The sequence below is a fragment of the Cyprinus carpio genome, chromosome B4, assembly GCF_018340385.1.
Source record: "Cyprinus carpio isolate SPL01 chromosome B4, ASM1834038v1, whole genome shotgun sequence".
NCBI classification, from domain to species: Eukaryota; Metazoa; Chordata; class Actinopteri; order Cypriniformes; family Cyprinidae; genus Cyprinus; species Cyprinus carpio.
Genome location: NC_056600.1, coordinates 9,701,458 through 9,925,988, shown reverse-complemented (window position 1 = coordinate 9,925,988; position 224,531 = coordinate 9,701,458). Strand labels below are relative to the sequence as shown.

The 224,531-nt window shown below is 35.6% G+C and overlaps 5 protein-coding genes, 5 long non-coding RNA genes and 1 other non-coding gene across 16 annotated transcripts; 8 read left to right on the top strand and 3 right to left on the bottom strand.

Moving 5' to 3' along the window:
* The first annotated feature begins 7,858 nt into the window (after positions 1 to 7,858).
* LOC109083151 (poly(U)-specific endoribonuclease-C-like) lies at positions 7,859 to 12,194 on the top strand. Its single transcript, XM_019097980.2, has 7 exons — positions 7,859 to 7,993; positions 9,377 to 9,476; positions 9,618 to 9,729; positions 9,921 to 10,042; positions 10,588 to 10,700; positions 10,881 to 11,034; positions 11,142 to 12,194. Exons 1-7 carry the CDS (start codon positions 7,983 to 7,985, stop codon positions 11,400 to 11,402), a joined length of 873 nt encoding a protein of 290 aa, XP_018953525.1. The 5' UTR covers positions 7,859 to 7,982; the 3' UTR covers positions 11,403 to 12,194.
* A 52-nt stretch (positions 12,195 to 12,246) lies between these two features.
* On the bottom strand, positions 12,247 to 13,664 carry LOC122137008 (troponin T, cardiac muscle isoforms-like). Its single transcript, XM_042721890.1, has one exon. It carries the CDS (start codon positions 13,567 to 13,569, stop codon positions 12,724 to 12,726), a length of 846 nt encoding a protein of 281 aa, XP_042577824.1. The 5' UTR covers positions 13,570 to 13,664; the 3' UTR covers positions 12,247 to 12,723.
* A 1,714-nt stretch (positions 13,665 to 15,378) lies between these two features.
* On the top strand, positions 15,379 to 15,466 carry trnay-gua. The gene is given in 2 exon segments: positions 15,379 to 15,415; positions 15,431 to 15,466. It is a non-coding gene; the product is annotated as a tRNA-Tyr (tRNA).
* Positions 15,467 to 16,269: 803 nt separating this feature from the next.
* LOC122137009 lies at positions 16,270 to 17,798 on the top strand. Its single transcript, XR_006154518.1, has 2 exons — positions 16,270 to 16,431; positions 17,039 to 17,798. It is a non-coding gene; the product is annotated as an uncharacterized LOC122137009 (long non-coding RNA).
* LOC109083082 (cryptochrome-1-like) lies at positions 17,113 to 28,502 on the bottom strand. 2 transcript variants are annotated; one of them, XM_042721889.1, is made up of 14 exons: positions 27,950 to 28,502; positions 23,054 to 23,162; positions 22,671 to 22,813; positions 22,000 to 22,184; positions 21,735 to 21,823; positions 21,088 to 21,228; positions 20,664 to 20,975; positions 20,433 to 20,584; positions 20,017 to 20,219; positions 19,666 to 19,758; positions 19,424 to 19,507; positions 19,221 to 19,298; positions 19,022 to 19,132; positions 17,113 to 17,905 (listed from the first exon to the last, which is right to left on the bottom strand). In XM_042721889.1, the coding sequence occupies exons 1-13, from the start codon at positions 28,105 to 28,107 to the stop codon at positions 19,029 to 19,031; spliced, it is 1,851 nt and encodes a 616-aa protein (XP_042577823.1). In that variant the 5' UTR covers positions 28,108 to 28,502; the 3' UTR covers positions 17,113 to 17,905; positions 19,022 to 19,028. The 2 variants fall into 2 exon arrangements, with proteins under 2 accessions (XP_042577823.1, XP_042577822.1); XM_042721888.1 differs by having other exon boundaries at positions 17,113 to 17,909; positions 19,033 to 19,132.
* On the top strand, positions 22,069 to 152,616 carry LOC109079730 (ankyrin repeat and BTB/POZ domain-containing protein BTBD11-A). Of its 4 annotated transcripts, XM_042721886.1 has the most exons (18): positions 22,069 to 22,205; positions 26,281 to 26,366; positions 114,432 to 114,581; positions 127,551 to 127,758; positions 132,708 to 132,860; positions 133,871 to 134,036; positions 135,630 to 135,719; positions 137,954 to 138,055; positions 138,721 to 138,814; positions 141,493 to 141,628; positions 143,612 to 143,835; positions 144,922 to 145,100; positions 146,274 to 146,379; positions 147,039 to 147,141; positions 148,121 to 148,202; positions 148,409 to 148,477; positions 148,841 to 148,954; positions 149,889 to 152,616. In XM_042721886.1, the coding sequence occupies exons 2-18, from the start codon at positions 26,315 to 26,317 to the stop codon at positions 150,108 to 150,110; spliced, it is 2,250 nt and encodes a 749-aa protein (XP_042577820.1). In that variant the 5' UTR covers positions 22,069 to 22,205; positions 26,281 to 26,314; the 3' UTR covers positions 150,111 to 152,616. The 4 variants fall into 4 exon arrangements, with proteins under 4 accessions (XP_042577820.1, XP_042577821.1, XP_042577817.1 ...); XM_042721887.1 differs by lacking the exons at positions 22,069 to 22,205; positions 26,281 to 26,366 and adding an exon at positions 31,527 to 31,665; XM_042721883.1 differs by lacking the exons at positions 22,069 to 22,205; positions 26,281 to 26,366 and adding an exon at positions 33,496 to 34,657.
* A 4,665-nt stretch (positions 152,617 to 157,281) lies between these two features.
* LOC122137262 lies at positions 157,282 to 159,552 on the top strand. Its single transcript, XR_006154718.1, has 3 exons — positions 157,282 to 157,319; positions 157,627 to 157,711; positions 159,050 to 159,552. It is a non-coding gene; the product is annotated as an uncharacterized LOC122137262 (long non-coding RNA).
* Positions 159,553 to 160,978: 1,426 nt separating this feature from the next.
* On the top strand, positions 160,979 to 176,654 carry LOC109057888 (podocalyxin-like). Its single transcript, XM_042722628.1, has 12 exons — positions 160,979 to 160,987; positions 164,365 to 164,479; positions 167,867 to 168,000; positions 169,329 to 169,527; positions 173,768 to 173,899; positions 174,000 to 174,233; positions 174,881 to 175,029; positions 175,123 to 175,152; positions 175,263 to 175,292; positions 175,810 to 175,933; positions 176,070 to 176,188; positions 176,460 to 176,654. The coding sequence occupies exons 1-12, from the start codon at positions 160,979 to 160,981 to the stop codon at positions 176,652 to 176,654; spliced, it is 1,470 nt and encodes a 489-aa protein (XP_042578562.1).
* A 12,048-nt stretch (positions 176,655 to 188,702) lies between these two features.
* Positions 188,703 to 189,680, bottom strand: LOC122137261. The gene is made up of 3 exons (XR_006154717.1): positions 189,528 to 189,680; positions 189,100 to 189,152; positions 188,703 to 188,837 (listed from the first exon to the last, which is right to left on the bottom strand). It is a non-coding gene; the product is annotated as an uncharacterized LOC122137261 (long non-coding RNA).
* An 11,379-nt stretch (positions 189,681 to 201,059) lies between these two features.
* On the top strand, positions 201,060 to 208,345 carry LOC109047990. 2 transcript variants are annotated; one of them, XR_006154516.1, is made up of 3 exons: positions 201,060 to 201,128; positions 208,142 to 208,201; positions 208,302 to 208,345. It is a non-coding gene; the product is annotated as an uncharacterized LOC109047990 (long non-coding RNA). The 2 variants fall into 2 exon arrangements; XR_006154517.1 differs by having other exon boundaries at positions 201,060 to 201,133.
* LOC122137007 lies at positions 202,837 to 204,497 on the top strand. The gene is made up of 3 exons (XR_006154515.1): positions 202,837 to 202,910; positions 204,138 to 204,347; positions 204,466 to 204,497. It is a non-coding gene; the product is annotated as an uncharacterized LOC122137007 (long non-coding RNA).
* Positions 208,346 to 224,531: the final 16,186 nt, after the last annotated feature.

Genomic DNA, 224,531 nt, shown 5'->3' with positions numbered 1-224,531 from the left:
CACGGCCAAAGTTTAAACACACATTAAATACAGAACAAACGATTCTCAGAGACTCTGTTAGTTTGATGAAGTAGATGTATTTGTTCTGATTGATTTAAATGAATGTGTATCGTATCTGTTCACAGTTAAACAATGATTTCAATGTGTTGGTGTGTCTCGTTGTTTACAAACTCGAGCAGCTTTTATAATAAAGCTTGATTGGAATACACATTATTTTAAAGCCTGTATTAAAATGACTGTTGACATATATAATCTGTAAGATAATGACTGATATAATGTCTATAGTGGTGTCTAATTGTGTGTTTTATTAAAATATTTATAGATGCAGGATCAGATATTCACCGGCTCCCTCTCGATGAGTATCTGGACAGTGAGGTTTATGGTTTCAGTTTGACCAGATAAAACAAAAGGGAATAAGTTATACTATATCATATAATACATTGTCTTACAAGACAAATAAATGATTAGTCTTACATTAAATAGGGCGTATAGGTTTGTTTTTACTCACTGAATACAGCATGTGTGGAATCATGCACTTAGTGCTGAATCGAAGCAATGCAACATTTGGTAATTAACCTCTTGGGGTTTTTTCTTTCATTATTTTTTAGATGACTTCTGTTGGAATGGATCTACAACGATGACTTTTTGTAGAGCTCAACTCCAGTCCCGGGACCCACAGTGCTGCACATTTTGTTTGTCTCTCTAATCCGACAGATTGTTTAAACATTAAACAAGGGAGACAAACCGAGTAAAATATGGACCAGAATCAAGAAATACAGGTTTGCAGGCAAACAGAATCATAGGAGAAGGTCCACCCATGAGGATGAGTGTCTTCTGGAGGTGGAGGAAGGGGGTTCTTAACTGCTGTTTATGGGTCTGTCCCACTTGTGTTCTAGGCCACTTGAAGCTCATTGTCCTTCATGGACACTACATTCACATCTCTAACACTGCATCAGGGCAGTATTTAAGGTTAAGCATAACCCATCAAAATCAAGAGAAGAAAAACAGTGTGCGTAAAATTATTTATTTATTTATATTTAATTTGGTAGCTGCTTTTAGAAGCATCACAATTACGTAATTGTGTGGTCTGTTGAGCTGACATTTAAAAGTTTATTTTAAAGTGCAAACTTTTAAAAATCAAAATGTGTAAATAAAGCTCTGTGATTAGAACAATGCTCAAATGCAGAGATTCCATGTGTTGGTTTTGGGAAAGACCCTATTTATGTATGTTGCCTTCTGATGACAACTGGTTCATTATTAAAGGGTTAGTTCACCCAAATATGAAAATTCTGTCATTAATTACTCACCCTCGTGTCGTTTTATTGTGTTGATACCTTCGTTCATCTTCAGAACACAAATTAAGATTTTTTTCGATGGAATCTGGAGCTGTCTGACCCTGCATAGACAGCAATGCAACTGAAATGTTCCCAAGTCCAGAAACGTAGCAAGGAGATCTGTTAATTAATCCATGTGTCATCAGTGATTCATCCACAATTATATGAAGCTACGAGAATACTTTTTGTGTGGGCAAAAAAAAAAAAAAAAAAAAAAAAACGACTTTATTCATCAATTTGTTTCCGTTCAGATCAAATCACAACAACGTAGGAAACAGTTCCAGCGTGACACAGATGAGATATTCTCCAAAATGGAACCAGGGTGATGCGGAGGAGACAAATTGTTGAATAAAGTCTTTTTTTTTCTTTTTTTTTTCTTTTGCGCACAAAAAGTATTTCCTCTTCTGCCTGTCTGAGAAAACCAAAATGTAGTGGAAATACTTCATAGTTTTAAATAATTCAGGAGTGACTGCAAATTATTTTGCAGAAATTCTGATACTGTAAGTCATGTAATGTGTCGACGTCATCTTCTACATACAAGTAGTGATGGGAAGCATAGAACTATTCAAATCTCTCTAACAATTCAAATAAATCACTGATTTACAAAATGATTCACAGGAGCAGCTGAGGACACCCGCTGGTCAAAATGATACCTTTTACAAACTGATTGTGAATGTTTTCACATGAAAGTGTAATCTATTTAATGTAATCTACAAATCATTAAATATCATTAATATAAAGTGTCTGTATAATTTGTGTTGTTTTATTAATATCTCTCTCCATGTTTTATGTTTGTCACTAAAATCAAGCCTAAACTATAAAACTGACCCAAGATCAGTTAAAACACGGAAATATTTAATAATATAACGAAACCTTGTTTTATGGAAATCAAGTGACTTGGCCACTGATTCAATTGAAAGATTCCTAAAAGATTCAAAGCTCCATGAACCAGTGTTTCAGAAGAATCTGGCACTACATTTAGGAGCTGCTGGCTCACCTGTGTTTGATTCCACTCTTTTCTTGATCACACTGCCCCATTCCAATCTGTGCTCTACTTCCTATTAAAAAAAGAATAATGAAATTTCTCATGTACTGTAGAAACAATGTTAATTCATACAGATAAGTGCAGACCATTTGCTAGAAAAGATTAGGTGATTTATTAAAATGTCCAAGAAATTAAGTGATCTATGTACAAAAAAATATATATATATATATCGGTGGCTCAGGAGATAAAGCGTTGTGTTGAGTTGGAGTTAAAGTTTTGTTTTGATTTAAATTTTGTCTTTGTTTATGTTAAATTGTTTTTAAGTTTGAGTGAAGTGGTGGTGCAAGTGGCTAAACAGATGCTCTCTGTCACTAAAGCTGTGATGAGGACAAGGATTCAAATCCCACTTCAGCATGTTGTGATTGTAATCACCCAAGCGAGAGACTCTGATAAAGCTTTAGCTGGTTTATAGTAAAATCAAAGGTAAATGATGAAATACTGTATTAGTTCCTTCATATGCTCAGACAGGTGATCTGTGGCTCATGGGTAAGAGCTCTGCCTCATGGTTCAGAGGTTGCTGGTTTGATCCCAGTCAGATCTCTGTGAAATGAAGAAGTGGTGATGAAATAGGAGAGACTCGGCCGAAAATATTTAACTGGTTTATCGCAAAATCCCAGGTGAATAGTGAAATCTATGTTCCTTCACATGTCCTGATAAGAGATCTGTGGCTCACAGGTAAGAGCACTGCCTCACGGTTCAGAGGTTGCTGGTTCGACCCCAGCCAGATCTCTGCGATAAGAGAGTGAGTGTTGTGTAAATGAAGGGGTGGGGATGATTCAGGTCCCCCCCAAGCCCTGGAACCATGTCCAGCAGCGGTTATGCTTCTTGATATTAAAAGTAATTTAGCTGTATAAAAATTTTGAACCGCTGTCCCTTCCCCACCCGTTTAGGTTACCATAATTTGCTTTCTAGAGGGGTGAGCCTCCAAAAAGAAATGATGGTAACCTATATGTCAAGTACACAATAAAACACAAACACACGTAATAAGTCTCACCTGTCCATGAGGAGATGTCCATCATCACAGTGAATGTCTGTACACACGTCCCAGAGCTCTGTCTCTTATTCTGTGGGGGAAACACATAAATAAACTGACATCCATGCATATAGTATATCTAAAACATAAGAATTTAAAACTTAGTCTAAATCAGTGGTGAATATAAGGAGTGTAATATAATATATAATGTATTCTAAAGATCTGAGAGAGAGTTCAGCAAGAAATCAAAATGTAACCAAAGTCTGTGATTAAACTTCATGGAGGATGTGTCTGCCTTCATACATGTTTAGGTTGAACTGTTTTTTGGCAACTAACTAACAGATTATAGAATAATAATTTGATTCTAGTGTTGACAAAATTCAAAGCTTCTTTCTTCATGTAAAACATACCAGAAATACTAATGCCTCATCCTACACAACATGTGAGGCAGTTGTTGTTTTTTTTCTCTCAATTAGAGATGTGAAAGCAGACATATCTTTATTGTCTCTAATGTGAAGTGTCCAGGGGAACCTTGTGCACTTAATTTCATTCTGTTGAAAAAGGTAAAGAGTGTGTGAATTTAGTAAATGCAGCTTCATTAAAATAATCCAGCAAAAACAAATTCTCTAGAGGTAACTGAAATTTACCCCTCTTTAATCTTAAATATGTGTTTATTAGTGTCCGCCCACTTTTTCAGTGGCATTAGTTACAAAAGCATTTTGCTTTGGATAAAAGTGTCTGTTAATTTAAATTATGTTTTTTCTTTCTTTCTTTTTTTTATGCATTTAGCAGATACTTTTAGATTTAGATACCAGATTGCATTCAAGGCACAAGTTTTATCTATTCCTAGTTTCCCTGGGAATTAAACCCACAACCTTGGTGTTGCAAGTGCAGTGCTCTGCTGACTGAGCTACAGCAAGACACATTCATCTTCCTTCAGTAAAGCATTATATAAACCAGCTACAGGGTAATTCACAACAATACAAACTTTTCTGAGGCCAAAAATTATTTGAAAATTGGACAAAAAGACAAAGGTATAAGACTGTGTACTTAATAGCTTATAATGAAGGAAAGAACTACAATCTCATGAAGCATGAAGAATGACATAATCATATTTATTTAGAATGACAATGCTGAAATACAAAAATTCCATTTAAATTGTGATTACATCAATATAAATATAAAGTTTATTGCAAAATATGCATGAAACAGCAAAAAATTATGTACTTTGAGAGCACAGGGAGACTGACTCAGTTATGTCATTCATGGTGCTTTGTGGAAAAAGGGGTGTTCGCCACAAATAATGCTGTCAAACATGATCATTTTTTAAAATAATTTGAAAAAAATGCAAACAGATGGCTTTAACAAAAGCATATACTCTCAATTAATAACCTCAGAGCTAACAAGGGTTCAGTTCTGCTGGGCGGTTTTCTAATGGTTTTGAAAGAAGTCTCTTATGCACATCAAGGCTGCATTTATTTGATCAAAAACACAGTAAACACATACATTTTGTGAAATATTACAATTTAAAATAATAATGTAATTTATTCCTTTGATGGCAAAGCTGAATTTCCAACAGTCATTACTCCAGTCTTCAGTGTTACATGATCCTTCAGAAAGCATTCAGATTTGATGTTCAGTTTTTATCAATTATTATTGGTTCTTTATTATTATTAATGGTTCCTATTATTATAAATGTTAAAAACAATTTTCACAGCTTAAAATATTTGTGGACATTTTTTTCAGGACTCCTTAATGAATAAAAGTACATGGAACAACATTTTGAAACAGAAATCTTTTGTAACATTATACAGGTCTTTACTCTGACTTTTGATCATTTAATGTGGCCTTTTTGAATAGAAGTGTTTATTTTCTTTTTCTTTCTTTCTTTCTTTCTTTCTTTCTTTCTTTCTTTCTCTTAAATTATATATAATTTAATAATATAATATTAAAACTTAAATTGTAATAATATTTTTCTATTACTGTTTTGGGCTATTTTTGATCATATACATTTTGTTAATTATTCTAAACGTTTGACTGGTACAGAAAGTAGTGGTAGCATTTTGCTGTAAATATGTACATATGTAAATATGTTTTAAGATTCCATTGGATACAGAGCTAGTAGAAATCTGATGGAAAGAATATGTTATTCATGTGCTTTGAGAAATTATGTAATATAATAACAAATGACATGCATGCGTAATTAAAAAAAAATAACATGATAAATAATCAAATTAAAATGTTACAGTAGTTTTTCCAACTTGTAATCGCATTCTAAATATATCTTGACGTGTAGCCTAATAACATTTGACAGCACTAGGAACGCCCACGAGCGCCTGCAGCGATTAAAAGTCGTATTTATCAATAAAATCAACAGAAGCAGCTTTTACATTGCAATATTCAAGCACGCCAATCCAAACGATATAAAAAAAATTAACTAGTTACCAGCTAACGTTTATTCAAATCAGTAAATAAACCATTTACCAATTAATGTTGACATTTGTAACAACTTACCATGTGCAGTCCTCCCTGCTACAAGCTCCGCCCTAACTTCCGGTCGAAGACTACTGGACTGGCGCTGCTGAGCAAATCGTGAGATGTAAATATTAATAATGCAAACTTACAAACCTTTTGTAAATGGTCTATCTAGTATGTGTTAATTTTCCATTATTATTGCTGTTGTTTGTTCTTTATCCCACGCTCTCTTTTTGAATATGCTGTTCAACTAAATGCATAAAAAAGCCTATACAGTGGAGATCAAAATTAGAGAATTTGTAAATAATTTTTATAATTTCCAAAAAACCAAAGTCACTGCTTACTCCTATTTTAACTTATTCTAACAGGAGAGAAAATGCAGTTTCTTTAAGGGTATTTGATAAATTAACTGTATTCTGAAGCACAGTATAAAAAACTTAAATGTGATATTTGGAAAAAAAGTTATTGGTGTTATTCTGGTACCTGGTGCTAATTCCTTCAATCATATGACAAACCCTATTTAACTGGCATCACTCCTCTACTTTTAACTGAGTTTGCAAGATGGCGGGACTGAAACCTTCCAACAGCAGGTTGTCCAGATGAAGGCCGAAGTGACACTGTTTTCACTCTAATCAGATCAACATTGTAAACAAAATCTACAAAAATTAAGAGGAAAAAATCTAATTATCATGCGATGCGATAAAAAAGTTTCTCTTCCCTGCAAACAATACAATGAAGAATGAATGAATGTTTAACTTAAAGGCAAAAATAAAACAAAATATAAGCAGGTTTCTGTATAAAAAATGAGAAATAACCATCGCAACGGATACCATAAAAAAAAGGTGTGTTTTCTAGGATATTGCCGTTTTACAATGACACTATTCATTCAAGTCCCACAAAAATGCTGTTCATCCATGCAGGGCCGCATTAAGACCTCAGGGCTATGCGTTATTGCAGGGCCCCCCATCACAATAATGATATATATAGCTTTAAGTAAGTAATTTTTGATGCACTGAAATTTCAGAATTCTTGTTACAAACTTCAATATGCTGTGTGCTTTGCTTTAATGATGGTATATATAGCTTTCTTGCTTACAAACATCCGAAGTCAATACACACACACACGAACACACACCCAAAATGCTGCGGCGCCCATACTAGACTAAGTCATGGTATTGAAGTGGAAAGAGAACTGTTACTGAAGACAAGTCAAACCCTTCGATTGGGAGTCCGACTCTCTAAACCATTACAGTCCCAGAAGAAGCTTACTGAAACAAGTGGTAGAATGAATTACAGTACCCTTTACCCTTGGAGACAGTTCACCCAGAAATTCTGTCATCACTTATTCATCCACATGTTGTTCCAAACTCATAAGACTTCTGTTCATGGAATGAAAAATCCAAGCACAAATGGTGATATTAAGATATAAGATCTTTTTTAATAGTCTCACATCAGTTTTGTCCATCCACTAAACCAAACTTTAAAAAAAAATTAAAAGTAAATGAAGAGACACGAATGATTAACAGATTTATTTAAGCTTATATTCACACAAATATTGCATAATGCACATAGAGCACATCTGATATGATAAACATGGTAAATCTTCATTTTGTGCTCTGAAGATAAACAGAAAACGTATGGGATTGGAACAACATACGTTTGTGTCAATGACAGAATGTTCAGTTTCAGCTATTCCTTAAAAAGTGGCTTACTCAAATTATTCCAGTCACTGCAGAACACAATGATTTTCTTTAATGAAGTTATCATAACCAATTATACACTGTACTAACCACTTTTGCCCATTAACCCTGTTTTTTTTCAAATAAATCTTTCATTTTTTTGTGTGCAAAAAAATATTACAAAATTGACGATTTCTGGCTGAGATTTATTTCACATTTTCCACATGTTTACAGCTAGACGGCGACCTCCTGCGACTGCGGACACTCCCTAGTTCCTGGCTCTCATGCCTCGCCCTCTGACTAAACCAACCAATCCGGAACGAGAGGCAGTCACCGTGTGCCACTCCCATTGGTCAGATTCGCCTGTCGATCAAAAAGTTAGACAACGCGTAAACACACCCATCAAAACAACAGCTTTTCATCGCTCGCGTGACTAAACCTGTTTCTTTGAACCACTAAGTGGATTAACCTGCGAATATGGCCAGAGGGTGAGAAAATTAGTGGCAACAGATGTTTAACGGTCTTTCTGTTTTGTGCTTTAGATCAGCCGCCTCAAAAAGTTGCGTTGACGCTATTACTTAGGAGTATTTATTGTGGTTTTAAAATCATAATGGCTATGCTTTTGCCAAACTATACTGTAAACATGATCGAATTAAGATGCAATGTTTTTAACTTGACGTTAGTTTTCACGCGCAAACGGGTATAACATCCGGTGCATATTAAAATAAACTGTTAGAAGGTTAATAAACGGATGTGCAGAATAATATTCTTTACAAAGCTTCGTGTATATATTTCCATTCATACTTTTTCGCCGTTATTGTCGTACTGAATTTTTTGTTTTAGTTGTAAAAGCGAGTTTTGTGTGAAGTGGAGGTGATGCCACATTTACAAACTCTGTTCGACAGTTTCCAAATGCGAGGAACTCTAGTAACTCCATAATGATTTTTCCGGTAACCTGTGTTTTGTAAACGGAACTGAACTTGACAACCAGTTGTTGTGTTGTGTGTTTTCATGTTAGGGTGACTCATATGGGTATAAGCTGTGTGTCATATTTTAAATTTAACACTAATCTTCTTAGCTTCCGTCGTGCGGAACCCAAGTGTTATGAACTCTAGTTGCGAATAAAAAGCACAGGTGCCATCAAGTGTCAAATTACTTTTCCAGTTTCGAGAGAATACAAACCGGGCTGATGTCAGGTATTTTTCATATATAGCGGCTCGAATAAAGTGTGTATTATGCTGCACTTTGCGTCACACCCACTGATCTATAATAGAGATCATTTATTATATAGATCAGTGGTCACACCTGTTATTAATCACAGTTGAAAACTCCCTAATGAAGTCATTTTAATAAGTACAGTTCATACAGACGTTAACATGAATACATCTCTTCTGTGACGTTTTCAGTATTTGAATTAAATGCAATGTAAAATATTTATTTTGTGGGACTTGGAAAAAAAATGTCTAGGTGGTATAATTATCTAAAAAATAAAAACTATTAATAGTTTTAAGACTTTCTTAATGTAATATAAAAATACATTTAAAGATAAATTTAGAAAAAAAGGTTTATTATTACCATTGTTATGTATGAATATAAATTATGTCCGACACAAATACAGTTTTATTTTAAGAATGTGATACTTGTTGTAAACTACACTTTTTTTTTTATCATCTTGCATAACCTTTGGACTTTTGTCATTGACTAGATAGGTAGAGATGGACTAAAATAACACTTAAAAATAACCATGGTAGCATTAATAACAATTACAATAGTTACTACAGTTATTGTTGTTATTATTGCTGTCTTAACTAGGCAATAAATCCAGACTTTACTGATTTTAGTCGTTTAAAGTTGTGCTTTTTCTACTGCAGACAAGGCATCAATCAGGAGCTCTCAGGTGTGCTGAATGAACTGTGGAAGCTGGATGTGAACCGCATGAAACCTGGAAAAGACTATAAAATCAACCTACAGGTAGGTGGTTGGGAGAGGAGGCATGTTTATGAAGAATAGAATACATATATGAATAATTAAATGCATTGTAATATATTCCACATAAGTAATTGCTGATGACTTTATCAGTCAGTCGTTTATAGTGCATTTGTTTTCTCACAGGGGAAGGCTGGCTTTGTAGCTGAAGGCAGTAATAATGCCAGGGACAGTGCTAGAGCTCCTCTTTTCTCCTATGTTGATGAAAAGAAGCTCAAAAGCATGGATACTTACGCTCGTAAGTAGCTATAGGCCATTTCTATACTAACATGTAATAGCATAGCATGTTTAATAGCATGTTTTTAACTGCATCCTTATACTTTAATATTTTATTTATTATTTATTTTTAGTTTTCATTAATTACTGATGTGATGGAACGTATGGCAAGAGTGTTTAAACAGCTGTTTTATTCACTTTGTCTCTTCTCAGACTTCATAAGTCTGTTGGACAATTATGAGATGTCTACAGGAGTGACTGAGCACGTGACAAAAGAGGAGCTTCAGGAAAATCATCTTTTCCTGGATGCTATTCTCAAGACAGAGGTCATGAAGGTATCTTATCGCTCTCCGATTACTGTTTTTGCCTTGCTATTTAGTAATGTCATGTTTGCACATGTAGAAATTGAGCAACTTAAAGAATTTGAAGTATGTCTACTATTGACTGTGTGATTGACAGAGGGTCCTAAACAGAGTTGGAAAGTAACTAATGCTAAAACTACAAAACATTTTGCTGTTTAATTAATATTTAGTATTTTATGAATATTCATATTTAAGTAAACACTTGTTAAAGCACATTTTTTTAATTTATTTCTTTATTAAATGTGACATGTATTTATTTATTAACTTGTAAAATGTGGTTTAATGTGGTAAATTATGGTTTAATGGGAATGGATGGTTTGGATGGGAAGTGGATAGTGAATATGGGCATGTGAGACAAATGTGCAGTTGAGCTTTGTAGTACAGGGATGTTGGTGCAAGGAGGAAACTATTACAATAATGTGTAAAGACGACATTCTACAAATACATGCTTAAACTGTACAAGTGAAGAGAAATATTGTATTCTTTCCGTCCTGTTCTGAAAGGTTTTGTCTTTGCAGTGTGCCCACAGGTATTTAGTGCGCAAAGGTCTAGCCAAGTCGGATCCGGCTCAGTTTAAGAGCCAGCTCTATGACATCTGGTTTAATCTCTATCGCAGGGACAAAAGTGGAGGGTGAGTTATAATCCTCCTTTGAATCCTCCATCACATAACCTGAACTGGGTTTGTTATATAAGTAACTGACATACAAGATTTTAAAATCCTTTACCATCTTATTGCTTAAAGATTATGTACTGATTTACATGCTTAAGAAGTTTTTATTGATCGGCCACCTTCCACTTGTCTCTGAGGCAGTGAAGATTCCTGTGGATTTGAGCATGTTTTTGTTGGTGAAACCAAACATGGTAAAGAGATCATGGGCCTCCACAACTGGGTCCAGTTTTACCACCAGGAGAAAAACAATCATGTGGACTACAAAGGATACAAGGCTAGAAATAACAAGGACACGGTATTTCATAATTTTAAATTGATTTGATAAGGGAAATATTATATGACCAAATTAATATAGCTTTGTGTGCATTACTTCCAGTGTTTACATTTGGTTCAATTTCACAGCCGGACGAGGACGATCACGTCTTGAACCTGCAGTTCAGCTGGAATGGTCTGGTGAAGCCGGTGGGCAGTTGTTTCATTGGCGTCAGCCCAGAGTTCGAGGTGGCTCTCTTTACTATTGTCTTCTTTCTGTCTGATGAGCGTGTGACCAAGGTTACAGTGAAGGTGGATGAGTACCTCCTTGAGATTGTGGTGTACAGATTTGGGCGCTCCATTGGGACTTCATATCCCAAAATGATCAGCAGCAACAACCGGGATTTCTAGATCTTACTGCAAGGTCATACCTGGTACGATTTGGAAAAAAAGAGGCTAACTTGGACAAAGTGGGCTTGATAATCCAAATAATCACTTAACAGCTTGAACAGTTAGTGAGAAATATGTGTGACCAATGTTTTAAAACTTTGTCAGATTACAAATGATCTGTCCAATTTTGTAAGGAATCTAGTTTGTACTGCTATAAAATTCTGCATAATGATACAGTTATGTGCCAAATAATTGAAACTCATCCATTTGCAGTCAGGCCCTTAACGTTGGTTGAGCCTTAAGTTGCTTAGAAATGTGTGTTTAGCCTATAAACTATATAAAAAGCTATTTTGCATTAGATGCACGAAGGTTAATTTCAGAGAATGTACACATTTATACTATGTTTGTTTTAACGCTATGCTAACAGTGATTTATGCATAGAAGTTTTGCATAGACCCAATCTAACTGCTGCAAGCTTATCGAAATCATGTTCCTTTTTGTTAATCGAGCAAGTTACAAATCAGAAATTAAACACTTAAGTATTTTATTTTATGAGACTTAAGCCATCCACACTCACTGTCAATGGATTGTACTTTCTGAATGGCTTGGCACTCATCTGCACTAGATGGAGTGGAATGTAGAAAATGGGACCTCACAGATGAAGAATATCACATCCTGGGAACTGTAATGCATAATAATTAATCTGCACATAAATATTTTTGACATTTTTTATGTATGTGCTAAAACACTGCTGTTACAGTATGTGCCTTTATGTTTGTTACAATAAAGACCTTTTTCATTTATACAGTATAACATCTTGATGTATTTGTTTATTAATAGCTTTATTTATTGTTTATTTCAGTGCTTAATTCCACATTTAAAATGATTTCTTATTTGTAATTTCTGCAAGAACTTTTGTAGCTTTTTAATTAGTAATTGTAGAAAAGCAGTCTTTGAGTCTTTCAAGTTAAGTTGAAAGTTAATTGCTGCTTTAGCGAAAGAAAAAAAAACACACATTCAGATATAAGCAAAACATTTTGATTTGCATTTCTACTGCATGTTGTAATATCTTGTGCACAAAGAAAAATAACAACTTTTAAAAGGTTTGCAGCATGAGCTCAAGACTTCAGATCACATAAAACGAAAGAATAACACTATAAAACCCATTACATGTACAATACAATGCTAAATGAATAAAGTGTAACATTAGGGGCAATTATTAATCAAAAGAAATAAAAACAGAAATGATGTCCTAAAAAGTTCAATACGAGACTTGAAACTGTGATTCCAGCAAACCTTTTTGGCTCTGTTTTGTTTCATCGCATGTGTCAATCTGATTCATTTATTTCCAGGACTTCCTGGTGGTCTTGGTTGTCTTAGTTCCCCTTTGATGGTCAATAACGCGGTTCCGCAGAACATTGATGTCATACTTCTGCCTCTTTAACTTTTCTGCCAGCTCAAACTTCTCAGCATACAGTTGACTGAGCCACTTCCAAAGGTCAAGGGCTTTCTCACCAAGCTTCTCCTGGTTGAGATGATCGATGTTGAGCGGTTTGCGACGCTCCATCAGACATTTGGTCTTCTTCTCGCGCTCCGTCAACCTCTTGCCCTTCTTCTGATCGACCTTCTGCAGGTAGCCACCGTAGCCCTTGTTAGAAAGGATCTTCTTTTTCCTGGCCTCCTCCTCAGCTCGCAGTTTGGCGGCCTCCTCTTCACGCCGTGCTCTTTCCTCGGCAAATCGCGCCTGCCTCTCGCGATCACGCTCTGCTCTGCTGCGCAGCTGCTCAGCCCGATCAGCCCGACGTCGCTCAATACGGTTCTTCAAAGCCACGAGGTCATCCTCTTCCTTCTGCCTGGTGGAGAAGTGCAGCTGAATGAGACTCTGCAATTCATTGAAGTCCTTCTCTGCACGCTTCCGGTGAATGTCATCAAAGTCCACCTTCTCTCCTTCAGGCAGCTTTGGTGCCATAATGTTGGGAACAAACATCTTGGGCTTTGGTTTGGTGTCCTCCTCTGCCACTTTCTCATCTTCTTCCTCTATCTCCTCAGTTTTATCTTCTTCAGCCTCTTCTTCCAATTCTTCCTCTTCTTCCTCCTCAGCCTCTTCTTCAACCTCCTCCTCTTCCTCTTCGTTCACCTCCTCCTGTTCTTCCTCAAACTCCTCCACAAACTCCTCTGTGTCACACATGGTGCTCTTTCTGAGTGTTTTGCAAAGAGGGGATCACCTAGGTATGATTGTACAGCTGGTGGTAAAGATCCTGAATGGACTGAGATGATCTCCATGGACGCCTGGTGGTTTTATAGGGGCCTCCCTCCCAATGTGACATTTACTAAGTGGCTGTTGGGTAAGCTTTTTGAACAGATGCACCTAGGATCTATTTTCTACCTTGTAGGGCCTTGTCTTGTCCTATACTCAGACCCTGACCTCTAACCTTTGACTCTGCCACCCTAAAACCTTTGTGGTGTGAAGAGCCTATTTCAGACTCAAAACAGATGCACCCTCACACTTGTGCATTGGGGATCATCTTTCATACCATGTTTGATTAGATTAACTAACCACTAATATTTAGGCATTGATTTAATTGACTAGCATCAATAGTTTCATTCTATCCATTGCTTTGAGCATAAACAATGTCTTTGTGTCATTTTTTGGGTTCACAGAACTCTCATTAATTCCGTTTCTATTTCAGGATTCCAAAATGATGCAGAGAATTTTGTACCCCACCCCTGAGACAATGAATGGAACCCGATGATGGAAGACAGAGAGATAACAGACAAAGACAGACAAGTGTTTAGTGGCATCTATACAACTATTTCTGTATTAACATTTCAGCTGGCTGACTCTACCTTTGGAATCCTATAGAACAACCGCCATTAATTAGGTTAAAAAAACACTGAGTCATTCCAGTTTCCTATTAGATATGTAATGTGGGATGCGGGTAAAAAGCCTTTAAAATAAAGTGTGCGTGTATATGTGCGTGTGTGTGTGTTTATGTATGCATGCATATATAATTTTTTTTAGGAATTTAAGTTTCTCCACAGGTCTAATTCTTCCAAAACAACCAGATAACACTGCGGCATCAGTATGTCTCATTAATGCTGCTTTTAGTGTTACATCATTGTGAACTCATAAAAAGTGCACTTGTATGCACTTAAGTAGCTGTGTCTGTTTTACATATAACCAGTGTGACCTGCTCTAATGTCCTTTAGTAAATTACTCTTTAATAATAGTCGGGATGAGTAATACCTCAAGAATGAAGGATAATTATGTCCCTCTTCCTCCCTTGTTTGATTATAAATAGTCTTTATGGTCTCACTGTACCCTTATACTGAGGGGTGCAAGCATGTTTGTGAGTGACAGGTGGAGGTCTTATTTAGGTGTGGTTGATGATTTGTATGGCGAAGCATTTTGTAGCTGCATCTAACAATAGGGGCCCAGTGTAAGGGACGATTGACAGCATCCCCAAATAACCAATCAACAGTTTCGGTAGCTATACTACATAATCATCATCATCAAACTTGGTCCAAAGGAGGTCCAAAAGCAGACAATACAACGGACAAAATAAAACAAACAAACAATAATACACAAAAAATCCACAATATCACATATGTAAAACCTAAAACGCCACTGATATTTTAAAAAGAAATAGATAAAATTAAACCTTAAAACGCATTTATATTTTAAAAAGAAATTGATAAAAAAAATTGTTTTTTATAAAAAAATTTTTTGGTTGTTTTTTTAAGTATTCTTGAGTGTATATCTATAGTTGATTGTACTCGAAGATTAAAATGTATTATCCACCGTTAAATGCTTAGATTGTCCTAGATTAGATTATCCTAATATAAATGCTTAGATTATCCTAGAGAACGGGTTGGAAATGCAAGCTGAAATCAACAACTTTTTTTGATTATACATTCTTTTTAAGGCTTTTGAGATCAATTACGTCATGTGCACTGATGTACTGTAAAACTGCTACCGCTTAATCGTGACGTATCCCCTTCGATAGCTCAGTTGGTAGAGCGGAGGACTGTAGCGGGTGTTCACTGTAATCCTTAGGTCGCTGGTTCGAATCCGGCTCGAAGGAGAAATTTTTACAACAGTTAAGTCCGGATATACATTATTATAAGCTGTTAGTTTGCATTCTCAAACTGCAGTCTTACATGCAATGAGTTATGTTACAGTAAGAAAGCATATAGATGGAAATAAAGCTTTTCATTACTTCAAAAAATTATACAAAGTGAACTAAAACGATTTTTCCTCAGACAGGTTAAAATAATAGACTGAATAAAAGGTTAAAATATATGGATAGATAGCCTACCTACCATGATGTTTAAAGTGTACCGGCCTACATCAAAATAGTAAGGGTCTTTAGATCATTCTGAAATAACAAGGCTAATAAAGGCCTTAAAAATAAATAAATAAATAAACTAACTGTATTATATTATATACGGTCCCACATGTGAAACTTTGACATTTGAGTAAGCAAATCGCATGAACAGCGCTTTCGTGTGGACATATACGGACTTTATTTATCTGTGACAAACCGATTTTTACCCCTTTAACGTTACCTCTTCACGAGGGAGTGTAATTTAGCTGACACTTTGAGTCAAATGATTCTTCTTTATGACAGAGAAAAGAGGTGGCTGTGCAGTTTCATTTATTTATTATGTAATGAAATGTACTGTCACTTAATTACGCAACACGACAGATGTACCTCGTGCGATCATCCGTTTATGGTTTATGCATGTGCAATATTTTAACATGCAGGAAAAAAGTATTTAATATCTGTCCAGTCATTATCGTTCACGGACTGAGGTTACTAATACAAATAAATAAATAATTATATTGTAAGCGTCACTTCTTACGTAACGTGGGGGCGTGGCCAAATAATTCATCCATTTGAGTCACTGCTAATGTCTTTTTGTAGTGTAAACAAACATTTCTCCCGTTTCTCTAAACTTTAATATGTATATTTTTTTGTCCTTTGGTTACCGACAGTGTTTCTGAACAGCTAACCTTTGCGCGTTTCACTCTGTCTTTGTGTTTTAGGTAAGCAGTCAACATTGTAATGTTTTTAAGTAGCATATTATTATGCGATACAGTGTCTCATTGCTCAAATATAGCCCTCAAAATTACTTTGACGAAATTGTTACAAAATTACTTACTTAATTCACCCTAAAAATAGTACCAGGGTCTCTTCGCATTACATAACAAAACCAAGGAGCATTTGTTGGAAAACAGATAGCATAAAAAACAAGTGTGTTAGAGTTAAGGCTGTACATCAATACATTGATTGCTTAACATTAAGTTTAAAACAGTGTTTGGACCATAATCAGTGTTTTAGAGGACGTTATAGTTAATGTGGTGAACTGTGATTAGACAAAGGTGTAAAAAATCCACCTAAAATAACCATAACACCAGATAGTTACAGGTATTTGCAAAATAGTTAGTTTTCAGAAAATGTTTAGCACCATCTGTTTGTTGATGCTGCTTGGTTTAATGCAGTTAAGTTCGTAAATGTGGGGCTTAACGCTCAAATGTTATCTTACAATTTCATTATATATATATATATATATATATATATTTTTTTTTTTTTTTTTTTTTTTTATTTTTTTTTTTTTTTTTTTACATAATATATTTATTTGTTTATGTACAGGTCATCAGCAGATTTCAGCAGACTGCGTGACAGAGCAGGATCCTGTAAGTACTAAGTAAATGAGCGAGACAACATTTACGTTTACACTTTATTAAACAAGCACAATGTGAGAGGATGAGAAACACAGTGGTGAATTATAGTTTCATACAGTTTGCAGCAATGGAGAGACACCCAGATAGAGAGGAGGAGTAAACAGGGACTGAGAAGGTGTACAAGACAGATGTCAGTCTGAAAAGAGCGAGATCACAAACATTTGTGGCAGAGACAGAGAGAGAACGAGCATGCAAAGGGGAAATCAAGAAAAACGTAGTGCAAGCAAGCAGCCCGGGGAGAGGCTTAGTAGTGTATCGATGGACAGTCTTCAAATGCTTTAAAATGTTTTCATAAAGAAGAGAGTAAAATTGATCGACAATAATTCTTTATATCAAAAATATATCAATGGGTCTATAACTACATGAAATAGAGAAAGCACATACAATATTACATATTTACATTTTGTATGTGAGTATTTGTCAAATCCTTATATACACAAAAATTTAGTCCCAAACAGTACAAACATGAACCCAACGTTGACAGAACATTGCAGCTGTGCAGATCACGGAGCCACAACGTAATTCCAATGTTGTCAGGATGTTGGTGACCGCTTGGGTGAAGTCCCTGTGATAATGTACAGTCTGATTGTTTCGAAGTGGTATGTGCTGATGTGCTTATAGAGAGAATCATACACTCCCTTCAATCGCTCCCCGTAAGTGGGATTTTGGTTTCCTCTGCAAAAATGCGAAACGTAACAACTCGAAAAAGGTGCAAACAAAAACAAAAAAATCAGGCCTCTGCGAAGTCTTGCTGAACGCTTTGCATCGACCATTTCTGAAAAACACAAGAAAATGCAAATGATGCTTCATGAAGTATAAGAATGTGACAGAAAGTAAAACAGAAACACTTGAAAAAAGGTTATTTTAATAATTTTATTAAATTAATTTATTCTTTTCTTTAAAATACATATAAAAAATTTGGGAACAGTAAGATATATTATTTCAATTTAAAATGATGGCTTTCTACTTTAATATACTATAAAATATAATTTATTTCTGTGATGCAAAGCTGAATTTTCATCAGCCACTACTCTTCTCTTCAGTGTCACATGATCCTTCAAAAATTATTCTAATATACTGATTCATGATCATTGTTGGATACAGTTGTGCTGCTTAATACTTTTTTGGAACCGGTGTTACCTTTTCAGGATTTTTGATGAACAAAAATTGTAATATTTATTTTCTCTCTCATATAGCATTTATTCAAAATATAAATATTTTCCAACAATATATGTGACCCTGGACCACAAAACCAGTCATAAGTAGCACAGGTATATTTGTAGCAATAGCCAAATATATATTATATGGGTCAAAATTATCGATTTTTCTTTTATGGCAAAAATCATTAGGATATTAAGTTTATTTTGTAAATTTCCTACCGTATTTTAATCAAAACTTATGTTTTTGATTAGTAATATGCATAACTAAGGACTTCATTGGGACAACTTTAAAGGTGACTTTCTCAATATTTTGATTTTTTTGCACCCTCAGATTTTCAAATAGTTGTATCTTGGCCAAATGTTGTCCTATCCTAATAAACCATACATCAATGCAAAGCTTATTTATTCAGGTTTCAGATGATGCAAGAATATTATGACTTGGTTTGTCGTCCAGGGTCACTTATGTCTTTACTATCACTTTTTATCAATTTAACATACCCTTGCTGAATTAAAGTATTAATTTCTTTCAAAAAAGAAAGCAAAAATTTACTGAGCCAAACCTTTGAACAGTAGTGTATATGGTTACAAATACTGTAATAATATTGTTACTTATATATATATATATATATATATATATATATATATATATATATATATATATATATATATATATATATATATATATATACACACACACACACATTTTTTTCCCCACACAACTAGTGACAGACCTGATGTTTAGGAGCTGCTCTGCCTCTGGACTTTTGAGCCTGTGGCAGGACCAGACTCCTCGCTGTGTCGTTTTCCAGATGTCTGGAAGGTGCTGCTGTGAAGCCCTCGTCCTGACAATGCCATTTAAAAATTATAATGCTGACTTTAAAATCTGTATGACATTAGACTGCCCTCTGCTTTAGATGTGGAGGTCATTACCTGGCTGTACAGCAGGACCAGATATCTGCTGTGACTCTTGCCTGTAGCACATTGTGCTACTAGTGTTGCCTGAAAAACCTGCAAGATAAACAATCATGATATGTTTTGCATATAGAAAAATAACAGTACTGCTGAGATTCAATGACAGATTGTTGATTATTGCAGATATAGATACTGATGTGTCACTGGCATAGCATTTATACCTTGAGGTGGCATGCTGCTGCTTGTTTGGTGGTCTCCTTGTGAGTAAACCATCGTTCTGCCATGCCATTCATCTTGAGAATAGCCTGAGATGAATTAAAGAAAATCTATCAGATATAGTAGTGTGTATAATTAGTTAATTCACAGTTTAATTTTTCATTTTTTAATTGAAATTAAAATGAACAGACATGCCTAATATAGTGTAGCATGTATAAAATATAGGGAAGTTAGGGAGTGTCCAGACCTGAAGGTGCATTGACTTCTGTTTGGAATCCCTTTATGGTTGTGGAATTCTCACTATTGCCATTAGGGTTGGATGGCACCATTGCCAGCAGCCCTGTAGGGAGAGAGGCATCAGTCAGAGAAGAACACAAACTTGTTCCATCCAGATTCTCTGCTATTCTTCTGTTAATCAAGGCATCCAATCAAACACAATTTACAAAACTCCTTTCAAAAATCAGCCCTCAATATCCAGAAGCCTATAAATGTATAAGAATTAATCACATTTTTGGTAGGTATAAGTCTTTAGCTGTCAAAAAATGTTGCAGAGTATGGTTTAGTGTGGCATTTTCTTTTCCGTTAGTTTTTGTCTTACCCAGGCCACGGTAGCAGGACAGCTGCTGGTAGATCTGTTTCATACGCTCTATGTTGAGGCGGCTTGCCTCGGCATGATGCACCATGGGTTTGGGGTAGTGTACACCAATTATACATTTGGCTGCTTTCTGGACGCTTTCAGGAGCATTCCAGGGGTCGTAGATATACTTTGCTGGGAAACCCCTTAACACTGGCAAATATCGCCTTCAACAGATAAAAGAGATTAGATTTTATATATATATGGGTCAAAGTCGAGATGTCCCATTTTGGTGTCCACATTAAATTACATTTACAAAAATGATTTTAAGGCATATTAAATACAAGTAAAAGTGTCTACTTTAATGTTTCAATGTTTTTAAAGGTATTTTTAATAATAATTTAAATGTTCTTTGTTTTCGCTGTACAGTTGCAGCTCACCGTATGTAGTCTCCGTTGGGGTCAGTGCGGCGGCCGAAGCCCACGGGACAGTAGCAGTGGAAGAACTGCTGGAAGAAGGAGCTACAGGACAGCCACATCCAGCTTCCTGCGTTCACGCTCCAGTCTGCATCCAGCAACAGCTCCTCGAAAACCTGTGAAGACACATGCATGTGAGTGCTGCCACTGAAGGTCTGTCATATTAGTAAAATCACAATCATGAGCTCCTCATACTTTCATGCCCTCCTCCCAGCTGATCCACAGGTCTCCGCGGGTGAGGAAACAAGCGACTGCGTGTCGGGCCAGATGGTGGATCCAGCCCTCTTGTCTCAGTTGAGTCATGATGGCATCGATCCAGGGGAAACCTGTCCTGCCTTCAGCCCATTTGGCCAAAGCCTCTGGGTTTTTGTCCCACGGGATCTGCACGCAAATAGGATTGCCTTCCATCTTGTCAAAGCGTGGGTTGTTGGTGGCAGCCGTGTAGAAGAATTCACGCCATAGTAATTGGCCATAGAGGGACAGAGGAGGTGAGCTGTTCTTTTTGACCTGTGGGGAAAAGGTTATCATTCAACTAACTCTCTACATGTTTCACGAGTCCGTTTAACATTAGCAACGTCATTTGAAGTACAGTGACATATAGATATGATAACATGCTGACCTTTCTGTAGAGGTCTGTGAGTTTGAAGTAGAAAAGTCGACAGGAGAGGCAGCCGAATCTTAAATATGGACTGAGGCCAGTGGGACTGGCCAACAGCGAATTGGCATTCATTCTTGGACGCTCAAAGTTGGCCACCCAAGCCTAGAACAAAAAAGTTGGTTATGAAAGAATCATTAATTTACCACGCTCGTCAATAAGGATGGCCATGGTCAGCTTGACTTACAAACTTTACATCTTGTTTTCTGTGATTTGTTGAACAAGTTATTTAAATGGTAAACATACACCACAGCTCAAAAGATTGGGGTTGGTATGATTTTTAATGTACACAGAAGCTGCATTTATTTGATCAAAAATACAGTAAAAACAGTATACTGTCACTGTACAGTATACTGTTTTGATCAATTTAATGCATACTTGCTGAATAAAAGTATAAAAAAAAAATTATGAAATAAAAATGACACCAAAATCTGAATGTTAGTGTAGATGGTGAGGATTTTTTTGAAAGAATAATATATGATAATCTTGAAAGCATCACTTAAAATTAAAATGTCATTGTTTTCAATGATTTTTTTTATAGTTTGTTTAGTTATATTTATAACATTTCAATCCTACAGCTGTAAATGTGTGATTCATGGAGTGTCTCCAACCTTCCTCTCCAGGTGCCTCTCCAGACGAGTGAGGGCCTCTGTTTCTCCTCCAGGCCACACAGCTGAGGACAGACCTTCTGTGTCAAAGCCTGTTCCAGAAAAACAATTCATCAACAGTTACCATTTTTACAGGGAAACTTTCAAACATAAAGACCGTTCGACTGATTGCGGTTTAAGGATGTATTGCATACTTCATGTAGGTGAGTAGTTTAGTATGCTACACATTTTAACTTTGAAGCTATTTTTTGAAAGACAGCAGACTAACCAAGCTCTTCCAAAGAAGGAACACCAAACTTCTCATCGTGGTCTTCAGAGACCGGTGTGGTGCACAGCCCCATGACTTCTGCTGTGATGGTCTCTGCCGGGGTCTCCACCACCTCCATCCTGCTGATGAGGGTCTGGAAGCGCTTGTACGTGAGCGGAGACTGGCCTCCATTCAGCTCGATGATCCTGAGAGACGACAATCCACCAGTGAGTAAGAAAAAGAATATCAGTTACAGTTGACTCTGCCTTAAAAATGTTACTGGCCAACTGTTGCCATCCACCACATCAGACAAGCTTTTGATCTTTTTTTAATGTCAAATCTATGGTAGTCTGAGTGTGTTTGAATAGGGTTTGAGTCCAGACAGAATTTTATAGAGGTGAAAATACTTTAAAACGTTACTGCAGAGGGACTTATACATACACAGTACATACATACACAAAGTTTTTATCCTGTTACCAGATTCTTTGATAAATCTTGATAAAAGTATTATTAAGAACACCTACATTTGCTCCAAGGAAAATTAATGTTTAAAATTGCCATGATGATTTAGGAAAGTGCTGTAAAGCAAGCAGTGGCATTCACGGGGGCAGAACTTAGCAAAAGGTCGGTTGCAACAAATCAAATATAGACCAAAAGTTTCAACAAAAATGAATTGATTTAGAAGTACTTACTTGTCTAGATCGTAGAGTGTGTGAGAGATGCGAACTATCACTTCCACACCTGCCTCACTGGCCAGCTTCTTGATGGCTGCGTCTCGCTCCTTTCCAAATGGCTCTGAGTCATACTCATAGGACAGACGAGTAATGTTCCACTCCTGGATGCATTACAAAATCATACCATTAGGGCGAGTAAAATATTCACTCATAGACACACAATATTGAGAGAGAGAGAGATAGAGCCACATGAAGTCACCACATGAGAAAGATTAGATGAAAATGTCACATTTAAAGAACTTTTTTTTTCTTTCTAATCCAGGTTATTTCATGAATCAAAAATGTTATCCTGGTGCAAGATTATTACTATACTGAAACATAACAATTCAGTCAAGTGAAACCTTAAAGAGCCGGGGGAAGACATCGGTGGGTTGGCCACGGATAACAAAGAGTCGTGAGTTGAGTTTGCGGAGGCTGGCGTCCAAGTCTTCCAAACACTGCAGTAAAAACCTGAGCAACAAGAGACAAGACATGTATTTATAGCCACATACTGACAAATAATATCATGCACATAATACAAGTCTAATAATAAGGCAGTAATACTCTCACAATAACTATTGCACTGTGCAACAGATTATATTAGTGTAAAACATTTCAAAGAGGGCAAGGCATTGAACAGATAAAGGGTAAAAATAGAAACTATCTGCTGACAGAATAACTGCTAAAATAATTATAGATTATTACTTGCTGAAACTACTGTGTATTGCAAAAGGTTTTAACCTCAGTCATTTTTCTAATGTTTTACCCATTTTTTTTTTGACAAAAAAAATATGACAAAATCGAATTCTCCATCATATTGTTTTTTTATTTATAAACACTCAAACACTTTAAAGTTGCTTTTATTGAAAAATAATTTTATTTTGTAAATATAAAGTTGTCTAAACAATTCAGTCCATATATTAGATGAAAACTTCAGTATTTTAGATTTATTTTCCCATTGGTAAATTGGGTCAATTTACAAAAAGAACCACATCATGTGAGAAATTTGTTCACATAATGTACAGAAGGTTTTATTTCCGGTGTAGTGCTATTGAAAAGTGGTGCAGAAAACCCAATGGATCTTTTAAAGTAGCTCGCAACAACAAACTGAAGAGCACTTGGCCATGATGCGGTGTGTTATTGACCCAGAAACCCAGTTCCTATTGTCTGCAGGATCTCACATAACCTCAAGAGCTGAGTAAGTGAAAAAATCCAGTCTCCAGAGCTAAACTCTCCTCAACAACTAGACAACTTTGCATAATCCTGGCCAACTTATATTTGATCTCAAATAAAAGCTCTCTAAAATTACAGTGTTATCACTGTCAGACAAAAGAATGTTATGAAATATGCATTTTGAAGATTCCTGTCTGGGTCTTAGTGCAGACACTAGCTGAATATGTCTTGGCATTACAGTTTTGCATAATCATTAATAAAAAAACCTTAATCCATTTGACATATGATGGTCGTGTTTCTCTCTGGACTGTAAAACTAACCATAAGATGCTAAAGAAAGTAGCCTGGTGCCCTATACAGAGTGGCCAGTCAAATATTTATTTAGTGTCACACCGATTACGTTCTGTTTTAGGATGATTCATCATGGTTCTCTGAGAGAATTATCCAAATAAAAGCAAGATGGATAAACTGAATACAGCAGGAGGGATCTGAGCCAAGTTGATTGACCAGAATATGAAAGACTCTGGTATGGGATGTGTTTTGACTTGGGACAAATCTAGGAAACGGATAACCTGGGGCAAAGTGACCCCTTAATATCATGGCCGGTTTTGCATGGGTAAGCATCGAGTTTCAAGTTTGTTTTATTTGTATAGCACATTTAAAAACAGCAAGCATGGCTGATAACACAGTGTCACATGATACTAGAGAAATAAATCGCTATTTGCTGCACAAGAAACATTTCTTAGTGTTATCAATGTTAAAAATAATTGTGCTGCCTATTATGTTTTTGAAAATCAAGATACATTTTTTTAAGGATTCTTTGATAAATAAAAATTTCAAATTAACAGCATTAATTTGAAATCGATCAGTGGTAACAATATAAATGTCTCTACTGTAACTTCTGATTAATGCATCCTTGCTGAATAAAAATATTAATTTCTTTCAGAAAAACTCCAACTAATCTTACTGAACTTTTAAACAACAGAAAATACACCTAATAATGCAGTCCTCATGTAGCAGGATGCAGCACACAATACAATCGTTAATATTTTGATTAGAAACAGCTGTGTTTAGAGGCTGACAAAAAACCTGTGACCAGCTCAGCTAATACAGTGGGGACCAGAAGTCTAGAAATAGTTCAGAATCTGTTTCTTCTTGCGTCATTTAACATTTTTGAAGTTTTCGAAATCCTGACATGGAAAAAAAAAGATCCCACATTTTCAACATGCTCTGTTTTGGATCTAAGTGTATATGCTCGTTTACAGATGATTCATGCTGCAGCAAAACATCTGTCCTTTTATTTCCGTACTGTTGTATGATCCTGCCTTATCTGCATCTGCTCGCAGGAAACGTTGTCCTCTGCACGCAGTCAGTGACAATGTGTAAATCCCTGTCTAAGCCACAGCCTCCCTCTCTTTGTCATTGACTCACAGCAGTATGATCAGAATCAAAGACCGCTGTCTCCCAGTCGTCTGACCCAGTTACACAAACAGAACCCGGGTCAGACAGAGCACCGCAGTATCATATTATATGACAAGCTGCATTGTTGTAATGATTGATATAGTGCATCAAGTTCAAATGTAAAATTAAAGTCTGTCAACTTTGTGGTGTATGTTTGCAGTCACTTTTATGGATGTGCACTACAGTTTTTATTTTTTCAAAATCAACTCGTCAATTTACCAAAGCCATGCATAATTATTCTGATTTCATATACTTGTCCCTAATTAGACCGATTTTACAGAGCCAGTAAAAGATAAACACAACTTCAGTAACCAAAATCTAAATCCTATTGTTTTCACTTTATTATTTTATATCTTGAAAATTTTACTATGTTTCCCAGTTTATGTAAACAAGGGTGGTAGCAGAGCCTATTTTGATTCCATGGTGAATAAAGTAGGTCACCACAGCTGAGCACGTTACTAAGCATTTTGTAGTAGTCATTATGATCACCCTCTATAACACACTGACCCATTTCAGTTCCTATCACAATGGAGACACAAGAGGGCGGATGAAGGCAGGAGACACTAAGCGCTGTTACATCATCACCCAGCGTACAATCAGATCCCCTGTGTCGTCCAGCAATAGGCCTCACTTCGAGTATGTCCCAATATGCATTTATAAAAATGGACACACTTGCACACACACCACATGCTATAGTGATTGGATATATTACACAGGGTGTAAAAAGCTTTTTAAAACAGCACAGATGTGTATCCTTTACTCATCCCAGGTTGTTCCACATCCATATTATTTACTTTCTAACGTGAATCACAAAAAGAGATATTTATAGAATGTCCAAGCTGGTCTTTTCCATAGAATCAAGCAAGATTTTGAGTGAATATTACATTTCAGTCTGTTTATCACTCAAATCAATCATAAGACTTGTATATAGTGATACTTTTTTGTCCGTTTTGCAGCTTACAGGCTCAAGTTCCCATCTACTTTTACTTCATGGAAGAGCGCATTTTTCAGAACTCCTTTCTGTGTTGGAAACTACATGAGGGTGAGTAAATAAAGACATGTATTTGTTTATGGATAAACTATCCATTGAATAATTTAAGAGAAGTATAGTAAGCAAGCATGGGTGTGGAAGACTGATGCAGGGGTCTGTATTATGTAATACTGCTTGAAGTATAAGAACACAAAACAGAGACTGTAACTAATGCATTTTGAAGCTTGTTCGATATGCAAATTTATGGATATTAAACTTTTTTTTTATTCTTTAAACATTTCTTTTTAATATTACTGGAATACAATTTTAATAGTCTAACAACATATAAACATCCACGTGCTGAGCATTGCTACTCACAGTTTAGGCAGTTGAGTTTTATCTGTGACCTCACTGGGACATGGGGTCAGAAAAAGTTTATGAACGCATTTTGGCTCCTCTTTTAAAACTAAAATAGCTTTACATATAAACCTTGCCTTGGTATAAGTCAGTGTTTTATTACAATGTCATTTAGAAACCTATTCAGAAGTGCCCTGACATTGATGGACAAGCTGCAATCTGTCAGTAGGACCTTACTCAACCAGTCAGTAGACTCAACTAAAATAAGAGATAGAAAAATAAGAGTAGAATAGAAAATAATCAGTGGAATAGATTAAAATAGAACAATCATAATAGAATGGATAGATTCCAGTAGAATAGAATGGTAACACTTTAAAATAAGTTTAAAATAAATAAAATTAAAATTAACTACATTAGTTAACTTGAACAATGAAAATAGAAAGCATTTATCAATCTTAATTTAAATTTTAGTTAGTTACCAATATATTTTAAAATAAAAACTTTATTATTATAATGGACCTAAGTTAACATGAACTGACAATGAACAGTTGTATTTTTACTAAATAACATTAATAATGATGAGTAATACATTTGTTACAGTTTGCTTTGTTGATGTTACTTAATGCATTAACTAATGTATCTTATTGTAAAATGTTAGCAATAATTATTTTAGAAACAGATGATAATAAAGAGTAGAATAGAAAATAATCAGTGGAATAGATTAGAACAATCCCAATAGAATGCATAGATTATAGTATAGAATGGAAACACTTCAATGTAAGTTTCCAGTTATTGAAATCAGTTAACTACAAGCTAACTACATGAACTAACAATGAAAATATAAAGCATTTATCAATTTTAGGTCATGTTTATTTCAACATTTACTAATATATTGTTAAAATAAAAACTTGATAATATTAAATGGAACTAAGTTAACATGAACTGAAAAGGAACAGTTGTATTTTAACTAAATAACATTAATAATGAGCAAAACATTTGTTAGTTTGCCTTGTTAATGTTAAGTAATGCATTTACGAACGTTAAATAATGGGATCTTAATGTAAAAAGTTATTTTCTAATCAGCTTCAAGCAATAATGATAATAAGAGTAGAATAGAAAATAATCAGTGAAATAGATTAGAACAATCATAGAATGGATATATTGCAGTATATTTACAGTAGCCAATTTTTTTTTTTTTTTTTTTTTTTTAGAAATATTTTTTTTTGTAATATTCTAAATATGATTTTTTGGTGTGTTTTAAAAACACATATTTTTTTATTTTTCGTCCGATCCATTACCTCCACCTGCTGATCCCGACGTTGGAGGATCCGGCGAACCAGGGGTCGAGGATGTACACACAGCGGACAGTGTCCGCTCCCTGGATAGAGTCTCTGAGTGAAGGATTGTCGTGGAGACGCAAGCCCTTCCTAAACCAGTGGACCGTATTTACCACCATTACTCCACTTCAAGTCCCTTCAACCGTTTGTAGTATGCTGGGGTGCTTCAATATAGACCTCCTTCGCGTCTATATTGAAGCTTTCAAAAGCGTAAAAAGCGACAAGTTATCTAATAAAGTCACTATGTATGGGCGATCAAATGATTCTGGATTATATTCGGCAAAAAAGAATTAGCCTTGCTCTAACAGAACACTTTCCATCTTCATGTCTAATGATTTTGAACACGACCACAGTTGAAGCATTGGGGCGCACGCTGGCTAGTACCGCGCAACGACCGAATACACGACCGGCTTTAGGACCAGGACGCAACTCAAAGTACACTTCCCTGTTGTATAACTTGTTTTTCAGAATTACCCAAAATAAACAACAATACTGTACATGTTTTATATCCCGCCTGTGATAGTAATACTGTACATGTTTTATATCCCGCCTGTGAAGCAAGTTGATCTGTGAGTTGACTTAAATCTAAATGCGCGCAGTATTCCAGCTGAAGTCAATTCGGAGACGAGCGAGCCCTAAATCAGCGCGCTTATGTAAATATTAATATTGGCCCGAGTCCTTCGTTACCGCGTTACTGGCAGCTGTCGCAAAATAAAGCAATATCCCGCATGAGTGAGATCTCATATTAGGTATTCAGCGTGTTTTGGTTGTTTCCTTCAACGTTGTGTCCACTTGTAAATATTTTCCCACGGAGAAAGGTTCCATAGACTTCCATCCACGCAATTCAATCGGCAGACTAAACTCCACCTAGTTGATTGCGCACATGAAATAGCGCGTTCTGTTTGGTCTAGCCCTAGTGTGACGTAGTCGATCCTTAGTCACGTTCCTTTGGTGTGATTAAATAACACACTAACTAGTTATACTTTATAAGATGCTGTTCATTGCATATTGTGAATAAACATTAGTCTTGATGTTGTTTATTTTAATATGCACATATATACATATAATTACAATGCTGTTGTTTATAAAAAATATGAATGAAATTGTAAACATTATTAAAAATTGATGTATGTGAAAACGGCATATATTAACATTGAAAGGTTTGATTTATACGTTGCCACCCCATAAAGATCATTAAGGACTGTGGCGTTCAGTCCTCGAAGCTGATTGGCTGGACCTGCAGTACCCGGATGGGCACATGCCAAGCGGCATGAGCAAACTCGTGTCAGTGCGCTGTGTTTTCCTGACGCGAGTTGGCACTGTTGAGACGTGCAGTTAATTTTTTTTTGCCGTTCTTTACACAAAAGAAAGCACCAGTTATCTGCATGAATACATTTCTGGTCATATTCCTTACATCTCATCATTTTTAGCAACAATTGCATTTTGTTTACCATTTAGTTGATTGTGCTATTAAACATAATAGACATTTACTTACACTGCAAATTACAAAATAATAATGGTTCTTTAAATATGTTTACATACCCATTTGGCTCTTTTAATATCATGTCTTGCCTTATCAAGCATTAGTGACTCTTTGTCCCTTTTCATGGGAAAAAAAAAGCCTCCATGTACTGTAAGGTCTTTGCTTTCCCTGCATACTCTGCACAATTAGGTTTTGATGCTCCAGCTTTGTCACTGAGGACAATTAAGGTTCTCAACTCCCACTGCTATGCACATTTTGTATGTCTTTCTTATTTAACACTCCTGATTCAGATCATCAACTCTGAACAGAGTGTGTAAGATAAGAGAGACATACAAAATGTGAAGAACAGTGGGTCTCCATGGAGTTGAGAATCAATGCATAAATGGACACATCATGCACAACTATCAAAAGCAGCTGCTGCTGGATTATATTATGAGCCAAGGATGTGTGCACTTTGGAATAAGATCATTTGTATAATTTCAGTTATTTTGTATTTTTAGAGTATGATATGTCGCTTTTTTGGCAGGACTGTTTAAGCTTTAAGCACAGCTGTAAAGAAAATATATCATATGTGCACTTTTTAACACTCTTTAAGTCTTTTTTCCAACCCCTCTTTAAGTTCAGATCGCCATCAGTGGATAAGCTTTTGTCCTTTGATAGAAGAGCATAGGTCAGAGAAGCATAAAAATCAGAAGAGCATCTGTTATTAAAGGAATAGTTCACCCCAAAATCAAAATTTTCAGGGAATCTACTTTATATCAGGCCATCCTAGATCTAGATGATCTTGTTTCTTTATTGGATCAGAATTAGAGAAATTTCGCACATTACATCACTTTCTCATCAATGGGTCCTCTGCAGTGAATGGGTGCCATCAGAATGACAGTTCAAACGGCCGATAAAAACATCACAATAATCCACAACATGATTCCAGTCCATCAATTAACGTCTTCTGAAGTGAAAAGCTGCATGTTTGTAAGAGAACAACCCACAGGGTATTTTAACTTTAAACCATCACTGAAAAAGTCATCTTACATCATAATCTGTCATCATATTTGTTTGGACTGTTTTTAATTTTACAAATTGCTTGATCAGTGCATATTTCTCTCCTGATTCAGAATAGACAACCTTTTCACTGGATAAAGCAATATGATGGACAAATAAATATTGTGTATTTTAACTGGAACCAATGGTTTGAAGTTAAAACACCTTAAAGTTTCTTACAAACATGCAGCTTTTTACTTCACAAGATGTTAATTGATGGACTGGAGTCCTGTGAATTACTTAGTGGATTTTTGTGATTGTTTTTATCAGCTGTTTGAACTCTCATACTGACGGCACCCATTCACTGCAGTGGATTCATTGGTAAGCAAGTGATGTAATGCTAAATTTTCTAAAACTGTTTCAATTAAGAAACAAACTTGTCTACATCTTAGATGTAGCTTATGGCTTGAGGGTGAGTACATTTTCACCAGGTTTTTATTTTTAGGTGAACTATTCCTCTCTTTAACCTTATTTTTTACTTGTCTTCATTCACATTGACTCTAATTCAGTATGTTATGAAATCTTTGTTACACTATTATAAAAGCATGTAGAAACTCATTTTAAACTGATCTGATTTAGAATAAATGCTGGTCATATATTATAGTCAATTATGCTGAAAATAAAATGATGTAAGCAAATTATTTGAAATCATGTTTAGATGCTGCCTGACCAAGGAGTTAGTAGATCCACATTCCTAGATGTCAAGTATGCATATGTTTAATTTATTTAAAATACTGCAATAACATATTGCTACCACTTTTATTTATAAGAATACTTATATTTCATCATCATTTTTCTTTCTATGCAACATCATTTATGTATACATGTTGAAGTTGTGTATGTAATTCATTTCCAACCATAGAACATGAACCATAGTATTTGTATAACCAAATTAAACCTTCCAGATGAGGAATGAATCTGGAGATCTAGACTTAATTACACATTTTTTATTCATACTTGTTCTTTTTGTCCTAATATAACTGTAATGGTCTCTGTGTTTCCATAAGATGGATTTTTTATGTGAGTTATACATAGGCAACAAGCAATCATGGAAGAACATGGGAAGGAGAAGTCTCAGTTAAGAAGAACAACCTCTGTATCCCAGCCTGCCGCTGCTGCAGACTGATTTATTCACAGGCACTGCATACCGAAGGTAATTAATAAATTATGTAGAATAGATTAAATTTGAATGAAAGCATAATTGTGCTTATTATAGCAAATATTGAATGTCAGTTGAAACAGTGCCTCTAATAGCTTAAAACACTTTAGCACTAATATAATTAGTTTATTTCTGTTGAAAAACATATTGTCCATATTACTGATTTGATGAAGAGAAAATTAGATAAGGATCAGAGTGGTTTTAATAAGAATATTAGACAGTGTTACACTGGTTGCAACCGAGGCACAATGACTATACTTTTGTGCAAGATTTTTTTTTTTTGTAATAATCATTTTTAATCATAAAAAGGGAATGATGGTTATAAACAGCATGTTTGTCTGCTGTAAACACTGAACAGTCAAGTGGAAATCACAGGTTCAGCTTTACAGACTTCCTGCAAAATAAATTTGCACCCATATTCACAAGCCCTGCTGAATGTGGCTCATCTATTATCTTTAGTGTACGTGTAATGTACAACTGGTGTTTTGTATAATATTTACATTTAAATTTAGTCATTTAGAAGATACTTTTTCCAAAGCAACTTAGAAATGAGGACAATGGAAGCAATCAAAATCAACAAAAGAGCAATGATGAACAAGCGCTATAACAAGTCTCAGTTAGTTTAATGCAGTACATGTAGCAAGGTTTTTTTTTAAATAATATAATAAATAAAAAGAAAACGATAGAATAGAAAACGAATAGAGCAAGCTAGTGTTAGAGGTCTTTTTGCTTTTGTTAATTGTATAATAAATGAAAAGAAAACAGATAGAATAAAATTTTTTATTATTAATTTTTTTATTTAGTGATTTAATAATTTTCTCGATTATTTAATTAACTAATTTATTTATTTTGTCATGTCACAAATCTTGTATTTTAAGCCGTGTGAGAATAGAGGAATAGTGTGATATTAGGACAAGTGCGCTGTTGAAATGCAGAGAGGGTAACCAGTCAAGTACAGAATAAAGGCTATTACTCAGTATCACCTAGAGAGGGCGCCAGATACACAACAATTCTCCATCAATGCGCCAAATGTAGCCTTCTATGCGTATTAATAATGAGCTTGTTAAGGAGACAGATTGCAAGACTTCTCACGTCAAAACAGCTAGTTTCTTTTCACGCTATAGATTAGAACACTTGCATAATTAAATACACAAAGCCTTTGGACGTTTTTAACTCTATTCTTGTACAGCCTGCTTGTTTAATTCCAGAAACTTTTTTGACAATTCTGAAGTAATTACCTGAGTTCAATTTTAGATGGATAGAGACAGATGAAAGGTGCAGAAGCTGTGCAAGCGATTGCTTTGATCTACAAATTTCAGAATCATCGCGTAAACATCCTCCGGCTATAGAGAGACATGTCGAGTTGGTAAAAGTGTTTAGAAGAGATTGTGAGGTTATAATCTTTTTCCATATGCAATTAAATATCACATATAATATAAATATTCACAATTTTAATAGGCTATATCATATCAATATAAATAATAATATTAATATAATTAATAAACATTCATTTGTGTTCATGTCGCCTATTTAATTATTCGTTTGTACAAATATGCAGATACTGATAAATATTTTTCAATTAAAATCTGTATTTTGCTCATATATGTGATTTTTAAGTATAACAATTTTAATATTTTGAAAGACACTACTAGTATGAGATATATATAGTATTGATTTTACGTTTTTAAAGTGAAAAAGGCACCCTTTTGGAGCCTGTTGATTTGCTATTTCAGTTTGCATAGTCCCTCCCTCCTTGAGAGTGATTTATGTACATAGCCCCTCCTCCTATGAGTGCTTTATTTGCATAGCTCCCCCCTTGATGAGTGGTTTTGCAGTGAATGATGCAGTGGTTGGTGAAGGCGTTCTGAGCTCTCGAATTACGCAGCCAAAGTTGGGAGCAGAGGCTTGCGTTGGCGTTTTTTTTTTTTTTTTCTTTTTCTGGTGACTTACCACAACACTAAACGATTTGTCACTACGCGCGCTTGTAGATTGGGTTTGCGCGTGAAATTTGTTGGCAATACATTCCTCTACTGCTTCGAGGACAGGGCGCGCCACAGGAACGCGCTTTGGGCTTTCTTTAAAATATCAGGTATAAGCCTAACATTATGAGGTGCAGCCATGGCAGGCAAGGGTAAGACAGCTGCGAGGACGCTGGAGGATTTAACGCTAGATTCCGGTTATGGTGGAGCGGCGGATTCCTTCAGGTCGTCCAGCGTGTCGCTCTGTTGCTCGGACACGCATCTGTCGTATGCGCATGGCGGCAACTGCTGGCATCTGACTGAATCCATGCACAGCAGACACAACAGTTTGGACACGGTCAACACAGTCCTGGCGGAAGACACGGAGATCCTGGAGTGCTCGGGCCAGTGCGCCAAACTGCCCGAGCTGGAGGAGGACGTGCCGTGGAGTCTTGGAGAGGTGGAAGGCGCGCTGCGCAAAGACGAGGAGCTGTGCGTGGGGAACGCGTCGCGGGAGATCCTGGCCAAGCTCTCCGCGCTGGTCAGCCGCGCACTGGTGAGGATCGCTCGGGAGGCGCAGCGCCTGAGTCTGCGTTACGCCAGATGCACAAAGCACGAGATCCAGAGCGCCATCAAGATGGTCCTCTCGTGGACCATCTCCGTGAACTGCATCACTGCGGCGCTCAGCGCGCTGTCGCTATACAACATGAACACGGGCGATAAGTTCAGCCGGGGCAAGTCTGCCCGATGCGGGCTCGTCTTCTCCGTCGGGAAGTTCTTCAGGTGGATGGTGGATAGCCGGGTGGCCCTGCGCATCCACGAGCACGCGGCGATCTACCTGAGCGCCTGTATGGAGAGCCTGTTCCGAGAGGTGTTTAGCCGGGTGCAGAGGAGCGCGCTGGTGGAGAAGGAGAACGGAGTGCCAAAGTTTTCCGTGGAGTCCCTGGAACAGGCCATAAATAACGATTCGGAACTGTGGGGTCTTTTGCAACCGTATCAGCATCTCATTTGTGGCAAGAACGCAAGCGGTAAATGTTTACACTTTTTTTAGGGTTACGCTTTATTGTAAGGTGGCGTTGTTATGATGTAATTACATAAATAAGTAATATTAACTACATGTTCTTACTATAGGGTTACGTTTAGGATTAGTTTCTTGTAATTATACATAATGTAGTAAGTATGTGTAATGACCTTAAAATTAACCTTTCCTATTTTAGTCTCAATAATAGTCAACCTGAATATTTAGAACGTGCTTTTTATTTATTTAACCAAATCATGCACTTTTTGTCATTGAGTCCTGCTGGTTTTATGATGCAATTACGTTGAAATGCACCTGAACTCAGCCACAAACCTATTTTGAGGTCAGTCAGCAGTTGTTCTACCTACTTACCACCTACTTACCTTCTTTTTTTTTTTGATAAAACAACTGAAAGTGTGTTTCATAATAGCTGCCAGCATGCACTCTTAAAATACTTTACCAGCATCTAGAACATCCACTGAACATTTCCATTGCATAAAAGGTACTTTTAGTTATCTACTAAGAAACAGTGGTTCTTAAGAACTATTTGGCGAATGGTTCTCTGTGCAACCCAGAGCTGTTGTTCTGTGGCATCACTGTGAAAACCCCCTTTTGGAATCTTTATTTAATCAGATCCCTGCACCTCCTCGGTTGGTAACATTGTGTATGATCCCAGCTTCATAAATGATGTCTGCTTCTCTGCAGCACTGTTGACTTATTTATTTCTCTGGGAGATAAATAACTTCTGTGGGAGGACATGAGTGAGTCCCAGCAGGATGTTTGTTTTCAGACTTCTTATTCATTTAGACACTATAACAGGTGCAAACACAACGGGAAGGGCGTCACACTGTGCCGCAGTACCTTTTCCCTCCACCTGTTGAAACTTGATTTTGGTTTCTGCCATGAGGGGCTTATTTTGATGATATAATCAAGGAGCCTTATAAGTAACATTTAAGGTTGCTATCAATTTCTGAATGTGATTATCAGCCACCACACGTTGAGCAATCAGTTTGGGCTAGGTCTGTTTTATGTTTGAGTCAGATTCCAGCAAACCATAAAGATTCCTACAATACAATTCCACTCTTTGCTATTCATGACTCAGCTCTAGGAGTTGACACACTTTGCATTATCACAGGCATGCCTGTGCTTTCTCTGGAAATCTGATGTGATGGACAGTTGGAGAGTATACCAAAAGATCAGAGATACAGAGATACAGATACAGAACAGAGCCGCATATCTGTCTTCACATTAACACTGTTTGTCACAGTAATCTGCAGTGGCCACTCTATATAACCCCCCTTTTATATGCAATAGAGCAGGTAACATACATTGTTATGCCCATTAGGGCAGGACTTTCTTTGTTTATGCAAATGTTTTTTAGCTGCAGAAAACTATCTTTTACTCACCATTATGTCGTTACAAACTCATATAACTTTATTTTGTATGTAGAACACAAAAGAAGAAATTTTGGAGAATGTAAAAGTTGCTCTTTTTCATGCAATTCCAATGATTGGAGACTGAAGATTTTTAAGGTTCAAAAATTGGCTAGTGTAACTAAGTATATGACTTCAAATGATAGAGTAAAGACTTCTACACTGTTACAAAAAAATCTATTTCAAATAAACAATCTTTTGAACATTATACATTCATCAAAGAAACTTAAAAGATGTATCCTGTGTTCTACAAAAATATTAAATGCATCTGTTGTCAACATTGATGATAAGAACACTAAATTAGCATGTTACACTGATCATGTGACACTGAAAACTGATGCCTGAAATTCAGCTTTGCTGTCACAGTGATAAATTACTTTTTAAATTATATTAAAATAGAAAACCGTTATAATATTTCACAATATTAGCATTTTACAGGTTTTTGATAAAAATAAATGCACCCTTGGTGAGTATAAAATATTATTTAATTTGTTTATTTTTAAATCTTACCAAACCCAAACTTTTTAACTGAAGTGCATTTTAATTTAAAATTAAATTAATTTTTTTTAGTTTTCTAAATTGTTTTCTTTATGGTGCTTTTACATTTACATAGATGCATTATAGCTCCAGTTTCCATTTATTGTAATTGAAGAATGTACTGGATGCTCTTTTTCATACAAATGTTATCTTTTTTGGAGTAATTTGTTTCATTAAAAGATTTTGGATTTATCCTTGATGGAAGGCCACTATTATATTGCAAAAATTATAATGAAACATTATGTGATCCAAAAAGTGCTTTGTTTCGTGTCACGTCTCGTTTCTTTTCTCTTTTTTTGTACCTGCCCTCATTCCAATGCCGAAATTTTGGCAGATTTTCTGCAAGGTCTTGTGTTTTTTGCAGTGTCAAAATGGCCTTAGAAGGTTCAATTTTGGAGTAAATTGGTGTTGCTCTCAGCGGCTTTCAGAATACAGCAGTAATTGCAGCACTGGTTTGTGATCAGCTCCTATATCTCAACCTTATACTAGACTAGAAGCAGTAAGACAGCCCTCTTTTTATATGAGCACGTCCAAGCTTGTTATGAATTGCTGATTTGTTGATTAATTGATATATGTGGGTTTCTCCTCTATGATTATCTCATTTTCTCCCTTTACCCTCGTTCTTTTCATGCCCGGCTCCCTACTCTTCTCGAATACAAGAATGGCTGTCCAACAGTGTATAGTTACTTGAATAGTGGTTGTGGTCAATTTTCCGTGGCCCACCCAGCAGGGTTGATTATCGACACACGCAACTGACAGACCATTTACAGGAATAATGTGCTCTCTTGCTGCAAGAAAGGAGGAGGACAAAGAGACAAAGTTAAAGCGAAAGATGTGGAGGGACACATTGAAAAGATGACAATGTCGGAATTGGGTGGAGAGAGGTGATAAATGTAAATAAAATGATACTGAAAGAGAAATGACTTGAGGCGAGAGGGTGGAATGAGAAAGTTGGAAGAAAATTAGCGTGAAGACACCAATATTAGGATAAAAGAGCAAGAAGGACTGTTGATAGGGTTCTGTGTCTTATGTAGGAGGTGGAAATCCGAAAGGGCCGTGAAAAGAGCAGACTGTGAGTCCCAGATAAGCCAAGAAAATGTAATTTTAGTTCTTGATATGAAGGGGTTTTGTTGTCTCCCGCAAAATATTGCATCTCTTCAATTTTGTTCGGTGCACAAGCTGTCCCTCCACATCTATTATTGATGTATAGCTAATGTCGCATCTCGATTTTGGTGTAATTTGTTTTTCATGAGTTGCTGAAAGCAGTCGTTTCACTTGTTACTTGTCAAGCACATATAGACTTCACGTCAGTCAGGAAATTAGAGTGTCCCCTAAGACGGCTGAAAAGTGAGAGGTAGTTTCACCGCCTAAATGTGCTTGTGAAATGTTGCTTTGGGGTGTTTTGAACTCGATACCAATGCAACAGATGTTCTGGTGGCTCCAGGGAAGCTTGTGAAGTCTTTGATGTATCATGTTGTATGTATGGCAGATTTAGGACAGTAGAGCAATACAATAATAGTCAACTATGATGATTTAAAATGCAGTGAAGAACAGCCGGAGGCCCAACTTACTTTACTGAAGTGTTGCCTCTTCCATATGTTATTTATAAAATCTATCAACAGCATTTCTGGTATATATATCGATAAGATTTTTGAAAGAAGTGTCTTATGCTCATCGAAGCTACATTTATGTGATCATAAATACAGTAAATGTAGTAATATTGTGAAATAATTTTACAATTTAAAATAACCATTTTTTATTTCAATATATTTTAAAATGTTATTTATTTCTTTGATGTCAAAGCTGAATTTTCAGCTGTTCTCCAGTATCACATGATCCTTCAGAAATTGCATAATATGCTAATTTGGTCCTCAAGAAAAATATCTGATTATCATGCTGCAAATAGTCCTGCTGGTTAATATTTTTGTTGAAACCGTGATACTTTTCCTTTTCCTGGATTTACAGAATTGAATGATAATATCCCTTTTGACTGGATTGTAAATTGATGCTTGAGAACCAGATCAGTCGTGAACAAATTATTCAGACCGGTTTTGTGAACCAGATCAACTGATTGATTGAAAAGACTGAATAGAACGATTCAGAAGTCTGACTTTGAAATAAAGTGCACAAGATATTTTTATGGTGCTTTTGTAGCACCCTATGGAATCCATTTTAACATTTTAAAATACCAAATTAGATTAACAAAACATTTCTGATTAATTGTTGTTTAATTACGTTTTAAAGTTTTAATTAAATTTTAATAATCAAAAACCATGTCTAATCCTACAAGAAAGTCATATGGGTTTGAAACAACATGAGGCTCATTAAATTATAATTTTTTTTTTTTTGATTTGTGTTATCCTATAGTCAAATGAGAGCAGAATCTTGGTCATCATTATCATGAAACGCCAAAGCTTGTGTTAGTCACGATTTGTCCTGTAGTCTGTATCTCACATCATTCCTCCCACACTCTTCTGATTGACCTTGCCTTAATGTCAAAAATCTGTGTGTATCTCCAGTTCTGACAGTCCCTGATTTGCAGATATCAGGCCCTGCCATGTAGCTCTGTTAGTTACATATTGGTTTGAGTTTTAATCAGCTGCGGATTACTCTTTGTAAGATTTCAGTTAGTAAATGCTGGCATCCGCTACATGATGTATTGATGGGGTCTGCTTAGTCAGTGTGCATGGTGTACTGCCCCCTGACCTCTCTGAAGGATTAGACTGTAGGAATGCTGCTCCAGCAGGTGGCTGATGAGTATATTCTGAGCCCACGCTGAGCTCAGGCCAACGGTGAAACACACTGTCAGCCATGATTCTCTACAGCATGGACAGCTTGCAGCCAGATTTCTCCCACTCCACACCAGCCTGTGGGGAGCATTTAACTCATAATTCATTGATACCCCTTGATTTATGATGCACCATTTCTGGTCCATAAACTGATCATTGTTTTCATGTTATGTCTGGGTATAGCCAACATGTGGCCGATATTAAAATTTACACTTTTTTTTTTATGCAACATGTGGCCGATATTAAAATTTATTAAATATAAAAAAATAAAAAAAACTTGTTTTAAATAGTCTAAAAAAAAAGAAAAAAAAACTCAGTATTTTAAAGTACAGAATATATGTTAATTTTGAGATTTGCTAAAGATTACATTTAACAGTGTTAATAAATTGATAGTGTTTTTGTAGACTAACTTTAAGTGAGCGTTAGATGACAATAAAGGTAATCTCAAAGGTAATACTCATCCCTAGTAATTTTAGGTTAATTTAATTTTAGGCATCATCCAACTTGAGGTCTGAGTTGTTTATTTGTTGTTTAAGTATTTAATTATTTAATCAATATTCATCTGTTATTTGCAAATATAATAGGCAATATTATCCCACAGACAGAATAATCAGCCAATCATAGTGACATGGAGGCACCGCACTATTACTTGGGCTGATTTACATAATTTTGAATCTAAAATTTTGCACTATTGTGGTCATTTTATTTTTATACTATGAATTTAGTTTCTTAGAAGGCTTTTACATAAGGCACAGCTAGACGGAGCGCAGTGAAACAGAAAACAATGCAGAGGTCTCAAGATGAGTATTTAAAACTTGACTTATATTGTACTTAAAAACGTAATTGCTGTGGAAGAATGTTGTGCAATAAATGAAATGCAGTGGGCAGTGACGGTTTTTAGACAACATCATAACCCATACCTAATTTCTAAGATCAACCTGATACTGCTTCATTGATTATGAACACCATCTTTAATGGAGATCTTTAGACATTCCCAAAGGCACTGCAGATCACGTTTGCATGCCACACTTCTTGTTTTCTGCAGTCACGTTTCAGTCTCTGTACGCCAGTGGAGCATGTAGCTGGTTGTAGATTCTCCATATTGACATGTAAGATTATTTTGCTAAATCCAATCTATTTGAGGTCTGCCACTGCGAGCTGCAGGAACACTGATTTCAAAAGGATGCTTTCATGGTAGACTGAGTTCTTGCGTCCTTGACTGCCTTTTGACATTAAAGTCGCGTTATCCTTTCAGATGTATTGATGCAGTCTACAATATAATTGCATAATTACAAGGCTGTTCAGAAGTTGCATGTTTTCTTTCCATGAGCAACAAAAGCCTTGAGCTGTCACAGTGTTTGTTTCTTTTCTTTGATTTTCTTTCTGTAGATATGAGGAGTGTTTTTAGTGTGGACAACTCTGAGTTGAGAATTATGTCCTGATGATTCTCTGCAGTGTTGACCTGTGTTTGAGATGAGAAGAGGAAGTTAAATGTGTTTATGTTGTTAAATTCTGATCAGTTTTGTTTAAAGACCTACTGAATTCAATTTACTTTCTGATGTGGATACATTTCCTTTTGAATCATGTATTGGTATGCATTGGCAGAGATTTTTATGGATATAACATTTAAGTATGGGTCAAAAAATGCAAAGTAAAAAAAAAAAAATTCTGATGCTTCGGGTTCAGTATATTGTTACAATGTAAAGCCAGTTGTTTAATTTAGTAACTAACATTATATTTAAAGCATTTCAAGGCGTTATATCTAAATAACATTTATATTTACTTTTTGAGGAGCGGGGTCCCTCACAAGGGGATATTAATAATTAGGAGGTCCAATTTATATGTATATATTTACTTTATGTGAGTGTGTGTGTCCTCAAAGCTAATAGACATTGGCTCTCAGAACTCTTATTTTGATTTCATTGAGTCTTTAATGTCAGCAGTCAAGAATGGTCAGGAATTTCAGATCAAATAAGTAGATATTATGTGGCATAGTAGAAACGAGACGCAGTTGTTGCACTTGCCATTTACAAAATAGTTTATTTCCATTGAAACCATGGTTTAATGTTTCATATAATCTTTAAAACATGCCCAGAAGTTCTGCAAGCCCCATGCGTCATTTATTTTACATTCCTCCAAGCTTTGCATTATTCAGATGACTGTTACAGTTTTGCCTTCATTTTCAGTCTCTGATTCGGCGAAGTGAATTCCATTAAAACAGACTTTGACAGAGGTGCCATTAGTAAGACGTCGCTCTGTGGGAAGTAAATGAATGACTTTGTTGTCATAAGCTGCATATTAAAGCATCGGGCATCTCTGTGGCCTCGTCTTTCCTGGCTATTTCAGGCTCTGCACTGAATAAACCCCAAAGGCTGTGTGTGAGTGTACATAGGCACATGGTAAGACATTTTTTATAATTTTTTTCTTGGGTTTCACATCCGCCTAAAATAGAAATCTTAAAATTGGAAAGTAACTAGTGTAGAGCTAGGAGATTTGAATTGCAGTTTTTCTTTTAAACTTGGATATATGTTTATGGTTTTCTATTTTTTATGATCGTCAGATTCCATCTCATCCAAGTGTGCTAATGAGTGTTTCCCGCATTCCTCTTGGGAATCTTCCCATGCTTATTTTGTATGTCACATATGCTATTGGAATTCAGCAAACATGTCTTTACTTCACTTGTGATGCAATGTACAGGCATTTTTTGCATCTTTACAGGAATAGTTCACCCAAAAATGAAAATAATGTCATCATTTACACACCTTCATGTCATACCAAAGCTGTGTGGCTTTTATTCTTTTGTGGAACAAACACAACTAGCATTGACTTCCATTGCATGGACCAAAATTCTTCTTTTGTGTTCCACAGAAGAAAGGAAGTCATACAGGTTTGAAACGACAAGAGTGTGAGTAATTTGTATTTTTTGGTGAACTATCCCTTTAACTCTTTCCCCGCCAGCATTTTTGAAAAAAATTGCCTGCCACCGCCAGCGATTTTGATGATTTTCACTAAAATTGGATGGCCTACAGTATATTTTGCTGTATGAATATTTGAATATGCAATACACCAAAATAAAGATCAAATCCTCTACTTTCAAACAAAAAAAAATCTGTTTTATTCTAGCTTAAAGCATTCTTTTTTTTATCAACACTTGAATACAGGAAGGTTTCATAAAAATGTATTTTGAGCAAAAAGGTGTGAAAATCACACATAAAAACTACATCTGGATAATATTCAGTATGATTATCAAAGCATAAATCCAGTAAATCGCTTTCATCAGCACCTCCAAAGCTTGCACAGACATACTTCCTGGATCAACATTTTACTCCATAACATTATGCAGTTTTCATTTGTATGCTGTCTATTGCTGATGATCGCATTATTTTTAATATGCATCTGTTTACATGAGAGATCGCTCGTTTCTCCGTCCTGTTCACGAGTGTTTTTGTTCGGGAAGTTTTGTTCTCGTTCAGAAGATGTGTAATAGTGCCCCCGAGTGTATAACAATGAAAACACGGAAAGCCGTAAACTTGTCAGTGGCGGGGGAAGCTTGTCTTCTAAATGATAAGATAACTCGTCAATGGCTGAGAAAGAGTTAAGGCAGTCTATGTGTACTAAAAGGTGTAATTTGTTGCTGTTAACTGTGCATATTCTTAGTGAAATGAGCCAGGGAAACCAAAAGATAGAATTGTGTAATGCCTCAGTAATACACAAGTTTTTTAATTTGTTTGGCCTTGATTCTTGTGTTCAGATGGGTTGGATTAAGGCATTCAGGTCACCATAATGAATTCTGGGGTGTGTTCGGAAGAGCAGTGATCTTTTTTCCTTTGAACAGGGTTTGAAAGCAGGATGCAATTGATTAGCGCAGAGCTTTTGCACCACTGATTTTTTTTGCCGGAAAGACAGAAAACAGGCAGTATTTTTAACTACAAAAACACATTGTTCTTGGGCTACTGTTTTGTTTTAGCATTTAAAAAACAGAAATCTTATTAATTTTAAATATTCAGTTGTATTTGCAATACAAGGTTTTGTAGTAATTGCTTTCAGAATATTTCTTGTAAAATAGCTGATGAATCATTCCCGTAATTTCCTCTGACGGTGATTGTGAATCACAGCGTTAAAGCCTGGAGCTGTTTGACATGATGACCATCTGGAATGACAAGTAAAAATGATATCAGAAGTGCACTGGATTGCTCAGTTGTGTTCGTTGCATTGCACTGAAATGCTTTCAGGAGCAGCGTATTGAAATATTTGAGTTAGGCCTATCAGTCATTTAAAATTAAATGGAATTGCATGCTATTGTGATTAATTAAGTCTTAATCACATATCAATTTTTGTTGAAAAAAGTGCCTAGATGAGATTATTCAAAGACAATATGTCACCGTGGCAGATTAAAACATTAAATATATAAAAAAGTAAATTATAATATGTCATTTTATTTCTGCCTACAGTCCTCATTTAGCTGAATTCAGTCGGTCCATATTCACATCTTTTGTAGTCTTTATTGAGTATGCACGTTTAGTGGTGAATATTGTGATTCAAATGTCTCTTGCTCTGGTGGCATCAGTGTCTGTGTTGTATACCATGTCTGCCCTTTTGTCATGCTCACAAAGTTGAAATTAACAGTTTTCAAAAGGCCTCCTGTTCTTTTTCTCCGAGCCCTACTAATTACTGTTTTGCTGGCAGTCCCTGGAGAGAAGAGGAGAGTCCACAGAAACTGGCAAAATAATATAGCGTTTTTCATTCGACAGAAGCCAGAAGGAAACAAACAATTAGGCTGACTTGGTAAGATGAAGGTGGGTGGCAGAGGGGTTTGTGGGTGCACTGACAGCAAAACAACTGCATGTTCATCTCCTTTAGGGATGAAGGAGCACATGCTTGAGAGGAAATGATAGGGAGAAAGGGCGTTGGGCTTGTGATTGGGAAATGAACTGAGCTGGACTCAAATTTGGGTTGTAAAAGTATGTAATACACATACACACACACACACACACATGTAATAACATATATATATATATATATATATATATTTTTATATATATATATATATATATATATATATTAATATTTTTTTTAATATATATTTATTTTATGTATATTTACTATATAATGTAATATTTTCAATGTAGTATATTAATAGTAAAAAACAACTGGAATTCAGTCAAACATATTGCATATTATATAAAAAATGTGCAAACATAGTAAAATAAACAATGAAAAATAAATACGTCTTTAGTTTATTTGAAATGTTTTGATTATTTATTCAAATAATATGTTTGCATTTAATTTGCAGTTTATTTTTCTAGTAAACAAGTAAACAATGTATACATAAAATTGGTAATACATAATATATTGGAAATTTAATTATATACTGTAATATATGAATGCACCAAATTACTTAAAATAAATTAATATCTATTCATTTATTTATTGTAATTATTTGTTTGTTTGTTTCTGCTTTTGTGCATTTATCTGGTTGTGCCCGCTCAGGCTTTAGGGAGCCAACACCCTTATGCCTTGAGGGTTGACAGGTCTGGACTTGTGGGTAACTGATGTGGTGTGGTGGGAATGGAAACCGGAATAAACCACTGCAGGTCATATCTAGTTTTCACCTCTCTCGTCTCATCACATCCAGTAATCAACTGGCACACACAATGCATATGCTATCAGTGTGCTGCCCACTCTCACCATCACATGCAGACATACACACACTCTGCACACTTATCGGTAATACTCACACACCCACATGCAGGCTGCTTGCACAGTTACTGCAGCTCACCACACCCTGTGCCTGCCATAGCAACAGAAACCAGTCTTACGGCTTTGCTCTTCCTACAAATACATCCTCACTTTTACTCTCCATGGAAAAACATCTTTCTTTATCTGTTTTTCCCCCTTACCCAGAGCAGAAACTCCCCATGTTTACCATCAATCTATCTTCGTTTCCCCTTGGGCTGCCTGATACGACAGCCCATAGAAAGAAAGTTCATTTTTTTCCGTCTGCCACAGAAACATAAATGCAAGATCAGCAGGGGCTTGTAGTCTGTGACTTTTCACAGTCTGGCATTGATGGGCTGGGGATTTGAGAGTCTTATCCTCTGGTGTCATCACCTAATACCAACTCCCACAATGCAATTTACCATCCTGCCGCTTGCTTCATAGTGAGAGGCTCTTGTGAGAATTGCCCTGAGACTACTTGGAAGAGAGATTCATATTTTGGGAGTCTTTCATTTCACTTTTAAGATGCTTTAACAGCTCACCTTGCACATACTGGGTTATTACTTTATTCTACCCAAAAGCCAAGATATCAGGAAGACTGGGGCTTGTTGTCACAATTTATAGTCCAGTAAATATTTACTGTATAGTATAGAGTATCGTATACAGACCTAAAACTTGGGTAAAAAAAGAATCTAAAATAATCTTTTGAACATCTTTATTGGTTAAACAATTTTTCAGTTGGTTTTTGTGCATGTTGTCACAAAAAAAGTTAATGTAATTTGTCAGAATGGGATCCTGACGTTTAAATGGCTGTTATGATTTCTTTTCACTTAAATGTAAACCATACCATTATAAAACATTGTTTTGGCATAAAGCATAGTGTAAGAATTTAGTTAGTTAGTTTCTTTTTCTTTTCTTTTTGCAATTTAATTAATTCAGAATTCTAATTTCAGAGGATATTTGATATTGTTTAAAAGCTATATAAAGAAATTACTACTAGAGATAATAGATTTGTGTAATTGGGCCAGGGTTATTGTTATTAAATAAAACTACAGCCATGAAAAACATTACTTTGTTGCTTGAAGTAAAACAAATATTAACTGAAAAAGTGAAAATAAGATATAAAACAGCCAAAACTTATTTTATTTAAGTTTATTTTTGTTTAGTTTAACTACAATAACTAATGCTGAATAAACTAAAAATTTTAATTTTAAATAAATAAGACACTTTTGACACATTTCAAGAACACAAAAGATAATAAAAATGACAAAAACACTAGCAAAGTTACTAAAACTAAAATTAAAGTGAAGACAGAAAACATATAATTAAAGTCTAATTCAAAATATGAACAAAAACTGCCATTAATGTTACTATTATAGTTCAATAAAACTACAACCATGAAAAATTAGAATTTAATTATATTTCTAATTATAATTTAAAATAAATAAACCCTTTAGACATATTTAAAGAAAACTAAAGCTTATAAAAATGAAAAAAAAAAAAAAAAACACATAGCAAAATTACTAAAACTAAAATTGAAGTGTGGACAGAAAAAAATCAAATCTAATTCATAATATCGATAAAAGCTATTATTAATGTTACTAAAGTAACACTGAATTGGACTTTCACTCAAAACCTTAAAGTTACTGAGATATACCCCCAATAGCTCAATCTCAAACTGATGTTTCTTAAAGCTGCATAATATAACTCCTCAAACACCCAGTTTTCTACTTTTGAAAAATTCCTGAGCAGGATGATCAGTTAAACAGTGTGAGGTGTAAAAATATGAATCAGCAAAGCTGTGCTCCATCAAAAGCAGCACAAAAGTATTGTGTGAAGTCTGAGCAGCTCGGCATTCTCTCTTTCACACACTGTATATGTTTTCTCGCTCACTTTATATCCATTTCCCTGCCTCCCTGGTCCTTTTCCACTCTCTTTTTCATACACCCACTCTCTCTGTTGCTAAGGGATCTTCACCTTGCATTATCCACTCTGGAAATCATTAACCAAACCATCATTCTATCTCCAGCATCGGCTTTATGTTCATAAAAGCCATAATTCACAAATATATCAACATATCAAACGTTCCAGCATTCACTGCCCATTTATCAACGCATCTTTGTACCTGCATATGCCACTGCAGTAAAAATTCACTGCTGAGTATTACAGGAAACAGAGTGATGTGGGTGCAGATGAGGGAAAAAAGCTCATTAAATGATTGCAGCATAGGACTTTCAGTTCCACTCCCTCCATTGCTGTGGGAATCACAGTCCAGCTGTTCTGACACCTTCCATTGTTTCCTCTCGTTTAGTCTGACGTCCAACTCGATTACCACTGCCTGACTGGAGAGGAACCTGCAAGCTAATGCTGTTTCTTTAGGGACTGTGCAGTACTTCCTTTTCTTTTGAACTTTTGGAGGAGTTATTGTACAAGTTGCCAAAATTCCAGTGTTTCCTTAATGTTTTGATAAAATATAATTTTTTTTAATGTATAACGTATAGATGAAAACATTCAAGTTTTATAGAATTGTAATATGTAAAATATTTAAAATATATTCCTTTACGTAATTAATTTAGATAAATATATTTATTGTATAATGATAATATAAATTAATGTAAATAATAAAAATATATATACACTGCCATTCAAAAGTTTGGGATCAGTAAGATTGAAAGTTTTTAATTAAGTTTCTTATGCTCATCAAGGCTGCATTTTGTTTCGGCGAGAACAGAGGAAGTGTGTGGATCCATATGCAAAGCTTTATTTAACAGACGTGGTCAAAAACAGGCAAGGGTCGACAATGACAGCAGATATAACACAGGCAAGACAAGAGAGTAATCCAGAGCCAGGCATGGGTCAAACGACGGCAAACATAATCCAGAGGGCGTGGCAAATGGTTAATCCACAAACAAGCAATAGTCCAGGCAAGGTGCAAACATAGTCCGAAACAGCAATACAAAGGGAAAATCCACAACAGACAAAATATCATCGCTAACACAGTGATACGCTAAACAGTACTCTGCCCTGAACAGTGGTTAGGTCCTTGAAAAAAGTGATGAAATGACAGAAATGTGTGTATATACATACAGTATATGTATATGTAGGGCTGGACAATATATCGAATGATATGATTATGCGCATCTCATCAGTAAAGCCGGTTCCATGATTAGCGGTAAATCGCCATCACCTGCTTTCAAATGGAGCTGCAGTTAATACACAGAGCCGTAGTTTACTGACAAGCTACGCTATATCGAGTTCATTATCAAAAGCGATTCATCTTCAATAATGAACTCGATATAGCGTAGCTTTTCAGTGAACTACGGCTCTGTGTATTAACTGCAGCTCCATTTGAAAGCAGGTGATGGGGATTTACCGCTAATCATGGAACCGGCTTTACTGACGAGATGCGCATGATCATATCGTTCGATATATTGTCCAGCCCTATCTATATGTATGTGTGTATATATATATATGGAAACTCCATATATATATACACTACTGTTTCCAACATTGATAATCAATCAGCATATTAGAATGATTTCTGAAGGATCATATGGAATTATACTGTTAAAAAGATTTCTGTTTTTATTTAGTTTTGTTTATCAGGTATTATTTAAATTTTATATTATTTATAAAAAAAAAAAAATCATTATTTTAAGTTGTAATAATACTTCATAGTATTCCTGTTTTTTCCCACAGTATTTCCTGTATATTTGGTCAAATAAATACGGCTTAGATGAGCATAAGAGACTTCATTAAAAAGTTGACATTTTATATGTATATGTAGTACAATTATATGAAAACAGTAAATATTTAAGTAAAAGAAAAAGCCTTGTATAACTGATTTATGACATTTGGATGAACTCAAGAAAATTTTTGCTCATCTCTGAAATGAGCAACTGCATATGTGTGCGGCTTGGATGTAAAATTGGTTTTGATACAGATGCAGGGCTTGCCTTTTTGGCGTAAGGGTGCAAGGTTCAGGCATTAAAGATAAAATATTTATCAAACAGCTTCAAAAGTTAAATTGTTGAAAAATCTTCAAAGTGCAAATGTAGCTAAATAAGATTACTATTCAAAATAAGCTTTGTCTACTTGGCCATGGTTGCTTGGCACCCATTTAAGCTATAACCTACAGTGTAAATCCAGCAATTCAATTTGTAGATGTGAAGATGTGTAACCTTTTAAAAGGCTTTGTCAAGAAACTTGTGGAAGTGCATCTCTTATGTTGAAAACAATTGAGTGTGCATGAGAGGCGTTTAAATAAGCTTGCTTCTGTGTGTGGCAATGCATTGTTTGCCCTCCTGCCAAATGTGTAGGACTCTGGTACATTTCACTGAGTCAACAGTATCACATAAGATCTTTCTGACTGGATTTGTGTATTCCAGCAGTGGGTTTGTTTGTAAATGTGTGAGCGTGCATATTAAGTGATTCATTGATGGACTGTGAACAAAGAAAAGTCAGCTTTATGTCGCTCATAACTGCGTATGAGTCAGTTGCATCCATATGCTCAATTACAGAATAATACTTAACACTTGACAAGCTGATTGATGTTATATTTCAGACATGTTTTCATTGCTGTTAACTTCAAAGGAAGGCCCCCAGGTGGTGAGAAAGAACAGCTGAAATAATATACCACTATTAAAATGTAGTAATACTGTGCCCAGATTGGGTTTCAGCTCTAAATATGATTTAAGATATGTTATAATGACATTGTGAACTTGTATTTACATGGTTGAGTTTTATATTTCCCTTTCTTAATAATATTTAGTGCTGTAATTCATGAGGTCAGGAGCTCTTCTGCGAGGATGCTTCTTTACAATGGTGGCTGATTTTCTCTTTCACAGCATAAAGGTGAAGTGAGAGATTTTTATCAAAATACTAGTTTAATGAGCAGACATGACTAAACCATTCATAGGATTACATCTGAATGCTGTGGCAACCCAAACCATGTCTAAGCAACCATTCTTAGAAATGTTCTTATGTTTTTTCTTAACATTTTTTGAGATTTCACTTTCTTAGAATTTATCTTAAGAAATGTATTCTGTCTTAACTTCAATCTTAAGATTTTCATGACCTGGTCTCTGGATATAATAGAGATTGTGTCTTTTGACTTTTGTCTCCTGGCAACACCCTAGCAACTACTCTGGACACTCTAGCAGCCACATAGCAACATAAGAACTACACAGAACCCTTTTAAACTGCATAGCAACCCCCTGGCAACCACCCAGAACACCTTAGCAGCCACACAGCAACATAAGAACAGCACAGAACCCTTTTAAATTGCATAGCAACACCCTGGCAACCACCTAGAACACCTTAGAAGCAACACAGCAACATAAGATCTACACAAAACCCTTTTCAACTGTATAGCAACACCCTGGCAACCACCCAGAACCCCCTAACAGCCACACAACAACAAAATATCAACAGCCTAGCAACCAACCAAAATACCTTAGCAGCCACATAGTAACATAAGAACTACTCTGAAACCTTTATTATTTGCATAGCAACACGCTAGCAACCACCCAGAACACCTTAACAGCCACATAGTAGCATAAGAACTGCACAGAACCCTTTATTAATTGCATAGCAACATCCTGGCAACCACCCAGAACACCTTAGCAGCCACATAGTAACATAACTACTCAGAACTCCATAGCAACTGCATAGCGACACACACTGGCAACCACCCAGAATACATTAGTAGCCACATAGCAACATGAACTACTCACAACTCTTTATTAATTGTGTAGCAACACTCTGGCAACCACCCAGAACACCTAAGCAGCCACATAGTAACATAACTACTCAGAACTCCATAGCAACTGCATAGCGACACACACTGGCAACCACCCAGAACACATTGGTAGCCACATAGCAACATAAACTACTCACAACTCTTTATTAATTGCGTAGCAACACTCTAGCAACCACCCAGAATACCTAAGCAGCCACATAGTAACATAACTACTCAGAACTCCATAGCAACTGCATAGCGACACACACTGGCAACCACCCAGAACACCCTGGTAGCCACATAGCAACATGAACTACTCACAACTCTTTATTAATTGTGTAGCAACACTCTGGCAACCACCCAGAACACCTAAGCAACCACGTAGTAACATAAAAACTACATAGAACTGTTTTTCAGCTACATAGCAACACCATGGCTGCCACCAAGAACACCTTTGCAGCCACATAGTAAAAAAGCCATTCAGAACCCTCATAGCAACTGCATGTCAACACCCTGGATACCAACTAGAACACATTTGTAGCAACTTAGCAATATCAGAACTACTCAGAACTCCTTAATCAACTGCATAGCCACACCCTGGCAATCACTCAGAACACCTTAGCAGCCACATAGTAAAAAAGCCACTCAGAACCCTTATAGCAACTGCATAGCAACACCCTGGAAACCACCCAGAACACATTTGTTGCAACTTAGCAACATAAAAACTAATCAGAACTGCATAACAACCCATCAAAACTCCATATCAATTGCACTTTTTAAAAATGTAGTTTATGCAATTATTTGGTGTCGCTAGTTGTGCAGAATAGTCACAATTTCACTTTTTCAAGCACAAATCAAAATTAGTTTTATGGCTTTTAGTTACAAATGTTAGCTGACAGGCCATTTATATGTTAGTTTGCTATTAAAATTTATGCAGTTTGCATATACACATGTAACATTGTATCTCATCATTGGGGGCAGCTGTGGCCTAATGGTTAGAGAGTTGGACTTGTAACCCAAAGGTCGCAGGTTCGAGTCTCGGTGCTGGCAGGAGTTGTAGGTGGGTGGGGAGTGAACGAACTGAACCCCCAGTTGCCCCCCGGGAGCTGGATATATAGCTGCCCACTGCTCTGGGTGTGTGTTCACAGTGTGTTCACTTCTCACTGCTGTGTGTGTGCACTTGGATGGGTTAAATGCAGAGCACCAATTCCGAGTATGGGTTACCATACTTGGCAAATGTCACGACTTTCACTTTCATCTCGGTTTCCCTTCTCTGTTTAAAGTGGTGTAGCTGAACGTTTAGCACATATTTAAAGTTAACCAGTCTAAGTCTAGGCCTTGTATTAACATTTCGCGGTTACATGGTGGGAAATCTTCCTCATTTGACAGTTCTTGCCCAGTTGGCAGCAGCAGGTGTTGCTCCGTGGGCCGTCTTTATGTGTCAGCTCAGAAATATGGCTCACACTCCAGGGTCGTTTTGCAGATCCCTAAACCAGCTTTCATGTTGGCATTTGAAATTGTAATGTGCTTGCATTTTTGGCATTGCATAACTGTGTCATCCTCCTCCTCCTTTCCCCACCCCTCATAACTGTGAAATTTCACGTCTAGGTGTAGCAGAAGTTTAACTCCTCATTTTCACCATTGATGGGGTGTACAGTCCCTCTACAACACTTGTTTAAAACAGCAAATGTATCTGGGTTGCAATGCCCACAGTGATTGGAGAGCGCAGCATATGTAGACCTAGAAAGTGGTGGAAATATTTCAGGAATGAGAGCACACCAGTGCCGTTTATCGATTTGGAATGTAAGCACTTGAGAAAGCGGTCACATTTCGCTTTGTCAGAAGTCTGATAAACGCTGAAGAAATATAGCATTATAACTGTATAAGCGAGACAACAGTTGGTTAATGTGTTTTTCAGCTTTCTCTGCAAATTGTATGAAAGCATTTTCTCTCAACATCAATTACAGGAAAAACGCATTAGTTTGGTGTTGTAGTGCATCTGACTTTGTAGTGTCGTTACATAGAAAAGCAAAAGTTAGTATAGCCCCCTAAGAAGCTATGCATTGTGATTATCTTGATTTCTTTCAATCAGGATGTTTACTTAAAAAAATTGATTCATTATTGTCCATTCATAAATGAGGGCTTTGTGGACAGTAATTTATGATATGAAAAATAAAAAAATGGGACCTCTTGAGCAAGATTATTTAAGTAATAATGGAGTTATTTAATATTTTCATACATGAAAATTTTCATTATCCATCCTAATTGTGGCCAATTTAGTGGAATTAAGCAATATGAATTCATAGTTTATTGCTCCTAAATATTTAAAACTCAAATATTACATTTAAGTGTCTAAATATTATAAATAAAAGTATAGATCTGTATATAACTTATCACATATATTTGTACAGTGTAATTTAGATGCATCTCCTTGACGTAGTTTCTATTATTTGTTTTGTCATTTGTTTATTATTTGTTTGAATGTAAATAAATTTCAAATGAATTTGCATGGCTTATTTGAAATTAATTTTTAACCTTTTCAAATAAATGAATAAATGATGTTATATATTATACATATTCTATAAAAATCAAATAAGTTTACTCTGGATAAGATCTCAAGAAAACAACTTTTGTTATGCTAAGTGATTTGAAAAGTTGTGATCATGACAAAACAAGACTAGTAGAAATAATAATGCATGGCTTCTTGCATGGAAAATCCCATACATTTGTCAGTTTGTTGTGCCATATGGAGCTTGCGTGCAGTAATAATGTCAAATACAACACCATCTGCAGATCTCAATTATGACAATTGTTAAAATGTCATAGTTGTGCATCATGAGAACCATATTGATGGTATGAATAATATGAGCTATTTATTGGGATGAAATCAGCTTTCTGGCACTGAGAATTAATCATGCTGTTGCATCAGTTTGGCACTTTGCCAATACTCCACGTACTGGAAAATGTACTTTTATATCATATACAGTATATATATATATTATATATATATATATATATATATATATATATATATATATATTATATTATATATATATATATATATATATATATTTTTTTTTTTTTTTTTTTTTTTATCTGGAAAATGTTCTTTTATATTTTTATTTTTTTGAGGTGTTTTTTAATTATGTGTGAATTTATTATATTTTATTTTTGTTGAGGTTGGCTTTTAAATTATTCCATGTAAGTTCCACACTGCTTTGATTTTCCTTATAGCTGTTTGCTTAACATTATGCTATCAAACTAGACTGCAGTGACAACCAGCAGCTGACCTTAGTTTAAATAAATGTATTGTAAATTATGTACCTGTCCGTGTGATGGATAGTGTTGTGAGTTTTTCCTTCTGTTGCAAGCACACATGGCAAAGGCTCCCTGAGGCGGCCAGAGTTTGTTGATACTGTAACAGGATCTCTCACTATCCACACAGTAGGTTCTCCCTCTGCTGATTATGTACACACAGCACATGCTATACATACACAGCTACACATCTTTTTAGTTACGGTGAAAGAAGAAAACTGTGGGGGATGCTCTGAAGGAGTTGTAGGTTATTGGGGTGCCAGGCCGGGCTGTGTAGCCTACTTAGTGTACAGCTGCAACTAGGCCAGGCTGTTCCTGAGAGCAGATGCGCCAAATGATTCAGCAAGCAGAGGCTCACAGGGTCCTCTGGGACTCAAGTGTCCTCGAGCACAACAGGCACAGTAACACACTTTTGTAATTTTCATGTTTTTTAATTATTGGTTTTAACTTTGTAGAAGGTGTCATGAACTTATTAAAGGGATAGTTCACACAAAAAATAACATTTTGTCATCATTTACTCACCCTCATGTGATTCCAAACCTGTATGAGTTTTTTTCTTATGTTGAACATAAAAGCTGATGTTTTAAAAAATGCTGTTAATCAAAACGTTTATGGTCCCCATTGACTTCCATAGTGTTACTCATTCAGTGGGGACCAACAGCTGTTTGGTTCTTCAAAATATTTCAAAATATCTTCCTTTGTGTTTAACATAAAAAACTCATACAGGTTTGGAATGACATGAGGGTGAGTAAATGATGACAAAATTTTGGGGTGAACTATTCCTTTAATCTAGGTTATTGTCTATTGTTAATTCATGCTTGTTCATAAAACATTTGAATTGTTAAAAATGTATTCGTTTTTATTTTTAAATTAACATTTAACCTAGGTTAACAAATGCTGCAAGAGTATTTTTGATTTTGTCATGATACCTACAATGTAATGCATTAATGTTAAATCTGAGATGGACGTTAATACCAGATGTAAAGTCACGCATCTACAAATAAGCAATGTCACAATAAGTGTCACATTTTGCTTAGGATAGTGTAGTTTCCTTTGGCCCCTGTAGTTTATAGACCATGCAAAAACGAGAATCTCATACTGTTTCTAAAGTCCCACAGCTCTTTATTGCGGTACAAATCACACAGACGCACACACCACGAGAGGAAGAAGCCAGGGAGGCGGAGAGTGTTAGTGCCGAACCAGGCTAATCAGAGCAGGGAAATGAGGCAAGTCCCACACAGGGCTCCCGTGCCTAGAGGCCCACTCGCTTGACAGCTCTGATGGATGGAAGTGTCTTCTCATCTGAGAAAGCGAAAGATATTGGGAGGAAGTTGAGGAAGTGCACTATAGGTATGTCGCTGCTGGGTTCCTAGCCTGCCTGATTTAGGGAAAGATGGAGATTGAGAGAGCTTTAGGGAAAGGAGCAAAGGCATAATAAGTCTCCGCGTCAGACGGCACACCCACACAACGTGGAACGCATATTGTACGATAATAGCGAGTGCTGGCTGAAATCATCAGTTCAAATCTAATTGGATGGCTATTGCATAATATCCGGTAGTCGTGGTGCACAGGATTTCATGAATATGTTGGGATGCAAGGCACCAAGCTGGTATCATAAACTCTTTTGAGCAAGAACTAGTAGCAAATCTGCATGATGCATTGCACTGAATCTTTGAAATATGTTCAAGAGATTCAGTGTTTTGTGTAGTGCATCTATTTATTTATTATAGTTTAATTTTTTTGTATAGTGCTTGTATTTATTTATTTTTTTCATTTTCTTCTCAGTTTTGTCCATTAGGGATGGGAAATTCTCTTTTTTTTTTAAGTTTTTTTTCTTAGTTTTTTTAAATTTAGCAGAAAACATTTGCATTAGAAAACAAGACAACAGTATAGAGGAAGAACATCACTTTTTTGCAATGTGATCAGTAAAAGTTAATTCCATAATCTTTTTTTTTTTTGGTAAAATGATTTAAGAAGTATTGGAGATCGGTCGGAAGTTGTATTTCCGAACTTTGTTATTTGTTGTCTTTGTAATTTGTTTGTATTTCCAAATGTTGCTGTACAATACATTTTGTTCCTTAAATTTTCTTTCCTTGTTCTTAAAAATGTCTTAAAAGGTCTGCAAAAAACCTATATTAAATAATATAATAATAATAATTATATATTTTCTCGTACAAAAAAAAAGTATTCGAATAATTTTTTGTCATCTTTATGAATTTAAGCATGCTTTTCTGAGAAGGTTTTACCATGCCATTTACCATCAACCTCTTAAGCACAGCACATTGTCAGCAGGCAATTAAAAAAAAAAATTTTAAATGTTAAAAATAACCTTTAAATATTGAATATAGGTCATTTTTGGTTTCCATTTGTTTTTCTATTTTTCTATTAATACCAGTGTATTTGAAGACCTGGGCAAAGTAAGGCCAGAGACTTTGGCAGCGGTTTTCCTGTGGTGTCTAAAATAGGCCTCAAGTACAAGTGACTGCAATAAGCTCTGTGGGTATTGTAGAAGTCCAGACAGAGCTAATTACATGCTTTACCTTCTCATACAGTATCTATAGATGCAGCACACAGAATTAAGTAGATTTGAACAGACCGGCAAACTTTCCATGATTTTTATAGATACCAACAGAAGCTCCAACAGTGCCAATTTATCATTAACAGCGTGACTGGGGGGAGATATGGAATAAAAATATTTAGTTAACTCTCATCAGGGTTTCTCCACCACCAAGTCACTTCTCGGTCGCACTAGGCCAACTGCTATTGGTATGTCACAGGTTGTCGGTCACACTGTAGGCCGCTGTGTTTGTAGATTATCTGTGTGGCTGAGGAACTTGTTATAACAGAGCAAATCTGGTTTGAAGCAATGCAGATCAATCAGTTTGTGAGAGACTTGGGAATAGACTTAGACTGGTATCAAAGCCCAGTTTGACTTCTTTCATGCAATGTGCAATTGGTGAAGTAACATGCAGTAATAAAAAAAATCAATTGTTGCGATGGCTGTGTAGATATATTGCTAAATCATTTTAGAAATATTTATAATAATCATTATTATTATTAATTGTTTTTTTTTTCCTTTGGTGCTTGTTCATTGTTTTTGAGCTAGAAGTCTAATTTTAATTTAGCCTTTATGGGTCAAAGACAAAAGTTTTTTTCAAGCATGATTAATAAAGCTTTTTTAACAACAACAACAAAAAAGTTTAATTACAGAAGGCACCCATTAAAATGCCATTCAGTGTGACATATATCAAAAAATCTTGTCAGATACATTTGGAACAAGAATTATTAGATGACATTAAATGACTCAAATTAATTAGAGTTGTTAGATTAATTAATCCAAAAAACTAATGAATTGTAAATTTAAATATTTACCACTATTCTTCAAACCACTAGGTTTTACCTGTTTGCCAGCAAGAAGTTTTTAATCATTTAATGTATAATAAAATATAAAATGAATACTTTTCCTTTTTTATATATTATTTGACAATTTCATTTCATAAACATTATTTGAAAGATTAAAGTAGACACTTGCATTTAAAATGATTTCAGTGTAAATAAAATCACTTTTAAATTTAATTTGATGCAGAAACCAAAATGGGACCTCTCATTGTTGACATAAATACATTTATTTATTTAATTATTTATTCAATGAAGATTTTCTATACAATACACGTTGTGTTCACAAAGCTCTGTATTAGTATCCAGCATGTGTGTTAGAGAAGTATACACACAATTATGTGATTTCAGATAACTGGGTCAGAAAAAATCCCCAAGGACATGTGGAAGATCTTAGAGATCTATGATGGTCCAGCCTTTGGTCATGGACATGGAAAATAAAAAGTGTGTTTCGCGCACACTTAACTGTTTCTTCCATACTTGATTAGAATCTCGCCCAAGGGAGTCTGTGTTTAATGACAGTACACTGAACCGATGGCAGGTTCCCGTAATAGGCAGAATAAAAGGGTCCAAGGTAAATGGGTTCTTTGAAATGCTGTGTGAATTTTCACCAGGCTAAATCGCCTAAGATGTTATCCTTTGTGTGGCATAATTATTTATTTTTTCATTTTACATTTAGATTTGATGTCGGCTCAACAGTTATGTCAGATTTTTGTAAGATAAAAAGATTTATATAAAAGACCCACTTGATTGCGAAGGCCAATTTAGAAAAAAAAAATGAAATAAATGAACAAACATCTCCTGCTGGACTGGTAAAAATCCAAAAGTGCACAGAATTTTCTCATTAAAACTTGTTGATTTTAACCTATAACCTTTTGTATCTTATTGCTGTGTGTTTTTAGAACACCTTGGTGAGGTCAATTTAATTAGATTTTATTCTTAAACTGTTGCTATTTCACATCACCGCTAAGATAAGGTTTCAAACCATGGAAGCTAAAGGATAAAAGCAGAGATTTGTAATAATAACACCAGTGATGTAACTTTCAGAAAGGATCATGGTCTGTCGTGTAATTGTCCAATCGATGCCACTGGCCATACACTGACTGTTTTAAATTGACGTTTCACTGGTTTTGCTGCATGGATAGAATTAAACACTGAGACTGTCAGCTTTCACTGAGAGGACCTTTTAGATGAAGTGAGAAAGAAATTGACAAGATGTCGGTTGTACGTGCAAACTCTTTTTGACTTCTGTAATTGGTGTAAAATTTAGCTGGAAGGCACAGATTTACATATAACCCATCTATTGCGTTCGGTCCCATTCATACTTCATTAGGCTTTCCCGAGCAAAAGGCGGGCAAGCCGACAGCCAGGCCACAATGAATGAATCGACCAGACTATGAGAGGTCATCTGGGGCATCTCAGTTTCATTTTACATCATGCTGCGTTGAATACGGGTTTACCCAAATGCACAAAGACCATATCGTGCTTAGAGACAATCTCAATTGGTCCACAGGGTTTGCATTGCACAGCTCTACCGGTTGAGTGTTAGTGTCCTCTGGGAGTTTATTTGACAAGTTCCGCAGGTGTTTTTTAAAGGACAATACACTGTGGACTTTCACACATTTCATTGTGTGTGTGTGCATGTGTTTATTTATGGATTTGATTATTTCAGTTAAATTTTTATTTAAATGTTTATTTATTTAATTTCAGTCATTATTTATTTATTTGTGTTTTTACTGTTTTATTGTTATTTATTTGTTTACATTTTTAAAAGCATTTATTTCTTTAAATGATAATATTTATTTATTTAAACAATTATTCAAAATATTTATTTCATTAAAATTTTGATTAGTTTTATTTCTGTTTTTATTAATTATTTACTATTTGTTTTATTTCTATATATTTAGCATTTAAACAGTTTAACTAAATATCATTTTATTTAAATAATTATCAGTTTATTATTTATTTAAACAATTCAAATGGTTTATTTAAATATTATTTATTTATTTTTTTAAATGTATGAATACTTTTGTTACTGTTTTTATATAATGTTTTTTGTTTGTTTTTTGTGAAAAATGTATTACATTTTGATATCTATACTGTAGGCTTTAATGACACCACTTAAACTAATGAAGGGACCCACGCACGCATTTTTTTTTTTTCCACACAAACGCAAACATAAAAGTCCCTTTAATTTCTGTAATGTCGATGAAATTGGATTTTACAGCTTGTTCTGGTGGGATTGTATTTTTGATGGTTTTCCAGCTGTCTTTCGTGATACCCCAAGTCATCTCATCTTGTCACTTCTTTAAGAATAGATGGTTTGTCACTTTGCCCTTAGCTTCGTGTTCGATACTGCATTTATTTCTGCATTCAGGTGGCCTTTGTCTGATAAGACGAGACCATGGATCGCATGTTACAAATTCCTCCCTAGTCACATCCAACACAAAAGCAACCTTTCACAGAAGCCCTCTCCATTTCCCTTAGCTGCAGATAAGGCAGTCATCCATACATTCTGCTCTGAAGCCGACTGACTTCTGCTATTAGAAACTCTACACTGCAGACCCAATGCAGTTGTAGCCATCTGGACTGATAAGACCATTCAAGAGGCCCAAAAGAAAGTCAGGATCAAACACAGGTCACTAGATAGATAATCTCACTTCCTCACAATTTCCCGCTCACTACAGGATTGTCTTGGCTTTAGTTTGGGAAGCGAGAGCATAATTGTCTCTTATCTTGTTGGGCTGAATGTCTTGAATGGCTGAATGAATGTTGTCCTTTGGAAAATTTATTTTGCACTTTCACCAGTAATCACAAATCATGTGGACTCATACACATGGTTTATTTTACCTCATCTACAGTGTACTGATTTATTATAGGCTATTTAATATTTTAAATACATTTTAGTCTCGTCTTTTATTGTCAACAATATTGCATGTTGATGCACAGTTTTCATTTATTGACCTTATAGTTGTCTTGTTTTAGACAAGGGAAGAAAGTGTGTCAATGAACATTTTTTGTCATGGTTTTCGTTAACAAAATTACCACTAATTGACTCAAAATGTAATAATTTGGAAGTCAATGGGAACGGTGAGTTGAACTGAATTAGTTCAGTCTGATTCATGAACAAAATATTCAGACAAGTCAAGGTCATCAGGGAACACAGCTTAAATTCAGTCTATTCCTCACACAAAGCTATCATGTCTTCAGAAAATTTGGAATATAGTATTTGAGTCTTATGGACAACTTTTATGATACTTGTTTTAGAGCTTGAACGCTCTGACTATCATTCGCTTGAATCTTATAATATATATCATTCAAATTCCAAGCAAGTAAGAAAATTGTATGGGTTTGAAAGGACACAGGGTGAGTAAATGATAACAAAATGTTCATTCTTGGGTGAACTTTTCCTTTAAGAGCAGAAATAAAAGGCTGAGATGAAGGGGTAAGTAGCAGTAGAAAAGTCATTAGCTTTATTAAATCTTCCAGGAGCAGGGCGGACGTTTAAGGTAATGGGAATGAGTCTCGTGCCCTCAAAAGCAGACAAAGAATGACATTTCATTGTATATTAGCAGCTACTGTCCCATCATGTCTATTATACATGTCTGTCATCATTAGCACATCCAGATGAAAAGAGCTGTCTGCATATATTACAGTGCCGCCCACCTCAAACGGGGCTGACATGATAGATTTATACTATGAGAAACTCATTATCCTTGTCTACATGACAAAAAAACGAGAGATAGTTTAGTTTATAAAACATTTTCAGCCAGAAAAGATGATGCTTTTAGAGAAGATCAGTGGAAGAAAAAAAATAGTACCAAATGTCTGTATTATTGCATTGCTGGCAATTTTGGGTTTAATTCTGTGGCGCCGCAGCATCTGTGTGTATTTCATTGATATTCATTCATCATTATATGCCCAGCAAAGGAGAGAGACAGACAGACGCTGAGAGGGTAAGGATCCCACTGGAGCTCTCCCACGATCCTCCTAACCGATTGTGTCATAGCCAAACCATTTATCTTCTTAATGTCGTAATGACGGACAAAAATATAGATTTATCTGCCTGGGTCCTTTATTAATTGAATTTTTATGTGTTTGTTACTTATCCTGTTTGACAGAGACCACATCATAAAATATATTGGAACCAGAGAGAAGTGGATAGTAGTGTTTTATTTTTGCTTTTATTTGACAGAGCAGAATTGGACAACATATTACTGCTAAAGAGACTTTTATTGTATTGTATTTAAGGATATACTGTTTGTTGTTGAACCTCAAAACCACTTTGAAAGAAAATTCTTGTATTATATAATTTATTACATGCTATCCAAAGCATCTGAAAATGATTTAAGTTTAAAGTTAAAAACAACAACAATAATAATAATTATAATTATTATTATAAATATTAATCAAAAATACTAAAAACTTTTGTTTTAAATGTGACTGGCATGTAAATAGTAATATTATTATTATAAATATGGCTCACATGCTTAAAATGTTTAAGCTTAAAGAAGTATTCTGGTTTAATATTAGTAATATAATATTAATTATGCATTATTTCTTCTTTTTCCTTTTTTTCTTATTCAACCCACAATATTTTAAGTTTTAAATCTTTTGTTTTAGATGTGACTGCCGTGTAAATATTAATATTATTAATATAGCTTACATGCTTAAAACAACATTTTTAAACGTAAAGGAATATTCTGAGTTAATATTATTCATATTAATTAAGCATTTCTTCTTCTGCTGTTTCTTCAGCAATCCATAATATACGTATATTAAGCAGGAGTGGTGTCTTGCTAATAATAATAGATATAATTATTATTATTATTACCACCCAGAAAATTCCTTGATGGCCAGTCCCTCACAGGGGTTTTAAATATTTTCTGTATTGTTTTGTTTATTTTGCCAGTTGTGAACAGGTAGCCTACTTAAAAATGACATGTACAGCAGAGAGGCCTGGCTGAAATGTTGCTTTAGTGACATCCTTACCAATCTCTAGAGTAAATGTTCAGAAGTCTAGTGCTGGAGGTCTTATGACTACAGAAAGTGAAGTCCATTCCCTTGAGAAAGTACCTCACTTTGTAAAGGGTTACAAATGCCCGGTCCTTCAGAAATGTCTGTCCTGAGCAGCAGGGCGCGCAGACACCTGGCTCCATTTTGCCGCCGAGGTCTGATGACTTTTATCCTGGCTGTGTGAGCAACTCCATCCATCACGGCAAACTTTATCTCCTGTAACGATCCCTCGTTTCTCAGCCTGTCTAGGGTCTAATGGAGGAGAACGGAGATGGATTGGGAGTTGGGATGTCGACGACATCTTTGGGACACGGCCCTTTAAGGAGAACCCCTGCCATTGGCTGGTGTTGTGTTTTGTAATTGTGCCTATTAATTATTATTGTGGTTTTGTTTGCTCTCTTTATCTTTTATCGGTGGAATGTGAGTCAGTCAAAGCCCTCGTTCTTGTGCTGTTGTGGTCAGACAGCAGGGTTTATCCGTCGCAGTATGTTTCAGGGGTTAATGTGTGTATGATGCTCAATTATCTGCCCTCACTTGTTGTCGATTAAAGGGTTGTCATCAGACATGCCATTAAATAAGATTGATAATTTGATTCTGAGCTTGTTTTTGTTGTTTAAAGGCCAGTGAAGCATGTAATGATACATGATAGAGTAGTGTGTGTTTGCCATACTGGACATTTAGCCAGAGATGCATCGTTTGCAATTATCAGCTTTGCTTTAATTGGCTACTAAAGTGTAGTTGAGCATGGGGTAAGATAACTGTATATTTTGTGTCATGTCACTATACATTAAAAAAAAGGGCCAAGTATTTTATTGCATTGCATTGCATTTTTTTGCAGTACATTTTATAGTTAAAAATTATTATTATTATTATTATTATTATTATTATTAATAAAATACTGCAAATAAAAACTTCAGGGAACTAACATAATAAAAAACATCTTTGTTAAAATAAACTTAGTTAAAATAAACCTTAACTGAAATAAAATAAAATCTGAAAAAATTATAAATAATGTATAAAAAAATGTTTAAAATGTATAAAATATAGGGATATTTAAACAATGAATAAAAATAACAAAAACAAACATAACAAAATGACTAAAACATCAAATAAAATTAAAACATAAATTTAAAATAATAATAAAATATCAATGCATTAAAAATTCATAATATATGTTAATAAAAACTAATAATAATATCTTAATGATGCTAAAGTAATGCTGCTACACTTAATATTAAAGCTTTTCTTCTCTGGTTTATGGAAATATGCAGTCATATTGTATTTATTTTTGTTTTTTTTTGCTGTAGAAATGTATTTTCTATAAATTTCAGAAGATAGAAAATGTCCTGGAAAATGATTAGGATGATTATTTTCTTATATTTTTCGATTTCATTTCTCTGTGGAGTAATTCAAGTCAAAATTGAGCTTACCCCACTCAGACTTACTAAAGCAAATAACGATTTTCCTGTAATTTAAGGCCTTGGAATTTGTTATTTGAAACAACAATCTCGTCATCATCTGCCCACAGAAAACTGAAGAAAACAAAAATGAATTATTTCCACTTCAGCTAGATGTTTTCCGGTGGAACGCATTGTCCTTTTTTTATATCTGTTTCTCTGTATCACATGTGCCTCACACTGAAGCATGAGTAAAACCTACGAGTTGCTGGTAATGTTTTCTATTTTTACCAGCCTTCAGTGATTCATAGTGCTATTCAGGGACATTCACCCTTAATATCACAGTACAGGCTGTTATTTTGCTCTTCATTATGTCCTAACCTTAATTGTGGTGTTTTTAAAGCAATCAATAAACCCCTGGAATTAGATCCGTTATCCCAAATAAAGCACTTCGCAGCTGTTTTGTCCTCCGGGTCGGTTTGGACTAGTTTGAACCACAGTCTGAATAGACACTCGCTCAGTTTTGTTATGTTATCATGATCATATGTGGTCGATACCACACTCAGCTTTGTCCAGTTTGTTTTTGTTGGGAATCGTAGTGAATCGATTGACTGAAATGACGTTGTGATTGACAGGAGCTTATTGACTTATTGCACACATGCTTTTAAACAGGTTCACTTCTATAGTTGTCTACACACGGTTAGGAATCAATGGCAGCTGGGTCAGAAAACAACATGCCCTTCTAGTGCATTAACGGGTTGCTAATTAACTGATGTTTTTATCTGCTAAATCCATGAATCCTTTGAAGGGAAAGTGCAGTTAAATTCCTGTGAATGTGCATTTACTGCCTCCTTTGATGGAAAAGGTTGTATTGGGTAAGAGTAACCTTTTTTTCTTAGGCGATTAGGCTAACAGCGGTGCTTTTTGCTACTTTAGTATCTGAACCCTGAAGAGACTTTGACAACTTTGGTTTGCTTTGTTGAAATGGGTTTCATCATTTAATATGAGAATTCTGAGAATTTTGCTCTTATTTCTCCAGAGAAAAGCTGCTCTTTTGTATCCTGCTTTTTTCTTGAAAATCACTTAGATGATTCTCTTCTGCCAGATGCAACTGGTAGGTCATTAGATGCAGTGCCACTGCAAACATCAGTTTAGCTTTGAATTTGAAGTACATCAAATCTTGAAGCTCTTTTTACAAACGTTATGAAACATCGTGTTTCATCGTATCAGTGACAGTATTGCTCACTTTTATTCAGCGCCGGTGATCCACTTACTGACACCCATTTCAAGTTAATTTAAGTGTATGAAGTGCTTGTCTCTCCACTCATAATAACAGAGTCATTGGTTCAGCAAAGGATCCATGAACATAAATGGGGAAAGTCTTACAGTATAGTCATATTATTGGTTCAATGTGTGCTTATTGTTCTTATAAAATATTATGGTAAAATTATATAAAAATGTATTTTTATTTTATTCGTTATTGATATAATATACAGTACATTATTATTAGCAGTAGTAGTAGTACATACATTTTCATTTTATCTATTATTATGGATATAATAAAAATAATAATAATAAACGTTACAATAAAAAAATAAATCAATCAAAAATCAAATAACATTTATGTAATAATTAAATTAGTAGTAGTAGTAGCATCATATACTTTTTTTCTTTTATGTATTATTGACAATATAATAAATATTATATCCAAAATACAAAAATACAATACAAATAAAATGTATAATTCTATTCATTAGTAGTAGTAGTGGTACTAGTTGTAGCATTAGTTATTATTATTATGACTTCTACATGACATTTGCTCTGTGATTCATTAAGACTGGAATTGGTGAAATTTTACAAAAAGGTTCATTAATTAGGTGTTGTGAATAACACCATAGTCAATAAATGAACACAGTTAACACCCTGTAATAAATGCTATAAAATGATTCATTGTTAGTTTAGCAGCTACTGTTAAGGAATCGAACCTTATTGTAAAGTATTTCAAAATTTGTAGCAGATGTTTTTGGTTTGGCGACGTGAACTCACAGCATATGTTTTCTGTACAAATTCAGCTCCATCTCTTCCTGTTTCATCACAAAACGACTCCAATTTATGGCCCTTCATCACATTCTAATTAAAATGTTGGCCAGTTGCAATGGTTATGTAGCTGTGCCAGAGTAAAGGACTACCGTCTGGTGTTTGTGAGGAGGCCGGGGATCTAAATGACAAGAGGTCCCTGGGCTCAGATGGCCGAGCAAAGGGTCAGTGCCACCACAAACACCCATCACCCAATGTCCTGTCTTTTTGAGCTGTCTCATTTTCTCCTCTGCTGGACAGAAACAAGAACTGCTCTGAAACAGAAACTAATTTGTAGGTCACTTTGTCATATAGCTAGATGCTATATACTCCTGATTTTATAGTTAGAGGAATGGGTCATCTGAAAATGAAAATCTGATGAAAATGTACTCCCCCCCCCCCAGGCCATCAAAACTGTAAATGAGTTTGTTTCTTCATTAAAACAGATTAGGAGAATTTAGCATTACATCACTTGCTAACCAGTGGATCCTCTGCAGTGAATGGGTGCCGTCAGAATGAGAGACAAACAGCTGATGAAAACATCACAATAATCCACAAGAAATCCACACGACTCCAGTCCATCAGTTAACATCATCGAAAAGCTGCGTGTTTGTTGGAAACAAATTCATCAAGGCATTTACAACTTCAAATCGTTGCGTCCAAACTTGTATTTTGCTAAAATATGAGTTTTCTATTCATAATATTGCTTTCTCCAGTGAAAACATTGTGTTGTCTGAATCCGAAGAAAAATATGCACTGTTTACAAGCCAAAAGAGTCTAAAACAGTTTAAACAAATAGGTCAGTGGTGATTTTGATGTGAGAGATCAACAGAGGAGGGACTTTTTCACTGGAAGAAGCATTATTTGGGGTTTTGGACTTGTATTTTGGCCATACGGGATGATTTAAAACTTTAAAATATCTTATTAATAGATTTGTTTCTTACAGACACGCAGCTTTTCACAAGACATTAATAGATGGACTGAAGTCAGGTTGTGTAAATGCTATTTGAACAGATGAGTTTACATTTAATAATACCATAACACTGATATATGCTGTGGAGAGTAAAACAACAGCAAAGACAAATAAGCAAATTATTTATAATCATTCAGACATCATATATTGTATGTCAGTTTAGATATTGTACCACATTGCAGAATGAATGGAGAGCTTCTTGCCTCTTTTGCTGTGTGTGTGTGTGTGTGATGGGTCACAGCTTGGTTGGCATGGGAATGTCATTAATTATGATAAGTTCATGCACAGCAATAATCAACTACCACATTTCATGGCACCTGTGGAAAATGTCCACACTTCAGTGTACAGATTTATTTCAGAATCAGGTGCCGTAATAAGACAGAATCAGAAAATTTATAAACTTTTTGTCAGAGCTTCAAGATGTAGAAATGACTGGTTTATTTCCCTGTTGATTTTGGCTTTTATATAATCCACCGTGTTTTTCTTGTCCAGCCACTGCATCACACAAATACACTTGAATTTAGTAATGAAGTTATGTTCTTGTCTCGTCGTGTTCCCAGAATTCCTCTTTGGACCGGTCCTACAGTGATCAAACACGAAAACAAGGATTTTATACTCTCTGCATTACATAACAGATATGCAATTCAAATGATACAGATGGGATGATAAATGTCTGTTTGCAGCTAAGATGCAGATGACATTGATTGACTGCTTATGATTTACATAATTGCGCTGCATTTCCAATAAGAAACACCGTTTGCAGGATGTTCTTGGTGTTTATTTAAAGAACCGCTGTGTCATGCAGTCTGGCTGGAAATGAGCTGCCTTGAAAACTGTTGCTCAGATGTAAAAAGCTATTCATTCAGGCAATTCATTTATTAAGCGATGAGCAAAAAATAATCCATTACAGATTACCTGAAGGGCTACATTTTAAAATCTGCATTTGTAATTTGTAAGGTTAATGAATAAGTGATTGATTGATGTGGGGAATGCCTTTGGGTATAGAATATTACTGTACTGATTAACTTAAAACATTTTTATTAGCTAATTAACATATTAAACAGTAGGTTTTTAACATTACCTGTAGAAAATGTGAGTATTTGGCTCCATTTAAAATTGTCGACATGATGTTAGTTTTGTGTGCCAGTGCATTTCAATATGCTAAGGTGTTTGGATGTTAGGTGTTAGCATATTTCTATGTGGTTGCTACAGGTAGGTGGCTGCTTACTCATCCAATTAAGTCAAAGGAGTAAGTACATATTTGTACCTAATTTACCTTTAGGGGTGCATACAAGTACCTTAAAGGTACAGTACATATTAGTACCTAAACTAAACATATTACTACTTAAATGGTACATATTTATGCCTTTTGAAAAGGTACCAGCTTTTGTATCTTGAAAATGTGCTAAAAAAAATTACTTACCTTCGGGGCAGCAAAGGACCTGGAATATAAATCATAACAGATTTAGAGAAATTTAGCATTACATGACTTGATCACCAGTTGATCCTCTGCAGTGAATGGGAGTCCAAAATTTCAATTTTTGAGTGATCTATTTCTTTAAATTCCCTCTGATTAGTTCTAAAAGTAACAGCACCCAAGTAAATATTTGTTTAAAAACCTACCAGTGTAAATATTTTACTGATTAATTTTTAATCGTCAAATAAATATTGGCAGACTTTGCAAATGGCACTTCCTTCTTTCACAAAAACATGCAATTTTGGGCAAGGCCAAATGTAGAATTAATGTTACACTAATTCATTTTCTTAGTTCTTTCCTCCTCAACCCAAATAACTTGTTTGGACATTTCTCAGATGTTTCTAAACACTAAAAAAAATCACTTAATTTGATATAATTAATTTGCAGATGGCTCCGGCTGAGACCAGATCAGTTGATGTTCCTCTTGTTTATTTTCATTCACATGAGCTGGCCTGCTTGTCTGTCCGTCATCAGTGTCACATGTGCCTGATCATGTCTCATGTTCCCTCCAGAAGAGCAGTCAGAACGGCATGTGTCACTAGTATTAGGGATTACCCCTCACAAACCCAATGTTGTCATGTGCATACTAGATAAACAGAGCCTGGCCCACTGTCATATTTACCGCAGGCAATCTGATTTCAGGTCAGTGATCAATGGATGCTTCACTTACACAACACTATGAAAATCGTTGCTTTTGGCCAATCGCTCAACTGAGAGGCATTGGCAAATAATTTATTTCATTAGAGAAGGTAATCAATAGACAAGTAGCAGAATCATTGATTTTTTTTTTCTCTCTTTTTGGCAGCAACACAAAGTGTGTGCATGAGATATCTGTTGAGGAAGTGATATGGGGATATACAAAAGTCTGAGACCATTAGTGTTTTTTTTTTTTGCACTTTTATGTACTTTTTCTTTTAATTACAAATAATATTTTTATAACAATTTGAGCATTTTTTTACTTTTTTTTAAAGAATTTTACATTTTTTATATCCAAATGTATGATTATTTCCAAATTTAATTCCTTATTTTTAGACTTTTGAACCCCACTTGATTTGGTCTCTTTTTTAAGGCAAGCTATTTGTAATTCTTCTGTGCAGCTGTATTGGTTAATTTTGTGTGCAATACTTCCTTCAAAATTGAGAAATGTCTTTTGATTTCTGCAGCTAAGAAGTTGGTCCGTGAGGGAGAAACTTTAAGGCCATTTAAGTTCATTTCCCAAGTCATATTCAATCTCTCATAAATCTCAGATGTTGATGTAATGCACTTACGCTCTTTCTGTGGTTGAACATGCTTTTGGCTCTATCTGTGCTTCGATTTAGTATGTGGTGTTGTTGTACCACTGATCCTCCTTGGGGATTAGAGGAAGAGGATTTAAACTTTACAAACTCTCATCCTTGGGAAATTTGAAAAACAGAAGCAGACAGACATGCAGTCATGTTGTGTATGCGTGTGTTTGTGTGTGAGCTCAATCTTGTTAATAGCATAGCAGAATAATTATAGTTGATATTATGTTTTACATTTTGTTATTATTTGAAAGCTTTTTTATATTTCTGTTTGTTTTGTTTTGTTTTTTGTTTTGTTCTGAAAAAGCCAGAAACCAAAAACTACTTTAGTTTCATTCTGCTAATTTTATTTAATCTTTCTATGGTTAATTTCATTTCTACATCCCAACATTTCAAATCTGGATGTATGAACCTATAAAACCCATTCTATTCATAAAGGCGTACATTAACAGCACACAACTAACTCAAGTCAGGGGCAGTTTTGCAACATTTAATTTCTTGCAACCCTTCTTTGTGAACAGTCTTGAAGGCATCTTATTGAGCAATAGAGCAATATTTCCCGGTATTCACATCACGTCTCACATCACAATGCTTGCCAAGGTCGTAACAGCCTTTATGAGCTTAGTTAGCCACCGGCTTGTCAGTGTAAATTTTACTGTTACAGGAAATCCAAACAATGTTTAAAAAGTTTCATATATTCAGATGACATGCACAGCTCTCCATATCACCTTACAAGGTTTTAGTCACGGTTGTCATCCAGTCAGAGCTGCTGAGGCCTTTTTAATACTGTTACGTAAGTCTGACCCCCCACCCAAGCGTGTGATGAATTTTTATTTTTTTCCGGTTCCTCAGACGGTGAAAGTGATAGACCAAGTCAGAAGTGATTGGATTCTGCTTCCCATTCTCTCCCACCTGTCTGGTTTTTTTTTTCCTTTTTTTCGTGTTCTTAAAGGTGACATCTTTCAGTCAGTCTTTTCTTAAAAACTTGATATTTTTCGCCAGCCAGTTTTTGTTTCTCAAGGTCATCACAGTCCGAGGCTCAAGGGACGAGACCTTCTTTTTGACAGCGACTGTCACCTTCAGTCATGAGAAAGTGTCCACCAGATACTATAGAGACTTGTATGTTACATAACACATATGTCTTCTAGACATCAATCAAGATGTCGGAATATGAAAATCTTGAAAAATGAGCAGCCTTTCATAACACCATCAGATGATTGCATGATGAAATTAGAATGCTGCACTATAAAAAAAAGACAAGAATATAACATTTACACTTTACTGACACATTTTCTTATATGCTTCAAACACTGCCTACTTTCCACTAAGAAACTTTTAATGTATTTTACCGATTCTAATGTATTCTAATCGATTCCTTTCTCTCTTTTGTATGATTGCTGATGTCGCCGACGCTGATGTCATTGTGATGACAGGTAAGATTAACATAAAGTTCCTTTGCTTCTTTCAACCACAGAATGATGAAATGTCAAGTTTTTTAACTCCATTAAACATCAGACAATATCAGTTTAACGCAAATGAAAATAAATGAGCACCATTAAGCAAGTTCAGCTGACATTCATCACTGCACCTTCAAAACCCTTCCATGGGAAAATGCTTTTAAATTTTGACATAGAAATCTCTCATATTCCCACAGTAGGTTTTCTGGCGAGACATTCGTTAGAGCTCTATCATCCTTCTCCCTTTCGGTCTGACCTCTTGACTTTGAAGCTTGGAGAATGTGATTGTCACAATAAAGTTCAATTTCGTTTCTCTCCCACTGCTGGAGTTGCTTAACCTGAGCGTGATGCTCAGTGCTTATAGGAATAATGAGAAACTAATGGCACGTTAATGAGCACATTAGACTTTTAACAAAGAAAAACGTGTCTCTTGGCCCCCCGACTGCACTCAAGGTTGGATGGTGTAGTATTTGTTTCAGAGGGAAGTGTAATTGTGAAAGGGGAGGTCACGATGATTAATGGCTTTTGGCCTGAAACACACACTGTCTTGCAGCTGTTCGTTTTGGTCTGTTACTTTCTGTCCCGGTTTCATCTGGTCATTTAGATCAAACAGTTGTCTGGTTGTAAAGATACTTGCAGTGAAAAGCCCTACTGGGAAAGGGTCTCATCTGTTCTGAACAGTTTTGCTTTTATCATTTTAATCAAGGCTGTATTCTAATCTGGACCATTTTGCCCTTTCAGAAATGTTAAATAAGTACCTAGTTGCCTGTATTAGCTAGGACGTGGTTATTAAGCTCATTTTTCCTCACAAAAAATTTGCTGTCACGAATCGGCGACCTCTTATTGGCTTTCAAAACAAAAGATGCATGCAGAAATACCTTAAGGGATCCCTAACGAAATTGCAATCAGAGAGTTGCACTTTTAAATAAACTTATTATTATCTCTTCCCCAGGACAATTCTTCATGTTAAACAACCAAACCTCCTACTTGTCCTCTTGCTACCGCTTATACAACCTTGATTTTTACTTTGAAAAAGAATGTAAGAGCTGTTTACTAATGCAAAACTCCAGTATTCAGGTTGGTTGTGGGTTTTATTATATTGTCAAACAGTTTCTAGTGCGTTCTCAATGTTTCTTAATACGTTTCCATGCATTTTCTAGGGTGTTCTGTGAGGTTTTTAAAACACTGCTATGCCATTGCAAGGATGTATTTATTTATTTGTTTGTAATTCATGTCTAACACAAATTCACCAAAGCGGAGGGTTAGTGTTTTGTACAAATCTCTATTCCTAAGTATGAACAATAAATATAATGTTTCCCTCACTACAAATGACGACATGAACTTAAAATGAGCATTCTGGGTTCAGATTAACACAGGGAGATGGAAATACTTTTATGATGCTGCACAGAAAAAACAATGATTAAAAGAACCACAAGGAAAGAAACTGAAAGAGCTGTAACATTGAAAGCTGTGAACAGAGTCTCACAGAATGTGGGTTGTCGATTGTTAAAGCCTAGGATGCATTTCAGTGGTTGAGCTGTAACTGTTTCAGATCATTAGTCCTGTGGCACCTGGTTCTCGAAATGATTTTGCTAACTTTAGTACAGTGATTACTGATATCCAGGGATCTGTAAAACCGAGATCAGAGTAATTGCACTGTGTATTGAATGCCTGTAAGCCAGCCCTTGAGACTCAAACTAGGCTCATATTAACTCAGTAAAAAGGGAAGATGATATAATGCATGATATTACCTAAATTTTTATAGTAGTTGATATGTGTATTTAATGGAGAGAGAATTTTTTATTTTATTTTATTTTAGATTTTATTTTTTTTTTTTTTAATATTCTATGATAATATATAAAATAATAGAGAGAGAATTTTTTATTTTATTTTATTTTATTTTATTTTATTTTATTTGCACTAAAACATGGATGTCTGGTCTGGTCACCCTGTAGTCCAAAATAACAGTCTAGATGGGCAGTCAAGGGCCACAGTGGTGCAACTCCCCTTACTTTACCCTCCTTTTGGGTCAATAACTGACGCAAGCTCCAGCATCTGCTGTTGAGTCAATACTGGTTAAGCACTGGGCCAAAAAGTGTTGAAACAGGAGTAACATCCCATAATTGGTGATAATTAGTATAGATAGGAACAATAAGTGCCCTTCTGAAACAAAGGCCAGACCGCCAGTGCAACTTCATACAATTATTATCAGACTGTATGACAGGAGTGAAAAAGAGAAACTCAATAAGGCCATTACTTAACTAGCCAGTAGTGCTTAGCTAAGCTAAGAAGAAAAGAAACACAAAGATAGCAGTTGGTCCTCTGGTGTTTTTAAGAGACTGTCTACTTGCATTTATTCAGCTTTCACCGAGGTCACATATTTATGTGCATTAATTATGAAAATAATTAGTCTATTAATGGCCCAGAGATTGCTTGGCCTTGAAAAGATCTCTCCTGGAGGAGGAAAGACGCTTGCATCATGTAAATGATACAATGTAAAACCCCTCATAAGGCGCCTTTATAATGTATTTCCAATGCATTATTCATGCGCGTGAGACTTTTTCTTTAAAAGGCTGATGACATGATAATAGCGTCTAATTAGTTAATGGAGGGAGTAGATTCAGGTCATGTAATATTAAAAATGGAAAAGTCAAAGGATTCTATAGAACCCTTGTTTATTCCTCGCCTTCGCTTTCTTGTGTTATCTGTTAGAGAAAGAAGTACTTAGTCAACTTTGACGAAATGGACAAATTGAGGTGTGACGTCGGGTGAATGAATCACAGAAGCATTCTGATTAGATTTAGTGGGTTAAGCCTGATTGCACTTACTTGATGTGCGGGTTGAAGTAGTGCAAATCAATGGTAACAGACGTCGGACACCTATTACAGACTTACGGGATTGTGTTAACACTGTGTACCGGTACATGATGATCATTTCATGACCTCCAGTTATTGAACATTTATGGATCTATAAATTTGAGCTTGTGAAAAGGACACAGAAGATTGCTTTTCTCATGCTTGTGTCTCACTATTAGCACATGCTTTTATCCAAAGGGACTTCAAGTACATATATTACTGCGACATTTCATTCTTGACCAGTCTTGAGGTTTACATTTACATGAATGCATTTGGCAGATGCTTTTATCCGAAGGCGACATGCATTGCATTCAAGCTCAGTAATTTTCAATTCATGTATTCTCTGAGAATTCAACACATGATCTTGTTGTTGTTAGCATCATGCCCTACTGTTTGTGTTTAGGGGGAGTTTTGAGGGGGTTTCAAGAGCTAACATAAAATAATTGTTTGTATAAAACATAAAATTGGACTTTTTATAATTAATGTTGTTCTCCCTGGTGTAGTTATGACTAATATCCCAGTATCACTCTACATCTTCAATATTGCTGTTGTCATGACAATCAGGTTCTTTTTTCTGTTAGCTTTGCATAAGAATCAACTTTGAGTGTATGATGCATAGTTTGGTATAAATACAGTACATCAATGCTACTTCTGCACTTATGTGCCAGCCTAGTGAATACAATTTCTAAATGCAATGTTAGTTTCTGCTTGTTTGGGTTCAAAGGGGTCATAAAGTTGATAAAAAAACGGCTCATTCGTTCTGTACCACCCCCCATATCTCTACGTCAGTATGTGGGAAGATTTGCATAACACTGTCCAGATGTTCACGCAAAGAAAGAAGGCATTATTCTCTCTGTTGCCACCACTGCCATGTTGTGGAGTCGCTGTGTGTTTTGTTGAAGTGAAACTTTCTTTGGCCTTCCAAAAGAAGACATGAATAGAAATCAATGGTAAAGTTGTATTTCAACACTGTTCCAGAACAGTCCAACCCAGATATTCCGATGTGTGCTGCACATTTTATGTAGGGTGAGGACTGTTTCCTGAACCAGTAGCCTGCAATGCATCTGTGGCACAATGGCTGTTTCTATAAAGTTTCTATAAAGTTCTATAAAGTCTCACAGCCTATAGGTAACGTTATGTTTCTTATATTTAAATAATTTGTCAATGATGATTCAAACGCGAGTTTTGAGCAGTAGAGTAGGCTTGTTGTTTCTTGTTTCTCAGATGACAAATGCAGACATGGTTTTATGTTTACGCAGTGCGATACGCAACGCAGCACGTAAAAAGACAGTACAAGTCATTATAATCAGTTATTATGTCCCCACTGGATGCAACAAATGCCTCGTTTGTAATGGGTTTTATTTGTTTTGTGTCGTGTAGTGATGTCCAGATCGTGAACGAATCTTTCTATTTAACCGAATCTTCTTAGTGAACCGGTCGAACCAGTTCACCAAATCTATCTGAATCATTTGAAACGGTTCGCATCTCCAAGTATGCACTAATCCACAAATAACTTAAGTTGTTCGGTTTATAAACATGCCTTACACTCCCTCTGACACGAAATAAACCAATATCCCGAGTTATTCAGTTACTTCTAACAGTACATTGACTGAACTGCTAAAAGAAAGTGATGATGGGATGTGCACAAGCAGAGCAGCTGGACTGAGTCTTGTGCTGCTGCTGGACTGGGAGACGGCATAGTATGTTAAGGGGCGTAACATTTCTGTCACAGGCTTGAGGCATTTGGCCAATCACAACGCACTGAATAGCTGGCCAATCAGAGCACACCTCGCTTTTCACACCGATGAACTTTATAAAAATGACACGTTTCAGAAGGCGGGGTATAGAGGTGAAGCTATAATGTACATTATATGGAAAATAATGTTTTTTTTTTTTTTTTTTTTTTACCTTAAACTGCATAAACACATTGCAATACACCAAATACACAAGATAATGTTCTTTTTAGCAGCATCATATGACCCCTTTAAATTTCACAAACAATAGTCTGACCTTTACTGTTCTTTAATCTGACATAAGTGTTGTGGCTAATTCAAATCAAAGACGCGTGAGTGCTCTACTAAAGTGACTGTCTAATAGTGATTAAAGTGTTTGTGCGTTTTCTCCTCTGATCTTTCCAAATCTAAGATTTCTGTTCGTATGCTTGTCAGTTTGAGACTGACAGTTTTGACTTCAGATCTTTTAACAACTTTTAGTTTGGTGGAAAATTACTGTGAGAAATGTATCCAAGATTCCAAAAAATATATATTTTTCCTCCTATAGAACTGGATTTGATGATACATTTGTAATATATTACATGCATTAAGCCTTCAAAATGTGAATAAAAACCTGATAAAAATCATAAAGAAGAATATTTTTACCCATGCACTGTAAGAAAATAATTTGTAGAAAAATGGATTTTATAGACATTTGCTTTGCCCTGAAAACTCAACACAGTGCCATGCATAATTTAAAACACCTGTGAAAAATCAATATGGAAAATTCCAACATTAAAACAGTACATGGGCCCTATTTTTACAGACTTTTCTTAGAGTTTACAATGAAAGTCAGTTGTCCAGTGTTGTTTTGGATGTCAGTTGCATTCATTGTTCAAACAAGCAGAGATATGTTTGTCAAAATATCACTATGTAGGTTATCCATCAAATCTCCTCATATTTAAAGAGCAGAATCCAGGGTAGATGTCTCTGTACAGCACGTCACACTAAAGGTTTGACTTAAAGTACTCTCTTAGATGTTCAGCATGGGTAATATAATATAATATATTCCCAGAATTAGCACAGTTAAAGATGTAGGCCTCCGGAGAGCTTTTGACATCTCACTGTAACATAATTCATTCCACCAAATGTAGCCAAACATGTTTTCAAGTAAATGAAACCAGAAACCCACATATGATTTATTCAGTACTATATCCTCTACCTGCCAACTCCCTTAGAAACAGGATCCTTCCTAAACAAACGAGGAAATAATTCTGTAAACACAGTTACATGACCCACGCTGTCCTCACTCTGGACACCAGAGAAGATCCTTCCAGTGATGCTTGATTCTGTGCGGTTTCCCTCACTGTCCAAGTTTAATATTTCAGTGCAATCTCTCCAGTGCGTGGTTATGTAATTCACCCAGTTTATATGGTCACACTTCTTGTTTTACAGGCGTTTTTTATGTGTGTTTCCATAATCGTATCCATTTCTGTTGTCCTTCAGTGATAAGAATGCTTATGTTATAAGGTACATGTCATATGGTATAGGCTGTGATGGCATAGATGGTAAAGGTCATGCTGGCAACCCAAAGGCCATTTGTTCAAAGGACAATCTGTGAACTGTGAGCATTGCTGAGTTGTGCCCTTGAGCAAAAGTCTTATATTGTCCTGGTAGAAAGTGTCATGTAAGTCACTTTGGATAAAATGCATCAGCTAGTAGAATGGAGTATCTAACATTCTCAGTTTATTACATTTAATAGGTTGCATTGAACTAAAGGCAGGTAGATATTTTTATTTTATTTCTATTTTTTTCAGTATATTTAGTCTTTTCAATTTAGTCAGTATTTCACATTCTGTCATTTTGGTCCATTAACTGGACTTAAATGGCATATAATTTTATGTTCTGGTCATTTTGACCATGAGAGGATTTTCTTTTTCATGAAAATGCTAGTTAATATTATTGCATTAGCTCAGATCAATGAGCTATGACCAGTCAGTTGCAAAATGAAATGTAAGTGCTAACTGAAAGAAAACAAGTTGATAAAAAAATTGAATACAATATTTGGTGATAAGATGGCTCAATGAGAGATTTAGATTCAGTTTTGTCTAGGTAAAGGATTTTGAGCATAGCACAAGGGTTCAGGCTGTGCATGTACAGTATGTGCAGCTGTAAGGACTGTATTTATATGTACTCATGCCAGAGACACTCAGGGCAAGGTCACACACTCTTTTTTTGCACACTGAGAAGCATTATCTTAAATCATTCACAGATCAACTCTATACACAGCCGAAACCTAGAGGGACAAATGTGGGGAAGAAGTTATTGGGTCATTCATCATGATGAGTCATATGCAAGGTGGCTCTTTAGCTTGAGGTATTGTGGTGAGCTGAGGACCTCGCTGTGCCCCTCACCGTGTTAGCAGCTAAATCGAGAGCTTTTCTTAGACACGAGTCTCTGCTTTGAGAAACACATCAAGATCAGGGAAATCCAGTGTTTCTGACTTGACGCCTACATGCAACTAGAAAAATGTTTGTCGTCGTATGGAAAATTTGCTTGATTTTCTCTTGGGTAAATGTTGCCACTGAATGTTGCTTCTGAAGTGTCGCAAGAGCACAATATTTCCATAATTCTTGAATACTGTCACCAAATGACATTCATTACTTATGTTGCATGAAGAATCTCAACTAGTTCTGTATATTATACTTACATTTTAATCATGAGAGAAGGTCTTCTACACTAAAAAAAACACTTTGAAACAATTATCAGAAATCGCTATTAAATTTCCCAAATAATTACAAGCATGTGGCAAGTAACACATTGAAAACATTACTAAAATCCTAACTTCTTTTAAAACATACTAAAGCAGCCTTTGTTTTATTTGAAAAATACTTTTTTCAAAGTACTGCTGCAGTCAATATCTGTCCTATAACAGCGCCTGACAGCCTTCTCATCAGGCTTTAAAATGCTGGCCTCCTTTTAAATTGTTTTCTCTCCACCAGCTTTCCATCATCCTCTATTGTCACGTCTTATCCTTTTACTCTCAGTCAAGTGACCAGCTAGATAATCACACCCGGGCTCTATTGATTGATATCAAGGCATCAGCACTCCAGGTCAGCCATTTGAATGGCCCCATAGCTCAATTATGACACACACTATAGAGAACTGCGGTCTGTGTGTGGTTTTGATCTCAGGGAAAATAAATCCCTTTTTGGAGACAAAATGCTCACGAACCTTGTTCTTTTTGGCTGTTTTCAGACTTTGAAGCCTTTCCTTGCTGCTAGAGGTCTCTGTCAAACCAACTTGGATCTGGCCCAAATGCTTAAAAAAGAGCCTTACAAAAATAAGCACAATTTCTTGCCGTAATTTAGTATGAATACTAATTTTTGGTGGAAATGCAAATGCCCTCATTAAAACCAATACTGTAAATCTGCTTATTTTTAATATGTGCTGATTGTAAGCATTTCCCTGCAGTTATGCCTTGAGTAAGAGGCCGTTATTCTTGTTCACATTCATTAGTCCTGATTGTCGGTTTATTTAAATTGCACGTTTTATTTCGCACAAGTAATTAAGAGGTGGAATATAGCCTGTAAATACTAAAAAAGAAACATTGACAGAATGCGACATCTGAGACATCTAAGTTAAAAGCGATCTTTTAATGCACAGTATGTGATGTTGATAGCTTTGTCTTGTAACATCTTTTTGGATGACACTCAGAAATGTGTCACCGTGCATCAGTGAGCAAGCGAGCTATACCATCATTATTGTGCCACAGGAGCGTTTGACTCATTGCCTTCGTGCTGGGTTTGTGACTGTCCCTATGACGTATGTGAGAGCGAGCATATCTGTGGGAATTCACTTGGATTGCCAGCAGAGCCTTTGGCGAAGGTGTTATTTATGCAGAGAACAGATAATCGATAAGGTAGCTAGAGACCAAATACAGTAGGCTGACTGAAAGCTGCACTCAATCCTGTGCCTGCCAATGTGCTCAGTGGACTCCAAGATGCAAATCAGATAGCACTCTAAAAAATATGTTGTTAACAGCTTTGGGTTTATATTAACGTGCCTTTGATGGGTCAGTACCCGTATTGTACATTTGACATCAACTAGTGACCCAACATAGTACCAAAATTCATTATTGTACAAGTCACCAAAACTACTACTACTACTAATAATAGAAAAGAACCACAGCAATAATACCTTGTATTTAATTAAATCAAATAAAAATAATGATGATGATTATATTATTATTATTAATATTATACACATTCATTTACATATGGTTTCCATTTTCTTAATGTATTATTTTTTTGATTGATTGATTGTTTTTTACAGTAATAGCATTAACCTATAAAGGTATAGTAGGAAAAATACTTATATAAATATCATTTAATAATAGCCATGCAAACCAATGGGAAACTTGGCTTTATTTTGCTCAGGTGATTTAATATTTTACATTTTTAGATTTATATTTTTAAGGGTGTTTTGTGATCTTTTTTGCTCTGTTGCCCACAGCTGTATCAGAACAGACGGGCGACCCATCAGGTCCTTTAGCTGAGGACATTTACATGAACAAGAGTATAAACAGAAGGTTGTCACCGGATCAATGAGTTTGGATGGGTGGAAACTGGATGGTTTTCTGGAAGAGCACTTCTATTAAGTCCAGTCCAAGCTATGCTGTCTTTTTTCCTGTCACAAAGGGAGTCTTTCACGGAGGAACACAGCAGCCCTGGCATTCTCAAGAGTGCCAAGAGCATTGTGGGCTATCAAAGTGAATTACTGTTCAGTCTGATGTCATCCCTCAGGCTGCTCACTTACCACCCATGTTGGCCTCCTGCAGGTGGGCAAGAGTGAATCCAACTGCGCCTGATTGGTGGGATAGTCGACCGTGTCATGGGGCCACTTTGTTGTGCAGGAATTGTTTTTGATCCACCTTATTTTGTGATCAACTGTAAATTCCTCTCAAAACACAGTCAAGTCTTTTTTGATTACCTATAAAAAAGCTTTAAATAAAACCCACTGGGCAATTTAAAGTACTTTTACAGATTCAATAGAACTTAAGCTCTATTGACAGCATCCATGGTGTGATATCGATTACTACAGAAGAATTTTAACTCATCACTCAGTTTGAGCTGAGCTGTATTTGCAATAAAGCACTTACATATGAGATAAAGCACTTCATAAGTATGAAGTCTAAAAACAAAATATTAAAAAGTGTATCCACAAGACATAAACATTATAGGCCAGATTTACTAAGCAGGGTTAAATAATGTGAGAAGCCGATGAGAGTGGAAATTTCTACTGGTGATCTACTGACAATCAGCAAATTAAAGAACACAGATGCAACCAGATCATATCCATAATGACCAACGCAATCTACCAAGAGCAGCGCGAATTAGTGTAGGGTCGCAAATAAGCAGAGCCAAAGATAAGCAGGTGTGTGTAATTACTAACAACAAAATGGGTAAGACATGTTTTGTGTGGTAAATAATTATTGCACAAATACCAGTAAATTGACTACTGCAAGCTAGTAAATCCCTTGTGAGATTCATTTAAATACTCTCCTCCCACAAATTCTGCATCTGAAAGGGAAACCCCTATAAATGCATATGCAGTATGGTTAGAGTCCATAATTTTCAGTACAAATTTTTCACTGCACGTGGGAGTGAATTTTGCACTGCAGAGCTGGGCAGAAATTTGCAAGTCATCGTCTTTGTCGAAGGATAAGAGAGCTCTCGGATTTCATCAAAAAATCGTACTTTGTGTTCCGAAGATGAACAAAGATCTTATTGGTTTGTAACTACATGAGGATGAGTAATTAATGACAGAATTAAATTAGTCAGTGCTACATGACTAGAGAAAATGGACACTTTTTTTTGGACAATGGACAAAACCTATTATGCAAAATCCACTTTTACATGGTGTTTGGACATAAATGTATGTTGGCAGTGTGTGAACACAACCACCCTACAATGATAAAAATCCACCCACTCCTCAGTTTTTAATCCCCATTAAACCAAGTCAGCCTCACTAGGCCTGCCGTTTTGATTCTCATGCAGTGTGACGTATATACGCTATGCCCTCTTCTGGAGACTGGGCGGAAATATGCAGCTCATTTGCATTTAAAGCGATACACACCAAAACAGCTCTTTTTTAGACACACCCCAAAAATGACATTTTCCAGCTGTTATAATAAATTATCTGTTGGGTATTTTGGGCTGAAACGTCACAGACACATTCTGGGGACACCCAAGACCAATATTACATCTTGTAAAAAGGTGCGTAATAGGTGCCCTTTCAACACAAAATGCTGTGGGCTTGATATCCATAGGGGTACAAAAAGTTTGGGGTACAAAATTTGATGTGCAGGTTTCCACAAAAGTCTGCGTTTAAACTTTTGACAAATTTACAGGGATATTTTGGTGCAGGTTACACCAAAAATAATGCACATTGTTCGTTTACTTGTACTACTGACAATGTAACAAAGCTGGATAAAATAAGTGAATTTACTCTGAAAGTTTCTTCTTTTGCCATGTAACATTTACAGTTGTTGAATTTTAGTCCATTTACGTGAACAATATCTGTATCTGCATATCTACCTTTAGTCTTGCATTTTAGAAACTAAGGTAAGCAGATGCTGGTCTGGATAGGTTATATTCATCAGCTGTCTCTTGAAATCCGATGGATCAAAGCCTGTTTTATATGCCAGAGTTTTGGCAACCTGTCCTGCCTTTGGCGACTTAGCTTGTGAGATGCCCTCTAAGGTGTAGACACAGTGACTCACAGCATAGGTTTAATCTCAGCCTTTTATTGAAAGCCGAGGTGGACAGTAGTGGGTGGAGAATTGAATTGTACTAGACCCTCTGTCCTCTTTATCCCCATATTTAAGGGCCTTACAGCATATATTGTATTTTCAATGTTATCTAGGGTGTAATTGAAGGCCTTAGGGTTCCAGAGAGCACTTGAACAGTGCAATTTTATCTTGCATAGCTGGCATATTCTGACACATCTCAAGGATTATACTGTTCTGCATAATTATAAAGACACTTGTTGAGGATAAGCTCTCAATGTGACCCTGTCTTGTTGGAAATATTGGGGTTGCTCATTATACAAGATGCCAAAAAAAAACTACCTGGGAATATCTTGCAAGGGTGGGCGGCACTAATCAGCATCCTGAACCAAAGGAGGTGCAGATTATTCAACTGCAACCAAGCTGAAGGAACACATCAAGGTCAAGAATTCAGTCGTTTCATGTGCCGGACGAATTTATCAAATGTTATTGTATTAATGGAAAGAGATGAGCTAATCATCTCTATTGTGACAAGCAGGAAAAAATTCATTTAGATATTTTAATGTTTAATTAGGCATGGTAAATTTAGTATCATCTAGTTAGGAGCGTAATTATTTTCTCAAGATGACTAATTTCTTTTAGAGTCTCAAAGTGGGAATATCTGATGCCAAGAATTAAATGCACATTAATTTATGTAGTTCATTTATGAAGATTTTAACAGGCTAGTAATCTGTGCAGGATTCTTTTAATAAAATATGATTCATCCAGGTGCATGTTGCTGTATTGTAGTGAGATCTGGCTTTTGAGGTATGTTTTCAGCGACTGAAGGTCAAAACTCTTAATGCCACGCTGGAAATGTCAAAACAATTATGGCCACAATAATAGTCCGCGTTTTAGAGGTGTGTGTGTATGTTTACGCCTTCTGCACAGATGTGCACTTATTTCAATTGTGATCAAGTATAAAATTGTAGTTGCAACACTGACAGCAGCCTGCGTGTTAATGATGTCGTGACCGGTTATTATGCTAGAAACCTGTTTTATAATGTTACATTTGAATTAGTGTTTTTGCCTCTGACATTTGTGACCGTATCTGTGTGTGCAAGTTCTCCATTGTTAAGCTAGGAACAAAATGCAGAGGAGCACTTTAGAGGTGAAAGTCATTAAAGAATAAAGCAGAAAGGTGGTCTTGAATAGTCCCGCTTCTCTACAGTTGTGTTTTTTACTTGATTAATTCTATATATCAAGCACAGGCCTTCATTAACCTGGCAGCTTACTCAGTATTATATAAGACGTCCCATTGTTTTTGAAGTAAGAGCCAAAGACAATGTGTTAACGCTTAAGGGATCAATCTTTCTCTTGAAATATGCGCAAGGCACATTAGGAAAAGCGTGAGTAAGGTGATGACGTGGTAAAAGTCATAGTCGTTTTAGAACTGAATCAACTCCTGGGGCATTTACACTCAATAGAAAATTACCTCACAGCTATGCCAGGAAAAAAATAAAATAAATCAGTACAGTAGATCTGTTCTCAGTGCCAAGATCACTTTTAAAAGATACTAGCTTGAATTCACGGTATGTTAGGCTAGACATTTCCTGCATCCATCCTAGTGTGTGTTTCGATAGGTCCTAGTAGGGAGTTTTGGCCTGAGTTATCACATATTTTACACTGATTCTTAAGTACTGGGACAAAATAGGATACAAAATGGTAAGAATTGGTTCTTTAATGTATTATTGTTATTCTAGCATTCTCTTCAGTGAATAAATGAAATTAGACTTTGAATTTAGACTTGATTTTTTTTATAGAAAGTAAAAGCAGATTTTTAGCATTCTGTTCTTATTCTTTAAACTCTTTTTTTCTCAGAAACATTGATTGACCAATAAATATCTCATGTACAACCATTCAATTATAAGATAGTTGTTCTGTTTATTATGAAAAATTCCATTAATACGTGGATATCACATTTTAGTTCTAATTATTGAAGACTGATCATAAAAATGCAAAAAAAAAATACTGGTTTCACAAAAACATGCTTCTTAAATGCCTGAAAATATTAATTTTATATATTCGTTAATTTTTTTCGGCACTTGGTAATAGGAGAATTAGAAATATATTAAACCATTGATTTTTAACAGTAAATATAGGCTTTTGTATATGATAGTTATAGTTTGTTCAGTGGTTTTCAAAAAAGAGGGCCCAGTTTTTGAATACGTTTGATAAGTTGATCTTTTTCCACCTCCATTCATGGGGTGTTAAGTGGAATTTAAGACCATTTCCGAAAACTTTCAGTAAACATAAACACTTTTTGAATGTTTTAAAAATATGATCTAAGACCTTTATACAGTTCATGCCATTTCAAAGACTGTAAGTCTGTCCCTCACGGCCTCGTTTTCATTCACATAAAAAATCAAATCGGCATCTACCCTGACTAATGTCTATTGCTCATGCTTTAGCTCAAGGACATCAAACATCTGTCTGCTAAGAGGACACAAATGGGACTACCCCTCAACTCAAGTTTATGTAACTCTCTCATTACTCACAGCAGTCAGGGCCCCCATGGGGCCAAACACCTGTGTGGTTATGTTTGGTTTTGTTAAAAGATGCAATATTTATGTAATGCACTTCATTAACTGCTGTCAAGGCTTCTGCACAGTAAAATGCAGCAATTAGCTGCAATGCATCAGCTTATGTTTCTGGTCTTGAATATATTCAATAGCTTTCTGATTGTGATCCAAACAACATAAAATATTTGTGTAAGTGTACCCAAAATGCATTGCACCACTTTCCAAGTATAAACAGGAGTTAACAGAGGCCTTTTACCTTCACTGTGTCTTTTGATGTATGAGCTAATTTAACAAAATGCAGGTTCCTCTTATGAGTCGCTTTAGTCCGATTCGGCTCAGAACGGAGAGAAAGATGATGCACTGATAGTGCTGAACCACCAGCGTCGAGTGTCCCCATCAGATAAAGACTTCTAAGGGTTTGATCCTGCAGAGTGAAAGCTGCAAAGCAAAACGACTGTCTTTGATGCTCACATAAGTAGGAACATTTGTTGGTCATTTTTGGTTTGGCTTTAATGCAGCATTACATTAAAGTTTTACCGAAGGCTTACTGGGCCTGAAACCTTAAATAATTTATTTTACCAATTATTTGAGGTTTTTCTACTAGTATCTGATCTACTGTCTTTTTTTATATATGACTATATATTTCATTATATAAATTTAATATTTGAGCAAATAAGCTAAAATGCCCGAGTGTACCCTGAGTGTTTAGATAGGAATAGTGTTCAATTACTTCCGTGAACTCTCAATTTCAGGATGAAATCAATTGAAATTACAAACCTAGTCATCAAACTCTGATTGTTCTGCCACAGTGCTAAACCACCGTGCCATCAGTAATTGCTCTATATGTGTTCTTATCTATTAATTACAAAAGATTTCCATTTTGAGACGCACAATGGAGGCACTTCATAGCAGACGCTTGGCCTAAATCGCTTATTTCTGTGAGTCGTTCTTTAGGAAGATCTGTTGCAGATTTATATCAGATCTTCATTCAATTAGCAGTTCGACAATAGAGGCAAAGCTTTTAATAACACAGATAAATCTCAAGCTCCCTGATTAGGAATCCATCACCCAGAACTTTGGGTGTTGGGAAGTTCATGCACGTTTTAATAGAAACAGATTTAATAGATGTGTGCAACTATGTATATCATATAGCTAGTCCTTGTAATCAGATCGTTCTCCAATCGATATGCTTCTGCTGCGATTGCCTGTTTAATTAATGCATCCCATTACTGCAATATCTGTAGAAAATGAACATCCTAGAGCCCACCATGGCTTGTGAATAGGCAGAGAGTGACAGTATGAAGCGGTGTAGCCCTGATGGGTCTAATGGAAAACCCCAGGGGCTTGTCCACTCTGCTTGATGCAGTTAGAGAACAAGACCAGAACACTGACAAAGTGGATTAACACCACTGTCATGGTATTAAAGCAGCACTGTTAGAACAAGTGTTTTGCAAGTCTGCCCAAACAGGAAGTCACCCCCTCCGGCACTATAAAGGACCCATGGGGCCTTAGCATTACTACTTAGTCGTGTCTAACATCAAACATTTTGTGATTTTAATGACTAGATTAATATGATTAAAAATTTGAAATATTGATATTTTGGTTTGATGTAACTACTGATGTTAGAGATTTTAATAAGGGCTGTCAGATGATTAAACTCGTTAAATTAATGAACTGAATGATATTCCATATCATTAAACATTAACCTGTAATTTTAATATTTAAAAATAAAACAAAAAAATTGGTAAATACTGGTCACAGACATGGAGATTTAGCTTGAATGTCACCCACAGATCATGTTTTCATACCCTTTTAAATCTTATTTTGATGTAACAAAGTGGTTGAGTGTGTTTACTTTTTTAAATAGATTAATCAGACTGATTCACGAATGCAGAATGTGCACAAACACAAGAGGCGGGATTTATCGCATGAACCAATCACAGCTGATCATAACTAGTCAAATCCAATCATATCATGATTGAGGCATTGCCTCCTCTCATGTTACTTTTCTCCATTCATTTTCAATTACCCCTCAACAAACTCACCGCACTCTTTAGGGGTCTGAAAATTCAATGGGCTCAGGGGAGGTGAGAGAGATGCAAACTCCCACCATAGCTTTACCCGCTGGTGTCACTGTTGGGCAGTGTTTCTTTAGAAGAAGGAGTGATTCATATATTGTTATGTTTTGTAATATTTGCGTTGTTTTTTTTTTTGTACTATGAATTTTTTCCTCATCAAATTTTAGACGAGACACTGCCTGCCTTGCCTCCTCGGAGGAAACGCCCCTGATATGTATGTATTTATATATATTCCATATAATTAAACGTAAGCCTGTAATTGTAATAATTAACAACAAAAATCATAAAAAATAGTCATTTTTGATGTCACACTCTCTGTAGGGATTCTTGTCTGTGAAAAAAATCAAGAAGTGTATTATGCTGATATTTGGCATTAATTTAGGAATAAAGATGAGTTTTTTTGTCTTTTTAATTGTTATAGTTAAGGCTTGGGAATTTATTTCAGTCCCTCTGATATTTCTCATCCAATGGTAGTTATATAAAACACAGGGTCTGTACTAGACTGCGTAGGCTGGGTGCTTAAGGCTGTGGACTCAGGCAAACTTGCTGTATCTGTTTAGAAATGCATGTGATGCATTTTTTTGCTTTATTTGAGATTCTGCTGTAGCAGTTTTTTAGCCCTTTCGCTAAATTGCACCAGCTATTTTTTTTTGTGTGTGTCATATTAATATGAAAGGGTCACCAACTAGTCGATTAGTGTTTGGTATTAAAGTATTAATTATTATATATATATATATATATATATATTATATATATATATATATATATATATATTATTTTTTTTTTTTTTTTATTTATTTTTTTTTTAAATTATTATTATTATTTTTTTTTAACATTTCATCTCAACGAAGCCTTCACTTCTCTTTAATTCTGTATCTTAACTCTGCTATCAAATTTCTCTGGTCCATATCCTGCTTTCGTTGTCTCACCCACCCCCTCATTCTTTCACATCTTTTCTTCAATCTCTTTTTCCCACTTCCTCACTCTTTCAATTGTCCTTTCACTGACTCTAAATCTCAGGATATCCCTTGCTCAGGATATTCACTTTCTTTCCATCTATTCTCCCTTTACATCAATCTCTAGCTTTCTCCTTTCATTAAACCTGCAGACTCTGAGCTTGTGTGAGAATGTGTCTCTTTGTGAGTTTGTGTGCGAGCACTTTTATGAATTCAAGTAGAAATGTTCTGTGGTGCTGAACCCAGTAGGTCCTGCAGAGCCAATGACTGAAGCGAACAGTAAGCTGGCAGCCTCCCCATGTCCATTATTGTGGTTACAGCGCTTGAGGCTCACTGGCCACCACTTTAATTGGGTTCTGCTACATTAGAACAAGTCATATCTTTTCAAGAGAAATTGCAGAATTCATTGCTACTTATTAACTCTCCATTTTTTGGTTTATGGCTTTATACTTGGCTACTATATAATTAGGGACATCAAGACCTGCATTAGGTTTTTTTTCCAGGTTATTTACACAGATGGAGTGAAGCAAAAAGGAGCAGAATTTAGGTTGCAACTTTTAGTAGGTAGCTTTTAATTGAACATTTTAATTGACATGCTGTCTTTAAAACACAACTTTCAAGATATGACAAACTGAAAAAAACATTAACACCACTCACAGAGATATTAATTCATTAAACTGGCTATACTCTATACAGTTTTATTTTTATCTTTTAAAAGCTTAGTGTCATGTCAGGAAAAATTAAGAGATGCAACATGCAAACTTATCTAAATGATTAGTCTGTTATGACAGCTAGTCCCAATAACTCAACCATCCTGCGCATCATAGTTTACCCAAAAATGAAAATTCGCTGAATATTTACCTACCCTCAGGCCATCCAAGATGCAGATGAGTTTGATCCTTCATCAGAAAAGATTTGGAGAGCTTTAGCATTATATCAGAATGAGAACCCAAACAGCTGATAAAAACGTCCACCTTAATCCACAAGTAATTGACACTCCACTCCATGAATAATGTCTTTTGAAATGAAAAGCTGAATGGTTGTAAAAAACAAACAAATCCATCATTAAGATGTTTTTTACTTCAAAGCATTGCCTCTGGCTAAAATACAAATCCAAAATCCATAATATTGCTTTCTCCAGTGATAAAACTGTCTCGTCTGAATCAGGAGAGAAATGCGTACAGATCAAGCACTAATTACAAGCAAAAACAGTCCAAAATCATTCTAATCAAATATGTTGGTGGATATGAGAGGACAACAGCAGATGGACTTTTTTACTGGAGGAAGTGTTATTATGGATTATGGACTAGCATTTTGGCTTAAACTTAAAATGCCTTAAAGGGGACATAACACACAGTTTCACCCAGTCGCATGTTAATCTTGAGTACCTATAGAGTAGTATTCATATTTCCAAAAAGTATTTCATTTTATCATATTTATAAAAGAAAGATACAGCTTTAGGATTCTCTCCGAACACAGCCGAGCTCCTGGAAGCGCACCATGGGTGGAGCTAAAGAATGACAAGCACTTGAGTGCCGATTGCCAACAAAACACAGGCATTTGATGCGGTTTCACTTACCGTCTGCAGTTCCGAATCATGATTGGGATCTTTTAAAGCTGGGACCACTCCATCTTTCAGTATCAAATGATGTGCATATCCCGCTTCGAACTGGGCCTTGTTTATAAAACGTTCGTCAAAAAACACTCTTGCGAAACTCCGTTGCTGCCCCGAAAAACAAACTGCATTCCCTGTTCACTTAACGCTGGGTTCTTTTGGGAAGCTGAGCAAGGTTAACTTTCACTTACAATCAAAAACACACTTCTTTGGAGACATACTTCCTGAGCGAGTCCCATGCAGCGCTCCCAAAATAAAGCGTGTTGAAGGGCACGCTCTTGCTCTCGCTCTGATGGATGCGTGTGTGGGCGTGTTCTTTAGAGAGAAATGCCCATATAAGGAGTTCCACCCTTCAAGACGTCATGAAGAGCCACGAGCGAAAAAAAAAAAATTCCGAACCTTGTAAGAAACCCGGAAGTGTGTATTTGGCACAGAAATACATCCAAAACATTTTTTGAAACTTTGGCCATGTTTAGCATGAGACTCCAACTCTTTAACAGTGTAAATAACTCAACATGCATGAAATTGAATTAGACCCCCCATTTAATGATGAATTATTTCTTACATGCACACAGCTTTTCACTTTACAAATGGATGGACTGGAGTTGTGTGAATTACATGTGGAGTATTGTGATGTTTTAATAAGCTGTTGGAATTCCGACGGCACCCATTCACTGCAGATGATCCATTAGGAAGCAAGTGATGCAATGGTAAATTTCTCCAAATCTGTTTGATGAAGAAACAAACATCTATCTACATCTTGGATGGCCTGAGGGTGAGTAAAATCAGAGCAAATATTCATTTTGAGTGAGCTATTCCTTCAAACCTATTTGGACAAAATGTCCATTTAAACATGCATTATATTCAAAAGAAAATATCAGTCTGCATTGCAGTTACTATAGCAGCAAGAAGCTGTCAGGGCTTTTTAAAATAAAATAGTGTGTACATGTTCATTTCATTAGGTATTTTAGCTCATCTAGGAAATCTGACTGGCTTTGTGTTTGTCTCCAGTGATACAGGTCTATTGAGTTTAGTAGTAATTGATGCACAATGAGGTTTCAGTATTTGGTCTGGCTGTGTTTATTTTAGCCATTCAAAGAGATTTAATGATGCTGCAATAATAATCTTCACATTGACGCATTTTAGCAGGCGGGATAATAGTGTCATTGGGTTTGGTGAAAGTAAAGCCCCCTAATGCTTGTTCTTGCTTATTATGATGAAATCAAATTTCTGTATTGGTGTGTGTATGTGTGATTTGCTAAAGTTTGTTACAGATAAATCTTGAGTAAAAACTGCCCGAATGATATCAGCAAAGTTATTTTGGTCTGAGTGCGCTCTCTGGGGGGTTTCATGATGGTAAGTACAGCGAGTTAGAGTCCATGCGCATTCTTGGATTTATTCCTGAAAAAGTGCATATGAATGCACTCTGACACTGTGGTACTCCTGTGCATTGAGGGAAATCCTTTATACAGTAGCTTGTATTACCTCACATAATGTATGGTTCGGCCACAATGAGCAGGCCGGCATCCAAATATGAAAAATGGAAAACATAAATAGAGATGAACGACACAATTCAGAAAATGTAGAACTGTGTTTCACAGGTAATAAAAAAGCGTTTTGATAAGTGTTTTGATTTTGGCCAGAGAAAGTGCTTGTATTTCAATGTTCCATCTGTGTCCCTGAAGCTTCTGTTTTAGCTCTGAAATATTCCTTTTTGTGCCTCTTCACTGGGGTGGATATCAGAGTCAATGAAAGATAGGTTTGATCTCTTCTTTTGAGCTTTGTAATGTTTGATTAAGGCTTCAGTTCATCTCGTTCATTCTATATAGCATTCAGTGTCTCAAAAGCAAAAGCAAGGGTATATTGCTGTCAAAATTGTAATTGCAGCCAACATGAAATCATAATTTACTTATTTATTTATTTTCTTTATACATGTTCCTTCATTTTATTTGATCAAAATATGATCACTTGATCTGCCTCTGAAATGATTGCTTTTCTCTGACATCATCCCTCAAAAATTCATTTCAAATCTGCAATAAAATGATTATATATATATGATATATATATATAAAAATGACTGAATATGTAGTTCTCTGTTTATGTTCATATGCATGTTGTTATCTGTGCAGCACTTTATTAATCATCTGTATTAAATTGAATCTTCATCTGTAGTCATTTAGCTACTGGGAGCGTGTGAATTTAGCATATTTCAGCTGAGTCATAAAGAAGTGTTTTCACAGCATGAGACTGCAGAGCTGTCTGTCCACCGGTGAATTCGCAGTCTGCAAGGTGTTTTGCAAATTAAGGTCGAAGACAGTGGCTAAAATTAGCAAAAAAAAAAAAAAAAAGCTTTATTTTGTTCAGACATGTGAGTCAGGGGTCTTGTGGATATTTCCAGCAGCCAGTGTGCTGTTCCCAAGAGAGGCTTCTGCTTTCAAGCTCTGACTCATCAGAAAGATAGCAGGGTAAAACTGGTATTTTGAGAGCTCTTATTGCATTTATACATTAATTTGGGTAGTGTGTTAAAAGCCGTACATTATATCCCTATGGTCGAACAGTGCTCCAAGATGTTTATCCATATCACATGTGCTTAAGACCCAACATTCAACTGGTGACTCATTCTCAAATGTTCTTTATTTTGATAGTTTTAAGGCTTTTACATAAACTATAATAAATTATTGCACTTGTAACTGTAAACTGTAAGACTGTTAATTGGTTAACAGTAAGTTCCATTACTGTATACCATGAAAAACTACCTTACATTATACAATTTCTCAGTAAGATACTATTAAATGGCCATTTTTCAAAGTGACACTTCACATTTGATGGTATTTTGATTAAATAATAGTGTTTCTTGATGGCTTTTTGTGATCATTTATGTACATTAGGATTTTATGTTACATATTGTTGTTAAATGTTTTTTTTTTTTTTTTTTTTTAGTGTTGCGTCTGTTACCATGATTCTGTTTTGCATCTGGCTAGTTTTGAGCAAGTTTTGCTTTGCAGACCTGGCAACCGTGCCTTCTATTTATTAGTATTAACTTCAGTTTGTGGAAAGGCTATTTGTGATGAGCTTTGATTTGTGTAGCTTTCCCTTTATCATTATTATGGAGGTTTTCAGTTTATATTAAAATTTTGGGAGACAACAAATGAATAGGGAAAGAAATTATATTACAATATTCCTATGAAATATTGGATATTATTATGAAAATCTTGCCTATTATTATTCCCATTATAACACTTATTTTTTTCATTACATGTTACACCAAGAACGTTTTATACAAATTAGACACAGTGTATAGATACACTGTATATAATGCGAAAACACATTTATGGACATTTTACACACGTATTGCATAACAAAATGGTATATCAATATCATTCTGTTACATCTTTCATAGTCGAGTTTGGTATAAAAAAAATCCTGAAACCTAAAAATTTATTGGTTCAATTAAACAAAAAAACGAAAAGAAAAAAAAAATCCTTTGTTTTTGTCTTTTCATGTCTATTCATGTAAATTTTTTTTTTTTTTTTTTTTTTTTAATTGAGTCCTGGTGTCCTCTAAAGAGGACTTGGCATAACATGAATAAAATATCATTTTTCAAAATAATGTTTCCATTTTTTTTTCTTATGCTCTAATTTAATGACATGAAAAAAATACTAGATTCACAAAACATTTTTTCTGGTTCTTATATAACTCTGATTGCACTCATTTGAAAGAAGAAAATCATATATACCTGGGATGGCTTGAGGGTGAGTAAATCATGGGGTAATTTTCATTGTTGGGTGAACTATCCCTTTAAAGGTACAAAACAGATTTCAGTAGCAGTGTGATCTTGCCAATTCAACAGAAAACAACTGTTTAAAATTTACCAGTTTAAAAAGTTATCTGTTTGTTTGGTTGTTGTTGTTTTTTAAAGTTTATTTATAAAAAAAAAAATGACAGGATTGTTTTTGATCCGCATCACACTATATATCACATTTTGTCATTTCCATATTAGCTGCCATCCTTGAAATCTCTAGAAGTGTGTATTTGTGTGTAGGCACTAAGATATCTTTGTGTTGGAATCCATCTGGTCATTTCAACCTCCTTCACGCATAACAAATCAATAAATAAAGTGTGTGAAAAAGTTTAAAGGAGCACAGGGAAACTGAGCTTGCCTCCACAAAGCTGTCCTTAAAGCACAATGCTTTTTTTATCTTGGCTTGCCATAGATTACAATCCCCGCCTCTCAAAATAGCCCAGAGGAAGTTCCACCACCTGCCTGGATGAGTGGGTGAAACCCTGGGCGACCCAAACCCTTATTTCCTTCTGCTATTCTCGCCCCCAAACAGAGCGGTAGCAGCAGTCAGACCCTCTACGGGTCGCATTGCAGCACTTACACAGTGCTCGGGTTACCAGGCAACAGCGCTCGCTGCAGAAGTGCAAGGGAGTGAATGAGAACCTCCCGAAGCCGCGTAGAAAAGCCCAAAGCTGGGAAAGTGCTAGAAGTGTGAATACAAAACGGTTGGTGTTTGTCGTTCCTGGTTATTGCTTGTAACTTCCCCTTGTGTTTTGAGTGCCTGTGACCTACATCAGAAGCAGCGGCACTTGCATACCTGGAGATTGCGATAGTTTTGTGGCTGTTTGTGACAAAGATTGAACCGTTTTCAACAGCAAGTGCAGCTAATGGCAGATATATTGGGCATCTGCCTGTCATGTGTGTGTTTTCTGAATCTGATTCACTCGTTATGCAGATATAATGGGTTTCTAGGGTTATAAATCCATTTCAAGTTTCTGGTTTGAAAATGAACGTCAGATGCATATATTTGCAATCAGGAAGCGTCTCTCATAGTTGACAAAAACTGCTGTGGCAAATGGTCATAAACAATAATTAAAAGATTTAGATTATACACAGTTTTCTAAAATACTTGATCCTGAGAGAATTGTTTTTTTTCTTCCTATTTTTGTTTTAAATTCAGTTTATATATATTACAGTAGACATATATCTATATAGTATATTGCAATAAAAGAACAGGTATTTAAAGTTGTAATAGTCATTCACAATATTACTGTTTTACTCTATATTTATCAAAGAAATGCAGCCTTGGTGAGCATAAGAAATTATTTCAAAAATATTGAAAAAAAAAAAACATCTTACCAACCCCAAACTTTTGTGTATATACACCATATATCTATATCTAAAATTTTATTGTATTTTATTTTGAAGTCATGAGAATGTATTTGTTTAATAATTTTTCAATTGTTAGATTTTATTATTATTTCAGCAAACAATTTTTTTTTTTTTTTTTTTTTACAAGACTATGGTGGTACCATGGTACAGTGATGGGATCAGATGCCATGGGACTTTTGAAATATACCATGATACTTTATACTTTAGACAACATCAAAGTATTACAGTGGAAAATGTCTTTAAAAATAAGGTAAAACTATGATATTTTATTGTGCAGGGAGAACTTTTTGTGGCTCCTGATAAAACATTTTAGTTGTTTCACCTTGCATCATGTATAAGCTCATCTCAAATAATATCATATTTCAGCTGGAATCGCACTCTGTTGCTTATGACACCGGTGCGCAGTGTTTTCTTCACAAAGCACCTTTAACATGCTCGCTGAATATCTTTGCTCTTCGTATTCATGAGAAATAACACACTGGTGTGAAGGGAAAGAAATGAAAGTGAATGCAGCATGGCTACAGGACACCCCAGCATTAATTTAAGAAAGCATTCACCGTTTTTACTTCCCATTGAAACCACATCAAAGTGTGTTGTCAGATTTTTCTTGTCTTGAGTCTTAGTAATGTCCAGTTTAAAACTATAAAAAGGTGTTTTATATTCAAGATTAATAGCACTCTAAGGTCATCATGATAACATCAAATATGAACCCTCACTGAAGTGTATTGCAGTGTCTGTAGTTCTAGAGTGGGCTGTAACCTTTGTTTTATTACCAGATGTTCTATTCATATTCTAATTCTTGCATCTGAATCAGAGGCTCATAAATAGTAATTGTTCTTTGGGAAGGCTTGGTTTTGAGTTGCATGAGATATGAAAGAGTGAAGTGTAGACACAAAAAGACACTTTTTGTGGTAAGTGGCTGCTCTGTAACCCAGAGTGGTTGTGGGACAGCTGAGAGTGACATTGAGTGGCACGGTCTCTTGGCCTTTCAGTCTTATTCCAGCTGAATCATTGACCCAACTCGCTCTCCATCTGTCCTCTCTCCCTTCATGAGTCAGCGAGCCCTGTCCACTCAGCAGTCCGCCAATCAAAATACTTTATTTTTACCCACCACCACTCTTTGTTAAGACTTCTTGAAAGAGTTATTTCATGAGAAATAAAATTTCCATCGACCTTTTTAGATTTAAAAGTTTTATTTGTAAATACATTTGTAAACATACAATTCCAAATTAGCAAATTCACTTGGTCAGAAGTAGTAGTATTTTGTTGTATTTATTATTTTTTATTTTATATTTCATTTATATTATATTTTTGGTGCAAAACATTATAAAGTAGATTTTTAAATGTTTGTATGATAAATAGATTAATAAAGCATAATACGAATAACTATGCCTGTGTAATGCATTAAAATAATGTTTTTATTTTATTTTTGGTGCAAAACACTTTAGAAATAATATAAAGTAGAGAAATCTGAGAAATAAATGCATAATGCATGATATGAAAACCTCCATATATAATGCATAAAATATTGTTTTTTATTATTTTTGTATTTTATTTTATTTTATTTTATATAAAACACTTTAAAAACAACATAAAATAGATTTTTAAAAATTTGAGAAATAAATGCATAATGTGTATACCTGTATGCATATACAATGCATACAAATAATATTTTTATATTTTATTTTATTTTTGGTGCAAAACACTTTAGAAACAACATAAAGTAGATTTTTAAAAATCTGAGAAATAAATACATAATGCATAATATGAATACCTGTATATATAATGCATAAAAAATATTTCTTTCTTTTTTATATAATTTTATTTTTGGTGTAAAACACTTTATAAACATTGTAAAGTAGATTTAGAAAATAGTGTATGGTAAATAAATTAATAATGTATGATATGAATAACTGTATGCATATAGCATGCATTAAATATTCTGTTTTATTTCTTTCATCGTTTAGTTAATTTTGTTTCTGGTGCACAACACTTTAGAAGCATTGTAAAGTAGATTTAAAAAATAGTGTAAGCTAAAGAAATTAATAATGCATAATACGACCCCTTTACGGCTTTGGTTTTGTCTTGATGATACAAATAAAAGCGGCACAATCCAATGTTTACTCTAGCACCTGTCAAAACTGAGAAAATAACACGTCTGGTGTCTCGTTCCCGAGCTCCTGTCAAGCATCTCTCTGAAACTGTGTAAAGAAAAAAGAACAATGTCCTTAGTTACCACGAGCAACAAATTCATGAACAATGATTTTCCCCTTTATTCTGGTAAACAATAAATTCTCATAACAATAAATAGAAGTATTATTGGTATGCCAGAATGAGACAACAGCCTCAGCCTGTTATTTATCTGAAGGTTTAGAGAAAGAGGTTTCGACAGTATATTTATGTTGATCGCAGAGGCGCGGTGTGATTGCTGCTATTATATATCATAATAGGGTGCATGTTATGCTACACACATATGCTAATGGATCATTTTAAGACATAAATCATAAATGCCAGAGTTAGCATTCATTTTATAAAGCACAGAGTGCGGGTTTTTAGAACTCACTATGTTTTGGGCTTGACTTTCATTTTTCTGAACCACATCTTTACACAATCATTCACCCATAGAGCAATGAGCTTATAAACTTGTTTATGTAATGATAGATAGCCAATAAAAAATGCTTTTATTGTAAGTTCATTGGGCAGCAGCCCAGACATCCGATGAACAGAAGAGAAAACAAACCATCTCTGGGCAGTTAGTCTCTCTTCTGATTAATCTTGTGTTTTCATGGATATCCAAGTGCTACAAAAACTACAAAATTTCATAATAAATACAAATTTCAAATGCCATTTCTTTTGGGTATGAGAAAAATATTTCCCCTTTTAACCACAGGGCCGTTGTCTTAACTTCCATAAAGAACAGCACATCCCAGCGGATCGTATTTCCTCATATTTATTCTCCTCATTAGTTTTGGCAATGTGTTGATATTTCTAGGGCTCAACCGTGGCTCATTCTAGTGCCTCTGGCCTCCACAGGATCCCTCTACGGCCTGTGTGTGACAGACAGCTATTGTGTTTTGCTATATTGCTCTGTCATGCTATAGATGAGAATAGAGGTAGTGCAGGGACTCTGAGACTAGCTATAATGGAGTGGAAAATGAGCAGAAACATTAAGACGAGCTTGAGCTAAAGATGCCAGCTGTGAAGAAAACTACAACCATAAACTGTATCCATAATTTTAATAACCCACCGTGTTTACTGTTGGAACTGACTGAGTCAAAGTTTTTACCTTGTCAGTGTGGCAATACAAAAACACTCAGACAAAATTAGATTAATTTATGCCACAGCAGTAAACAAGGTGCACAAGCTGCCAGACACATTTGCATTTCTATGAGGATTTGGGGAGTAATTCAAAGCCAGAAAGTTTTGGTTATGGAGTAGATCGCACTAGCTATGTTCATAATGTTTGGGATTGACGATATAAAATTCTTGCTGATGCCTATAAGATGATAATTATTTTCATATTATGACAAATAACCGATAAATGACTAAATTAAAATTCTGTTATATCTGTCTGAATAAATTAAGAAGAGATATAAATTATTTAAAACACACAGTAGAGAGTAGAATTCTGACTAATACCGATAATCCGATAATTACAGTATTTTCATATTATGATTTATATGACTGATAAATAGCTGTTTAATATCTGTGCATATACTATTTTGTCTAAATAAATAAAATATAGATATAAATTAATAAAAAAAAAAGATAGCACAATTCTGGCAGATAAAGAAAATCCAATAATTACAGTATTTTATTATAATGATAATCAAGAAATAGTGTTTATAGTCTGTTTTGACTAAATAAATAAAAAATGGAGATAGATGAATAAAAAAAAAAGATTAACAATTCTGGCTGATACCGATAATCCGAAAATTAATTTCATGTTATGACTTAACCAATAAATGGACAATATTAAAATTCTGTTCCATTTTGTCTAAATAAATTAAAAATACATATCAATTAATTAAAACAATAGCTATTACAGTTCTTGTTGATATTGATAATACGATAATTACAGTATTTTCATATTATGACATAATATAATAGCTGTTGTATGTACTATTTTGCCTAAAAAATTTAAAATACATATAAAATAGTAAAATAAAACATATTACAATTGTGGCTGATATGATAATCTGATAATTGCAGAATTTTCATATTATGGTTTATAAATGATAAATAGCTGTTATATAAATACATTCTTGTCTATAAATATACTATTGTCTAAATAAATTTAAAATATAACACTAAGTGCTACAAATGCATTTAGGTTTCTCAACATTGTATATACAGAATGAAAAATACATATTTATTTTGTCAAAGATTATATATGAATGCACAATTAAATATTCGGTATAGACCCTTACCGATAAATTTAAAAAATAAATACTCTGATGTTGGCCAGTTACTGACATGGTACCAATATTTTGTGCTTTGCACTGTAAAACAGGGCTGACAACTGTATACTGTTACTATGTGAATGTAGCCACTTTTAGAAGCAGTCTCATTTTTAAAACCAAGATGAGGGTCACTTAGCAGGGTAGTCCTTTCTTTTCCCCCTGGCCTGGCGTTTTCCTAGTTCTTCTCATGTTCTTGACCCAAATCAGTCATATTGTATGGTAAACATTCCCGTCAGTGCTTTCCTGGCTCCCTGGGTTGTATCTGCGGGCTTAGAGCAGGAAAACTGCAGTTTGTTTTCTCACCGACATAATTACTGTCACCACAAAATGAGAGTGCATATGCACCAGGCTGTTTACATCACTCAGGAGAACGCAGGATGCAGGGGTCCGAGCCCAGAGGCTCTGGGTCATGGCCAGATTCTGATCGGTAAGGTTAAGAATTGATGAAGATCGCCCCTTAAGTGGCAGACAGAACCTGAGGCTAACAGCAGAGGAGCGTCTGTGTCTCTCCAGTGTGGTCTGCCGGGTTTGTTTTGTAATCAGTTTTAAAACTCTGTCTGGTGTCTCTGATTTGTCAGTCCTGGAGAAAGTGGGCCACCGGCTCCCACAGCCTCTGCTGGAGCTGTCACTGCTACGCCGGTGAGCATCAAACTATCAAAGCGCAGTGAGGGGTTGGAATGCCCTCCAAAGTTGGAGAGTGACATTTATGGACATTCAGATGATAGATGATGTTTTAATGTTTTACACTTATGGGTAGAACATTAAAAGCTTTCATTTTTTGACAACCAGTTGCAGAAAAAAATTTTAGAGTGTTTTTTATGGACTTAAAAATATTTTTGTGAAAAAAAATGTGTTTTTTTATGTTTTTGTTGTGAGGATTTTTGTGTAATTTTTAGTGTTGTATTTTTCATTGCAATTCATGATGTCGAATGCAAATTCATTGAATTCCATTGGTGGATGCTGAATTTGTTTTCAAAGAAATTTAACAGCTGCAGATGAATTAGCAATGAATTTTAGAATTAGTGTTGCAGATTGTACTGTACAGTGTTGTACATTAATTGCACTGTACTGTATTATATTATATATAATATAATTTAAACAATATTCACTACAATTCATAACTTTGCTTTGGTAGAATCGTTTTTATGTTCTCCAAGGCTGTTTTGTTTGATTAAAACATAATAATTATATTAATAATAATAATGTGAAATATCATTACAGTATAATAATTATTTTAATTATTTATTATTATTAATACTAATATGTAATTATTTAATTATTATAATAACAATTGTATTATTTAAATAACTGTTTTCTGTTGTAATATATTTTGAAATGTAACTTATTCCTGTGCTGTTAATATGCTGATTGGATGCTTAAGAAATATGTCTTTCTATTATCAATGTTAAAGTAGTTGTGCTGCTTAATATTTGTGTATATTTGATAATTTTTTTCAGGATTCTTTGATATACGTAGAAAGTTTAAAAGAGCAGCATGTAACAATGTAAAAGTCTCTGTCACTTTTGATCAATTTAATGCTTCCTTGCTGAATTAAAAAAAAATTAAATAAAATCACTCGGTAAGATAATTACTGGCATCCAAAGTTTTAGCATTTTATCAGCTTTTTATATTATGCAATATTTAAATGTTAGAATATAAGAAAATTCAATTGGTGACTATGAAAAGTTGTTTCCTCTTTTCTTTACTTTTCTGTATTTTATTTAGTCTTATACCTGCTCTTTTTTTCTCTTATCACACTTTCTAATTTATATCAAATGGAGTGGAGTAGGTCAACCTGTCAAACAAGCTCAACTCCCTGCAGCGATTAAACCGAGTGTTGCTTGTCCATGGCAGAACTTGCCGGAACCTGCTTGGATGGTGGAAAACCGGGAGGGAAATGAATGTGCAGTGGCACAGAGGAAATAGACCGGATGAAGGAGCGTTTCAGAAAGGGAAACACACTTGGCTTGGTTGAACTGTACATTCACCTCTCTTCAACTCTGAATGTTCCTCTGCTGTTAGAATTGCCTGAATGTTCTGCATTCTCTGTTTGCATCAGCGCTTTCCAAAGAAAGAAAGAAAATAATTCATGCCGAGGTCTGGGTTAGAGTCTAATTTCAGATTATAATGAAGGTGTTTAACTCTCAAGTCGTGTCTTTTCATATGTGAATCTTAATTTAGCGCTGCTTTCATCTCATACGCAGCAGGGAACAAACCAAACAAGTAAAAGAAAATGCAATTTTTTAGTGAAGACTTTGACTCTTAACCCGCCTTTTCTACTAGATGCATTCTGTACTTTTTTATTTTGCTTTTTTTTTTTTTTTTTGCGTTTTTTTGTTTTGATATGTTTTTGTCTTTGGTGATTTTGGTTTGACTTTCTCTAAGTTGTTGACTAGGGCATGATGAAACCTGTGACTGTGACACTCTATCCAGGAGCCGTGACTTCAAGGACATTTTTGCTGCCAGACAAATTGGAGTAAATGTCAGCGCAGAAACAGTAATTGCTGCCTATAGGTTAGGCTAATTCCACATGTTCGGGCATGTTTTATGATATTTTCAGAGGATTTTGGACCACACCTATGCATTTATTCTGTGTAATATTTCTGGGATTAAGGCAAAAGCCGTTTTGGGTCGTATAGGTTTGTTATGTAATGTTATGGTTAATTTCCTAACAAAAGAACACCTAGACCGTGGGAAAATCAACAAAGCAGCATTCTAGTCCTGTATTACACTTACTGGTAGACAGCTGTTTGCTTCATTATGGGTGGGAACCTCTAACTTGGGACTGGTTTTATATTAGAATTGAAATTTTAAGTTTTGTTTTATTTTTAGTATAGTTTAATTCCTTTTATTTTTTTTCTTGATTAAAAATATTTACAATTTTTAGTTATTTACTTCACTATTGGTGTGAACGTCTAACTTGGGATTGATGTCATAACCAGTTGAAATTTCAAAAGAAAATATTCTGTTTTCTTATATACTTTGTCCTTTTTCTTTATTGATTTTTTTTTTTTTTTAATAGAAATGAATTTATAGTACTGTTGAAATAAATACACACAAAATGATGACCAATGTCTGTAGCCTAAAATCTATTTTATTTTACTTGGAGTAGGGTCTCCTCATGGAGGCAGCCATTTTGAGATCACATGACCTTGTAATCCACTTATTATCGAACACTTGCAAAATAGTGTATTCTTAAGATCAATAGTGCATGGATATAGCGCTAAAAGTAACTGAATGTTGCGTTTGCATGACATCCACTCCTCTAGGTGTCAGTATTAGTTCAATGTCTGAGTACATACTATTTTTACTACATTTGCGGAGGAACAAACGTAAAAAGTAGGCATATGTTTTATATAGTATGTATGAATGTGTGTAGCATGAATTCACTTGTTATGTGACTTCAATTGCATTGCTTCACTGCCCTTTATTCAACCCCTCTCCTGTGGCTTTTAGATGCAAATTAGATTGAAATCTTTGCGGAAGTAGTAGGTTATCCAGGTAATTTTTGCCTACTGTTTTATGTATGCTATATGAATTCAGTTTTTCACCTACTGTACAGTAGGGAGGTAGACATATTCAGATGCGGGGAATGTTGTTTTATAGGCTACTTACCAGTGCTAACTGTTTCTCAGACACTTGACAACCTTTCCTTGTTGCCAAAGGCAAAACTGAATATCTGTCTGTGTGTTTCTATTTTAAGTCTGTAGGTGGAATGTATGTTTTCTCATTGACTGCATGCATTAACCCCCGGTATGAGTAATTGATGGTGTGTGTGTGTGTGTGTGGGTGTGTGTGTGTGTGTCTGTGTGAGCTTCATGCTCACAGCAGATATTTGAAGAATAGTGTGCTGTAAGTCTTCTCACAAATGTGAATATAGCTCAGTTTTCTGGCCTTGTGTTTGTGGCTCTTCTTCCATGTTCTGCGGACATATGGCCACCATCTGCTTGGGCCTGGCCACATCAAGGTACACATGCTGGGCCCCAAGCAGGGGCCTCTGGGTCATGTTAACCCATAAGACGGACCATCACACCAGCAGGATGTACAGAATATCAATTTGAACACAAAATAAAATCGTGTTTAGTAATACACCTTGGCAGCTTTGAGAATATAGCCTTTTGATAATCCTTTTTCTAGTTTCTTTAATGTAGAAAGCCTCTTTTTCACAAGGACTATACATTTGAAGGTTGTTTTGGCCTGGTCAGGTTTGAGAAATATTAAGAATTAAAGCAAAAGTACTGGAGAAAGCAGACTAGCTTTTGTGAAATACATAAAAGCCATTGTTTTAACATATTTCTTCCATGTCTTTTTGGTCTCACGCAACTCTCTGTCACCGTCTGCCTCTGTACAATTCTCCCCATCATCTCCGTCCTTCCCTTGTGTCCCTGTAAAGCAGATAAGAAGCATGTGAAGAGAGTTGTGAATAGGTCACTGAGTCTGGCTTTGCCAGTGGCTTTGAAATTTTTGCTTGCTCCCAACAGTGACTGTCTTATATCAAGGCTTGAGGGCCAAAAAGTGTTTACGTCATGACCCCATCCAGACCACATTTTGCATGGACATTGCAGCTTGTTGCTCACAAAGTGTTAATTAGCTGGACTGTTTTACATCTGCTTAAAACATCTGTATTATATCGTTTGAATATATGTTTTGTATATTATATTTGATTTGAATATATGTTTTGTGTATTCTATTCACAAGTTGTCTTTTTTTGTGCCACATCGTTCTACTTCTAATAGAAATAAAATGTACATAATTACAATTTAATTATAATATAAGTCAGCATTTCTATATATACATTTATGAATATGCGATTTATAAAAAATTAAATTGTAAGATTATAATTTACTGTTTTAAAAATAGTCATAAATTTATATGTAAAAAATTATATAAAGTATAATTAATATATATATATATCTTTTTTTTTTGTTCATTGTGTGTTTATTGTACGTTTTTGTGTGTTGTGTTTTTGTTGGTAAAATTTTTTTTTTGATACATTTTGGTTTGTGAAATGCTGTTATTTTATTTTAATTGCTTTTACAACTGGTTTGATGTAGTGGGTCTCTGAAGGCTAAAGACCAGTCAGATGTGTTCTGTACAAATGTAGTATGTTATAAATCATAAAATATGAACCGTGGACCATATAGGGCGACAAAAGGAGGGCCTGAAGACATTTATTTATTTATTTGTTGATTGGTTGGTTTTGACTCCGTGTCTTCTGCCGTGATGAGTCAGGGAGCACAGATGGAGAGCAGAAGCATGCTGCAAAGCAGCATGGGACTTTCTTTTGATCCTATTATATGATGTGAACAGTGTTAATTATTTGGAGAGTGCTGGTCTGTTGGGGTTATTTGTAATATTTGTGGTAAAATAACCTTTGCAGTTGACTGAAGACCTTTAACTGACTATGTGAATATGTGTGTTTTGTGTACCGTATAGCTTATTTTTTCAGCAGCAAGACGGTAGTTCCTTTCTAAACAGTAACTTTCAAAGTAATGAGCTACTTTTTTTATTTAGTTGCAGTGTAGCATGACAAAAGACACTTTTTTTTTTTTTGTCAAATTTACAACCAAGCTAAGTGAAGTAGCAGTCAGATACAATCTACAAGAATGTCCTTTCTCTCTCCCTCATATTGGTAAGTCAGATTAATTTGTTCATTCGAACGTTTCAGTTAAATGAACCGGTATTGTGTAAGAGCTCGTCGCCCTGCAGAATCCTGTCCCTTCCTTAATGCTTGATCGAAAAATAGTGTTTTATCAAAAGAGCTTTGATTAACTAAACTGACAAAAAACCAACTTAAAACAAACAAAAAAAGAAATATTTGTTTGGTTTCAGTTTCTTTAATATAGTGTAAAATGTCATTTGAAAACATGTTTTTAAGATTTTCATGACTAAATACGCAGTGAGGAGACTTTACAGATTTGTTGACCTCTAAAAAGTTGAGGTCCAAAGAGAGTAATATATTGCATGTTACCAATTTTAATTATGTTATTAATGAAAATTAATTATGTTATTAGTGAATTATACTGTTTTCAAATTTTCAAATTTATATATATATATATATAATATATATATATATATATATATATATATATATATATATATATAAATGATATAATTTTGTAGTTATGTAATAAAAGTTCATTTACTCCTCAGATAGCTCCATTGTAGTTGCTTCATTGTAGTGTAGCTAACTGCTTTTTCCAATGATTGATTGTAAAACTACTTTACATTATTTGTAGCTTGGGAAGCTACAGTTTCTAAGCAACACGCAGCACACATGCTTATTACAGTGGCAAAGTGACATTTCCTTGTGACTTCCATTGCCAGAGACAGAGATTGAGCACAAACCACTTGGGTTTTGTGCACTACAAACACCCTTTACCCTGGTAAAACATTCCTGCTTGTGGGAAATGAACTCTGTCCTATCAAAACCCATGCCCACCAGTGAGTTATTAATGGGTTAATGTGGAAATGGAATTGAAACACTTCCCCAACAGAATGAAATGTCATCCTGTGATAGAACTCTTGGCCAGAATCTCTGCGGTTTGGAAATTCAGTGTCCTTTTCCTAAAAGTAATCTCATCTGTCAATCATCATTCACATAGAGGCAGTGTCCTGGTCAATGTCACAAAATCCTCTTACAGTCCCAGCATGCTTTGCACACAGTCTCAAGGCAAACATTTTTTTGTCAGCATTCTTTTATTGCCAAAAAATAATGAAACATATATTTTTTTTATGTTGTTAGAAAATGTGTTTGAGGTCTTACTCATGGAACTCAAAGGGATCATTTCTTCTCCAATTTTACAAAAAAAATTAAAAGTATATTACAAATAAAAAAGGCATTGATATTTATGTATTTTAAAATATATTTACATAAATGTATTTTTGATAAGTTTAAGTTTACCTAAATAAGTAAGTTTACCTTATTTCCTAATATTTTTGGCCATTTTTATACACTGTAAGAAAACAAAAAGTAGAAAAACAGAAAAGTTACTCTTCATTTTCTGGCAAGACATAAAGAATTCAAGTAAAACATCTATGAAGAAACAACAGAGAAAATAATAACAGAGTGTATAATTGCCTTTTTTATTTTACAGACTTTTCAATTTCAATTTAAAATTTTAATATAATAGATCAATTTCAAGGCAAAATAATCTTCTGTCCCTTGAAGTACTTTTTATAAAATATTTTGACATTTAAAGTTTAAATTAAATATATTCTTATGTTGAAAAAATAATACATGACTGTAAGCCACGCTGCATACATTTAACATCTTTATTTAATTAAATATCACTTTGCTTTCCTACTTTGTGCTTTAAGAAAGTTTTAAGCCTTGATTGTTTATTACCTCAAAATACATCAACCTTTACATCTTTGGCACGAGAGGTATAAAAACTGAATTTTCAGGTTTGCATAAAAAAAAATAGGTTTACTAATTTAGCTCTCAGGATACAGTACCAGTAAGTATCACAGCCCTCATTAAAATCTTCCTGTGTCCCTTGTTGATCATATTGCTTCAAGCTGATGTAAAATGTCAGAATGGCAAAATGTTGCCCGTACCCGCCGCAGCTGTGAACCAGTGTGTGTTATGAAGAAGGGGGCATTCACCTCAGTTGTCATGGTGAAGGAGAATTGCTTTAGCAGTATTTTAATGATTTAGCACTCGAGGCATAACCCTGTCCGTCTCCACATTTGAACTCTAATTGTCCAGAATGTTATTTATTCAGCATATAGATATTTTTGTATAACTAGGCAATTGATAGTGCATTGATTTGCAGCTGCTGCCTTTATTGTATGATCAGTGCAGTTTATTGTTTGCATCATACAGTATTTCGTGATTGCAATGTTGGAAGGTTTTCCTCTAATGTGAAATGAACCAACCCCAATTTCTACATAATATTTATTCAAGAAAAAAAAAAAGAAAACAGCACTGTATGACCCACTTTTTGCAAGAACTGACCAGAGACAGAGGAATGTTTATTGGTCTATAACCTTTTTTTTTTTTTGAAAAACGCCACAATATTTAATTCTGCTGTCTTTGAAAGCATTTTTTACATTTATATCAGTTCATAAAGTAATCTAGACGTATTTTGAGGTATTATGGACCTATCAGTTGATTTAAACTAAATTGATAGTTTAGCAGAACTGCATCTGCATTCATTTATAGTAATTTAGTAATTTTCAACATTTTGCCTCATAAATTATGATACAGAATTGGTGTTTACTAACCATGTTTTGAATTGTTCAAACAATGAGAATTTAGAAAGCGTGTTTCTCATCAGGTCTCCCTCATCAGAGTTTATACATTTTACTGAGGCACCGAAAAGTTTTACTGAGATTCATGCTGCGGTTTATATATTTTCCATGCAAGTGCTTGAAACATGCGCACATTTTTATTGCATAAAGTTCTGGAACTTTCGATAAACTTTCAGTCTAACTTTTCAGATGTTCTTTCCATATAATGCTTTTAATGCATGACTCAGATGGAAATGTCAAACTGTCATGTTGAAAGGCAATAAATAGACATGCTCTGAATATTTTAAAGCTGTTATAAACTCAAATGCATACGAGACCCACTTATCTTATTTCTTCAGGGTTGTTCTTATCCTGAATGCAACATTTTGGAGGCAAACACACCCTCAAGTAATATTTTGGGAGGTACAGTCACAGTTCACCTAAATTTTTTTATTTTTGACACTGCACATTCCGTATGCACCCACCTTCAAATCCAGCACATCCCCACAAACCCTGTTCTCTTTCCACCAATCATGCGGCTGCTGGGCAGCTCTGCTCTGTTGCTATGGAGACTTGGCTGTTAATATTCCGTACGAGTCTCACTTTGATAAGAGACCAGCCGCGCACCGTAGAGAAATCGATGGGACTTTCCTCCAGCAAATATACAGCAGTGCAGCAAGGGGGGAAAAAGAGAAATTGAAAGCGAGCTAAAGAGTTTTGTTGTCTTTTTTGTGACAGGGCTGGTTCCCTTGGCGAGTCGCGATTGAACCATTCCCTCAGTAGGATACTTTAATTAAGTTACTGGAACAAAGCTACTCTGAACCCCTTTGAAATTGCGAACAATTCTGTCAAATTTCAGTTTTATATGTTCTGCAAAGTTTGATTGTCGGTCGTGGAATTAATCTGTATTCCTGATATTCCGTGACTCCGTTAACAAAGCATGTGTCAGAATGAAGATTTTTAGTTTTTTTGCCAATAACTTATTACTTCAACAGCTGCAGGAAATCAAAACAAAGTGTCTGAGTGTGCACTCAGGAGAAGTGTGTTTCTGTCACCGGAAAAGAATGGGACATATTGATTGTAGATCTAATCATTCAGTGCAGAGCTGACAGGGGATTTCAGGCAAGCTAGAATATACCACATTTCTCCATCCTGGCAGAACCGCCGCTTACAGGCAAGCCAAGAAAGGGAACAGTCTGTTGTTGTGCGAAAACTGTGGGAAAACTCAATTGGCTGGTGTGCACATATGCAAATCTAATGTATACCCTCCGCCCCATTTGTTAGGTATGAGACTGCATTGAAAATCTGGCTTTAAAAATGTAATTTTATCTTAAACTGAAATTATTCGAATGTAAAAAAAAAAAAAAAAAAAAAAGCATCGTGAAGTAAAATGAAAAAGAGATTTTGCACTGTTTCTAGGTCACTACTCAAAAAAGTGATGTGTGAAACTGATTGTGTGAACTTGGTTGTACAGATGGTAAGATGATCTTCCACTGAACCTCAAGATGCTCTTTAGATTATCTCAAATCATGCTGGAGAATATGATCATCTGGTTTTACACAAACTTGTGGAGTGTATACAGCTCGAATGCTGCTGTTATCAAAGCAAAACCAAGACACATTAAATTTTAGGACATTCGTAGTCATTTTTACTCAAGTAATAATATAATTTATCATGCAAATGAGAAGAAAAATGACATCCGAAATAGAAGCATTTTTACTATGGTCTTAGACACTGTTTGTGGTGCCACTCTAAGACTTAATGTCTTAATGCGTCTATTTGTAGTATTTTCAGTTTAATGCAGCTTGAGACCAGCATCAGCATATGAATAATCCATTTTGGCATTTAGCTAATATAATTTACCTGCACTTATAGTGTTCATTTTGCTTCCATCTGGTTGGCTGACATTGTGTTCCTCTCTATTTCCTTATAAAGAAATAAATTGGCTCTTTAAGAAGTGACAGATGTAGCGGCAGAGGGGGATGATGTGATAGTCTGTCGAAGTTCTGGGTTTACGATCAATGTTGAGGCGTCCAAGTCATTTTTGGATATCGCTTAAATGCCACTAAAACCAGCAGAGAATTATGGGCCCATCATCATGGCAGTAATATTGCACATAATGACTGGTCCCCAAAGGCATACGTCTTATAGTCTTTTAATGAGATTTTAATGTCCATTAAAAGTATTCGCTCATTTACTGACTGAAGATGTAGTTTTATCAGTCAGTTGTAGCTATTGTTATAAATGCAGATGTGCCTGCGCAAAGCATTTTTAATGAATGACTTGTGTTGTCATCTGATTGTCTAAATGGCTGCTGCTAAAGCTAGCTATCACTTTTTGTTCTATAGGAAAAACAATGCAGTCTCAAAAGAACACATGTGACAATTTACCCCAGTGTCCTTTTTAAATGAAATTTGTATTATTTTGTTAATCCACATTGCGTAAGGTGGACTTTTCTTGCAGGTACTTTAGCAGGGTTAAATATTTAATATTAGAAAAAGGGGGGAAAATATTTTACTAACCCTTTTTTAACACAGGATATTGTCTTCTTTTTGTGAATAAATTGGATTACAGAAGCACAGGATTACCTATGAAAGCAATGTGGTATTCAGGTCAGTGAACAGCTTACAGTCAGAGAACGTTTTTTGAAAAACTGAAGATTTGACTTGAGCTCAGGCATATTCTTTGCAAATGTTTGTTTTGCCAGAAGTTTAATAAAAAAGGATATGCTCTATCTTGGCTAGCCAAGCGCCATGGACATGAGGACTGTAGGTATATGTTGTTTAAAACAAGGACGTGGGGATTCAGGCTTAGAATTACATGACACCGAAATGTCAATCAGCATGTATTCTGAAGATATTTTTTCCAGCTCAGTCTCTTCAGGTGTCCATTAAGTATCAATTTACATGATGGTCTTTGAAAACAAGTGTGTCCTCTAATCTTGTGCAGAGAGTTTCACACCGTTCCTGTGATGGAAGGCTCTCTGCGTTCCCTTCACTTCCCCAGCTATGATTGAAGTGTCTAGCAGTGTTTGTACTGTATTATTTATGTCAGTCTATCTGAAACTAAAAGTTACCGCAAACTGTTCTTGAGTTGATGGCGTTCTTATGACTCAGTGTCCTCTCCCATTTCACTGTACAAGTATAGAGAAACTTTCCTAGTTGTTAAAGCATTTTTTTTTATCATGAATATCATGCGAAGGAACATTTGGAGGGAAGTGTTTTGCCACCATTTGGCCAAGGTCACCATTTTGATTGGACCGTGGTCTCATTTTTCTCCTCCCACCCCCTTCACCTTTTAAGTTAACCCCATATCAAGCAAAGAAAAAACATTGCTGCAAATAAAAATAACCATTACATCCCTCTCAGTAGGGAATACAAGTGCTAGAGAGAGATAACATGGTTGATACATGGTGAGGCTGCAAAGTTGGAGCGACGAGAATGTTCCACCTCACACTAGCGTGATTTGATCTGATTACATGAACATGCAGGGGAATCTTTTAGCATCTATAATGACATTAAAAAGTTGATGTGCTAAGAGTATAGAGGGAGAGAGAGTGAAGAGTTTGAAGAGCAGGGAATGTTTATTGGGCGGAGGGGTCATAAAATATTGAGGCCTGTTTTTCTTTTTTTTCCTCTCCCACTGGAGTGCATATTTTTGGCCCAAGTGAAAGAGTCATGAGAAGATTTCTAGCGATCAAAAACTGTCCATTTCTCTTCCCCTGGCATTCTGGGATTTATCCCAGGGTGATGACAGCTCGCATGCACTGCATGTTTTTCCAACTGGGTGTGTGTTTCTTTGTGTTTGTGTCTGAGAAAAGCAGATTGTTAGACATGCTTTGATTTGAACACTCCATTTTTTTTATATATATATATAAAAAAAGCCATAGAAGATAACATGAAAATATCTAGAGAAAATACATTTTTATAAATATATTGTAGCTCCCTTATTCCCACCCCCTTTATTGGAATTTTTACTACTTTGATACAGTTAATATCTGATAACTCTAATTCACCTTACCATATAAATTAAAAATTAAATAATTGTAATTTATATTAGATTTTCTATTATATATTATTTTTATAAAATAATATATAATATAATAAAACATAAAAATATATATATAAAAAAAATAAAAAATCTTATTTTTGATAATGTATTTTATATTATTTATATAAGGTGTATGTTAACAAAATATCAAAGCAAAATGTATGAATTTTATAGCATAAATATAAGTTAAAATGAAATCATAATTGTTTAGATTATATTTAAAAATACATCAAATCTTTGTTTTTGGTTAGTGTTTTATTTAGCAGTTTTAGTTTGTCAGTTGTACCAGCTGTTTATTTTCAGAACATTTTACTGTAAAAACTGATTTTAAAAGCTCAGTTAGGTTGGTATATTATATTTTAGTTCTCCTATGTCATTCAATTTTATAAACTTACATAAGAACTAACCCATAATGCATGTAACATTGTTACCATATTTTTATGGGAAAGTTATGTCAGCCACAGCTGTTAGTTTTTTGTTACAGTCAAAAACAGGTCAAGCATTGCAACTTCCTGCGGATCCTGTTTTTGGACTACATAATCTTCTCTCACCTCTCACTCAACTGTACAAAAACCTGCAGCAAAATACTGCAACTACTGTAACTCTTCTGGTTTGTACAATGTTCTGCAGTTTCATTAGGGACCGTGTACATGCAAACATTTACCCCTAACACAGTGTTGCGGCACTTGTGTTAAAACTTCATCAGACGAGATGATCACCCAAGACAAAGCATTCCCTCGCTTGAAGTCCCTTCAAAATTCCTTAAAAGCATCATGTCACCCATGAACAACATTGTGTCTCTTGACAAAGCATTCAGCTTGTCTCCCATCTGGCAAATATTGCACATCCTCCATTATGCATTAACTCACTAACCACAAAGTGATTCGCAGCAACCAGAACTTGCCGTGCCAGGTCATTTTAATCATGGTGTTATGAAAACTTCATGAGTTTTCTGAGTTTCTTTCCCTGTGTTGTCTTGTGCTAACGGCTTCATTCAATATACAGCAGGATACAGGATATTTACCCACCTCTGGGAGACTGACAACACAAATCCCTTTAGATGAAAATCAAGAGTATAACCTGCTTAAAATAGCTTCCTTATAGGCTCTTGCTTGTTTGTATGCAGTGTTGAAGATTGTTACTGTTAAAAGCATCTTATTTAAATATTGTGCTTTTTGTTTAAAACTGGTAATGATATTAGTATACATTATCATTAAGGTTTAGTTGAAGTAATACATGCACATTAGGTTACTTCAATAGGTCATATAACTAAAACAGTTATTAAACTTTTGAAATCAGATTATCAAACATGTTTCTAACACTGTATATATTTTTATACAGTAGTTAGTTATGATCCTCAAATTTGATTGGCTGAGTGACGTTCCAAGAGTGGTGAGATACAGTACAGTATAACAGTACTAAGAATTTTCCATTTTTGGATTACTACTGTCAGTAGGTGGAGACAATTTTTGAACAAGTCATCGGAATCATTTACTCAGCTGATTCATTCAAACAGATTCATTCAGAATTCATTATTGAGACTGCCTTTATAAGGGTTTCATTCAGAAGCACTGATGCATTCAGGATTAAATCATAGAGCTCCTTTTATGAGTGAATCTTTTAATCATTTACACAACTGACTCAGTTCAGCACACTGATTAGTTCTGGAATGAGAGAAGTCGCAGTCTTTATGAGCAAGGCAATAACACTAATCCATAAGGACTAAATTAGATAACTGCCTGTATGGTTGAGTCATTGAATCATTTACACAGCTAATTCATTCAGCACACTGATTCATTCAGGAACAGAACAAGTGGAGTCATTGAATCGTTTTCTCAACCAGTTCATTAAAAACACTTATTCATCCAGGAACTAGTTAGATGACTACCTTTATAAGTGAGTCACTGAATAATTTTTTCAACTAATTAATTAATAAACACTGATACATTCAGAAATGAAACATTCCTTTTTTTATGTGTGAATTATTAAAACATTCATTCATGAACACCACTACTGAGTGTTTTTAGGAGGTTCTGCTGTGGCAGAGCAAATATAGATGTCATAACTGACAATACTGTGTCTGAAATCGAAGTTACTCAATATTAACTAGTTTATTGATCCGTTGTATAAAAGCAATATCACCGAAGCAATATTGCTTAAATGTTCTAGACTGACACACTACAAAACAAATGGCTAGGGATGTCTGAAAGACAAATAGTTACAGATATCACCCGTTAATTAATACCAGTTCAGAACCACAATATAGTCCCAGTGTGTGAAACCTTTAGTTCAGACATATAGCTGCTTGTCTCTCTTCATTCACCTGTGGCTGAGCTCAATATCCCATCTGTCATTGCCTGTTCTCCCATTCAAACCAAAGCCTTGGCTGCAGCATTGTGAAGTAATTTGATTAGGGTTATTGAATGAACATTAGACGACCAGGGCTCTAGCCAATACATGCTGCTGAACTCACCTGTGGGTGCGTGGCTTGTTGCAGTTTGAAAAAGGTCCAACACAAAAACAGCGGTTTTAATTGCTTCGGGGGTTGTTTGATTTGCCTCTCAAACAATGATAATGTCATAACACTTAGCTCTCAAAGTCTCTTGGTCCCATTGCAAATGTTTTTATGTCTGGTTTTGGCTCGTTCACGTGTTTATTTATATTTGATTGTCTGATCTTTGGCCCACAGGTATATTGAGCCTGCCGGACAGTCTGAACCTGCACCGTGACCAGCAGCGAGCAGGGAAAACTGGAGAGGGCCATGCCTACAGCCAGGCTGAACTCCGCACCATTGAACAGTCCCTCCTGGCGACCCGCGTTGGGAGCATTGCAGAGCTCAGTAAGTTCTCATGCCAAGAAATGTGTGTTGGTGTGGTAATAGGCTTGTACACAGCCATTCAAACATTTGGGGTTGGTAAGATTTTTAAAATGTTTTTGAAATAAGTCTTTTATACTCACCAAGGCTGCATTTATTTGATAAAAAATGCAGTAAAAACAGGAATATTGTGAAGTATTACAATTTAAAATAACTGTCTTCTATTTTAAGATATTTAAACATGTAATTTGTTCCTGTGATGGTAAAGCTACATTTTTAGTGCCAATACTCCAGTTTTCAGTGTCACATGATCATTCAGAAATCATTATAATATACTGATTTGGTGCTCCATTATTAATAATAATTCCTATTATTATCAGTATTAAAAACAGTTGTGCTGCTGCTAGTATTTTTTATTTGTATTTGTATTTTTTTTTTTTTTTTTTTTGTAGAAACTAATACCATGATTTTTTTTTTTCTGGGTTCTCTAGTGAATGAAATAATTTGTATTATTTTGAGTTTTAAAATGTGTTTTGTTTCTGTTTTTATTTTTTTTTTGTTTAAAAAAAAAAATCATACTGACCCCAGACCTTTGAAGGGTACTGTAAATCCTCAGGATAAAAAAATTTCTTGTATTTGTGAAAAGGTTTATTAGTAACTATTTTTACGTCTTATTCTAGAGAGCATTTGATTGGAGGAAAATCGGTGTAGTGCAGGATGAGTCATCAGTGTTTTTGGTCTGTTTTTCAGAGAAGAGAAATAGTGTACATTTTTAATACATTTAATCTGCTAAAAGCAAACATTGAGTCAATGTTTAAATTTAGTCTAAATATTTCTCCTGGTCCCTGTGTCCATTCTGTGTCAGGTCCCTGAGCTATTTAACATCTGGATGATCCACTGACTTAGCTGTTTTTAGTCTCTTGTGTGGGTGTATGTAGCCAGCGGTCAGCAGCTGGAAGGCCCTACCCTAACTGAGTGGGGTGTGTCTCCCTGTAGTGTCCACTGAACCGTTGTCTTGTATATTTGTCTTGGTGATGGTGGTTAGCCTGTGTGTGGCAGTGAGTTTCAGAGCCTGTCCGTACTGCATGCAGCCACAGTTATTTCATAATCATAGCGAACACATACAACACCCAATAAGTCAAGATGCAAAAGAGAGCATCATCATCCACACTGATTATGTCTCCTCATGTGTGCCTGCCAAACGAATACATGTGACCCCGCTGAGGAGGGGAAATTTGATGTGTGCAGAGGGACTTGAGTAAATTACAAAGAGCCAGTGACCCTTCTGTCACTCTAATCAACATTGCATTCTTCTGGGAAACAGACTTAAGCAATGTGAAACAATAGAGCAAGCACTGCAACCAGGCTATTGCTTGCTTGTTTTGTTTATTTGATTGATTTTGATCACAAAGACCAAGAACAATTTAGAACAACAAACATATTTAAAACTATATATAACATTTAGCTTCAAGTTAAATTCTTAAGTAAGCAAAATTGTTTCACCTTAATACATAATTGTATATAGAATTGTTTATTTGAATTGTATATTTATTAGTATTTATTATCATATTTAAAACTAAAATAAAAAGAAATCGGACATTCCAGTTGATTAATGTATACAATCATGTGTATGAATTATATTTTTAAAAATAATATTAACTATATACAGTATTAGTATGTGGCTCAGTGGTAGAGCATTGCATTAGCAGCGCAAAAGGTTGTGGGTTCGATTCCCAGGGAACACATGTTAGGGAAACAAATGTTAGCCTGAATGCACTGTAAGTCACTTTGGATAAAAGCGTCTGCTAAATGCATAAATGTAAATGTAAAACGTAAATGTGTTAAATATAATGTGTGTGTATTAAAAGCATTATATTACAGTATTACAGTATTTTTTGTACACATTCTCTTTTTTTTCAAATAGTGCTTAATAGTCATTTATATTGAATACTAAATCGACCTAGACAGGCACAGCATATTAGGTGGATTATTTGGAAAGCTGCAGGGTATTTGTGTTATTGAATGTATGAAGTATTTGCACAGATGTGAGGTTGCTGTCATAATGCAGCATTGGTGATGTAACCATGCAGAATATTAGCTGTTGTGCCAACAGATGAGGCATAATAATCAGATGTAATTGTCTTTTTCCTCCTTTCCAGCCTTGTGTACACAATGCACAATAAGCATTTAAATATTGATTGCAAACCCTTCAAAATTCAAATAGTTTACTGTTTTATAGTTATGTATTTTTTTCACACTGTGTAACAAAATATAAAAGCCTGGATTATGCAATAGCTTTTTTGGTTGATGAAAAGTTCCCGTGCATATTCATTTTCCTGTTGAATCATCTCAGTTTTGGCTATGTGAAATATCGTTTCTGTCTACTCTAATTATCTCACGGTGTCCTTATCACAGACCTATAACTGTCAGTGGGGTGTAATGCGAACCAGTACTTGTTAGTGAGTGACCAGCATTTTTTATGAGCATCCCAGCGTCTCTCAGTATGAAACCACATACACTGCTGATGTTAAAAACAAATAAACTAGGAAACATGGTACCGTACAATGCCCATCCATTACAAACTCCACTGTGCTGAAGGCTGCTATATACATATATATATATATATGTATAGAGAGAGAGAGAGAGAGAGAGAGATTCTTTTGTCATAGTGATCACTAGTGTACCCGCAACAATCTAAGTAAACAAACACATACTTTTTATAGTAAATGTCTCTAGAGTTCACATTCTCCTTCAAGCCCCCTGGCAAAAATCATCCGTGATATTTTACCCTATTTATTTCTCTCAAAAAATACTCAGAATTATTTTCTGTTTTTATTCTAGTGCATGAAAACTGCGAGAAGAAGCTCCCTTTACAATATGGCCGTAATTCAGACATCTGTCTCTCCACTCACTCCAAGAATCCCCTCAAGAGTTTGGCCTGCACTGAGCTTTCTCATTGGTTTACTAAATAATTCCCAGCTTTATTTATTTTATATATTTATTTATTCAAACCTTGAGGTATCTTTGAAAAATGTCCAATACATGTTTTTCTGGAGCTTAAAAAGTCCAAACTTTTGCTTTCAATATTTGGGCTAAAACAAAATGAAGCATGTGAAATTTATTAGTTCCATTTACCAGAGGCCTTTAGATTATGCATAGGAAATTAACAATTAAGCGATATTAATCAAACCACAATCTTGACAAGGCAAAGAGAATACCCCTCACTGCTCTTGGCGGGATAACTGAAGTAGCTTTATTAAGTCTAAATCGAATATTAACACAAAGTTCTAAAACAAAGAACAGGATGGTTATAATTTTAATTATAGACCTGCACCTTAGTCAGTAGACCGGGGACTTTTATTTAACTTTTTATCCATAATATTTTACAATCTGTGTAAAGCAAAGATTCCTCTGGTTTAAGATGTGAGCTTAAAATGCACCAATTAAAAGTTGGTTGTGACTGGCTTCATGGAAATGACATTGCATGTCAAATTTGTAAGCTAACAGTTTTTCTTCTTCTAGTTATAGGCTTCTAAATTATAGCTATTATATATAGCTGAAGATGTCATTTTTTCTAGCTAACACTTAAATGTCACCAGCAGTATTGATATTAAGGATGTCCAGTGTCTGTGAGAGAAGTGAAATCATCTCCGTTTTGCTTGTAAATGAAGATGGTCCAATCAAACTCCTTTTTCCCCATCCTCTGTGATGTTTCCTGATGGGCCTGAGCCACCCGGAAACACACCAAGTGCCACTTCAGTATCAGAGCAGCTGTTAAATGCGAATTCACACTGCACCAACAGACACATTTGCTGTTTTTTTCGTATTATTTGTTACCCTTGTCAGCATCTGTTGCTCTTGTTTTTGCGGTCACAGAATGTCTGAGATGTGATGTACTGTAAACTGGTGATTTTCAGCATTGGTTTGTGTCTTCCAGTGTGGTGTAAATTAACCTTTAGAGTAATTTAAAGTCATTTATAAGTGAAAAATTAAAGAACAGAGAAAGTTAGAAGTATAAAAAGACAGGGTGATTATTCATTAAGGGGCACATTTGACTACATAGAATCCAATAAAACTTAAAGAAATTAGTCTAATGTGCTGATTTGATACTCAAGAAACATTTTTTTATAATCAATGTTTAAAACAGTTGTGCTGCTTAAGATTCTTCAAGATTGTGAATAGAAATTTCAAAAGAACAGCACTTACTTTTATTTGCATTTATTTATTTTGTCTTTACTGTCACTTTAGACTTTTTTCTTCTTAAAACTCATACTTTCCCTTAAAGCTCTTCTCTAAAATAAAGAATGATCACTGATGTGATAATTAAACTTATTGTGAAAAGTACAAAGTCATTTTTTAAATAGCTCTCCTTAACTCCAAAGTGATTTAGGCTGTTCACCTCTTTTGTGAGAAATGAAGGGAAAAAAAAGAACAGCTCCAGTTTTTACAAAAGACACACCACTTGCTCTTTGGACTGCTTAATAACTGTAGTTAAGCAAAGTTTAGAAAAACTCAGTGTAGCAATTTGCAAATGTGGATGCTCAGACATTTTTCTCAATTACTTTCTCTCTGTTTTTTTAGGGCACCATGTCCTTTCAACCTGACATGTCTATCATTTCTTCACCACTTATTTCTGCCTGCTGAGATACACAATTTCCCCTCTGACTCCTTTACAGCAGACTGTGTTACAAAAACACGGCTATTTGCCAAACACACACTCGCATACACAAACTTACATGTACATTTAGATGTGCACAGCTCCTGCCAAGTTGATCATCTGTCTGAAAGCTTTCTGTCTAAAGGGTACATGCTCTGAACTTTACTTAATCCTTGTTCAAGCATTTTTGTTAGTAATCGAAAGAAAACAGATCATAAGACAGGAATAAATATGTCTCATCCTTTTTGCAAGCTGAGGTATTAAGCCCTAAACATCAAAGAGCAAACTGTGAAAATAACCCCAATGTTTAACAGTCACCTTTCAATATTGCAGTTTAACAATAGCTGGAAGAATTGATTCTAATTAGTTCACCTTACTAGCCTGCATCTTATACAGATCATTGTACATGACATGCAGATGATTCAAGTGCATTATTCCATCGCTGTCAGATTTAACGTAAGCTTCCTGACAGTTAAAGTTTGACAACGCTCGTGTTGCACAGGATAACGGCAAACTCCAGCAATATTGCACATAATTATGTTTGATTGTAGCATAATTAACATAGCATACATCAGCATTAGCACATAGAACAGCTGCTAATTTAGTATAATTGCTTTTAATAGTGAAATGAATATGTTGGGTTGCTTAACACTTTTGAAATACTCACATACTTTAAAATTCTAATGCTAAAACATGTCTGAATCAGATAAACTCAATAAAGTTATGTTAAAATCTTTTCCTTGTTTTTATTCTAATTAGCCAAGACATTCTGTTAATCATTTTTTTACATCAGTCCAAAAGTTTCTATTATGCTGTCACAAGATTATATTTAAACAGTTTAGTCACAGCAGCTTGGACAGGCAGGGCTGTCGTTGGATCAGCAAGTGTCAGCAGGGAAATCACATGCTTGAGTTTTATGCTTGAATTTTTATGACAACATACAATACAGTATGAAATATGCATTTACCATATGTTTGAATATTGATAATATAAATGTGCACTTGTGCTGTGCTCCAGAAAATGAGGTGAGAGCCTTTAAAATTTAATGGAGGCAAAAGTCTTGTGCTGCCTCAATGGAAAAATATTCCACGAGCTATGCAGCAGATTGCATAACAAGGTGCCTTTATTTCACGGTCAAAGGAAAACCCGGTAATTATCCTGAGAGGGAGTAATTATAAAGGCTCCGGCACTATTTCCTGCTGCTTTCACATTGGTGGTTAATACTGAGACACCTCCATTTGTCACGTTTGTGGAGACAATCTCTTATGCAGAAATTTCCTTCGGCATCCAGCTAGGACTTGCCTAAGATCTAAGTTTTTGTCAACACGGTAGCAATACTTTTCAGGAAAGCAATTGCAGTGTATGTGGTTCAACATTTACATATTAGGCTTAAAGGATAGTATATCCAAAAATGAAAATGGACTGATGGTCGTGTGGATTGCTTACAGATTATTGTGATGATTTTATCAGCTTTTTGGACTCTCATTCTAACGGCAGCCATTCACTACAGAATAAATTTCCAGCAAATTTTATTTTTTGGGTTAACTATTAGGGCATATAGTTCACCCAAAAATGACTGACTCACCATCATGTTCCATATGACTTAATTATTTCTGTGGAACACAAAAGATGATATTTTGTGTTTTTTTATGTTTAAACAAATCCTCATGCATTTTGCACACTTCCAGAACCATTATGTAAAAGATCTATCACATCATTTTAGCATTTAAGAACAGTGTTTAGATGAAGGACTCTCCTGAGCGCCCTTAGAGGTTTATTGTATAAACTTTGCTAATAAGCATCCTCAGACCCAGGTAATCTTACTTCTTCAGTCTCATTTCCCAGCATTCAAGAGCGCTGCTGAATGCATGTCTTGCATTATATTCCCCATGTCACCCCCAGAGATTAGTTTTATGAGATGAGCTGTCTTATATCCGACATCTCAACATATTTCATCATAAAATGATATTTGGGGGCATAAAGGTAAGCCAGGCTGCCACTCACTAATCCTACTCTGGCTCCTTGGGAGCCACTGCAAAGGTTTCCCTGTAGGAGAGGTACCATCATATATATGCATAAAACATGAGAAAAGCTTAGAAAGCAACACCTCTGGCTCCTGGAATCAGGGTTTAGGGTTGCTTCAGGATAAATAAATTGACTTGAATCCCAAGTTCAGTGTTATACTCTATGGTTACTGTGTTTTGCATGCCTGTGGTAATATATGTGATTAATTAAGGATTATCTAACAGTTCATTCTGGTCCTCGAATTTAATATACAGTGCAACTGGGATTTTTTTTTTTACTGTTTGTATCACTCTATTTGTCTGTGTTTGTGAATTTTTTAGTAATCCTTTCTGAAAGTTACATTGATTTGCCAGTAGGTGGTGACAGGTGGTGACTGTATTTATTAGTGAGTCAGTGATTTATTCAGTCAACTGATTCTTTCAAGAGTGCTGATTAATTCAGGAACGGAAACAAATGACCATCTTTATAAATTAGTAATTGAACCATTTACAATTTACTTTACAATTCAGTCAAAAGCGTAATTTTATTCAGACACAAAACAATTCTTAACCTATACACAATGGGTCTCTAACTTTGTTCTAAAATATTTCCATTAGTAGAGCAAAACTGCACAAAATAACTGCTGATATTGTGTTTAAACTATCATTTACTTAATATTAACTTTTGTTTATTGAATTGTTGTACAAAAGCAATATTGCATTCACAGTTGTCCCTGTGCACATGTACAAGAAGAATGACACAAACAGTTTGTCAAGTTAAATTACAAGACTAGAACTGTTTTCTGTGTGTCATTTGTATATAGTAACTGCACTAAGAGGGTGTAGATATGGCTTCCCAGAGGTGGTTATTTGTAATAGATGTCATTTTGTAAATGTACCCATAGATGTGACACTCTGTGCTTCTGGCCTCTGGGTGATAGATATTGTGAGTCGCCATTGTTAATGGCATCAAGTCCTCAGCTAGATGAATCATGGCCCGCAGTGATAGTTTGCCTTTATAATTCCAGTCCACACAGCCGCACAAGGTGGATGAGGCAATCATCATTCTCTGGAGGATTCAGTATGACAGCCTCCAGAGAGCATATGCATGCGCAAACACACTGCATAATTTTGTTTGTGTATGTGTGTGACTTTTAAATGAAGGCACCTATTTCAGTGACACATTTGCTGACTAGTCAGGCATAACCAGTGATTCACCGGCCTTGATCTCTTACAGATTGCCTCGCTGATGGGTAAACCATTGTTGGCTTTGACCTTGAGTCAAAATCAGAGTCACTGATGGTGATAGACAGCATTTTTACCGATAAACAAAAACAAATTAGACTAAAAACGGAGAGAAATTTGATTAAAAATCAGCGACATTTATTGCTTTTGCTCCCCATGTAATTTCTCCGCTTATAGTTCACCCAAAAAATAAATTCTGTATTCCCTTGCCCTTATGTCATTTCAAATCTGTATGACTTTCTTTATTCTGCAATCACTCTCCATACAGTGCATTGTTATTTTAGGATTAATTATTTTTAGTAATTTAGTTATTTTAGGTTTTTTTTTTTTTTCAGTAACATTTTTGTCTAATATTTATATTTGATTTTGTTTTAGCTGTATTTTAGTTACCGAAAACCATTTTGAATAGTTTTAGTTGCCGATAACAGCACTATTACATTGACTTTTCATTGGGACTACGGCTGCTGCAAAGTTCCAAAAACACAAAAGATCACAATAAAAGTACTCTGTATGAATCTATATGAGTATAAATCACTGAGTCTGTGAGTTGAACTCCGATTCATGAACAAATCGTTTAGGTCGAGTTGTGAACCGGGTCAAAATGAATGATTCATTATTTCACTAGCTCAATTTCAGTAAATAATTTGCGTGTAGGACATGTAAAATCAATAAAAACATACTTCTTTTAATTATTTAAACACTCTAGGCAAAAAAAAAAAAAATCACTCCTGTCTGTATTTGTCCATAAGGCCTTGGTGAGTTGTCTGTAAAGTGTCTCAGTAAGGTTGAGGAGATTGCCTGGCTCTGTAAATGCCATCAGTGCACACTTCTGAAATAAACTTCAAAGGGGCCGTGTTTCTTTGACACTGAAAGGGCAGGAAAGAAAAGAAGGGGACGCATTCAGTCTTTCAGCTTTGACTTTGTCCTTTGGCATCTCTTTGAAGCTTCTGGTTGTGGTTCATCATTATTAGATTGCGTCCTACTTAAAATTCAAATAATTGAAGGTCACTTTCACTGATGGTTTCTTGTCCGTAGTGAAAGATAATGTGTTTAAGTTAACATGAAATGACAGCCAAAAACTGAAAGTTGCACATATTGCATTATAAATGCGTTTAATTTTGATTCCGTATAAATTACTAAAGATTTTTTACTGAACATTTTCTTCTCCTCCAAGAAACCTGCATTAGAGAAGAGGTAGTAGAACATCTTCGCTTACCTTCAAAGATTCCCTCTTTCAATATTATGCAAAACTATACAGCAAGAAATAAAAAAGTTGAGTATTATGCCTCAATATCGCACTTGGCACAGTGGATGGGCTCGCGGGGCATCTCTTCGGCATCATATTCAACGGGGGCGTGATCCGTTCCTCATAATTACATCTCCTACTCCAGCATCTGCTGAAGGGAGGAGAGAGAGGGAGTTCCTCCGAGTCATTCTTCATGATTAATGCAGGTGTGCCTGAGAGGCCTTTTGGGAACGACCGGAGAATAATTACCACAAAGTATAAAGATGTGAGAATGCCTCCGCTCTCTCCCCTCTTCTGACACCCTCCAAACTACAGACTAGAGAAGGCCATGTAGAAGATCTATCATTTAGTCTGCCTGTTTCTCTGTAGCAAGCGAAGAAGGGAGTAAAGGGGAATTTGTGGATCTATAATTGGAGCAATTTCAAAGCTGAATCACAGTGAAAGGCTTGGGTTGAAAAAACCAGAGCCTCTGTTGTATTGTGGTAAAGAGAATGTACCTTCCAGGAGGATGAGGTGTCTAACTAACCTGGATATGTGAGCCATCTTTGCCATTTATCAGCAGGTGTTTTGCAGCCTGTTGTGTGTCGATCATAATAGTGTCGACTAGATTTTTAGGTTTTATAAAGACGTTTTGAGTGGTACTTGCCTGTGCAAAACTACAATGTCGTGGGCGGTTGCCAAGACATTGCTCGCTTGCCAAAGTTTTTTGTCTTTCAGTTTGTCTTTTTCATTTAGTTTTAGTTCTCACAATTGTTAGTTTTAGTGTTTTTGTTTTTGTTTTTATTTTATTCTTTTATTCTTTTTACTCATATATGAGAGAGTCGATTTGTAACATTTGTATGCTTAATGGAGGCAGAAAATAAATAAATAAAATTATTTGTTGCCATCTTTATTTTCTTTTCTTTTGGACTCAAATTTTAGTTTACTGTTCAATTTTTTCAATTAAGTTTATTTTTATTTTAAATAACAAAAATGGTTTCCCTTTAGTTTCAATTTTAGCTTTTTGTTAACCATAATTACACTGATTCTAATGTATGAGAGAGACAATTTTCACATTTGCATGTTTAATGAGGCAGGTTATACAATTAATTTTTATTTTATTTTTTCTATAAACCTAACCCTAAATCTAAAAGTCATTTGTGGCCAATTTGGTTTTAATTAATTTTGGAGTCAATCAAATGTCTTTTAGTTTACTTTTCAGTTTTCCCAGTTAAACTGTTTTCATTTAGATTTTATTTTATTTTAGTATTTGCTAACCATAAGAACAATAATTCTAAAACATATAGATGGTATACAAGAGAGAAGAAGTGAATCCGAGTGATGTCTTTATCCTTTTCCTCTCTATTATGTTGGTCAGTGCAGCTCTGATGAATAGATTTAATCATGACGGAAGTGACACCAGTTCCAGAGCCATTGGTTAACTGATTCTTAGTATTTTGACAGAGCAGTCCTATTTTTTGCTGATGCCGTATGTTGTGTACTTCAGAAAGGTCAATGGCTATAAAGCTCAGCAGTGGTGAGTATGAGTGCTATGCAGAGGTCTTTCCACTCCTCTGGCCTGCAGCTGTGCTCCTCACACACCCGTGAGCTCCAGAGGTGATTCACAGGTCACATTTCAGCTGAGCCAAACCATCCGTATTTGAGGAGCAAGGGCCGATGGGGTCCAATCATTTTTATTATCTAATTTTTTTAACAAAGGTTTAATTGCTTTCAAACAGCAGACCCCCTGCAGCACCACACCAGACCCCCTGTTGAGCATCTAACATGTTATTTGCCATCAAATGGTTGATGTAACATAATTAGTTTTCATTAGGTCAGCACGATGTAGTATCTTTTTAAAGATTTCGATTCTGTCTTGGCTGTTTTCGTCTCTTATTTCGGCTTCTTGTCTTCCTTGTGCAGCTCCAATTTAGTGACATTTCACCTAAAAGCAGCAAAAGCCAAAATAGAAACTGGTTCAGGCAAAATGTACTATGTTAACAGTAACTCCCAGGGTGGACAGTGGTCACACTGGAAACAAATCCTTTTGCATTCTTGCTGAGAGAGTTGTTCCCTTTTTGCAAGGATTGGTGCTGAATAACAACAGCAGCTCGGCTGCATAGTTGCTGCCACTTCTCTCCCGCCTCACACACACACACACACACACACACACCGGTACAATCAAGCGAAGGCTAGCTTCAGATGTATGGTGCTTGGCAGAGCTTGAAAGACGTGTTTCAGACCATCTGGACAGGTGAAGAAATGTGTGCTTCTGTTCATGAGCAGTCGAACATGCCTGCTGATCATTGCTTTTAAGCAGTTGCATCTTACTCCAAAAAAACAAAAAAAAACATTATATATATATATATATATATATATATATATATATATATATATATATATATATATATATATATATATATATATGTGTGTGTGTGTGTGTGTGTGTGTGTGTGTGTATATATAGCCTATTTTATATAAGGCATGTTAACCCCAAACTCTGCTTTCAAACATTTAAATTCTTAAAAAACAAGCTCTTAGAGACTATTAGAAACCTGTTTCTGATTGCCTTCTTTAAACTAGCTCTTCTCTATAAAATTTGAATGAGGAGTGTACTTGGAAAGAGAGTAGATTTGCTCTTGATAAGGTTTTCCTTTGGATAATTCACAAGGCCATTATAGTAGCACCGTCAGTGTAGCTGTGTGTAAGGAGGGGGGTGTGTGTGTGTGTGCGTGCGCTTAAGAGAGGGGCGAAATGGAATGTTTGTGTTTGTCTGATGGCGAGTGATATTCACCAGCTGCTGCCTTAGTGCTCCATCCAATAAAATTAAGAAAGCAGCACACACACAGACACAAGTTAACAAGTTAAGGTTTAAAACAGAGTGTACAGACTTCCTTCTGCGCACATTCAGTAATTGCAGTGTGTGTGTGTGTGTGTGATGTTCTATTTTTAACTGCTGAGATTTCCAAAAGAACCAATTAAATTTTCCTTTGTTTTGCGAAGAAGGCTCAGTGATTCATGCAAACTAATCATTTTATCAGTAAAGTTAATAATTTGTGTATGTGTGTGAATATAAAATAGGTCTCGTATTGATATATTTTTTTTAAATCATATTTAATGTAGTTATATTTATTATATTTGTTTATAATATTCTGTGTGTGTGTGTGTGTGTGTGTGTGTGTGTGTGTGTGTGTGTGTGTGTGTGTGTGTGTGTGTGTGTGTGTGTGTGTGTGTGTGTGTGTGTGTGTGTATCTTAACACATTCCATGTTTCTGTCTACCAGGTGTATTATTATTATTTATTTATTATTTATATGTAGCCAAAATGTATGGGAAAATTTTGTTGAATAGTGATTTATTTTGGAAAACGTGTGTGAGAACCCAAGTCTCTTCCGCTGGATTAGTGCCATTTCAAGCACTTTTTATCACTTTAAACTTCTTGAGTGTCTGTTACAGAGTTTAGATGTGCTGAATTCAGAGAAGAGCTGCATATTTTCAGATTCTTCTGTTCTTGTTGAAATTTTAGCTTTTGTCAGTTTAAGGTTTAATAGAAATATTGTGACATTTTGACAAGTTTCCTTTCCATAAGATGAGTGATATCTTCTGTATCCCCTGTACCAGATTTCGGTGAGAAAGGGAAAAGGTTGTTATCCTGTAGCTGTCATTTCCTGCTGTAATGAATGTCTAGATGTCAAATGTTCCACTGTCTGTGTCTCTTTGTGCATGCAGTGATGTATGAGGCCTCTAGTTTTATGTCAAAGACAATGTAAAAGCTTTATTTGATGCAAAGTCACAGTCTCAAGGGGGGTCTTTATGAAAGTACATTCTCCTAGACTCAACTGCATGTCTTTACTGCCCCCTGTAGGTGACCTTGTGTCCCGTGCCATGCATCACCTTCAGCCTCTGCACATCAAGAACCCCAGCAATGGAACGCCTGTACACCAGAACCGCACCGGCACTGTGCACTGGGAACCAGAGGCTCTCTACACACTCTGCTACTTCATGCACTGTCCTCAGATGGAGTGGGAAAATCCTAATGTTGAACCCTCGAAGATCACCCTGCACACTGAGAGGTAAGAAGTATGAATGTATAAGAAGCATGAAAGTTGCTACATCATGGTAATGCAGTTAATTAAGGCAGCAAAGGAAGTTATAGAGGGTTCATGAAGATACATGAATCTAATATTTAATTTGTGGTGTTTGCTAATGCAGTCATCACTAGTATTATTACTAGCAATATCCAAGTTGGTTAATTGGCTGTTATTTTGATCATAACCATGCCCTGCTTGACCATTCAGGCTTTAGCTTTGTAAACTGGTAATGCACATTTTCAGAAAAATAAATAAATATACAGTATGTGTGTGTGTGTGTGTGTGTGTGTGTGTGTGTGTGTGTGTGTTTGTGTATTTCTTCTGTATAATTGAATAATAAATAAATAATTTATCATTAAAAAATATGTTTTATATTATTTTATATATTTACTCAAAATTCACTGAAACAAATTTTATAAATACATTTCATTTGCATTTATTTTACATGATGATATATGTGTTTTATTTTATTATTTGATACAAATAAGACATAATAGAAATTATATACAATATAAATAAAACATAATAAATAAATACAGTACAGACCAAAAGTTTGGAAACATTACTATTTTTAATGTTTTTGAAAGAAGTTTCTTTTACTCATCAAGCCTGCATTTATTTGATCAAAAATACAGAAAAAAAAACATTAATATTGTGAAATATTATTACAACTTAAAATAATAGTTTTCTATTTGAATATACTTTAAAAAAAATAATTTATTCCTGTGATGCAAAGCTGAATTTTCAGCATCATTACTCCAGCCTTCAGTGTCACATGTAACATCCAGTCTGTCACATGATCATTTAGAAATCATTCTAATATTCTGATTTATTATGAGTGTTGGAAACAGTTCTGCTGTCTAATATATTTGATGAATAAAAGGTTAAAAAGAACTGCATTTATTCAAAATAAAAAAAAATACAAAATTCTAATAATATATATTCTAATAAATTATTTTCTTTACTATCACTTTTTATCAATTTAACACATCCTTGCTGAATAAAAGTATTGATTTTATTTAAAAAAAAGAAAGAAAAAAAAATTACTGACCCCAAATTACTGACCATTATTGTATATTGTTATTACAAAATATTTATATTTTAAAAATATAGCTTCTTTTTTTTATTTTATTTTTATTTTTTACTTTTTATTCATCAAAGTATCCTAAAAAAGTATCACATGTTCTGAAAAAATATTAAGCAGCAGAACTGTTTCCAACTTTGATAATGAATCATCATATTAGAATGATTTCTAAAGGATCATGTGATAATTATCCTAAAAATTCAGCTTTGCATCACAGAAATAAATGATAATTTAAAGTATAATAAATTTAAAAACAATTATTTTAAATTGTAATAATATATCACAATGTTACATTTTTTTTCTGTATTTTTGATCAAATAAATGCAGGCTTGATGAGCAGAAGAAACTTCTTTCAAAAACATTAAAAATAGTAATGTTTCCAAACTTTTGGTCTGTACTGTATATATATATATATATATATATATATATATATATATATATATATATATATATATATATTGACCAGTGAAAACTGTATATTTTTCACTGATGAATATTAGCCATAAGAGATATTTGTTCAAGTGAGTCCTGAACAATACCGTGCAAAAAAAATCCGTGGGAAAAAATCAAGTCTTTTCACCTGGCAGATGACAAAAAACAGCTGAAAAAAAAAACATGTTTTTTCCTCAAGTAGGGACCCGTCCCTTGTCTGTCGACCAGAATACTTTTGCAGCCACTCAAAAACTGCATAGCAACAAGAAACAACCACATTAAACATCTTGGCAGTGTTATACAGCATCCAGTGACCCAATATATGATGGTGGCGACATTTTCTTCAGATGACATCTAGTGTACTGTTGCTTTGTGCAATGCGTCCATGTTCTGTATGTCAATTTATGCCCAAGGGTTTTTCAATCACCGGAGGGTTGCTTCAGAATGCATTCACACTATAAGGGCACTGGGATGCCAAGGAGAACGTGATTTAGACGTAATCTTGAATTCCCTTGTGCAGTGCTGCAGCACAATAAAGATACAGTAGAACTCTTGACTCCTGTTGGAAGAGAGCATTAATGGATTGCTATAGAGTTATGTTCAGCATTCGCTCCACATTGATATATCCATCAGGACAACTCATCCCAGACTGTCCCACATCACTCAGGTGTGATAAAAAGCCTCCATCCAAGGACCCTGTGGGACGTCCATGCAGTGCTTGACAGAATAGGTGCATGAGCAAGCTGCCTTCTTCCCCAGGGACAGACAGTCTCCTCCATTTTATTCATTTCTGTCTTGGCCTCTCACAGAAGAATGAGACAGTAGAGGAAGAAAGAGATAGAGAAAGATGAGAGAATGACAGAAAGAAAAATAGATGGTAGGTGAGGACAGGAATAAAAATCAGTGGAGGGGTAATGAATAGAGATGGAGAAAGAAAACAAGAGATCAGAGTGAAGGAGCATCTGGAGAGGTTCAGGGTTGTGGCTTTAGATTTCAGACTTCAGTCGAGTGGACTTTTGTTGATGTGCTCAGTGACATTTCCTCAACCTTTTAACTTTCCTGCTGTAAAGGGAAAATACTCCAGGGGCATGTGAACACTCATATCCACACTGTAATTCTTAGCCTGTTTTGGTCCACACACTGTACCACATAGTTTCTAACATGAAATTTCCTAGAAACAATTTTCCTAGATCTTAAAGACAGTTTTTTTTTTTTTTTCATTTTAAAGGAGGAATCATTTTCAGACCGATAGTTTGGGTGGTAGCAATATTTAACCATTTTGAGATTATCAATATCTACATTTAAATATTATTATTTAGTTTATTATTTTAGTTCTTTATTATCAGTTATATACATGTATTATATATAATACTAAATAACTAAATTAATATTGATGAATTACTTTAATATTTAATAAATAATATTTAATAAATGTAAATAGCTTATTAGAAAACTAATGCATAAATTTGAAACTAATATTTTTTTTAAACTAATACATTTGAAATGTAAGTATAATTAGAATTAGTTTTAATAATATGTAATATTATACGAAAGTTAATAAATGTTATATAATTATACAAATATATAAAACTATTATGAATATTATGATTTTGTTGTGTGTGTTTGTATGAATGATCTTTTAATAACTTCTTGACAAATAATATCTTATATTCTAATAAATTATAATAATATTTAATAAAATATATTAGATTAATAAATGTTATATCATATAAATATCATATATAACTACTATAAATATTGTGATTATATAATATAATAACTATAAAGGTATATTCACAAATATAGTCATTCATGGGGTCTTTTTCTATCTGGTCTGGCTTGTTCTTATAATACGAGATATTTGATATGATCTTTTTATTGTATTTCTCCTTGGTTCAGAGTACCATGACAGACAAATTATTTCCTTAGATCAATGGAATTTATCTTAGCAAAATGTTTATGAAGACTTTAACATTTATCAGGAGAACCTTGATAGGACAACTCCCTACAATTCAATACAAAGTTGTTGAAATCTACAGTGCAACAAAAAAGGTCTCAATTTTCCAGCCAGATGTGGCTTCACATTCAAACTCCAGACTGGAATGAGAACCATGTCCTTTTCCTCCAAACATTTCTTCGAAGGGAGGGGAGGCAGAAGAGGAACAGAGAAGGGTTTGCGGTTTGTTTTGGCGGAGCTCGGATTCCTGGCAGGCTTTCTTGCGGTGGGTAGGTGTCTGGGGAGGAAGAATGTGGATCGTGCAAAACTAGCTGTTAGACCCAGATCTACAGGAAGCACAATTAGATGAAGATAGAGGGTTCAAGATGAAGCTTGATGGTTTTATTCCCTTGAACAGGCTTTGGAAAGGCATATTTCTAGGGTCAAATGTCTGCTCCGTTTTATTTACTTCCAAATGTGTGCACTGATAACTCGAAAATGTTTTTTTTTTTTTTTTTTGTTTGTTAATTTTTTTTTTTTTGTTTGTACAAAATGCTTGATTTTTTTTAAAGAGGGGTGTGTGCTACAAGTTTGACACAAAAACAAGTGTAGGCGGACAAAAGCTGTGAAGTCATTGTTTGTTTTTCTTCAAACTTGAAAGCCATAAACTGAGGCCATTTCACACAACTGTGTATGTTTCTCATATTGTCATATTATTTAGCTGTTGGCATTATTAGCATGTTGATCCACAACAACCCTGCAAGACTCTGAACTCAGTTAAACTGCAGTGCAATAATGCTGGATATGCTGATCAGAAATGCTTGAAGCAAAATATTCAACATACAAAGACTATCGTGGTCATAGTTATCATGACTCACTGCAGCTGAGTCAACTTCCTCATATTCCTCGACCTTTGCCCTGTAAAGAATAGTTTTGAAACTTATATGTAAAACTGATGGTTGGGGCATTGAAAAATTGTAATAGAAGTACTTTTGCAGGTGTTTAATGATATTTTTGCATTCAGATTCATCTGTTTATCTGTAATGAGAGTGTTTTCTTGGTAATGAGCAGCTTGAGTCGCCAACTTTATTTTTCTGATTGAAAACTTGTCAGGATGGCAACAGGTTTTTTATATTCTGCCACTCTAATTAGATGCAGCTTAGCGCTGGTAATTAGTAGCAACTGTAATCCCACCAGAGAGCATGTGATTACTTCTCTAAAGCATCCTAAAGCAGCACGCAAACAGATGTGTCCATTCAAACTGGAAATCGCAAAGGTAATTAGAAGAACGAAACATGCGTTAACAGACAAAGGTTTAAACGCAATGGACTGAATTTGTTTCTTATGATATTAAAAACCTTTGATCTGAAGCCTTAGTGCTTAAATGCTAGGAATGAAGTTTGTGGGCAAAAATAAATTATGAAAACAATAACTTAATGTAAATTATGGGGTAAATATTTCTCACTCCTGTCTCTGCAGGCCGTTTCTGGTGTTGCCTCCGCTGATGGAGTGGATCCGAGTGGCTGTGGCGCACACAGAGCACCGCCAAAGCTTCTCTGTGGACAGCGATGATGTACGACAGGCAGCCCGACTGCTGTTACCTGGGGTGGACTGTGAGCCGCGGCAGCTGAAGTATGTTTGGGATGCAACCTCACTTCCATATATGCACAAACACACAGTCGGCATGCTCACTATGCACGTAGAATGCCTTAATTAACAGTTAGTCATTCTCTGAAGGACAGTACAAACACAACATGTACTCATACTCCATCCCTTATGAATTAAGTGTCTTTAACTTAATGAATTAAGTGTCTTTAACTTACTATGTGGCTTGGTTTCCTAGTGATAGGCTCTGAAGTGCTATGTTAATGGCTTTTTACATGGTCATATTTATTTTCTGGAGTTATTTTTATGCTGTTACCTTTTTTACATGGTCATATTTATTTTAACAAACTATGGAGTTTTTTTTATGGGTTTCTTTTGCCATGGCAACAATCTTTCAAAGTAAAAGCTGGCTATACTAATTATTTTATTTTATTTTATTTTATTTTATTTTATTTTATTTTATTTTATTTTATTTTATTTTATTTTATTTTATTATAATAATATTATTTTGTAATATTTATTTATAATATTTTATACATTTTGTTAATACGTATATGTATGTTATATAAATAATATATATTGTATTTTTACTTTTTTATTATATATACAATATGTATATATGTATGATATATATTATATATAACAAAGATTTCAAGTAATTATTAATATACATTTATCATATTTTAATGTGTATATAATTCATATGTAACATGTAATATAAATATTTTTTGTTTATATTTTTAAATATTACAAGTAATATTTATATGATGTAATGTTCTATGTGAATGTAATGTACTGTCAATTACAAATTTATATAAATGACATTATAAGTTATATGTGGGTGTACATACACACATGTGTGCAAAAACCTCTAAGTGCTGTCTGAAATTTTCATCTAAAATGAGCCTGATAAAAATGCTTATTTTAGAAGAAAATTTCAGAGGCAATTATATTATATATATATATATATATATATATATATATATCTATATATATATATATATATATGTGTGTGTGTGTTATCTTTTATTTAACAGATCAGACGACTGCTTCTGTGCCACACGGAAACTGGACGCTGCATCCACAGAAGCGAAATTCCTGCAGGACCTGGGCTTCCGGATGCTCAACTGCGGACGAACTGACCTGGTCAAGCAAGCAGTCAACCTGCTCGGGCCAGATGGCATTAACAGTATGAGTGAACAGGTGGGCACTGATATATTTACACACACGCACAAATAATCCCACATTTGTGTGACATTCAGGCCTGATTTACTAGATTTTTATCTTACTGAGTAGAGTTATTTATAGATTAGGAATACTATATCTCTAACTGCTAAAAATTGTTGACTTCAAACTGGCATTTTAATGAAAGATCCTACAGTTTCTTTTCGGTTCTGTTTGTACAGCACCTTTTGTTCATACACTAACACTTTATGATATGGTAGCCATGTTTGTCATTTTAAATTGAATAGAATGAATTACAACACCAACAACATGATAACAGAGTGTAATTATGAGCAGCTCCACAAAATAATTATCATGAAATAATTACACCTCCATTAGTATTAGTCAGCACTTGCTCTGTAATTACTCCCTGATGTAAATGCCAATGTAAACTGTGACTTTTCTCACATCTGCCTTCCATTGTTTGCTCCTTCTTCTGTATGGTATCTGCCTCAAACCATTAAATACTTGAGCATCAATGACATTTCTGCAGCGTGTCACTTGAAGAAGAAAAATGCCCTAGTAGGTTTCTTATAATATTATATGTTTGAAGAAAGATGACCCACATAGACATTTAGAGGCTAAGAAAATAAATAAAGAGCTGCATGACCTTTAAATAAGGAAAAATGCTTTAAATCTGATCCGATCTGTGTAGGAAGCATCTAACGTGATAGCAGTCGTGACACTCGGTATTATGAATCAAATAGTGTCATTCGTATCCGGCGCTGGGTTCGTGTTATTGTCACAGTCTGTCTTGAATACAGCAGCCAGTTTATGCAAAAAATGACGGCGACGTGCCGACACTGACAAAATGGATTAAACTAACATGTACAATTGAACCGACACCGAGGCAAAACCAGACAAACGCAGAGAATGTGATGACAAAGACAATTGTTGGAGTCCAGCTGGGAATCATTGAGAGTAACTCCATCTTATTCTGAAAGAGTTGCTCGGAAATCACACTGGCAAATATGGTACTCGTTATTTCAAGAAGAGCCTTGAGGGAAAATACGTCTCAACTGACAAATGAATCTCCTTCTTCATGGTGAAATCTGTTTGCAGAACTGCACGCTCTTGAGTTAGTCATAGAATAAAGTGTTTATAGTGAGTTTTTAGGCACAACATTAAGTGTTGAGTGCATAAACCCCTTTCCCTGTGGTAAAATCACCGTAACATAGAGGAACATGAGCCTTATTACTTTATTAAACAGTACATAAATATAATTTATTTTCAAAAAATGACTCTGAAAAGGTATTAATGGTTTATGTTGTCCAAAGATGTTAAACGCTCTAGGCTAATTGCTGACTTTGTGCTTTCATGCACTGATGCTTATGTTTGTGTTTCACTAAAGTAGATTTGATGGCCTGTAGAATGAATTGTTTTCTGTTTAAAGTGCATTAATTGAGCATCATCCATAAAGATTAGTGTTCCATTCAGTTCATCACTTTAGGGTTTTAAGAAACTGTTATTTTCAGACTTTTTGCTCAATAGCCCTTAACTAGTGCTGCAGTAACAGGGCTCATACTATGGCATATGTACTGTAGGTGATAAGTGTTTTTGGTTGCTTTTTAGGGCATGACCCCTCTCATGTACGCGTGCGTCCGTGGGGACGAGGCCATGGTGCAAATGCTGCTGGATGCTGGAGCAGACATCAACAGTGAGGTCAGTATTTGATGGTGGAAATTTCTGTCTCGTAGCATGTTGTTGCTCTGTCTCTATTAATCTAACTAACCTGTCTCTATAAAAATAACTAACATCTTCCTGTCATCTTTCTGTTGCTGTTTGCATGAGCTTGTGTAGAATTAAATAGTGGTCGTCTGTGTATGCAGGTGTGTCTACTTAGGTTCTCATGGATCTCATGAATATTTAATGAGATTACAAGCAAATGTGATATGCTATTGATTTCCAGTGCAATGAATGTATTTGTACAAATGCCATATTTTAAATACTATTTATATAAAATGTGGGAAGATGCACTGATTGCCTAAAGTAGATACACTGATGCACTGTGGTTGAAAACATGAAACATGATAATAAATGGGGATTAAAACTGATTCAGCTGGCTAAAACAACATTTACTCAGCCATGCTAATGTGAAAATCATTTATTTATATATAAAGTAACATGTTTCATGTATTTGCCTTAGGGGTGAATTTCCCAGTGTATATATATATATATATATTTCCCAGTATATATATATATATATATATTTGTGACCTTTTTTTTCATGACAATTAAGGATGTTTTCTGATTGCCATAACATCCCTTTATGAGAATTCTCACTATTCTCAATGATGATTACTGTAATTTAGTTTATTTTTAACTGTATTACAGTAATTAAGAAAAATTATTAAAATCAGCATATATTAAAGGCAGCATAAAACATACCACCACAATGAATAAATACTGTGTACTTTCCCTAGTGAAAAATAAAAATACTAAAATGTATTTGAACTACATTTATTTTGTGCAAAGTATACTACAAATACATTTACATATTTTATGTACTTAATAAAAATGCCCTTCAGTTGTACTTTTAGTATACTCAACTGGTATACTTAAAGTCTGCTAAATTGGAACAATTAATATTGTACTTAATGCACTTTGTGCAGAAGTAATGCTGAAGTCCAACTAAAGATATACTTAGTATATATGATTGTGCTAAAGGAACTATTGCAAGTAAACTTTAGGTGCACTTTAAATATCTTGCATTTAAAGACCAAGTCTTCATAAGTAGTGATATGAAAACACATTTTAGGCCTAATATTAAGAAATGTGCATTGAGCACAAGTAGCACTCCAAATAAAGTTGAATTACAATTTTTATATAAGCAAGTCTCGAGCGATATGTTAATAGATTTGAACTATACTTGAATGAAATAAATGTATTTTAAATATATAACCTTTTTACTAGGGTTAATTATTCCATATTGATTTTTCACATTGCACTAATGACAATTTCAGTGAAAGATTCACATTTTAAAAATGATTTTAAAATAGTCAAAATTGACAAAAAACTAAAATTATATACATTTTATAAAATGTATATAAAAATGAGCGTAACCTTATGTTATTGTCCGTTTTGTGAAATTCACTCCTGTATGTGTCATGATGTGATCTTGTGCTCTTTAATCTTTTGTCGTCTTTCTCGTTTGACCCTTAGAGGACATTTTTATATGGAGTAGTTGACTTAGGCAGAGCACCAAATGCATATGCAGTGATATTACCTTGTTTTACAAATTGCTTTAAGCACAAGAAGAGTATCAGCAAGTGGGCAGATGTGCAGTTATTTGCGTTTAACGTTTCCTTGTGCAAACAATTGTTTAACCTGAATCAATGGGTTCCAAAAGGTCATGTTTGCCTAGACATGAACAGATGCCTGCATAATTTACCACTGATTACAGGAGAGCTGAGTTTTGCATGCAGTACAGCTGTAGGCATTAAAGCCAGACAAGCCTTCTTTTTTGGTGCTTTGCACATGAGTCACTTCTCACTTACACCTCTAGCGTTTGAACTCGCTGCCAATTATTCTTCCTGCAGTCTTCGCGTTATCGCTATGAAAACCGTGAACTAGATCCTAAACCGTGGTCAGGATATTGAGTAAAGCAAGGAGGGCGTGTAGGAGTTGTCCAAAGAAGAGCGAACGCCAGTAAACTCTAGATTAACGTGGGCTGGATGGAAAGAAGGGGTTTGGAGAACAAAACGAGCGCTGGCTCTTTCTTCTTCTCTTTGCTTGAATTAACAAAACAACAAAACAAACTTTCCACTCACTCATTCACTCATTCCTTCCCCTTTTTTTCTTGCTCGTACTCCTGCAATTCCGCAATTGGAGCTCAGTGTGCTGGTATATGATGGCTGAATTTTTCTCTCCCTGAACTTCACCTATATGATTCCCAGGTGCCCAGCTCACTACACAAGCACCCCTCAGTTTATCCTGACACCAGGCAGGGGACTCCACTCACATTCGCCGTGTTACACGGACACGTCCCTGTCGTGCAGGTAGTGGCGCTGTCAATGATTTGATGCCTTCCACCTTTGCACTTTCCTCAGTTATTATTATGATGCCACCATCATAATAATAATGGCACAAAGAAACAATTTAATGTTAGTTTTGGGCTGGATGGTGCTGCCCTGGTTCAAATAAACTTGGAATGGCGTAGATTGGTATCAGGAATAGGAAGAATGAGGCCAGTTTATTGACTGTGCACTCTATTCTTACCCCAAAAGTGGAATAAAGTCTTTGACTATAAATCTTGTATAAAGTGTTGAATCTGATGACCTACTAAGGCCCACTTATTTAGCTTCTCCAAGAAAATGGAAAGGCAAGGTGATATTTCTTGGGATGCTTAATTTCCCAGAAGTACACATCCACCACAGTAGGAGATAAAAAGCAAAATCCTTCTTTCTGTTGGAATAATTTTCCATTTTCTTTTTTGAACCAGAAAAACAGACCAAAACCGTGCACTTAAAGCATCAAGAGTGAAAGAAATTATGACCAGATTGCCATAAAAATGTTTGCTAGTTGGAGGTGGCCTAGATGATGAAAAGAGCAGGCTAATTTAATGCAATCTCAGCATTTATATTTACCGATGTCTTGGTGATATTAAAGTTAAATCCTCTGAAATGTGTTTTATAATGATTGTACTTCTCACATTATTGAGCAGCTTCTGCTGGATGCCCGAGTAAGTGTGGAGGGAGCCATTCAAGATGGCGCAGAGAACTACACAGAGACACCTCTACAGTTGGCGTCTGCGGCAGGTACCATAAAACATCCCATCGACAGAGTACCCAAAATGTGTTCGGACACAGAAACCACACAGAAAATGTGTCAAATCAAAATGTCAAATCAAGTGGTATCTGCAAACATAGAGCTAAATAATAAGACAGTTTTTAATTCAAAGTTATTTTACTGGGAAGTCAGTTCCCATCAAGTTCAAACAGTCTAAATTCGTTATCTTAATTTTTACACTAACAGCACTTTACACTTCATTCATTATTTTTTTATTTTATTTATTGACATGATTAAGGTGGACTACAATACAAATTTCACATTTAATTTATTTTTTGTTTCTTTTTATTGATTTACCTAAATAACAAAACGTTCACACTTTATTCATTTATTTATTTTTATTTTATTTATTTTTATTGATTTATGGCAGGAGTTTTTTTTACTATATATATATATATATATCTATATATATATATATATATATATATATAAAATATTTGACTGACTTTGCTGAGTTTGCTAGCTTCAATATAAATGTCACTTGGTTTGATATATATGGTTTGATATCTAATGTAGTGACATGCTGTGGCTTAAGTGTGCAAATACTTTATAGAGCCACTGTAAATTATCTTTATGACTTGCATCGTAAAGAAATGAAAAATAAAACTGTACCTTAACCTGGTGCACTACCCTCTCAGGAATATCTTTGTATCTTATCCACCTCTAAAGGGTGCATATTAGTATCTTAAATAGTAAATACAACTGTTTTAGCCTATACAAAGTCAACACAGTCCAAAACAACCCTTTTCAAAACATTTTCCAAGTACTTTAAGATCAAAATGTGTACTACTTAGGAGTTAGATAAGGCCCTTTTGAGAGTACAGCCCTAGTGACATTTACACTTACATTATGAAGACTTCATGTGAGTGAGATCTTTGATGACATCAGACAGTGAATATGTTTTTTGTGCATTAGATGAACTTGCTTTAAAGGATTTTGTGTGATACATCCAGTCCCTATCTTTAAATGGTTACATGCTGTTGCTTTTGTGCCTCTAATTTCTGTAAAATGGTCCTTGGAGACTGTAGTTTAAAAACTAAAGACATTATACTTTTGTGCCCCAGTCTGGTTGAAGAACCGTAATAGTATTATTCAGAGACTGATGGGGCTGCATCACTCTCAAGAGCCCTTTGCAAACCTGCTAATGAGCCTTAGCGACAGCAGCTTTTTTTTTACATCCACAGTGTGAATGTGACAAGTCCACATGGTGGAATGATGTATGGAAACTAGTGCCAAATGAGATTTCATAATCCCGGCTGTGGCAGTCCTATGAATATGAATTGACCTGAGTGATATTCATTTGCATTTGCCGGTTGTACAGTATTCCAGCATAATGCCGAAAATTACCTGTCTGCCCCACTTAGCCAACAAACTCTTGAAGACTTGGGTAATTCGGGTTTCAGTCAGCTGGTAATGGACACCTTCATGGTGATAAAAACGGATGGGGAGCACAAAAATTGTATCATCTCCTGCAGAGGAGGAGAATGAAGAAGCACAAGCCAAACTGATTGAGCCAAAATGTCTAGAAACAGGTTTAACCTTATGACTGTGTTCCCCTGTGACCCAACAGAAATGGCTGCGGATGGGATTGTTTGAGCCTCATAGGATCCAAAACTCATCAGGCCTCATTGATTACACCCCATTTGCTGTATGCTGGGTCAATTACCCCCACTGTTAGCATTCGGGTTTTCTTTCTAATGTAGTAACACTTTTCCCTCATTACTCGATGTGAATGTTCACAGGACAGCCTGCTAATTTACATTAGCAAATCAATCTGGGGACGAGTTGCTAGACGGTCTGACTGATAAATAATTTTTTCTGGTAAAACAAGCAACATCAATATCACGGGTTTAATTCTGGTTTTATATGCTATATGACCTGTTTAAGGCCAATTTTTCACACTTTCAAAATTTATTTAATTATTTTTATCTGTTGAACACGTGGTTATGATTGAATAAAAGAATTGTTTCACAACACTATTTTTTTACACTATGATCACATGATTGACTATAACAGAATTTTCACATTTCATTAATTTTTTATTTATTTTTATTCATTTCTTGACATGATTATGACACCTAAGTTATATGGTTATTTTTGTTAATTTTGTTTTATTTATTTTTGATTTATTGATATGACTTTGGTTTGCAAAAATAACTGAACACTTTTTAAAAAATGTTACACTATCAACACGTTTGACTATGATTCGCTGAGATTTTCACACTTTTTACATTTTTTACTATAAACACGAAATAATAGAATAACAGAATTTTTTCACATTTATTTTTATGTAATTCTATTTGTTTTGATTTATTGACACGATTTGCTAAAATAACACTTTTCTTCACATTTTTGTTTTATTTATTTAACATTTTGACACTATCAAAATGTAATTGACTATATAAGCGATCATTCTTTCCCACTTTATTTATTTATTGATTATATGACTATGATTGACTAACAATCAATCATATTTTCACACATAATAATTTTTTTTTTTTTACATTGCTTTTACGTTTCCTTTTCCTTCTTTGTTGTATGTACTTACATATGCCACTAGTTGTAAACGGCAATGTGTCAACTACATTGCTTTGAATGAAACCATCAACCAAATGAACTATACATATATTGTCTTGCATTTTAACAGGCAACTTTGAGCTGGTCAGTCTGCTTTTGGAAAGAGGAGCAGACCCTTTGATTGGCACCACTTACCGTAATGGCATTTCCTCTGGTCCGCTTGGTGAAATGAACTCGTACAGCCTGGCAGCATCACATGGACACAGGTAACGCACACCCAGTGACGCGACAGCATATGAAGTGTATAAACTGACAGCACATTCACCACCAGCACAACAGGGAACCGAGCTTTCATTAGCTCATTGACACATTTGTCACCACATATCATTATTTCTGTGTCCTTCTGCATCATTCTAACTGCGGAAAGTCAATCTATCAGATCTGAACCCCTGATGTGTTATTATTGGCACGCATAAAAGCTGAGCTGGTGTATTTGGCCGCAAAACCATGTGTAATTTACTACCATAACTCCAACCCCATCACTCTCCATTGCTGTTGAACGGTATGGATGACTGCGTGCTCATTCATTCACTCTCACCTATGGCCAGAGCTGCATAATGGAAGCTCATTGAAATTCACACTGCATACATCTGAATGAGAATCCAGCGTGTTCAATGGCCAACTCACCCACCTCTGCGGAATTAAGGCGATCCTTTTATAAAGGGCGTCAAAATGGGACGCGTTGCAAGGTCTGAGCCAGAACTGGATGTCTTTGGCTTTCAAGTCCTAGAGATGTTTGCAGTGGTGCATGCCGCAGTGATTGGTTGTTTATGCATATTAGATCAGTTGCAGAGTACTGCTACTTTTAGGAAGGTGTATGTGTTTACAAAGATATAGAATCCTGAGAAAATGCGGCAAAGCATGTTGGAATGCATTGATAAATGGAAATCATAAACAAAGAAGCGCTCAAGGTATTTCATAGAGGTTTCATAGAACTCTCTTTTCTCATCAATTAGCTGATTATATAAATGATGCAAGCAAGTAATCCTCATGGCTAATGGCTTTGTATGAAACAGTCAGATCATGACACTTTAGTCAAACTCATCTTAAAGAGGTAATTCACACACAAAATGTAAATTATTTACTTTTAGTCATGGCTAATGGCTTTGTATGAAACAGTGAGATTGTGATTTACTGCTTTTCTAAAATAACATATTTTTTAAAGCTTTATTTTTTTCTTTTATTTAATTTTTTTTAATTTATTTTATTTTTTGATTTTTTACAGGTTTTTGAATTTTTTTGTTTTTTAAATTTTGTTTTGTTATTTTTTTGTTTTTTTACATGATTTGTTTATTTTATAAATTATTTTTATTTTTTTTTTTTTTTTTTTTTTATTTAAAACGTCAAAACGTAACAGACACACAATCCTGATTTATAAATTTAAAAGCACCTGAGAAAATGCATCAAAGCAGTGAAGAAAAACAGATTGAAATGCATTGATAAATGGAAATCTTTCTGAAATTATTACGAACTTTTGATGGTTTTTGTTTTATTTTTTTTTAGTAATAACCGATATATTGTGAATTATTATCACAATTTACAATATCTCTTTTCTATTTTAAGATATGTTTAAATAAATTTTACTCGTGTGATGTAATTTGTTCCAAAGCTGAATTTTTAGCAGCCATTAGTTTTTATTGGCACTTGATTCTTCAAAAATCATTTTAATATGCTAATAATTTTGGTGCTCAAGAAACATGTTATTATGTTGAAAACAGTAATATTATTTTTAATATTAAAAATATGAATATGCTTGAATTTTTTTTTTAAACAAATTTATTTTTTGATGAATAGAATGTTTAAAAGAACAGCATTTATTTGAAATGTAAATATTTTGTAACATTTTAAATGGTTGTACTATCATTTTGTCAGTTTAATGCATCCTTGCTAAAAAAAAAAAAAGAATAATACTTTTATCTTACTAATTCCAAACATTCGAAAGGTGGTGCTTATTTAAAAAGAAATCTCCAAAAAAAAAAAAAAACTGTAAAAAGTAAAACGTATCATAAATGTAGTCCATAGACTTCTGACATTATGCAATAGCCTGTGTTAAAAAAAAATCTAATTTTGTGTTCCATGGTAAACGTAACATCAGGTTTGGGAAAAACATGATATCATTTGTGAGTGAACTATTCTTTTAATGAGTACGAATACCTGAGTGAGTTTGTTACATGCGCTTGCTCCTGCAGGAACGTGTTCCGGAAGCTTCTGTCCCAGGTGGAAAAGGACAAGGGGGATGTGCTGTCTCTGGAGGAGATCCTAGCCGAGGGCTCCGAGACCGTAGAGAGGAGAGTGCCACAGAACGAATCCACCCTCCGGACAGGCAAGGCCAAACTAAGGGCCCTCCGCGAGGCCATGTACCACAGTGCCGAGCACGGCCATGTGGACATTACCATAGACATCCGCAGCCTGGGTTAGTAAAAACACTGCACGACTACCACAGACATCAGCCGCCTGGCTCACTTCTGTCATGCAGCAATTAGTCTCAGCCTCAGACACCATCTGATGCATATTGCACATAAAAATGACAAGCACTAGTTGAAATTTCCTGTATTACGAGCTTATGCTACTTCCTGCATAAGCGCACAAAGCCCGTTCTTTATCAATCCATTGTGATTAATACTCATGATGACACATTTTTGAGGCTGAACTAATCACTTGCCAAAGTTTACCAGGTTAGTGGCATCAAATCTTTGAAAGACACTCTTTGAAAGATGTTTGAGGCCCTTAGACTCTATCATTTATTCTGCTTTGTTTTCTGTGAAGAAATCACTGTGCACCAGTATCACTATGTACCGTATTTATCTACTTAAACTATTTACACAAACATTCAAAAGTTTGGGGTCAGTAAGAATTGTTTTTTTTTTCTTTTTTTAATTTTATTCTAAATAAATTAATATTAGTTTAAAGTGCAAGGAAGCATTTATAATTATTTATAAATTTATACAGTAAAGACTAATGTATTCTAATTAAATTATTTAAAAGTTTCTGTTTTGAATTTATTTATTATTTTTGAAGTTTTTTTTTTTAAAAGAATGGTGATATTTAAGATGTTTTTTTTTATAGTAGAAATAAAATTATTTAAAAGTGACAACTGTTTTCAAGATTGATATCAATAAGAAATAAGCAGTAAATCAGCATATTTGAATGATTTCTGAAGAATCATGTGACACGACTGGAGTAATGGCTGCTGAGAATTCATTTTTGTCATCACATGAATAAATTACATTTTAAAATAAAAAACAGTTGTTTAAATTGCAGTTGTTTTTCCACAGTATTACTGTTACTTATTTTTTTATACTGTGTTCTTTCAAAAGCATGAAAAAAATCATACAGACCCTAGACTTTTTATGTAGCTGCAATATGCAACACATGTTCTCCTTACAGAAGATTGACAGATTGATGGATGGGACAGGCATATTTTGTGCATGTTGATGGACAGATTGATTCCAAAGTGTCACATACTGTACGTTAACTGATACATTGATTCCATATACAGGCGTGCCCTGGACCCTGCACACGTGGATGGAGTCCCTGCGAACGTGTTTTGTGCAGCAGCGGCGGCCGCTGATCCAAGGTCTCTTAAAGGACTTCAGTTGCATTAAAGAAGACGAGTACACGGAGGAACTCATCACGCACGGACTGCCGCTCATGTTCCAGATCCTTCGAGCCAGCAAGGTCCATTCTCAGGGCTTTATTACAGTCTGAGCCACTTTCAGCCTTTTATTTTATTTCTTGATCATATCAGGAGACATTTATAGATTTTTAGCCACCTGTGCAAGTTCCTGTTTGTTTCTGTTTAAGTGTGAAGCCACTACACACCCCCATTTCTGACATTAGTTTTATTTTAGTACTATTTATATACGGTCATAGTATTTAATTATGTTTTGTATTATCTTTTATTTTTATATTTTCAGTTTTCATTTTAGTTATGTTTTTGTGTATTTTTTTATTATCTTTTAAATATTTCTATTTAGATTTATTTCATTTCAGAACTAGTTTTAGTAATTTTGGTACTTTATTTCATGTAGTGAAGGGAACTTTTCTAATTGTAGTTTAAAATTTTCAACTAATATTTTATTTTATTTTTTTAATTTAATTGATTAAAAAAAAAACCAGATAGTCTCACCCAAACATGTTTCTATTTAGCTTTATTTTATTTTAGTTTTAGTTTAAGTAATTTTGTGCCTTTATTTTCATGTAGCAAAGGCAACTTTTCTAATTTTAGTTTAATTTTATTTTATTTTATTTTATTTTATTTTATTTTTAATTTTATTTTATTTTATTTTATTTTACAGATAGTCCCACTCAAACATGTTTCATAGTGCCACAGCATTACACTTTTTGACAAAGTCTATCTATTAAATTACATTACATTTGTACATAATTAACATTGAAGAAATATGTTAAAATACTTTCTTCTACCCAGCTAATGTTTTCAAATATTATTACATTTGTAAATTATACACAAATGTCATTTAAAACACTCAGTTTGTTTTATTTACTGATTTACTGATTGAGGCTTTTGGCTTAGCAGTGTGTGTTTTAGTCTGTCTGATATTACGACATAGTTTCATTGTCATATTACCAATTACTGGCACTTCAGAATTTAATGTCCCTCATAAGTCTCTGCATTATTGTTATCACTGCGTGTCAGTCCCTGACTCCGAGCGAACAGGCAATCAACGTCAGCCACACCAGTTCCAGCTTTCTCAGTAATTAACATGATAAATCCTCTAATTACAGAGCTCATCATAAGTGCCGTGTTAGTATTACCTTAGGCTTGGATGCATTTTACTTTTAGAAAACAATTCAAGGTCTAACTACAGCATGTGTTTGTGTGCTCTACAGAACGAGGTGATCAGCCAGCAGCTGTCAGTCATCTTTACCCAATGCTACGGGCCTTTCCCAATCCCCAAACTCACCGAGATCAAAAAGAAGCAAACGTCTCGTTTGGGTGAGTATGTCAGTTGCAGCCCCTTGTTGAGTTCATCTTCAAAAGCGACTCCAGCTCTGCCCTGCCTCTACTTACAATATCAATAATTGAATAATATCCAACAAGCAAGAACCTCAATTCAGTATTTCAGCAAAACTGCTTGTGCACAACAGTTTTATAAGCAAGAAGTTGAATAGCATAACTTACTTTTTAGACACAATATGGCCAGTAATTTGGTCTATTCTTGCTCTGATAATGAAAAATAGTTCAATTCAGTTCAACATAAAAGGCCAAATCAGCTTGTGCTGCACAAGGATTCACATTTATCTAAATGGATTGGTGAAGTGCACTTGTTAAATCCATTCAAGCTACAGTTTTAGAGCACACGAGGACACTTTTCAGGTAGTTTCTCTTAGGAGACACGAAAATACAATTAAAAAATATTTAATTTTGTTCAAATATAAGTTTTGGAGGAACACTAGTGCCATCTATATTTTGGTTAAGCTATTGCAATTATAAAACAGAAATATTTCATGCTGTTTCTTGTAATGTGTTGATGACAGCCTGTCAAACGCAAGACATGGTGGTACTGAATAATGAAGAAGCTTGTGTAATCACTGTTGTGTAATATTGCATTTCCGACGTGGGGACTTCATCATTTGATTTGTTGCTTCCTACAGATCCACATTTTCTCAATAATAAAGAGATGTCTGACGTGACGTTTCTGGTGGAAGGAAAGCCCTTTTATGCCCATAAAGTGTTGCTCTTCACTGCCTCACCAAGGTATGTCCTCATATTGTGGAGTTTATTACACAGCAGGGGCGCCAGAGCTTGGGAGTCACTTTTAGCACAGATTTCCACATTAGAGGCACTTTTTTTATTTTAAACTATACTTCACAGTAATTTTAGCTCCTGATATTATTTCAAACACCAGCATTTGTGCTCATGAATTGAATGGAATTAAATTCTCACAAATCTCAAGGAATTCAGAAGAGTGAATTTTATTTTTATGAAAAGAAATAAGCAATTTAAATTAAAAATTGACAGATTATATAAACAATTATATGTATGACAGATATTAAAATCAGTTTTGTGTGTGTGTGTATAGCCAGATTAAATCTACATATTTCAATTTTGCTATCTCAAGATTATTAGAAATTATAAATTCAATTTAAATCAATACATGTAATCTATCTATCTTAATATTTATCTTTAGTAAACTATTAATTTAATTTAAATCATCATACATTATCTATCTAGATGTAAAATTGCCATCTCAAAATAATTCCAGTTATTTAAATTGTATATATATAGAGAGAGAAAGAAAGCATACACACACTCACACACACACACACACACACACACACACATATATATATATATAATTTAAATTGATAAATCATCAAATTTTCTGTCTTTAAATAATAAAATCTCATGTAAAAATATCTGAGCAGACCTTTTCAATCTGCAAGGTCTACAAGAAAATTAATTCATGCAAAGTGTCTGGATGGTCCAGGAGAGTAATGTCAGAATGAGCTCATTCATATTCATGAGTTCATTATCATGCAGTGACATCACACCCTGCTCAACGACCTCACACTCGTCCCACTCTAGAACTTATTCCTGCACCACCTCACGGCTTTCAGTATAACTACATATCTTATATATTATATCTTTACTGAGCTCTGTGAATACTTGATTTAGTAACAATACAGCTTTTAAAGGATGTTCATGTTTCTCTTCATGTCTTTCTGACCTCCAGGTTTAAGTCTCTGCTCTCTAACAGACCAGCGGCTGAGAACACGTGCATCGAGATCAGTCATGTCAAGTACAACATTTTTCAGGTTGGAATCTACTTCTACTGACTCACAAATCCCACTCAAACTCATGTTGGTATTACAGTCAAACTACGCTAGCCTAATTCCTACCTCTGTCAGCACAATTCAGCTTAACAACAAAATGTGCCTGTGAATTTGTGACTAGTGCTTAGCTCGTCTCGTCCGTCTTAAAATATTTCTCAGAAGTTAGAGGTGGTTTTGTTGTGTTTCAGCTGGTAATGCAGTATCTCTACTGTGGCGGCACTGAGTCACTGCACATCAGGAACACTGAAGTTATGGAGGTATTATATATTCCCTTTTCCTTCCTCATTTATGATCACCCTAAACCATTCCCCCCCCCCACACACTAATGATGACTTAATGACTGATGACTTGAAAAGATGTTGAATGTGATGAATGAATGAGTTACGGTCTGATAACATGGGGAAGATTTCTCATGGAAAACACTTTAGAAAAATATACGATTATATCATTGCTCATTTGTCTCCATCTTTACCAGATGGAGTCTCTCTTTCACGTAGAACTGCAGCAGAAATTGTGATAAATGCTTATGTATTTTACATTTAATTAAGTGATTGCTCTTGCTTGTGATAAACCTGAAAGCTTGATGAGTTTGGCTCATTGTCGGTCCCTCTGCTTCAAAGCTCCTGTCTGCAGCCAAGTTCTTCCAACTTGAAGCTCTCCAAAGACACTGTGAAATCATCTGCTCCAAGAACATCACAACTGACACCTGCGTGGACATTTACAAACATGCCAAGGTACTCTGAACCATTCATTTATGACCATTCCATTCTTTTAGAAGTTTCACACTTTCAAATGTCCCCATTCAATCATTTATTTATTTATTTCGTGCAGTACACTTTCTTTCTTTCTTTTGTCTTTCTTTTATTAAATAATTATTATTAATATTTGTATATTAATATTGTTATTATTTATATCTATAGTTATCTATTAGCTTATTCTTTTTAATAAAAGCTATAAAACTTTGTATTTAATAATAATTTCAAATAATAATACAATGATATTAATATTTAATTATTTTGTGCACTATACATTTATGTATTCTTTCTTTTCATTAATAATGATACTATATAATTGGAATATTGTTAATAATATACAAATATTATATATTATCTAATATTTATCTACATATATTTATATGTATAATTTTTATTACAATATGCAAAAAAACTGAACAGGGAAAATGACTTTTCATTCATTTATTATTTTTGTGGTTTAGCCAGTTGGCAAACATAATCCTAGGTTATCTTGCTCCATGTTTTGTCTTGTTTATACATTTCCCTGGATTAGTCATTTTATCTGTGTAGTCAGGTTTGGACATTGCACACTGTATATTTGTAAAACCCTGGATTAACATTCATATTTGCATATTCATGAGGTTAATAACATTCATTAGACTAATACAGCACACCAACAAGAATGCAACGTGCTTTATTAATTATTTGACAATCTGTGCAAATGTCACCATCTTAATTTGCTCGGCATGTCTTTAGCCTTTGAGATATACTGCAAAAAAAGGAAAGTGCATAAGTGTGTGTGCCAGTATTTTTAACCGTTTCCCTCAGATGCAGACTAAACATTTCTGTCTGAGGTCCATTACATTATAGAACTGAATGTTTTTTTATTATGTACCTCTGGATACTGGATACCTTTTTTTTCACACATCCTCAGTTCCTGGGGGCTCTGGAGTTGGCAGCCTTCATTGAGGGCTACTTCCTGAAGAACATGGTGCTCCTAATCGAGCTGGAGAACTTCAAGCAGCTACTGTATGAGGTTCCTGCAGAGAGCCCCGGTCCAGGCCCGTCCTACGACGTCCTCCACGACCTCGAGAGAACCCTGGCCCTGCGGATCCGCTCCATCCATCTCTCCACTTCCAAGGGCTCCATCGTCTGACACTTTCGCCAAACTCACACCAACCGCTCCATGCTGGCTTTCATTGAGAGCTCCATTATTGTGTGCCAACCGGTTGGAGACATTTCAAACATCACCGCCGTCATGACCAGCACCTTCCTGACGGGACGTACTGTAGGGAAGACTGAGAGATTGCATTTCACTTCACAGGCTAACATCTCCACAGCGTTGCAGAAACGTCAGCCTGCTGAACTCGTACCATTCCAAGGGCTACGTTTACATGGTGGAAATATTGCTATGACAACATTATGACGCCCAACCAATGTTAGTGCCCAGGGAAACCGTGGCTCCTGATGTCATTACTGCCTCGGCAAAGCATGCAGATGGATCGGGTTCAGTTTTAGGTGGAACGACTGTCATGTTAACTGCCGAGGACAGTTTTAGTAACACACCCAAGTATATATAACTCTCCAATTGACGTAATATTGTTAGCCTGCCTTCTGAACCTTAAATTTGTGTAACATTCCCTCCAAGTGACACTTAATGCTAAACAAACAATGCATGTTAAGTTAGGTGATGCTGCCATCAAGTTTCCTCCATGCAGCCATTTGTGTACAAGTTGGACATCCACTAAGTGTAGAGTTTTACAAAGGAGGTGTTTTGTATACTTCATACATCCAACTACAACTTTTGGTATTTGTGTCACTGAAGAATAATATGCCAGCTTTTGAAATCCTAGCACTTGTGTTTAACGCTTTGCGGTTTTAAGGAATAGAGATTTGCTACCTTCAGTCATTTGTAGACTGATCCAACACAAATTATCCAACCAACGGCAGACTAAACATGTTGCTTTTAGTTTTACGTCTCACCCAAAAGTTCATTGTGTCCACCAGTGCATTAGTTCTGAGCTATTTGTTTCAACCCACACGTTTTAAAAACCCTCTAATGTACCACTGTGCTTAGTACACTTCAAACTGAGCAGTTCATCCTTGCCTTGAGGTCGCGTAACCAACGATCTGTCAAATAATCTGCATGGATCATGTCTGGAACTTCTGTAAAATACAAAAAAACTCATTGCAGATTTACGCCCTCTGTGCAAGACTCCACTGTCGTTGCTTGCGAGTCTGTCGAAATCATGTGTTATTGAGAGATGCCATTGCACTGGTCGCCACCTTCGTGACCCGATGTACATATTCCCGGTCTTCACCTGCTGCACTGCTCTTGTTCAATGTGGAAAAATGTGAAGCCAGCTCAAAACAAGCTGTTTTAAGTGTGCATGTTCCGCTTTTTCCTGTGTTTGTCTGTAACCCTTCAGGATGTTGGTAAGTTTGAAACTGTACTGGACATATGGTGTTACCAGCAGAAGATTTTGTCATGTGCTTCAACAGATTTTGAAGTACATAAGGCATTTCATCCAAAGATTATGACATTAGAATTTCAACCAAATACTCCATTTATTGGCACACATGAGATATGAATATTGGATAATATTGGTACGCATCTTACACGTGCTGGGAAAGCGCTGTCCAAGAGTCCTGTTTTGATTAGAGGTGTGTTGTATGATTTCTATTTCATGTACGGCAATGGAATAACTTGGTTATGAACATCCTCGTGTAACATGAAAGGTTGGATTATTACTAAATTTACCCATTGAAATACATAGTTTATTGATATGTAGCTGACTTTGGAATAACAATATCATGATGCAAATAATTTAAAACTGTGAAGATACATTTATTTTAAAGAAACTTAGCATAGTTACTTTATTTTCTTACGAAGTACATTTATTGTGAAATCCCTGTCTGCTATTTTGTGTAACAGAGATAATAAGTCATAATGTAACTGTATCTATGTCCTTGCATTTGCAAAATGCTATTGCTTTGATGAGCTTACACAAAAACTGACAAGGATAAATCATCTTCATGTAATTTCAAAAGATCAGACCTGCTTATTTGCAATGTCTTCAGAAAAACCCCACCATTTGTGTTCGCAAAACTGGATTTGTAAAAGCAATACTTGGCACAAATATGTCCATGCAAGGTTAGTTTTCTCGTCTGACCTATTACTTGTGCTTAGCATGGATGCTTCTCCATGTAGCCAAATGTAAAGCAGAGGCCAATGTCATGAAGTGTTTGTAAAAGCTGTACATCTCCTCGCATAAAAGAGACTTGCTCTGTGTTTCTTGGCTTCAGCTTTTTCTGCTTTGAGGCTGTTCAACATGCTTTAACTTTCCACTAATGCACACCTTTTGACATGTCTATTCGACAAAAACCTGCATGCTTTGGCTGGATCAGAGTCTAACGGAATTTGTTTGCTATTATTATTTCACCTGATTGAAACATTGTACATTGTACAAAAGATATATAGAGAAATATCTATAGAACATGGTGTAAATATAGGGATGTGGTTGAGTTTAACAATCGAAAAAACAAGAATGTTACACTTGTGCTACAGTACAGTTGTTCAATGACATGCATTTGTGTACAGTCAATAGAAATGACCACGATTGACCACTGTGTTGGGTCGTCATTAAATTTCTGTGATAAACTGTCGAGTCTTGATTGATTGATTACCTTGAGTGAGTTCAGTAGAGCTTGTGGATGAAACTGTATACGTTTCCTCAACATGTAAAGACTGTTGGTTAGATTGGTGAGCCGCTTTGGAAGAATAAATGGATGATTCTTGAGTTTACAGGTTAAATACTCAAATGGAATTGTGTCAGTTTTTAAAGAGTTTCCAGATGTTAAGTGAATTGAATCAAAGAAAATAAATAATTAAACTTGCTAAATTGCACCACCTACCGGAGAATTTAGTATTCATCAGTTTATTAGTGCTAACGATAACAAGTCATTTTATTAAACAAAGAAGTTTATAAATCTAGTTCTGTTATATTTTATAGTCATTATAGGCCTATGCAATAAAATGGCGTATTCAAACAGAAAGGTCTAATTATAATATTAGCACGAATTTGGTGGAATCAGAACCATTTGGATTAAAACAGAATCAAGTCCCTAATTTTATTGTAAGGTGGCAATAATAATTAAATTCGGCAAGTTTAATCAAGCATTACGTTTTCATTTGATCTGAGTAGTTTTAAACACGAGATTTAACTTGTTAATCAATACAAACTACACCTGATATTTGTTTTGATTGATTGCCCACTGTGTATTTAACTGGTCCTGGGCCCCCAGAAGCACACATTTCGGAAGTCTCCCTTCTGATTCACACATTTAAAGTCCTGAGACAAGTTAGAAAAAACTTTAATCTGGATCAGAATGATTCGGTTTAGGAATCCCGTGGATCAGGTAATCCATTTGACTTTTGTGCTGGTTTTCTAGATTGGATCAGATCAGATTACATAGGTATTTTAATCACATATAAAAAGGAAGAGTTGTAGTTTATATTCTCTTAGCTTTATTAACCAAGCTCAAACAAAATATACCATGCAATTTAATAACATAACACATGCAGACACATTATGTTTTTAGATTACACTTTTAATTTGCAACTGGTTTGTAAACGGTGTTTTTATGCATGTGTAGGCTGATTATTATTTTTTTTTCCCGTGGTATTTACACGGTTTTGACCAGCAGGCGTCACCAGTGTGTGGTGTTTCGAGCGTTTCGGAACTGTGAATCAATTTTGCGAAGCAACTGATTCAAAGTTTCGAAAAGCTTAATATTTGTAATACAGTTGTTGACAGTACAAATTTACAATAACTTTGTTGTTAGTTGTAATGATCTACAAAAGCAGGCCATTTATTTTCCTGCAGTATATCATTAGGGCATCTTTACCCTAACCCAAGCAGCCTGTTTGGTACATTACTGCATGATCAGAAAAGGCCCTTTAATTTCCCTGTCCATAGCTCATCTCTGGCAGCTTTCAGTTTGTTTGTTTGATTTGATCAGGAGGCTCCTTGGCATAAAAAGAAGACCTACCATTACTCTTGAAGACCCTAACATGAAGTACGCATTGCGTCTTGGGGACTTCTATATAAATAGGTTTAACAGCTAATTTAATTTTCTCTCTTTTAAGATTATCAATCATGATAAGGTTTTTTTTTTTTTTTTTTAGTCAGCGGAACATGTTCTTGGACTTCCTGTCAGTGAGTGCAGTATTAAGTCCATGTGACTGTTGTTGTTCTTTCAAGTTCCATCACATACAAGGCAAATATAAGGCAATGCCTTTAAAGCATGTAAAGCAATTAAAAAATAAATAAATCGTAAGGATTTTCTTGCGAGGGTTTTTTTTTTTTTTTTTTTTTGGCATTAGGCTACACCTACCGTATGCTCCAGATAATCCAAGCTATCATGAAAGATCCAAAGGATGAGACCTTGTTACTTTTCGCAAACTAGGTGAGCCAAGGATTTTCTTCAATTTTTTTATGCATATATGTACTAATTATGCACAGAAATATATTTTATCCTAAAAGTGCAGTTAGGCACAGAAATACACCTCTTTGGTTCAGTGTGTTTGTCATGGAAAGTATTTTAAACTAATAACTATTCCCACATGTCTTCAACAAACAGAAAAAGACATTCTCCTGCGTACTGAGTTAGAAGAGATCATAGCCAGTCACCTGAGATGTTTTAAGCTGTGGTACACCATCGACAGAGCTCCAGATGATAGAATCTCTTGCTTTTGTAATTTGTAGATCCTGTTTAGCAAAATGAAAAACATCAGTTTAGGTGACTCAATTTCAACCAGACATTAAAAATCAAGCAGAAGGTGACAAGCTGATAATCAACTTCATGTGTTAAGTTGGGAGTACAGCCAAGGCTTCATAAATTAGGACATGGTGAGGAACCACCTTCCTCCACCCGCAGATGACACACTCATCCTCATGTGTGGACCTCCTCCCATGATTCAGTTCACCTGCAACCCCAGCATGGACAAGGTGGGCCATTCCAGTGACAGGGACTTTACCTTCTAGAAGGATGTCACCTGAAACCAAGCAGTTAAAATTATAGCCATGCTACCACCTGCTCTTATTATATATATATATATATATATGTATATATGTGTGTGTATATATATATATATATATATATATATATATATATATATATATATATATATATATATATATATATGTATGTATGTATGTGTGTGTGTGTATATATATATACCACATGCACAAAAAAAAAGTCTTTACCTTTCCCTTTATATCAAAATGTACCAGCTGTATTCCTGTGAAATCTCTGCATGCAATCAAGTCATTTGTTTTTTTGTTTTTTTTTTTTACTTTTTTGTTTTTGTTTTGTGTGCTTATGCCTTAAATGCAAACAAAAAGTGTTGCTTTTATATTGCAGCTGATGCGGGATGATATTGCCATTTAATGTGTCATTTAATGTCAAAAATTTTCACTTGCGTTATTTATGCAACTTATAAGCCTGCCCTCAACAGATATTGATGGATAATTTACAATTATAGTGTCCGTGTCACACGTATTTTTAAATTCGTAGAAACAACAAGCTGTTCGCCAAAGCACAAGGTTCTTCTTGTGCATTAATTTTACGCTATATGTGTATATATATATATTTTTTAAATTATATCTATATATATATATATATATATATATATACGCTATATGTGATTAATGTAATCCTTCTGTAACATGGATGCTGAAATGGGACCCGGTGTTGCTCAGTGTACACAGTTCATTTGTCTAGGTCTGCATTTTTTGATTCTGGTCCAGCGCTGCATATTAGTTTCTCTCTCACCTGATTCAACTCTGTATAAGTGGCATGAACTCAACTGAGTGTGTCAGATTAGAGAGAAAAACGAAAGTGCAGGACCAGGATTAAGTAGTAGTCAAGACCAAAAAAAAAAAAAAAAAACTCACTCTGGGGTGACCGCTAGAATATTTTAAACTCACCACTGAAAAGGTTAATGGCCACAATTGTCCACAAGGAGGCGCTTTTTCTACCTGACCTTGACACGTTTAACTTTATAAATCGATTCTTGAGTATGTAAATGTCAAAGCAAGCTAGATGTTTTGAATTGAATCAGTCACATAAACTTTACTATCTTTAAGTTGTATAATACGTCCCTTTTGGTAGAAACTAAAGAACAGTTTTCCATCCGCTCCACTGGGCGGCACTTTCATCCAGATTGACAACTTGAAGCTGTTTAACAGAAGAAGAAACTTCAGGTGACGCGCGGCCCGTGTCCATGTGAGTCACAGAAACATCACTAATAACTAGTTGTCACTCGCGGTTCTGTTCACACAACACAGGTTGACGGAAAATGCGAAGTCTTTAAGATATTATGGAGTCAATATGATAATAAAATGTGGTTTCAACGCTCGTTAATGTGTGTAAAAGTGGCATCAATGTACACACAGACCACAGTCGGAGAGAAAACATGTGCATATCGGTTTATTAACTTTCTACAGTAAACACACAACGGAAAAAGTTAATGCACTTTTAATCCACTTTGATTCCAAGAAACAAATTTAATCACTCGAAACAATGCAAAATGGGCGTGTTTATGCGCTGTCAAACAATTTGATTGACTGACGAATCTGACCAATAAGAGTGGAGAACCGTAATGCCTCTTGTGACGGATTGGTCGTTTTACCTAAAGGGCGTGCCATAAGAGGGCGTGGCTTACTTTTAAACCAATAGCAATGTGTAAAACAGGAAGAAGGGCGTGTCCGTTTAACAGCTCTCAGTCAGGCTGATAGAAAAATGATAGTGGATTCAATTTTGTAATAAAAATAAAAATTGTGTGAATATTTGATAATGAATTTGGTTATAAAATATTCTTAAAAAGAGTACCTTATCATAATGTTTTGGTAGTGTTGGTAATGTCATTTTCATAAAAAGGTAAAGAAAAACAAAATATGTATGCGTCAAAGGGGAAAAATATTAAAGGGATATTTCTTTATTTCTGTTTCTTTTGTTTTAACAACATATGACTTCTTGCATGTTAGTTACACCTTATTGATTTAACATTTTTTAATGTAAATAAAAATGTAAATTAAATTGCTTCACTTACTTGCTACTTAAAAAATATTTTTAAAAAGCAAATTAAACATATTATGCCAAATTACAGCCCCTTAATTTTTTCAAGAATTTCACTCTTTTTATCAGTAACACCACCTAAACACATTTTTTTTACTTTAAGCACAACAGAAAAAATACTTTTAATATAAAGAAGTTTATTCAAAGTAGTTATTGTGTATATATGATTAACTTTCTATTTACAGACAAAAGAATCAGCATTACGTCTGCATGTGACAAGCAGGTAAGATGAAAGATAAGCACTCACCATCAGTGTTTTTAAGTCTCTGTCTATGAAATATATAGTGTCTTTCTATTCATATTCTATAAATAATTTGTCAGAAATAGGTGGAATGGGCATAATTTACAAAATACCAGCTATCAGTTTGAAAGCCACATTGACTCAACTCATGTTCTTGGGGGAAAAGGCTTTGATTTGGACAAGTGTTCAAATCCAAACTATTTACAAATTGTAAATTATGAGTGTTTGTGAAGCTTTATGTGTACAATATTGTGTAATTTCTTAGATTATTTATGTGTTTCCCCCACAGAATAAGAGATGTGTTTGGAGCAGACAGAGCTCTGGGACGTGTGTACAGACATTCACTGTGATGATGGACATCTCCTCATGGACAGGTGAGACTTATTACGTGTGTTTGTGTTTTATTGTGTACTTGACATATAGGTTACCATCATTTTCTTTTTGGAGGCTCACCCCTCTAGAAAGCAAATTATGGTAACCTAAACGGGTGGGGAAGGGACAGCGGGGCAAAAATTTTATACAGCTAAATTATTTTTAATATCAAGAAGCATAACCGCTGCTGGACATGGTTCCGGGGCTTGGGGGGGACCCGAATCATCCCCACAACACTCACTCATATCGCAGAGACCTGGCTGGGATCGAACCAGCAACCTCTGAACCATGAGGCAGCACTCTTACCTGTGAGCCACAGATGTCTTGTCTGTGGTATCGCAGTGACCTGTATTTCACTGTTCACCTGAATGTGATTTTACAATAAGCTGGTTAAAGCTTTGGCAGTTTCTTTCTTGAGTCTCACCCGTTTCTTTCTTTCTCGATGATCTGGCTTGTATCAAACCAGCAACCTCTGAACCATGAGGGCAGCGCTCACCTGTGAGCCACAGACCTGTAAGAAACTTATATTTCACCACTCACCTGTGATATAAACCAGTTAAATTTTGACATGTTCAGGTGGGATTTGAATCCTTGTCTGAATCACAGCCTTCATTTTCAAGCACATGTATTTAGCTACTAGTGCCACCATGGCTTTCACGAACAGAGCTTGCATTTAGAGCACTGCTTTTGATATATGATGGCAATTTAACACAAGCAATAAAGGGAGTTGAACTCAGCTCTCCAAGATGAAAACACGACACTTTACCTCCTGAGCCACTGAGTTTGTTGAACTGTTTGTAAGTTTGTGTCAGGGGTCTTTTTGATGTTATGTTTAGTTACAGCATTGATTAAAGCTGTGAACATACGTTAAAACAGAAAAGAGATCTGATGTTACATGTTGTAAACAACATCTTTTTTTATTGAGATATAAATAAAAAACATTGAACCCAACAAACAAACCCAGCAAGTTTCTAGTAATCCTAAAGCCCTTGATTATCTGTTTCAGGTGTTTTCAATCAGGTTAGAGCTAAACTCAGGGAAGTGGCTCAGTGGGAGCAGGTCTGGACATAACTGCTGCTGGTTTAAATTTATTAATGCAGATACACTTATTGTCCACAAGTGGGAGCTGATACTCTGATCTGTGTTCATGAATGTGCAATGTACTGAATGTTAATCAGAAAAAAAGATTGAATTGACACAATATAAAAGTTTAGTTGTTTTATCAGTCAGTAGTTCATAGATTAAAAATGAACAGTCGTTTTTATTTTAATGATCATTTATCTAAATAACCAAAAAATGATCAGTGATCAATCCATGGTTTAACATGAATTTGTCTACAGAAACTCTTCCATCATCTTTATCCTCATGACCATCCGATGCTCCGGATTCAGACTCAGAGCTTCATCCTCCTCATCAGTGACTGAGAAAGAGCCTCACCAAAAGTTTTTTATGGAAATTGAAATCACATGATACAGACCATATAAATTAAATATTTATCTATTGGTTATAGGATCTGCTTTTAACATCTTTGGAAATAAAAAAAATACGTCTGATTTTCTGCAATATAAATGGGTATTGTAGGCTAAATGAATAATAAGATTTATGTTTTTTAAGAAGCACAGCTTAGTTCCATCTTTCAAACACATATCAGAGACATACTGTTTTTTACCTGCTCAAACTCACTGTAAGATGCTTTTTGAGATGGAGATGATCTCCTACATCTGCTTATTATAAATATTAATAAAAAGCCACTATTAGACACCATTGTATATATTATATCAGTCATTATCTTACAGATGATATATGTCAACAGTCATTTTAATACAGGCTTTAAAATAATTTGTTCAAATCTGTCCTGCTTTCAGTCAAGCTTTATTATAATCAACACATTGAAATCATTGTTTGAGAACAGACGTGATACACAATAAATCAAAACTAATAGAACTACTTCATCAAACCAATAGAGTCTCGGAGAATCGTTTGCTTTATGTTTAATGCATGTTTACACTGACCATGTGCTTTCGACTTCAGTACCACACTTCTGTCTTACTCTTACCCCATCAGTTGAGAGCTGATCCGGTTCATTTATCTAAACTGGTAGAGACCTTGACAAAATCATATTTATTGTAAAATATATTAAGTTTAAACCGTAGCGATCATCTTCTACTAAACTAGAAACTGGAGTCCAATTTTCCATCCGGGTCACTACGGTCAGTTTGACACTTGTTCAAACAGCATGCGCAGACCGTTTTAAACACATCTTCTGCAGATGACAGCTCAGTGACAATATTTTAATATCACTAAACAACCCATATTCCAGCCAATCGACAAATAAAACCAACGCACAATGCGATAAAGTGCAGGAAACAAATTTCACATGACTCACCTGAAAGTGTCCTTTCACACAGTGCATTTCTCTTGCTTTATCTTCATTCAGTCGTTTATTATTAGATCTTTTGTTCTAAAAAGTGGTGAGGGCAGTGCTGGTTATGACATCACAAAACAGCCCTTTTAATTTGGCAGTAGAATATTTGTTTTGAGTATTTGCTACCAAACATAAACACATATCCATGTAAACATTAACAATTAGTAGTGTCCATAAATAATAAGTTACAGTTATTTGATGTTATAGAGATTTGTGCTGACACATTCAGCTTCTCAACGGAGGTTGTGACTTTTAATCTGATATTTTTTACAATTAAATTTGACGTTGTCTGTCCCGGAATTCTATAGAGTATATCCTAGCTTATTTCCAAGTATGATCTACTGGTCCACTTTCACTTCCAAACCAGGAATTATCATTCCAATCAGTTAATTTTATTTTATTTTCATGTTGTGTTTTGTTTCATGGAAGAAGAAGAAAAATGGCGTGATGAATTTTCATTTTTGGGTGAGCTATTCCTTAAAGAGATCTGCTCAATTGTGTGCCACTCGAGGGTTATACTAACGTAATTTAGGAAGCAACAGTACCAGGATCAGGAATGAAAAAATAAAAGGACATGAGAGAGGATGAGGCCCACACAGATAAATGAAGAGAGAATTCCACACATAGATTCAGGGTCAGGGCATACCGAGAGAAACTGTGGGGGATGTGCTGGCTTCAAATAGAAAGAGTCAAAGGCTCCCCTAGATAAAAAACAACAAGGTATCACTAGATACTGGCATTCTATACAGATTATAGGGATAACTAATCAGGGCATCCTGATACTCTGAGAGAGAGACTGACTGGAGGACAGAAAGAGATGTCCCAGAGGTGGAATGTGTTAAACATGCATCCCGTGAGATGAAGGGAAAGGAGAGGAAAATATGTCCATGCCCAGGTCTGTGTGGCTTAAATCCAATTGTGTGTGTGATTAAAGCCCCTTTTATACCTACTAGCAGTGCTTTAATGTGAACTTCCTAACAATAGTTCAGGAGGCGCTTGTCCATAAATTAGAATTGCAATGGAAAAGCTAATGGTACTACTGTATATAAATAGCTGCTTACCCAATCATTCCCACAATTCCTCTGTCATCCCTCCATTACCCTCCCTTCCTCTCTGTAATGTTGTCCCAAGGGGAACCAGGAAGCCACACCTGTCTACCGTTTCCATAATTCTAAACTACATAAATCATAAAATTAATTAACTATTATACCATAAACAATTTTTTCATAATAATTGTCATATGGATGCATCTCACTAAAAATATCCAGTTCACTAAGGCTGCATTTATTTGATTAAACATACAGTAAAAATCAGTAATATTTTTATCTCAAAATAACAAATAATTTTTTTATATAATAAAATGTATATATATTTTAAAATTTAGCTTATTCCTGTGATGGCAAAGCTGAATTTTCAGCAGTCATTTTTCTAGCTTTCAGTGTCACATCCTTCAGAAATCATTCTAATATGACGATTTAGTGCTCGATACGACATTTATTATATTCTATTTTTATTATTTTATTACATAATTTATTACTGTATTATTGTATTTTGAATACACCTGAGCAGAGTAAGCGTGAAACTTTTTTCAGGATTCTCAGATGTTCAAAAGAGCATCATTTTGTGAAATGTATTTTTTTGTAATATTATAAATGTATTTACTGTCACTTTTTATTAATTTAATGCATTTGAATAAAAGTATACATTTATTAAAAATCATAATGACCCCAGATTTATGAATGGTATGGTAGTGTATATATTTCTATAGTTGAAAGAAAAATATTCCCACTTCAGAAATGACAATTTAGACAACCTGAAAGCTCAATATATAATATATATATAATATATATATATTAATATATATTATAAACTACATAATTAAGTAAATGCTTTAATTAAAGTAAATGCTTTAACAATCTTACTGCCATTGTGTGATTGGCACTGATTAAATCAAATTTATAGAAAGAATCAAACTAATTTTCAGTGATGTCATTGAAAAGATGTCGACTGAGTTCAACTCATCATAGCAGAAATATTCTTTAACTGACAGATGGATAATGTGAGTTTCTCACATTAGTGAGATGTAGGGATAGTGCAGCAACTGTTTCTGGGGAAGCTCCCGCTGGCAGCTTCCTGTGCCACTCCCACTCTGTGAATACACACACTTCTGGATCTGACTAATGGCGCTTTTCCACTGCGAGGTACGACTCGGCTCGGCACGGTTTGCATTTCCACTGCAGTTTAGTACTGCTTTGAGTGGGCAGGATTATTTAAATGAAATTATAGTTGCGCTGCCTCTACCTCCACGACTCCTAAAAAAAATGTACATTCCACGTCGCCCCATCAAGCTCTTGCTGGATCCGCTCCTTTGCTATCAAGGAGAGGAACGTCTGTACTTTCTCAACAAATAACGAAACAGCCAGTTTTTAGTTGTTAAAAAAGGTGTGCTCGTTCAAAACAGTTGCATTCAATCATTCACTTGCTGTGCTGATTTAAATCTAGCGGTTCTGTTGTGTTCGTGTCGCAAGTTCAGTGACGCAGGTAGTGACACGTCACGTTTTGGTAACGGTACGGTTCACTTGTAACCTCAACCGAGGTGGTACTAAAAAAAGTACCAGGTACTGTACCCAGGGGAAAACCCCCCAAAAAGTACCGTGACGTACCATGCAGTGGAAAAGCGCCATAATGGAATTCCGAAGACCCCCCCCACCCCTACAAACAAAATAATTTCCGCTTCATCCTGCTCTTTCCTTCATCCTGTAGTCTACACGTGAATGTATGCGAAACACTCCTGTCAGGTCACAATGATCCCCTAGAGTCAGGGACCGGCTAATAATAACACAGACCAACTGCATCCTCCTTTTCAGATATCCCCAGGATGGGGGCCCATCAAAAGCTCCCCGACCCAATGCCCCTCCATCAGCTCTACAGTAGCATTCTGAGATAATCTACAGGCTCCGAGTTATCAGACCAGAGGCAGATAGATGATTCTTCTACAGGTCAAAGGTCATATCTAAACACCTACGCACTGATTGTTTCCTTGTAGAGGTTAAGAGCTTGTTCCACTGTTCATGGTAAATGCTCCAGCCTAGATCTTGGTCTGGTCACTCACACAATTTAAATGTCACTTTTTGCAAACACCATTAGTGAAATAGCAAAATCCCATCAATAATCTTTTGTTTGTCCCACAATGCCACTCAAATGCTTATGTTCTCAAAGACACTGATGTTAAATTGGGTTTTTAGTCTAGATTCAAAGCTATGGAGGAATTGGAGTGTGACTAAATATATATATATGTATGTGTGTGTGTATATATATGTGTGTGTGTATATATATATATATATATATATATATATTATAATATTGACACCCTTGGTACATATGTAAAAAAAAATATATATAGAACACCAGGGTGACTGGGAACATGAAATTGTCAGGTAATAAGAAACACGAAGGCCAAATAACCTTAAACAATATAGTTCTGATGTGCAGAACAAGGCTGTTGAGCTTCACAAAATAGAAAGTGACTAAGAAAAAAGCTAAAGCATCGAAAATCCCCATTTCCACCATCAGGGCAATAATATAGATGTTCCAATCAACTAAAGATGTTTTATTTATTATCATGTGTCGATACCGTCCTAATGCAGTGAGGTGGAGCGTTTGAGTGGCCAAAGACTCTCAGAGGGTTCACTGCTGGAGAATTGCAGAAATTAGTTGAATCCTGGGGTCAGAAAGCCTAAAAAAAATCAAACAGTCCCTACATCAGCACATGTTGTTCTGGAGGGTTTCAAGACAAATTCTCCTCACTCATCCAAAAACAAACTCCAGAATATTCAGTTGTCAGACACGACTGGAACTTCTAATGGCACTGGCTTCTATGGTCAGATGAAACTAAAAAATAGCTTTTTGCCAGCAAACCCACCAGCTGAGTTTAGTACAAACAGGGATAAAAGGTACCCCATGCTCATGGTTAAATATACTGCTGGATCTTTAATGTTGTGGGCCTGTTTTTCTGCCGGAGGTCCTGGACGTCTTGTCAGATGCATGGCATCATGGATTCTATCAAATACCAAAAGATAAAAATATCGAAACCTAACTGTCTTTGTTAGAAATCTTAGAATGGGCCGTGGTTAGATCTTCCATCAGGACAATGATCCAAAACAAACATTAAAATCAACAAAAAAATCTGTTACTGAGCACATAACCAAGCTTCTGCCATTGCTGTCCCAGTCCTCTGACCTGAACCCTGCAGAAAATGAGTGTGGTGAGCTGAAGAGAACAAGCACCAACTCTGAAGGATCTGCAGAGATTCTGGATGAAGGAATGGTCTCTGATCTCTTGTCAGGTGATCAATAAATTCATCAGGTATTACAGGAGAAAACTCAGCTGTTATTTTGGCAAAAGGATGTTGTAATAATTGGGTGCCAATAATTGCGGCCAACTTCAACTAGAGAAAAACATTTATTTCATAATGAGATTTTCCCTTTTTCCCTTTTATTTCAATGAAAGTTTAGAATTTTGTGATTTTTTGGAATGAAAGATAAAAAAGATTTATGCAGATTTATTTCTACAGCCATCTTTGCTCATTGGTACTTGGGAGAACCAAGGGTGCCAATAATAGTGCCTTTGAATGGATGAATTGGAATACCATTTAAAAATGAAATTATAAATCAAGTATTAAAGTACTAAATCAAGTATTTTATACACACATATAGATTCCAATAACCAATATCTTACATATAGTGTTGAATGGCTGCTTTTCCAGCAGTAGACACAGATGATCTGAAAGACATTTCTTTACACATTATAATACTATAACTGCCTGTCTGTTTGAAATTAAGGGGTTTTAAACACTTCACACATAAATGAATGATTTGGACTGAAAGAGAGGTAGAAATAAACAAAGATTTTGTGGAGAGTGGTACTGTCAGCAACAGATGAGAAAAATAAACTGGATTATTTCACTGGAGGAGTTACCCGTTCAAACGCATTCTCACACACACAAGGTGCTGTTTTTCCTCTTGGGGATGGACTCTGGTTGGTACCAGGCTGCTGATAAGGAGGTGCAGAGTGTTCTGTGTCCTGTCAACTCCTAAATCACACACTTTCAAGGATACTCACACACACATGCATTTATCTCGCAGTAAAAGGGAGACTTCAGACAACACAGGCAAGATTATGCAAATGTTATTTTGATCATTAAAGAGACACCATGCAGAATGTCTGACATGTCAACCCTGTTTGGAATGTGCTGCATTCTTGTGTGTCATGTTGCCTGTTCTTCCATTTTAAGCTTTGAGTTTTGATGTACACACACACACACACACACTGACCACCTGTGTCTCTGAAAGCATTGCTCAGTATTTCCATTTATCATTACACTATAACTATCTATATTTACTGACAGACCAGGTATCATCCCTCCACGAAAACTGCTAAAGACTTTCCCAAGTAGGGAAAGTAAGGAAAAATTTGTGATTTTCTGGAGAAAAATAAATACAAATAAAATAATAAATAAATAATAATAAAATATATATATTTTTGTATAAGTTATACAAGTTATTTAGCAGGCAGCTGTCTTGATAGTTTTTCTTTTACCAAGGTAAATTGGTAGTGCACCCGTCAAATTCAAAATTGAAATTCAAAAAAAAAAAAGCAAAATTGTATAAATAAAAAATAATAATTGAATTCAATTAAATTAATTAAATTTAAAACTATTATATGTGGATTCATGGAACACAAAGTCATATAGCAGGCAGCTCTCCTTTTTCTTTTAAGTAAATGGGTACTGCACTTGTCAAACTCAAAACATGATGAAAAATAAATAAAAGCAAAAATAAATAAAATGTTAATTATTAAATTAAAATAGTACATTAAATTAGGAAATTACCTAGATTAAAATACCTAGTTTTTTGTGTGCTTGCTTGGATCACAAATGTAAATAATAATAATAATAATACTGTATGTTGCAATAAATTATTACCTACATTTATCATTTCATACATATACATATATACATATTATTTTATCTATATACAATTCATATAGTTTGTTTATGCTTATTAATATGTTTTTAATTGATTTATATATATATATATAATATATGTATATATATATATATATATATATATATAATATATATATATATATATATGTTTGTTTGTTTGTTATTATTTTTTTTATTTTATTTTTTTTTTGTGTTTATGTGCTTTTGGCTCTTTCCTTTTAGGAGTTTCGTCATCTTGTCATATTTTCTGTTTTGTTCAGCTTAAAAAAATATAATTCTAATTGAACTATTACTTTAAAAGACAAAAAAAAAAGTCTCCAACAAACTGCCCTCTATGTGAATTAATAAAGTATTTTAGTTAAATTGCCTTCATTGCAGGATGAATCATTTAGTAATATTCAAACATTTGAAGCTGCTTGAGTTTTGAGTCACAAAACTATCTCTGATAACTGGAACATGGAATGTGAGCGCTGGACATGTGCAGTACACACTATATACTTTCCACATATCTGAAGAACACGTGCCATAAATCTCAAGATAAATTCAATAAAGAAACTTTAGAAATGGCATTCATCATGGGGGAGGCTTGGCCCTGCCCTGTCAGTACTTGGCACAGCGTCTCGGCGCAAATAAAGAGCGAGAGTGAATGAGCGCTGCATTCTTGGAATGCTCTTACCATTGTGGATCTTTAATGCGGCAGGGTGAGCGCGCGCTCTCCCGGTGACAAACCCTCGCGCCACTGAACTATCGATGGATGGGAGGCATGAAGCCAGACGTGAGAGCGCCGGCCTCCAGCCTTGCAACCCCCGAGCTGTTTAACATGCGATCCGTCACTCGCCGCGCTGTGAAGAGTGTCAGAAGGGCACCCTCGAAAATCTGGCCCAACATAGTTCTCTAGTTATACAAATGCTTCACGCTACAAGATAGAGCTGGATGTGTGTGTGAGGGGAGTTTCCAAACCATTTTCTTCTGTGAAGTCAACTTTTCCAGCCCAAATGACCTGAAATTTAACTAAACCATAAATGCTGAATGGTAAAATCACTGTAAAATGGTCATAAACTAGATAAAAATGCTGGGATTTACCTAACAATTTTTTTATGTATTTTTTTTTTCCAATTGATAGGGCTACAATGGCTTATAAGCCTGTAGACACTGTTAAGTCAAAACAATATATTTTATGTGCACAAAATACATTTTGTATGCATATAATAAAAAATGTATATACATAAGATAATAAAATAAATTAGATACTACATTCATTTGATGAGTTCATGTATGCAGAATGGTGAAAACAGTGTGCCACAATGCCTTTAGAAACTGTCTAGTAAAAAAAAGGATGAAAAAATAAGTAATATTAAACAAAAAACAAACAAAATTACACTTAAAATACCACAAAATAATGGAAAATAAAATAGAAAAAATTGGCCTGTAGAAAATGCCAAATAAATAAATAATGTATGCAGAATGGTATACGAAAAACGTGTAGGGTCGAAATGGTCTGTAGAAACTGACAAGTCAAAATAAATAATTAAATAAATAACAAAAATTAAATATAATAAAATGCAAAAATGGCCTGTACAAACTGCAGCATCTGAATAAATAAAATAAATATATAATATAAATATAAATAAATACAAATAATTCAAAAATAAAGTAAAAATAATAAAATAAAATAGGCACACTAAATTTGTTTATGGAGTTCATTTATAAACTTCACACATACAGGTTTTGCCAGCCCTGAGATCTGCCACACAGCACGTCACTCCAGACGACTCCGCGTATTCAATACATCACAATCCGTGCAGCCAAGGAAACCCAGCAAAACTCTGCCCCCCAAATCCCCGGACCCTCAGGGTGGGGTAGAGACTCAGAGAAGCAGCAGCTCAAACAAAAGCACTCCTCTTGGCTTTAAGATTAAAAAAATACCAGCTGCCACAAAAAAAGTTCAGAAACAAACTCGAGACGAAAAGCGGAACTGATCAGCGTCTCAACATTTTCATGCAAAACGTTTCCTGAAGTCACTGAACGAGCAGCGAGCATCAAACTGACGGAATGAAAATGGCAATCTCGTGGACTCTCATTGTATTAGGTGAGTTTACGTTCACATGCGTTAGCGTGCTGCTTAGATGTTAATTAAACTTACACATTTCTAATAATTAATAATTAGTGGCGTCAAGATATATTGATAACTTTGCTCAGGTTGGTAATTCAAACGCCTCGTTTGAATATAAACTGTTTGTGATTTCAGAACTTGTTTAAATATTTAAATGCTTTAAAATCTTTCGTCTCACGACTCGCAGCGATCATTTTCATACCACAGACGCTAACATTCTTGCAAACTGTCTAAACTGAATTATACATGTCATGCAGACATTCATATGAGGAGTTTTAAACAGTAAATTAGTCATTCAGAGAACAAATTTTATTTTTGAACATGAGAATATTACAGAGGTCCGGACCTCGGTGACCTCATACAGTAGATGGCTACGTGCTACTTATTCAGTCAGTTTCTCTCTCAGGAATAGCCTACAGGTCCTACTTTAATACTTAATTCACACTTTGTGGCAATTCACTGCTTCTTTTTTTGACATTTTTTGATCAACCTGTTATATTGGTAAACATTCTCATATTAATTCATATTTGAATTCACACCAGCTACTAATCTGTTCAGCATAATGTTTATAACTCAAAGATGGTTATCATGAAACAACTCACATTTTGCTGACAGTTACAGCTATTAATGTAACAGCACCTGAACGAATCTGTATGTGTAAAAAAAATCCTGCAAAGAGCTCTGGGAAGTGCAGCATCTGTGCCACTCAACATTTCTGTCAGCTGCTTTGCTGAAATTACAAACAGTGACACAATTACAGATGAAGTCCATCTTAGACCCAAGAGGGGTGTGAGGGAGGACTGTTATTCTTTAATTATCAGTGGGGTGCACCTGCCTGTCCAGACATCAGCCTGACAGTCATTAGAAAAGCTTCATGTTTTGTTTGGCCAACCTTGTAAAAAGCACCATAAGCACTTTTGACTCTGCTCTGTCTCACTCAGCCTTTTCTAAAATGCCTGATTAATTGTTTGAAATTGCTTTCTTGTAGTGCAAAAATGAGGATGTTGTAATCTCAGCTTTTCTGAACTTAAGCATTGATAAAATTAAGGCCTGTATCCATGTTGTTTACCTCAGAGTATTTGTAAAGGCTTCCTTGTGTTGCATAAGGTTTCCTCCATCCTCTACTGTCAAGAAAGCCTCAACATTTCAATCAGCCAAAATATACTGACTGCAACAAAGTATCCTTTGGCAGTGCTCTGGTCTGGATGCGGCCTGACAGAGCTGTCTTACACAAGGCTTGGGAAAGTACAGAACATCCCTGTTCCCAGGGAAGGTGGGGCACTTATTTCCTCTGCTCCGTTCCTCTTGCTCTCTCTCTCTCTCTGTCTTACTACATCTCTCAGCCAAATGGTCCAACTTCTTCCTGATAATAGAGATTATTCAAGGAATGAAACACTGATTTATATGACGCAAGAGTAGATGTAAAACCCGAGGGGGCATAGTGTTTAAGACCCCAAGAAAAGCCTTGGTATGCATGGTTTTCTGTCCTGTGTCGAGGTGTTTCCTTTTTGCACAGGAAGTTTGGGTGGGGTATAGCAAAGGGCTTGTCTCATTTCAAATAGCCAGTTTAGTTTGCATTACAGCTATGAACTAGAAGCTGATGATCCAAATAAATTCCTAAATCAAGGTATAAGCAATTTTATACCACAGTAATAATAATGAAAAATAGTTGAATAAAATTGAAATAGATGGTGTTTTTAATGACATGAATATTTCAAAAAAATATTTTTTTTAATCTGGAAACAAACCTCACAAACCTCAAGCTTGTGATCAGTTACATTTCTTAATGTTTTTTTAAATAAGTCTCTCATGCTCACAAAGGCTACATTTATTCGATCAACTATACTGAAAGAAAAAAAGAATAATATTGTCAAATATTATTACAATTTAAAACAACTGTTTTTTTATTTTAATGTATTTTGCAATTAAATTTATCCCTGTGATAAAGCTGAATTTTCAGCTTCATTACTCCAGTCTTCAGTGTCACATGATCTTTCAGAAATCATTCTAATATGCTGATTTGGTTCTCAATTATTAATATTGGTTCTTAAATATTATCAGTGCTGAAAACAGGTTTTACCACTTAATATTTTTATCTGGAAACCAACCTTTTTTTCAGCATATACCTTGGTGAATAGAAAACTCAAAAGAACATAATTTGAGTATTTTTTGTCAGCGAAAACTTTATTTTGACCCAACTAGCATCATGTCCTCAAACTATTAGGAACTATTCATGGATTAAAAGCCACAAAACACCAATTCTGATTTCGATTAGTCTTAATGTGGCACCTAGAAGTAATGTAATTCCCTGCTTAACGTGAGAGCGTCTAATATTTATAAGGGAGATGTCTAAGGCAAAGAGCGGGAGAGACTGGCCTCTGTATCTTGAGATTGCAAAGATGGCCCCTCCGTCATTCTCCTCTCCTTTTCTCATCTGCTTATTATGTATAACATCTGCAACTGGCACTGCCAGGATCTTCAACTCCCTTCTCTAATCCAACCTCTAACCCGGCCTCCCCTCTCTAGTCACTACCCATGAATCCTTCACTTTATCACGGATACTTTGCACCATTAGCAGCTAGTCTTTCTTAGCCAAAAAAATAAAATAAAAAATTCTTCAGCCGTTGAGCTCAAATGCAGCTCATAAATACAGTGTTTGCAATTATTCAAAAACTCTTTATCCTTAAATGAATAAAAAATATGGCACTTCAGTTTCGATTCACACAGCTGAGTATTTAGTGAGTATACAGTTCTATTGGTACGCTATAATGACATCTGATAATGTGTGTCATGAGGAATGCGTTTGAGTCAGGCACATAAATGCCCGCTGACCTTATTCGGCCTCTGTCCAGCCCTCTCAGACTTGATCTTCCTTTCTTCTGTCCATCTTTCATTTATTGTGTGCATTTTTGTATTCACAGTCTCTCTCCTCACCTCAATAAAAGGGTTAGTTGTGACTTAGCTCCAAAAGGAGCCCCCAATCCCCATCTTCCTTGCCCCCCTCCCGTTGGGCCGATGGGTCTTTTTAGTTACCCCTGAATAGGACACTATCATGGGGAGAGGGGGCATGCTAGGGGCCCAAAGAGGTCTTAATTTAATCATATGGGATGAAATTAGACTCAAAATGATTAATAGATGCACGCAAAATTATCCATGTACTGCATTAATTTTATACATGTATAATATTAATAGCCTACAAGGAAGGAATAACTGACAACGTGCCGTTGAATAAAAAAAAAAAAAAAAAAAAAAAAAAAAACCTTGCTAGGCTTTTGTCATGAAGTTCTTGTTTGGCAAACTTAATATAGCTATTCTGTGTCTTAAGACAAGTTAAGTTAGAACACGTTCAATAAAACATCTTTATTGTATTTCTACGGGCAGAGGATAATAGCCAAACCAAAAAGAAACAGAAAACACAATGTAACTCATAAAACTGTACACATTGGAATGCGCACATGTGAGTGGGGCTAGTGCCATCTAGTGGTCGCTGATTTTATTTGACTCAGCTGCACATGTATCGCGAGCTGTGTGTGTGTGGATTGGGCAAGGCTAAAAGGGTGGAACGTCTCAAAATTCAAATGAATCAAATAGAATCGACTCAGAAGAGATGTGGATGAATCCACGTGCGTCGCCTTATCCACAAATGCACATTTTAATCGCTACATGCACAAATTATGATAACTTAATACAAACTGTAACATTTGTATTCAGAAATATGTCTCTATTTGAACAAAATGCTGCACGTTAATGTAATTCTTAACTCTGCAGACACCGGCTGAAAAGAATTTGTTTCAGTGTAGTGACGCACATATGCAAATTTTTCAAATCGTGTACACATTAATGAATTGCACTGGGCCTTGTTTGTTGGTAGTTGTGTGTGTGGGACGTGAAATGCTGTACACTGCGAAAATGAAGTCTCAAAATCCAAATGAAGATCGACTCCAACTAGACATCAATTAATGCATGTGTGTTTCCTGATACACATATGAATGGATTCTTTTTTGCATGAGCAATTTATGATATATTAATGCAGAACAGAACATTTTTATTCACAAACATGTCTGTATTTGTTCAAATCGCTGCACAATCATTTAATCTTGAATCAAATTGAAAGGAATTTGTTTGTGGTTGGTAAAATCCATGTATAAAATTTATGCAGTACATGGATAATTTTGCATCCGAGGACTGGAATTGAGAACCGCTGCTCAACACTGCTCAAAACTTGCGTTTGAATCATCAGTGGCAAATCCTTTAAATATGTAAACGTACTTACAGTTTGTGAGTCAAAACAGCCGGCATTGTAGTCTTCTCTCCCAGGATCAGGAAACAGTCCTCCATAAAATGCGTTGCACACATCTAAATATTTGGGTTGAACTGTTCTGGAACAACTTAACCACTGATTTCTAGTTGTGTCCTCTTTTGGAAGGCCAAACTAAATATTTTCACTTTCACAACGAAACAGCGTCTCCACGACATGGCGCCAGCGGCAACAATACTACAGCGAGAATCAAAGTTACACCTTCTTTCTTTGCATGAACATTTGGGCGGCGTTATGCAAATCTTCCCACATCGTGACATAGACATGTGGGGGCGTTTACAGTAAATGAGGCGTTTTAGGAGGGCGTGACCAAGTCTTAACTTTTATAAGGAATATCTCTTTGGGTTTGAGACCTTAGTCTTTGCAACTTTAGGGATATTATCTATTCACGAACAGCTTGTAACACTCCAAAGAAAAAGGAAAACTTGAAATCGCATCATATGACCCCTTTAAACTGAACTGAGCTGGACGATGACAGTGTTTATTATTGTCCTTTTGCATTGACCCTATTTTCCTATTTTGTTACTATAAAGCTGCTTTGACACAAGCTGTATTGTTAAAAGTACTATATAAATAAAGGTGACTTGACTTGCACAAAGACAAAAACAATAAAATCACAGCTTGACAGAATTCAAGATACCTCGAGAAGAAAACTGCTCCACATATGCAATTAAAATAAATACAAGATGATCTGTTTGAATTACTTAAACCCCAAGCTTACCATTAAATAAATACAAATAAAATTTTGCTGATGATGCAATTATACCGGAATTAGGAAATTTCACACTAACGAACAAAATTTAAAAGTCATGATACTGGATATTCACATACAAAAGAGGATCCAGATGAAGACTGACTCAAAGCTTTACTCTTGATTCCTGGTTTAAAGTAATACATTACGTGGTCAACACAGCAAAAATACTCCCTGAAACGTAGTCAAATTTGGTTGTTACTTGTGTCAGTTGATAGAACACACTAGAAACTGTTTCATTCAAACACTGTTGCATCAAGATCACACAAGGTAACAAAGAAGCATTTTGTTAGCATGCATGAAAGAATTTTCACCAGCACTGCTACTGTTTACCTAAAATGCTGCGTTAAAGAAATTGCACAGAATCCATCTCAAATTCTGAGTCTGCAAAGCAGTATATTCTTACACTCTTTCTTGACTGTCTGTTTTGCTTGTTCTTCATAGGCACCCTCCTGCAAGGCATGCAGTGCAATGCTAATGATAATTCAACTGCAGCCTTAAATGGGTCCACTTTATCCACCGTGGTTGCCACTACAGCAGATTCCACTAAATCCACCGTTCCTCTCACCTCATTGAGTTCCACTAAACCCACCACTTCTTCTGCCTCATTGGAGTCCACTACCCCTGTCACTACACTCACCTCATTAAAAACCTTCCACTCCATCCTCCTCACCAGAGTCCACTACACAAGCACCGACCACTAAAGCCACTTCACCAGCTCAGACTGGGCCATCTTCAACAGTGGCTTATCAAGACCCAGCCAATAACACAACCTCACAAAATGTTCTTGTCACAACTCAAATCACAACAATTCAACCCACTACACCCAACGCAGGCACTACTCTTACAACCTTCAACAACAGTCCTCAAACTTCACCTACAACTCTCATCGCAACCGATCCCAACCAAAGTACCACCAACTTAAATAAACCTGCAACCACTATTTCTACAAAAGATGGCACCACCCAACTCTTGTCTACACAGACAAGCCCATCTGCTGTTGCCAAAACTTGTAAGTCGCAGGAATCACTTTATTACAATCTTTATGACTGCTCAACACAAAACAACAATGCTTGAATATTTATTATTGGAAATAGAAGAAAATTCTGTGGTTATTTACTCACCTTCATGTCATTTCCAACTCATACGACTTGCTTTCTTCCACGGAACACAAAAGTGCACTTTTGAAGAACGTTCACGCTGTACTTTTATATTCAGTGTGAAAACACAATACAAAACAAAGTTACAAAACACACAAAAACCAATGCAGTTTGGCATCACTGATAGATATCCAACATGAATGTGTACATACTGTATGCAACTGAGATTTGAGCACTACAGTGGAAGGTAAGACTTTTAGTTAATAACAATTTTAATTTTTTTTTACATGACAACACACAGTCACTGCATGCTTGTTCTATGGAAAAGAGCATTGAGTCCTCAAAATATACCCTGCTGTGTTCCACAGAAGCAATAGTGTTCAGAATGACAAAAGGGTGAGTAAAGGATGACAGTTTGAACTATTAAAAAGTGTCTCCTTTTCATGTTACTTTTCAGCTGAATTACCAACAACAGAATCAGACTCTAAATCTACTGCTTCTCAAAGTCTTGGGACAACTAAAGCACAAACAACTACTGCCTCGATCATACCAGGCCAGCGAATTGATGAAGATATTACAACTAACACTCCTGAAGAAATCTTTAATGTAAAATACGAACATTCATGGTTTTTCCTTATATATTGTTTATATTCTTGATCCTGATACTGTAAATGATCCTGTTGATTATCTCTTCTGCAGTATTCCTTTGATCCAAGCAACAGCACGGAGGTGAGTACATAAATGACAATAACACTATACTAACATTCATGTTTTTTCCTTATATATTGTTTATATTCTTGATCCTGATACTGTAAATGAGAGCTGATTACATTCTGCAGTATTCCTTTGATCCAAGCAACAGCACGGAGGTGAGTACATAAATGACAATAACACCTTTGATAATAGCTCCAGTAGTAGTGAGGGAGAGCTCATTTACATTCTAAAATTCACTAACAAGTCAATATCAAGAATCTCTCTGAACTCTGAAAGTTTAAATACACTGTTAAATGATAGTAAAATCTATCACAAAAGGAAGCCTGTTTCCACCACACAATAAAAAGAAGAAAGAAAAAGTATTGAGTGAATTCAGAACTCCAAGCAAATTCAAAACTTAGAATTCTGAGAAAGTCAAAAATCTCATTATATATTTTTTCTCACAATTCTGACTTGCAGTTACCTTTTCTTTAATTTATTTTTATTCCATGTCAGAAACAGGCTTCCATACAGAACAATCTATTAAATGAAGCCAGAATTTTTTTTTTTGATGAACAACAGAACGAAAAGTGAATGACCTCACAAAATCAATCCTGATTCTCCTTAAAAATGAGCAAAACATGCAGCCTAACTAGAAGAGCTTACATTTTAATATTTATTTTGTTCATACAGAAGAACAATGTGCGTCAAACCTGTAAGACGCTGGGTCAGAAGATGAAAGGAAATTGCACCGTGACCGTGGAAATTCACGACAAACGATTAATTGCAACAGTAACAATAGATGGTGAGGGAAATGGTATGGCTTCCAAACAGATTAAAGCTTTATTATGGAGGAACCACTGGATTCAGTGCTTGCTATATTATGTTCAGTTATCTTTAATAACATAAGTACAAAAAAATGTATAGTAATTCACTTCCTTTTCTATTTACAGCCGACCAAAAGATACCGCCAGATAACTACAAACCTATAGAACCTGTCAGTGGAGTTACAGACAGTGATAATTTCCAGAAAGAGGATGTAATAGTGGTCAGAATTACCAGACACGTTGATGTAAATTTTGGGTTCTTTATGCGATTTGGTGTTTTTTCTTTTTTGGTTTGTTTGGTACTGCACTTATCATCGCAGATCCTACAGGAAGAACCAGGTAAAGCTCAATTCTAAACATAAAGATGAATCAGACTCACACTGCTTGATTGAGGCCTACTTTAAATAAATTTATCTACGAATGATGAATGTTGTAAATAATTCAATTTAAAGTTACGTTCTGAATTCCAAAACGTTACGCAGTTTAACATCCCAATTTGTACTTTGCCCTCGGCAGCAACACCTGACAGAAGAGCTGCAGACAGTGGAGAACGGTTATCATGACAATCCTACACTGGAGGTGATGGAGGTACAGCCGGAGATGCAAGAGAAAAAACTGACAATGAACAGGGAGTTCAACGACAGCTGGATCGTCCCCATAGACAACCTGCTGAAAGAAGACATACCTGATGAAGAAGACACACACTTGTAATGGCATCAGATGGACCGTCTGGAGAAGGAAACCTGCTGCTCTCATAACGGTAGATTGTGAGCGGCCAGAATGTAGAGAAAGCAGAGATTGACATAAAGACTATCAAACGACAATGGTTTCATTTGGTGCCAGGGTGTATATGGTGTAATAAAGTAGTTGAATGTCAAGTATGTGCTAGAAATAGCGGAAGATTTCAGGTTTTGTGTGTCACTGTGCATGGGAAAGGGGAAATCTGTAAATGGAATGTCAATGTACAATCTGTGATGTCTCTTTGTGCCTTAACTTTTCTTTAGCACACCAATAGTATTCTAATAAACTATTTGATGAATATAAAATATATAACAAATATTAGGTAAAATAGACCATTTATGATTTATAAAATATTTGGTCTGATAATTTTCAGTATTGAATGAAAAAAAAAAAATAGATTTTGCTCGCCATTTTGGACCGTTTTTCCCACTACAATGTATGTTGGGACTACATTCTCTAAATGTGAAGCTGGCCAAAATAAGGCATTTATTTCACTGCCTTTGCATTAGGAGTGTGCCTCATGATGCCTTAAAGGAGTAGTTCACTTTCAGAATGAAAATTGTCATCATTGTCTCACCCCAATTGTTCCAAACCTGTATGAGTTTCTTTCTTCTGTTGAACACAAAAGAAGATATTTTGAAAAATTTTGGGATCTGAACAGTTGATGAGCAACTGTGACTTCTATAGTATTTTTTTTCCTACTATGGAAGTCAATGGTGCTCATCAACTGTTCAGATCCCAACATTTTTCAAAATATATTTTATGTTCAACAGAAGAAAGAAACTTAAAAAGGTTTGGAACAACTGACCTATCGGTAAGCCCCTCCCATGGAACGCAGATGAGCCAATTGCAGTCGTATCAGTTGCACGGGGAGCAGAACTCAGAACATCTGTAGGTTTCAGCGCCATAGAGAAACATTAGAAGATCCTAAGCTTGCATTGCTTTTATGGGGTTTATGCTTCAAAAATGGAAAAACTATGTGCCTGGGGTACTTGTAACAGTGATTCCAGGTATCCTGAGAGGATAGGCAATGGAATTGATTTTATTCTGTTTTCTAAACCCATACAAAATGGAGCAAAATGTCCCAAAGTATTCACCCCCAATCCCAATGAAGTGTTATACTCTTATAAAGTTACAATTTTCATCTTTTCAAGCAGAATGTTAATGTCATCTTGTGCTTTAGGCAAGGTATTTCTGGCTAAAACTAGCTAAAGTTAAAGTTAGTGAGTCCATACAAACCTAAACAGCGGACTGTTCTCACGTCTTGTACAGTGTAGGGCAAAAACACATAAACGAAGGTCTACATTTCAGTCTCTTCATATTAAACTGGTTAAATGTAAATTAATTTAGGGATATAGGGACAATGTTTTCACACTGACAGCTGTCATTGTAAGACAGTTAGCAACTCCGTTTGTTTGTCTGAGTTCGCTACAGTAACTAAGGGGGGCGGGGCTTATCGACAGGTCAATTGGGGAGGAGAGTAAATGATGACAGAATTTTCATTCTGAAAGTGAACTACTCCTTTAAGATGCTGTCAAGAAATGTAAAGTTTAAGTTTCACATGTAATTAAGGATTCAAGGTTCACAGATTCTGACCAGTGGATTTCTGTTATATTTTACATTTATTTGATTTTTAAAAATGATGTTATGGAAAGAAAACTCACAAAGTTGTTTCTACCTGATAAAACGAAGCATACATTGTGTTACTACGATACAAATTTCCATCACTTTTTCTTGTATTATTTCTTGAGCAGAATGTAATTGTTGTGCTTGTATATAATGCTTATTTTTATGCTTCCTCCATAATTTGTTCATTTTCTGTTTAGGAATGATTAACATTCATAGGCACCAGATTACACTTGGACCAATGGATAATTCATCCTGGTAAATTAGACTATGGGTCAAAAGTATGTGACCCCATGATTGGCTGATAATTTTTCATTATCTTCCATTTGCTCCACTCAAGTCTCTGTGTTGGTAATAATGCCAGTATGAAGGTTTTCGTTCTTGTCAACCTGAAACATTTTACACAACTCAAATTCTTTAAGTTTAGTTACAGGTAAAAAACCATAATGTGTCATTGTCTTTAATCAGAAAGATCACCTTTTTTCTTTGTGGATGTTTTATTTAATTGTTTTAATGTTGATTTCACCAAAACAAGGGTTTTTTTATTATTGTATTTGCATGCACTACACAAATTTTTCAATATTAGGGTTTCACTGCTGTCTCAGTTTAGCTGTTGTACTTCCACCAAAGTATTAAGGTTGAATATATAATTGTATTCTGTTTTTGAAGTCAGTTTGCTGCTGTGTGCAAACAACAGGGGTCTGATACACTGGAAGCTTCATCTCTGTCAGATTGGACAGGGATGGCCATGATTTCTAATATAAATTAAAAAAAGTTGTTTTTAAAGTGTGTTTTGTAGGTAGTTAACATGTCGAGGGACTTCATCTTAAATGACGCAATGCATTTACTACTGTTCAAAGGTTTGGGGTCAGTGAGATTTTTTTAATGGTTTTGAAAGAAGTTTCTTATTTTCACAAGTTCATTTATTATAAAAATACAACAAAAATAACTACAAATATTTACAATAATTACAGTGAAAACTACAATTTAAAGTAAGAGTTGTGTGATGCACAACTGAGTTTTCAGCAGCGATTACTCCAGTCTTCAGCCACATACACTCTTAAATATAAAGGTGCTTCAAAAGGTTCTTCAAGCGATGCCACAGAAGAACCTTTTTTGGTTCCACAAAGAACCATTCAGTCAAGCGTTCTTTAAAGAACAATCTTTTTCTTACCTTTTAATAATCTGAAGAACCTTATTTCACCACAAAAAACCTTTTGTGAAACAGAAAGGTTCATGAGATGTTAAAGGTTCTTTATGGAACCATTTAGACAAAAAGCTTCTTCTATTGCATCGCGAAGAACCTTTATTTTTAAGGGTGTATGAGCCTTCAGAAATCATTCGCTGCTCAAGTAATATTTCTTATCAACATTGAAAATGGTTGTGCTGCTTAATTGTTCTGTGGAAACCATGACACTATTTCATGATTCTTAGATGAATATAACTTCATTTTCTTTGTTTTATATGTCTACATTAATGGAAGACCAAGACAATATTTAAGAAACTTGAACAAAAGAATAAAGATTGTATTTATGTACATTACATACAATGCAGTTCTTTAACAGGTTCTACACATTCATGAGAGCCACAGTGTAGCGCTGACATCTCATGGTACCCTCGCTCATGAGCAGATTAGATTAGATTAGATTCAACTTTGTCACTGCACATGTAAGGTACAAGGCAACGAAATGCTGTTAGCATCTAACCAGAAGTGCAATTAACAGTAGGTACAGAATATATAAGGTCTACAATATGTACAATAATGATACAGATAAGTATTATGGACATAATTTACAGATTTTAAATACTATCCGCATGATATACAGATAGGTGTACTATGAACATACTATACAGATGGATTATGTAAAAGTGTATGTACACTATAGGCAGAACTATGAACATAATTTACACTATTGCAATGGACAGTAAAGTGCATAGAAAATATTTCAGTGCAAATGTCTTATACAGTGTTTCTCGATGAACAGACAGTAGTTCAAGTAATAAGTTTATTGTTTTTTGCTTGTTAATAAATAAACAGTCCATGGTCAGGGTGAGAGGAGTCCTTAAGAATGCTGGGAGCTTGACGTAAGACAGCGTTTCCTCTGGATGTCCTCAATAGCAGGAAGTGGTGTCCCCGTGATGCGTTGGGCAGTTTTCACCACCCTCTGCAGTGCTTTGCGGTCAGCCACCGAGCAGTTCCCATACCAGTCTGTAATACAACTGGTCAGGATGCTCTCGATCGCACACCGGTAAAAGTTCACCACTATGGCTGAAGACAGTTGGTTCTTCTTTAGTGTCCTGAGGAAGAAGAGGTGCTGTGTGAGCCTTCTTGACCAGGCTGGGGGTGTTTGTGGTCAAGGACAGGTCCTCCGAGATGGAGGTTCCCAGGAACTTGAAGCTGGAGACACGTTCAACAACCATCCCGTTAATGTGGATGGGGTCATGTGTGCTTCCTTTCTTCTTCCTGAAGTCCACAATGAGCTCCTTTGTCTTACTGGTGTTAAGGAGCAGGTTATTGTCAGCGCACCATGTGGCCAGGTTCTGTACCTCTACCCTGTAGGCAGTCTCATCGTTGTCTCTGATGAGGCCAATCACCATGGTGTTATCTGCAAACTTAATGATGGAGTTGGATCCATGCACAGGCTTGCAGTCGTGGGTGTAAAGGGATTAAAGGAATGGGCTCAGCACACAGCCCTGTGGTACGCCGGTGTTAAGTGTGATGGTAGTGGAGTGGGTGTGGCCTGACCTAACGTGCTGAGGCCTGTTGGTCAGAAAGTCCATAATCCAGTTGCAGAGGGAGGTGTTAATGTCCAGGTCTCCAAGTTTTGTGGTCAGCTTGGAGGGAATGACGGTGTTAAATGCTGAACTGAAGTCAACAAACAACATCCTAACATACGTGTTGTTGGGGGCTCAACGAGATGAGAATTTCCAGGAGAGAGGAAAAGAAAAAGTCACTTCATCTCTGACACTGCAGAAATGTACACCGAAAGCAAGAAAACGTATTTGGCATTAAGTGTCGGTTGTAAGAGTCGATCCTCTCGTGTGTATTCGATTTCACTGTTTTCATACCTCTTTTTTTCAGGAACTTTCTTCCTGGCACAAAGACAATGCTAAATCTACGAAAGGCAAAAGTAAGCCCTGGTATCCAAATCATATACACCCAAATTGCTTTTACGACAGGAAAGAAATAAAGAGCACTAAATCTTAGAAATCACAAATAGGCCAAACATAAACTTCCACACTCCTGTGCACTGTGAGTGTATCTCCACAGAGCCAAATTACAGCTAATACTGAGTTCAGGGAATTGAGATATGATACTCAGGAGGACACAATCAGCAGGGTGAAGCATAAAGTACTGTCCCATGGTTCTTTGAGCCTTTGGTTTCTGCGTGGGTGAAGCCAAAACTACAGCAAATTTTAAGAGCGATCCAATTACCAGAAAAATTTTTTTGCAGGGCAAACACTTTCTACTCATGCACAGGGAGACAAATAACAAAAATAACTGCTGTTAAACTAACACTACACAAATGGAGACAAAGTAATCTAGATGGACTATATGGAAGACTACCATCAAACACACTTTCATCTGTCCAGAATTGTAAACAATCTGGAAGCTCATACAGAATGAAGGGCACATACAGACGTCTCTATGACATCATAGAGAGAGACAGAACATAAGACATGACATTCAGGGCTCAAGTTCACAGAAAAATAATAATAATTTTAATATTAAATAGTGAGTGGTCTCTTCGGTCTTCGGGGGACCCAATAAGGCTTCTTTGAGTTGGTACCAGTAAGCTGAACAGTCTATGTAACACAAGACTATATCGAGTTCAGACAAAAGCAGCCACAAGCTGAAGTAAACAGCAATCTACACTTCAAAAACTCAAATCATCCACGTCTTCAGTTTGTCTAATTGCAGCAAAGTGTTTGCTAATCCATTTGCTAATGGATACAAGTGTAATGACCTGTTATAAAGTACAAAGTGTTGCCATGAAGGATCATAATATTTGCATTCCTACACACAGTGGAAAACAGTTCTTGTGTACCTATATGTGTGCATAAGACCTCAAACATGTCACTATTCCTTTTAAGATCTGTGGATGAGAATTTAGTTATGGAACCGGGCGTTTCATCACTAAAGAGTCAAAGAAAGCACTAATGTCGTGGCAGCATCCAATAGCTTGTCCATAAAAATTTGATTTAAAAATAGCAAGGCAAAAACGAACCCATGATGATCACACACTTCATAATCAAATCCACCCCTTTATGATGTAAACTGTTCGAATTTATAACTCACCTACATTTCAACCTGTATGAAAGAAAATTTGAATGATAAACTCAAACAGACCTGAAAAACTAAGCTTAAGTTCGTTTAAAAAAGAAAGAAAGAAAGAAACTTGGCAAATATGCAAATTTAAACCTAATTCTGATTCCTTTTTAAAATCAACAATTAAAATGCACAACCCTGGCACTCCAGAGTAGAAAATTATATTTCTACATCTTAAGTAAACCTCAGTGATGTTTAAGTGGCAAACTCCCCTACCTGTGATTTTCTAATGATCCTGAAGACACTGATTAGCATGCTCAGGTGTGTTTGATCAGGGTTGGAGATAAACTCTGCAGGAAAGTGGATCACCCGAAACAGATTTGAGAATCCCTGGTAAAAAATGAGGACTTTTTTTATTTCTATGTACACTACCAAATATGGCCACCAGATGGCACTAAATGTGCAGAAATCGCATGCACCAATGGAAAATTACTACTGTAATTTAATCATTAACTGCAGTGCTGCATTACACTGCGATTATATAACAGTACAGCTGGGTTTACATTCAGATCACAGCAAGATCATGTTCTTCATATTAACACATTCAACACAAAGTATTTAACATGGAATAGATATCTAAACACTTTCCTAGCAATGTTTGGAAACTAAGAGCATCTGATAGTTTTCTTTGGCTTCAGACAGAGAGAGACCAGACGACCTAATAAAACATTATTCTTAAGCACAATTTTCTTCACTGAGCAGCATATTGAAACAGGTGAAGCACTTTTGTACTCGTATGAAAGTATATTTGTGCCTCTATTTGCAATGTTTCTCAGAAGTTTGAAAATTTTGAAAAAATTTTGCTTAATATAATGGTGTAGGAAGACACGATGGTCACAAGAGGGCCAAAAAAAAAACACATACATTTCGCAACCTAGCCTAGGCAACTAACTGCCTGTGTGGCCTATGCCACGGACCAGCCCTGTCTCAGTGGTGTCGTTACTGAATGAATCAGTGTTTCGAACGAATCGGCTCTTCGATTGGACTCAAATGACTCGTTCATAAAGACAGTCGTTTGTCGCCACCTGCTGGCGTAACAATGTAACGCGCAGATTGAAAACACGCAAACGCAAAAAAAATAGTGTCCCCGGGGACTCAACTGTTACAGTATATACAATATTTTACATACACAATATTTCTCAAGCACATTTATTACTTGTGAAATATTCTGTATGTAAAATATTCTATACTATAATAGCTAAGTCACCAGAGATATTATAGTACGTATAAGTGTGGTTGTGATATATTCTGCATTTATGGAAACAGTAAATATCTTTCAGTGCATTCCCAATATCATGGTGCCACTTTAGAGACTCATAGTACATTCACAATTAAATTAATTACTTACGGTAAGGGGCATAGAGCTGCTAAAGTCAGGTCCTGCTCTTTTCATTTATTAATGCAGATACACTGTCCACAAGAGGATACACTGATCTGATCTCAGGCACGTGCCTTTTATATTAATCAGCAAAAAGCCAATATTAGACACAATTTACAAGTTTAGTCGTTATTTCAGTCATTAGTTTCTAGATTGTCAACGTGCATTTGGATGCACACTTTAACCATTTAAAGAAATCGTTCCTAAACTATTCAAGCTTTACCATATGCTGCTTGAATCTGCAAACACCGAGATATCATTAAATAATTAACTGTGAACAAACAGGACACACATTTTAAATAACTAAGCTAAATAAACATCTACTTTAAACAGATAAATCCATACAAAAGAAGAAGATCGTCCGGTTTTGTAAATGTGTGTTTGAATGTTTGAGCATGTGGCTTTGAGTTCAACGCATTTTATCTTTCTTACTGCATCAGATGAGAGCTAAAATTGTTCATTTAACGACTCTGATAAATCTACGGTGGTCGGGATCCTGAAAAAATTATAGATTTGTTTTCAAATATGAAATTCAAGTATCAGCCGTCTCACCTACAACCTGCCTCCTCGCTTCCTTCACGTCCTTTGATTGGCCATATTTACTAATTGTCCACAAGGGGGCGCTTTTTCTACCTGACCTTGATACATTTAACTTTATAAATCGATTATTGAGTATGTAAATGTTAAAGCAAGCTAGACGTTTTTGAATCAGTCACATAAACTAAATTACATCTTAATTATCTTTAAGCTGAATAATAATACGTCCCTTTTGGTAGAAACTAAGGAACAGTTTTCCATCCGCTCCACTGGGCGGCAGCAGCGCGCTTCACTTTCATCCAGATTGACAACTTGAAGCTGTTTAACAGAAGAAGAAACTTCAGGTGACACGCGGGCTACGCGGCCCGTGTCCATGTGAGTCACAGAAACACTACAAAAATAACTAGTTGTCACGCGCGGTTCTGTTCACACAACACAGGTTGACGGAAAATGCGAAGTCCTTAAGATATTACTGAGTCAGTTAGTATGGTAATAAAATGTGTGTTTTTCAACGCTCGTTAATGTGTAAAAGTGGCATCAATGTACACACAGACCACAGTCGGATTATTAACTTTCTACAGTTAACACACAACTGAAAAACGGTTAATCCACTTTTAATCCAAGAAACAAATTTAGACACTCAAAACAACGCAAAATGGGTGTGTTTATGCGCTGTCAAACAATTTAATTGGCTGACGAATCTGACCAATAAGAGTGGAGAACCGTAATGCCTCTTGTGATGGATTAGTCGTTTTGCCTAAAGGGGCGTGCCATAAAAGGGCGTGGCATAATTTTAAACCAATGGCAACGTGTAAAACAGGAAGAAGGGGGGCGTGTCCGTTTAACAGCTCTCAGTCAGGCTGATAGAAAAATGATAGTGGATTCAATTTTGTAATAAAAATAAAAATTGTGTGAATATTTGATAATGAATTTAGTTTATAAACTATTCTTAAAACGAGTATCTTATTAAAATGTTTTGGTATTGCTGGTAATGTCATTTTCATAAAAATAGGGAAAAAACAAAACAAAACAAAAAAGGTAAGGAAAAACAATATATATATATATATATATGTATATGTCAAAGGGAAAAAAATATTAAAGGGATATTTCTTTATTTCTGTTTCTTTTGTTTTAACAACAAATGACTTCTTGCATGTTAGTTACACCTTATTGATTTAATTTTTTTTAATGTAAATAAAATGTAAATTAAATTGCTTCACTTACTTGCTACTTAAAAAATATTTTTAAAAAGCGAATTAAAAATATTATGCCAAATTACAACCCCTTTAATTTTTTTCAAGAATTTCACCCTTTTTATCAGTAACACCACCTAAACACATTTTTTTTACTTTAAGCACAACAGAAAAAATACTTTTAATATAAAGAAGTTTATTCAAAGTAGTTATTGTGTATATATGATTAACTTTCTATTTACAGACAAAAGAATCAGCATTACGTCTGCATGTGAACTACATGCAAATAATTTTGGACTAAACACATCTAATCAACTGTTCCCACAGCAGTTTCTCACTGATTTTTTTTTTTGAGAAATGTTGAAAAATAAACCCACACACCTACTTGACACTAATTTGGACCATTCAGGTTTTCATTGTGTAGCAGTTTCTTATGTTATTTAATCTTGTTCTGTTGTTTTGTAGATCTAGGATTCTCTGACTCTCTTCCTGGCCTTTGGTTTTTCAGACAAACAGGTAAGATGAAAGATAAGCACTCACCATCAGTGTTTTTAAGTCTCTGTCTATGAAATATATAGTGTCTTTCTATTCATATTCTATAAACAATTTGGCAGAAACAGGTGGAATGGGCATAATTTACAAAATACCAGCTATCAGTTTGAAAGCCACATTGACTCAACTCATGTTCTTGGGGGAAAAGGCTTTGATTTGGACAAGTGTTCAAATCCAAACTATTTACAAAATGTAAATTATGAGTGTTTGTGAAGCTTTATGTGTACAATATTGGGTAATTTCTTAGATTATTTATGTGTTTCCCCCACAGAATAAGAGATGTGTTTGGAGCAGACAGAGCTCTGGGACGTGTGTACAGACATTCACTGTGATGATGGACATCTCCTCATGGACAGGTGAGACTTATTACGTGTGTTTGTGTTTTATTGTGTACTTGACATATAGGTTACCATCATTTTCTTTTTGGAGGCTCACCCCTCTAGAAAGCAAATGATGGTAATCTAAACGGGTGGGGAAGGGACGGTGGTTCAAAATTTTTATACAGCTAAATTATTTTTAATATCAAGAAGCATAACCACTGCTGGACATGGTTCTGGGGCTCGGGGGGGACCCAAATCATCCCCACCCCTTCATTCACACAACACTCACTCTCATACCGCAGAGATCTGGCTGGGATCAAACCAGCAACCTCTGAACCATGAGGCAGTGCTCTTACCTGTGAGCCACAGATCTCTTGCTTGAATGTGTGCTGGAACTTATATTTCACTGTTCACCTGAATGTGATTTTACAATAAGCTGGTTAAAGCTTTGGCAGAGTCTTTCCTCAATCACTCCCACATAACTCAGAGATCTGGCTGGGATCAAACCAGCAACCTCTGAACCATGAGGCAGCGCTCTTACCTGTGAGCCACAGATGTCTTGTTGCGCTGTGTTAAGAAACTTATATTTCACCACTCACCTGTGATATAAACCAGTTAAATTTTGACATGTTCAGGTGGGATTTGAATCCTTGTCTGGATCACAGCCTTCACTTCCAAGCACATGTATTTAGCTACTAGTGCCACCGTGGCTTTCAAAAAGAGAGCTGGCATTTAGAGCACTGCTTTTGATATATGATGGCAATTTAACACAAGCAATAAAGGGATTTGAACTCGGGTCTCCAAGATGAAAACACAACACTTTACCTCCTGAGCCACTGAGTTTGTTGAACTGTTTGTAAGTTTGTGTCGGGGGTCTTTTTGATGTTATGTTTAGTTACAGCATTGATTAAAGCTACCAACATACCACAGATTTCACTGTCCATAAGTAACAGTTGGATTTTAACTCAGGACTCCAAAATATAAACACAATCTTTAATCTTCTAAGACACTGACTCCAGATTTAGACTGTTTTGATCTTGATATTCTTGAGAACCTTGTGTCATATGATGAAAAATGTAGCTTACATCGTTAAAACAGAAAAGAGATCATTGCACTTGTAAAATTTGAACATCTGTGTTGTAGTTTTGTTTTTCAAAGACTCGAATTATAACACCACACCATAATATTATTTTTTTTTTTTTTTGTGGTGGTGGGATCTCTGCAAATGTTAAAACACAAGACTCAATCCACTGAGCTTGAAGTGGTTATTTTTGTCACAGAAATATTAAGAAAAATGGAATCTGAACACATTAATTGTGTAAATGTATTTATTTTCTATGGGGCATTTTGCTTTTATTTACCAGATTGAAGTTGGACCCAAATCTGTGTCTCCAAGAACATATAAGGTTATGATTAAATTTTGTTTGGCTAAAAGCAATTCATTATTCACAGGATTCATCAGTGCTCATCTCAGCCTGATCAACTCATTCTCCGTGTTTGTTATGAGAGATTTGCAGAGGAAGAAGCTGATATCAAATGTTTGATGAGTAATGAGTGAAAATTGTACCAAATAAACTGTTCCAATCGATTTATTAACAAATGTCTGTCAGATGTCAGTCTTGTGGTTTAAATGCATGAAACTCATAACACAAACTCATAATTTGTAAACATCTTTTTTTTATTGAAAATATGAATAAAAAACATTGACACGCCAACAAACAAACCCAGCAAGTTTCTAGTAAATCCTAAAGCCCGTGATTATCTGTTTCAGGTGTTTTCAATCAGGTTAGAGCTAAACTCAGGGAAGTGGCTCAGTGGGAGCAGGTCTGGACATAACTGCTGCTGGTTTAAATGTATTAATGCAGATACACTTATTGTCCACAAGTGGGAGCTGATACACTGATCTGATCTCATGAATGTGCAATGTACTGAATGTTAATCAGAAAAAAAGATTCCATTGACACAATATAAATGTTTAGATTTTTTATTAGTCAGTAGTTCATAGATTAAAAATGAACAGTCGTTTTTATTTTAATGATCATTTATCTAAATAACCAAAAAATGATCAGTGATCAATCCATGGTTTAACATGAATTTGTCTCCAGAAGCCAAACTCTTCCTTCATCTTTATCCTCATGACCATCCGGAGCTCCAGATTCAGACTCAGAGCTTCATCCTCCTCATCAGTGACTGAGAAAGAGCCTCACCAAAAGCTTGCTGATGAAAAAGAGTGAAATGATTTTTATGTTTTTGTGGAAATTGAAATCACATGATACAGACCATATAAATTAAATAAATATTTATCTATTGGTTATAAGGATCTGCTTTTAACATCTTTGGAAGTAAAATAATGTGTCTGATTATTTTCTGCAATATAAATGGGTATTGTAGGCTAAATGAATAATAAGATGTATGGTTTTTAAGAAGCACAGCTTAGTTCCATCTTTCAAACACATATCAGAGACATACCTATTTTTACCTGCTCAAACTCACTGTAAGATGCCTTTTTGAGATGGAGATGATCTCCTACATCTGCTTATTATAAATATTAATAAAAAGCCACTATTAGACACCATTGTATATATTATATCAGTCATTATCTTACAGATGATATATGTCAACAGTCATTTTAATACAGGCTTTAAAATAATTTGTTCAAATCTGTCCTGCTTTCAGTCAAGCTTTATTACAGATGGCTGGTCGAGTTATGTAAACAACGACACATCAAACAACATTGAAATCATTGTTTAACTGTGAACAGACATGATACACAATCAATCAAAACAAATACATCTACTTCATTAAACCAATAGAGTCTCTGAGAATCGTTTGTTCTATGTTTAATGTGTGTTTACACTGACCATGTGCTTTCGACTTAGTACCACACTTCATCTGTCTTACTCTTACCCCTTCAGTTGAGAGCTGATCCGGTTCATTTATCTAAACTGGTAGAGACCTTGACAAAATCATATTTATTGTAAAATACATTAAGTTTAAACTGTAGAGATCGTCTTCTACTAAACTAGAAACTGGAGTCCAATTTTCCATCCGCGTCACTACTGTCAGTTTGGACACTTGTTCAAAACAACATGCGCAGGACCGTTTTAAACACATCTTCTGCAGATGACAGCTCAGTAACAATATTTGAATGTCACCGAATAACACATATTCCAGCCAATCGACAAATAAAACCAACGCACAATGCGATAAAGTGCAGGAAACAAATTTCACATGACTCACCTGAAAGTGTCCTTTCACGCAGTGCATTTCTCTTGCATTATCTTCATTCAGTCATTTATTATTAGATCTTTTGTTCTAAAAAGTGGTGAGGGCAGTGCTGGTTATGACATCACAAAACAGCCCTTTTAATTTGGCAGTAGAATATTTGTTTTGAGTATTTGTTACCAAAAGCAAACACATATCCATGAAAACATTAACAATTAGTAGTGTCCATAAATAATAAGTTACAGTTATTTGATGTTATAGAGATTTGTGCTGACACATTCAACTTCTCAACGGAGGTTGTGACTTTTAATCTGATAACTATGACAATTAAATTCGTCGTCGTCTGTCCCGGAATTCTATAGAGTAGACCTAGCTTATTTCCAAGTATGATCTGCTGGTCCACTTTCACTTCCAAACCAGGAATTCATCCATCCAATCAGTCACTTTTATTTACATCTCCTGTTGTGTTTCATGGAAGAAGCAAATCAATAGCTTGATTTTCATTTTTGGGTGAGGTTTTATTTAAGGAGATATACTTTTATTTTGTGAGTTTTGATGGTTTTTGTAACGTAATTAGGAAGCAACAGTACCAGGATCAGGAATGAAAAAAATAAAAGGACATGAGAGAGGATGAGGCCCACACAGATAAATGAAGAGAGAATTCCCACACATAGATCCAGGGTCAGGGCATAGCGAGAAAGACATCTGTGGGGGATGTGCTGGCTTCAAATAGAAAGAGTCAAAGGCTCCCCTAGATAAAAAACAACAAGGTATCACTAGATACTGCCATTCTATACAGATTATAGGGATAACTAATCAGGGCATCCTGATACTCTGAGAGAGAGACTGACTGGAGTGACAGAAAGAGATGTCCCAGAGGTGGAATGTGTTAAAAACAATGCATCCCGTGAGATGAAGGGAAAGGACAGGAAAAATATGTCCACGCCCGGGTCTGTGTGGCTTAAATCCAATTGTGTGAGTGATTGAAGCCCCGTTTTACCTACTAGCAGTGCTTTAATGTGAACTTCCTAACAATAGTTCAGGAGGCACTTGTCCATAAATTAGAATTGCAATGGAAAAGCTAATGGTACTACGTATATTAAATAGCTGCTTACCCAATCATTCCCACAATTCCTCTGTCATCCCTCCATTACCCTCCCTTCCTCTCTGTAATGTTGGCCCAAGGGGAACCAGGAAGCCACACCTGTCTACCGTTTCCATATTTCTAAACTACATTAATCATAAAATTAATGAACTATTATAGCATAAACATTTTTTTTTTCATAATCGTTAATTGTCATATAGATGCACCTCACTAAAAATGTCCAGTTCACTAAGGCTGCATTTATTTGATCAAACATACAGTAAAAAAAATAATAGTAATAATAATATTTTATCTCAAAATAGCAAATCATTTTTTATATTATAAAATGCCTTATATATTTTAAAAATGCAGCTTATTCCTGTGACGGCAAATCTGAATTTTCAAAGCAGTCATTACTCCGTTTTTCAGTCATCACATCCTTCAGAAATCATTCTAATATGATGATTTGGAGCTCAATACAACATTTATTATATTCTGTTTATATTATTTTATTACATAATTTATACTGTATATTGTGATTTTGAATACACCTGAGCAGCGTAAGCGTGAAATGTTTTTCAGGATTCTCAGATGTTCAAAAGAGCGATCATTTATGTGAAAATACATTTTTGTAATATTATCAATGTCTTTACTGTCACTTTTCATGTAATTTAATGCATCTGAATAAAAGTATACATTTATTAAAAAAATCATAATGAACCCCAAACTTATGAATGGTATGTTAGTGTATCGAAAGACCTTATTTTTAAGGGTGTATGATCCTTCAGAAATCCTTTCGCTGCTCAGTATATTTCGTATCAACTTGAAATGGTTGTTTGCTGCTTAATTGTTCTGTGGAAAACATGACACTATTTCATGATTCTTAGATGAATATAACTTCATTTTCTTTGTTTTATATGTCTACATTAATGGAAGACCAAGACAATATTTAAGAAACTTGAACAAAAGAATAAAGATTGTATTTATGTACATTACATACAATTGCAGTTTCTTTAACAGGTTCTACATCATTCATGAGAGCCACAGTGTAGCGCTGACATCTCATGGGTACCCCCCTCGCTCATGAGCAGATTAGATTAGATTCAACTTTGTCACTGCACATGTAAGGCACACAGGCAACGAAATGCTGTTAGCATCTAACCAGAAGTGCAATAAGCAGTAGGTACAGAATATATAAGGTCTACAATATGTATCAATAATGATACAGATAAGTATTATTGGACATATGGACAAGATTTTAAATACTATCCGCATGATATACAGATAGGTGTACTATGAACATACTATAGAGATGGATTATGTAATAAGTGTATGTACACTATAAGCAGAATCTATGAACATATGAACATAATTTACACTATTGCAATGGACAGTAAAGTGCATAGAAAATATTTCAGTGCAAATATCTTATACAGTGTTTCTCGATGAACAGACAGTAGTTCAAGTAATAAGTTTATTGTTTATTTTTTTTGCTTGTTAATAAATAAACAGTCCATGGTCAGGGTGAGAGGGAGTCCTTAAGAATGCTGGGAGCTTGACGTAAGACAGCGTTTCCTCTGGATGTCCTCAATAGCAGGAGTGGTGTGTGTCCCCGTGATGCGTTGGGCAGTTTTCACCACCCTCTGCAGTGCTTTGCGGTCAGCCACCGAGCAGTATCCATACCAGACTGTAATACAACTAGTCAGGATGCTCTCGATCGCACAACCGGTATAAAAGTTTCACCACTATGGCTGAAGACCAGTTGGTTCTTCTTCAGTGTCCTGAGGAAGAAGAGGTGCTGTGTGAGCCTTCTTGACCAGGCTGGAGGTGTTTGTGGTCCAGGACAGGTCCTCCGAGATGGTGGTTCCCAGGAACTTGAAGCTGGAGACACGTTCAACAACCATCCCGTTAATGTGGATGGGGTCATGTGTGCTTCCTTTCTTCTTCTTGAAGTCCACAATGAGCTCCTTTGTCTTACTGGTGTTAAGGACCAGGTTATTGTCAGCGCACCATGTGGCCAGGTTCTGTACCTCTACCCTGTAGGCAGTCTCATTGTGGTCACTGATGAGGTCAATCACCGTGGTCTGCAAACTTAATGATGGAGTTGGATCCATGCACAGGCTTGCAGTCGTGGGTGTAAAGGGAGTAAAGGAATGGGCTCAGCACACAGTACCCTGTGGTACGCCGGTGTTAAGTGTGATGGTGGTGGAGTGGGGGTGTGGCCTGACCTAACGTGCTGAGGCCTGTTGGTCAGAAAGTCCATAATCCAAGTTGCAGAGGGAGGTGTTAATATCCAGGTCTCCAAGTTTTGTGGTCAGCTTGGAGGGAATGACGGTGTTAAATGCTGAACTGAAGTCAACAAACAACATCCTAACATACGTGTGGTTGGGGGGCTCAATGAGATGAGGATTTCCAGGACGAGAGGAAAAAGAAAAAAAGTCACTTCATCTCTGACACTGCAGAAATGTACACCGCAAAAAGCAAGAAAACGTATTTTGGCATTAAGTGTCGGTTTTGTAAGAGTCGATCCTCTCGTGTGTATTCGATTTCACTGTTTTCATACCTCTTTTTTTCAGGAACTTTCTTCCCGGCACAAAGACAATGCTAAATCTACGAAAGGCAAAAGTAAGCCCTGGTATCCAAATCATATACACCCAAATTGCTTTTACGACAGGAAAGAAATAAAGAGCACCAAATCTTAGACATGACAAATAGGCCAATCATAAACTTCCACACTCCAGTGCGCTGTGAGTGTATCTCCACAGAGCCAAATTACAGCTAATACTGAGTTCAGGGAATTGAGATATGATACTTGGGAGGACACAATCAGCAGGGGTGAAGCATAATGTATTTGTACTGTCCCATGGTTCTTTGAGCCTTTGGTTTCTGCGTGGGTGGAGCCAAAACTACAGCAAATTTTAAGAGCGATCCCAATTACCAGAAAAAAATTTTTGCAGGGCAAACACTTTCTACTCATGCACAGGGAGACAAATAACAAAAATAACTGCTGTTAAACTAACACTACACAAATGGAGACAAAGTAATCTAGATGGACTATATGGAAGACTATCATCCAACACACTTTCACCTGTCCAGAATTGTAAACAATCTGGAAGCTCATACAGAATGAAGGGCACATACAGACGTCTCTATGACATCATAGAGAGAGACAGAACATAAGACATGACATTCAGGGCTCAAGTTCACAGAAAAATAATAATAATTTTAATATTAAATAGTGAGTGGTCTCTTCGGTCTTCGGGGACCCAATAAGGCTTCTTTGAGTTGGTACCAGTAAGCTGAACAGTCTATGTAACACAAGACTATATCGAGTTCAGAACAAAAGCAGCCACAAGCTGAAGTAAACAGCAATCTACACTTCAAAAAACTCAAATCATCCACGTCCTTCAGTTTGTCTAATTGCAGCAAAGTGTTTGCTAATCCATTTGCTAATGGATACAAGTGTAATGACCTGTTATAAAGTACAAAGTGTTGCCATGAAGGATCATAATATTTGCATTCCTACACACAGTGGGAAAACAGTTCTTGTGTACCTATATGTGTGCATAAGACCTCAAACATGTCACTATTCCTTTTAAGATCTGTGGATGAGAATTTAGTTATGGAACCGGGCGTTTCATCACTAAAGAGTCAAAGAAAGCACTAATGTCGTGGCAGCATCCAATAGCTTGTCCATAAAAATTTGATTTAAAATAGCAAGGCAAAAACGAACCCATGATGATCACACACTTCATAATCAAATCCACCCCTTTATGATGTAAACTGTTCGAATTTATAACTCACCTACATTTCAACCTGTATGAAAGAAAATTTGAATGATAAACTCAAACAGACCTGAAAAACTAAGCTTAAGTTCGTTTAAAAAAGAAAGAAAGAAAGAAACTTGGCAAATATGCAAATTTAAACCTAATTCTGATTCCTTTTTAAAATCAACAATTAAAATGCACAACCCTGGCACTCCAGAGAAGAAAATTATATTTCTACATCTTAAGTAAACCTCAGTGATGTTTAAGTGGCAAACTCCCCTACCTGTGATTTTCTAATGATCCTGAAGACACTGATTAGCATGCTCAGGTGTGTTTGATCAGGGTTGGAGATAAACTCTGCAGGAAAGTGGATCACCCGAAAAAGATTTGAGAATCCCTGGTAAAAAATGAGGACTTTTTTTATTTCTATGTACAACTACCAAATATGGCCACCAGATGGCACTAAATGTGCAGAAATCGCATGCACCAATGGAAAACTACTACTGTAATTTAATCATTAACTGCAGTGCTGCATTACACTGCGATTATATAACAGTACAGCTGGATCCTAAAGGTTTACATTCAGATCACAGCAAGATCATGTTCTTCATATTAACATTCAACACAAAGTATTTAACATGGAATAGATATCTAAACACTTTCCTAGCAATGTTTGGAAACTAAGAGCATCTGATAGTTTTCTTTGGCTTCAGACAGAGAGAGACCAAACGACCTAATAAAACATTATTCTTTAAGCACAATTTTCTTCACTGAGCAGCATATTGAAACAGGTGGAAGCACTTTTGTACTCGTATGAAAAGTATATTTGTGCCTCTATTTGCAATGTTTCTCAGAAGTTTGAAAATTTTGAAAAAATTTTGCTTAATATAATGGTGTAGGAAGACACGATGGTCACAAGAGGGTCAAAAAAAAAAAAAAAAACACATACATTTCGCACCCTAGCCTAGGCAACTAACTGCCTGTGTGGCCTATACCACGGACCAGCCCTGTCTCAGTGGTGTCGTTACTGAATGAATCAGTGTTTCGAACGAATCGGCTCTTCGAATGGACTCAAATGACTCGTTCATAAAGACAGTCGTTTGTCGCCACCTGCTGGCGTAACAATGTAACGCGCAGAATGAAAACACGCAAACGCAAAAAAATAGTGTCCCCGGGGACTCAACTGTTACACGATATACAATATTTTACATACACAATATTTCTCAAGCACATTTATTACTTGTGAAATATTCTGTATGTAAAATATTCTATACTATAATAGCTAAGTCACCAGAGATATTATAGTACGTATAAGTGTGGTTGTGAAATATTCTGCATTTATGGAAACAGTAAATATCTTTCAGTGCATTCCCAATATCATGGTGCCACTTTAGAGACTCATAGTACATTCACAATGAAATTAATTACTTACGGTAAGGGGCATAGAGCTGCTAAAGTCAGGTCCTGCTCTTTTCATTTATTAATGCAGATACACTGTCCACAAGAGGATACACTGATCTGATCTCAGGCACGTGCCTTTTATATTAATCAGCAAAAAGCCAATATTAGACACAATTTACAAGTTTAGTCGTTATTTCAGTCATTAGTTTCTAGATTGTCAACGTGCATTTGGATGCACACTTTAACCATTTAAAGAAATCGTTCCTAAACTATTCAAGCTTTACCATATGCTGCTTGAATCTGCAAACACCGAGATATCATTAAATAATTAACTGTGAACAAACAGGACACACATTTTAAATAACTAAGCTAAATAAACATCTACTTTAAACAGATAAATCCATACAAAAGAAGAAGATCGTCCGGTTTTGTAAATGTGTTTTTGGAATGTTTGAGCATGTGGCTTTGAGTTCAACGCATTTTATCTTTCTTACTGCATCAGATGAGAGCTAACATTGTTCATTTAACGACTCTGATAAATCCACGGTGGTCGGGATCCTGAAAAAATTATAGATTTGTTTTCAAATATGAAATTCAAGTATCAGCCGTCTCACCTACAACCTGCCTCCTCGCTTCCTTCACGTCCTTTGATTGGCCATATTTACTAATTGTCCACAAGGGGGCGCTTTTTCTACCTGACCTTGATACATTTAAACTTTATAAAATCGATTCTTGAGTATGTAAATGTTAAAGCAAGCTAGACGTTTTTTGAATCAGTCACATAAAACTAAATTACATCTTAATTATCTTTAAGCTGAATAATAATACGTCCCTTTTGGTAGAAACTAAGGAACAGTTTTCCATCCGCTCCACTGGGCGGCAGCAGCGCGCTTCACTTTCATCCAGATTGACAACTTGAAGCTGTTTAACAGAAGAAGAAACTTCAGGTGACACGCGGCCATGTACGCGGCCCGTGTCCATGTGAGTCACAGAAACACTACAAAAATAACTAGTTGTCACGCGCGGTTCTGTTCACACAACACAGGTTGACGGAAAATGCGAAGTCCTTAAGATATTACTGAGTCAGTTAGTATGGTAATAAAATGTGGTTTCAACGCTCGTTAATGTGTAAAAGTGGCATCAATGTACACACAGACCACAGTCGGATTATTAACTTTCTACAGTTAACACACAACTGAAAAACGGTTAATCCACTTTTAATCCAAGAAACAAATTTAGACACTCAAAACAACGCAAAATGGGTGTGTTTATGCGCTGTCAAAAATTTAATTGGCTGACGAATCTGACCAATAAGAGTGGAGAACCGTAATGCCTCTTGTGATGGATTAGTCGTTTTGCCTAAAGGGCGTGCCATAAAAGGGCGTGGCATAATTTTAAACCAATGGCAACGTGTAAAACAGGAAGAAGGGCGTGTCCGTTTTACAGGTCGCAGTCAGGCTGATAGAAAAATGATAGTTGATTCAATTTTGTAATAAAAATAAAAATTGTGTGAATATTTGATAATGAATTTAGTTATAAACTATTCTTAAAACGAGTATCTTATTAAAATGTTTTGGTATTGCTGGTAATGTCATTTTCATAAAAATAGGGAAAAAACAAAACAAAACAAAAAAGGTAAGGAAAAACAATATTTTTTTTTTTTTTTTTTTTTTTTTTGTAGGGGGGAAAATATTAAAGGGATATTTCTTTATTTCTGTTTCTTTTGTTTTAACAACAAATGACTTCTTGCATGTTAGTTACACCTTATTGATTTAATTTTTTTTAATGTAAATAAAAATGTAAAACAAATTGCTTCACTGCTACTTAAAAATATTTTTAAAAAGCAAATTAAAATATTATGCCAAATTACAACCCCTTTAATTTTTTCAAGAATTTCACTCTTTTTATCAGTAACACCACCTAAACACATTTTTTTTTTCTTTAAGCACTACAGAAAAAAAAAAATACTTTTAATATAAAGAAGTTTATTCAAAGTAGTTATTGTCTATTTATGATTAACTTTCTATTTACAGACAAAAGAATTAGCGTTACGTCTGCATGTGAACTACATGCAAATAATGAATGTATTTATTTTCTATGGGGCATTTTGCTTTTATTTACCAGATTGAAGTTGGACCCAAATCTGTGTCTCCAAGAACATATAAGGTTATGATTAAATTTTGTTTGGCTAAAAGCAATTCATTATTCACAGGATTCATCAGTGCTCATCTCAGCCTGATCAACTCATTCTCCGTGTTTGTTATGAGATTTTGCAAGGGAAGAAGCTGATATCAAATGTTTGATGAGTAATGAGTGAAATATTGTACCAAATAAACTGTTCCAATCGATTTATTAACAAATGTCTGTCAGATGTCAGTCTTGTGGTTTAAATGCATGAAACTCATAACACAAACTCATAATTTGTAAACATCTTTTTTTTATTGAAATATGAATAAAAAACATTGAACCCAACAAATAAACCCAGCAAGTTTCTAGTAATCCTAAAGCCCTTGATTATCTGTTTCAGGTGTTTTCAATCAGGTTAGAGCTAAACTCAGGGAAGTGGCTCAATGGGAGCAGATCTAGACATAACTGCTGCTGGTTTAAATGTATTAATGCAGATACACTTATTGTCCACAAGTGGGAGCTGATACTCTGATCTGATCTCATGAATGTGCAATGTACTGAATGTTAATCAGAAAAAAAGATTCCATTGACACAATATAAATGTTTAGTTGTTTTATCAGTCAGTAGTTCATAGATTAAAAATGAACAGTCGTTTTTTTTAATGATCATTTATCTAAATAACCAAAAAATGATCAGTGATCAATCCATGGTTTAACATGAATTTGTCTACAGAAGCCAAACTCTTCTTCCTTCATCTTTATCCTCATGACCATCCGGTGCTCCAGATTCAGACTCAGAGCTTCATCCTCCTCATCAGTGACTGAGAAAGAGCCTCACCAAAAGCTTGCTGATGGAGAAGAGTGAAATGATTTTTATGTTTTTGTGGAAATTGAAATCACATGATACAGACCATATAAATTACATAAATATTTATCTATTGGTTATAAGGATCTGCTTTTAACATCTTTGGAAGTAAAATAATGTGTCTGATTATTTTCTGCAATATAAATGGGTATTGTAGGCTAAATGAATAATAAGATTTATGTTTTTTAAGAAGCACAATCTGAGTGCCATCTTTCAAACATATATCAGAGACATACTATTTTTTACCTGCTCAAACTCACTGTAAGATGCTTTTTGAGATGGAGATGATCTCCTACATCTGCTTATTATAAATATTAATAAAAAGCCACTATTAGACACCATTGTATACATTATATCAGTCATTATCTTACAGATGATATATGTCAACAGTCATTTTAATACAGGCTTTAAAATAATTTGTTCAAATTTGTCCTGCTTTCAGTCAAGCTTTATTATAAAAGCTGGTCGAGTTTGTAAACAACGACACATCAACACATTGAAATCATTGTTTAACTGTGAACAGACATGATACACAATCAATCAAAACAAATACATCTACTTCATTAAACCAATAGAGTCTCTGAGAATCGTTTGTTCTATGTTTAATGTGTGTTTACACTGACCATGTGCTTTCGACTTCAGTACCACACTTCTGTCTTACTCTTACCCCCTTCAGTTGAGAGCTGATCCGGTTCATTTTTTTTTATCTAAACTGGTAGAGACCTTGACAAAATCATATTTATTGTAAAATACATTGTTTAAACTGTAGAGATCGTCTTCTACTAAACTAGAAACTGGAGTCCAATTTTCCATCCGCGTCACTACTGTCAGTTTGACACTTGTTCAAACAACATGCGCAGACCGTTTTAAACACATCTTCTGCAGATGACAGCTCAGTAACAATATTTGAATGTCACCGAATAACACATATTCCAGCCAATCGACAAATAAAACCAACGCACAATGCGATAAAGTGCAGGAAACAAATTTCACCTTTTTAAACACATCTTAGTAAAATATACAGCAAAACACCGTCAAATTCCAACGGTAATGGAGTGTAAAACCAAAAACTTCCTTTTACTGTATTAAATAGATTGAATAACCGTTAATTGTGAGACTGGATAAAACGTTGTTTTTTACTGTAATAAAATGTTGAAATTATAAATATTTTCTGTCAAAACAAATAAATATGCATACATTTTACAATTAAATATTGTAATGTTGAAAATGTCTGAAAACCGTAGATTTTACGGTATTATTTGAGTAAAACTACATCTTTTGGGGTTGTGCACATTGGAATTCACAGTATAAATCTGTAGATTTTTAAGCAAACAAAACATTCATTTTTACAGAAGCAAGATGTTAAAAAATAGGGTCCACCGTAATAATACAACCAGTAAATACAATTTTAAAAAAAGCAAATATCAGCAGTAAAAGACAATAAAAAAGATAGTATTTTTTATTTAAAAATTCAGATACTGATATACAGATTAAAAGTTAGGCCTGCAGTATATCATTGTTAACCTTCTGATAAAAAAATCAACAGCAAAAGATGTTTAAAATAAAGTTCATGGTTGTGAATAAAATTTATTTCAATAATCTTTTTTAATTTAGTATTGTAAAAACAACTTTATGTTATTGTTTCACGCCATATTATCAGACCACCTTAAGTGGGTCCGCCTTAAATTTTGAGTTTTGTGTGATCGCTGTTGATTGGTTGCTGGTAAACTGTGTACAGACGTTTTACGTTCGAATTGCAGAGAAAAATGTTTTCTGGTAGCAACATTGTGAAGTATGAGCGAACCATTTCACCAAAAAAAAAAAAACCTCCTCCCAAAGAAAGAAAGAGCGACATCACATTGCGGGATGACGTCACCTGAAAATGACGCTGCTGAACTGTGTGCCGCGCGCTTTTTTTTCTCGCAGGAGACTTGTTGGCTTCGCTAACGGACGCAGTTTTTGAACTCGCGCCATTTATAGCTGCTTGGACCAGCATCTTCGGAATTTGTAGACATCCTGGCAACTTACAATTAATTCGAGGTGAGGTGAGTTCATGCAACTTCAAGTTTTCTCTGTTATAAAAACCCACCTGCCCAGCATTTATAGATAATTTTAGGAGTTCTTTTTTTATGAGGTTGTGAATTTAGTTAGCATTACTGTGGCGAGGGAAGCATTGATCTTGATTAGCTTCTGTGTTTGGCGTGCTTAATTTGCTAGGGAGAAATTACCAAAGTACATGGAGATATGTTAACCTGTAATTTCTGTGGTAAGGTAGTTCAGTCATCAAGGGGCTACGTGCTTCATTGTAAACTGCATCGGAATGAGCCACGTTGTTTCTTTCGTTGTATTGAAGCAGACTGCAAGCAGACATACACCAGGTACGGCGCGTTTAAGGCTCATTTTTACCGAAGACACTCTGCCCCCCTACCCATGTCACTGGTGTGGCGGTGGTTTCTGCGTTTACATGTGCAATGGCGATGTGTGAACGTCAGTGTCAAAACTCTAAAGAGTTAATAGCTCATCTGAAGAGCCATATTGTGGAAGGACACGTGGTCACTTGTCCAGTAAGAGGATGCACAAATAACTTTAGAGTTAAATCATCTTTTACTGCTCACATGTCACGTAAACACAGAGAGTTTTCAGACAGCAGCATTGGTGATTTATATAGAGAGTCTGCATGTCAATCATCATCTGTTCCAACCACATCAGATGACTTTGTACCCTTGATTTCTGAGCCTGCTGCACAGTCTATTACAGATGAAGATAACACGGAAATGTCCCCTGAATTCTGTGATCTTTTTCTGAGAAACGTTTCACAATTCTACTTAAAATTGCAGGGTCAGTTTCTACTGCCTGCTTCAACCATACAGAACATTGTGGAGGAAATGCAGAACATACATGAGTTGGGACAGACATACATTTTGGGTAAACTTGCATCACTATTAAAAGATGACACATCATTATCAGAGGAGGACATCAACAAAGTCTGCGAGTCTGTCAAAAGCTATGATCTGTTTTCTGCATGTCATACCGGGCCATTGAGGACAGTGTACTCCAGAGCTCAGACCTTTAAAAAAGCCTTCAACTATGTGGAACCAAAGAAAAATATTTTTAGGGAGAGATGAAAACAGAAAAGATAGGTTTGCCTATTATGTGCCTTTAAGAGAGACTTTGAGATGTCTGCTAGAGTCTGATCTGTGGCAGAAATCAGAAGAGCCCTCTACTGAGCCCTCCTGCTGATGTTCTGTGTGACATAAGTGATAGTAAGCTGTTTAAATCAAATGATTTTTTTGGTCAAAACCCATCGTGCCTCAAGCTAGTACTCTACCAGGATGCCTTTGAAGTCGTTAACCCTTTAGGCTCTGCAAGGACAAAACACAAGGTATTAGCTGTATATGCATCAGTGGCAAACTTGCCACTTCATGTACGCTCAGACACAGACCACATGTCTCTTGTCTTACTGTGCAGGGAGAAAGATTTTAAAGAGTTTGGTCATGATAATGTGTTCTCTGAATTACTAGCAGAACTTGAAAGAATTGGAGGACAGTGGGATTGTTGCATCAGATGAAACTAGAGTCAAAGGAACATTGTTTTGCATTGCTGGTGATAATCTGGGTTCTCACTGTATTGGTGGCTTCACTGAAAATTTTAGTTCTTCAAAGTACTTCTGCAGGTACTGCCTGATAACGAAATCTGAATTTCAGGGTGCTGACCCAAATCTGTGTGGACCAGAACGTACCCAAAAACAAAAGAGAACTACAACTCTGCTGTTGATCGCCTCCAGATTGACAATACACCAGACGTCGAAGGAGTGAAGTTCAGGTCAGTGTTCAATTCACTCAAATACTTCAACGTTTGTATGCCAGGCTTGCCACCATGTCTAGGTCACGATATCTTTGAGGGAGTTTTGGCTTATGATGTGGCACTGTATCTGAAGTACTTCATAAAGAAAAAAAGCATGGTTCACTTACTCCACTCTGAACCGACGCATCAAAACAGTTTAGTTACCATGCCTCTGATGCTTCTACAAAGCCATCTGAGGTCAGCCCTCAAGCAGCTAAACTCTCAGGACAGGCTGTACAGAACTGGAACTTCCTCCGATTGCTGCCTCTCATAGTTGGTGACATAGTGACAGACCCCACAGATGATGTGTGGAACTTAACTCTGCAGCTGAAAGATATTGTAGACATGGTGTGTGCTCAGAAAATTTCAGTGGCTCAGGTAGCATATCTTGATATTCTTATTCAAGAATATTTAGAGTCAAGAAAAGCTCTGTTCCCAGAATGCAACCTGAGACCAAAACACCATTTTCTACGCCATTACCCAGCACTGATTCTGAAATTTGGCCCACTGATAAGATTATGGACAATGCGCTTTGAAAGTAAGCACAGTTATTTCAAGAGATGTGCCAGAAATTTGAAAAATTTCAAAAACCCTCTGCCATACACTCTCTGAAAGACATCAGATGTTTTCAGGCCTATCTAGCAGCAGGTTCAATGTGTCGATCTGTCTTGAAAGTCAAAGATGGTTCTCCATTTCACTCATTGCTGTACAGTAAAGCCATTCAAGATGCAGTCCCAAATGTTTGACTTTACTGAAACCAATACAAAGGTCACAGTAAAATGATGTACAAGGGAACACAGTACAAGAAAGGACACTTCCTTGTCACAGGGGGCTCTGACTCTGTTGAGTGTTGGTGAAGTAGTTCTCATTTTGATTAAGAATGACAGTGTTTATTTTCTGGTGTCGGTGCACGTGACAGAATACCATTCTCAGTATCATCTGCACTCAGTGGGAAAGGAAAAAGAAAAGATGCAGTGTGTGAACATCATTGACTTAATTGATTTCTATCCATTAACATCTTACATGAAGTATGGGTACCAGATGGTTCCATTGAAACACTGTGTGCTGTCACAATAATGGGGCTGTTAGTTTGGTACTTACGAAACACTGTATAAAAGTGTAGTATTAAGCAAGATCAGCTTCATATTTTAAACACCAAAGGTACCACTTGATGTAAATTGACCTTTATTCACATTATTTTATCAGACATCTCGGAAATGGGGGACAGCATAAGGAGTTCCATTACTAAGGTGCTGCCGGACCTGTCTGCCTCAATCCTTGAAATTGTACTGGAGGAACTACAATCATTAGGAGTGGAGACATCTGAGGACTTGCAGTTCATCAGTGAGACTGATCTGAACTCTGTCCTGAGACCAATTCAGGCAAGAAAACTGCTGGCTGCCTGGAAACAAACCAGTAAGTATTATGATTTCATTGCACAATAGCCATGAAGGGCTTTTCTGTTTTTTCTATTATACTTTGGCCAAGGTCCAAAAAGTACAATTAATCGTATCGTTGTGATTTTGTTTTACAGCACCAAATACGGACATTTCAAGCCAGGCCAGGTCGCCTATCGTCTTCATCTTCTTGCTCCTCATTTTCTGCCTCCCCCTCACCCAGTCCAATATATTCTCTAGACCAGGGGTTCCCAAACTTTTAAACCCGCGACCCCCATGATAAAATGCGCTGCTGACCCCCGCCGACCCCCCCCCCCCCCCCCCCCAAACCCCTTTTTTGGAGCCTCCAAACACCCTTTAACTTTAGCAAACAGCGGGATACGTTGTGTTGCTGCGCGTGATGTACGTACGTGAACTTGATTGTGATTGACGCTGACGTAATCTCGTAATGTCTGGGACAAAATTACAAATTGAATATGTATATCATGTATATATATATATATATATATATATATATATATATATAATATATATATATATATATATATATTATAGGCCTAATTTTTTTATTTGTATCAGACTTTTCTACAAACACCATTTAACAAGTATTGAATTAACCCTTTCACACGTAAGTTCTGGCTGACCCTCCAGCGTGAGTTTTTCAAGGCGATCGTTATTTAGATGTGTCACTTTATGGTTTCCATGGTGACGCGGCATTGCTTGTCAAGTGACACACACCGCAGAAACAACAGAGCTGAATCAATGATGATCTGCTTTTATGTCATTTTTCCTTTTTTATTCAAAATATTCACAAAATTTGTTAGATATGGCATGAAACTAGCTGATATTCCGATTTTCAAATATATGCAAGTGGAAGTGTTTTGTTGTTTAAACACCCTTATAACGATCGCGTTAGTTGAGCTGTATGCGCGACGGCATCTTAGTTTGTGCCGCAGACGCAGTTCAGAGAATCGGATCTGTTGGATTTACAACACGTGAATTCATCCACTTCTCCCGAAATACATAAAGTAAGTGGATGGTGAACTGGGAGAATAATAGAGTAAACTTTAAAGTTACTTACACAATGTGTATCTGATATGCATAAAAACGTGTTCTAATTATAATGGAAAGGATTATTATTGCCTCGTCCTTTGACAGCATGTGTATTTTACAAACTCTAAATGTATTGTTTTTTTTAGTACTTATATGTCTGAAACCTAAAATAACATTGTGGTTGTTGAAAACACTGAAAAGTTCTGATGACAGCTCTGAGTCTGAGCGCGCCTGTCTCTGGCTCAGCGCCAGCCAACGCGCGGAGAGCACATTTGAATTTCACGTCATGCACTGACCGGTGTGATCGTACACTCCAGGGACCAGCCTAGACTGATCACACCGGTGTGATCGTACGTGCGAAAGGCTTAAATTAATTGCAACAAAATATATAGGCCTATAATTTTTTTTCCACTTTTTTTATAGAAATCATCTCGCGACCCCCTGCGCCGGGGTCCCACGACCCCACGGGGGGTCGCGACCCCCACTTTGGGAACCACTGCTCTAGGGGGGTCGCGACCCCCACTTTGTGAATGTGTGGATTTTCCAGAAGACTTGATCCAGTGTCTTCAGAGAGAGAAAAGACCAAAGCCTCGATTGCGTAGGGAGATGATCCGCATCATTGTGAAGGAGATGATGAAAGCCTGTGCATCTCCAACTAGAAGAGCCTCGACTGAAATTGCAAAAAAAACTGGTTGCGATGTATCCCAAGTCACTGCAGGATGTCATCGAGGGGGATGTGGTAGGACAGGGGGTACCACTCTTTGGTAAAACAGATTCAGGCACGAATTGAAAATGTGAAGAGGTCTACTTCACCAGTGTTACAGAAGCGCAAACTGGGAGGATCAGATGACACCGATGAAATCACACCTGAAAAGCGACCATCTGTTCAAGACACATATGGCTGCATAAAGTGGGACATGAAGTTTTTTGCCAGTCACTGAGACACTGGAAAACCCAGCAGGGAGAAGAAAGAACGTATGAAGATTCTCAGTGAACAGACAAGCTTCAGTCATGAAGAAGTAAAAACTCTAATGAATTGCACCTACTACTCTCAGCGCAAAGCAATAAATAGCGGAGCAGACATGCAAACCATCATAGAAGAGTGGCCTTTTTTTGTTTCAGCCGATTGGAATGATAGTCCCACTTTGAAGAACTTACTGGGGGTACCGCTGAAAGAGACTTTCCTCACCAGTCTGGAAAAGAAGGGAAAACGGCCTTCTGGACTTTCTGAAAACACTTGTGCAGACAAGAGCAAGCGTGTCTTTGGAGGCTGTCATAAAGCTTCGAATGCAGAGGGGACAGCTGAAGGGCTGCTCAGAAGATGTGAAAGATATGATGCTCCTCCTCCTCTCCTATTTCGATGAAAAAGAGGAGACCCTCTTCCACTATGGTTGATGAAACATGTCTGGCAAAAGAAGTCCATGTGGAAAGCCTGCCTGTGACACCATGTATCATTGTTTGTGGTGAGTTGAAAATCAGTACAACTGCACAGAACCTAAGCTTATGCAAGGATACGCTATATTAAATGTCTGCACTTTCACTATTTTAAGACACACATTTGATGGTAAAGGGGGTTTTACAGTTAATTCTTCTACACTTGTATTTCATTCCAAGGATCCTCCTGCTTTGCAATCGAGACTGTTTCATGCTCAGCATTGACCAAAAAGTCGTGAATGACCAAATAACTGACTTCATCTCTGCAATCTGTCTGATGCTTGGTAGCTACTACTGCCTGAACATCCACTATCCACTGGAACTTGGCTCCACACTTGAATTCCTTCAGAGGTAATTTTTTTTTTCCTTTTCCCTTTGCCTTTCCCTCTTTTTTTTTGTTGTTGTTGTATAGGGTTTTATTATGGATTATTGTGTTTATCAAGGTGTCTTTTCTTCTTCAACATTAACCCAGAGAAGGGGAACAAAAGTTGAAAAAACTAAAAAAGAAGACACTGCATGTGAACCCAAGAGTACTCACCCTCATCGCCGATCTCTCTGATCACGAGTGGCGACAGACCGTTTAAGACAGCTTTAACTGGTACCTTGATGGGAACTACTGTGTTGTTTATGTTTTCATCAGTTATCCCAGCTGATATTGAGTACTCTTACCTGATTTCTGTTATCACAGGCATGCTTTTCAGAGGTTTTGATCTTAGATCTTTAAACATCCCTCTAACTAGGGATTATTATGAGAAACTGTACTCTTGATGTTTCTGAGATGTTCTATATTCTATACAACAGAGTTTTAAACTATTTGAATTTTGTATTGCCCTAATTAGCAAACAGTTAAGTGTTGCACTGAAGTTAAGTGTTGTCTGTTACAAACATTACTTGACTTTAACTGTGTTATTACAGCATTTTGTAGCTGTAAGGTTCTGCAAAATTGATGTCACAAGCTTATGTGCTTGATTACTTATGTAAAGTCATACTTTAAAAATGATGCTATTGCATTTTCTTGTCATTTATTCATTGAATATATTTGCAATATATTTGACTAGCAGCAAGTGTGTCGAGGGTCAAAATATGTTCAAGACAATAAAAATGTCAGTGAAGGACATATGAGATTTTGTTGCAGTGGTTTTCTGATGCATGTGTTTAAGGTTTAAGGGTGGTGAAGGACATAAGCTAAGACCCGAGAGTCCTCTTTCAAGGTTAGTAAAGTAAACAGATTCTAGAAGATATTTTAGACATTTCTCTGTTGTCTCTAAATCTTATTTTGTCTTTATTATGATTTAAAAAGGTTTATTTTGTTCCTGCCCTTTTCAGACACTGAATTTGAGCAGAAACCATAAGGATACTCAAAGGACCTGTGACTCTCAGGAAATGGTGAGATTTCAGGTCATAATTTTTTTTTTTTTTTTTTTTTTTCATTAAATTAATTTTCCTTTGTCCATTTACAATATTGCTGTTTTGTTTTTGTAAACAGCATCAAATGAGAGTGACAGGTGAAACCGTTTCAAGACAATGGCAGGAAAAAGCATGCTGAAGATTGAATCAAACCTTGGCTGGAAATATTTGGTATGTGTGTTTACCGTAAATCAACTTGTTGAAAAACATTCAGCTACACTGCAACACAGGGAAACTGGTGTTTTGCACTTATTTTCTTGTTACTTTAATTTCTTGTCTCATTATTTTTGGCAGTTATTATTATTTATGGTGTATGCCCTTTTTTGTTTTCTTTCTGAATGCAGAAGGGTTCTAGCCAGTCCACAATGAAAGCTTCGTTGCCACCCCCTGTGAGTCTTCTGGCAGAAATGATGGCGCCTGTATTCTTTGGTTTTCCCTAAACATCACATCCTGTTTATACGAGGCTCTTCAATTAAGTCTGCACCCAAAGATTCAATAAGAGGTAAGCAGTGGTATTATTCAAGTTTTGCAAAAGAAAGATGGACAGGAGACACTAATCTTAATCAGCCGAGCTCAGGTTCATGTCTAGGGGTGTGAGCAGTTTTCATACGATGAAGGAAACTGACGCTATAAAATGTAGATTGAATGATAGGTCTCATCACCATGCATTCAGTCATTAAAGGGATAGTTCCCCAAAAATGAAAATTATGTTCATTAATGACTCACTCACCTCATGTCGTTCCAAAACCCGTGAGACCTCCGTTCATCTTCGGAACACAGTTTAAGATATTTTAGATTTAGGTCCGAGAGCTTTCTGTGTCCCTCCATTGAGGATGCATGTACGGTATACTGTCCACGTCCAGAAAGGTAATAAAACATCTTCAAAGTAGTCCATGTGACATCAGACGGGGGTCCGTTAGAATTTATTTGTGAAGCATCGAAAATACATTTTGGTCCAAAAAATATCAAAAACTACGACTTTATTCAGCATTGACTTCTCTCTTGGTCTGTTATGAGAGCGTTCACAGCACTGCAGTTTAGTGATATCCGGTTCGCGAAACGAATCACTCGATGTAACCGGATCTTCTTGAACCAGTTCACCAAATCGAACTGAATCGTTTGAAACGGTTCGCTTCTACAATAAGCATTAATCCACAAATGACTTAAGCTGTTAACTTTTTTTAACATGGCTGACACTCCCTCTGAGTTTCAAATAAACCAGCATATCCCGGAGTAATTCATTTACTCAAAACAGTACACTGACCTGAACCGAGCCAGATAAAACGAACGAAACATTGACCGACCTGGGTTCGTTCTCGAGTCAAGATCCGTTTCTGTCGGACGCGTCCGATTCGAGAACCCGAGGAGCTGATGATACTGCGCATGCGTGAAGCAGACTGACAAACAGCGCGTCTGAAACCGAGCTGGTTCTTTTGGTGATTGATTCTGAACTGAATTCTGTGCTAATGTCATGAGCGCGGGTAAACCGAAGGCTTGAATCAAGGGCAATCATCCCCAATGAAGTCATTACGTCGAGCGCAAAAGAAACTGGTGAACCGTTTTTCGGCAACTGGTTTTATTGAATCGAACTGTCTGAAAGAACTGGTTCGCGGAAGAACAGAACTTCCCATCACTACCGGTGATCCGAAAACCGATGCAACCGGTTCTTGACTCGAATGTTTCGTTCGTTGTCTGGCTCGGTTCAGTCAGTGTACTGTTTGAGTAAATGAATTACTCCGGGATATTGGTTTATTTGAACTCAGAGGGAGTGTCAGCCATGTTAAAAAAGTTAACCCGGGATATTGGTTTATTTGAACTCAGAGGGAGTGTCAGCCATGTTAAATTCAAACGATTCAGTTCGATTTGGTGAACTGGTTCAAGAAGAAGATCCGGTTACATCGAGTGATTTCGTTCGCCACCCGGATATCACTAAACTGCAGTGTTGTGAACGGCTCCTAACAGACCCGGGAGAGAAAGTCAATGCTGAATAAAGTCGTAGTTTTTGATATTTTTGGACCAAAATGTATTTTCGATGCTTCAATAAATTCTAACGGACCCTCTGATGTCACATGGACTACTTTGAAGATTTTTTTTATTACCTTTCTGGACGTGGACAGTATACCGTACATACATTCTCAATGGAGGGACAGAAAGCTCTCGAACTAAATCTAAAATATCTTAAACTGTGTTCCGAAGATGAACGGAGGTCTCACGGGTTTGGAACGACATGAGGGTGAGTCATTAATGACATAATTTTCATTTTGGTGCTGAACTATCCCTTTAACTTCAAGTTCTATGATAAATCAAAAGGAAACTTAAATACAATGTTTTCCAACAAATTATGATTGTGATTAGGGCTGCGTTGTCAATGTACATAAGTAGATTTAAAGGATTAGTTCACTTTAAAAAAAAAAATTGCTGATAATTTACTCACCCCCATGTCATCCAAGATGTCCATGTCTTTCTTTCTTCAGTCGAAAACAAATTAAGGTTTTTGATGAAAACATTCCAGGATTTTTCCCTATATTATGGTCTCCAATGGGACCCAAACCGGTTCAAGGTCCAAATGAAAGTTTAAGTGCAGCTTCAAAGGGCTTATAAAAAACGATACCAGAACGATGAATAAGGGTATTATCTAGCGAAATGATCGCTCACCTTCAAAAAATAAATAAAAAAGTTTAAGTTTTATAAGCACAAATGCTCGCCTTGCTCTGTTCTGTGATGCGCGTTCGTGACGTCACGTAATACGCAATTACGTTTAAAAGGTCACGCTTGAAAAATTTCTGTCCTGAAGAAATTTTTCTTTTAGGCTTTTTAATATTAAAGCACCCAGGATACGCACACGAAATGGGCATTTTAAACGATAAACTGACACAAATACATTTGAATATGTGGTGTATATGGTCTCTCCTTCCGCCACATTTGTAAACGCGTTCAACTTGACCTTTTTAAACGTAATTGCGTATTATGTGACGTCACTAAACGCGCATCACAAGAACAGAGCAAGGCGAGCATTTGTGCTTATAAAAACTTAAACTTTATTTTTGAACGTGAGCAAATCGGTTCGCTAGATAATACCCTTATTCTCGTCTGGTATCGTTTAAAGCCCTTTGAAGCTGCACTGAAACTGTTATTTGGACCTTAAAACCGTTTGGGTCCCATTGGAGACCATAATATAGGGAAAAATCCTGGAATGTTTTCATCAAAAACCTTAATTTCTTTTCGACTGAAGAAAGAAAGACATGGACATCTTGGATGACCTGGGGGGTGAGTAAATTATCAGCAAAAGTTTTTTTTTAAAAAAGTGAACTAATCCTTTAAGAACTGCATACTTTACACCTAAGAAATCATTTATCATTTAGATCTGTTTTTTTGAAAGCACGTTTTGTTCATTTCTGTGCATTTTGCTCAAGCACTGATCAAACTTTTGAAACTTTGTCAATTTTTGTGCTGCAGAGGGGATCCTGCCAGTCCAAAGTGAACTCCTGATGGACACTGAAGTACTCCTGCAGAGCTTGTATCTTCGACCCCATGCGCATTAGAAACTCCACTGAGTGCTTTATCCTTCACCAAGGCAGGACCCAGTGACTCATTACTATTGATCGGTCAGGGGCAGGGTCATTTTTTGTTTCATGTTTATTCATTTCTCCATGGATTACCAGCCATATATATGGACATTGCTGTATTCTCAGATCTGTGCTGTTTGGTCAGGAATAGAGAAAAATTATATTGTTTAGTCTGTTTTCAAATGGTATGTCAAATTTCTCATTGGTTTATCAGAAATATTCACTACCTTGGTTATATATGAGCATCTTTAGATTTTTTCTATATTTAGCGGTTGCAAATGTAAAATGTACGGTAAACTATTTATGTTCCTCATATTGTACTGTATTTTTAGCAGTAAAAATACCGGCAGCTGTGGTTGCCAGGAATTTACCGTAAAATGTATCTGGTGTCAAAAAAAAATGCTGTAATTTGTTATACAATTTCACTGTCTTTTTCACTGTCAAAAAGGTTTTATAGGTTTAACATATGTCTGTTATTTTTAACACGTACTATCCTTTACCATAATATGGTCTATTTTATTACTGTTAAATTAAAACAACAACTACTGATCCTACTGTTATTACAAAAAATATTTATTAACTATTTTTTTTACTGCAAATATCTGTAAAAAGCTATGGAAAAGGTGCCATTTTTTACATAACAATTACTGTATAATTGAAAACACGATATTTGTTTTTTTTTTCTACACATGATTTTGTATAAAAAAAACATTATGTTGTCCTACTGTGTAAAATTTAGGGTTACAAAACCAGTGCTATACCGTATTGTCTTTTACAGATTCCACATTTTTTTTCACGGTATATTCCTGGCAACACACAGCTGCCGGTATTTTTTCCCGTAAATTGACAGTTTTTTTTAACAGTGGCACGAATCTCACCTGAAAGTGTGTCCTTTCACACAGTGCAATTTCTCTTGCTGTTATCTCTTCATTCAGTCATTTATTATTAATCTTGTTGTTCTAAAAAGTGGTTGAGGGGCAGTGCTGGTTATGACATCACAAAACAGCCCTTTTTAATTGGCAGTCGAATATTTGTTTTGAGTAGTTTTGTTACCAAAATAGCAAACACATATCCATGTAAACATTAACAATTAGTAGTGTCCATAAATAATAATTACAGTTATTTGCTGTTATAGAGATTTTGTGCTGACACATTCAAACTTCTCAACGGAGGTTGTGACTTTTAATCTGATAACTATGACAATTAAAATTCGTCGTCGTCTGTCCCGGAATTCTATAGAGTAGACCTAGCTTATTTCCAAGTGTGATCTACTGGTCACTTTCACTTCCAAACCAGGAATTCATCCATCCAATCAGTCACTTTTATTTACATCTCCTGTTGTGTTTCATGGAAGAAGAAAAACTATTCCTTAAAGAGATCTGCTCAATTTTGTGCCTGTTGAGGGTTATACTAACGTAATTTAGGAAGCAACAGTACAGGGACGGGGGACTATATTGTGAGAGGGGGGGCGGGATTCTTGGGGGTTGGGGGGGGGGGGGGGGGGTGGGGGGGGTAGTGTAGGCCCATAGTGTAGGTGCTGTTACTTTGTTTTCTGTATCCTGATTGACTTATGATTAGTTAAATCTGTTTGCACCATGCAGTCGCCACAGAGTGTTATACCATTTCAGACAGTACAGGACAGCCTCTGTCCTCGTTCACTTCACGTCTGTGGCCGTTACGCACAGCTCAGTGTGGCCCAGGCACGGCGCCAGGAATTCCGGTTTTGGATGGGCCAGACCATCGTGGGTGGGGTGGGCCTTAAATTAAAAATGGTTAATTAAAAAAAAAAAAAAAAAAAAAAAAAAACTTTATCCACACTCACTGCTTACCTAATAAATAGCCTGTTATAGTATATAACAGGGCTATTTTACTTACTGTTATATTATCTGTGCGTATTCATAATATAGATTTTAATTAGCTTGATGCTCTTAAAATATTTGTTGCATTGTTAAAAGTTTCGGTGCATAGGACACGACACTATCCGCGATCGCTCCTCCAAGGGTTTTCCGGGTACCATCCAAAGAAGAGCGCTTTGGAATCTCCATTACGCATGAAAACGCATCATACCTTGGGCTGCGTTTCCCGATACATCCTTGTCTCCTTAGCGGGCGGCTAGCGCTACGAAGACTCTTCAGGTATAACTTAACTAAAGGATATACTACACTAAAGGTATACCATTGCTAGGGCGTCTTCAGGGGTATCATCCCATCGCGAGGCATATAGCGCTGGGGGCATGAAAGGCAGAGAGGCGCTGGCGCCCTCCTAGCAACGGCGCTGTTTTTGGTAAAAACCATGATTTTGACGACTTTCAGTTAAGTTTTGTTTTTATAGAAAACTCTTTTTAAAAGATATTCGTTTTTGTATAAATTGTATCTTAATTTTGATAAATGTTTTATCAATCAATTGCCCATATTTAAGTAAATAGGAAGCAAATATATAGCAGACAATGTAAATAACCGTAGTGTAATTGACAGAATTACTAAAAATATATTTTGCTACCTAAAAGTTAAAGATTTTTTGTGTCACGCATGCATGCATGTCTATTTCCCTCATATTAAATATATAAACGCATGTGGACTGATATTTTTCCAATGTCTGGACTGCCCTTTATTAATAGAGTATATAAACAGACGTTTCAATATATTGGTATTAAATGCATTTTCTGAGAACTTATATTTCAAGTTTTTACTGCAAATGTCGAAATGCGCGCTCTTTGGTCCATCAGTGCTGAATCACTGATCACATTAGAATAAAAATATCTCATATAAAATACAAAATCGACTGATTTATGAATGTATATGCATAGTTCTCATCAGTCGGAAATACAGATAAACGCTTTCATTTTGTTGTATTTTTGATCCTGAAAGAAAACAGAACAACAAAAGAGCGAATCATTTGCCTACATGGAGTCTGTACGTGTTATGCTTCTTACGCGGACTTTTGGGACTCAGTTTTGAACTGGTGTCAAGGCGCAATGAATGAAATGCACAAATGGTAATTAAATAGTAACCCTTTGAAATGAACGAATGAAATGATGATCTGCTTTTTATGTAATTTTTCCTTTTTTATTCAGAATATTCACCAATGTGTTAGCTATGGCATGAAATATCTGATATTCCGATTGTCAATACATGCAGTGGAAGTGTATTGTTGTTGTTGAAACACCTTTATAACGATCGCGTTAGTTTGAGCTGTCATATGCGCGATATAATTTTATGACACAAAATTTGAAATGTAGGCTTAAAATCAAACACATTTTTAATTCAGATTCTGTATATATATATATATATATATATATATATATATTCGTATATATATATATATATATATCTATATATAATACGGAAAACACAAAAAAAAAAAAACAGCTGGCTGACCCCTAGAGGGGTGGGGTGGGGAAGAGAGAGAGGGGGGGCGGCCCCTGTTCCAAACGTCTAAGCAACAGTACCAGGATCAGGAATGAAAAAATAAAAGGACATGAGAGAGGATGAGGCCCACACAGATAAATGAAGAGAGAATTCCACACATAGATCCAGGGTCAGGGCATAGCGAGAAAGACATCTGTGGGGGATGTGCTGGCTTCAAATAGAAAGAGTCAAAGGCTCCCCTAGATAAGATAAACAACAAGGTATCACTAGATACTGCCATTCTATACAGATTATAGGGATAACTAATCAGGGCATCCTGATACTCTGAGAGAGAGACTGACTGGAGGACAGAAAGAGATGTCGCAGAGGTGGAATGTGTTAAAACATGCATCCCGTGAGATGAAGGGAAAGGACAGGAAAATATGTCCACGCCCAGGTCTGTGTGGCTTAAATCCAATTGTGTGAGTGATTGAAGCCCCTTTTATACCTACTAGCAGTGCTTTAATGTGAACTTCCTAACAATAGTTCAGGAGGCACTTGTCCATAAATTAGAATTGCAATGGAAAAGCTAATGGTACTACTGTATATAAATTAGCTGCTTACCCAATCATTCCCACAATTCCTCTGTCATCCCTCCATTACCCTCCCTTCCTCTCTGTAATGTTGTCCCAAGGGGAACCAGGAAGCCACACCTGTCTACCGTTTCCATATTTCTAAAATACATTAATCATAAAATTAATGAACTATTATAGCATAAACATTTTTTTTTTCATAATCGTTAATTGTCATATAGATGCACCTCACTAAAAATGTCCAGTTCACTAAGGCTGCATTTATTTGATCAAACATACAGTAAAAAAAATAATAGTAATAATAATATTTTATCTCAAAGTAGCAAATCATTTTTTATATTATAAAATGCATATATATTTTAAAATGCAGCTTATTCCTGTGACGGCAAATCTGAATTTTCAGCAGTCATTACTCCAGTTTTCAGTGTCACATCCTTCAGAAATCATTCTAATATGATGATTTGGAGCTCAATACAACATTTATTATATTCTGTTTATATTATTTTATTACATAATTTATTACTGTATTATTGTATTTTGAATACACCTGAGCAGCGTAAGCGTGAAATGTTTTTCAGGATTCTCAGATGTTCAAAAGAGCATCATTTATGTGAAAATACATTTTTGTAATATTATAAATGTCTTTACTGTCACTTTTCATTAATTTAATGCATCTGAATAAAAGTATACATTTATTAAAAAATCATAATGACCCCAAACTTATGAATGGTATGTTAGTGTATATATTTCTATAGAAAAATATTCCCACTTCAGAAATGACAATTTAGACAACTTGTTAAATCAAATCTATAGAAAGAATCATACTTATTTTCAGTGATGTCATTGAAAAGATGTTGACTCATCATAGCAGAAACATTCTGTAACTGACAGATCATTTTTCTGAGCAGTGTGGACTTCATTCTTCTGATGGATGGATAATGTGTGTTTCTCTTTGACTGTGCATTACCTCAAAGCACCAGACTGGAAGTGGCCTCTGGAAGGCCCACGCCCACACTCCCCATTTCCTTCTATAGAAACGTAGGGATCGCGCTGCAACTGTTTCTGGGGAAGCTCCCGCTGGTAGCTTCCTGTGCCACTCCCACTCTGTGAATAAACACAGTGCTTCTGGCTCTGAATAATGGAAGTCTGAAGACCCCCCACCCCTACAAAAAAATCATTTCCGCTTCATCCTGCTCTTTCCTTCATCCTGTAGTCTACACTTGAAGTCTTGAATGTATGCGAAACACTCCTGTCAGGTCACAATGAACCCTTAGAGTCAGGGACCGGCTAATAATAACACAGACCAACTGCATCCTCCTTTTCAGATATCCCCAGGATGGGGGCCCATCAAAAGCGACCCGACCCAACGACGGAGCCACATTGTCATGAAGACGGCTGGTGTGGATCTCCTGTCCTGGCTCCATCAGCTCTACAGTAGCATTCTGAGATAATCTACAGGCTCCGAGTTATCAGACCAGAGGCAGATAGATGATTCTTCTACAGGTCAAAGGTCATATCTAAACACCTACGCACTGATTGTTTCCTTGTAGAGGCTAAGAGCTTGTTCCACTGTTCCTGGTAAATTCTCCTGGACCACAAAACCAGTCATAAGTAGCACAGGAAAATTTGTAGTAATAGCCAAAAATACACTGTATGGGTAAAAATTATACATTTTTCTTTTATACCAAAAATCATTATGATATTAAGTAAAGATCATGTTCCATTAAGATATTTTGTAAATTTCCTACCGTAAATATATCAAAACTTAATTTTTGATTAGTAATATACATTGCTAAGAACTTCATTTGGAAAACCTTAAAGGGACACTCCACCCCAAAATGAAAATTGTGTCATTAATCACTCGTTTCGTTGTGTCATTTCGTTCCAAACCCGTAAAAGCTTCATTCGTTTTCAGAACACAGTTTAAGATATTTTGGATGAAAACCGGGAGGCCTGTGACTGTCCCATAGACTGCCAAGTAAATTAACTGTCAAGGTCTAGAAAAGAATGTAAGACATCGTCAGAATAGTCCACCTGCCATCAGTGGTTCAACCGTAACGTTACGAAGCGATGAGAATAATTTTTAAAGGGAAGAAAACAAAAATAATGACTTTATTCAACAATTCCTTTGTCAACAGTCTCCTCTGTGTCTCTCCAACTCACCGTATGCTGCGTATGCTCTTCTGTGTCATCTGCGCCACAAGGATGTGCTGTTTTCTTTCAAATCAAAGCTAAATACATGTAGAAACAGGGCATTCTTTATGGCGCGTCTGCTAAATTTTTATTTTATTTTTATTTGTATGTTATTATACGGCTTTACCTTTTTTATCTTTCCTTCACAAAATTCACAAAATCCTAACCTATCATTGGAGTAAAATGATTAAAAATGGGGAGAAACTCACATTATGAAATAAATGTTTTACCCAATGGATGTTGGCCACAATTACTGGCACTCTAGAAATTCTTATGAATAAAATATCTATGAAGTATATTCCCACTCATATTTTTTTTTTTTTTTAGAACACCATAGTGACTAGGAACATGAAATTGTCAGGCCATAATTTCCTGTTCCACAGGAATATAAATATAAGGAACACAAAGAAAGAAGTAAAACCAAAGAATATAGTTCTGATGTGCAGAACAAGGCTGTTGAGCTTCACAAAATAGAAAGTGACTGTAAGAAAAGAGGTAAAGCATTGAAAATCCCCATTTCCACCATCAGGGAATAATAATTAAGAGGGGAACAATAATTAAGAGGTTCCAATCAACTAAAGATGTTACAAATCTGCCTGGAAGAGGACATGTCTATATCGTCCTAATGCATGCTGAGGAGGAGAGTTTGAGTGGCCAAAAACTCTCCAAGAATCAAAGCTGGTAAAAATTGCAGAGATTAGTTGAGTCTTGGGGTCAGAAAGCCTAAAAATTTAGTCCCTACAAGACAAATTCTCCTCGCTCATCCAAAAACAAACTCCAGAATATTCAGTTGTCAGACACGACTTCTAATGGCACTGGCTTCTATGGTCAGATGAAACTAAAAAAAAAGAGCCACCAGATGGGTTTAGTACAAACAGGGATATAAAAGTACCCCATGCCCACGGTTAAATATACTGCTCGATCTGTTGTGGGCGAGTTTTTCAGCCGGAGGTCCTGGACGTCTTGTCAGATGCATGGCATCATGGATCTAAACCTGACTGTCTTTGTTAGAAATCTTGTAATGGGCCGTGGTTGGATCTTCCATCAGGACAATGATCCAAAAAAACATCAAAATCAACACAAAAATCTGTCACTGAGCACAAAACCAGCCAGTGCTGTCCCAGTCCTCTGACCTGAACCCTGCAGAAAATGAGTGTGGTGAGCTGAAGAGAACAAGCACCAACTCTGAAGGATCTGCAGAGATTCTGGATGAAGGAATGGTCTCTGATCTCTTGTCAGGTGATCTGGATAAAATAGGGTGTTAATAATTGCGGCCAATGGCAACTAGAGAAAAACATTTGTTCCATAATAAGATTTTCCCTCCACTTTCCATTTTTATTTCGTTGAAATTTTAGAATTTTGTGAATTTTTCGAATGAAAGATAAACAGAGATATATGCAGATTTATTTTTACAGCCATCTTTGCTCATATTTACCAAGGGTGCCAATAGTGCCTTTGAATGGATGAATTGGAATACCTTTTAAAAATGAAATTATAAATCAATTAAATCAAGTATTAAAGTACTAAATAAAGTATTTTATACACAATCACACACACAGATAGATTCCACAATATTAAAATTTCCCAGCAGTAGACACAGAGGATCTGAAAGACATTTCTTTACACATTATAATACTATAACTGCCTGTCTGTTTGAAATTAAGGGGTTTTAAACAATTCAAACATAAATTAATGATTTGGACTGAAAGAGAGGTAGAAATAAACAAAGGTTTTGTGGAGAGTGGTACTGTCAGCAACAGATGAGAAAAATAAACTGGATTATTTCACTGGAGGAGTTACCCGTTCAAACGCATTCTCACACGGTGCTGTTTTTCCTCTTGGGGATGGACTCTGGTTGGTACCAGGCTGCTGATAAGGAGGTGCAGAGTGTTCTGTGTCCTGTCAACTCCTAAATCACACACTTTCAAGGATACTCACACACACATGCATTTATCTCACAGTAAAAGGGAGACTTCAGATGCAAATGTTATTTTGATCATTAAAGAGACACCATGCAGAATGTCTGACATGTCAACCCTGTTTGGAATGTGCTGCATTCTTGTGTGTCATGTTGCCTGTTCTTCCATTTTAAGCTTTGAGTTTTAATGACACACACACACACACACACACACACACACACACACACACACTGACCACCTGTGTCTCTGAGACTATTGCTCAGTCTTTCCATTTATCATTACACTATAACTATCTATATTCCCTGACAGACCAGGTATCATCCCTCCACGAAAACTGCTAAAGACTTTCCCATGAGGAAGTATGACATGCTATGCCTTGAAGAGAAGAACATGTAAATCATTTCTGGTAGGTTAATTTAGTGAAGTAAGGAAACATTTGTGATTTTCTGGAAAAATAAAATATAATATAATAATAATAATAAATAAAATAAAAAATAATAAAAAATAAAAGATTTATATAAGTTATTTAGCAGGCAGCTGACTTGATAGTTTTTCTTTTACAATAAAATAAATAAAAAAAACAAAAATTAATAAATACAAAAAAAATTAAATTTAATTAAATTTAAAACTATCAGAATATGTGTATTAATGGAGGCAGATATTCTTGTAGTTTTTATTTGTACTGGTTGTTTTTCTTTGATGTCAAACTCAAAATATGATGAAAAATAAATAAATGCAAAAATAACTAAATAAAATGTTAATTATTCAATTAAAATTGTACATTAAATGAGGAAGTTACCTAGATTAAAATACCTAGATTTTTGTGTGCTTGGATCACAAATGTAAATAATAATATTAATTATAATATATTATATTATTTATTATTACCTACAATCATCATTTTACCTATACACATTATTGTATGTATCTATATACTATTCATATAGTTTGTTTATATCCTCATTAATTCATATGTTTTTAATGTGATTTGTTTATTTATGTTTGTTTGTTATTATTTTTCATTTTTTAAATTATATTTATGTGTTTATGTGCTTTTGGCTCTTTCCTTTTAGAAGTTTCATCATTTGGTCATCTTGTCATATTTTTTGTTCAGCTTAAATTTTTTTTAATTCTAATTGAACTATTCATTTAAAAGACAAAAAAAAGTCACCAACAAACTGCCCTCTATGTGAATTAATAAAGTATTTTAGTTAAACTGCCTTCATTGCAGGATAAATCATTTAGTAATATTCAAACATTTGAAGCTGCTTGAGTTTTGAGTCACAAAACTATCTCAGATAACTGGAACATGGAATGTGAGCGCTGGACATGTGCAGTACACACTATATACTTTCCACATATCTGAAGAACACGTGCCATAAATCTCAAGATAAATTCAATAAAGAAGCTTTAGAAATGGCATTCATCATGGGGGAGGCTTGGTCCTGCTCTGTCAGTACTTGGCACAGCGTCTGGGCGCAAATAAAGAGCGAGAGTGAATGAGCGCTGCATTCTTGGAATGCTCTTACCATTGTGGATCTTTAATGCGGCAGGGTGAGCGCGCGCTCTCCCGGTGACAAACCCGCGCGCCACTGAACTATCGATGGATGGGAGGCATGAAGCCAGACGTGAGAGCGCCGGGCTCCAGCCTTGCAACCCCCGAGCTGTTTAACATGCGATCCGTCACTCGCCGCGCTGTGAAGAGTGTCAGAAGGGCACCCTCAAAAATCTGGCCCAACATAGTTCTCTAGTTATACAAATGCTTCACGCTACAAGATAGAGCTGGATGTGTGTGTGAGGGGAGTTTCCAAACCATTTTCGTCTGTGAAGTCAACTTTTCCAGCCCAAATGACCTGAAATTTAACTAAACCATAAATGCTTAATGGTAAAATCACTGTAAAATGGTCATAATCTAGATAAAAATGCTGGGGTTTACCTAACAATTTTTTAATCTTTTTCCAATTGAGTGTAGGGCCCCAATGGCCTATAGGCCTATAGACACTGTTAAAGGGGTCATATGATGCGATTTCAAGTTTTCCTTTCTCTTTGGAGTGTTGCAAGCTGTTTGTGAATAGAAAAGATCCCTAATGTTGCAAAGACTAAAGTCTCAAACCCAAAGAGATTTTCTTTAAAAAAAGTTAAGACTTGTCCACGCCCCCTCCTAAAACACACCCCCACAAGTCTACATCACGATGTGGGAATATAACACCACCCAAATGTTAATACAAAGAAAGAAGGTGTAACTTTGATTCTTGCTGTTGTCACCGGGGCCATGTTGTGGAGACGCAGTTTCGTTGTGAAAGCGAAAATACTTTGTTTGGTCTTCAAAAAGAGGTCACAACTAGAAATCAGTGGTTAAGCTGTATTTACAGCACTGTTCTAGAACAGTTCAACCCAAATATTTAGTGTGCAGCACATTTTATGGAGGACTGTTTCCTGATCCTGGAAGAGTAGACTACAATACCAGCTGTCTCTGACTCACAGTCTTTAAGTACGTTTACATATTTAAAAGATTTGCTGCTGATGATTCAAACTCGAGTTTTGAGCTGCGTAGAGTAGTGCTTGTTGTTTGTTGTTTCTCTGATCACAAATTTTATGTTTACACGTCGCGATGCAATGCAGGGCATAAAACGACAGTATAAGTCATTATAATTTCACCATTGGATGCTACAAATGGCTCGTTTGTAATCGGTTTTATTGTTTTTGTCTTGTGGCGCTGGTGTTATGACCAGGACACACATCACATTATGGTGAGGGGCGTAACAATTCTGTCACACGCTTGAGGTATTCAGCCAATCACAAAGCACTGGATAGCTGGCCAATCAGAGCATAACTGGATTGTATGGGCGATGAGCTTTATAAAAATCGACGCGTTTCAGAAGGCAGGGCATAGAGGACAAACAATAATGTACAGTATTTGAAAAATAATGTATTTTTTAACCTTAAACCGCATAAACACATTTCATTACACCAAATACACAACATAATGTTCTTTTTAGCAACATCATATGACCCCTTTAAGTCAAAACAATATAATTTTTTTTTGTGCATAAAATAGATTTTGTATGCATATAATATAATAAAAAATTTATAAAATAAAATAAACACTACATTTATTTGAGGAGTTCATGTTTGCAGAATGGTAAAAACAGTGTGCCACAATGCCTTTAGAAACTGTCTAGTCAAAAAAATGAAAGAAAGAAAGAAAGAAAGAAGTAATATTAAATAAAAATAAATAGAATTAAACATAAAATACAACAAAATAAGGGAAAATAAAATAGAAAAATGGCCTGTAGAAAATGCACAGTCAATAAATAAATAAATAATGTATGCAGAATGGTATACGAAAAAGTGTAGGGTCGGAATGGTCTGTAGAAACTGGCAAGTCAAATAAATAATTATATAAATAAAATTAACAATTTGAATTAAATATAATATAATAAAATGCAAAAATGGGCTGTAAAAACTGGCAAGTCAAAAATAATTAAGTAAATAAAATAAAAAATTAAATATAATAAAATGCAAAACTGGGCTATACAAACGGCAGCGTCTGAATAAATAAATAAAAATAATTCAAAAATAAAGTAAAATAAAATAAAATAAAATAGGCACACTAAATTTATTTGTAGAGTTCATGTATACGAAACTTCCCACATACAGGTTTTTGCCAGAGTCATAAGGCTACTTAGTGGTAAGCTCAGTAAAAAAAAAACATGTGGACTTCAAGTCCAATACCAATACAAACACTACATTCCTTTTCCCAGCTGCTGGCATTACGACACAATTGTGAGAATCATGGAGCATTTACACTTGACAACACACATGGCTCAACTCAACTAAAGCGTAAGATAAAGAACAGAAGCACTTGAAAGACAATTTAAATAAACTTGCTTCTCCATATAACAATGGAATCGGTCTCCAAACGTTTCATGTTTAGAGCGTTAAGGGGGCAAACAGGCTATCATAGCGACTATTTCAGGACTGAGAGAAACGCCCGGGAAATACAACCAACACCCATGTGTTTATCTCCCTTTGTGCAGCACCCAAACATTTCCCCTCTACCATTAATAACAATCACACATGACATGACAGGAGTTTTGTCACTGCTCTGATCTAACATTTCCTATTGACTGGTTACAACAGAGGGCCTTCTCTGGGCCCAGACTGAGCTAATGCTATAATTAATGGAGCATAAGTAGATGCCCATGAGTGGAGGTCGCAAAAGGTCACAGTTCATGAAACCAAAACTGAATGGAGGTATTGTCTTTTATGGCACTTAAAAGTAAACATGAATTTCCCGGACTAAAACAAGAGCTTTTGAAGTCTGGTTGTCATGGTTATTGGCTTGGTGACTCTGGTGTTGTGCTGGCAGTGTCAGATCTGGCCTTCACAATCCACACAGCAAACTCCACACCAGCTGCGCTTACACATAGCTTTCTCAGACTAATTAACCCATTCGTTTTCTGACAAATTTGGTGAACTTCACCAAATATGGGACCCGTTGACATTCAAGGGAAATTTCTCACACTAATATACTTATTCGATTTAATTATTAAAAAACAAAAGTCTGTAAGTGCAAGACTATACAGTAAAATGATGTATATTGTGATTCCTTTGTTATTGTACCAGCAAAAATTTTAATTAAATTAAATTACTTCATGACATTTTTACTGCATAAAATGACATTAAGT

Excerpts from the sequence above, each read along its gene's own strand:
- LOC109083151 (XM_019097980.2), top strand. Across the intron at positions 10,701-10,880 it reads CGCAGGGACAAAAGTGGAGG|TGAAGATTCCTGTGGATTTG; the intron begins GTGAGTTATAAT and ends TCTCTGAGGCAG. Across the intron at positions 11,035-11,141 it reads CTAGAAATAACAAGGACACG|CCGGACGAGGACGATCACGT; the intron begins GTATTTCATAAT and ends TCAATTTCACAG.
- LOC122137008 (XM_042721890.1), bottom strand. The coding sequence starts at position 13,569 with ATGTGTGACACAGAGGAGTTTGTGGAGGAGTTTGAGGAAGAACAGGAG.
- LOC109083082 (XM_042721888.1), bottom strand. The coding sequence starts at position 28,107 with ATGGTGGTAAATACGGTCCACTGGTTTAGGAAGGGCTTGCGTCTCCAC. Across the intron at positions 20,976-21,087 it reads TCACAGACCTCTACAGAAAG|GTCAAAAAGAACAGCTCACC; the intron begins GTCAGCATGTTA and ends TTTTCCCCACAG. Across the intron at positions 17,910-19,032 it reads GTCCAGAGGCAGAGCAGCTC|TCAGAAATGGTCGATGCAAA; the intron begins CTAAACATCAGG and ends TTCTTGTGTTTT.
- LOC109079730 (XM_042721883.1), top strand. The coding sequence starts at position 33,790 with ATGGCAGGCAAGGGTAAGACAGCTGCGAGGACGCTGGAGGATTTAACG. Across the intron at positions 145,101-146,273 it reads AGATCCTTCGAGCCAGCAAG|AACGAGGTGATCAGCCAGCA; the intron begins GTCCATTCTCAG and ends TGTGCTCTACAG. Across the intron at positions 148,955-149,888 it reads ACATTTACAAACATGCCAAG|TTCCTGGGGGCTCTGGAGTT; the intron begins GTACTCTGAACC and ends ACACATCCTCAG.
- LOC109057888 (XM_042722628.1), top strand. Across the intron at positions 169,528-173,767 it reads CATCCCTGTTCCCAGGGAAG|GCACCCTCCTGCAAGGCATG; the intron begins GTGGGGCACTTA and ends TGTTCTTCATAG. Across the intron at positions 176,189-176,459 it reads GAATTACCAGACACGTTGAT|CAACACCTGACAGAAGAGCT; the intron begins GTAAATTTTGGG and ends TGCCCTCGGCAG.